General features: G+C 45.8%; 4 protein-coding genes, 1 long non-coding RNA gene, 2 other non-coding genes and 2 pseudogenes across 13 annotated transcripts; 7 read left to right on the top strand and 2 right to left on the bottom strand.

The window, feature by feature from the left end:
- Positions 1-70,375: 70,375 nt before the first annotated feature.
- LOC105712280 (ketosamine-3-kinase-like) lies at positions 70,376-86,132 on the top strand. Its single transcript, XM_064370181.1, has 8 exons — positions 70,376-70,669; positions 71,825-71,860; positions 72,099-72,219; positions 78,377-78,528; positions 80,306-80,397; positions 82,327-82,409; positions 84,279-84,392; positions 84,637-86,132. Exons 3-8 carry the CDS (start codon positions 72,181-72,183, stop codon positions 84,973-84,975), a joined length of 819 nt encoding a protein of 272 aa, XP_064226251.1. The 5' UTR covers positions 70,376-70,669; positions 71,825-71,860; positions 72,099-72,180; the 3' UTR covers positions 84,976-86,132.
- A 1,767-nt stretch (positions 86,133-87,899) lies between these two features.
- On the top strand, positions 87,900-96,350 carry LOC135272037 (fructosamine-3-kinase-like; annotated as a pseudogene).
- Positions 96,351-97,483: 1,133 nt separating this feature from the next.
- Positions 97,484-170,885, top strand: LOC110568922 (tubulin-specific chaperone D-like). 5 transcript variants are annotated; one of them, XM_064370163.1, is made up of 11 exons: positions 97,484-97,667; positions 101,273-101,323; positions 104,670-104,767; positions 107,370-107,516; positions 110,543-110,598; positions 118,597-118,729; positions 135,451-135,496; positions 138,501-138,633; positions 145,343-145,485; positions 147,099-147,159; positions 154,501-170,885. In XM_064370163.1, the coding sequence occupies exons 1-11, from the start codon at positions 97,484-97,486 to the stop codon at positions 154,601-154,603; spliced, it is 1,155 nt and encodes a 384-aa protein (XP_064226233.1). In that variant the 3' UTR covers positions 154,604-170,885. The 5 variants fall into 5 exon arrangements, with proteins under 5 accessions (XP_064226233.1, XP_064226234.1, XP_064226235.1 ...); XM_064370166.1 differs by lacking the exon at positions 97,484-97,667 and adding an exon at positions 100,052-100,766; XM_064370164.1 differs by lacking the exon at positions 147,099-147,159.
- Positions 163,580-163,686, top strand: LOC135272054 (U6 spliceosomal RNA). The gene has a single exon (XR_010340161.1). It is a non-coding gene; the product is annotated as a U6 spliceosomal RNA (small nuclear RNA).
- Positions 166,768-166,874, top strand: LOC135272053 (U6 spliceosomal RNA). Its single transcript, XR_010340160.1, has one exon. It is a non-coding gene; the product is annotated as a U6 spliceosomal RNA (small nuclear RNA).
- Positions 170,886-175,358: 4,473 nt separating the features above from the next.
- Positions 175,359-195,248, bottom strand: LOC135272043 (uncharacterized). Its single transcript, XR_010340150.1, has 3 exons — positions 194,278-195,248; positions 187,864-187,968; positions 175,359-176,371 (listed from the first exon to the last, which is right to left on the bottom strand). It is a non-coding gene; the product is annotated as an uncharacterized LOC135272043 (long non-coding RNA).
- A 17,098-nt stretch (positions 195,249-212,346) lies between these two features.
- LOC135272034 (keratin, type I cytoskeletal 19-like) lies at positions 212,347-220,703 on the top strand (annotated as a pseudogene).
- A 7,604-nt stretch (positions 220,704-228,307) lies between these two features.
- Positions 228,308-281,062, bottom strand: LOC135272013 (polycystin-1-like protein 1). Its single transcript, XM_064370137.1, is given in 21 exon segments — positions 228,308-228,486; positions 236,298-236,398; positions 237,655-237,812; positions 237,944-238,054; positions 239,762-239,989; positions 241,289-241,501; positions 246,407-246,463; positions 250,881-251,242; positions 253,169-253,329; positions 256,305-256,447; positions 256,449-256,527; positions 259,568-259,749; positions 265,115-265,321; positions 269,370-269,502; positions 271,321-271,560; positions 272,096-272,264; positions 272,768-272,887; positions 274,980-275,153; positions 280,217-280,363; positions 280,562-280,814; positions 280,910-281,062. Coding segments are annotated over 21 exon segments (3,486 nt in total). The 3' UTR covers positions 228,308-228,391.
- Positions 281,063-281,100: 38 nt separating this feature from the next.
- LOC135272039 (neuritin-like) lies at positions 281,101-286,236 on the top strand. 3 transcript variants are annotated; one of them, XM_064370179.1, is made up of 3 exons: positions 281,101-281,437; positions 281,761-281,905; positions 285,041-286,236. In XM_064370179.1, the coding sequence occupies exons 1-3, from the start codon at positions 281,392-281,394 to the stop codon at positions 285,267-285,269; spliced, it is 420 nt and encodes a 139-aa protein (XP_064226249.1). In that variant the 5' UTR covers positions 281,101-281,391; the 3' UTR covers positions 285,270-286,236. The 3 variants fall into 3 exon arrangements, 2 of the variants coding, with proteins under 2 accessions (XP_064226249.1, XP_064226248.1); XM_064370178.1 differs by having other exon boundaries at positions 281,101-281,580; XR_010340145.1 differs by lacking the exons at positions 281,101-281,437; positions 281,761-281,905 and adding an exon at positions 284,047-284,476 and having other exon boundaries at positions 285,041-285,127.
- The last annotated feature ends 1,320 nt before the right edge of the window (positions 286,237-287,556 follow it).

The following is a 287,556-nucleotide window of genomic DNA, read 5'->3' as shown; positions in this document are numbered from 1 at the left end:
GCCCAGGTGATGATCTTTTTTCAAAGAATTTCCCAGGTGTTGTTTGAACTTTATGTATGTGTATGTCTAGATTTCTAGCAAGGCCAGGGAAGTTTTCCTTGATTATCCCTCAGATATGGTTTTCAAATGTTTATATTTCTTTTCTTTTTTGGGAACTACAATTATTCTTAGGTTTGGATATTTAACATAGTCCTAAACTTCTTAGAAGCTTTGTTCATTTAAAATATATATATATTTTGTCTTTGATATATTGGGTTAATTAAAAAGTCTTGTCTTTGAGCTCTGAAGTTCTTCTTGTTTGATTCCATTGCTGAGACTTTCCAGTGAGTTTTGCATTTCTCTAAGTGTGTCCTTGATATCTGGAAGTTGTGATTGTTTCTTATTTAGGCTATTTCACTGAGGTATTTTCCTTTCATATTCTGTATGATGTTTTTGATTTCTTTAAGTTGGACTTTATCCTTCTCTGGTGCCTACCTGATTAGCTTAATAATAGACCATCTGAATTATTTTTCTGGCAATTCAGAAATTTCATCTGGGTTTGCCTCCTCTGCTGGTTAGCTGGTATAATCTTTTGGGGTTGTTAAAAACCTTATTTAGTCATATTACCCGAATTGTTTTTCTGGTTCCTTCTCATTGAGGTACACAATGACAGAGGGAAGATCTGGGATTCAAGAGATGCTTTTCACCTTTTGTCTCACAGCATGCTCCCTTGATACGTGGTGTTCCCCCCTTCCCCTATGATTTGGGCTTTCTGAGAGCCAAACTGTAGCGATTGGTTTTTCTCTACTGGGTGTAGCCATCCAGCAGAGCTACCAGGCTTCAGGGTGGTACTGGGGAGTGTCTCCGCAGAGTCCTGTGATGTGATCCATCTACAAGTCTTGCAGACATGGATACCAGCCCCTAATTCAGTTGAGGTAGCAAGGGAGTCAAGTGGACTCTGTGAGGGTCCTTGGTTGCATTTTTGTTTAATGAGCTGGTTTTGTGTTGGTTGGCCTCTATCCAAGAGGTAGCACTTTCAAAAATGCATCAGCTGTGGTCTTATATGGAGGATGCACACTTGCCTTATGGACACTTGGTTAAGTTTTCAAGTTTCTCAGGCAGTGGGAAGGGCAATAGAGCTCCCAAGAGATTATCACCTTTGTCTTAGCTTCCAGGACTAATGCAGACCACCTTGTGGGAGCAGGGATAGGTATGTCTGAGCTCAGCTTCTCCTTGGGTGGGGCTTGCTGTGGCTGCTGTGAAAATGGGGATGTGGTTTCCAGTCCAATGGAGTTTTATTCCCCTGGGGATTAAGCTTGCCTCTACTGAGTCATAGAAGTTGCCAGCAAAGTAGGGGAAAGGTGGCAGTCACATGCCTCACCCCACTCCCACCCCATCAGCAGTTCTAAAGTCTGGTCTCAACCTTACCTTTCCCCATCCCAACAGCACCAAGTGTATTTCCAGTCAGCAGTGACCAAGACTGAGAACTTGCTGCAGACCACAAGACTCCTTGTTGAGAAAGCAAGCAGACTCACAGATTTTTGGTGCCTCAGGAAGCCTGCTGGCGTGATCAAGTTCCTTCAAAGAGGCTGTGGATTCTCTCAGCTTTCCTAGTATGTTCCTGTGGTAGTTCTTGAGGCAAAATTTCATGATCTGCATCTCCACACACTGCTGTGTCTGTTCAAGCAGGAGCTGCAATGTAGTCCTGGCTCCTATCTGCCATCTTAAAAATGTTGATAGTTTCTTTTGCTGTGTTGAAGCTCTTTAGTTCAGTTAGATTCTATCTGTCATGTTCTGCTTTTGTTTCAACTGTTTTTGGCATCTTTTTCCTGAAATCTTTGCCAGTACTTATGTCCTGAATAATATTGCCTAGGTTTTCTTCTAGGGTTTTTATAATTTAGTGTTTCACATTTAAGTCTGCAATCCATCTTGAGTTGATTTTTGCATATGGTGTAAGGAAGGGTTCCAGTTGCAATTTTCTGCATATGGCTTGCCAGTTACCTCAGCACCATTTATTAAATAGAGAAACATTTACCACGTGCTTGTTTTTGTCAGAGTTGTCAAAGATCAGACAGTCATAGGTGTGCAGTCTTATTTCTCTATGCTGTTCCATTTGTCTTTGCCTGTTCTTGATAACTGTAGTCCTGTAGCATACATTGAAGTTGGGTAGCATGATGCCTCCTGCTCTATTCTTTTTGCTTAGAATCGTCTTGGTTATTTGAGCTCTTTTTCAGTTTTATATAAATTTTAAAATATTGTTTTCTAGTTCGTGAAAAATGTCAATGGTTGTTTAATGGGAACAGCATTGAATCTATAAATTGCTTTGGACAGTATGGCCATTTTAATAATATTGATTCTTCCTAACCATGTGCATGGAAAGTTTTTCCATTTGTTTACCTCATCCCCAATTTTTTTGAGCAGTAGTTTATAGTTCTCTTTGTAGTGGTCCTTCCTTTGTTAGCTGTATTCTTAGGTATTTTCTTCTTTTTGTGACAATTGTGAATGGGAGTTCATTTGTGATTTGGCTCTCAGCTTGACTGTCATTGGTGTACAGGAATGCTAGCAACTTTTGCACTTTGATTTTGTATGCCAAGACTTTGCTAAAGTTGCTTAAGTAGATTTTTGGCTGAGACGATGGGGTTTTCCTGATACAGGATCATGGCATCTGTGAATAGGTACAATTTGACTTTCTCTCTATTCCTTTAAATGTCCTTTATTTCTTTCTCTTTCTTAATTGCTCTGGCCAGACTTCTAATGCTATGTTGAATAGAAGGGGTGAGAGAGAGCATTCTTGTCTTGTGCCAGTTATCAAGGTGAATGCTTCCATCTTTTGCCCATTTAGTATAATGTTGTCTGTGGGTTTGTCATAGATAACTCATATTATTTTGAGGTATGTTCTTTAAATACCTAGTTCAGTGACAGCCTGAATTGCCATGTTACCTGACTTAAAACTATAGTACAGGAATACATTAACCAAAGTAGCATGGTACTGGTTCAAAAAAAAACCACACACACAATGAAACAGAGTAGATAACCCAGAAATAAGACAACACATCTACATCTATCTAATTATTTGATCTTTGACAAACCTGACAAAAACAAGCAGTGGAAAAAGGATTTCCTATTCATTAATAGTGTTGGGATAGTTGGCTAGCCATATGATGAAGACTAAAACTGTCGGGTCTTTTAGGCTGACTGACTGCGCCATGGATGGTATGGTAACCTCTGTGACCTGCACATACATTCCAGATGAGTTCCTGAAACTATAAAATCTGAAGTAACTGGAAAACCACAAAAAGGGGAAGAATTACCAACCCCTATGGTGCCTAATTAACTTTGAGACATTCTTCTCTTGTTCCTTATTCCCTCTGCAACTGGACTTTGTAACTGACCTTAGTCAACCTCCTGACTCCAGACCCTACAACCCCCTCCAAGCTTGCAAAAACCAGCCAGAATTGTAACTTTCCACTGCCTATCCCAAACATATAAAAACAACTCCAATCCCACTGCCCTGTGCTGACTCTCTTTTTAGACTCAGCCCACCCACACACAGGTGAATAAACAGCCATGTTGCTCACACAAAGCCTGTTTGGGGCAGTGGGGGAGGCTCTTCATTGTACACATTTCATGAAAACAGGATTCATTTCTTACACATACACAAAAATTAACTCAGGATGAATTAAAGACTTAAATATAAAAGCCAAAACTGTAAAATCATGGAAGACAACATAGACAATACCATTCTGGACATAGGCATGGACAAATATTTAACAATGAAGATGCGAGAAGCAACTGCAACAAAAAGAATTGACAAATGAGATCTAATTAAAGTTCTACACAGCAAAAGAAAGTATCAACAGAGTAAAGGGACAATCTACAGAATAGGAGAAAAATTTTGCAAACTAGGAATTTTACAAAGGTCTTATATCCCTTTTTCTCCACATCCTTTTCACCACTTATGATTTGTCTTTTTGGTAGTAGCCATTCTAACAGGAGTGAGGTGATTTTATTGAGGTTTTAATTTAAATTTTCCCAGTGATTAGTGATGCTGAAAGTTAGAACTGCAAAAAATATTTGCAAATCAGATATATGATAAGGGGTTAATATCCAAAAATGTTTAAGGATATGAAACAATAGCAAATTACCACATTATGAAATGGGCAAATATCTTGAAGACATGTCTCATTTTTAGAGACAGGGTCTCACTCTCACACAGATCAGAGTGCAATAGAGCAATGATAGCTGAGTGCAGTCTCAAGTTCCCAGACTCAAACCATCCTGCAGCTTCAGCCTCCCAAGTAGCTAGGATTAGAGTGCCTGCTACCATGTCCAGATAAATTGTTTACTTTTTGTAGAACCAAGGTCTCTCATTATTTTTGCCCAGGCTGGTCTCAGACTCTTGGGCTCAAGTAATCTTCCCATCTCCTCCTCCCAAGGATTAAAGGTGTGAGCCACTGTGCAAAGCCCATGTATTTTGTTTTTCAAAGTTACTGTTTTGATACAACCTAATAACTTTATTCTCAATACCCATAGCATATATATTAACATTAGAATTTTCACATTGTGGCTCTTATATTTAATTTGAAAAAGAGGCTTCTCAAAAGAGACATTTATGCAGCCAACAAACATGAATAAAAGCTCAACCATCATCACTGGTCATTAGAGAAATGCAAATCAAAACCACATTGAAATACCATCTCATGCCAGTCAGAATGGTGATCATTAACAAATCAGGACACAACAGATGCTGAAGAGGATGTGGAGAAATAGGAATGCTTTTACATTGTTGGTGGGAGTGTAAATTAGTTCAACCATTGTGGAAGACAGTGTGATGATTCCTCAAGGACCTAGAAATATCATTTGACCCAGCAATCCCATTACTGTGTATATACCCAAAGGATTAGAAATCATTCTGTTATAAAGACACATGCACACATATGTTCATTGCAGCACTGTTCACAATAGCAAAGACTTGGAACCAACCCAAATGCCCATCACTGATAGACTGGATAAAGAAAATACAGCACACATGCACTATGAAATACTATGCAGTCATAAAAAAGGATGAGTTCATGTCCTTTGCAGGGACATGGATGAATCTGGAAACCAGCATTCTCAGCAAACTGACACAAGAACAGAAAACCAAAGACCACATGTTCTCATAAGTGAATGTTGAACAATGAGAACACATGGACACAGTGAGGGGAACATCATAAACTGGGGCCTGTTAGGGAGTAGGGGGTAGGGGAGAGAGAGCATTAGGAGAAAGACCTAATGTAGATGACAGGGTGATGGATGCAGCAAACCACCATGGCATGTGTATACTTGTGTAACAAACCTGCACTATCTGCACATGTACCCCAGAATGTATACTAAAAAAATTAAAGAATATCCAAATATCTTTTTAAAATTATGAATGGTTTTTAAAAATTCATTTAATTGATCAGTAAATATTGTGTATATTTATGGTATATAACAAAGTTTTCATATATGAATACACTGAGGAATGGCTAAATCACACTAAACATTTCCTTGCATACCTATTTTTTGTATGTGAATACTTAAAAATTGCTAATAGATTTTAAGTAGAGATTATATTGTTATCGACTGCAATCACCATGATGTACAAATATTCATACCCATTGACCAAGTTATGCATCCCCTAATAATTTAACATAAGAAACTTATTTATGGTAAATTATTAGGGGAAGCATAACTGATTTAATAGGCATAAATACATGCTTTATAATATTGCCATATGGTTTCTCAAAAAACTTTTTAGAACTACAATGCCACCAGTAGTTTATAATTATGTTTATTCCAAAATTTCACATTTGCTGCTAAATTTCTGAATATTTAATAACAAACATTAGCTTTTAATTTTATTAAAAATTTTACTAAAAAATTTTGAAATTCATTATATTTAAATAATTGAATCATTTGATTGCTATTTCTTATTTTCATATTTTTGTACAATGTACATGTATTATGTTTATAATACAAAAATAAAATTCTATAAACACTTTTCTGTTTTCTAATAACATTTTATCAACTTTCTCTGTTTGCTATTTATTAAACTAATGACTATTGATTTTATTAGACTGCATGTTTCCATTAAACAAAAAATTTAGTATTTTTTTAAACCATGGGAAAGAGAATACCTTGAAAAAATGCTTCTAACAATATAAATTTCAGTTAATTTCCAGAGAATAATTCTTTTCTTCACATATCTGGGGCAGACACTACCTTCAGTTTTATTTTTGTAGAAAATGCCATTTGTCAGCAGATGTGCTTGTTTATGGCAAAGCTTATAATGCAAAGCAGCTTATCCTCCTGTAGAAATAAGCATATTTAGTTTACCACACCTTACAGAACAATGGAACTTTCTACTGTTCATCCCTAGAAGTACAAGCTGGAATGGATAATCTTTTAAATTCAGTAAAGATGAGAAAACATCATAGTAAGCATTTTTTTATGCAACATACATGGCTTGCTTAAAAGTTTTAAATGTATGATTCAAAATCTATAACGTTTTTCATATGTGATTTAGGTCTGTTTTTCATGTTAGTGAAAACAGACATAATTACCCATATTTTCAGCATATCTAAATTTTTCAGTACTACTACAAGAAATACTTCAGATGGAATCTGGCCTCAGAATCTCTAATTTGATGACTTCTGAAAATTTGCTTTATATGCAATTTATATGTAAAGGTGATGACTAAAATAACAATCACTATACTATACTGCACTTAGCTTGCACGGTCTACTCAACCATGAGATCTCTGAAGGCAAGAATCACAGCTTAATTATCTATTCCCACCAATTAACAGAGTACTTTTCACAGCATGTGTCCCATAAATGATTATTGAATCACTGAAAGAATTATGACCAGAGGGTAAATTCCACTGTGCAATGTCTTTCACTGGAATTTATCTTTTTGGAGATCAGAAGGCTTGCTTTTCTTAAAGTTGTATATGAGTCTGTATTTTTTCATGATGTATTCAGTCTTCAGACTCCATTATGTCATCTGCTGCTAAAGCTTTTTATCAAATATTAAAAAGCCAACACATTTTCTGTATGATAGAAGTTTTCTTAATGATCTTAATTATAATTCTGTCAGTTTAAAAATCAAAATAGCTCCTATATAAGAGAGAAGTGTGCTATACTACTCAACCATGAACAAGGCCAAAAAAAAAAGGCATTTTTTTCCCCGAGATAACAAAAGACAACACAAGATTTTTGAAGGGTGGTTTTTGTTATTACTTCCTTGTAACTTCCTTGTACCTTCCTCAAGTCCCAAACGCTGGCACTCATAATTGGTTCTGGGAATTTGTTGTTCTGTTCCTGAACATGCATAAAAGACTCAATATCAAAAGTGAAAAATGTACATCTAAGAAATACAAATTTAAACAATAATAAGATATTCATATCTATTAGGATGGGCAAAATTTGGAAGACAGATAATGTCTAATGCTGGCAGGGATAAGGAACCACAAAAATTCTCATCCCTTGCTGGTAAGAATATAAAATGGAACAGCCACTTTGAAAGTTAGTTTAGCAGTTTCTTACAAAACTAAACACACAGCAATTATGACCTCAATATTTTCCCAGAGTTGTTGAAAACTCATGTCCACATGAAAATCTGCACAGGGATGTTTATAGCAGCTTTATGCATAACTGCCAAAACTTGGAAATAGCCAAGGTTTCCTTCAGTAGGCAAATGGGTAAATAAATTACAGTATATCCACACAAAAGAATGTTATCCATTGTTAAAGAGAAGTGTGCTACCAAGCCATGAAAAGACAAGAAGAAAACTTAAATGTATATTACTAAGTGATAGATGTCAATCTGAGAATGTTAGATACTGTATAATTCTAACTATATGACATTCTGGGAAAGTCAAAACTGGAAATAGTAAAAATATCAGTGGTTGCTAAGAGATAGATAAGGGAGGAATGAACAGGCAAAGCATATGGGATTTTTAGGGCTGTGAAACTACTCTATCGGAATCTATTAATAAAATAGTGGATATATGTCATACATTTGTGCAAGACTGTGAAATGTACAGCGCAAACAGTGAACCCTAATGTAAACTAAGGACTTTGAGTAATAATGATATGTCAGTGCAGATTCATCAACAGCAACATATCTACCATTTTGGAGAAGGACGTTGGTAACACGAGAGGCCATGTGTGTATGGGAACAGGGAATATGTGGGAAATCTCTGTAACTTCTTGTCAATTTTTCTGTGAACTTAAAAGTGGTATTAAGTCTCATTTTTAAAATACAACTGAGATATATTTGAGGAATATCTATAATTACATCTTATGAGAGATAAAATCTTATGAATGTATCAAAGAAAATATCAGCAATGTACCAAATTTACTAAGTCATAAAAGAACTCAGAAAACATGACAGGACCCTACTCTAGTGTGACTGAACATCACCCATCTGCTCCATGTATATGAGATGTAGGCTGAGGAGGGATGCTTACCAACTAGGTACATAATGCCTGACACCAATGAAGATTTCTTGGTATAGCTTTACTAATATACATAAATTGCTTTTTCTAAACATTGGCTAATAAATGTTTAAAGTATAAATCTTTAATCCATCTGGAATTAATTTTTGTATAAGGGGTAAGGAGTGGATCCCGTTTCAGCTTTCTGCATATGTCTAACACCATAAAAACCGTAGAAGAAAACCTAGGCAATAACATTCAGAACATAGGCATGGGCAAGAACTTCATGACTAAAATACCAAAAGCAATGGCAACAAAAGCCAAAATAGACAAATGGGATCTAATTAAACTTAAGAGCTTCTGCAAAGCAAAAGAAACTATCATTAGAGTGAACCAGCAACCAACAGAATGGGAAAAACTTTTTACAATCTACTCATCTCACAAAGGGCTAATATCCAGAATCTACAAAGAACTTAAACAAATTTACAAGAAAAAACAACCCCATCAAAAAGTGGGCAAAGGATATGAACAGATACTTCTCAAAAGAAGATATTTATGCAGCCAACAAACATGAAAAGCTCATCATCACTGGGCATTAGAGAAATGCAAATGAAAACCACATTGAGATACTATCTCATGCCAGTTAGAATGGCGATCACCAAAAATACAGGAATCTGTTTAAGTACATGCTGGAGAGGATGTGGAAAAATGGGAACACTTTTACACTCTTGGTGGGAGTGTAAATTAGTCCAAACATTGTGGAAGATAGTGTGGCATTCCTCAAGGATCCAGAACTAGAAATACCATTTGACTCGACAATCCCATTACTGGGTATATACACAAAGGATCATAAATCATTCTATTATAAAGGCACATGCACATGTGTGTTTATTGTGGCACTGCTCACAATAGCAAAGACTTGGAACCAACCCAAATGCCCATCAAAGATAGACTGGATAAAGAAAATGTGGCACATATATACCATGAAATACTATGCAGCTGTAAAAACGGATGAGTTCATGTCCTTTACAGGGATATGGATGAATCTGGAAACCATCATTCTCAGCAAACCGATACAAAAACAGAAAACCAAAAACAGCATTTTCTCCCTCATAAGTGGGTCTTGAACAATGAGATCACATGGACACAGGGGAGGGGAACATCCTACACTGGAGCCTGTTGTTGGATCGGGGCCTAGGGGAGCAACAGCAGAGGGTGGGGGATAGGGGAGGGATAGTATTAGGAAAACACCTAATGTAGATGATTGAGTGACCGATGCAACAGTCCATCATGGCACATGTATACCTATGTAACCTGCACATTCTGCACATATACCCCAGAACTTAAAGTATAATAAAAATAAATAAATATTTAAAGTGGGAAATAATGTGGGAAATGTTCATGTCCTGAAGAAATCTGATTAAGATGAGCTGTTCTTTTAATATCCTATATCATCTTAATGTAAATATGGATTATCTGGTTTTTTTCTTTTTATATATTTTTTTCAGGAACCATTTTTACTCTCCCCAACTTGTTGTAATTAGTGTAATTAGAAAGAAGCTAGACTGTATTGACTTACTTTTCACCAGAAGAGTTTTCAGCCAATCATCTGTAAATAAAATTGAAATAAGTGTCTGCAATGGATAGAACACTATAAATTTTATTTTACTTCTACTTTCTGTGGTTGTTTTATTTTTAAAGTTTTGTATGATCATAGGGATTAATGTGAGGTCTCAGTTTGTTATAGAAATATCTACTTTGAAGCAAAGAAAATAGCCAATGTGTAGGCAAAAGTTACTCAAAGTTTCATAGGTCATAGGGAAATAACTGCTAATTAGAAAATAAAAGATATAACAAAATTTCAGTTTATGCCATATTATTCTAGACAGTATTATATAAGATAGTGTCTCATGTACATAAAAACATGTAAAGCATTCAAGGCCATAGTTTGAGTGTATTTTTAAGTTTGAGTCTCTTTTTTAGATGAAATAAGCATGTATGTATTCGAAGTACTATATCTATCAAGAGACAGTGGTTAGGCCAAACACAGTGACTCACACCTGTAATCCCAGCACTTTTGGAGGCTGAGGCAGGTGGACTGAATGAGGTCAGGAGTTTGAGACCAGTCAAGTCAACATGGTGAAACCCTGTCTCTACTTAAAATACAAAAATTAGACCAGTAAGGTGGCGGGCACCTGTAATCCCAGTTAGAAGGCTGAAGTATAAGAATCTCTTGAATTAGAAAGGTAGAGTTTGCAGTGAGCCAAGATTATGCCACTGCATTCTAGCCTGGGCAACAGAGTGGGAATCTGTCTCAAATAAAGAAAAATAGACCAGGCACAGTGGTTCATGACTGTAATCCTAGCACTTTGGGAGGCCAAGGCAGGCAGATGACCTGAAGCCAGGAGTTCAAGACCAGCCTGGCCAACATGGTGAAACTCCATCTTTAGTAAAAACATAAAATATTAGCCAGGTGTGGTGGTGGTTGCCTGTAATCCTAGTGACTTAAGAAGCTGAGGCAGGAGAATCACTTGAACCCAGGAGGCGGGGGTTGCAGTGAGCCTAGATCACGCCACTGGACTTCAGCCTGGGCAACAGAGGGAAACTCTGAATCAAATAAATAAATAATGATTAAAAAGATGGGTTAAATTCTGAATTTGGATTAAATTTTAGTTTCTTTTGAATTTTAAAATGATTAGTGCTTCATACTATTTAATTTCCTACAACATGATCAAAATCTGAAAGTATTTTACTATCTATCTCTTTTCCAATGTTGTTTGGGGATGGTCTTGACTCTATCACATGCATTTTGTCTCTTTATTTAGGCTCAGTACATATAATAAAGTATACCCACAGTACAAGCTTTAATAATATTGGTTGAATAAGTGACTAAATTACATTTCTTTAGGGATAGACTATTTAAAATTAATGCTATTCAGAAGAGATGATTTCAAGATATGTTTCATAGGATATATTTCACTGTATGGTATGCTGTTTTCTTCTTCTTTTGATGGAGTCCCACTCTGTCTCCAGGCTGGAGTGAAATGGTGTGACTTTGGCTAACTGCAACCTTCACCTTTGGGGTTCCAGTGATTCTCCCACTTCAGCCTCCTGAGTAGCTGGGATTACAGGCATGTGCTACCATGCCTGGCTAATTTTTTGTATTTTTTTTTTAGTAGAGACAGGGTTTCACCATGTTGGCCAGGCTGGTCTCAAACTCCTGACCTCAAGTGATCTGCCTGCCTTGGCCTCCCAAAGTGCTGGGATTACAGGCATCAGCCACCATACCCAGCCTGGTATGCTTTTATCATAGGTAATAATTCTAATTTATGTAGTTTGCTAATGATTTTAAAAGAAACTTTTATGAAGGTAATTTTAAGAATTAAAAAATACAGGCTAATAAACAGGCAGATGAATAGCAAACTTTAATTACATTTTTTCATCTGTTCCTCAACTACCTTAAAAAAATCTTTGAGACAAGGAGTTCCATCATGGCCGGTTAGATCCAGCTCAGGATTGCAGCTCCGAGTGAAAGTGCAGAGGGTGAGTGGACGCCACATTCCCAGATGGATTTTTATTGCCCACAGACCAGGAGATTCACAGATGGAGGAGCCCCACAGGTCACCAGCGTGGCTGTTTTGGCCAGTGCAGCTGTTTTGCCTGCACCCCAGTGCAGTGGCTCCCAGTGCAGAGTAAACAAGACTGTGTCCCCTCTTAGCCAGCAAGGGGAGCCAGGCCAGGAGATTCCCAGGCAAAAAAGCGCCACGAATCTCAGAGCCGCAGTTTCAGCTGGTGCAGTGGGTCACTGCACGGGAAATCACACATATCCCGGCACCGATTCAACAGGCGACCAGGTCACCTGGTAGAGAGCTGACCTTCAACAAAAAAATAAAAGGCTCTGAGGCAGGGAGCCAGGAGATCAGGCCTGGCTGGTCCCATCCCCACAAAAACAAAAACAAAAACACAAAAACAGCAATTGGAAATGCTCTCGGTTGAGAGTTTCACAACAAGCACAGCTGAACCCAGGATGGTCTGGCTCTGTGGGGGAGGGGCGTCCGCCATTACTGAGGCAGCCTGCTGTTGCTGCAGCAACCTGCCATTACAGAGAAAGTCCATGATTACAGAGGCGGGCCAACATTGTGGAAGCAGCTCTAACTACACCCATACAAACAGGACTGCAGGGAAGTTCACACAGCAGCTGGGGGGAGCCCACAGCAGCTCAGCAAAGCCTCTGCAGGCTGAGAGTGACTAGGCTGCCTCCTTGTGGGCAGGGCAGCCCTGAAGAAAAAAAAAGGCAGCAATACAGCAGAAACTCATAAAGCCCTAACTCCCTGGGACAGAACACCTGGGGAAAAAAAGGGGGGGTTTAAGAGTTCTGCTGCTGCAGACTTAAATTTACCAGCCCAGCAGCTCTGAATGAACAACGGGGTTCACAGCTCATCACCTGAGCTAATATAAAGGACTGTTTCCTCAAGCAGCTCCCGACCGCCGTATATCCAAACAGTCACCTCATAAAGGAGAGCTCGGACTGATATTTGGCAGGTATCCTTCTGGGACAAAGCAGAAGAAGAAACTGGTAGCAACCTTTACTGTTTGGCAGCTGCTGCAAGTGATCCCCAGGCAAACGGCCTGGAGTGTACCTCAGCAGTACTACAGCAGAGAGGCCAGACAGTTAAAAGGAAAACTAAGAAACAGAAATAACTTCATCAACAACAAACAGAACGTCCACTCAGAGACCCAAGCAGAAAGTCAACAACTACAAAGCTGACAGGTGGATAAATCCACAAAGATGGGAAGAAACCAGCACAAAAAGGATGAAAACACTCAAAACCAGAACACCTCTCCTCCTACAAGGGATCACAACTCCTCACCAGCAAGGGAACAAGACTGGATGGAGAATGAGTGTGATGAAATGACAGAATCAGCCTTCAGAAAGTGGGTAATAAGATACTTCTGTGAGCTAAAAGAACATGTTCTAACCCAATGCAAAGAAACTAAGAACCTTGAAAAAAGATTTGATGAAATGCTAACGAGAATGGACAACTTAGAGAGGAATATAAGTGAATTGATGGAGCTGAAAAACACAACACGAGAACTTCACGAAACATGCACAAGCTTCAACAGCCAAATTGGCCAAGCAGAAGAAAGGATATCAGAGGTCGAAGATCAACTCAATGAAATAAAAGGAGAAGGCAAGATTAGAGGAAACAGGGTAAAACGGAATGAACAAAGTCAACAAGAAATATGGGACTATGTGAAAAGACCTAATCTACATTTGATAGGTGTACCTGAATGTGATGAAGAGAATGAATCCAAGCTGGAAAATACTCTTCAGGATATTATCCAGGAAAACATCCCCAACCTAGCAAGGCAGGCCAATATTCAAGTCCAGGAAATACAGAGAACACCACAAAGATGTTCCTCAAGAAGAGCAACCCCAAGGCACATAATCGACAGATTCACCAGGGTTGAAATGAAGGAGAAAATGCTAAGGGCAGCCAGAGAGAAAGGTCGGGTTACCCACAAAGGGAAGCCCATCAGACTAACAGCAGATCTCTCAGCAGAAACCCTACAAGCCAGAAGAGAGTGGGGGCTGATATTCAACATCCTTAAAAAAAGAATTTTTAACCCAGAATTTCAAATCCAGCCAAACTAAGCTTAATAAGTGAAGGAAAAATAAAATCCTTTGTGAACAAGCAAGGACTCAGAGATTTCATCACCACCAGACCTGCTTTACAGGAGCTCCGGAAAGAGGCACTACACAGAAAAGAACAACCAGTACCAGCCACTCCAAAAACATACCAAATGGTAAAGAGCATCAACACAATGAAGAATCTGCATCAACCAATGGACAAAACAGCTGGCTAGCATCAAAATGGCAGGATGAAATTCACACATAACAATATTAACCCTAAATGTAAATGGACTAAATGCCCCAATCAAAAGACACAGACTGGCAAATTGGATAAAAAGCCAAAACCCTTCAGTGTGCTGTATCCAGGAAACCCATCTCACATGCAAGGATACACAAAGGCTCAAAATAAAGGGAGGGAGGAAGATTTACCAAGAAAATGGAGAGCAAAAAAAAGCAGGAGTTGCAATTCTCATCTCTGATATAATAGACTTTAAAGCAACAAAGATCAAAAGAGACAAACAAGGACATTACATAATGGTAAAAGGATCAATGCAACAAGAAAAGCTAATGATCCTAAATATATATGCACCTAATACAGGAGCACCCAGATACATAAGCCAAGTTCTTAATGACTTGCAAAGAGACTTAGACTCCCGCACAATAATAGTGGGAGACTTCAACACACCATTGTCAATATTAGACAGATCAATGAGACAGAAAATTAACAAGGATATCCAGGACTTGAACTCAGACCTGGAACAAGCAAACTTAATAGACATTTACAGAACTCTCCACCACAAATCCACAGAATATACATTCTTCTCAGCACCACATCACACCTACTCTAAAATTGACCACATAATTGGAAGTAAATCACTCCTCAGCAAATGCAAAAGAACGAAAGCCATAACAAACAGTCTCTCAGACCACAGTGCAATCAAGTTAGAACTCAGAATTCAGAAACCAACCCAGAACGCACAGCCTCATGGAAACTGAACAACTTTCTCTTGAATGTTGACTGGACAAACAATGAAATGAAGGCAGAAATAAAGATGTTCTTCAAAACCAATGAGAATGAAGACACCACATAACAGAATCTCTGGGACACATTTAAAGCAGTCTCTAGAGGAAAATTGATAGCAATAAGTGCCCACATGAGAAGCAAGGAGAGATCTAAAATTGACACTCTATCATCAAAATTGAACGAGCTAGAGGTGAAAGATCAAAAAAACTCAAAACCTAGCAGAAGACAAGAAATAACTAATATCAAAGCAGAATTGAAGGAGATAGAGACATGAAAAACCCTACAAAAAATCAATAAATCCAGGAGCTGGTTTATTGAAAAGATCAACAAGATAGACAGACCACTAGCCAGATTAATAAAAAAGAAAAGAGAGAATAACCAAATAGATGCAATAAAAAATGATAAAGAGGATATCACCACAGATTCCACAGAAATTCAAACCATCATCAGAGATTATTACAAGCATCTCTATGCACATAAACTAGAAAACCTGGAAGAAATGGATAAATTCCTGGACCGTTGCCTCCTCCCAATCCTAAACCAGGAAGAAGTCAAAATCCTGAATAGACCAATAACAAGGTCTGAAGTCGAGGCAGCAATTAAGAGCCTACCACCCAATAAAGCCCAGGTCCAGATGGGTTCACAGCTGAATTCTACCAGACATACAAAGAGGAACTGATACCATTCCTTCTGAAACTATTCCAAATAATCCAAAAAGAGGGAATCCTTCCCAAATCATTTTATGAGACCATCATCATCTTGATGCCAAAACCCAGCAGAGACTCAACAAGAAAAGAAAACTACAGGCCAATATCCATGATGAACATAGATGCAAAAATCTTCAATAAAATACCGGCAAGCTGATTACAACAGCACATCAAAAAGCTTATCCACCATGATCAAGTAGGATTCACCCCGGGGATGCAAGGCTGGTTCAATATACGCAAGTCTATAAATGTAATTCACCACATAAACAGAACCAAAGACAAAAACCACATGATTATCTCAATTGATGAAGAGAAGGCCTTCCACAAAATTCAACAGCCCTTTATGCTGAAAACCTTCAATAAACTAGGTATCGACAGAACGTATCTCAAAACAATAAAAGCTATTTACGACAAACCAACAGCCATTATCATACTGAATGGGCAAAAACTGGAAGCATTCCCTTTGAAATCTGGCACTAGACAAGGATGCCCTCTCTCACCACTCCTATTCAATATAGTATTAGAAGTTCTAGTCAGAGCAATCTAGCAAGAAAAAGAAATAAAGGGTATTCAATTAGGAAAGGAGGAAGTCAAACTGTATTTGCAGACGACATGATTGTATATCTAGAAGACCCCATCGTCTCAGCCCAAAATCTCCTGAAATTGATAAGCAACTTCAGCAAAGTCTCAGGATACAAAATCTATGTGCAAAAATCACAAGCATTCCTATACACCAAGAACAGACTTAAAGAGAGCCAAATCAAGAATGAACTGTCATTCACAATTGCTACAAAGAGAATAAAATACCTAGGAATACAACTAACAAGGAACGTAAAGGACCTCTTCAAGGAGAACTACAAACCACTGCTCAATGAAATAAGGGAGGACACAAACAGATGGAGAAACATTCCATGTTCATAGTTAGGAAGAATCAATATCGTGAAAATGACCATACTGCCCAAAGTAACCTACAGATTCAAGCTATCCCCATCAAGCTACCAATGACCTTCTTCACAGAACTGGAAAAAACCACCTTAAACTTCATATGGAACCAAAAGAGATCCCACATAGCCAAGTCAATTCTAAGTAAAAAGAACAAAGCAGGAGGCATCACACTGCCAGACATCAAACTATACTACAAGGCTATAGTAATCAAAAACAGCATGGTACTGGTATCAAAACAGAGATATAGACCAATGGAACAGAACAGAGGCAACACATCTACAACCAACCGATCTTTGACAAACCTGATAAAAGCAAGCAATGGGGAAAGGATTCCCCGTTTAATAAGTGGTGTTGGGAAAACTGGCTAGCCATATGCAGAAAGCAGAAACTGGACCACTTCCTGACAACTTACACTAAAATAAACTCCAGATGGATTAAAGACTTAAACATAAGACCTAACACCATAAAAATCCTAGAAGAAAACCTAGGCAAAACCATTCAGGACATAGGCATAGGCAAGGACTTCATGACCAAACCACCAAAAGCATTGGCAACAAAAGCCAAAATAGACAAATGGGACCTAATCAAACTCCACAGCTTCTGCACAGCAAAACAAATGTCAATAGAGTGAATCGGCAACCAACAGAATGGGAAAAAATTTTTGCAGCCTACCCATCTGACAACAGGCTGATATCCAGGATTTACAATGAACTAAAACAGATTTACAAGAAAAAAACAAACAAGCCCATTCAAAAATGGGCAAAGAATATGAACAGATAATTTACAAAAGAAGACATACATGAGGCCAACAAGCATATGAAAAAATGCTCATCATCACTGGTCATTAGAAAAATGCAAATCAAAACTACATTGAGATACCATCTCACACCAGTTAGAATGGCGATCATTAAAAAATCTGGAGACAGATGCTGGAGAGGATGTGGAGAAATAGGAACACTTTTACACTGTTGGTGGGAGTGTAAATTAGTTCAACCATTGTGGAAGACAGTGTGGTGATTCCTCAAGGACCTAGAAATAGAAATTCCATTTGACCCAGCAATCCCAATACTGGGTATATATCCAAAGGATTATAAATCGTTCTACTATAAGGACACATGCACACGAATGTTCATTGCAGCACAGTTTACAATAGCAAAGACCTGGAACCAACCCAAATGCCCATCGATGATAGACTGGACAGGAAAAATGTGGCACATATACACCATGGAATATTATGCAGCCATCAAAAATGATGAGTTCCCATCCTTTGTAGGGACATGGATGAACCTAGAAACCATCATTCTCAGCAAACTGACACAAGAACACAAAATCAAACATCGCATGTTCTCACTCATAGACGGGTGTTGAACAATGGGAACACATGGACACAGGGAGGGGAGCACTACACACTGGGGTCTGTTGGGGGGGAATGGGGTGGGACAGTGGGGGTGGGGAGTTGGGGAGAGATAGCATGGGGAGAAATGCCACATATAGGTGAAGGGGAGGAAGGCAGCAAATCACACTGCCACGTATGCACCTATGCAACAATCTTGCATGTTTGTCACATGTACCCCAAAACCTAAATGCAATAAAAAAAATTAAAAAAAAAAAAAAAAAAGAGATCATTCCTTATAATGAGAAGATAGACATTTTTGGGATGTTAATAAAATACAAAGTCCTTTTTATCTTTGTAATATGAGGTATTTAGAGTTGAGTTTTGGAATATCCTTGGAATGTAGTGAGAATTTACTAGGGACCGATGGGAAGACAGAGTACATTCTATGTATACACACAAGACTAAGGCAAGTTGAGAAGTACAATGCATATTTGGACAAGTGAGGGGTTAGAATGTAGTTTGAGTTTAGAGGGCTTTTGAGAGGCAGGAGGTATCTGATAAAGGGCATTGTTAAGAATTTTGATCTCATTCTTAAGGACATGGAAAAACGATTCGAGGGAAGCAGTATTTCACATTTTCATTTTTCATGCATCCCTCAAACTGTGATATAAAAATGAAGGGACAAGTATAGATGTGGGAAGACCGTATCTGAGGATATTTCAGTGTTTGTCTAGGAAGAGAAGATGGTATCTTGGTTTGGGATTAGAATTAAAAATGGAAAAACTAGGCCAGACATGGTGGCTCATACCTGTAATCCCAGCACTTTAAAAGGACGAAGCTGGAGGATAACCTGAGGTCAGGAGTTCGAGACCAGCCTGGCCAACATGGTGAAACACTTGTCTCTACTAAAAATACAAAAATTAACTGAGCATGGTGGTGGGTGCCTGTAATCCTAGCTACTTAGGAGGCTGAGGTACGAAAATCACTTGAACCCTGGAGGCGAAGTAACAGTGAGCCCAGACTGCACCATTGCTCTCCAGCCTGGGCAACAAGAGTGAAACCTCATCTCAAGAAGAAGGAAAAACTAGAGAGTTCCTGGGTAAATTTCACCTGAGGGAAAGCCAATCTGCATTTTTCTATATATAAATTTTTAATATATACCATATGTAAAATATATATACTTTTAATATATACTATATGTGAAATATATAAAACATATATACTATATAAAAATGTATTATGTATTTATCTACATATAAAATATAAATACATATTTTATATAAAATACGTAAATACTTTTAAGCATTATCCTATCAATTAAGGCATATATGTATGTATATTACATATATAATATACACATATATGTATGTATATTTCTATTTTATATATGTATAATATATACATATGCCCTAAATGATAGGAGGATGCTTAAAAGTATTTATGTACTATGACTATTGTTCTTGTGTTTATTTGGAGTAAATCCTTTGGAGATTCTTCCAAGCCCATGTCTGCACTTCTAAGAAATTCTTAGGAATAAAATAGAGGTAGCAAGAGGGTTGACTGAACTGAGGAGAGAAACCCCTCTCACATCTTCCTCACTTGGTTCTATGAACCCTTACCCAGACTGCTAGCCCAGGTGTTAGCAATCTGCAGCCCCTGCTAGGTTTGCTGTTGTCAGCTTTGCCTTTTATTTTTCCTTACTTTAAGTGTGTTTCTGTGTGCAGATAATAGAGAGTTAGAGAGAAATCAGATGCTTGGGAAAAGTTTTGATTTTATAATTTTATGCCCTAATTTGGTGTAGTAAATTATTTTTCCAGAATCCAGTTGCTCTTCCTACTTCTCTGTTTCTTCTCTCATCTCCTTTCTGCTTCAGTGCTCCCATCACCAACATCTGGACTTTTGCGTGTGCTGTGATTCTCAGGGTGGAAACAGTCCAGCCAGGGGGTGTATTATTAGACAAGAGTTTGAAGAAGGCTCCTATCCCCTGAAATTTTTATATCCGTACCTATACCTACATACACACCCACCTTGGAAAGTACTGTTTCATCTCTTCTCTACTCTTATTGGCTTGAAAAAATACTAGGATCAATAGTGGCTGCAACAGTAAACTGAAGGACAAGAAAGAAGGAAGAAGGGAAAGGAGGAAGAGAACTTGAGGCAGCTCCGCAGATCCGGAGGTAGGTGTAAGAATGTCTGGTGACAGAGTACCTTATCAGGAATGCCTTTCCTTTACCCTTCCCTGCCTCCAAAAAGAAGATGGTTCTAGATGGGAAGGTGGACCCTGAAAGATTGTTGGAAGGAGAGAGAGAGTCAGGGTTGACAGAGATGATCTGCTCGTGTAATTATACAAACATGTTTCTTCTATGATCTTATTCCTGGTTCCCTAAAGATTCAGAGTTCTCTGACGTAGCTCTTTGACTTTGAAAAACAAAAAAGGCGAGGCGCGGTGGCTCACGCCTCTAATCCCAGCTTTTTGGGAGGCCAAGGCAGGTGGATCACGAGGTCAAGAGATCGAGACCATCCCATCCTGGCCAACATGGTGAAACCCCATCTCTACTAAAAATACAAAAAATTAGCTGGGCGTGGCAGCACATGCCTGTAATCCCAGCTACTCATGAGGCTGAGGCAGGAGAATTGCTTGAACCCAGGAGGCAGAGGTTGCAGTGAGCCAAGGTCATGCCACTGCACTCCAGCCTGGCGCCTGGTGATGGGAGTGAGACTCTGTCTCAAAACAAACAAACAAACAACAACAAAAAAAGTAAAAGTCGCTTAGGACAGTTCCTTGTCTATTTTCTATTTTAATACATTCACGCAAATCTTTACAGATTAGCCATAAAGAAACCCAGATAGAAACCATATAGAGAAGTCAAAGCTTTCTACCACTGGGTTCAGATTTTTTTATCTTTACATATTTATTTATTTTTGCCCAGCTCAGAACTTGTCCTGGGTGAGTCTAGGGGATGCATGTTGGAAATCTGAGTGGGACCTGGGGGGCTGTGGGCAGGAGATACTGAGAACTGTTCCTGGAAGACTAAACTCACAAGCCAAGCAGATACTTGACCTGGCCCTGAAAATCCCTTCCAGTTGTCTTTTACCTCTGAGTTATCTCTAAGTCTCTTAAAACTGGTTTCCAAGGCTGAATTTCTCAAAGGAATAAAACAAAAGTCAACTAAGAACAAAGAAAGCATGTTGCCCATGGTCCTGGCAGCAGATACCTATGCTGTGGGCAACCACTGAAACCAGGAATTTTTAGAAAGAAGCCCTCTAAATATTTATATTTACACCTAAACAGTAAAATCCAGGCATCAGGCTTGGCTGAGGATAAAATCAAACCATATTTCAGTTGAAGCAAATCTAGCTAATCTGGATGAAAATATTTTTTATAAAATACTACTTTATGAACTAGAAATTTTAATGTGCTCTTTACTTGTAATAACATGCAAATATAAATGTGTTAATCATTATTACATGCAATAAATACATAAAAACTGGACATTTTTATTTTGGAAGGTCATTTGCATTGTTGTCAATTACAAAGCCATATCACTGGATTAAAAGGCTACTTTGAAACAAAGTCTATAACTTTGCCACTGCTTATTTTTGGCTCTTCTAGATCTTCATGTGTATATATATGTGTGTGTATATGTGTCTGTAATGTATGTATGTATGTATTGGTATGTATAAATAAGTCATTCATATGTATGTGTATATATATGTATATATGTATGTGTCTGTAATGCATGTATGTATATACTAGTATGTATAAATATGTGATTTATTTTGGTTGATTCTTATGTGGCAACACCAAAATCTTGCCCTAAAAAGTAATTTATCTGCAACTTATGCACTAGCAATTCTAAAAAAAAAAGGCATTAGGAAATTTCTTCCATTATCTAAACAGAACATTTTAGAATTCTGAGACAGAAAATGGCAGCTTCTTTCACACTTACACATGGCTTTATGATTTTTTTTTACTAGCTTTTTCCCCACTGATACCTTAAATGCAGATGAGATATTATACCACCTACATACATTAGGAGGAAACCAGGAAGCAAAGGGGCAGCAACCTGTCTGGGTTATGATTGGAACTGGGCTTAGACTCCCTCTGGGAGGAACAGAGGTGTTCTCAGGGAGAAAGGAACAGAACCCCTCTGGTGGAACAGAGAGCAGGGAAGGAAAGGGATGTTCAAGGAGAAGGATTTGTTCAAGATGCCTTTTCTTAACCTTCTTTCAGCAAGAAAGATTTCCCAATTAAATGGGGACTGTTAGAGATGCCACACTCACTTGTTCTTGGTGTTTATTTTAAAAGATATAAATAACTGCATGAAACCCAATAACATTGTGCTGGGTAAGCTAATAATCTATACTGTTGTGTAAACAGCCTCTATATTTGATGCTAAGTTGAGGAGGACAATTATGGTTGTGTCCTCACCTGGTACACAGAGCCCCCAACCCTCTTCATGGGATGAAGCCCAGCTCAGGGATGATGTCACCAAGATCTCCTGCCTGTGTGGGGATGAGGTGGCACCTGTGCCTGAGATATGACATGAATGTCCTGCCACTCTGTACCACCCTTATGTGAGGGTAGAGTGGTGCTCCCACTATGATCCTGTGAGTAGAGGAAACTCCAAATTTTAAAATGAAAATGAGGGCTTATTTCTTATCTTTAGGTAAGGACTGCCCCCACAGAATTCAATGTAATAATCTACACATTTAGAGTGTAAAACAGAATAGCATTTAGAAAAAAAAATTATTTCCACGTTTTAAGGGACATGACTATTGCTTAAAGTGAGATGGACTTATAAATAAAAAAGAATGGTGACTACTCGGCTTTTCCTGGCACTTTGAAGAGAATTGAGTAGGTTTCCAGGGAGTCAGGTTACTTGGTTTACTTCTTAGCACTATCTGCAGCAATATTTCAGAGTGAAATTAGTAAAATATCTGTTCCTTTTCATTTGGCAGCAAAAAAGATTCAGGGAAAAAAATAAATAAGAAATATGTAATCCCCATGGTGTAATCCCAGAGTATGGAAACTCACTTCTCTTAAATACATCCCTCTGGCATAATTGACTTTTCATGTGCATTTTAATAATGATATCGCAGCAGGTTGCAAGAGAATTTTTTTTTCTCCTGTTGTTGTTGTAAATTATGACTTGGAAAAAAGTGTTATAAATCTAATTACATTTTCACTTATATTAACAAGTCAGCACAGTCTTCCAGCATGTTTACCAAGCAATTCCAATATTTACAGTTGACCTAATTGGTTGTAGGGTAGAAGCAATGAACAATATTTTATTGTCCTGATTGCTGCACATGTGCTTAAGGCAGCTGCTCAGTTGTAAAGCTGCCCAGCAACCCTCAAGTTCTGCCTGCCTGTGCTGGCAATCATCAGCCAGCTGTGGAACAGAGGGCAGGGAGGGAAAGGGGCGTTCAAGGAGAAGAATTTGTTCAAGGTGCCTTTCCTTAATCCTCTCTCCATAAGAAAGATTTTCCCGATTAAATGGGGACTGTTACAGATTCCACACTCACTTCTTCATGGTGTTTATTTTAAAAGGTATAAATAATTGCATAAAAGCCAGTCATATATTGTGTTGGGTAAGCCAATAATCTATAACTTTGTGTAAACAGCCTTTATATTTGATGCTAAGTTGAGGAGAACAATTATGGTTGTGTCCTTGACTTTCACTATCAAAACTGGTGTGGGCTTTAGGAGTCGAGCATGGGTCTAATATAGGTGGTGAATTCTTACCTTCTCATATCTTTAAAGAAATGGGTGGCGGTGGGGAAGGACTACATTGCTTTTTGGGCAGAATGAGACAGGGTCTACCTACCTCATTTTTAAAGGTGAGTTCTGCTGCCACTTTGCCACCCCCAAAGATTTAAATTGTTGTTGTTGCTGTTGTTTTTGAGATGGAGTTTCACTCTTGTCACCCAGGCTAGAGTTCAATGGTGCCATCTTGGCTCCCTGCAACCTCCACCTCAGCCTCCCAGGTAGCTAGGATTACAGACACCTGACACCATACCTGGATAATTTTTTGTATTTTTAGTAGAGACTGGGTTTCACCATGTTGACCAGGCTGGTCTCAAACTCTTGACCTCAGGTTATCCACCTGCCTTGGCCTCTCAAAGTGCTGGGATTACAGGCATGAGCCACCATGCCCGACCCAAGATGTAAATTGAAATGACATTTATCTCTAAGTCCTCTCTCACTTACTCAAACTGTTGGTGTTGGCACGAATGCAGAATTTTAATATAATTTAAGCAGAAAGATTCTTTACAGTGACTCTCTAGAACTTGGGTTCAATTATTTTGTGGGACCCACCTACCTCGTGTGTAGTGATGATTGCTAGCATTTATTGAGTGCTTACTCAATGCTGGGAACTTCTCTCAAAGTCTTACACTTAATCATCTCAATGAAATTGGTGTTAGCTATTTTACTGGGTAGGGATCTGAGCCACAGATCAGGTGACTTGCTCATAGTCACAGAGCTTGAGGATCACAGAGCTGAGATCTGACACTCAAGAGTTTACTGCTGTAGCCCCTACCATAGTTACAGTACTGGGTGGCATCTTCCTTTATCTCTCTTTCTGAAACCGAAAAGCCAACATACCATAGCATGCAATAGGCTTCAAGATGTGGTATTGGACATATACAGAAGACTGGTATTGGATGTCACCTAAAATTATACCTCCCCTTTATGCTGATACCTGAAATTTGTTAGATAGGGCTTTGCTCCTTAGCTGAAGTCCCTGATCCATGATGAAAGGGAAGTTGCCCCAGAAGCGTTAATATTTTTATTCTTCTGTTTTCGCAAATGAAGTTTTAGATAATAGATGTTGATGAGGACACTTAAGTGGCTGGGGACTGTGAACCCCTGAGAAAGATGATGGTGAAGTGTTACTCAGAGGGCAAATAACACAAAGTGAAAACCAGTACCATTTTCCTACTTCACATTTTTTTTCTTAGAAACTATGCAAGTCATGTCTCAAGACCTCGAAGGACGTTTTACTTAGAAACAGTGACTAAGCTTCGCATAACCTTCACCTTATCTTATAGAGTTGATCTTTTATATATGACCCTAAACAGACAAGGTCTCATTCCTGCCTTTTTTAAGATTATAAATAAGATGAAGAATAAAAGCATGCAAATATTAGTTAATTAATGCAAATAGATATATGCACTCAGTAAATGATCAGTTATCCCATTGTAATTTTTATCCCAATGTTCTGAAGGCCACTTCCTCATCTTAGCACCAAGACAAATCAATGGAAATTTCCATATCCACAATTCCTAGGATAATTTGTTTTCATTTCTTCAAAAGACCTGTCCACAGACCCACAACAATATTCACAAAATGCCTTGTCCCTCCTTTAGTATAGTCTGTTAAGTTAGACAGGATGAGGAAGGTGAGAGTAAAGGAAGAGATTTGCTGAGTTTTCTAAGGTACTATTCTGATGTTTTTATGAAGGCTGAAGCTATTTTTTCTGCCATGTTTAAGCAATAACAATAAAACATTATTTGTTAATTCAAAGAATCAATTTATTCAATACATACTTGATGAATTATTACTATATATATAGTACTTTGTTAGCGTTGTGGCACATTGCTTCTCAGAAATGGGATTTTTGCCTATGAATACAAAATAAGAACTAGAAAAGAGGTATTTTGAGGGTCTAAAGGAAAATACCTAGTCATCCTTTCAAAATTCTTATTCTTATAGTCCCTGCCCCTCTTTTATCTGTCTTTGGAACTCAGGCTCATTGGGATTAACAGTATAGTTTCTATATGTATATGTGTATGTTTATTTCCAACCCTATCCCTAGATTATCCCTATAATTATATGTGGATATATTTTGTCCTGCTGTCTTCTTTGGTCTTGCTATTGAGACTTAACGAAGATATTTATTAAACATCATTGCAGACCCATAGCCCTGCTAGGGATTCTGGTAGTCCCAAATTACACCATCAATTAAAATAAGAGAAAACATATTGTAGAGGTTCTAGAATCTCAGGTGGAAACCATAGAATAGGAAACATAAATGCCGATTGGACTCTTGGAGAAAGGTAACTCTGCAAGATGAAATACTTGCTATGCAGTGTTAAGTGAATGTAGATTTCCAGAACATGATTTGAAATGCGACAGTAAAGGCACCACTCAATGAGCATATATGAATGAAAGAACCAGAGAATGCTTTTGTTCTACTAGTTATGGGCTACATTACACTCAAATAGGAAAGTCTATGCTTGTCTGGAGGGAAAGTAGTTTTTAAAGCTTAATATGAAAAAAGAAGGGATAAAAGGAATTGCTCAGATAATTTCATCTGATCAGTTTCTGTAGAAAGCTCAGATATGACATGAAAAGAACCATGTATGGTGATTTGTATCTGATCTTCTGCCCCCTAGGTGGACTCAGAGGCTAGCTATCAGTAGGAGTTCAGACATCATGGAGGGTAAAAGATGGGGATTTTCTTGCCTGAATATTTTGGGATAATAATTCAATAAAGTGTATAGATCTGAGAGTAAAAAGGGAGGAAGAGCTCCGCTTCTTTTCCTGAGAAAACAGGACATGTATGGCAGAGGAGGCATGAAAGTGAGAGGTCAGAGGGACAGGTGTCTCAGGAGTCATGCCTGGGGATAAATTATGTAGGACTGGAAATAGATGTGGCAGAAAAGAAACAAACAACTTCTCCCAATTAGAGGGATCCTCCTACATCCTTATGGCCAGTGCACTACTTACTAGCAAACTTCCAGCTTGGCAAAGGCTATCCTGGCAGTCCTTTCAGACAGACTACAGTTTGCTCAGAAATGAAAGACTGCCATAAGATCAATGACTGGAAGGCACTGGAAAATAGCCAAGGGAGGAGCTGGAATTGCCATGGAAAAGAATGTTCTGGAGAGAGAATGGCAAGCTACAGGCAGACTTGGACATGGCAAAGTGACCTTGCCAATGGGAACTACTGCATCATAGATCTTCACTGAAACCCTGCTGATATACTCATTGGACTGATGGTCTATAGATGGTGGTTGTAGACAGTGTATGAAATCCTGGGAAGTCTTGAACTGTGTACCCTATCCTCTCAAATGTGAAAGAAAGTAGTATCAAACACATAGAAGTCTAAGAACCAGAGACACGATGGCAGAGGGTGACAGGAAATACAATGACAATAACATGAACCATTTTTCACTTGTATTTTCACTACGTCTATTAGGCACTATATAAGAATTTAATCACTCCTGTCTCATCCAATCCTCACAACATTTGAATTGCTTAGATTCTAATATCATCTCATCTGACAGATGAGAAAACTGAAGCTTCCAGGCTAAGAGGATGGTGATCTGGAGCTCATGCCTGCCATAGGTGCTATTGCTCATGGCTAATATTTGTGGACCACTTGTTCTTGAAAGAATTAAGTCTGGGTTGGACATTGGCAAAGAGAGAAAAAAATGACATTTATGGTCCCTGGTATCTGTAAAAGAACAAAGAAAGGATGGAGATGAAGTTGGTATTATAAATGTGATCTCATTCATAGATACCACTAAGACATGGTAGGAAGGAATGTTAAATGAAAAAATATTTAGATTTCAATATGGGCCATAAGTTGACTTAAGCAGAACCAGGGGAGAATTTCTAGGAAAAGACTGATAGACCCAAACAAAACAAGCAATTCTATTAAAGACGGTTTCCTCTCCTGACTCAGGTCTGTTATATAATGCTTGGAAATTTCTGCCTTGTTTCACTGATTAAACATCTTTCAGTATTTACTCGAGTTTATTCACATCTACTTTTTAAAAAGTTGGATAATTTAGTGTGGTTATGGTGTTATTCATCAGTCACAACATCATACAAATCAGTTGTATCTAAAACTTTTCTTTCTAATATCTAATTAAAATCAGTTTTACTAAAGAAGAGACTTTTGATAGAGAAGAAGCAGAGAATAGTAAGTAATTGTGTAACAGGTACAATGGGCAAAACAGTCCTAACTCATCCGAAGTGGAATGGTCGAAGTAAAGAAATCAGAAGCAGGGAGCTCCGGAAATGAATGAGATTCATGTTCACTTACTATAAAAGACTGCACAGGTCTAACTTATCTCCCTGAAAAGTAAGAGGAAATACTTTCTCTCTCTTATATCACATGATCCTTTGATTTAAGGACACAAAATTCAAGCAAAGAGAGCTAATGTTTGTTTACTTATTCATTCAACAAATATTTATTGAACTACCATCTATTAAAGAGTCTTTTGTGTGCTAGTCTGACAGCTGACTGCTATTTATAACATTGCTTAGTCTATAGAAAAAGAAAGACACCAGGAATACAATGAAATATAGAACTATAATTTTTGTATAAGTTAGGGCTGTCTGTAGTGCTTTAAGTACTAAGAATAGAAGACAGTAGTTTCTAAACTTACTAGAAAACCCACTGGTGGCCTGAAGATTACATTTTTAAAACCAGCAAGCTCATTGTCAGAAAAACTGTAGATAATATTATGTTGCTTTTGGTTTTTGAATGTAAGATTATTAATGCATCAAAAATGGATCACAAATAGCACATACCACGCACTTTACATTTTTTTCAATAATGCTTACTAGTCTCTATTAAGTCATCCAGTTTATTTTACCACTCGTTGTATAGCAAACATAGATCCTCTAGACATATGTTGCCAATTTGTGAGCTCTAACTCCCTTTGTCCTACACCACAAACACTAAACAAACGAACATAAACTATTTTCTATGATACTAAGTGGGGGTACTCTACCACTGACCCATTAACAATGTATGTAAGTCACCTGAGTAACCAACTCATTGATGAAATGTCACAGAGACTCATCCTCAAATGGAATATATATGTTCAAGGATATACCACCATCTAAAAGATTCTGCAGTGTGGCCCTTGTTTATTTCTTTAAAGCTCTTTAGTTCATGCAAATACACCTTGAATTTGAATTAAGAAGTGCAAGGGAATTAATCATAAGTTTTAGCAATCATCTGCAAGGGTTATGATCACAATCTCTGGTCTACTCGGGGTCAAAAGCATATTTTGGGATACCCAATCAGAAATACGGCTGATAGACCAGGTCTGCAGATGAACCAGGTTATCTGGATTAATTCTCCATTTAGATGCCTGCTTTAAACCATTTTGTTGTTTATTACAGACAATGGGAATTAAAACCAAAGGAAAATATACTAATATGTTAAATTACTTTGTTTTTACAGCTGTGCTAAAGAAGAAAAGAAAAGCGAGTGTGAAACTGAATGGGTAAAATTACATTTGAGAATTTTCTGTGGCTTTTGACTATCCATGGCTTGCCAACCCTTTACCATCACAGAGAAGACATGGGAGAGAATAAACAAAAGCACAAACATGATTGGAGCATTTTCTGTGTTATCACATATGTTGTCTTTATGTCTTCACAAACAATTTTCAAATTTGAATCATGTTTTTATAACAACTTTGCATTAACATATAGTGTACACACACATGCACAATAGCAAAATCCAAGACTGTTCTTGAGAAATTTGAGACTTTCCCATGACACTCTACCATGCATTCTCTCCTCTCATCAGGCTGGCAAGCTGCTATGTGGAAAATGCCACATTCCCCCCAGGCTTTATCCATGTCACACTGTTCACAGGAGTTGAGATTCCCACTGTCTCGCACCTTTCCAAATCCCACTTCCCACAGGAAGCTTTCTAGAACAATCTTTCCAGCCCTCATTGACCTCATCTTCCTCTGACCTTCTTCCAGAACCATCCATGAGACACTTGAAAGAGTACCGCTTTCGATTGCTACATGGATGGTTCTGGTGGAGGGTCTATTGGTCGCTGATTGATTTTTATTATGTGTTTGTTTCAAACTGCAAAAACTTTCTATTGTGAAAGTTTCCCCTGTACTTTCTAAAGAAGAAAATTAACCTCTCTTTTCTCTATATTTGTACTGATGCATAATATTTGTGCATATTTATGGGGTACATGTGATATTTTGATACATGTGTAGAATGCATAATGATCAAGTCAGGGTATTTAGAATACCCATCGACTCACGTGTGCACCCTTTCTTTGCATTGGAAGCATTTCACATCTCCTCTTCCAGTAATTTTGAAATATGCAACATATTGTTGTTGACTATAGTCACTTTACTGTGCTGTCAAAAACTAGCACTTATTCCTTCTTTGGCCTCTGACTCATTTTATGTGAATCTGTCTTGTTTACCCATCTAGACAGCACAGAAGTTGAAACATGATTTCTATATTTACAAAAGCATCAAGCATGGTGCCTACTTAGCACATACAGTCTATTCAATATATGTCTATTTACTAACCATTTTTGGAGAAAAAACATCTTCAGATCCCAGTGCTCATCTGTGATTGTTTTGTTGTTGGAAACAGCTAGGTAAAATCTGGTCCCTGAAATGTCCCAAGACCTTTCCCTCAACTAGTTCCCAGTGCTTTCCCATAGGCTATCTCATCCCACTTCATAAAATCTGGGACTGGAAGGCAGGAAGAACACAAACTGTAATCTTCAGGACTTTTATATTGCTCTTAGCAAGTGCATAGAAGGGAGGGCACTTTTGGTGGCTCAGAGATTCAACTCCTGCTCGCCTTTGGGAGGGCACAGGAAAATTTCCATTAACCAGACCCACCAATCTAGAATCCTCAGGTAAACAGAATAGGACTCTCTATGTTATAAGAAACAGGTACATTTGCATCCAAATCAAGTACAAGTAAAATATTTATTGCAAAATCTACATTATTGGAAGGCTCTGCACTTATTATACATTTGGCCCAACTGTAAACACCCTCCTGGCTATAAGTATTGATCATTGCAATAAATAAGAAATATTTCATGAGAACATACTAGCAGCTGGGAATCAAGCAAAGTAATTCCTTGGCATCCTTTGACCAACAACTCCCTATTTCCGCCACCCCCAACTTCTGAAAACCACCATTCCACTCTGCGCCTATGAGTTTGGCTAGATTAGAGTCCACATATAAGCGAGATCATGCGGTACTTCTTTTTCTGTGTCTGGCTTACTTCACTTAGCATAATGTGCTTTAGGTTCCTCCATGTTGCTGCACATGGCAGAATTTGCTCTTTTATTAAGAGTGAATAATATTCTCTGTGTGTGTGACATTTCTTTTATCCATTCTTTTTTTTGACATGCTCTCACTCTGTCACAGGCTGGATTGCAGTGGCATGAACACAGCTCACTGTAACCTCAAACTCCTGGGCTCAAACAATATTCTCACCTCAGTAGCCCAAGTACATAGGACTACAGCTGTGTACCACCATGACTGGCTCATTTTTTTTTTAATTTTTGCAGAGATGAGAGTCTTTCTATATTGCACCAGGCTGGTCTTTGCCCATCCTCTCTACCACTCCTGTTTGGAATTAGTGGTCTATCATTAATAATCATTATAATAATTTTTTGGCATTAGGGTGATAATAAGGGTATATTACAAATAGCTCTACATACATAAACTTAACAACTTAGATGAAAAGAACTGGTATGTCAGAAAACAATACAACTCAACAAACGTAAATAGAAAATTTTAATAGCCCTATAAATAATAAAAAATTGATATTATAATTTAAAAATTCCCTAAAAAGCAATCTCCATGCCTTAATAATTTCACTGGATAATTCTACTGAACTTTTAAAAATAAATTAACACCAATTCAAAAGAGCTTTTACCAGGAAATGGAAGAGAAAGGAGCATTTTCCATTTTCCATTTTATGAAACCAGTGTTAATCTGACAACAACACAAAAACAAATAAAAACCCTTAGATCAAAATAGTTCATGGATAGACAGTACAATTTTTAGATGAATATCAACAAATTTAAAACAGCACCATATGATAGGAATTATACCTATGACCAAGTGGGGTTTATTCCAGGGCTAGAAGTCTGGTTCAATATTCAAAAGTCAGTTAATGCAATCCATTACATTAAAAGGCTAAAACCAAAAATCACATAATCATATCAATCAATGTAGGAAACTTATTTGACATGATTAAACTAACATTCAAGACTAAAAAAAAATCTCTCAGCAAAATAGAAATAGAGGGTATCTTCCTTAATTTGACAAAGAACATCTACCAAAGGCCTGCAGGGTACCCCACAGTTAGTTGTGAAAGACAGAATGCTTTCCTTCTAAGATCAGGAACAAGGCAAGTGTGTTCCTTGCCTTGCAAACTGATTTCAATATTTATGTATTCTTAGTAATCAAGACAGTAGATGATTGGCAGAAGAACAGATACATGCATCAAGGGAACAAATTAAAGAACTAAGAAATAGACCCATACAATATGACCAACTAATTTTTCACCAAAATGTAAAAATAATTTAATGGAGGAAACATAGCTTTTCAGAGAAAGTCGACATCCTGAGAAGAAAAAATAATTTCAACCTGTCTCATATCTGATACAAACATTAGCTCAAAATGGATTACAGACTTAAATGTAAAACAGAAAATATATAAAACTTTTAGAAAAGAAAATGTAAAAGAAACTCTTTGGGATTTAGCCATAGACAGAAATTCTTAAATCCAACACAAAAGCACAGCCTATAAAAGAAAAATATTAATAAACTGGACTTAATCAAAATTAAAAACTTTTTAAAAAGATCTTTTAAGAGGATGAAAATATTTGCAAGTCATAAATCTGACAAATGACTAGTATCTAGACTAACAAAAACTCTTAAAATTCAGTATTAAAGCAAGGAAAAAAAATCCAGTTAGAACAAGACAAAAGATATAAACAGATATTTTACTAAAGAGGATAATTGATGACAAGTGAGCATACAAAAAGCTATTTAACATCACTATCCATTAGGGAAGTGCAAGTTAAAACAACAATGAGCTATCCCTTAATTTGTCAGAATGGCTAAAATTAAAAATGCTGCTGAGGAAGTGAAGAAACTGGGTTGCTTACTCATTGCTTGTAGGAAAGTAAAGTGATATAGCGATTCTACAAAACAGTTTTGTAGTTTCTCAACAAACTAAGCATTCAACTCCCATCAATTGCACTTGGGTATTTATCCCAGACAAATGAAGACTCATAGCCCTGCACCATATTATTTGTCAATTATATCTCATTAAAGCTAGGAAAAAATTTTAAAAAGGAAAATAGAAATGAAAACTTCTGACAAACCAAACCAAACAAAACATCCTGTATACAATGTTTATAGCAGCTTTACTCTTAAAAACCCCAAACTAAAGTATCTAGGTATCCTTCAATGAGCAAATGGCTAAACAATCTGTGGTACATCTACACCATGGAACACTGCTCAGCAATAAAAAGGAACAAATGACTGAGACTCACAACAGCCTGGATGACTGTCCAGAGAATTATGCTGTATGAAAAAAAAAAAAAATCCCAAAAGCTTAGTTACTATGGTTTTATTTATTTCACAATCTTGAAATGACAAAATTATAGAAATAGAGAACAGATTAGTTCCTTTCAGAGGGTGGTGGTAGAGTGGGGATGGGGAAAGTGGGTGTGGCTAAAAAAGGACAACACCAGGGGTCTTTGTGGTGATGGAAACGTTGTGTATCTGACTGTATCAAGATTAATACTCTGGTATAATATTGTACTATAATTTTGGAAGATGTCATCCTTCAGGGAAACTGAGAATAGGGTACATGAAGGGTCTGTGTAATATTTCTTATAACTGCATGTGAATCTACAATTACCCCCCAAAAAAGTTGAAACTAAAATATATTGCATTGAGCCATTTATCTTTTTGTCTTGTTTTGTTTTTGAGATGGAGTTTTGCTCTTGTCACCCAGGCTGGGGTGCAATGGGATGATTTTGACTCTGCAACCTCTGCCTCTCAGGTTCAAGTGATTCTCCTGCCCTAGCCTCCCACATAGCTGGGATTACAGGCATACACCCCCACACACAGCTAATTTTTTTTCTGTATTTTTAGTAGACATGGAGTTTCACCATGTTGGCCAGGCGGGTCTTGAACTCCTGATCTCAGGTGATTGACCCACCTCTGCCTCCCAAAGTATTGGGATTACAGGTGTGAGCCACTACACCTGGCCCATTTATCTTTATTGATGAATATTTTGGCATCCCTTAAATTTTGAGCCTGAGGCAAGTACTTCACCAGCCTCATCTTGGTCTGAACCCTGATCCTAAAGATTCAATGAGATCTCTACCATTTAGGACACTATAAAAATACAAGCCAGTTTGCCTAATTTTTCTAACCCCAGCTTCTGAATCTGTAAAATGAGGATATTATCTACTACACAGGATTATGACTGAAGTAGATATAGTATATGAAACCCCTCTATTAGTTTGCTACCGCTGCCATAATAAACGATACACAGCCTGGGTGGCTTAAACAGAAATATATTCCCTTGAAACTCTGGAAGCTAGAAGCCAATGTCAAGGTGGCATTGTGCCAAACCCCAGTAACTTCAGTTGGAAGGAACCAGGTTCAAGAGGCTTAAGAAGAGATCCAGAGCCAGTAAATGAGACATGGGGTTTTATCACTTCTTACATACAGGAGAGTCGAGTGTCAGCAGGCTAGACAGGAGAACCAACTTACTTATAGCAATGGTCCAGTGGTGGCAGGCTGAACAACATTACTGCATGGCCCAGTGGCAGCAAACTGGACAGGAAAACACAATCACCTCCGAATGTCATGTAGTTTATATCGAATTTTCACATAACACCCTTCCCCTAATGATCTCCACCTGGGAACCTCATTTAACCCAAAACTCAGGGCCTTCCTCAATCCCCTGTATAGCTTGTGTTTCATGGGACAGGACAGGGGGCTTAGATGTTTATTATAGATAAGGAATGAATCTTCAGATTGGCCACTCCCAGATTCAATCGTTCAGAACACACATTAAAGCATGTCTGCCATACAGGGTTATTCTAAGGGTATGTTTAAATTATTGGTGTCAGGTGCATTTACCTTACAGGTGTCAGCAGGGTTGGTTTCTTCTGAAGCCTTTCACCTGTACTTGTAGATGGCTGTCTTCTGGTGTCTTCACATTATTCTTGGGACCTCTCTTACGTGTTTGTATCCTAATCTCCTTTTCTTATAAGGAAATCAGACATATTATATTAGCCCTACTTCCTCTGACTTGATTTTACTGTAATTCTTCTTTAGAGGCCCTAAAAAAAAAGCCATATTCTGCAGTACACATACATACATACATACATATGTACATTCCACCATGTCTTCCATTGCATTAGGCAAGAATCATTAATGGATAATAAAATAATTAAGTCATAGATTTTGGGAAAGAGCCTATTCACATATCATCCAAGTTCTACCCCACGTTAGCTCTATCCACAGTGTTATTGAGGTATAATTGATAAGTAAAAGTATATACTCTAATGTGTACAAACAGAGGTAGATGACTAAGGACACAAAACACCTCTGTAGAATTTTTGCCAAAAACATTTTGCCTGCATGTAACCATGAGAGGAAATTAGATAAATGCATTTGAAAAACACTATGCAAAAAATAGGCTCCAGTTAGTGCTGTACCACTCATCTTCTGTGGCTTGGGCTTCCTCCTAAGGCCAATGTGTAGCCTTTCTTAGTCTTTTAATAAGACCCAGAAATTAGCTTACTTTGTTTTCTTTTCTAAAAGTCATTGATGACTAATTTTCTTATTTCCCGGGACTGGTGTTACTCGTGTTAGATAAACTGTTTCCTAGGCTTTTTACTGATAGTACAAGATTTTTTGTTTCCATCTATAATAAAAAATAGTTGTTATGGTAATTGTTTTAAAGATGCCAAATTTTGCCTATTCTTTAAAATCTCCCTCTGTCATGAACAGTTTGGTAACTCTTTCACTTAAACAACAGAGTATTGTGAAAAATAAAAAACTGTTTTATTCAAAGTACATATACCCAGAACTTCAGATGAGAGGAGTGTCCATCTCACAAGAAGTCTTAGGTCTTATCGAAACTCTCAGGGAGGTGAGGAGAGAGGCTCCATGGTCAGTTGGCTTTCTTCACTGAGATTTTTAGAGAATAAAAATATTTCTTTTGTGATATTTGTTGCCCCTGATCCCATCACAAGTCATTCATATGAAGGTTATATTCAGTATATTCAGTGGGAACATAAACTTTGATTTCTCTGGGATAAATGCCTAGGAGGGCAATTGCTGAGTCATAGTTGCATATTTAATTTTAAAGAAATGACCAAAATATTTTCTAGAATAGCTATACTATTTTACATTCCCACTAGCAATGTATGAGTGATATAGTTTCTCTATACTTTCTCTAGCATTTGATATTTTCACTATTTTTTATTTTAGCTATTGTAGTAACAAGTATGTAATAATATCTTGTTATGGTTTTAATTTACATTTCCCTAATGGCTGGTAACACTGAATATCTTTTCACAGGCTTATTTGTTATTTGCATTCCTCTTTGGTAAAATACCTGTTGATTTTTTTTCTCTTTGAGACAGAGTATTGTTCTGTCACCCAGGCTGGAGTGCAGTGGTCTAGGTTCACTGCAACCTCTGCCTCCCAGGTTCAAGCAACTCTCATGCCTCAGCCTCCCAAGTAGCTTGGATTACAGATGCATGCCACCATACCCAGCTAATGTTTGTATTTTCAGGAAAGACAGGGTTTCACCATGTTGGCCAGGCTGGTCTCGAACTCCTGACCTCAAATGATCCACCCACCTTAGCCTCCCAAAGTGCTGGGATTACAGGTACAAGCCACCATGTCCAGCCCATCTGTTGATTTTTAATTGGGTCATTTATTTCCTTATCATTGAGTTTTGAGAGTTCCTTACATGCTTTGGGTATCAAGTCTAAGAACTCTTTGCTTAGCCCTAGATCCTGAAGACTTTCTCTTATTCTTTTTGTAAATACTTTATAATTTTACATTTTTCATTTATGTCTGTGATCCATTTTAAGTTACATTTTGTGTATTAGGTTGTGGTAGGCAGAGATGTCCATGTCCTAATCTCTACAACCTATGAATATGTTAAGGTTGCTATTCAGCTGACTATAAAATGGGGACATTATCCTGGATTATCTGAGTGGGTCCAGTGTAATTACATGGGTCCTTAAAAGTGGAAGAAGGAAGCAGAACAGAAGGGTCAGAGAATGAGATCTGATGACAGAAGCAGGGTCAGAGAGATGCAGTGTTGCTTGCCTTGAAGATGGGAAAAGACAGCCAACATCAAGGGAGTACGAGTATCCTCTAAGTAGATCTGTGCGTTCAGTGGGTAATAGAAAATATTACTTTTATTTCTGCTTAAATTTGTATGAAATTTTAGCAGAGAGTCAAATGTAGCCCCAAAAATTTATGTGACGGGAGGCTAACATTCTCTCTCTCTCTTTTTTTTTTTTTTTTTTTTTGAGATGAAGTTTCACTCTTGTTACCCAGGCTGGAGTGTAATGGCGCAATGTCGACTCACTGCGACCTCCGCCTCCTGGGTTCAGGCAATTCTCCTGCCTCAGCCTCCTGAGTAGCTGGGATTACAGGCAAGCGCCACCATGCCCTGCTAATTTTTTGTATTTTTAGTAGAGATGGGGTTTCACCATGTTGACCAGGATAGTCTCGATCTCTTGACCTCGTGATCCACCCACCTTAGCCTAACATTCTCTTTTTTAAAAAATATTCAGTTGACTTTGACTGTAGGACAAACAGAACCTTAATGAATGGTCCTGTTACTTGTACTAATTTTATTAGTTTTTAAAATGACAGCTTTGAGATATAATTCATATACCATAGAGTTTACCTACTTAAAGTATGCAATTCTGTTATTTTAATATATTCACAGATATGTGCAACCAATCACCAAAAGATAGTATGTTTTCACACTGTCTTCTAATTTTCATTGTTTCTGAGAAGTTAGCTGTTAATTCTATTGGGTTTTCTTGTAAAGTGATGAGTTGTCTTTTCTTGCTGCTTTCAAGATTTTCTCCTTGTCTTTTTGGCTTTTAGCAATTTTCCTATGGGAAATCTATTTCTGGATCTCTTTGCATTTATCCTACTTGGAGTTCATTGAGTTTCCTGAATATGTAAATTAATGTTTTTCAGTAAATTTGGGAAGTTTTTCTAATATTTGTTTTGCTCCTTTCTCGTTCACTTTTCCTTCTGGTACTCCCATTATGTATATGTTGGTGAACTTAATGGTATCCTACATTTCTCTGAGACTGTTTATTCTTAACTTTTTTTTTCACTCCAGTGCTAGTGTGTTCCCAGAGGGTGATGCTTCTTTTTAATCTGTCATTGGCCACACTCAGGGAAGTACATTTGAACCATTAGAAGTTTTAGTACAAAGCATTTTTATTTACTCTTCACAACATAGGAGCTTTCTTTAACATTCCTTGTATATATAATTATGACTTTAGGCTACTTGTTTGGGATATAAGGACAGAAAGAGAGGGATAAAGGTCAGGCAGAAAAATCAATGTGGTCATGTTCTTAAAGGTGGATGTGCCTCACTTGTTCTTTCTTCAGCCAACTATGTCCATGCTGTTCAACCTTGGCTCTTGATGGCCCTGCCCTCGTGACTGATTTTTCCTTTTCTGTTCCTCTCTTATTGGGGATCACTGGCTGATTATGGCCCCATGGCTGCCCCACCCTTTGTTTTGGTGGACAGTGGCCATGTGGCCACATCTGAGGCTCCAGTTAGTACTGTACCACTCATCTTCTGTGGCTTGGGCTTCCTTCAAAGGCTAATGTGTAGCCTTTCTTAGTCTTTGACATGCTTTGTATTAAAAGATTTGGTAGTACTTTTCTCCCAGTACTCTAAGTCATTTGAGAGTATTCTTGACAAAAATCATTCAATTTGTATGATTTGCTTGCTGCTACTTCGGGGAGCTGTGGGACAGTGATGACTGCCCTCTGGGATGGGTATGTGTGAACTGTTTTATTCAGTGTTGTTCTTTTTCCCAGGATGCTCCAGGATGAAACCCTGTAGGCCTCTCAGCAGCAGTAACAGTTCAGACAAGAGTGAGTAGAATCGTCTGGCAGCTGGTAACCTTTCTGTCTTTATCCCTTGGGGATTTGTTGGGGTCCGTGAGATCGGCACGTCTGCCAGGGATCTCTTGACCAGCAAGAGGGTCCTAATACCTGGAAGAGAGAGTGCGTGGAAGAAAAGAGAGATAGAGAAAAATGGATCTGGAGGTCTGATAAAAGCTATGCTCAGATCAGTGATTTATTCTTTGTGCACAGTTGCTTATATACGTTTTTTCATACAGTGACTGACGTAGGTCCCATTACAGAAGTTTTATCAGGAGGGAACAGAAAATTACAAAGTAAGTATGGGAGGGGGTAGCATACAGGTTAAGCTAAAGATCACTAAACCCAAAACAAACAAAAGATTCTAATCCTATTAAGATTCTTATCCTCTTATCAATGACTACAGTTACAGTAAATAACATCAAGGCGAGCGATAATTTGAGGGGTAGCATTTTTCTAGTAACATGTGAGCGATCACAGGATTTAGTGAATGCAGGTAGACAGAGTCATAAAACCAGCCCAGAATGGGAACTTCAAGAGACAATAGTCTCATAGATAGTCACGCAGGCCTCACCCAGACATGCCATTAGCTCAGTGGATCAAGAATAGGCTTCTGCAAACTCAGGCCTCTATCACTTCCTTCTTTTTTCCTCAGCTCGACTGCCCTCAGCGTGGGGAGAATATGTCTGGGCTCTAACTCCATCATGGCAGAGACACGGAGGGGTCTCTACGCTGGTGGAGCGATCTCCATAGGGATTTTTCCTTTGACTTGAAATCTACTGCGGATAAGCCATTTCATGCTTTTTTTCAATGGTGAAAAAATGTTTCTGAGAATGAAAATTCAGGACACCATTTTCTTACTGAAATTTCATTAGAGAGAGATAAATTAGAAGAATTGGTTGTGTGTGGCATATAACTGTTTTCACTTTTCATTTACCTAAACAACAAAAGCCAAATCTGGTAATGCTTTAACACAGCTTCTCTAGAAAGGAAGAAAAGTACAAGAGGATAAATTGTAGCCCCTAATCCTAATTGTAGTTTAGGTACTAAGTGTTCGACTGTGAGTCAGTCATCATTTGTAAAAGGCAACAACCTTATTAGCAATAGCCTTTGGAGAAGTGCTGGAGGATACAGATTACTTGCTCTACATTTTTAATTCTTCCAGTTATTTTTGGAGATACTTTTTCTCCAAGTGGAACACGAATTGTGTTATTCCAAAACATTATGAGGTGTGATTATACCAAATAAAAAGAAGACATACATGAGGCCAACAAACATATGAAAAAATGCTCATCATCGCTGGTCATTAGAGAAATGCAAATCAAAACTATATTGAGATGCCATCTCATGCCAGTTAGAATGGCGATCATTAAAAAATCTGGAGACAGATGCTGGAGAGGATGTGGAGAAATAGGAACACATTTACACTGTTGGTGGGAGTGTAAATTAGTTCAACCATTGTGGAAGACAGTGTGGTGATTCCTCAAGGACCTAGAAATAGAAATTCCATTTGACCCAGCAATCCCATTACTGGGTATATATCCAAAGGAGTATAAATCGTTCTACTATAAAGACACATGCTCACGAATGTTCGTTGCAGCACAGTTTACAACAGCAAAGACCTGGAACCAACCCAAATGCCCATCGATGATAGACTGGACAGGGAAAATGTGGCACATATACACCATGGAATATTATGCAGCCATCAAAAACAATGGGTTCACCTCCTTTATAGGGACATGGATGAACTTGGAAACCATCATTCTCAGCAAACTGACACAAGAACACAAAATCAAACCCCACATGTTCTCACTCAAAGGCGGGTGTTGAACGCTCCCCCATCCCAGGCCGGGAGCTCAGACACACCCTCTTCCCTCACCGGGAGCTCGGACGCTCCCCCCTCCCTCGCCGGGAGCTCGGACACTCCCTGGTCCCTCACCGGAGCTCGGACACACCCCCTCCCCTGCGGGGAGCTCAGACACGCCCCCGACCCTCCAGAGCTCCGACACTCTCCCCTCCCTTGACGGCAGCTCGGACTCACACATTCCCTTGCTGACAGCTTGGACGCACCCCCGCTCCCTGGCCAGGAGATCAGACAAAACCCTTTCCCTCGCGGGGTGCTCCGACACACCCCCTCCCTCGCAGGGAGCTTGGACACACCCCCTTTCCTTGTGGGGAGCTCGGACGCACGCCCCTCCCTCACGGGGAGCTCAGACACACCCCAGTCCCTAGCGGGGAGCTCGGACACACCCCCTTCCCTCACGGGGAGCTCGGACACACCCCCTCCCTCATGGGGAACTCGGACACACCCCCTCCCTTGCAGGGAGCTCTGAGGCTCCCTCTTCCCTCGCCAGGAGCTTGGACGCACCCCCTCCCTCGCAGGGAGCTTGGATGCACCCCCTCCCTCAGGGAGCTCGGATGCACCCCTGTCCCTCACGGGGAGCTCGGACACACTCCCCTCCGTGGCCGGGAGCTCGGACGCACCCCCTCCCCTGCAGGGAGCTTGGACACACCCCCCTCCCTTGCGGGGAGCTCGGACGCACCCACCCCCACCTGGAGCCCAGAATAAAAGCCCCTCCAGGACCTACCCGATAGCATTTTGTCCCATCCTTGCCCCACTCCCCACCATTTTATCCCATCCAGACCCCACTCACCTTGAGCACAACCAATCAAACTCCTTCACTCCCTATAAAACCCCACGTGTAAGAGGAGTCCACGTGACTTCTCCGGCCCCACCTGTTGACCGCAGAACCTCACCCGGGAGCCTGAATAAATTCCTTCGCATCAGATATTCTTATGCTGGCCTCAGTTTCTTTCCTTTTAAACTCGGTGAGAACAGACCTTACAATTAGGCCATGAGTCATCCCGACAGACTGAAAAAATAATAATTCAGGTAAAGTGGAAGTAGCCTTTTGAAAGTGCACAGTTGAGTGGTATAGAGCTCATTCACACTGTGGGCAGTGAGCACTGCTATCTAGTTCCAGAACATTCCATCATCCCCCACCAGAAAACCCTATTCTCATTAGCCATGAGTCCCCATTGAGCTGCAGCTCTAACCCCAAGGCCACCTGAAAGCTGAGTTCCCTCCTCCTGGAAGGACCCCAGCCCTTTCTCTTAAGGCGTTCAACTGGTTAGATGAGGCCCACCTGCATTAGAGAAGTCCCTGGAACCCAGGGAATCCCCTTCCTGCCTCTCTGGATAGGCCTGTCCTGAACATTGCACAGCTGGGCATGGTGGCTCACATCTGTAATGCCAGCACTTTGGGAGGCCAAAGTGGGTGGATCACCTGAGGTCAGGAGTTCGAGGCCAGCCTGACCAACATGGTGAAACCCCACCTCTACTAAAAATACAGAAATTAACCAGGTGCGGTGGTGTGTGCCTGTAATCCCAGCTACTCAGGTGGCAGAGGCAGGAGAATCGTTTAAATCCAGGAGGCAGAGGTTTCGATGAGCAGAGGTCACACCACTGCACTCCAGCCTGGGTGACAGAGTGAGACTCTGTAACACACACACACACACACACACATACATACACACACACACACACAGCAGTCATGCCTGTAATCCCAGCATTTTGGAAGGCCAAGTCAGGTGGATTGCCTGAGATCAGGAGTTGGATGCCAGCCTGGCCAACATGATGAAACCCCATCTCTACTAAAAATAGAAAAATTAGCCAGGTCATTGTGGTGGATGCCTGTAATCCCAGCTACTCAGGAGGCAGAGTCAGGAATTGCTTAAATCTGGGAGGCAGAGGTTGCAGTGAGCCAGTATCACACCACTGCACTTCAGCCTGGACAACAGAGTGAGACACAGTCTCAAAAAAAGAAAAAAAAAGGAAAGAAATGGGATCACACCCTGTGTGGCCTTTTGTGCCTAGCTTCCCTCATGGAGTGGGACATCCTCCAGGTGCATTCGTGCTGTGTTCCATCAGAGCCTTGCTCCTTTTCCCAGCTGAGTCATGTCCCAGCACGTGGATGGGCCATATTGTGTTTATGCTGGTGAATTTTAAGTCCACACTTGTGACACCCAGGGCTCCCAGGTGTCCCCCTCTCAGGTGGAAACTCTGGAAGGATAGGCCCCCTAGGCCTCACACAGGAGAACGGTGCTTGGTAGTTTTTGAAGACACCTGCTCCCCAGGCCTGGGTCCACTTTACAGGAACCTCAGGGCTCCTCCAAGGGGCTGTTTCCTGCCCCAGGACACAGCTTGCAGGTGGCCACACATGGACCTGGGTGTCTCAGTGTGGAAGACCTGGGTGGTTTTAATAAGATTCTAGATTAGCTTTGCTCCAGCAACCCATGTGTTAGTTGGAAAAACAGACCCAATAGAGTGTGTGTGTGTGCTTGTGTGTCTGTATAGACAGTTGCTTTTTTTTCCTTTGAGACAGTTATCTGACCTGTCACCAAGCAGGAGTGCAGTGGTGTGATCTCATCTCATTGCAACCTCCACCTCCCAGGTTTAAGTGATTGTCCTGTCTCAGCCTTCCCAGTAGCTGGGATCACTCCCCATGCCAGGTCAATTTTATGTATTTTTAGTAGAGATGGGTTTCACCATGTTGGCCAGACTGGTCTTGAACTCCTGACCTCAAGTGATCTGTCTGCCTCCCAAGGTGTTGGAATTACAGGCATGAGCCACCAAGCCTGACCAGAGAGATTTATTTTAAGTCAAGTTCTGAAATCTGCAGAGCAGGCCAGCAGGCTGGAGACCTGCGGAAGAGCTGGTGCTGTGGCTTCAACCCCAAGGCCACCTGGAGGCAGTTTCCTCCTCCTGGAAGGACCCCAGGCTTTTTCTCTTAAGGCCTTCAACTGACTAGATGAGGCCAACTGCAATCCAGAGGGTCACCTGCTGTGCTTGAAGTCTATGGATTTAAATGTGAATCACATCTAAAAAAAAGAACTTTTTGCATGCCAGGCACAGTGGCTCATGCCTGTAATCCCAGCACTTTGGGAGGCTAAGGCATGAGGATCACTTGAGGTCAGGAGTTCAATTCCAGCCTGGACAACATAGCAAGACCCTATCTCTACAAAAGGTGAGAGTGAGATCTTGGACTCCAAAAGCGGGATCCATCTGTCCCTGACCTTTTTTGTTCAAAATATGCTGAAGGAAGCACAGCATTTTCTTCTTTTAAAAATATTTTTTGGCCCAGAGTGGCTCACACCTCTAATATCAGCACTTTGGGAGGCCGAGGTGGGCAGATCACAAGGTCAGGAGATTGAGACCATCCTGGCTAACACAGTGAAACCCTGTCTCTACTAAAAATACAAAAAATTAACCAGGTATGGTGGCTAGTAGCTGGAACCTATAGTTCCAGCTACTTGGTAGGCTGAGGCAGGGGGAATCACTTGAACTTGGGAGGTTGCAGCGAGCTGAGATAGCATGACTGCACTCCACCCAGTCTGAGTGACAGGGAGACTCTGTCTCAAAAAAAAAAGGAAAAAAAATTTTTTTTTAATTTTGAGAAAAGACATATAAATTTATTTACCTAATTTACCTATTTTTCTTTTCTTTTCTTTCTTTTCTTTTTTTTTTAAGATGATGTCTAGCTCTTTCACCCAGGCTGGAGTGCAATGGTGCAGTCTCAACTCACTGCAACCTCCACCTCCCGGGTTCAAGCGATTCTCCTGCCTCAACTTTCCAAGTACTGGGATTATAGGGGTATGCCACCACACCCAGCTAATTTTTATATTTTTAGTAGAGATGGAGTTTCATCATGTTGGCCAGACTGGTCTTGAACTCCTGACCTCCCAAAGTGCTGGTATTAAAGGTGTGAGCCACTGCGCCTGGCCTTATTTATCTATTATTTAAATTGAGACAATGTCTCACTCTGTCACCCAGGCTGAGTGTAGTAGTGTAATCTTGGCTCACTGCAGCCTCAACCTCCCCAGCTCAAGCAATCCTCTAACCTCAGCCCCCCAAGTAGCTGGGACTGCAGGTATGCATCACTATGCCTGGCTCATTTTTGTATTTTTTGGAGAGATAGGGCCTCACTATGTTGCCTAGGATGGTCTCAAACTCCTGGGCTCAAGCAATCCTCCAGTTTCAGCCTCCCAATATGCTGAGATGACAGACATGAGCCACGACATCCCCCCGACCAAGACAGATATGAAGTTTACCACTAGCGATATATAATACATTCACAATGTTGTGCACAATAAATAAACCACATTTATTCCAAGACATTCCATTACCCCAAAAGGAAACCCTGTCCCCCTCAGCCATCATGCCCCATCCCCTCCCCAGCCCCCAGCACCCATGCATCCCCTTCCTGTCTCTTTGGATGGGCCTCTCCTGGGCACTTCATAGAAATAGGTTCACTGGCAGGTCATGGTGGCTTACACTTGCAATCCCAGAATTCTGGGAGGCTGAGGTGGGAGGATCACCTGAGTTGAAGAGTTCAAGACCAGCCTGACCAACATGGAGAAACCCTGTCTCTACTAAAAATACAAAAAATAGGCCAGGTGTTGTGGTGCATGTCTGTAATCCCAGCTTCTTGAGGGGCTGAGGCAGGAGAATCACTTGAACCTGGGAGGTGGAGGTTGCGGTGGGCCGAGATCACACCACTGCACTCCAACCTGGATGACAGAGTGAGACTTGTCACAAAAAAAAAAAGAAATAGGATCACACACTGCATGACCTTCTGAGTCTAGCATGTCACGTGAGGTCCTTAAGATGCATCCACGTTGTGGCCTATATCAGAGTCGTGCTCCTTTTCATGGCTGAGTAATATTCCAGGGTGTGCCTGGGCCACACTGTTTGCCCACACCCCCATCCATGGGCTCCTGGGCTGTTTCTGTCTGCAGCTGTTTGGGGATGGTGCTGCTGCAAGGCCCAGTGTGCCAGCCTCTTCTTATCACCTCTCTTTCTGCCTTCTGCCCAAACACAGGTCTCCAAAGCAGCGTCTGACCTCAAGAGCTACTGTGAGCAACACACTGGGAACGACCTCTTGCTGGTCACAGTCCCTGCCAGGCATGGTGGCATTCACCTGTAATCCCAGCTACTCAGGAGGCTGAGGCAGGAGGATCGCTTGAACTCAGGAGGAAAGGCTGCAGTAAGTCAAGATCACACCACTGCACCCCAGCCTGGGCAACAGATGGAGACTCCATCTCAAAAAAAAAAGAAAAGAAAAGAAAAGAAAATCTAGGAGGAAGACTGGGCACAGTGGCTCATGCCTGTAATCCCAGCACTTTGAGAGGTCAAGGTAGGATGATCACTTGAGCCCAGGAGTTGGAGACCAGCCTGGGCAACACATTGAGGCCTTACCTCTACAAAACACACACACACATGCACACACACCCAAACACACACACACAAATTAGCCGGGCATGGTGGCACCTACTGTAGTCCCAACTACCAGGAGGCTGGGGCAAAAGGATTGTGTGAGCCTGGGAGGTGCTTGAGCTTGGGAGGCTGAAGCTGCAATGAGCTATGATCCCACCACTGCACTCTCTCCTGGGCAACAGAGCAAGACCCTGTCTCTTAAGAAAAGGCTGGGCACAGTGGTTCACACCTGTAATCCCAGCACTTTGGGAGGCTGAGGCACATGGATTTCTTGAGACCAGGAGTTTGAGACCAGCCTGGGCAGCATGACAAAACCCTATCTCTACAAAAAATACAAAAATTAGCCAGGCATGGTGATGTACACCTGTAATCACAGCTACTCAGGAGGCTGAGGCAGAAGAATCCCTTGAACCTGGGAGGCAGAGGTTGCAGTGAGCCGAGATAATGCCACTGTACTCCAGCCTGGGTGACAGAGCGAGACTCCACCTCAGAATAAAATAAAATAACATGTAAAATTTAGGAGTTGTGCAACCATCCCCTCTATGTAATTCTAGAACAATCATCACCACAAAGAAATCCCATCCCCATCAGCAGTCACTCCCTACCCCTCCCTGGTCACGGGCCACCATCAATCCCTTTCCTGTCTCTGTGGACTAGCCTGTCCTTTGCAGTTCACATAAATGGGATCATGCACTGTGTGGCCTTTTATATCTGATATCTCTCCCTGACTGTGAGGTCCTCAGGGTTCATCCAGGTTGTAGCCTGTGTCAGAGCCTCATTCCTTTTCATGGCTGAGCAATATTCCTTTTTCTGGACAGACTACCTTGTATTTATCCATCATGACTGGTTTATAATGACATGGAAGATGTTTAAATATGAGGTTGGTGCAAAAGTAACTGTGGTTTTCACTTTTTAATAGCAAAACCACAATTGCTTTTGCATCAACCTAATAATGTAGTCATTGAAAAACCTACATGCAAAATCATACACATTACTAGCACCTGGTTGGTTTTCTTTTTTACACTTTTTTGTTTTTTTGAGATGGAGTCTCGCTCTGTTGCCCAAGCTGGAGTGCAGTGGCGCAATCTTGACTCACTGCAACCTCTGCCTCCTGGGTTCAAGCAATTCTTCTGCCTCAGCCTCCTGAGTAGCTGAGATTACAGGCATGTGCCACCACACCAGGCTAATTTTTTTGTATTTTAGTGGAGACAGGGTTTCACCATATTGACCAGGCTGGTCTCAAACTCCTGACCTTGGTGATCTACCCATCTCAGCCTCCCAAAGTGCTGTGATTACAGGCATGAACCACCATGCCTGGCCTACACTTTTTTTTTTTATTTATTTTTTCCTTTCTGTGGGGAATGGGGTCTTGCTGTATTGCCCAGGGAGGTCTTGAACTCCTGGGATCAAGCTATCTTCCCGTCTCTGCCTCCCAAAGAGCTGGGATTACAGGCATGAGCCACCGTGCCTGGCCCATTTTTTGTTTTTGTTTTTAATGCACAGAATAAAGACATGGAAAATAAGCCAAAAAGGTTTACCACTCCTTTTTCTGGTCCCCAAAACAAAATATAATAACTACAGTAGTTACATAAAATAATACAGTATTTAAAAGTCATCCTTAGGCTGGGTGCAGTGGCTCATGCCTGTAATCCCAGCACTTTGAGATGCTGAGGTGGGTGGATCACAAGGTCAGGAGTTTGAGACCAGCCTGGCCAATATGATAAAACCCCATCTCTTCTAAAAATACAAAAATTATCCCGGCATGGTGGCACATACCTGTAATCCCAGCTACTCGGGAGGCTGATGCAGGAGAATTGCTTGAACCAGGGAGGCTGAGATCGTGCCACTACACTCCAGCCTGGGTGACAAACGCAAAAGTTCGTCTCAAAAAACAAAAAAGTCATCCTTATTTTCACCTCTTTTTACTTTGCAAGTGAAAAACAAAAATGAGTATCTCTAACCATGCCTCGTGGGTCATGCCTATAATCCCAGCATTTTGGAAGGCCAATGCAGGTGGATCACTTGAGGTCAGGAGTTCAAGACCAGCCTGGCCAACATGGAGAAATGTACTCTCTACTAAAAATACAAAAATTAGCTGGACGTGGTGGTGCACACCTGTAATCCCAGCTACTCGGGAGGCTGAGGCAGGAGAATTGCTTGAACCTGGGAGATGGAAGTTGCAGTAAGCTGAGATCGCACCATTGCACTCCAGCCTGGGTGACAAGAGTGAAACTCTATCTCAAAGAAAGAAAAGAAAACATTCCCCCATGCTCCTTCCTCAGACCCATTCTTGGCACCTGTAGCCACCATTCATTCACAGCTGAGGCAAATCCTTCAAACTTCTAGGCATATGCAAACGTTACGGCATCAGAAGAAAGCAGTGACAGTAAGTAGTATTAATGGTTCATTTCCTTGGATTGTGTCATCTGAGCCTCCTGGAAATGCTGTGAGGTAAGTGCTATGGTCATACATACTGAGTGTGCAGATGGATAATCACAGGTTCAGGGAAGGTAAGTGACTCCTTCAAGCCCACAGCTAGGAAGCGGTGCGGCCAGAACTGGCCAGAATTTTCAGCCAGACCATAGGGCTCCCTCATGGAGATTGGCATTACTTTGTATCCACACCTGCAATTTGTTTTCCAAAACTGGACTCAACACAGATTGCTCTGATACTGGCTTAGCTTTTTTTATTTCCACTTAAGTTCCTATGACCCACAACTTGCTAAATCAATGCATTTTTATGAAGAAAAACAAAAAAGATATAAAAACAATATATATATTTTTAAAATCCGTGCATTTTAACAACTCCAGAGTAATTTTTTTTTTAAGACTGAAGAAGCTCACTCAACTTAAACATATGCTGCCTCCCAAATCCAAAGAGATACATTCAGTGGTATGCCTCCTGTTAGGCAGTGGGAATGAAAGGGCCGGAGGCAACAATGTATCCTTCTCTTGATGTCAAACAAGAGGATAATGAAAACCAACAACCCGCTTTCAAGGTGCACACATTTCATTCATAACAATTAGAAAGCATCTTTCCATACTAAAGGAAGGGTAAAAGAGCCGTTTACAGGCAGCAGACACATAGTGCTTATCTAAGCAGAGACTGTATTTATTTATTTATTTATTTATTTTTGAGACAGAGTCTCACTCTGTCATCCAGGCTGGAGGGTAGTGGTGGGATCTTAGCTCACTTTAACCTCTGCTTCCTGGGTTCAAGCAATTCTCCTGCCTCAGTCTCCCAAGTAGCTGGGATTACAGGCATGCACTACACCACCCAGGCTACGTTTTTTTTTTTTTTTTTTTTTTTTTCTGGAGATGGATTTTCACTCTTGTTGCCCAGGCTGGAGTGCAATGGCACAATCTTGGCTCACCACAACCTCCACCTCCCAGGTTCAAGCGATTCTCCTGCCTCAGCCTCCCGAATAGCTGGGATTACAGGCATGTGCCACCATGCCGATAATTTTATATTTTTAGTAGAGATGGGGTTTCTCCTTGTTGGTCAAGCTGGTCTTGAACTTCCAATCTCATGTAATCCATCCGCCTCGACCTCCCAAAGTGCTGGGATTACAGGCGTGAGCCACTGTGTCCCACTGAGTAATTTAATTTATATAGTTACTGGGACATGGTGGCTCATGCTTGTAATCCCAGCACTTTGGGTGGCAGGACCTGAGGTCAGGAGTTACAGACCAGCCTGGCCAACATAATGAAACCCTGTCTCTATTAAAAATACAAAAATTAGCCATGCTTGGTGGCATGCATCTATAATCCCAGCTGTTGGAGAGGCTGAGGCATGAGAATTGCTTGAGCATGGGAAGTGGAGGTTGCAGTGAGCCGAGATGGCACCCCTGCACTCAAGCCTGGGCAACAGAGTGAGACCTCATTTCAACAACAACAAAAATACCAAAATTATCCAGGGTTAGTGGTGGCACATACCTGTAGTTCCAGCTACTCAGGAGGCTAAGGTGAGAGGATCTGGACCCAGAAGCTTGAGGCTGCAGTGAGCCGTGCTCATGCCACTGCACTCCAGCCTGGGTGACAGAGTGAGACTCTGTCTAAAAAAGTTTTTTAAAAGTTTTGCTTTCACATTTCTCCTAGCTGAAATGTTAGAATTATATAATGTAGGTGTTCATGTAATTATCTGATCCTGAATATAAAAGTAACACACAAGGACCCAAGATATATGAATCTTTCTTAGGATACTGGGAAGGTGAGATCTATCTGGAAACATTTTGGTGCTCACTGGCAGATATTATTCTTTTTATTTGTTGATTTATTTTTTTGAGATGGAGTCTCACTCTGTCACCCAGGCTGGAGTGCAGTGGTGCGATCCTGGCTCACCACAACCTCCACCTTACAGGTTCAGGCAATTTTCCTTTCTCAGCCTCCAGAGTAGCTGGGATTACAGGTGCTCGCCACCATGCCTGACTAACATTGTATTTTTAGTAGAGACAGGGTTTGGCCAGTTTTGGCCAGGATGGTCTTGAACTCCTCATCTCAAGTGATCCACCCACCTTGGCCTCCCAAAATGCTGGGATTACAGGTGAGAGCCACAATGCCTGGCCTATTATTATTATTATTAAATGAATTTTTTGCTCTGTTGCCCAGGCCAGACTGCAATGGTGTGCTTGAACCCAAGAGACAGAGGTTGCAGTGAGCCAAGACCACGCCATTGCACTCCAGCCTGGGTGACAGAGCGAGACTCCGTCTCCAAAAAAAAAAAGAAAGGGTACAATTATCTATGTTGCAAGCTAGCCTAAACTAAATTATTTGTGGGGTTGGGAGCAGGTAGTTGAGGGGGCCCCTTACTGATAGGTGCCTGGCTGCTGGGTGAAAGGGAAGACAGGAAGGAGGGGGCAGTGACTCTGTACACTCTGCTTCTTTATCTCTTTATTTCCACGTAGCTGGCTTAAAACTAAGGTACTCAGAATTGAAAATAAACCGTCACATACAGGTTATTTTCTACACTATTACATTTTTAGTTGGCATTCTTTTGTAAAAAGTAGCTTTCTGTTTTCCCTGCATATCATTTAAAAATTTAATTCAGTTTGTGAGGCTAAGGCAGGTGGATCACTAGAGGTCAGGAGTTCGAAACCAGCCTGGCTAACATAGTGAAGCCCTGTTTCTACTAAACATATAAAAATCAGCCAGGCATGATGGCACATGCTGGTAGTCTCAGCTACTTGGGAGGATGAGGCAGGAGAATTGCTTGAACCAGACAGGTGGAGGTTGTGGTGAGCTGAGATCATGCCCCTGCACTCCATCTCAGAAAAAAAATTGTGATATCAGACGCATATATAGGCCAGACATGGTGGTTCACACATGTAGTCCAGCACTTTGAGAGGCTGAGCTGGGCAGGTTGCCTGAGGTCAGGAGTTGAAGACCCGTGAGCGTGGCCAACATGGTGAAACCCTGTCTCTACTAAAAATACAAAAATTAGCTGGGCATGCTTGCCTGTAATCCCAGCTATTCAGGAAGCTGAGGCAGGATAATCGATTGAACCAGGAGGCAGATGTTGCCATGAGGTGGGATTGTACAACTGCACTCCAGCCTGGACAACAGAGTGAGACTAAGTCCCCCCAAAATAAATAAATTTTAAAAATACATACTTTTTTTAATACAAGGTCTTGATCTGTCACCCAGGCTGGAGCGCAGTGGCTTGATCTTAGCTCACTGCAATGGGTTTAAGGAATCTTTTGAGCTCAGCCACCTAAGCACCTGGGACTACAGGCATGCACCCACATGCCCAGCTAATTTTTGTACTTTTTGTAGAGATGGGGTTTTACTATGTTGCCCAGGCTGATCTTGAACCTGGGCTCAAGAAATCCACCTACCTCAGAATCCAAAAGTGCTGGGATTACAGGCATGAGCCGTCATGCCTGGCTCCTTCTCTCTTTTTTTTTCCTGTGACTGAATCATGCTGTCACAGAGGCTGGAGGGCAGTGGTGTGATCATAGCTCAATGTGGCCTTGACCTCCTGGGCTTCAGTGATCCTCCTGCCTCAGCCTCCTGAGTAGCTGGGACTACAGGCATTCACCACCATGCCTATATCTTTTTTTTTTTATTTAAGTAGAGACAGGGTCTCCCTCTGTTGTCCAGGCTGATCTTGAACTCCTGGGCTCAAGCAATCCCTGTCCTTGGCCTCCCAATGTGCTGGGATTACAGGTGTGAGCCACTGCACCTGGTCCATATATTGTTTGTCTAATCAGTTTTTGGTGAATGTGAACATACATGTCATTCCGACCCCATGTGAAGATAAATTCCAAAGTTCTCTCTTGCGCCTTCCTGGTCAACCCATCTTCTACAGAAGCAGCCACTGGTCTAATTTCTACCACCATTCACCAATATTGCCTATTCTAGAGTTTCCTATAAATGGAATCATGCAGTATCTATTAAGTGTGGCTTCCTTCCTTCAGTATAATGTTTCTGAGCTTTCAGGCTGTTGCACTCACACCTTTTAAGAATTTAACCTTTCTGTTATCTGTATTAACTTGCAGAATTTTAAACATAACCTTTTAGTCTTGTTACTCATTTTGAGTTCTAATAGTTCTCTAATTCTACTAGTGTATTTGGGATAAAGAAAAGAAACATTGTTCTAATGTTGGCCAGTGGGAGCCTCTTAAAGCTGAAGCTTACATCCTCTTCTCTTGTATCCATCAGTTTCTGTGGATTTCCTTACTTCTGGCACAAAGGTATGATCTAAGTTCCTCCCTTTCTCTTCTCTCTTTCTTTCTCTTCACTCTGATTTCCTTTCTCTCTCTCCTTCTTTCTTTCTCTCTTTCAATTTTTCTTTTTTTCTTTTTATTTATTTGCTTCTTTCCTTCTTTCTTTCTTTTCTTTCTTACTTTCTGGCACAAACGTATGATCCAAGTTCCTTTCTCTCTCTCTCTCTCTCTTCCTTTCTCCTCTCTCTTTTCTTTCTCTTTCTCTCTTTCTTTCTTTCTCCTCTCTCTCCCTTTTCCTTCCTTCTTTCTTCCTTTTTTCCTTCCTTCCTCCCTCCCTCCTTCTTTTCTTTCTTTTCCTTTCTTTCCTTTTTTCTTTCTTTCTGAGACAGGGTGTCTCTCTGTTACCCAGGCTGGAGTGCAGGGGCATGATCTTGGCTCACTGCAACCTCTGTCTCCTGGGTTCAAGCAATTCTCTTGCTTCAACCTCCCAAGTAGCTGGGATTAGAGGCGTGTGCCACCATGCCAAGCTAATTTTTGTATTTTTAGAAGAGATGGAGTTTCAGCATGTTGGCCAGGTTGGTCTCGAACTCCTGGCCGCAAGTGATCCAACCACCTCAGCCTTCCAAATTGCTGGAATTCCATGCATGAGCCACTGTGCCTGACCTAAAAGTGTCTTTTTTATTTTTGAGACAAGGTCTCACTCTGTCACCCAGCCTGGAGTGTAGTGGTGATGTCTCGGTTCACTGCAACCTCTGCTCCATGGGTTCAAGGGATTCTCCTGCCTCAGCCTCCATTTTAGCTGAGACTGCAGGTGCCTGGCACCACACCCAGCTAATTTTTGTATTTTTAGTAGAGATGTGATTTCACTATGTTGGCCAGGCTGGTCTTGAACTCCTGACCTTGTGATTCACCCACCTTGGCCTCCCAAAGTCCTGGGATTACAGGCGTGAGCCACCGCGCCCAGTCTAATTTTTGTATTTTTAATAGAGTAAGGGTTTCACTACATTGGCCAGGCTGGCTTTAAACTCCTGACCTCAAGCTATCTGCCCCCACAGTCTCCCAAAGTGCTGGGATTATAGGCATGAGCCACCATGCCCACCCTCTTTTATATTTCAACTTTATTCTTTTTGAGTATGGAAATCTTATTTCCCAACTTTGGATATTCATGCTTGGTTGCAACGGAGAAAAAAATAACCTGCTCTCCTTTGCAAAAAATAAAGGGAGGGGACAAGCTCACAATTTTAAGGCTGTCATCATGGGCTCATATTGTTTAAAAGAATCACAGGGCTTCCTTCCCCAGAGAGATGCAGTTGGCCTGGCAGAATTCTGATACTTGGCAACTCCAAACTATGTAATTTTCCATTCTCCTTTATAAAACATTTGCAGATATGTTGACAAGCATAATGCATATAAGAAAGATACTTAAATTAATAATGACCATCATTTATTGAGTGCTTACTGAGCATCTGGCACTGAGCTAGTAACTTTTTCTATATAATCTTTCTTGAAATTACTGAGGCAGGCTGGGTGCGGTGGCTCATGCCTGTGATCCCAGCACTTTGGGAGGCAAATGTGGGCAGATCACCTGAAGCAAGGAGTTCGAGACCAGCCTAACCAACATGGAGAAACCCTGTCTCTACTAAAAGTACAAAATTAGCTAGGCGTGGTGGCGCATGCCTGTAATCCCAGCTATTCAGGAGGCTAAGGCAGGAGAATAGCTTGAACCCAGGAGGCAGAGGTTTCAGTGAGCCAGGATCACTCCACAGCACTCCAGCCATGGCTACAGAAGTGAGGGAATGTGTTCTCTTTCTGGGTTCACAAGGGGGCATAGTTTTAAGGGCAAGAACTTCCCACCACCATGCCCCCCTCCCATCTCTCTTGATCCTGGAGATTTAATGGTTTCTGTTTTAATTTTTGCGCTCTGGAAAGAGTCAGAAGTCAATCACTCCAGTGGAAGTTCTAAGGAACTCCTTTAATTGGCCAGAGATCTTGGAGAAGGTGGGGATTCCTCCCAGGTTAAAAGTCTCCTTCTTCCACACCCCTTTGGGACTTCATGTTTGGACTCCCTTCCACAAACACTCTCTTGTGGAAGCCTGTCTTCCCCTCCTAAACTGCATCTCTATCCCTTAGTTTCCTTCCATGCAGTGTGGAAGCTGACTTTCTCTCTCCTGGATTTTCCCTCTGGAATCCCCTTCCACCCACTCTTTGAGCAAGTTTTCTCTCCTCCTTTTTTCTCTTTCTCTACCTAAATAAATCACTTTTCGGCAACACTTTTGGGGTCTGGTATTTATTTTACGAGTGCACTGTGCCGTGGTCTCCTTTCCCATTCTTGAGAGAGTGATAGACCAAGAACCTGGAGAAACATCCTCTCAGGGAAGCTGAGGGCTCCCCTGCCACCTGAACCCCTACAGAAGGAGACTCCATCTCGAAAAAGGAAAAAAAAAAAGAAATGTAGATCACTTGGCCCTCACACCTGGTGAGCTGCTGAAGCACACATGTGTGAGCTCAGAGTCCTCATCCCCAGTGTCTGTGCTCTGCAGCTTCCTGCACCAGGTAGAGCTGCATTTCAGGTTTCTCTGTCTGATCACTCACTCAGTCTTCCAGGTTAAAGTGCTAATTTTTAAATGTCATCAAAATATGATAGAGAACATTTTTGATCCCTAAAGAGCCCCATAATACATTTTCAAGAATGAAGGTGGTAACCTTGGGATCTTAGACAGATTTAAAATCCAGTAATTGCATTCTGACTGAACAACTTTATTTAGAGGTAAAATCATAGGACTATGATGTCCTTCTGTGATTTTACCAGTTGCAAGGTTTCTGGTTGTGAAAACCCTTAGAGGGCACCTAAGCCCAGTGTTTTCCATCCTGAAAACAGTTTGTCCAAATGGCAACCCAAGCAGAAGTGCATGCATGTGTGCACATGTGTGCACACACACACACACACACACACACACACAGAGTTTCAGCCATCTTTGTCTGTGGTTATGCTTTGAATGTGTGTGTTTTAGTAAATTTTGTATGTCAGAACTTGAACCAAGATGATGGTATTATGAGGCAGGGCCTCTGGGACATGAGTAGTCCATGAAGGTGGCACCTCCTGGATGGGGTTTATGCCCTTACAAAAGGACTTTGGGGAGTGAATGTGTGTCCCTATGCCCCTTACACCATATGGAGACACAGAACTGTCTCTTTCCTCTCTTCCACAGTATGAGGACACCTAGATGGCACCATCTATGATCCAGAAAGCAGGCCCTCGCCAGATGATGAATTTGTCATTGCCTCGCTCTTGCACTTCCCAGCCTCCAGAACTGTGGAAAATCAATTTATGTTGTTTATAAACTACCCAGTCTCAAATACTTTTGTTATAGCAGCAGAAATGAATGAGGACATTCATTGTCTCTTACCTTTTCTCACAGCACCTAGTGCTTCTCCTTTGAAGCATCTTTCATAATAATAATTATTATTATTGTTTTGAAACAGAGTCTCATTCTGTCTCACAAGCTGGAGTGCAGTGGCACAATCTTGGCTCACTACAGTCTCCACCTCCCAGGTTCAAGTGATTCTCCTCCCTCAGCCTCCTGAGTAGCTGGGATTACAGATGCCTGCCACTGTGCCTCTTTAATTATTTGTATTTTGTAAAGATGGGGTTTCACCATATTGACCAGGCTGGTCTCGAACTCCTGACCTCAGGCAATCAGCCCACCTCAGCCCCACAAAGTGCTAGGATTAAAGGCGTGACTCACTGCACCCAGACCCATGATGATAATTAATCATTGATTTTGTGATTCTTGGTCTTCTCTCCTAGACTGTCACCCTCTGAAGCATACACAGTGCCCATCTGGTATGCCACTTCATGCCCACCATCTAGTCTACAGACTGCCATACAAACAAACATTCAATGAATATGTGCTAAATTGATTGAGGCAGATGGGTGGCCAACGTGGAACCCCTCAGGTTGGAAAACACTGCTGTAATGCAACCTTCTCATTGTACTGATGAGAACGTTGATGTTAGTGAGGGAAACCGTCAGAGGTCAGCTGGCTGCAAAGTAGCAGAGTGAGGACTTGAAGCTGGAACATGTTAGCAAAATGCCTGCCTTGTCTCCTTGGGGTTTATGCATGGATGGCTGAGGACTAGACTGTAAGTGTGGTCAGCCCAGACCCTACAGTCATCACAGAAGGGACTTGTTTAAAAAGGTGGATTCCTGGACTGTACTGCAGGTCTACTGTTTTAGTCTGTTTGTGCTGCTCTAACAGACTACCTTAGACTGGGTAATTTCTAAACAACAGAAATGTACTGCCAACAGTTCTGGAGGCTGGGAAGTCCAAGGTCAAGATGCCAGCTTATTTGGTGTCTGGTGAATACCTGCTCTCTGCTTCACTGATGGCACCTGCTAGCTGTGTCCTCACACTGGGAAGGGGTAAATGAGCTCCCTTCAGCCTCATTTATAAGGGAAGTAATTCCATTCTGCCCTCATGATTTCCCCAGCTCCTAAAGGCTCTGCCTTAATGCTATTGCACTGGGAATTAGGTCTAAACACATGAACTGTAGAAGGACAAAAACATTCAGACCTCAGCATCTACTGAATGAGAATCTCTTGGAAAAGGGGGTCAAGGGTTTATATTAGAATAAGCCTCCTGAAGTCATTCTTGTGCACATTAAGTTTTGAGAACCAGGATTCTAAGGGTTTCCTGTCTGACTCCAAGAGGTAACTAGAGACTCAGCCAACTGAGATCCTCTGCTGTGGGTCTGACTGAAGAATCACTGACCTGGGGAGTTAGTGATATAGAGTCATGTTCTTGAATGAATTATTCATTCCATTAGACTTTCCTGTGAGTTAGCATGTCAGCAGGGCCCCATCCTTGGCCCTCTGCATTTTCTGCAATATCTCCAGGCAATCTCCTCCACACCTGGCTCCACCATTTGTTGACTGTGAATCCAGTCTGGTCCCCAACACCTGAAAATGCAGCTGCCTGTGGCTGTATGACTTTCTAAAACATGGCCACAGACTCTTTGCCATTCTTCCTGTCAGAAGGAATACAGTTCAATAAAGTGAAGTTACATTACTTCTGAAGCTAGGCCATAAGAGGCATGTGGCTTTCCCCTGGTTCCCTGATGAAGCTCCCTCTTACAATCTAGCTCCCTTGCTGTAAGGAGCCCAGGACATGTGGAGAGGCCACATGGACATGCTCCAGTGGGCAGTCCCTGCTGGGTCCAGCCTCAAGTAAGCTCATTCCTGATCCTAGACACATGAGTGAAGAAGCCTCTGGGTGACTCCTGTGAGTTACTCTGAGCTTCAAGTATTCCCAGATTTGGTGGGAAGAGACAAGTTATCCCTACTGAGTATCATCCAAATTTATGACCCACAGATTCCATGACCATAATGAAATATCAGTTTTATTTCTCCAAATTTTGGGATGGTTTATCAGGCAGGATTAGAAACTAGAACCAGCTGCAACTAAATGGTGCAAAGAAAGCTAAAATGTGACAAGTAAAAATGATACTGCCTCCTTTGTCCTGGCAGATACCCCACTCTGGAGATTGCCACCATCCACTGAGTGTCAGTGAGGGTTGTACTTGGGTTGCAAGTAACAAAAATCCTCCATGTGATATCTTGAAGGACTAGGACTAGGGCTGAGTATTGTTGCATATTATTTTTTCTTTTGTTTTTGAGACAGAGTCTGATTCTATCACCCAGGCTGGAGTGCAGTGGCATGATCTCGGTTCACTGCAACCTCCACCTCCCAGGTTCAAGCAATTCTCCTGCCTCAGCCTCCCAAGCAGTTGGGGTTACAGGCATCTGTCAAAATGCACTGCTAATTTTTGTATTTTTAGTAGAGACAGGGTTTCACCATGTTGGCCAGGCTGGTCTTGAACTCCTGACCTCAAGTGATCCACCCGTCTTCAGCCTCCCAAAGTGCTGGGATTACAAGTGTGAGCCACCGAGCCCAGCTATTGTTGCACATTTTCTTTCACCAAACAAAACAAAAGATCCCCAGATAAGATGCTGTTGGCATTGATTCCAATGCTCAAGCATGCCTTCAGGGATAGAAGAGCTTCCTATCTTTTAACCCCACATTTCTCATGCTGATCTTTCCATAGCAGATGGATGTTACCTCTCCAATACCACATGCATATTTAAAACAAAAATTATTCTGTTGCAAAAAAGAAGTAAGAGATGGATGCTAGGGGGCAGTATACTACTTGCTCTCATGGAAAACAGAAATACAAACTTCTCCTTCTCCTCTTGCCCCTGACCGATATGGTTGTGATCTATCTATTTCACCTTCTTTGAAACTCATCTACTTCTTTTTAGGCTTCTGCCACTTCCTTAGGTCAGAGCCCTGGCAGCTCTTAGGTGACTGAAATTACGGTCTCATTGCTTCTTGTCTGGACATACGGCCACAAGGTTGCCTGAGGTGTCTGTCCAGCATACAAATCTGCCAACACTCACCGTGTAAAATTCTCTGAGAGCTTCTAACTGCTCTCAAAACAGAGCCAGACTCTGGCTCACAGGGGTCTGCTGGCTTAGGGAGGTGCCACACACATTGGGCTCACACAGCACACTCCAATCTCAGTGAAAGCCCAGGGAACCTGATGCCAGAAGAGGTCTCACTACACCCAGTTGTTACTATATTATAGCACTGCCTAAATGTGGAGAAATACCTGGAAATTTGTCAGGCCCCCACCAAACAGCGGATTCCCTGAGGCGAGGAACTATGTCATGTCTACCTGCACGTCTCCAGCACTTAGCACGGTATCTGGCACACAGTAGATGCTCAGAAGGTTTCTGCTGAATGAAGGAAGGAAGGGAGGATTGCACATCTCCTTCAGGGTCTGTCCATTGAACAGGAAATAGAGCCTAATAAGCACGTAACTGCAAAGGTGCAAAGTGATGACCATTTTAAAGGAGACCTAATAGGGGTAAGGGGAGGGATGAGGGCTGCACAGGGCCAATGGCAAAGGCCTCATGTGGGGGCAGCCCTTCCACTACCCACCCTCCCCTCACTCCTCCACTGCCTTGAGGAGAGCTGTGCACATTAGAAAGGAGAAGATTCAGGTGGTGGAGAGCCTTCCAGGGAACTTGTGGTCCATATGCAAAGCCGGGTGGTGGCTCTTCTAGAGGGAATGGTGGCTGTTCCATTAACTGATGTGTGTGGAACACAGGTGCAATAGGTATGGCAGGACACTTCAAATATTCACTTGTGGTTTTCATTCCCTATAGATTCCCATTTTCCCAATTTCAAACCTGAAGTAAGGCCCTTAATGTTTTCTTGCCTCAAGAACTGCTGCCTTAGGGAACATTAGAAGTTGCTGAAGGTCTGGCTTCTTGGAAATCAAACTTAAATCCATTTACATGAAAAAGGGGGACAGGAGTCTGCTTCTGAGAACATCAGAAATAAAAGGAGGAAAAGGGTTTCCAGGGCTGGCCGTCAGCTGGCGCTACGGAGAATGGAAGCCATCTGCTCAAGAAGTGGGCATGGAGCTGTGGGTGCCCCTGATTTAGTGGGTTGAATAATGTCCCTGAAATATTCATACTCACCAGAAAACTCAGAATTTGACCTTATCTGGAAGTAGAGTCTTTGCACATGTAATTGGTTAAACAAGTTAAGATGGATTCATGTAGAAAGGCATGGAATAGTTTCTCTCTGAGTCTCCAGTAGGAACCAACTCTTTCAACATCTTCATTGCAGCCTCCTGAACTGTGAGAAAATAAATATCTGCTGTTTCTGGCCACCCAGTTCATAGTAGTTGGTTATGGCTATCCTAAGAAATACATATATCTGGGCGAGCTGAACCCTAGAAACCATGATCCTTATGGATCTCGCAGACCAGGAAAGTGTAGAAGCAGTGAGGATTGCCAGGAGTCAGGGTTACCTCATACTACACCCTGAATTAGCCCTCTGGACTTGTATATACCTTGGGAGCTTCACCAGCCCAGCAAGATAGAGATCTCTGCTGATTTTAAGAATGTAACATATAATTTAACCAGAGCTTCTGGGCTGAGTCATGCCTGCTATTAAAGTGTTTGTAAGCCAGGCACGGTAGCTCATGCCTGTAATCCAAGCACTTTGGAGGCCAAGGCAGTCAGATCACCTGAGGTAGAGAGTTCAGGACCAGCCTGACCAACATGGTGAAACCCCGTCTTTATAAAAAAAAATAAGGAAAAAAAAATAGTGATTCTCATAAGCTGGGTGTGGTGGCTCATGCCTGTAATTCCAGCACTTTGGGAGGCTGAGGCAGGTGGATCACGAGGTCAAGAGATCGAGACCATCCTGGTCGACATGGTGAAACCCCATCTCTACTAAAAATACAAAAAATTAGCTGGGCATGGTGGTGCATGCCTGTAATCCCAGCTACTCAGGAGGCTGAGGCAGGAGAATTGCCTGAACCCAAGAGGCGGAGGTTGCAGTGAGCTGAGATCACGCCATTGCACTCCAGCCTGGGTAACAAGAGCAAAACTCCATCTCAAAAATAAAAATAAAAATAAAAAAATAAAGTGTTTGTAGAGGGGAGTATTGGAAGGAAACAAGTGAGAAACATACATTGGGACCACACCAAGGAGGACCTTAACTGCTAGACTCAGAACTCTGGACTGACATCCCTAGACAATGGGAAGCCACACATGTTTTGAGGTTTTGAGCTTGGAAATGACTTGAGAGGGGCTTTAGGAAAATTAATCTGACCATCATCATCAGGTGTTTTTCTGCAAGTAACAGAACTATGACCTAAAGTGGAGTAAGCAAAATAATATTATTGACTCATGAAACAGAAAGCCCAGAATAGACTTCTGTCTGGAATAGGGTGATTAGGACTCTGAACCTAATGTCTTTATTTGGCTTTCTTCATGGGCACAAAGATCCCTTCCAGAGCTACTGTGCTAAAAATGCTCTCTTGTTCATGTGCAGTTAGAAATAAGCTATATCCAGGGCTTACTCTTAGAATTCTTTTGCCTGGAAGACTCAATATATTTGTCTCTTTATCTTGGTGGTCTAAGTAGGGATTAAAGCTACTCATTCCTGAGCCGATTTTTGCCAAAGATATTAGGATGGGCATGATGGACCAAGACTAATCAGTTGGCTTAGCATAGATTTCGGGTCTAAGACAGTCCGGAGCGACTTAATGATAGAGGCACATTACAAGAAAAGTGTCGTTAGTCAATTTCATGGTTATGCAAACCTCACAGAGTTCACTGTAATACGGCCTCAGGCAGGACCTTCAGGATGTGTTCCAGGGAAGGCACTGTTACTTTGAGGGATGACAGCTTTATGCATGCTATCGCCCTTGAAGACCTTCCATGGTTCAAGATGTGCCGTGAAAGATAATGATATTGATGACTGATTCTGTGTGGGCCTAAGCTGATGTGGGTGTTTGTGTCTTAATTTTTAACAAAAAAGTCTAAAAAGTAAATAAATAATTTGTAAATAGACAAAAAAAAGCTTGTGGAATAAGGATATAAAGAAAATAATTTTAGGCCAGGTGCACTTTGGGCGGCTGAGGTGGATGGATCAGGAGTTCAAGACCAGCCTGGCCAACATGCTGAAACATTGACTCTACTAAAAAACACAAAAATAGCCAGGCATGGTGGCAGGCACCTATAATCCCAGCTCCTCAGGAGGCTGAGGCAGGAGAATTGCTTGAACCCAGGGGGCAGAGGTTGCAGTGAGCCAAGATGGTGCCACTGCACTCCAGCTTAGGTGAAAGAGGGAATCTTGGTCTCAAAAAAAAAAAAAAATTAGTGCAGCTGTTCAATGTTTTTGTGTTTTAAGCTAAGTATTATTACAAAAAAGTTTAAAAAGTATGTACAGTAAAAAATGTAACAATAAGCTAGAGTTAATTTATTATTGAAGAAAATCAATTTTTGTAAATTCAGTGTAGCCCAAGTGTACAGCATTCATAAAGTTTGCAATAGTATATAGTAACATCCTAGACTTTCACACTCACTCACTCACTGACTCACCTAGAGCAACTTCCAGTTACACAAACTCCACTTATGTTAAGTGGCCTATACGGGCATATCATTTTTATCTGTCATATTGCTTTTCTATGGTAACTTTTGTATGTCTAGTGGGTTTAGATACATACATACTTACCATGGAGGGATGACTGCCTACAGTATTCAGCACAATAACACACTGTACAGGTTTGCAACCTATGAACAATAGACTAGCCCTATATAGCCCAGGTGTGCAGCGGGTTTTACCATCTAGGTTTGTGTAAGTACACTAAGATGTTGACAAAGGGATGAAAACACCTAACAATGCATTTCTCAGAATGTATCCCCATCACTGATCTACTCATAACTATGTCCATGGTGGTTTCCTTAGTTTGTTTGGTTTTTCCTTTCTTTTCTTTCTTTTTTTTTTTTTTTTTTGCTTTGAAACTTCAGTTCAAAGGATGTTTTTTAAATCCTGAATTTGCTTTTAGACAGATAATGCACCATGAACTTTCCTCTCTATTAGTGAAAAACTTTCAGTTTTGGGGTCCATGTTTTCAAATTTCTTAAGGAGCTTGTTAGAGTCTGAAAAAGCTTCTGCTAAACCCTTCACTGTGAATATTCTTGGGAGCTTTTTTTTTCTTTCTCCTGCAGTTTCTTTTTCTTTTATCTCTTCTTCAGCTATGCACTCCTATTCCAGTTCCAACGGCAACCCATTAGTCAATTTCTTGAGAACCCTCTCTAGGAATTACTCAATGTCATCCTCATCCATACCCAGGTTAAAGTTGTTGGCCATCTCAACCACAGACTTCTTGAGTTTTGCAACTTCCTCATCCTTGGCAAATTCTTTGAAGTTATCGACAAACCTTGAGTGTCTTCCTCCAGGTGCCATGCCTACAGTCCTTGGTGACACACCCCAAGCCTAAGCAAGGTTCTTGATGCTGTTCAGAATTTCATCAGCATCTTCTCAGTGTCTTCCTCCACTGCAATATAAGCCTGGGCAAAAGTCCTCCCTATTCAGGTAGTAGATCTTAAAAGCTGCTATAACTCCTTGATCCATCATTTGGATCAAGAACTATCACTTGATCCCAATATCACTTGATCCATCCTTGATCAAGAAATATCACTTGATCTATTGTTTGGATCAAGAAATATCACTGCAGTAAGAAATATCACTTTGATATTGGGATGAAGATCACCAATAAAAAGAGCACGTGTGGGAGCGTTATCAACAATAAGTAAAATCTTGAAAGGTGGATCATTCTCCAAACAGTCATTTTCCTTTCCCTGGTACAGCAATGCAGGAGAGCATCCTGGAAGAGGAGGTGCATCCATCATGACTTCTCACAACTCCTGGAGTCCACTGGCAGTATGTGCTTTGTGTTATGCTTGAAGGCCCTGGGGTTCTCACTGTGCCAGGTCACCAAGGGTTTCAGTTGGTAGCCTGTGCCATTTCCCCCAAGCAAGACTGTTACCCTGTCCATAAAAGCCTTGAAACCTGATGTTGACTTGGCTTTCCTATGGATAAAAGTCATTTCAGGCATCTCTTTCCAGAATAGGGAGGTTTCATCCATATTGAAGGTTTGCTCTGGCAAGTAAGGGGCATTTCCTCTACAGTCAGCTTATCTATAGTTTTGAAAAATTCTTCAGCTGCCTTCACATCAGCTCTCACAGACTCACAACTCACTTTCATATTATATAATAAGAAAAATTCTTGAGTCATTTAAACCACCCAGAGCTAGCAGTTAATTCAACATCCTAGTTGAATCCAGCCTTTTCTTTCAAGATTGCAAACGTTCTGTTTTGGCTGGGATCATCATGGGGCTGGGAGGAATAATAGACGTGTGTGTCTAGTCTTCAATCCAGGTCATAAGAAGTTTCTCTATATCTGGTATAGGCCTTTCTTAAATTGTTTACAGTCTCATTGCCATCAATGAAGCAGATCGTTTCAACTTTTATCACTTTGTTTTCGTTCTCCAAGATCGTAGCTATGATGGAATGCAACCCACGTGCATGGAAAGCAATAATGGTCACCAATTTTCTACCTCCCTGGTCTTTAATCACTTTTAATTTCATTTCCAGGTCAATCACTGATATGGTTTGGCTATGTCCCCACCCAAATCTCATCTTGAATTGTAGTTCCCATAATCCCTATGTGTCATGGGAAGAACCAGGTGAAGATAATTGAATTATGGGGGCAGTTTCCCCCATCCTGTTCCCATGATAATGAGTTAGTTCTCACAAGATCTGATGGTTTTATAAAGGGTTTGTCCCCTCAGTGGGCACACATTCTTCTCTCTCCTGATGCCATGTGAAGAAGGATATGTTTGCTTCCCTTTTGGCAGTGATTGTAAGTTTCCTGAGGCCTCCTCACAGTGCTGAACTGTGAGTCTGTTAAACCTCTTTCCTTTATAAACTACCCAGTCTCAGGTATGTCATTCTTAGCAGTGTGGGAATGGATAAGTACAATTACTCAATGTGGCCTCTCTTTGACAACATTAGCCATGGATTCTGTATGCTTAGGAACCATGATGAACAAAACAACATGAAATTAAATCAAGCACAAGAGAAAATGATGCAGTCAGGAAAAAATGAGATGAATGAGGCCACTGCCAGTATGACACAGAATACTGTTTTATAGTAAACGCTTAGTTTTTATAAGCAGAAGCAGCACACTCTAAAATAATGATTAAAATTATAGTACAGCAGTCAGGTGTGGTGGCTCACACCTGTAATCCTAGCACTTTGGGAGGCCGAGGTGGGTAGATCACCTGAGGTCAGGAGTTCGAGACCAGCCTGACCAACATGGAGAAACCCCTGTCTCTACTAAAAATACAAACCCAGGCATGGTGGTGCATGCCTGTAATTCCAGCTACGTGGGAAGCTGAGGCAGGAGAAGTGCTTCAACCTGGGAGGCAGAGGTACTGATGAGCTGAGATCATGCCACTGCACTCCAGCCTGAGCAACAAGAGTGAAATTCTGTCTCAAAAAAAAGTATAGTACAGTAAATACATAAGCCTGTAACATAGCTGTTTATAATCATTATCAAGTATTATGTACTGTACATGTTATATGTGCCATACTGACCTTGAAGTAAGTTCGTTTATATCAGCATCACCACAAACACATGAGTAATGTGTTGAGCTGATGTTATGCAGGCTACATTACTAGGTGGCAGGAATTTATCAGTGCCATCAGAGGGGACTACTGTCATATACACATTCCTTTGTTGACCAAAACATCATTATGCAGTGCACGACTGTACATGTGAAGTGCAGGTTACATGGGTTCTGCCAGAGAGCTCTGCTAACTCAAATGTCTGCCAAGATTCTCAGAGAATGTCTCCCACATTCCCTCTAATGCAACATCTCCTGGAGGACTGTCCTTCTGCACAGTTATTCATGGGGGCAGAGCTCAGGCTGCCTGGGCAGTCTATTCAGTGTCAGATTGGTGATTCATCACCCGGTAAATGAGGTCTGTCAATCAGATTCCCCTCCTGGAAAAACTAAAACACCTGGTGGAACCACAGTGGGAAGTGTAGCTGAAAAGATCGTTTCTATAATTGCCACGATGCAGAAAGGCTGGGGCCAAAAACATGCAGAAAACTTTAAAGCAGACCCCAGGATTTAACAAAGAAAGCCTGTGGGCAGGGAGAGAGCAGAGCACAGAGGGGGAGGGTGGACAGTGCTGGGGCCATGAGGGAGACAGAGACGCAGACACAGGCTCGCTCTCCTTCCAGCTTCTGTTTTCAGCTTTGGTCTGCACATCTCTACATTAAAACGCTTTTTTTCTAAGGAAACTTGAGCGAGCTCCTCACAGTCCCAAGAGCCCTAAGGAAAACACTGCCTAAAACATAAAACACCATGTGATGTGCCCATCACTTCTGAACTCATCTCTGACAAGTGAGGCAGCCCTTTTCTTTTCTGCACAATCACCCAGATGGGATCAGAACCCATTAGGATCTTTCCTCTCTGCTGTGCCAAGAATGTGGGTAGGGAAAGGATGAAATCAATTTCCTTAACCATCATTACTGAGTACTTTGCTGGTGCTCTGAAAAGGTAGGAGGTGGCACTATGCGCTAAATCAGTCAGTGCTCTCTGGGGACCCACTGTGCAGACACTCCCAGTAATGACGAGGACTCCTTGTTCTCCAGCAGGGGGTGATGGGAGACACACTCAGGGTGACAAAGAGGAATGCATGCATACACTTCTGACACACAGCCCCTGGAAAGAGTCCTAGGGCGTGTTAAGAGTGCTACTGGCATGGAATGTCACAACTCTGAAAAAAAAAGGGAGAGGGAGAGGCTGTCCCTGTTACCTGGAAAGAAATGTAACAGAAAGGAAGTGGGGCTTTCAGAAAATGCCTTGCCCAGGTTAACGCTTCAGAGATTGGCTAAAGATGCATCTGATGTACAACCTTTTATTCAAATATGGTGATGATTTATATGTGTTTCCCCACAATGCCAATTAATAAGGAATTTCCCTCTCACTATAGAGTCATCCAGGGGAATTTTCAAGACATGGTCCTGAAGCCTTCCTTTAATCCTGAGAACCTTGGTGGGCATTTGAGTTAGCAGAAATGTTTGGCATAACGCATACAATCTACACTATTCACATATATAGTCATGCACTGACATTTTGGTCAATGATGGACCACATGCACATGAAACAGTGGTCTCACAATGTATTAATGTAGCTGAAAAACTTCTGTCCCTAGTGATCAGAACATCAGCTCAATGCATTACTCATGTGTTTGTGGTGATCTTGGTCTAAACAAACCTACTCCACTACCAGTATTGCATATACAATATGTACAGTAAGAACTCGGCCAAAACTGAGCTGCTTTTTGTTCTTGGCTGCAAAGTGGAACAGCTGGATGACCCGGGGCTCCTTACTTGCTAAATCTGATCTTCTTTCCATAAAATTGACTCGGATATAGTGGTGCAGTCTTATATGAGTATGGCATTTCCTATTTTTCAAATATGTTCCCATACATTATTTGATCCATACAATAAACAACACTTTTGCCATTTCATCCAAAAACTCTTTATTGGCCCAGATGATATTTGCAGCCACAACTCTGGTGCTGAAAGTCTGGTGCATGTTAGAAGCTCGCTCTTGCTGAAAGACGCTGCTGCTGCTGCTGAAGGGACAGTAGCTGATGCAAGTAGAACTCTCTGCCCCCCTCCCCCCATGCACACAAGCAATCTGGAGAATACCAGGTGCAGTGCACACCTTGATCTGAGTTTCAGAAAGAGCAAAGCCCACAGGATGTGTCCAGGCAGACAAAAGGGCTCACCCCTTCTCTAGAATTATATCAGAAACAAATTTCTTAAGGAGTTTGTTAGAGTCTGAAAAAGCTTCTGCTAAACCCTTCACTGTGAATATTCTTAGGAGCTTTTTTTTTCTTTCTCCTGCAGTTTCTTTTTCTTTTATCTCTTCTTCAGCTATGCACTCCTATTCCAGTTCCAACGGCAACCCATTAGTCAATTCCTTGAGAACCCTCTCTAGGAATTACTCAATGTCATCCTCATCCATACCCAGGTTAAAGTTGTTGGCCATCTCAACCACAGACTTCTTGAGTTTTGCAACTTCCTGAGGCAAGAGGTCTCAGAGCAGGTCCCAAAGCACCTAAAAGACTACTCATCTTTTCCTTCCTGTTCTAGTAATTATTTTTCTCATTCTCTCTCCTCCCTCTTTTAAAAGTTAGTTTCTCTTCTACTTTTCTCATCTCTGAATCTCTCTCCTTTTCTCTCCCAAGTCCCTGAAGCCTTCGCAAACACACTAGCCCCCAACCTCTAGGGCAGGCCATTTTTCTCCTGTGGGCAGGAACCTGGCAGTGGAGAAACCCACCATCTACACAGCTAATTTAGTACATATCAAAGACAGTTCCTGCCGGACGGTGGCTCAGGGCTGCAATCCCAGCACTTTGGGAGGCTGAGGCGGATGGATCACAAGGTCAAGAGATGGAGACCGTCCTGGCCAACATGGTGAAACCCCGTCTCTACAAAAATACAAAAATTAGCTGGGCACGGTCACGTGAACCTGTAGTCCCAGCTACTCAGGAGGCTGAGGCAGGAGAATCGCTTGAACCCGGGAGGCAGAGGTTGCAGTGAGCCGAGACTGCGCCACTGCACTCCAGCCTAGGTGACAGAGCAAGTCTCCGTCTTTGGAGACAGTTCCAAAGGTTCTACATGTACGAATTCACTTACTCATCACGACAACCTCATCAGATAGACACTTCTTAGGTCGGTTCTCACAGGTGAGGAAACAGAGGCACAGAGCCACCTAGGCTGAGAGGTTCAGTCACCAGCCCAAGCTCATACCTCCATTGTGCGGCAGTGCAGGATTTGAACCAAGAACTGTGACCCTGCTTGCCCTGGCCTGAACCCCTGTACTACAGCAGCCCTCTGATGAATCAAAGGCTGGGGAGCTCTCCTCCCTTCCACTGCAAAAGGCTGATCTCTCTCCAGCTGGAGTATGGGGTGGTGGAAGGATGCAGTGACCCTAAGGCCAAACTGTGCCTCTTTGCTCTTACATTCCTCGTAAAAGTTGTGAAAGAGGTAGTCTCACTAAGGGGCTCAGAACCAAAAAACCATAAAAAGATGTACATGACTTGTGTACTTCATTTAGCATCCAAACCCTGCACTCTGCCATTCAGCAAGATAAGTCTCCACCGCCCCTGCTTCCCTGTAAAAGAGGGAAGGCTAAATAACTGCAAGTCTAATCCGCAAACCCCAAGCACCAGCCTCCGCATCTGGGAGGAAAAAGCGGCGGCAGGCGAGCCAGGGCAAGGGCTGGGCCAGGGCCGACAGCGGTGCCCGGCTCTGTGGCTCCGACAGCGGTGCCCGGCTCTGTGGCTCCGAGCGCGGTTCTGGACGCCAGTGTCCCCTAGCCCAGCCACGCTCCTCCCTTCCCCCTCCCTAAATCCCACCTTGAGTCCCGCGCCCTTAGAGGAAGTGGGTCGCCAGCAGGGGATCGGCCCTTCGTCCCCACCGTGCTCCCGACTCCAGCTCTTCTGGGCGCCGCCAATCTCTCGGTGCGTGCCAGTCTTCTTTCTGAAACGGACCCCAGTGGCTCCCGGCCCGCCTGGGCGCTCTTCCTTAGCCCCGCCATCCGGGGAGCGGGAAGCTCCTCTAGGGGCGCCAATTAGGTCCCCGCGCCGCCGCCGCCTCCGGCGTCTCCCAGGCCCGGGCTGTGCTGAGCCCGCTGCGGTCCACGTGGCTTGGCAGAGCTAAATTCAGCTCGCAGGAAGCCCGTAGCCAGGGGAAAGCCGAGCCAAGCCGGGGTGGGAGGGGGCGAACGTAGGCGTTGGGCCGGGAGGGGCGGGCGCTGGGCGGAGGCAAGGGAGGGCCGCGTGCGGGGGAGGCGGTGGCCTGGCTCTGGCACGCACCGGCTCCCGGTCCAGCCGGCCAGGGAAGGCGGTCCCTCCCCAATCGCGCCGCCTTTCACTCAGGTTACACTCGGGGGGAAGGTGTTCCCGAGCCCGCTCCCACCCTCACCCCGCCTCCTCGCTTTCCCGCCTTCAGGCGCCGCCGGCGGAGCCCACTATGCCAGACAGTTTCGACACTTTGCAAAGACCAAGAGCCCTAGACCGAAGGGAGGAGGAAGAAGAGGAACGGAGCGAGAAGGAAGAGGCGATGTGAGCCTGAAAGGGGGAGAGTGTCCGGGACACCCACACCCCTTTCTTATCCTCGGAACCCCCTCATGCCCGAATCCCGGAAACTCCAGAGTGTCTCCAGCCTTGGTGAGTGCGCGTGCGGAGGCGAACCCTGCTTGGGGTGCGCGGGGGCTGCGTCCGCCGGAGTTGGGGGCTCCGCAGTTTCCTGTGGGTTCTCGGAGTGGAGGGTTGATTGTCTGGACCCGGGAACTGAAGGGGTGTGGAGGGGACTCAAAGGGTGTGACAGTGGAGGTGGGACTGAAGCCCCTAGGATTCTAGTGGAAGACACTCGTAGGGAAACCCCTTCTTAGCCACGGCAACCACCCGGGGCTCTGGGAGAGGAAGAAGGTCAGGGTGGAGGTTCGGGCTTAGGGGTCTTCGGCCATCTCTGGAGGAGCTGCCTGGAGCTCTGCGGGGAACCTACAGCAAGTCCCGGGCAGCGGTTCCCGAAAGCAGCCCCAGTGACATTGCACCCGGCGCCGGGCTGGGATCTCCCCAGCTGGGGCCGCCCGTGGGAGGAGACCTCGCTGGGTGGCCGGGCTCAGGCGCTCTCGAGCGGATCTGGGGTCACAGGCCGGGACACCGCGGAGGGCGCCAGTGATCTGGACCAGCGGCCGTGGGACAGTATCCGGATCAAGTCCCCCGGTCTGCGAGCAGGCGCAGACCCGGGAGGTGGCTCTCGGGCCCCGGGGTCGCCTTCAGCGCGCGCTGCTCCAGACCCGGGGTTAAAGTTGGCACCCGGGACGAGAGAACGGAACACGTCGTGGTGGACAGTGGGGGACGTGGGTGGGCCAAGGGGAGCACGGCCGGAGTGGTGTTAGTGGCAACTCGAAACTCCGAATCCGTCCCAACCCCGTTAGGCGCCGCAACTCCCGAGAAATAATCTGACAAAAGTTAACAACTTGCCTGTGTCTCTCGCATGTGTGACCTGCGTGGGGCATAGCCACCCCTTCTGGGAGCGTATGGGGGCGGGCAGCGGTGACATTGGGGCGAGGCGCCCTGGCGAGGGTACAGTTAGTTTGGAATTGGGACAGTGGCGCAACTTTCAGCTCCTCCTTTCTCTGCGCGAGTGTTTGAGCGTGACCTTGCGGGAGGAAACTTGGCTGAACATGAGATGGGGGTTGAGCCTGCGCCCCTGCTTGGCACAGAGACGCCGTAGCGCGCCTTCACCGGGTCTCCCGGGAAGCGTGTGGGGATCTGCCCTCGGCCTGAGCTCTGACTTGCTCCTCCCTCCTACGCCAGGGTCCCCGCCGGCCATATCACGCGCGGAGCTCGTTGGTGCGTTCGGCGAGGGGACACGTGCACGCCCCTAAGTGCGCAAGTGGGTGAGGGTTGGGCAGGTGACTGCATCTCATGGGCCGGGTAAGTCCCACAGAGGGAGACAGCCGTGACCCTGAGGGCAGTGCTGGCTCGCCGCGTCCCCGCATCAGCCATTCGCCTGGCTTTCTCTTGATTCTTCCTGGGCACCCCTGGCCTCTCCCGACTTCTCCCCCTCGCGGGTCCCCATGCCCCTCAGATTTGCGAGGAGCTGGTTCTCCAGGGAGACAGCGAGCGCCCACCCTCGCTCTGCGGCTGGTTGTGTGTGGTGAGAGGAAGAGATGGAAAGAGGAGGCAGACTCGCCAACGAGGAAAACGGGGTGAGAAGGGAGCCGGGTTGTCCAGAGGTCTCCAGGGCACCTGCAACGTAGTAGGTGCTAAGCTGTGTTCATTGATAAGGCCCCAAGGTGGAAGGTAGGTGCTGGCAGGGGCTGAGACGCCCCCTTCTTCCCTTCCAGTCTCTAAAATGGAATTCAAATTTATCACTCAAGCCCTCTGTGCCCCAGACGTGCCTGGAGCACCTACTACGTGCGGGCTCTACTCCTGGCCTGTTCCTAGATGCTACTGGCGGAGCCTCCTGGTTTTCTTTCCCGAACGCTGCCCGGGCGCCCAGAGGCTTCAAAAAGGCAAGGTGCACTGCCCCCTGCCGGCTGCTGTGGAAACTGCCGCTTGGCTCCGCGGTGGAGAAGGTGCGCGCAGCGCTGGGACCCGTCACAGTGCCTTCCTGCACTTCTCCTTCCTGCCCCAAACATCGGGATCCCGGACGACTGTTTTCTAGTTGGCTGAAATGACTGACCAGAGTTCACCATTCCATGCCCCCGGCCTCTGCCAAGATCTGGGTACAGCGTGGGGGCCTTTTCTAGTCTCCCGTCTAGAGCTCTGTCTCTGTCTCTCTTACTTTGGTCATGAGACTTAACCTCCTTCACCTCTGGGCGTCTCAGTTTCCACAACTTCAAAATGAGGCCAATAACACATTCTTCAACGTTCTGCAGAATAGACAGTGTGTGGACCTAATACATATAACTAAGTGAATGTGTGTATATATATATAGGTAGTTCACATTCTAATGTGTGTATGTACACACTCTAATGCGTGTATATACATTGGGGGAAGGAGTTCCATCGTACAGTTTTTGCTAAACAAATAAAGAATGAATAGAGGGCTCCTTCTGCCTTTTCAAAATCCCACAAACCCTGAAACTTGCTTTCTCTGCTTTTTTTCTGGGCTGGCATTTGCTGTTTAGGGGTCTGACTGGGCAAGGCCTGGACTTGAGCAGGGTCTTTGTCGCCTACCTCCCTGGCTGGGAGGCCACAGCATCCCACCCGAGGGGAGAGAGAAAAACAGGAAGTATTGCTAGAAGTGATGGCAGAGGGTTTCTTACAGGGGAAGGAGGCTGTTCTTCAAAGTTCTGCAGCAGCCTGTGGAAGCTGCCTTCTGAGCGGCCTTCCTGCTGACTGCAGACAGGGCTGCATTCTCCCCACTTCCCTAGCGGTGTCACCAGCACTCCTGACCCACACAGAATTAGCCATCACTGATATAGGAGCCCTTGTTATGGAGATGACACTGACTGTGAGCTGGTTCTAGGTCCTTCTAGGTTCGGGATCTTTGGGAGCGAGGTAGAGCTCTGTCTCCCCTACCCACCAAGCAGCCCCTAAGCCAGCTCACCACCCAAAAGCTGGCAGTTGACATTGCCCAAGGAGGGTGCCTCTCCCATATGTGACTCCAAGCCCCCTGGTCAGTTAACCTTGCTTGAATCAGCTCCTGTGTAGAAGATTGCTGACTCAAAAGCGTTTTTATTTGGGTAGAGCTTTGGCCGCGGATGGAAACTTGACCCTCACCTTAGGCCCCTCCCACACCACAAAAAGCAACCAGGAAAGCAAAACATGAAATCCACCAGTCATCGTGTAAAGGCTTTCCAGTGAGTTCTGCGTGCCTATGTGCACACATTTCACATGCTGATGGAAGAGCTGACCTGGTTACCAAGAATTCTAGAATAAGACTTACATGCAGCTTCGTTCAGTTGTGTAGCCTCTGGAAACTTCCGCATCCCTACTTGCACACCTGAGGATCTGAGAGCTCCCTTATACTGTAATTTGGTCACAGGAGCCCGGAATGGGGCGCTGTGAGAGCCTGCATTTGAGTCCCAGTGCCAGCGCTCAGGCTCAGTTCCTTTGCAACTCAGCTCCCAAACTATTCCAGGCTCTGGGTCTCGGTTTCACTCCAAAAATGAGAGACTTGGCCAGGCACAGTTGCTCACACCCGTAATCCCAGCACTTTGGGAGGCCAAGGTGGGTGGATCATTTGAGGTCAGGAGTTCAGGATCACCTGGCCAACATGATGAAACCCCGCCTCTACCAAAAATACAAAAATTAGCTGGGTATGGTGGTATGTGCATGTAGTCCCAGCTACTCAGGAGGCTGAGGTAGGAGAATCACTTGAACCCAGGAGGTGGAGGATGCAGTGAGCTGAGATCACACCACAGTGCTCCAGCCCGGGTGGCAGAGTGAGACTTTGTCTCAAAAAAAAAAAAAAAAAAAAAGGCTGTAGAGTTCTGCTGCACATCACTGTGGGTCGTCCATTAAAGCTTTTTTGTGAAGACAGTCCCGACCTCCATTGCTCCAGCAAGCATCACCCTCAAAACCCTCCCAGTATCACAGACTGCCCTGGCTGGGGGCAGCTGGACTGTCTACTACCCCATGCCAAGGGCACCTGACCTCTCACAGAGGGTCAGGACTATTCAGTGTTTTACCACACTCCCTTGGCAAAGTCATTTTCTAGCAGTTCTCAACACTAGATGTTGAAAGCAATCCCAGAAGTTTCAGACTCTGAGGTCTGAAACCTGACAGAGCCAGAGTGCCATCTGGGGGGACTCCCCAATGGTACATATTGCAGAAGGAACCCCAGTGACCTCACCAGGGCCTGTTTACTTCCAATCTACAAGCTGAACATGACCTTAGAAATCAGTTTGGTCAACCTTTTTACTTTAATGCAAAAATATCGAAGCTCAGAGGGGAAGTCACTGGACTGTAAAATCCGGGGTTTATTGCTTATTTGGTCTTGGTGGTGGTGGTGGTTGTTTTGATTTTGGTTGAGCCAGCATTTATTGGGAACTTACTACCTTCCAGGAGCACCATGCAAGGTGCTGAGATACAGAGAGGAAAGAATACTCGGTCCTTCTTCCTTGCTGTCCTAGAGGTCACAGTGCTCTGCGGAGGGGGACAAGGACGTACCCAATCAGGCTGCATATGGAAATACACAGGTGCTAAAAATTAGCCTGTAATCCCAGCTATTCAGGAGGCTGAGGCAGGTGAATCACTTGAATCTGGGAGGCAGAGGTTGCAGTGAGCCAAGATCTTGCCATTGCACTCCAGTCTGGGGGACAAGACCGAGTCTAAGTCTCAAAAACAAAACAAAGGGAAAACTGGGTCCTGGCTGTACTTTACTAGAGTACTCGTTGGGGAGAAAATAAGGAGGAACACGACAAACAAAATGCAGAGAGAGGGGAAGGAGGGTCTGTGAACCAGATAGCGGCTAAGCTCCTCCACAGAAATACCCACTTGTATGTGGCCCTAAGTTTCTAGCTAAAGCTAAGAACACTGATACTCTAGAGTAGCCCCAAAATAAAATTAAGCATAAGTTGGGATGTAGAGGTACAAAAGATTAACTTAAGGGAGGAGTATGAGAGGAAACCAGTTACCCAGGATGCAAAGGACAGATAAGAATAATCAAAGGAGGCCAGGCACAGTGGCTCACGCTGCCACTGTAATTCAATCACTTTGGGAGGCTGAGGTGGGCAGATCACCTGAGGTTAGGAGTTCGAGACCAGCCTGGCCAACATGATGAAACCTTGTCTCTACTAAAAATACAAAAGTTAGCCAGGGTTGGTGGCAGGCACCTGTAATCCCAGCTACTCCTGAGGCTGAGGTAGGAGAATTGCTTGAACCTGGGAGGTGGAGGTTGCAGTGAGCCGAGAGAGATCATGCCTTGCACTGCAGGCTGGGCAACAGACTGAGACTCTGTCTCAAAAAAGGGAAAAAAAATTAGCCAGGCCTGGTGGCATCGTGTGCCTGTAGTTGTTGCTACTCAGGAGGCTAAGGCAAGAGGATCTCTTGAGCCCAGGAATTTGAGACTGTGGTGAGCTATGATCACACCACTGCACTCCAGCCTGGGTGACAGAGCGAGACCCTGTCCAGACAAAATCCAAAAACCGAACTAAAACAACCCAGAAGGGACTGTGGAAGTTAGTTGCTGACTCAGCTGACAGCCAGCCTGTGAAACTGGTACTATTCCTGGCTCCGTTTTGCAGATGAAGCTGAGGCACAGTAGGCTGAAGCTGCTGCCCCAGGCCATAGAGTCAGTGGTCGTGAGAATGAGTAGGAGGATATTAGAGGCAGCTCTGCATGTGGGTGTCTGTGAGCGGTTGAGCGGTAGAGTGAGCGAATAGAGCAGCATGCCTCGGCCACACCCCAGAGACCACGGGACTCGGTGCAGAATAATGACAAAGTAGGCAAAATATCTCTCTGTTGTGGAGGGCTGGGCATGGTGGCTCATGCCTGTAATCCCAGCACTTTGGAAGGGTGAGGCAGATGAATCACAAGGTCAGGAGATCGAGACCATCCTGGCTAACACGGTGAAACCCCATCTTTACTAAAAATAAAGAAAATTAGCTGGGCATGGTGGCGTGCGCCTGTAGTCCCAGCTACTCGGGAGGCCAAGGCAGAAGAATCGCTTGAACCTGAGAGGTGAAGGTTGCAGTGAGCTGAGATCACACCACTTCACCCCAGCCTGGTCGACAGAGTAGGACACGATCTCAAAAAAAAAAAAAAACACCTATGCTGTGGAAAGTCAGGATAGAGGTTGCCTTTGGGGAACAGGATGGTGGGTGATGGAGAGAAGAGGTGTCTTGGATTGCAGTGAATCCGGAGCCTTGATCTGGGCGATGCTCACACTGTAGGAACGTATTGAGTTGGGCTCTTTGGAGTTGTGCACTTTTCTATGTGTTCTTCAGTGACAATTTTCCTTTAAAAGAAAGAAGGTATTTTAAAGGGGAAGAATTACCTAATATGGGAAGTTAGGGAAGATTTCTTTGAGACATGGAAACAGATACAAAGTTGAAATCTGAAGGGTGGCTAGGAAGGCACTGACGTGGCAAAAGATGGAGGAAGAGTGATCCAGCCAGGCACGGTGGCTCACGCCTGTAATCCCAGCACTTTGGGAGGCTGAGGCGGGCGGATCACCTGAGCTCAGGAGTTCAAGAACAGTCTGGCCAACGTGGCTAAATGCCGTGTCTACTAAAAATACAAAAATTAGCCAGGTGTGCTGACGTGCGCCTATAATCTTAGCTACTCCAGAGGCTGAGGCAGGAGAATCACTTGAACTCCAGAGGTGAGGTGGAGGTTGCAGTGAGCTGAGATTGCACCACTGTACTCCAGCCTGGTGACAGAGTAAGACTCTGTCTCAAAAAAAAAAAAAAAAAAAATGTTCCAAGCAGTGGTGACATGGCAGCAGTGGTGGGGCTCTGAGGCTGAGGAGGTAGGGACTCTAAAGAACTGAAAGAAGGCTGAAGAAAGCTGGAAGACAGGAGCACGAGGAGAGTGTGTGTGTCTGTGTGTCTGTTGTATGTGTGTGTATGTTGTGTCTGTGTGTATGGTGTATCTGTGTCTGTATGTCGTGTGTGTGTGTCTGTATGTACATTGTGTATGTTATGTCTGTATGTGTCTGTGTATGGTGTATCCGTGTCTGTATGTCATGTGTGTGTGTCTGTGTGTAAGGGTGGAGCCCCAGGTGAGGATGGGGAAGTGGGCAGGGCAGTGGTGTGTGTAGCAGGAGGAAAGGAAAGGCCGCTGACCCTGACCTCTTCTTTAGGGATCACTACCGTGTGGTGAGCAGGGGGACCCCTGTAGTCCTGGGGAGGGCTTGCTGTAGTCCTGGGGAGTCAGATGGAAAGGATGTCTCAAGATGAGGTGGTTTCCAGTGCTAGGCAGGAGGTAGCATAGGTCTTGGTGGTCTGTTCAGGTAAAAAGTGACCCCAGGTCACTGGCATACGCAGTCAGGGTTCTGCCTGCACCTGAGAGGCCAGATGAGCATGTGTCCTATAGGTGGAACAGGACTGGAGTTGAGGTATTGTATGAGGATACTGACCGGTAACCCACATTCACAGTCTGCTGTTTGCCAGATCTTAGTGGATTAGTGCCTTCCACTTTCCTCTCTCCAGAGAACCTCCAATTCAGCCATAGCACTATAGGAATATAGTCCAATACCAGAAAGCACAAGCCCTCTTCTTCCGGTATGGCGTCTGACCCTGCAGCCTATCCTGTGGAAAAGTGCCTTTGAAAACACCGTCCGTGTATATGGAATCCTCAATCAGGACAGCTTTGGTGTGAAGTTGTAATGCTAGAGGAAAACATCTCTACAGAACCTTTCCAGAACTAACCTTGCCTCCCTCCATTTCCCCTGCTTCTGTTATTTTTCTGACAGGCCAGAAGAATGTTTGAAGGTGAGATGGCAAGCTTAACTGCCATCCTGAAAACAAACACAGTGAGAGTGCCCAAGCCCATCAAGGTTCTGGATGCCCCAGGCGGCGGAAGCATGCTGGTGATAGAGCATGTGGACATGAGGCATCTGAGCAGGTGGGTCTTCACACCACCCCCCTGCTGGCTTCACACCACCCCCTGACCCCCGCTGGCTTTATTATCTGAGCAGGTGGGTCTTCACACTGCCCCCGGCTGGCTTCACACCACCCCCCAGACCCCCACTGGCTTTATTATCTGAGCTGGCGCATCTTCACACCACCCCTGGCTGGCTTTATTTTACACCAAGTGGTTCTCTGATAACTGAAGCTTGTACTGGGGGCACCATTTTGAGGAGTGTGACACAAAGAACCCCATGACTCCAAGAACCCCATGACTCCACCTATCATGAGTTTTGCAGAATGAACAGCAGGCACTTGCTGCAACCAAGGGCAGTAGCAATAGGAATCTCCCAAAGTGAGATACTGACCAAAGACCCTACTGTGGGCCAGGCGCTGTGGCTCATGCCTGTAATCCCAGCACTTTGGGTGGCCGAGGCAGATTAATCACTTGAGGTCAGAAGTTTGAGACCAACCTGGGCAACATTGTGAAACCTGTCTAGTAAAAATAAAAAATTAGCTGGGCGTGGTGGTGCTCCCCTGTAGTCCCAGCTACTCAGGAGGCTGAGGCATGAGAATCGCTTGAACCCGGGAGGCAGAGGTTGCAGTGAGCTGAGATCACGCCACTGCAGCCTAGCCTGGGTAATAGCGTGAGACTCAGACTCAAAAACAAAAAACCCTGCTGCAAACTTGAATGAGGCTGGGAAAGATTGTCAAATAATCAGCACATTTATCCCCCTCATGCTTCACCAGAGCTGACTTTCTGTCCTCAAAATGTTCAACCTACTGGTTGGGCATGGTGGCTCACCCCTGTAATCCCAGCACTTTGGGAGGCTGAGGCAGGCAGATCACTTGAGGTCAGCAGTTTGAGACCAGCCTGGCCAACACAGTAAAACCCCACCTCTACTAAAAATACAAAAAAATTAGCCAGGCGTGGTGGTGGGCGCTTGTAATCCCAGCTACTCTGGAGGCTGAGGCAGGAGAATGATTTGAACTCTGGAGGTGGAGGTTGTAGTGAGCTGAGATCATGCCACTGCACTCCAGCCTGGGCAACAGAGCGAGACTCTGTCTCAAAAAATACCAGAATGTTTGGCTGGGCATGGTGGCTTATGCCTATAATCCCAACACTTTGGGAGGCTGAGGTGGGTGGATCACAAGTTCAAGAGATTGAGAAACATGGTGAAACCCTGTGTCTACTAAAAATACAAAAATTAGCTTGGCGTGGTGGTGCACACCTATAGTCTCAGCTACTCGGGAGGCCTAGGCAGGAGAATGGCTTGAACCCAGGAGGCAGAAGTTACAGTGAGCCAAGATTGCACCACTGCACTCTAGCCTGGCCTGTGGAGCGAGACTCCATCTCACTAAAACAAACAAAAAAAACAGGCTAGGTGTGGTGGCTCATGTCTGTAATGCCAGCACTTTGGGAGGCTGAGGCAGGTGGATCATGAGGTCAAGAGTTCGAGACCAGCCTGTCCAATATTGTGGAACTCTGTCTCTACTAAAAAAAAATACAAAAATTAGTCGGGCATGGTGGTGCACACCTGTAGTCCCAGCTACTCGGGAAGCTGAGGCAGGAGAATCACTTAAACCCAAGAGGCAGAGGTTGCAGTGAGCTGAGATCGTACCACTGCACTCCAGCCTGAGCGACAGAGTGAAACTCCGTCTCAAAAAAATAAATTAAAAGTTTGCCCCCTCTTTATGTGCTGTGAGACTGAGTGGTGGGTGTGTCTCACCTTTCTGCGTCTCATCCGTTTAGTTGCTACCTTTTGATTTGACAGTCATGCTGTAAAGCTTGGAGCCCAGCTGGCCAATTTACACCTTGAGAACAAGAAGCATGGAGAGATGCTCCTGAAAGAGGTGGGCACAGTGGGTATGGTGCTGTGCAGGCTGTGGTGCTCCTGCTTAGAGGAGAACATTGAGCCAGTGTGGGCTCAGAGGTGGGGCCGTGCAGCGGCCATGGGAGGGTCAAACGTGATGATGCCAGAGCAAAGGAATGTCAGCCCTGAGCTGCCTCTCACAGTGCACTGAACACTGTGGATGTGATGAGTGTGTGTCCTAAATGCATTCAAAACACGGAAAACGTTTGCTGGACATGAGACCTCCCCTGGCGTGACAGTTGCTTTTACCTCTCCTTCCCCAGATGAGTCTAAGCAGAGGTCCTCTGGCTATGTTTAAAGAGCAAGACCTTTAAGCACAGGGTCTCTCCTTGTAAAACAGTCATACTTGAGGCTCAGAATTACAGCCGTCCTGTCTGAACTTTCTAGAGTGTAACGTGCTGTCAGGATTGAGGGAATTTTCCAGTATTTTAACCTGCTGACATTCAGAATCTGTGCAGCCCATGTGGTAAATGTGAGGCAGATGAGCTGCCAATCAGAGCAGATGACTAAGGATCTACTGTATGAGGCATGCGACTAGACAGGCTGTTCTGTGAGGGTCCATGACGGGTGCCCCTCAGGCCACCTGTCTGGTGACATCTACTGAGAGGCCACCAGGTTCCCTGTCCTGTCCCTTCTAATCTCAGGGGGTTTAGTCCATTGGGATTTCCCTTGAGTTAGGGAGACTGCAGAGGAGTGATGATTTCTTTTTTTCTGAGACGGAATTTTGCTCTTACTGCCAGGCTGGATTGCAGGGGCATGATCTTGGCTCACTGCCACCTCCGCCTCTTGGTTTTAAGTGATTTTCCTGCCTTGGCCTCCCGAGTAGCTGGGATTACAGGTACCCGCCACCAGGCCAGCTAAGTAGAGATGGTGTTTCACTACGTTGGGCAGGCTGGTCTTGAACTCCTGACCTCAGGGGATCCACCTGCCTCAGCCTCCCAAGGTGCTGAGATTCAGGCACGAACCACCGTGCCCAGCCTGAGATTATTTCAAAGCACAGTAGTCTATCTGGCACATATGGCAGCAGATTTGCCACTGAGAGCCATTCCTTCTGATGGATTGGGGGCAGATTCTTTTTCTTCTTTATTTTCTTTCTTTTCGTTTCTTTTCTCTTCTCATCTTCTCTTTTCTTTTCTTTTTTCTTTCTTTCTTGAGGAAGTCTCGCTCTTTTCCCCTAGGCTAGAGTGCAGTGGTGTAATCTTGACTCACTGCAACCTCCGCCTGCCTTGGCCTCCCAAAGTGCTGGGATTGCAGGTGTGAGCCACCGCGCCTGGCCTGTTTTTTATTTTTTATGTTTTGTTTTTTTTTTTTTGAGACGGAGTTTCACTCTTGTCACCCAGGCTGGAGTGCAATGGCGTGATCTCAGCTCACTGCAACCTTTGCCTCCTGAGTTCAAGTGATTCTTCTGCCTCAGCCTCCCGAGTAGCTGGGATTATAGGTGCCTGCCACCACACCCAGCTAATTTTTATATGTTCAGTAGAGATGGGATTTCACCATGTTGGACCAGATTGGTCTCAAACTCCTGACCTCAGGTGATCTGCCCACCTCAGTCTCCCAAAGTATGTTTTTCCTCTTTAAGAGGGTCTTCCTCTTTTTTTTTCCTGACAGTGTGTGGTCCTCCCCCTCGGCCCCATGTGTCCTGTTGGGATGTGAGACAGGTCCCCTGAGAGGTGCCTGTGGGCTCCCTGTCCTGTCTGTGTCTAGAGCAGCTAGTGTCTTTGATGCCAACATGTGCTGGAGCAGGCCCTGTTTGGGGTGTTCTGTGGGTTGGTGGAGACCCAGGCCCTGTTTGTCTCTGGCAGGGGCATAAGCTCGTAGGAGCTCACTGAGGTTGTGTCTGAAGGTGACTCAGTTTCGAGAGTGGGGCCCAGGATCCCTTGGAACTAACTCATTTTCCTTCTTTTTTTTCTTTTGCCTGCAAGGGAGAGGAGGTGGGCAGGAGGAACGGCCCTTTGTGGACCGGTTTGGATTTGACCTGGTGACATGCTGTGGATGTCTTCCCCAGGTGAGTGTATGGCGTTTGCTTCTATTTCACAGTCAGGTCAGCTATTGAGAGACACAGGGTGGGAGGCACACCCCCTTCCTTTTTTCGTGAGCTTTAGTAAAAGTATTTCACCATTTTTTGTTTGCTGATGTTTAAGAGGTTGACATGAGATTGACCCACCTAATGTGCTAGGTAAGCATGAAGAAACCAAGGAGGACCAGCAAGTTAGATGTGGAATTTCAAGGTGGATAAAAATGAGGGAGTATAACAGATGTTTTCTTTTAGATATACTAAACTGTCAAGGAGAGTGGAATGACAAGGGTTTGTAACTTTCGGTTGTATGATTTTATGGTTGCTTCCTTCCGCGTTTCAGCCTGGGAAATTCTGCTTGATGCCCAGCACGTGTGGAGTGGACAGGGTGATGGCTCCTTGGAGGGGGATACAGATGAACCTAGAAAACTTTCTGGGGTTTGCTGGTGGGCACGGGGGCAGTAGAAAGTCTTGGAAATGTAGAAGGTTGTCCAGAAATCTGCTGAGGGGCCAGGAGTGGCACGCTCTGGTCCTGCCTGCTGCAGGGGGTTTTGTAGCCAGGTCTGCCCCTTCCTGTCATGGCTGTCTTCACACTGTGTGTGTGCATATGTATACATGTGTGTGCACACACTTGGGCACTGTCTGGGGAGGTGCTGTCTGAGCAGATGTCAGAAGTGAGTCCTGGGGTCAGGCAGGTCAGCCAGCTCTGGCCTTCGTACTTCACTGTGAGTGCAAATTAAGAGGAAATGTTAGCCACTTGCTTTAGCAGCAAAAAAACACCAATTTTTTATTTTAAATGAAAAAGCTAGGCTGGGCACGGTGGCTCATACCTGTAATCCCAGCGCTTTGGGAGGCCGAGGTGGGCGGATCATAAGAGATCCAGACCATCCTGGCCAGCATGGCGAAACCCCATCTCTACTAAAAATACAAAAATGAGCCAGGCATGGGGGCACATGCCTGTAGTCCCAGCTACTCAAGAGGCTGAGGCAGGAGAATCCCTTGAACCCAGGAGACGGAGGTTGCAGTGAGCTGAGATTGTGCCACTGAACTCCAGGCTGGTGACAGAGTGAGACTCCATTTCAAAAAATAATAATAAAATATAATACAATAAAAACAACTTAAAAAGCCCTGGTGGCTCATGCTTGTAATCTCAGCACTTTGGGAGGCCAAGGTGGGAGAACTGCTTGAGCCTGGGAGTTCAAGGCTACAGTGAGCTGTGATCGTGCCACTGCATTCCAGCCTGGGTGATAGAGCAAGACCTTGTCTCACAAAAAGAGAGAGAGAAAGAGAAAGAAAAAAAAAAAGGAAGAAAGGGAGGGAGGGAGGCAGGAAGGGAGGGAGGGAGGGAGGAAATGTTCTAGAAGACTTCGTTCTTGGAAGGCTACTGAGTGGATCGTGATGCATCCCCATGCTTCCTACTGCTCTTGGGATAGGATCTGAGGTCTCAGCATGTCCGTGAGACTCCGGTTCCCCTGGGACGTGGTTCCCCCCAGCCTCGTGTGTCCGTGAGACTCCGGTTCCTCCGGGATGTGATTCCCCCCAGCCTCCTGTGTCCGTGAGACTCCGGTTCCCCCGGGATGTGGTTCCCCCTAGCCTCCTGTGTCCGTGAGACTCCGGTTCCCCTGGGATGTGGTTCCCCCCAGCCTCCTGTGTCTGAGACTGCGGTTCCCCCGAGCCTCGTGTGTCTGTGAGACTCTGGCTCCCCTGGGATGTGGTTACTCCCCAGCCTGCTGTGACTGCCACCCCTTCCACGTGCTGCCCCTGGAGCCCTCCACTTAGATGCTTCTAGGTAGCCGAGCTTTCCCTGAGTCCTGGCATTTCCCAGTGAACTCTGCTTTCAGCTTTGCTGTTACTGTGCAGGTGAATGACTGGCAGGAGGGCTGGGTTGTGTTCTTTGCCATTCAACCCCAGATGGACATGGTGGAGAAGGAGTCTGGGGACAGGGAGGCCCTCCAGCTTTGGTCTACTCTGCAGGTGAGCGGGGCCCCACCGCACACCCCAACACCTGCCACACGCGCCACTCGCCTGAGGTGGGGAGGCGCCAAGGCATGTGAGGCTGCCTCGGAGTCTGGTTCTGGGTGGGAGGTGGGTGCCTAGTGGTGTCCCATCTGCTGCTGCCTGGGGTGGGGGCGGGTTGTGGAGCAGTGCTTAGGGAACCCTCAGCACCCCTCATGCACGCCGTGATCAGTTGGCTGAGGCTCCATTTTCCTCCCTGCAGTTAAAGATCCCTGACCTGTTCCGCTACCTGGAGATCACCCCAGCCTTACTCCACGGAGACCTCTGGGGTGGAAACATAGCAGAGGATGCCTCTGGACCAGTCATTTTTGACCCAGCTTCTTTCTATGGTCACTTGGAATATGAGCTGGCCATCGCCGGCATGTTTGGGGGCTTTAGCAACTCCTTTTATTCCGCCTACCACGGTAAAATCCCCAGGGCCCCAGGATTCGAGAAGCGCCTTCAGTTGTATCAGCTCTTTCACTACTTGAACCACTGGAATCATTTTGGATTGGGGTACAGAGGATCCTCCCTGAACATTATGAGGAATCTCGTCAAGTGAGTGTGCTTTGCTCTGGAGGAGGCCTCGGAGGTTTCTCCACAGTCCTCTTTAGGAGAAACTCTTGTTTCTTCACATGGCCAGAGTAGCTTAAGACCAACTCAGTAGCTTATTTCCAAGCCTTGCAAAGTGTAGAATATCTCCAAAGAGAGGTTTTGTCATTACAACTTTGTGGGGGTTTGTAGGTAGACGGAGCCATGATAGAGGCAGGGTATGAACCGAGGAATGGATGAAGCAAGGTGGCTCTGAGCCACACTGCTGCTCCGAGGTGGAGAGACTGTAAGTGATCTCAGGTGGGTGCCGGGGAGGATCCAGTGTGTGAGGAGGTGGTCAGTGCACCTGGGCACTGCTGCTTGGAGGGCACCTTTCTGCCACCTCCTCCCTGCTCTCCTGTGTAGGAACGAGGTGGTCAGCATGCCTGGGCACTGCTGCTTGGAGGGCGCCTTTCCGCCATCTCCTCCCTGCTCTCCTGTGCAGGAACATCTCGGAGCTGTTCATGCTGATGCTTCTTGGTTGGTGAGACTTGGGTCTAGACATGAAACCATGTTACTAAAAGCTGCTTAAAATGACCAGTTCCAAAATCAGGCACATTCCTCTTCTTCCTGCATGATCCCTGGATGCTGCTGCAGGCTGAGCAGGTCTGTAAACCGATTCTGGGAGTGACCAAGCTGCTGGCCTTAGGGTGTCCTTGGGTAAATCCAGGAGGCTTACTTGCTTCTATCATTACCCCGTCTTCTCTGCCATTTTCTAAAGCTTGCTAAGTTGTCATTCCTTTGCAACTTTATACACTGAGTGAATATTTTTCCCTCCTTCAGTATTGTAGTGATGAGAAATATTTCATGAATGACATTGATGCTAATAAATCGCTTTGCATAAAAATTTGAATAAACTTTCAGTGCTTTCAATAATGTACAAGATTGTATATTTCCTTCATTTATTGTAATTCAATATTTTTCTTAGTTGTTTGCTGAAAAACTTGTGTAATATTTTGTGACAATAAACAGGTACAGCTAGTGTTTTTGTTTTGTTGTTTTTAGAGACAGGATCTTGCTCGGTCATCTAGGCTGGAGTGTGGTGGCGTGATCCTAGCTCACTGCAGCCTCAAACTCCCAGGTTCAAGCAATCCTCCTATCTCAGCCTCTTGAGTAGCTGGAACTACAGGCGTGAACCACCACACCTAGCTAATTTTTGTATTTTTAGTAGAGACAAGGTTTTGCCATGTTGCCCAGGCTGGTCTCAAACTCCTGAGCTCAAGCAGTCCTCCCTCCTCAGCTTCCCGAGTGCTAGGATTACAGGCCTGCGCCTGTAGTCCCAGCCTGTAGTCCCAGCTACTCGGAGGCTAAGGCAGAAGAATTACTTGAACCCAGGAGGCGGAGGTTGTCTCAAAAAAAAAAAAGAATGTATGGAAAATGTTAGCACAAGTGGAGAAAGTTAGCTTAATCCTTGAGGGCAGGCAGGCGGGGAAAAGCAGGCCTGGGCACCCTCCCGGCCCAAGTGGGCTCAGGAGGCTCTGCCGCTCTGGTGGGGGAGGCTCTGAGGGGCTGCAGGGGTCCTGGTGGGGAGTGCTGGCAGGAGGAACCCAGAGCCATGCAGCCTGGGCGTGGGATCAGATCCTCCTGCATTGCCTGCTCTGCTGGCTCAGGACCCGAATCCCTCAAAGTGAGGAGTCCCACTCACTGGGAAGCGGTTTTTGGTTCAGGCTTCCCACGGGGCCTGGGAAACTTCCTCAGCTGGTCCTGAAAGCTCTGCAGGGTGAGACCCCACCTTTCCTCCTGCCCCTTGAAGGCCCTGCACACAGTAGGTGCTCAGTCCGTGCACGAGAGCAGGTGACGCTGGGGCCCCTGGGGCTTAGCAGCCTGAAACCCAGGAGTCCTCTGCCTGGTCATGTGGGGCTTGCTCTGGGAGCAGGGCTGGGGTGTACCACTGCCCTCCCAGCTGTGGACGCTCACACCCACCCGAGGTTCAGGCTGGCACGGGCTGCCAGGCTGGGGAGGCTGTACCTGGCTTCCCCTGGGGTACTTTGAAGTCAAGGGTGTTCTTTTCCTGTGTGACAGTAGATGCTTTGGTCTCATTCATGAGGTTTAATTTTTTTAAACGTGCAATCCTACACTTTGGGAGGCCGAGGCAGGCAGATCACATGGGGCCAGGAGTTCTAGACAGCCTGGCCAACATGGTGAAACCCCATCTCTAGTAAAAATACAAAAAAACAGCGGGATGTGGTGGCAGGCACCTGTAATTCCAGATACTCGGGGGGCCCGAGGCAAGAGAATCATTCGAACTCAGGAGGTGGAGGCTGCAGTGAGCCGAGATCACGGCATTGTACCGCAGCTGCATAACAAAGTGAGACTCTGTCTCAAAACAAACAAACAAATACACAATTCTAGAGGCCGAGGTATTCACAGACCACACTGATCAATTATTTCAACCAGTGTGTAGTGTACATAAGCTGCAAGTTCACCTAACTCAAAATTGGGATGTTAGAGGGGACATTTCAGAAACAGGAAGGCCGGGTCTCATGGGAGGTGCTGGGGGTGGGTGGGGTGCGTGGCGCCTTTTAGCTTCCCAGCCCCTGTTGGGTGCATGTCAATCGTAGGATGGGCCCAGCCCCCTTCATCCCTGCCCAAAGTATGTGCCCAAGTCAGCTCCACAGCTCTGCTATGGCTGCTCCACCCTAAGAGGCAGCAAGGAAGCTGGGTAACCCGGGGTCCAACTCCGGACCCTTGGTTAACTCACACCTCCCATGCCCCTAGCGCTCCATGGCAGCCCCCCGTGGCCTGTGCTTCCTCCTCTCACAGCAGCCTGCAGACCCCACACCCCTCAGGCCCCAGGCTCGGCCTCAGCCTTGCAGCCCCTCCTCTCCAACGGGGGCCCCTTTGCACTCTGCCCTCCACAGTGGATGCAGCTCCCAGCTGGCATCAGAGACTGAAGGTCCCTGTGGTTCCCATGTGGTGGCTTCCATCAAGGGCCCAGTGAGCAGAGGCCCTGGCTGAGTCAACAAGGCTGACGAGGCTCATGGCTATTCTGGATGCAGGCCCGGCAGATGTTTGAGGGGGAGGTGGCAAGCCTGGAGGCCCTCTGGAGCACGGGCCTGGTGCAGGTGCCGAGGCCCATGAAGGTCATCGACTTGCCAGGAGGTGGGGCTGCCTTTGTGATGGAGCATTTGAAGATGAGGAGCTTGAGCAGGTGAGTGTGTGTGAGAGACCCATATGCACACATGTGTACAGGCAGAGAGAGACAGAGAGACACAGAGAGAGACAGAGATAGGGACAGAGATGAGGAGGGAGACAGAGAATCAGGGAGCAGCCTCTGGCTGAGCGGTCCACACAACTGCCCAGTTATCAGAGGCAGGGCCAAGAGTTCCACCCTGCCATTCTCAATGCAGATAAAAAGTTGCTGCTTTCTGGTATGTGACTGTTTTTTTAGATTAGTTTGGCTGTAATGAGGCTGCATAAAATAAGTTTTTTTTTTTGAAACACAGTCTCACTCTGTTGCCCAGGTTAGAGTGCAGTGGCACAATCTCAGCTCACTGCAACCTCTGCCTCCGGGGTTCAAGTGATTCTCCCACCTCAGCTTCCTGAGTAGCTGGGATTACAGGTGACTGCCACCACACCTGGCTAATTTTTATATTTTTAGTAGAGATGGGATTTCACCATGTTGGCCAGGCTGGTCTCAAACTCCTGACCTCAAGGGATCCACGCACCTTGGACTCCCAAAGTGCTGGTGGTACAGGCATGAGCCGCCACACCTGGTCAAAATAAGTATATTTGAACCTGTCATTTGCTTTGTACTTTATTTTTATCTTATGTTTTTTAAGAGACATAGTCTTGCTCTGTTGCCCAGGCTGGAGTGAAATGGCGTGATCTTGGCTCGCTGCAACCTCCGCCTCCTGGGTTCAAGCAATTCTCCTGCCTCAGCCTCCTGAGTAGCTGGGATTACAGGTGCATGCCACCACACCCAGCTAATTTTTGTATTTTTACTAGAAATGGGGTTTCACCATGTTGGCCAGGATGGTCTTGATCTCTTGACCTTGTGATCTGCCTGCCTTGGCCTCTGAAAGTGCTAGGATTATAGGTGTGAGCCACTGTGCCTGGCCAAGAGTGGAAAGTAGTTTTTAATATATTTAAAACATTTCTCAAAATGGAAAAAATTGGGTGATGTTATTTTTTATTTGTTATTTTAATTAGCTGCATTTCTTCTTTCCTCAGTCAAGCATCAAAACTTGGAGACCAGATGGCAGATTTGCACCTTTACAACCAGAAGCTCAGGGAGAAGTTGAAGAAGGAGGAGAACACAGTGGGTATGTTCAGATTGCTTTTGGATACCCTTGACCCAGCCACATTGTCTATCCTAGATTGGTGCTCATGGTACTTCTTGGTGGCATTTTAATAATAGGCTGAGTTGTATACCATCTCTCTTTACACTACAGTATGAAAATGAGATTATTAAATAAGAATTTTGATGGAGCTGATAACCTAGTAGAATTGGCACATGACCCCTTTTATACCCAGTCCTCCTGTCTGGTGTGCTTGAGGTAATAACCACCCCTTTTATACCCAGCCTTGCTGTCCAGTGTGCTTGAGGTGGGAGTGTCCTGGCAGATCCATATGTTGACTAATTGCTGTTGCATGTAGTACATCCTCAGACCACCCATATTGTAGCATGTGCAGCCCAGGCTTCTACTGATGCTATGCTGAGGTCTGGCATTTAAGAGAAAGACAAATGCCTCCTTCAAGGCAAACATCTCTGTCAACAGGCTAAAGAAGTGATGGTGCTGAGCCTCAGTATGTGACCAAGTTTGGCTTCCACATGGTGACATGCTGCGGCTTCATCCCACAGGTGAGTGCCTGGGTGAGGGTGTTCCCTGATGCTCTAATGCTGGTCACCCACCCTTTACATGTGACAGAATGCAGTCCCCTAGGCACCAGTAAGATTGACTACCTGATTTCTGAAAGCAGAGTACAAGCTGTGATACCTGGAATGGGGAGAGCAGATGCTGAGGGTCACTGAGCTGAGCTGGGCAGGCTCATGGGACATGCTGAGGCAGGCAGATTGGCATTCCAAGCAGAGGCAGCTGTGGAACCTCTGAGTGCAAAGATTGTGTTGCACAAGGCTCCTGATGAGTCTGAGGGACTGGAGACAGTGGGTGACAGGTCGTGTGCAGAGTCAGGGCTTAAGTACTGATTACTCAGCTCCTCTCCTGTGGCCTTTACAAATTATTACTTATTTAGATACAATTGAGATATAATTCACACAAGAGCCACCATTTTAAAGGGTAGAATTAATTGGTTTTAGTACATTCGCAAGGGTGTGCAACCATCATCGCTGTTTAATTCCAGAACATCTTCATTATCCTACAGCAGAACCCATTAGCAGTCACCCCCTATATCCCCCTTCCCTGGCAACCTCTAACGTCCTTTCTATCTCTTCTAATTGACCTATTCTGGATATTTCATATGACTGGAATCACATAATATGTGACCTTTTGTGCCTGGCTTCTTTCACTAAGCATTATGTTTCAAGGTTCTTCCGTGTTGTAGCAGGTATTAGAATGCTATTCTCTTATGGCCGAATAATATTCCATTGTATGGCTAGGCCACATTTTTGCTTATGTATTCCTTTTTATGGCTGAATAATACCAAGGCCGCTTGAACCATCATCTCTGAAACCTGTGAAATTCCAAAGAAGGCTTTGGACAGCCCACCTGTCCTGTGCTTCCCTCAAAGAAGCCATTATGGGGTCATATTTTGGTTTCATTAGGGACACAGTGCCCATTACATAAGACCTAGTCCGGTTTAAAGTTACTGCTTCCTGAAGAGAGGATGCTTTCAAATCTGTGACCTCATCGAAGCCTGTCCTGACTAGTTGGGTCCCTGCGGATAATGACCAAGCTCTCCCTGGTGTGGGTGGAGGGAGATTCTCCCAGCTGGAGGCCACTTGGGGCAAGATCCTTATGATGCCCAAGCAGATTTAGGGTTCCCAGCCAACAGGCAGTCCTCATATCTGGGCTCACTAGAACTGCATATGGAGTCTACCAGATTTACCAAGACCCCCGAGATCTCAGCCACAGTGGGATCCCCTGGGGTCACACAGCTGCCTAGAGTCAGTGAGCAGCACTGCCTTCATCATCAGGTGAGCTGTGGATGCTGAGGTCAAGGGCTGCAAGTGTGGGGTCTCTGGGACTTGGCTGGCCCAGCAGAGTGGTGTTTCAAAGAAATGAAGTGAAATCTTACCCAGAGCCTCTGTGTGTGAAGCAGATGAGAAGGCGGCTGCCGTTTGGAGCACAGGTAGCCCCTCAACACCCCTTTGGATTCCAGGATCAAGGAGCCACCTCAGATCAGCTGCCACCTGGCTAGGAAGGGTGAGGGGCTAGGGAGGGCACCTGCCCTGCTTCCTGCACATAGTGCCTCGGACAGCACCAGGTTCCGGAGGCTTCCCACTTCTTGGGAGGGCTGAATGGGTCCTGGGGCGTGTGTGCTGCCTCCATTTGGGGGGCATTGCTGAACGGTGGGCTCCTCAGACACCGGAGGCACTGAGGCCTGCTGGGGCCACCAGCTGGGTCGGCTGCAATGATGGCCGCATGCTCCGTACACTGCCACATACCAGGCATCATTCTAAGCGCTTCATCAGACTAAACTCACCCACTAGCCCTAGCAGGTAACCAGGCAGGTGATGTCATTGATCTGTGTTATAGACGAGGAAACTGATGTGCAGGGTGACACTCCCGAGACTGTGGAGCTCGTCACTGGGGCAGCTGGGCTTTGGTTCTCCATCTGGCTCCAGAGCACAGGCCTGACCATGACACAGCCCTGCCTGTCCCTCTGTCAAGGGGAGGCCTGGCCACTGGGACCAGCTGTGCACCCTGGTGGCACCTTTCCTGGGTCGCTGGATCACAGCCCCTCTGTTCAGGTAGCGGGACTGGGCTGCCCCATGCTGGTCCCCTGCTCCCAGCACTAGCTCTGGGTGTCTTCTCAAGAGATGACAGAGCTCAGACGCTGGGAGCTTGGGCAGATACATGGGAAATGGCTGGAGGCGGCAGGGTGCCCATGTGAGCTGGGGTCTGACAGCCAGGCTGTGGGGAGGGGGCCTTTCCCTCCCGCTCTTGATGTGCACACAGCACCCGGGAGTGAGCCCCAGGCCGAGTCACCACAGCACCTACGTGCAGGGAGAGCCTCGATGGTGTGGGCCCTCGACCAGGGTGGTCCTCCCTGTAAGACTCCTCTGAGGAGTTTTACAAAATAACCCTCTGTACAAAATAAGCTTTGCATTTTTCTCTGTTTTGAGGTGTAATTGCCATAAATTGCACCCATTTAAAACACATAATTTGGTGCATTTTGACATGTTTGTACCTGTGAACCTCTTGCCACAGTCAAGGTGCGTATACTGATGACCCTGCGCCTGGGCAACCACTTGTCTCCCGTCACTGTGGTTAGTTTGCATCTTGTGGAATTTAACATAAATAGAATCGTACAGCATGTGGTCTCCGTCTGGCTGCTTTCACTCGGCATAATCATTCTGACATTTATCCGTGTCTGAAATCCTTGGACGTTCATCCTTCACACACATCCCTGGTGCATGTGTCAAAAGTCCATCCCATTGTACAGATATTACACAGCCCATTTATCCCTCCACTTGTGGATGGACTTCCAGGTCATTCCCAGCTTTTGGTTATACAAAAATAAAGCTGCTGTGAACCTTTGTGTACAAATCTTTGGACAAATGCTTCCACTTATCTTAGGTGAATACTTAGGGTGGGAACGACCGTGTCATAGGGTGGATTCATACTTAACTCTTTAAGAAACTACCAAACTTGGCCTGGTGCAGTCGCTCACGCCTGTAATTCAGCAGGTGAAACCTCGTCTCTACTAAAGATACAAAAAATTAGTCAGGCGGGGTGGCAGGCGCCTGTAGTCCCAGCCACTCGGGAGGCTGAGGCAGGAGAAACACTTGAACCTGGGAGGTGGGGAGGCTGCAGTGAGCTGAGACCGCACCACTGCACTCCAGCCTGAGTCTGGGCAACAAGAACAAAACTCAGTCTCAAAAAAAAAAAGTCCTTATCTTTTTTTTTTTTTTTGAAATGGAGTTTCGCTCTGTTGAACAGGCTGGAGTGCAGTGGCACAATCTTGGCTCACTGCAGCCTCTGCCTCCTGGGTTCAAGCGATTCTCCTGTCTCAGTCTCCTGAATAGCTGGGACTACAGATGCCTGCCACCATGCCCGACTAATTTTTGTATGTTTTTTCTTTGAGACAGTCTGGCTTTATTGTCTAGGTTGGAGTGCAGTGGTGAGATCTGGCTCACTACAACCTTTTGTCCCTTGAGTTGAAGTGATTCTCCTGCCTCAGCCTCCTGAGTAGCTGGGATTCCAGGTTTGCGCCACCATGCTCAGCTAATTTTTTGTATTTTTTATAGAGATAGGGTTTCATCATGTTGGCCAGGCTGGTCTGCAACTCCTGACCTCAGGCAATCTGCCTGCCTTGGCATCCCTAAGTGCTGGGATCACAGGTGTGAGCCACTGTGCCTGGCCCTTATTATCCTTTTAATATCTGTAAAATCTGTATTGATGTCACCTCTCTCATTCCTGACACTGGTAATGTATCTTTCTTCTTTCTTCCGAGTCAGCCCAGCTAGGTGTTTATCAATTTTACTGATCACCTCAAAGGACCAACTTTTTGCACATTAATTTTCTCGTTTTTCTAACTTCTATTTCACTGATTTTAGATAAGATCTTTATTATTTCATTTTTTTCGGCTTACATTAAGTTTAATGTGCTCTTCTTTTTCTGGTTGGTTAAGGTAGAAGCTGAGGTCATTAATTTGAGATCTTTGCTCACACAGACCTTTACTGCTATACATTCCCCCTTAAGTATTGCTTCAGTGGCATCTCACAAATTATCAGTTGTGTTTTTGCTGTCATTCAATTGAAAACACTTTCTAATTTCCCTTTAGAAGCCTTCCTTACACAGATTTTAGAAGTGTGCTATTTAGCTTTCAAATATTTAGGAATTCCCAGAGATTTTCCTATTGATTTCTGATTGAATTTCATTTTACTTTGCATGCTTAAATTCAGTTTGAGATTTGTGTGCAGGGAGAAAAATCTTTATTTCTCTTCTCATAGGCCACTAATCCTACTGGATTAATAATTCACCCTTATGATTTTATTTAACCCTCATTACCTCCTAGAGGCCCTTCCTCCAATACAGTTGTAGTAGGGTGATGGCGTCCATGCAGGAATGGGCTGGGGCAGCATTCAGTCCACAGCAGGATGTGGGATTTACCTACTTCTCCTGCAGTGCTGAGTTTTATGTATTTGGAGGCTGTGATGTTAGAGGTGTAGGCATTTAGGATGATCATGCGTGTCAGTCGACTTTGTGAAATGACCACACTTGGCAAGTTTCTTTGCTCTGAAATCTCCTTTGTCTTGTATCAATGCAGCCGCTCCAGCGTTCTTTTGACTGGTGTTGGCGTGGTGTATCTTTTCCATCGTTTGAAGCTATTTTTGTCATAGATGATGTATTTTTGCACGTGACTTGTTGGCTTTTGCTTTATTTTTCCCACCTGCCAATCTGTCATTTACCTGGAGTACTTACTTTTGATATTCGTGTTTAATGTGCTCAGTCAGATGCCGAGGTTTGAGTCTGTCATCTTGCGGTTTGTCTCATCCGCCCTCGGTTCCCTCTTCCCTCTTCACCTGCCTTCTTCTGGGTGGTTCTGTGTTTCTGTGTGCCCTCCTCTGCTGGCTTGCTGGCCATCCGTGATGTGTTTTTAATGGTCCCTCTACGGTTTAGGCAGCACTTGGCTCCCACCTGCAGCACTCGCCTCTTTTCCCTTGTTGCCAGGTGAATGAATGGCAGGATGACTGGCCGACCTTTTTTGCCCGGCACCGGCTCCAGGCGCAGCTGGACCTCATTGAGAAGGACTATGCTGCTGACCGAGAGGCACGAGAACTCTGGTCCTGGCTACAGGTGGGCACGGCAGTGACTTCTCTGGGCAAGGGCTGGTCCTCTCATGAGCCCACCCCATTTGTGTGGGGTCCTCTGTGAAACTGAGCTGGAGCAGGGAACCCTGAGCCCCGGAGCAGAGAGGGTCAAGTCAGGGGCACATGAGTGCCTGACCAGTGGCCTGACGGGGAAGCCAAAGGGGCGAGAAGTGAAGACATGCTTGGCTCCTGCCCCTCTGCCGTGCTGGGCCACCAGGTATTCAGCCTCAGGCTCTCCTCATGTGAAGCACAGGTGCTTGTAAACGGTGTCGCTGCCTGTGATGCTTTTCTAACTATAGTAACACTTGTCTGCTCCAGCCCGTTCCTCTCCCGTGGGAAGATGTGGGTACCAGATGCCCCAGCGATTGATTTCAACACGTAACTCTCGGCCAGGTGCAGTGGCTCACGCCTGTAATTACAGCACTTTCAGAGACTGAGGCAGGCGGTTCACTTGAGGTCACGAGTTTGAGACTGGCCTGGCCAATGTGGTGAAACCCAGTCTCTACTAAAAATACAAAAATGAACCAGGCATGGTGGTGTGAGCCTATAATGCCAGCTACTCGGGAGGCTGAGGCAGGAGAATCGCTTGAACCCAGGAGGTGGAGGTTGCAGTGAGCCAAGATGGCGCCACTGTACTCCAGCCTGGTGACAGAGTGAGACTCTGTCTCCATGATTGATTGACATCAATCAATACATGCCAAACAAAGCCTGCAGACACACATGTGAAGTGAAATAAAAGTGGAGGGAGTTTGCTAAGGTGGCCATCACTGTTCCTATCTGCGGATGGATCAGACTGACCTTGGAGGGGCTCCCGTGTGGAAGTCGGTCGTTAGTATGCGGAGCTTCTAGACCTAAGTTAAGAGGAAATCCTGTTAGACAATGCTGGACTCCCTGGAGTCACGTGGCCCCGATGTCTGGGCTTGGCAAGCAGTGCTGGGTCCGACTGCAACCAGCTCACTGGGGCCTCAGCCTTATTGCCAAGGAGGTGGTGAGGCCGCGGCTCCCCCAGGCCGGCGGTAACTGCGGCCATTGCTCTCCTAGGTGAATATCCCGGATCTGTTTTGTGGCCTGGAGATTGTCCCTGCCTTGCTCCATGGGGATATCTGGTCGGGAAACGTGGCTGAGGACGACGCAGGGCCCATTATTTACGACCCGGCTTCCTTCCGAGTTTGAACTGGCAATCGCCTTGATGTTTGGGGGGGTTCCCAAATCCTTCTTCACCTCGTACCACTGGAAGATTCCCCAAGGCTCCCGGCTTCGACCAGCGGCTGCTGCTCTACCAGCTCTTTAACTACCTGAACCACTGGAACCACTTTGGGCGGGAGTACAGGAGCCCTTCGCTGGGCACCATGCGGAGGCTGCTCAAGTAGCGGACCCCCGCCCTGCCCCCTTCCCCCGCCCCTGCCCTTTCCCCAGCTCCCCTTTCCCCTCCCCTGCCCCCTTCCCCAGCCCCTGCCCCCTTCCCCCGCCGCTGCCCACGTCCCCCGCCCCCCTTCCCCAGCCCCTGCCCCCTTCCCCAGCCCCCCTTTCTCCCGCCCCTGCCCCCCTTCCCCCGTCCGTGTTCCCCAGTCCGCTACCTCCCGCCCCTGCCCACTTCCCCTGCCCGCCTCCCAGTCCCCCTTCCCTCTGCTCCCCGCCCCCTCGCAGATGCAGGGGGACAATAAAGTCCACAGCGGGCCTCGGCTGGCATCCCGCGTCTCCGTGCTCCGCGCGTGGGGTTGCTTTCAGGCGAGCGGGCGCGGACGTTTTTGCGGTGATTCAAGAGAAACGCACGCGGACCCGGTCGCCGAGACCAAAGTCGGCGCAGCGCCCAACGCGGCCTCCGGGACCTGCTCCCGCTCTGGGGCGCGCCACGGCTCGGCGAGTGGTCCGCGGGGTCCGCGAGTCCCAGTGCGGCTGGAATGGGCGTCGGGGCGGACGGCACTGAGCGGGAGGTGCCGGGGCGCCCCGTCCCCCGCCCACGCGTGCTCAAGCCCCGCCCCTTCCCCGCGAGCCGAGCTCCGGCCTCCACTCCGCCATCCATCGGCCCCACCCAGCAGCCCCATCCCCTGCCCCGCCGGCCACGCCTCAGGCTCCACCCCCTGTCCCGCCCCGCCCACCACACCTCACGCTCCACCCCCCTGTCCCTCCCCTCCTACCGCGCCTCAGGCTCCACCCCTGTCCCGCCCCGCCCTCCGCGCCTCAGGCTCCACCCCCTGTCCCACCCCGCCCTCTGCGCCTCAGGCCCAGCCGTGCGGTCCGGGCTCCACTCCCGCCCAGTGGGGGCCGCGGCGCGCTCTTCCAAAGCCTTCGAGCCCCGCCTCTGCTCGAGCCCAGCCGGGCACGGCGCCGTCTCGCGCGCGGTATTTTGGCGGCCGGCGCGTTCCGTAGCGAGGCCGGCGAGCGGGGTTGGAGGTCGTGGGGCGGGGCCGCGCCCCTTGCCGCCTCGGCGGGCGCCTCCTCCTCTTCCCTCATGCTTCAGCCCCGGCGCTCACGCTCCAGCGGAGTCGGAGCCGCGAGCCCGTGAGGCGGCGGCGCGCGGGGTCCGCAGGCCGCCGACATGGCCCTGAGCGACGAGCCGGCCGCGGGCGGCCCCGAGGAGGAGGCGGAGAACGTGGGGCTGGCCGGCGGTGCGGCGCTGGCAGCGTTCGGCGAGAGCGCGGAGACCCGGGCGCTACTGGGCCGCCTGCGGGAGGTGCGCGGCGGCGGGAAGGCGCATGAGGTGGCCCTGCAGCGGTTCCGCGGTGCGTGGGCGGGGCATGCGCGCTTCCTGCCTCGCCGGGGCGGTTTCCCGGGCGGGGATCCCCGGCCGCTGTAAGGGCTGCCCGTACGCGGTCCCGCGGGCCGTGGCCTCTGCGGCGCGGCGTCGGGTGCACGGGGCGGGCACGCGCCACTCTCGGGGGCCCGTGGCGCGCCGGGCGGCGGGTCAGCCCCGCAGGGTGGACTTCCAGGCCGGCTCCCTCGAGCCGGCTTCTTGTGGGCGTTGCGTGGACGGGAGGAGTGAGAGGAGGACGCGGGGACCAAACCTGCTGCAGACAAAGGCTACGGGTTCCGGGGAGGCCGCGTGGAGCGCGCCGGCGGGTCCGTGCGTCTGCGGCGGTGCGGGGTGTGCGGCTGTGCTGGGGTGTGGGGGTGTGGGGTGTGCGGCGATGTGGGGTGTACGGCGGTGCGGGGTGTGCGGTGGTGCGAGGGATGCGGGGTGTGCAGTGTTACGAGGGGTGCTGGGGTGCGGGGTGGGCGGCAGTGCGGGGATTGCGGGGTGGGCGGTGGTGCGGGGTGTGCGGTGGTGCGGAGGGTGCGGGTTTGCAGGGTGTGCGGCGGGGCGGAGTGTGCAGGGGTGCAGGTGTGCGGCGGTGCGGGAGGTGCAGCGGTGCGGGTGTGCGAGGGGTGCGGCGGGGCGGGGGGTGCGGGGGTGCGGCGGTGCGGGTTTGCGGGGTGTGCGTGGTGTGCAGGGGTGTGCGGGGGGTGCGGCGGTGCGAGGTGTCCGGGGGTGCGAGGTGTGCGTGGTGTGCGGGGTGTTCGTCCTTCCGTGAGCCTCACTTTTCCGGGTTCAGACCCGCTTTGTAGCCGTTCATAACGGTTATTTCCAAGCAAGTGCTTAGGGTCTCGTGGTTAGTGACACAGGGTTTTGTGATGCAGTAAGCTCATCTCTGTGGGCTCTTCGATAGGAGGAGCTTCTGCGTAATGTGGCCTTCCTCGGTTCGGAGTGACAGCGCTCTGATTTAGGAGTCAGGCGGGTGGGGGCCTGTGGGCGAGTGTGGGCTTGGGCGTCAGGTGCCCCTGCCTGAGTACCTGATACTTGCCTGGGGTCGATAACGGTATCTCTCGCAGGACTGTTCGGGGGTGAGGGACCCTCATTCAGGAACCAGGGAAGCCAGAGTTCTCGTTCCTGCTGTAACAGCCCAATGGGTTCCTTTTTTCACTTTTTTTTTTTTTTTTCGAGATGGAATCTCGCCGTATCGCCCAGGCTGGAGTGCAGTGGCGCGATCTCGGCTCACTGCAACCTCTGCCTCCCGGGTTTAAGCAATTCTCCTGTCTCAGCCTCCGGAATAGTTGGGATTGCAGGTGCACGCCAGCATGACCAGCTAACTTTGTATTTTTGGTAGAGGGGGTTTTGCCATGTTGGTCTGGCTGATCTTAAACTCCTGACTGAAGTGATCGCCCGCCTCAGCCTCCCAAAGTGCTGGGGTTACAGGCGTGAGCCACCGCGCCCGGCCGGAATGGGTTCTTGCAGGCTGCCCTGATAGAGCCCATTTGTCAAGACTGGGGAATTGCAGTGGGGAGTTTAATTCACACAGAGCTGTTTGAAAGGGAGACTGGAGTCTTATTAATACTGAGATCAGCCTCCCTGAGAATTTGGGGGCCAGGATTTTTTAGAGGCAATCTGGGGGAAAGGGCAGGGATGGCTGCTGATTGGTTAGGGGTGTGCAATCATAGGGAGTCGGAAATGATCCTGTGTGCTGAATAGCTTCTGGGCGGGGCTCCAAGAGCAGTGGGCGGGTCCAGGTGGAGCCTTCTTGGGTCGGTGGAGCCTGGTGGATGCTAGTGTAGGTGTCAGACATGTAAACAATCTGAAAACATATCTCTAAAGGCCAGTCTCAGGTTCTGCAACAGTGATGTGGCCTGCAGGAGTACCTGGGGAACTTGCATGTCTTGTGACCCCAGGAATAATGGCGGCAGTTGTTTATGTTACACCTTAGCGGAATTCAGGCTCCTCCTCCTCCTAGCCTGGTGGCCTCTCATGAGCTTTACAAAGGCAGTTGAGTTTTGGGGAAGGGCTCTTACCATTTAAACTACAAAGTAAATGTCTCCCAAAGGTAGCATGGCAGCTTGAAGACTAAAGGCATGAGGAGATTGGCTGGATCAAATCTCCCCCATTGCCATAATTTTCTCACTGATATAATTTTTGCAAGGGCAGTTTTGCTGGGAAGCAGTGAGTGTGTTCAGATGTGGAAGTGGGAGCTGTTGGATTGGACAGAAGCAGTCAGCTGCTGAGAGGAGTGGAGAGCAGGTGGCTCAGGGTCAGGGAGGTTGTGGAGTCGTGCATCGGAAGAGTTGGCAGGGCTGTGGAAGGGAGCAGTGCCTGGATATGTAAACCAGAAAGTATCTGAGACAAGTCTCAGTAAGTTTAGAAGCTTCTTTTGCCAAGGTTAAGGACTGCCCGTGAGGCATTCTCAGGAGGTCGCATGTCCCCAAGGAAGTCAGGCTGCAGCTTAGTTTTACATGTTTTAGGGAGACATGAGACATCAGTCAGTACATGTTAGATGTACATTGGTCTAGTCAGAAAAGGCGGGACGTCTTGGGTGGGAGGGCTTCCAAGTCATAGGTGGATTCAAATATTTTACGATTGGTAATTGGTTGAATCCAAGGAAGGGATTGTCTAGGTTACGATAAATTGTGGAGACCAAGGTTCTTGTTATGCAGATGAAGCTTCCAGTTAGCTGGTTTCAGAGAGAATAGATTATAAATGCTTTTTATCAGACTAAAAAGGTACCAGACTTAGTTAATTCTCTCCTGGATTAGGGAAAAGACCCAGAAAGGAAAGGGATTTTCTACAGAATGTAGCTTTTGCCTACAGGAGACAACTTTGCAGGGCCATTTCGAAGTATGTCAAAGAAATATATTTTAGGGAAAAATTGTTTGATTTCTTTCGGGGCGTGCTGTCTGGCATGTGGTGCTGTACTAGAGTCAGGCTGGAACTTGGTGACTTACTGTTACTGAAGTATTTTAATGCTAGTACTCATCAGCTGTGCCTGAGTTCCAACGGGAGGAGGGTTTAATGAAGCCTGTCCAACACCCCCGCCAACTCCCTTCCCATCGTGAGGCCTGAACTAATTTTTCAGGTTAAGTTTGGCGTGCCCTTGGCCAAGTGGAAGGGTCCATTACATGGCTGGGGGGCTGAGAATTTTGTTTTTACAGGCGTGGTTGGCAGGGGAGTGTGAGAGGAGTGCCAGGGATGTGTGTCTCACAAGGGCAGCATTAAGCTTGGCCCTTAATGGCTGGCAGAGGCAGGGGAGAGTGAAGGAGGGGAGAGGCGAGGAGGGGACTGTTAGGAAGAGGATAGAGGAGGTGGGAGAAGAGGATGCGAAAAATAGACGTGCCAGGCAAACAAACTGCACGTGACTGGGACACGGCGGCCCTTGAAAGGCCACAGGGAGTTGGGGCATTCCCTCCAGGTGACCTATGTGGCCTCTGTTAGTGAGAGGGGAGGTGTGCTCCTGAGAGCAGCATAGGCTGGGGAAGAGACGGAGCTGTTCTGTGGAAGCTAGCAAGGGAAAATGGGGTTTCTGAGGCTCATGGGCATGTTTGGCCTAATGATAATTAATTTTCATGTTATATTTGTTTTTAGGAATAATGAACAAATATGAGGAGCAGCCTCATCTGTTGGACCCACACCTAGGTAAGAATAAAAGCTGCTGATTTTGATCATTTAATTATGGATGACCACAGAGGCCTCGGTGTATGGTGCTAGCACATGCATGTGCTTTGCCAGGATAAAGTGCCAAGAAGTGTCCCTGTCTTGCTTGCAGGTCCCAGCTGGTTGGTTTTAGCTGACTTGGGATAGTGGCTTGAGTTCCAGATGTCACTCTAGGCTGGGGGCTCTGGGGAGATGTGTCTGAGCTACTTTCTCCTCTGCTATTTATTTATTTTTATTTCATTTTATTTTATTTTGAGATGGAGTCTCGCTCTGTCTCCTAGGCTGGAGTGTAGTGGCGCGATCTTGGCTCACTTTAACCTCCACCTCCCGAGTTCAAGTGATTCCCCTGCCTTCTCAGCCATCCGAGTAGCTGGGACTACAGGTGTGTGTCATATGCCTGGCTAATTTTTTTGCATTTTAATAGAGACCAGGTTTCACCATGTTGGCCAGGATGGTCTCGATCTCGACCTCATGATCTGCCCGCCTCTGCCTCCCACAGTGCTGGGCTGACAGGCATGTGCCACCGTGCTGTGTGGGCTGTAGGCAGCATTTCATGTGATGGAATCATACAGTGTGAAGTCTTTTGGGACTGGCTTTCACTTAGCATCATGTCTGTGAGGTTCACTGTGTGATGAAATGTTTACTTCAGTAGTTTTTCAGTTTTTTTTTTTTTAGAAATGGAGTCTTGCCTCTGTCACCAGGCTGGAGTGCAATAGCGTGATTTCGGCTCACTGCAACCTCTGCCTCGCGGGTGCAAGCATTTCTCCTGCCTCAGCCTCCCAAGTAGCTGGAATTACAGGCGCCCACCACCACACCCAGCTAATTTTTGTATTTTTAGTAGAGACGGGGTTTCACCATGTTGGCCAGTCTGGTTTTGAACTCATAACCTCAGGTGATTCACCTGCCTCATCCTCCCAAAGTCCTGGGATTACAGGCGTGAGCCATTGTGCCTGGCCAGTTGTTTCTTTTGGGTTTTCTTAACAGGTAATTAATTATACGGTTTGTAAATAATGCTACTCTTTATCCACGATTATACATTTTTATTCTTAGAAAATTTTATTGAGTTTTAACTTTATTGAGTTTAAAATTTGTCTCTTATAAAGTGCACCCATTTTAGTAAGATGTTCGAGTGTCGATAAATGTATACACCCTGCCCTATCAAGATATGGAACATTTCCGTCATCCCAAGGAGTTACTTTATGTCCTTTTGCTGTCAGTCCCCTCACCCCAGCCCAAGGCAACCACTGTGGCTTAATGTTACTGTTGATTAGTTTTGCCTGTTCTAGAATCATTCAGTATGTGTTCTTTACTTTTTGGCTTCCATGGTTAAAGTAACATCTCTGGGACTTACCATTGTTGGTGTGTGTATCAGTAGTTTATTCCTTTTCTCTTGTGCTGATAAGCCACAATTTGTTTATTTTTTTTTATCTTGACAGACATTTGAGTTGTCTCTGGTTTTTGGCTATTATTAGTAATGCTACTCGTTGGGAGGTTGAGGCAGGCGAATCATGAGGTCAGGAGATTGAGACCATCCTGGCTAACACAGTGAAAACTTGTTTCTACTAAAAATACAAAAAATTAGCTGAGCATGGTGGCACACGCCTGTAGTCCCAGCACTTTGGAGGCTGAGGCAGGAGAATCGCTTGAACCCGGGAGGCGGAGGTTGCAGTGAACCTAGATTGCTCCACTGCACTGCAGCTTGGGTGACAGAGCGAGATTCCATCTCAAAAAAAAAAAATGCTGCTGTGAAGATGTTTATGTACAAGTCTTTGAGTAACAGGTTTTATTTTCTTTTGGGAAAACATGCAACAGTGGAATTACTGAGTTGCAGAAAGTCAATGACTCATAGAAAGTGTATGACTTGACCAGGCATGGTGGCTCACACCTGTAATCCTAGCACATTGAAAGACTGAGGCAGGTGGATTGCCTGAGCCCAGGAGTTCCGGACCAGCATGGGCAACATGGTGCAACCCCATCTCTACTGAAATGCAGAAAATTAGCTGGGTGTGGTGGCATGTGCCTCTAGTCCCAGCTACCCACAAGGCTGGGGTATGAGAATTACTTGAACACGGGAGACGGGGGTTGCAGTGAGCCAAGGTGACAGCACAAGACTGTCTCCAAAAAAAAAAAAAATGTATGACTCATAATCACTTGCCATACCGAGCCATGAAGATTGTACTGTTGACCGTCTCTGCCAACAAGGTATGAGGAGTCTAGCTGCCCTGGGTTTCTCTTCAGCACTTAGTATTATCACTCGCTCTGATTTCAGTGGGTGCGTCTCACTGTTCTCTGCATTTCCCAGATGCAATCTGCAGGTCCTTTCCATGTGTGAAGACTTGCAGCCCGGCATATGGTCTGTTTTGTTGAACGTTCCATGTGCACTTGAGAAAAATGTCTGTTCTGTTGTTGGGTAGGTTGTTCTCTAAATGTCACGTAAGTAAGGTGAGTAAGGTGGTTGATAGTGCTGTTTAGGTTTTAGTGGTTTTCTGCTCTCTTGTTCTATCACTTCCTGAGACAGGAGTGTTGAAGTTTTCAACCATTTCTCCATTCATTTCTCGCAGCTTTTTCTTTGCTTATTTTGAAGCTCTATAGATTGGTGTATGTACTTACAGAATTTTTAAGTCGTTATGATGAACGGATCCTGTATTATTATGAATTATCCTTTTTATCTCTGATAATATTACTTGTGTTGACGTTGACTTTGATAATCACAGAGCCACTCCACTCTCTCATGATTAGCGATTGGTTGGAATACCCTTTTCCTTACACTTACGTTTAACCTAGCTATGTCTTTTTGTTTGTTTTTGTTTTTTAAGGGACAGGGTTTTGGGCCAGACGTAGTGGCTCACACCTGTAATCCCAGCACTTTGGGAGGCCAAGGCAGGCGGATCACCTGAGGTCAGGAGTTTGAGACCAGCCTGGCCAACATAGTGAAAACTCCATCTCCACTAAAACTACACAAAAAAATTAGCTGGATGTAGTGGCACATGCCTGTAATCCCAGCTACTTGGGAGGCTGAGGCAGGAGAATTGCTTGAACCCAGAATGTGGAGGTTGCAGTGAGCTGAGATCACACCATTGCACACCAGCCTGGGTGGCAAAGCAAGACTGTCTCAAAAAAAAGGAACAGGATTTTGCTGTGTTGCCCAGGCTGCAGTGCAGTAGCAGGATGATAGCTCATTGCAGCCTTGAGCTCCTGGCCTCCAGTGATCCTCCCACCGTGGCCTCCCAAAGTGCTGGGAAAACAGGTGTGAGCCACCACCCCCGCCAGCCTCAGTGTCATGGTGATGTTCACTTTCATAGCACGTGTTTCGTGTGTTTTTCCCTAGAATGGATGATGAACTCGTTGTTGGACATAGTGCGAGATCAGACATCTCCAGCTTCCCTTGTACATCTGGCTTTTAAATTTCTTTACATCATCACCAAGGTAACATTTTCCATAGCACTTCAGAGTTGACAGCTACTTTCATAACATGCATGGTCCAGAGGATACCCTCCAAAAGTTATTTCTCAAGAAAGATAGTTCTTAGACACAAGTTGTGTGTTTAATTCTGTCCCTTTTTACTGTATGTTTGGGATCAGAATTTTTTGATATGGGCCCTTTGGCTGAAATAGTGTCAAGATGTTTAGCTTCTTGCATTTGAATAGATTGAAGCACCACCTAGCTAGGAAAGGAATGGGGTGGAGATGAGACGAAATCAGAAAAGCTTCTTCAAGGGAAAAGCAGGCAGGGTGCGGTGGCTCATGCCTGTAATCCCAACACTCTGGGAGGCCGAGGCAGGTGGATCACCTGTGCTCAGGAGTTCGAGACCAGCCTGACCTACATGGTGAAACTCTGTCTCTACTAAAAATACAAAAATTACCTGGGCATGGTGGCACATGCCTGTAATCCCAGCTGCTTGGGAGGCTAAGGCAGGAGAATCACTTGAACCTGAGATGTGGAGGTTGCAGTGAGCTGAGATGGTGCCAGTGCACTCCAGCCTGGGTGACAGAGCAAGACTGTGGAAATTGAGGTGTTTCTTACACTTTAATGTACAGATGAATTTCCTGGGAATCTTGCTGTGCTGTAGATTTTGAGCAAGTAGGTCTGGGGTGGGGTCGCATAGTCTGCGTTTCTTACAAGCTTGCAGGTGTTGTCTCTGCTGGCCCACAGGCTCCCTGTTGGCAGTTTTGGCCATGGGAGTACTCAACAGCCGTATCAGGTGGGGCTTGGGGTTCATAGGGACGACGCATTGCAGTATTTCTGTTGTCTGGTGGGAGAGTCCTTGGCCAGTAAGAGGACACTGCGGGTGGGCTGCCTGGGACACGCAGGCTTTGTGACTCCGATGTTTGAGTGTAGGATTTCTCCGGAAGGTTCATGGAAGTGAGCTTCATGGAAGTGTTAATGAATTTGGGCCTTTAAGGTTTATGGACACTTACTCGTCATAAATGTCACAGCACGGTCGTTTAAGTGAACATACTGAATGAATGATTCCTTAAATGTGGTAATGAATAACATTAACCAATTTAGGAAGAAAGGATAGCCTTATTATTATTTTTTTTAAAGCGATGGAGTCTTGCTCTGTCATTCAGGCTAGAGTGCTGTGGTGCAGTCAGCTCCCTGCTGAGAGAGTGAGGGTGCTCCTTTTTATTGCAAGCTGAGAGAGTGAGGGTGCTCCTTTTTCATTGCAAGTTGAGAGAATGAGGGTGCTCCTTTTTATTGCAAGCTGAGAGAGTGAGGGTGCTCCTTTTTATTACAAGCTGAGAGAGTGAGAGTGCTCCTTTTTTATTTCAACCTGAGAGAGTGAGGGTGCCCCTTTTTATTACAAGTTGAGAGAGTGAGGGTTCTCCCTTTTTATTGCAAGCTGAGAGAGTGAGGGTGCTCCTTTTTATTACAAGCTGATAGAGTGAGGGTGCTCCTTTTTTATTGCAAGCTGAAAGAGTGAGGGTGCTCCTTTTTTATTGCAAGCTGAGAGAGTGAGTGTTCTCCTTTTTATTACAAGCTGAGAGAGTGAGTGTGCTCCTTTTTATTACAAGCTGAGAGAGTGAGGGTGCTCCTTTTTATTACAAGCTGAGAGACTGAGGGTTCTCCTTTTTTATTGCAAGCTGAGAGAGTGTGGGTGCTCCTTTTTATTACAAACTGAGAGAGTGAGGGTTCTCCTTTTTATTACAAGCCAAGAAAGCATACTGTTTTTTTAGTACAAGTTGAGAATTTTTTTCCATCCTTCCTTCACCTGCTCTCTCTCCTTCCCTCCCCTCCTTCCCCTCCTTCCCCTCCTTCCCCTCCTTCCCCTCCTTCCCCTCCTTCCCCTCCCTCCCCTCCTTCCCCTCCCCTCCCCTCCCCTCCCCTCCCGTTCCGTCACTCCCTCTGTCTTTCTGTGTTTCTTTTTTTGAGACAGAGTTTCGCTCTTCTTGCCCAGGCTGGAGTGCAATGGCACCATTTCGGCTCACCAGAACCTCCACCTCCCGGGTTCAAGTGATTCTCCTGCCTCTGCCTCCTGAGTAGCTGGGATTATAGGCATGCACTACCACACCCGGCTAATTTTGTGTTTTTAGTAGAGACGTGGTTTCTCCATGTTGGTCAGGCTGGTCTTGAACTCCTGACCTCAGGTGATCTGCCTGCCTTGGCCTCCCAAAGTTCTGGGATTACAGGCAAGAGCCACTGTGCCTGTCCTTTTTTCTTTATTCTTCAGTGTTTTTTCTTTTTATCTGTTTTTTTTTTTTTTTTTTTTTACTTTCTCAAAAGGCAGTTTGTATGTTGAGAAGTGCCAGTGAAGAGAAGCTGTGATGTATTATGATTTACTTTGTTTATTTTGATGTCTGTCTGCTGAGCTAGCCAAGTTATGGCCATTTGTGTGTGGTGGGGATTCTGGAGGGATGTAGGGAGGAGCTGGTGAATGGCCTGTATTTCTGGCCCTGAGGGCGATAACATTTGAATAGCTTTAGAGTGAGCATTGAATGGCCATGGAGGGCAGTGACTTTAGATAGATTGTGGCCAGTGGCCTCTGCTTTTCAAACAAGACTCATTGTTACTGTGATTTAATTTTTAGACTTGGGAAACCCGCTACATGCTTTTGCTATGGCTCTCTGTGACCTGCCTGATTCCTTTTGATTTTTCTCACCTTGACGTGAACCTCGTCACCCAGCCTGGGCAAACACGAATGTCCATAATGGACCGTATTCTCCAAATAGCAGAGGTAAATATTATGCAGATAATTAGCTGCCAGTTTGTATTCTCTATCATGTTCATGCTGTCTTGATATCAGTGTTTAACTCAGTAAGCTTTTGATATATATTTATCCAGGTGTTGTTTTTTTCAGTGAGGTGAACTCCCACGTGGTAACTTACTTTGAAACTGTGGTAATTCATGTAGGGGTTGGGTTGAATTAGTAAATCTTGTTTCTTTGTGGGTAATGCAGATACTCTGTTGAGGGTAATCATGGCAGATAAGGGGTTTAGTGGCAATGGTAAGAGAAAATAAGGCCCATTTTACATTTAGTCCTTAACATTATGTAAATAATACACATTTACTTGTAGGAAAACTAGAAAACAAAGATAGGCGAGAAAAATACTGAATTTAAGTTTATCAAATTCTGGTGCCAAGAGATGATTGTTGTTTATTTTCTTTAAACTTTTCCTGATGTAAATATTCTGCATATAAACACAGCTTATTGTATTAGTTATCTATTGCTTCATAAATAACCCAAACTTGAATGTTGGACGCACATTTATCCTCACGTAGTTTCTGTGAGTTGGGAGTCTAGCATGGCTGAGATGGGTCCTCTGTGTCAAGCTTGCCGACAGCTGCAGTCAAAACTTGAGGTGGGCAGCCTCTGCCCCAAGCCCATTGGAGTGAGGCCGCCCTCAGTTCACTGCCACCTGGGCCCCTCCAGCATAGTGGCTTATTCCATCAAAGACTGCAAGGGAGAGACCCTGCTAATGAGTTGGAAGTCATGGTAATATGTTACCTGATGTGGAAGTGACATCCCATACCTCTACCAGATCCTGTGGTTAGCAGCAAGTCGCCGAGTCCAACCCAGACAAGTGAGCACTAGGAGCCTATCAGGCTATGAGCCATTTTGGTCGCCACGGTCTTCCTGCCACACTGACTGCGATAGCCCTGGTCAGCATTCACTGAGTGCCTGCCGTATGCTTGGCACCATTCAGACACTCATAGATTAATCTTTAATCACTTATGGATTAATAATTTAACCTATACGTTGGGCTGGGCACAGTGTTTTATGCCTGTAGTCTCTGCTCTTTGGGAGGCTGGGGCGGGCAGATCACATGAGATCAGGAGTTTGAGATCACCCTGGCCAACGTAGTGAAACCCTGTGTCTACTAAAAATACAAAAATTAGCTGGGTCTGGTGACACATACCTGTAATCCGAGCTACTCAATAGGCTGAGGCAGGAGAATTGCTTTAGCTTGGGAGGTGGAGATTGCAGTGAGCCGAGATTGCGCCACTGCACTCCTGCCTGGGCAACAGAGTGAGACTGTCTCAAAAAAAAAAAAAATTAACTTATACATTGATGATTTATAGATCATCAGTGATTAATTTATTAACTGTGGTTAATAATCATTTAATTTTCCTTCACGAGGCTGTTGACAATTCTTATCCTCATATAACTAAGGAGGCAACAGGCATAAAAATAAATAACTTAGTGTGCTTTGCTCCTAAGCGGTGGCCCCATGTTAGAATCCGGGCGATTTGTCTCTGGACTCTGTGCTCTTCATCAGGGCTCGATGCTGCCCCGTGACCTGCTGTTCTGAGGCCTTTTTCCCCTTAGCAGCATGTTCTGAGTGTCTTGTGATGTCAGAAGTGTCCCCCTCATAATTGCTATGGGAAAAGTACTCTGTTGTAACCTGACTTAAAAGTTCTCTCTGATAGATGGACATTTTGTTTGTCCTAGTTTTGTTATGTTAGAAGTAGTGTGGTGATGAAGAACCTTTTGCCCACCCTCATTTACCTGTCTGCTGAGAGGGACTTCCAGGTCAAAGGGAGCACGGTATGTGAAGACTTGACAGTCTGTGATCGTCCTTAGAAAGCCTGCCTTGGACAAAAAGATTTTCTAAGTGTATCATTTTGGGGAAGAAAAGTAGCTAAGACGAGCATTGCAAACCTTTTAAGGCAGCCCTCCTAAAAATAAATCTAGCTGGGTGTTGTGGTTTCACGCCTGTAATTCCAGCACTTTGTGAGGCCAGGGCGGGAGGATAGGTTGAGCCCCAGGAGTTTGAGACCAGCCTGGGCAATATAATGTGACTCAGTCTCTGCCCAAAAATAAAAAAAAAATTAGCCAGGTGTGGTGATACCCACCTTTGGTCCCAGCTGTTCCAGAGGCTGAGTGTGGGAGGGCCACTTGAGCCTGGGAGGTTGATGCTGCTGTGAGTGATTTTTTTTGAGATACATTCTTGCCCTATCACCCAGGCTGGAGTGCCGTGGTCCAGCCGTGGCTCACTGCAACCTCTGCCTCCCAGGCTCAAGCAGTCCTCCCACCTCAGCCTCCTGAGTAGCTGGGAGTACAGGCATGTGCCACCATGCCCTGCCAACTTTGGTATTATTAGTAGAGACGGGGTTTCACCATGTTTACCAGGCTGGTCTCAAACTCCTGAACTCAGGTGATCCACCTGCCTAGGCCTCCCAAAGTTCTGGGATTACAGGCATGAGCTACAGCACCCGGCCTACAGTGAGCTTTGATCACACCACAAAGCAAGACCCTGTCTCAAAACAGCAATAAAATCCCGTAAGTGTATACGCTTACTATGTACCCCCAAAATTAAAAACCAAAAATTAAAAAAAATTGATGCATTTGTAGTAAATCTAGGTGCTCTTCAGTTTGGATGTGGCCTCCTATCTAGTCTGAATACTCAAATACTGATGGATCCCATGTGCTGGAAGGCATAGCAGGTGCTCAGTGAATACTCTTGATTCTTTGTTACAATTGAGTAACTCGTTTGTTTACATTTTCCTGCTCTATTCTTGCAAACGTGTGTTTCAACGGGGTGTGATCAAATGTTCTGTGTAGCTCAGGCACTTACCTGGTTGGAGCCCTTGGCTCAAATTGAAAAGAGGTTCTTTTGCAGCTTTGGAGTTAGGCCTGTGCTGGTAAGGTTTGTGAGCCTGGGCCCTTGGGGAGCTGGTGAGGGTGGGACTGGCGATTGTGGGGTCCCTGAGGCTGGCATGTGCAGGTGTGACCGTGTCTGTGCTTGTCCTTTCTTGCAGTCCTACTTGGTTGTTGGTGACAAGGCCCGAGATGGAGCGGCCGTCCTCGTGTCCAGGTAAGTTTCTGTGGTGCATTTCTTGGTGTGTGGCTGCTGGTGGGTTCTGAGAGGGGTTTGTTTGGGTGCTGTTCAGTGTTTTATGCGTGTCTTTAGTCCTCAGACAAAGGACCTAGGGTAGTCTTTGGACTCCTCAGACTCTGGCTTTCTCTGAGGGAGCGTGCAGCACTGTTTGGGCACAGAAGACCTCTGACCCTGAAATGACCACCCTCAGTGCTGGTTTGGGGTGCTGGTGGGGGTCACCTGACAGGTCTGTCGATGGGAGTGCAGGTCTAGAAGAGGTGTGGCCATCTTCCCTGGGACACAGCCCTGGCACAGGGATGGGGTGGCAGTTACGAGAAACAGCTTGCACCGTCTCCCGTGGAGGTGATAGGTGGTGGCTGGGCCACTGTGACTGGGGATGAAAATCCCCCAACGTCCTGTGTTAACTGCACCCCACGTGTGCTACAGACGGGAAGGCGGTTTTCTCTGGGGAGCTCAGCGGGCCTGCAGTGTTGGAAGGGTGCCGAGAGTATGTGTATAGGCTGAGCGAACCTGTTTCATGAGGGGCAAGAGGGAAGAAGGCAATTTTTCTAAATCAGTACTTTACCTGGCACGTGATTTTAAGTATGTATGTAGTTTACTAAGTCAGAAAATGTGGCATTTTCCCCCGTATGATGGTGAAAGGCGGAGGCTGGTCGTAAAACCTTTCGGTGGCTGTGATGGGGAAGATGGTCTGTGCCTCATGCAGTGTCACCTTCACTTGGATGGGTAGCTGCAACTTGCACAGCTTCTTTCTCAGAGAAGTCGGAGGAGAGAAGCTTCCTTTCTGGGGCAGTTGGAGGCATTGGATTAGGTGTTCGTGACAGCCTGGAGCTGAGGAAGGAACTCCTGGGTCCCCTGGAGCAGGTGAGGCCCTTGCACCTGAGAGGGCGGGGGCTGCTTCCTGTCTTATAAGGACATGAAAAGGTTATCGTTTTTTCCTCATTATAAAAGTAGTCTGTGTGTATTTAGATAATAGAGTATGATGTATAAAAAAATGAAAACCATGAGTGCTTTTATCCTGTGGGGGTGTGATGGCCCCCATCTCCCTGCCTCTCCGTGGTCTCCCCGTGGGGTGGCGCCAATGCCAACTGTGTCCGTGGCTGAGTTGCTGCACTCGCTTTTTTGCACCTCGGATTAGGAGATGGGCCTCGCGCGTCAGTGTCTTCTTTCAAAACCAGATGACCTGGTGTGAGTGTGTCCTTTCTTTTTTTTTTTTTTTTTTTTTAAAATGTTGTCTTGCCCTGTTGCCCAGACTGGAGTGTTATGGTGCGGTCTCGGCCCACCGCAACCTCTGCCTCCTGGGTTCAAGTGATTCTCTTGCCTCAGCCTCCCGAGTAGCTGGGACCACACCCAGCTAAATTTTTGTGTTTTTAGTAGAGACGAGGTTTCACTGTGTTAGTTAGCCAGAATGGTCTTGGTCTCCTGACCTCATGATCTGCCCACCTTGGCCTCCCAAAGTGTTGGGATTACAGGCATGAGCCACTGTGCCCGGCCCGAGTATGTCCTTTATACCAGTCCCTTGTGGTGGGACATTTAGACTGCTGCCCTCCCAATTTGGTATTAAAACTCAGGGCTGTGAACAGTCCACATAAAACTTTGTACCATTCTGAATGACTTCTAGGGATGAGTTTCTACAAGTGGAATTACCATTTTCAGGGTTTAATGCAGTTGCTGGAGAGGCTGGACAAGTTGAAAGCTCTTTTTTCCCCGTGTTTACCAGCTAGGTCAGACCTTAAAAATGTTTCCAGCTTTGTTAAGTGGAAAGTAGTATCTGCTTTTATTCTTCTCATTTATTTATTTATTTTTGAGATGACGTCTCACTCTTGTTGCCTAGCCTGGAGTGCAGTGGTGCGATCTTAGCTCACTGCAACCTCCACCTCCTGGGTTCAAGTGATTCTCCTGCCTCAGCCTCCCAAGTAGCTGGGATTACAGGCGCATGCACCACCACGCCTGGCGAATTTTTGTATTTTTAGTAGAGGTGGGCTTTCACCACGTTGGCCGGGCTGGTCTCGAACTCCTGATCTCAAGTGATCCATCCACCTTGGCCTCCCAAACTGCTGAGATTATAGGCATGAACCACCGTGCCCAGCCTGTTCTTATTTTTCTTAGCAGCATTACTGAGGTTTGGTAGATTTATGCTGGACTTGGCCTTGTGGAATGCCTTGCCTGTTGGCTGGGGAGGCAGAACCTGAGTGTTTATTTCCTCGTGGGATCCTCCAGGAAAAGTGAGAGCTCTGGCTCCAGATCCCAGGCAGACAACCTGGTGAGACGCTGCAGCGCCACCTAGTGCCGGGAAGAGCAGGTGCTTCTCTCGGCCGAGCCTGTTTCCGTGCAGGAGCACCAGAGCCTGCGATCTGGGAGGGGTGGTGCCCTGGTGGGCGCGTGGGTGCTCTGTGTGGATGCATGGGTGGGCATGTCGGTGCTCTGGGGCCATTCTCCCCCTTGGTCTCGCACTCTGATTCTTGGATTGTTTGAGAATGGCAGATGCTGTCAGTGGAAGAGCACACTTACAGTTGGGCCAGTTCCTTGGTCACCTCTCAGACTCACCGCAGGTTCTGGGTTCCCTGTACTTCTCAGACGCCTTTTTGGTGGGGATTGTTACAAGTAAGGCCAGGACTGTGAGGTGTCCTGTGCCAGCATTTGTCTGCAGTGCAGGTTCGTTTTCTGTTCTCCAGGGAGGATCTGCCAGCTCCAGCCCACTCTGCTCTCAGGTTTGACTGCTTCCCCCTGTATTGCTGGCCACTCTACAGCTGTATCTATCTCCCTTGATTAACCGAGCTTGCCAACATCCGCAGTGTTGTAGGTGGCGCTTGGTGTTATATTGTTACTAGGGCATGCAGATTGAGTGCTGCCTTAGAAACTCTTTAATAGAAAATATGCCTTTGGCCAGGCGCGGTGGCGCACGCCTGTAATCCTAGCACTTTGGGAGGCTGAGGCGGGAGGATCACATGAGATCAGGAGTTCGAGACCAACCTGACCAACATGGAGAAACCCTGTCTATACTAAAAATACAAAGTTAGCTGGGCATGGTGGCACATGCCTGTAATCCCAGCTACTAGAATTGCTTGGATCCAGGAGATGGAGGTTGCGGTGAGCCAAGATCACACCATTGCACTCCAGCCTAGGCAACAAGAGCGAGACTCCATCTCAAAAGAAAAAAAAAGGCCAGGTGCAGTGGCTCAGACCTGTAACCCAGCACTTTAGGAGGCCGAGGCAGGCGGATCACCTGAGGTCAGGAGTTTGAGACCAGCCTGGCCAACATGGAGAAACCCCGTCTCTACTAAAAATACAAAATTAGGCTGGTGTGGTGGCACATGCCTGTAATCCCAGCTACTTGGGAGGCTGAGGCAGGAGAATCACTTGAACCTGGGAGGCGCAGGTTGTGGTGAGCCGCCGAGATCACGCCACCGCACTTCAGCCTGGGCAACAAAAGTGAAAAAAAAGAAAAAAAAGTCTCTATTCATACGGATTACCTTTTTTTTTTTTTTTAAAGCAAAGTCTCACTCTGTCAATCAGGCTGGAGTGCAGTGTTGCAATCTTGGCTAACCGTAACCTCTGCTTCCTGGGTTCAAGCGATTCTCCTGCCTCAGCCTCCAGAGTAGCTGGGATTGCAGATGTGTGCTACCATGCCCAGCTAATTTTTGTATTTTTAGTAGAGATGGGGTTTCACCATGTTAGCCAGGCTGGTCTCGAACTCCTGACCTCAGGTAATCCACCCGCCTCGGCCTCCTAAAGTGCTGTGATTAAAGGTGTGAGCCACAGTGCCTGGTACATTTTTTTAAGACAGCTGTTTTGGCCGGGCGCGGTGGCTCAAGCCTGTAGTCCCAGCACTTTGGGAGGCCGAGGCGGGTGGATCACGAGGTCAAGATATCGAGACCATCCTGGTCAACATGGTGAAACCCCGTCTCTACTAATACAAAAAAAATTAGCTGGGCACGGTGGCGCGTGCCTGTAATCCCAGCTACTCAGGAGGCTGAGGCAGGAGAATTGCCTGAACCCAGGAGGCGGAGGTTGCGGTGAGCCGAGATCGTGCCATTGCACTCCAGCCTGGGTAACAAGAGCGAAACTCCGTCTCAAAAAAAAAAAAAAAAAAAAAAAAAAAAAAAAAAAAGACAGCTGTTTTTCAGATTATAAAAGGCAGGTATGCCAGGCACCATGGCTGTAAATCCCAGCACTTTGGGAGGCCGAGGCAGGTGGATCACCTGAGGTCAGGAGTTCTAGACCAGCCTGGCAAACATGATGAAACCCCGTCCCTAAAAAATAAAAAAAAAATTAGCTGTGCCTGGTGGTGCGTTCCTGTGATCCCAGATATTTGGGAAGCTGAGGCAAGAGAATTGCTTGAGCCCAGGAGGTGGAGGTTGTAGTGGGTAGAGATTGTACCATTGCCCTCCAGCCTGGGCGACAGAGCAGGACTCAGTCTCAAAAAAAGAAGGAGGTATGCTATATGCAGAAAAGTTGGAAATCTTGGCCTGGCATGGTGGCATGCGCCTGCGGTCTCAGCTGTTCCTAAGGCTCAGGTGGGAGGATTACCTGAGCCCAGAAGATTGAGGTTGCTGTGGGCTGTGATCGCACCACTGCACTCCAGCCTGGACAACAGAGCAAGACCCTGTCTCAAAAAACAGTTGGAAATCTTGAAACATGGAAGTTAGAAAAAAATTACGTAGGTGATTTTCATACACAGTACATATACTGTGTTTATCTTTTTTGTACTGTTACGGCATTGAATTTGCACAGCATGATCTTACCAAGTCAGCATCATGCTTTTTTGCCTAATTCCACGTAACTGCTGATGAGTGACTCCATCAGTTCTGTGTTTCGATGCTGCGGTAAGCTCTGTCACTTCCTACCTCTTGCCAGCAGTGACGGATGCCTGGGTTTGGGTACAGATGTGTTCTCGTGTCAGGATTGTTACCTGAGGATGGGCCCTTCAAGGTGGACTTTTGGGGCCCAGGCCATGAGAGCGGTGTGGGGTCTGTACACCTGGAGGCTCTCAGCTGCCTGCTCAGCACAGCCAGCGCTCAGGAATGCCCCGCCCTCTAATTGTTGCAGATGTTTAACTGGCATCGCTCTGATTGCTCTCGCCTTAGGCGTACATCCTCCTCTTCGTGACCTGACTCTGGGTGTCTGTGGGCTCTGTGGGGCCTTTTCTTCTCCAGTGGTGTGAGTTTCCTCTGTGTGAAGGACCATGGGGATTGCCCCGGTGGCTGTTAGCTTTTCCTTTATTTTTTTGGACTGTACTTTTAATTTTAATGTCAAACCTTGTTTTCTCTTTTATTTAGTTAATTTTACTTATAAGCCTGAAGTCTTAACTTGTTAAGAGATTTAACAAGTATTTATATTTCTTCTACGTTTTATTGTTTAAGACAGAATTATTGACTCATTTGGGGTTTTGTATCCCACTTCTACATTCATCTGTAATGCTGTGTAGGAACTCAGTGTGTGTGGGTTTGTCATCACCTCGATGCTGCTGCCTTCTGTGATGAAGTGACTGCCCTGGGCTCCTTTTGCAGATGCACTAAAGTTAAATCTGGGGAGGACACACGAGTTTCCTTTTTTTTTTTTTTGAAACAGGGTCTCTGTTGCCCAGGCTGGAGTGCAGTGGCGTGATCACAGTTAACTGCAACCTCCACCTCCCAGGCTCAAGCAGTCCTCTCACCGCAGTCTCCCAAGTAGCTGGGACTACAGGTGCATGCCACCATACCTGGCTAATTTTCTTTTATTTATTTATTTATTTTGAGACGGAGCTTCACTTGTCACCCAGGCAGGAGTGCAATGGTGTAATCTTGGCTCACTGCAACTTCTCCCTCCCGGGTTCAGATGATTCTCCTGCCTCAGCTGGGATTTACAGGCACACAGCACCATGCCTGGCTGATTTTTATATTTTTAGTAGACATGGCGTTTCACTGTGCTGGCCAGGCTGGTTTCGAACTCTTGACCTCAGGTGATCCACCTGCCTTAACCTACCAAAGTGCTGGGATTACAAGTGTGAGCCACTGTGCCTGGCCACACCTGGCTAATTTTTGTATTTTTTTTGTAGAGATGGGGTCTCTTCATGTTTCCCAGGCTGGTCTTGAACTCCTGAGCTTGAGTGAGTCGCCTGCTGTGGCCTCACAAAGTGCTGGGATTACAGGTGTGAGCCACCACGTCTGGCTAAATGATTCTTTAGTGTTTGGAAATAGGGTCTTCTTTCCCCAGTGTTCACGCTGAGCCCTTCCCTGAGCGTGTTGCATGGGGACAGTGGCCGAGGGAAGTGAGGTCCTTGCCGTTACGAGCAGTTGGCAGGTGCCAGCCGTCCCCTCAGCTGGGCAGCCCTTCTGTTTCGTGAAGGTCGTGACGGAGTAGACCGGCACATGCATGGCTGTCTCCTGCATGTCAGTGTTGTGATGTGTGGTGCTCTGAGAGGGCTTGTCCCGACGGAAGCGTGGGACCGGCCCTCATGCAGGCTGACCAGATGGGCTGGAACGAGGGCTGGGAAGGTGGGATGCCAAGAATGACAAAGCCGGAGTCGAGGTTCCAGTGGAGATGACACGGGGGCTGGAGGGAGGGTGGGCATCGTAGCCTGGCAGCTCCAGCTTCCACGTCTCACCTGAGCCCTGGCCTCGTGCTTCTCGCTGCCTAGGGTCTCCACGTAGCTGTCTAGTGGGCACTGCATGTGGCACTCCTCCATACCTCCCTCCTGGCATCACTGCCATTCCTTCACATCTCCCCATAGAAACGTGGCCAGGATGCAAGTCCGACCTGCCGGCATAGACTGAAGAGGAGGTGGTCAGGCCTGGCCGCTACTGGTCCTGCCCCCGGCACCTCTCCTGTTCAGCTGCTCTGCTTCCGACCGCATTGCCTTTGCATTCCTTGAGTTCCCTCAGCTCCCTTCTGCCCTGGGCCTTGGCTCTTGCTTCCCTGGGCAGCAGCACTTTCCCTCCAGGTTCTGCAGCCCCCCTCGTTAGGCTCTCTGGCTTCTAGTCCTCTCTCTGATGAGGCCGTGCCCTCCCCACATTTTCTTCGTGACATTTCTTTGCACTTTGGAAGTCCCTCGGTTGTTTGCTGTTTCTCTCTAGAATGTGGGCTGTGGGAGGGCAGGGCAGGGCCTTGTCTCTTCTCTGAGTGGCAGTGCCAGTCTCCATCAGGGAGGCAGAGCTGGAGGCCTGGCCCGTATGAGCTGTTGGTAGAGAAACAGGGAGGAATCTGGCTAATTAGCTGGGCATGGTGGCTCTCACCTGTAGTCCCAGCTACTTGGGAGGCTGAGGCAGGAGAATTGCTCGAACCTGGGAGATAGAGGTTGCAGTGAGCCGAGATCATGTCACTGCACTCCAGCCTGGGCGATAGCATGAGACTCCGTCTCAAAAAAAAAAAAAACAAACAAACCCAATAACTCTCTGTGCTCAGGGTGCCCTCTGCTGAGGCCAGGATGCAAGAGGGGTGGGGAGTGTGAGCACTGCCTGGAACATGAAGGAAGATTCATGGGGCTGCAGGAGTGGCTGGCTGTGGAAACAGGCCTGTGCACACAACCCATGGCAGGTGTAGGGGAGGGAGGTGGGGGGCTGGGTCCAGGCCTTGCATGTGGCACCGTGTCCTGAGGTTAGAGGATGCAGGGTCCAGAGTGGAGGGAGGGGCCGAGAAGTGGGCAGGGGTTCCCTGGCAGTGATGGGGACAGGTAAAGAGGTGGGGGGTTGGGGGGCAGGCGGGAGGGGATGGGTGGTAGGCCTGGGTGCACCTGAGAGGTTGTGTTGGGGAACCTGCTGCGGAGGGCCCTGGTCAGGGCAGCGACTTGGTTTCCAGGGTTGGAGAGAGGAGGAGCTGGCTGGAAGGGGACAGGACTCAGCACAGAGCTGGCGTCTTGGCATAGGGAGGGGCATGTGAGGTGGGAGGGTGTGATGGGGGTGTGTGTGTGGGGGGTGGGCTGGTGAGGCATGGGCAGGGTCTCAGTGCTGAGGCCTTGGTTGAGCTGTAGCTTGTGCTTTTATTTCCTTTTGGCAGGTTTATTACACGTCCTGATGTCAAGCACAGCAAGATGGCTGGGTTCCTGGACTGGAGCCTGTGCAGCCTGGCCCGTTCCTCCTTCCAGAACGTCGAGGGGGTCATCACCATGAATGGGATGCTGCAGGCCCTGGTGAGCACTGCCCACAGGGGCCATGGAGACAGCAGGGACATGGCGCCTTACCTGGGACCACGGAGGGCTGTTGCCTGTGATTCCGTCTTGTGAGCAGTTTCCTCTTCCCACTGCTTGGGTCCTGCCTTGGGGGCTGAGCTGGGCTGGGCTGGCTTAGGCCCCGGTGCTGGTAGATGGCCTGTCGCCAGCAGAGGGCAGCAGAGGGCAGTGGTGCCGCGCAGCCGGGCCTCTTGGGGCAGGTTTCTCCGCATCTGCGCTCCTGCTTAGCTCCTGTGTAAAGTGCAGAGATTGAACGAGCTCTGATAAAACAAGGCGGGTGAGTTGAACCTTGATTCTGCTCCTCTGCATTGGGCTCGGGTTGGATGGTCCTGACTTCTTCGTTTGGACACAGACCCTGGCACTTGTCTGGAGGTGCCCTGGCTGTAGCCCTTTGCTGGCCCTTTCCTTGCCCTTTTGCTCTGGCTATCCCTTGTGTTACCTTCCCTTATGCTAACGAGGAGGAAAGAGCAAGTCTCAGAAGAGGACGAAGCCTCTTTTGGGTCAGCCTTCTGGAGGGGGAGCTGGCAGCCCTCTGTGGCCCTTGGCACAGTGGGTTCAGCGCCTTTCTCTGCTTGCTCTTAAATTACAGTGGGTGAGGCTTTGAGAGAACTTTTCACTCTCGTCTCAAGCTGTGGAGCCTGCAGTCCCTCTGAGGAGCAGGGCACTTTGTTCTTCTTGTTTAAAATACATTTTTTATAGACAGGGTCTTGCTATGTAGGCCAGGTTGGTCTTGAACTCCTAGCCTCAAGCGAGCCTTCTGCCTTGGCCTCCCAAAGTGCTGGGATGACGAGCGTGAGCCGCTGTGCCTGGAAGGACAGTTTGGAGTACATTTTAGGGGAGATGGTGAGCGCCACCTCACCGTGGTGTCTTGCTGTCCGAGGCAGGTTCTGCCAGGGAGCGGGAGGCCATCAGCTGAGTGGACGGGGGCTGTGGGTGTGAGAGCTTGGGGTGGAGGCGCACTTTTGAGGGGTGTCAGGAAGCATCCTCAGTGCCTGCTGCTTCCCTGTCATGCCGCCGTAGTCTTCAGAAGGACTTTCCTCCAGATGAGGAGAATATTTCAGATGTGTAAGAACGCTGCAGAATTGCTTCTGGAGCCTATGTTCTGCCCAGGTGATGTCTGTTTTCTTCAGGCCTCCCTCAGCTTCCACATAAATGTGACAGATTTAGCAGTTTTCAAAACTCAAGAAATAATTCACGTACCACAAGTAATTCATCCGTCTACGGTACACAGATCTGTAGTTTTTAGTACATTCACAAGGCTGTGCGGCCATCACCATTATCTGACTGCAGGACACTGTCATTACTCTGGAAGAAACCTTGACCCCACTAAGCAGTCCCTCTGTCAGCCCTCCCCACCCCTGCAACCGTGGATCCACGTTCTGTCCGTGTGGGCTGGCTGGTGGTGGACATCTTGCCTCACCAGAGTCGTATGCTACGTGGCTTTTTGTGTCTGGCCTTTGCTGAGCCTGGTGTGTCCACGGTTTATCCACGCCGCAGTGTTGTTAGTGCAACATTCCTGTTATGTCTCAATCGTGTTCCACTGTCTGGGTATTTTTGCTGTTATGAGTGATGCTGTTAAGAACTTTCATGTGCAAGTTTTTGTTTAAACTTAATGCTTTCCGGCTGGGCGTGGTGGCTCACCCAGCACTTTGGGAAGTGGAGGCTGGTGGATCACCTGAGGTCAGGAGTTTGAGAGACCAGCCTGGCTCACATGGTGAAACCCCATCTCTACTAAAAATAGAAAAATTAGCTGGGCTTGGTGGTGGGTGCCTATAGTCCCAGCTACTTGTGAGACTGAGGTAGGAGAATTGCTTGAACCTGGGAGGTGGAGGTTGCAGTGAGCGGAGGCTGCAGTGAGCCGAGGTCGTGCCACTGCACTCTACCCTGGGTGACAGAGCAAGGCTGCCACAAAAAAACAAAAAATAAAACCCAACCTAATGCTTTCAGTACCCTTGGGTACATGACACTAGTTTTTAATAAAATTTTAAACAAAATTTGGAATGTTTTTGTGTTTCTGAAGTCTTTAAAAAGATTTTTCTGGTGGCACACCTGTTGTGTTGGTGAAATAGAGGACCTGCTTGCACCAGGCATTTTTGGGCGCTGCAGGTACATGTGCGCGGTCTGTGTCCCCAGGTACCCCTTGCTCCAGCCGTGCTGGGTAGTCCTTAAAGAGGATTCATTGCTATCGTGGAGGTCGGTGTAGGCTGAGGCTGGCCTTGAAGGGCATGGGGTGTGGGGGTGTAGGGCAGGGAGGATGCAGGTCTCAGGCGTGTCCACTGTGCCATTGGTCTATGGATCCTCAGGAGATGTTGTGCGTTTATGTTTTAGGCAATTCTGGTAAAGAGTGGTGGATAAACGTGGTTAATTTGAAAGTTTGGGTGTAACTGGATTTTTCATTCTTTGCCTTGAGTCTCATTGAGGAAACGTGAAGAAGGGGAAGATAGTGGCAGCCAGGGTGGGGTGGGGGTCCTGGAATCCTGGTGGCTTCACCTTCTTCGTGTTTGTGGTGCTGGCTGCACAGACAGCCTCCCACATGACAAAGGACATGCTCTCAGGGCCCTAAGACCCCAGAAGAACGGGCTGCCACTGCCAAGAAGTATGACTTGCGTGTGGAAGACCATGCGCCTTACCCGGCTGGTGGTATGGCATATGGCAACTGCCCAAGCTCCCTGACCCATCACAGTGGGAGGGGGTCTATCCTGTGACTGGGTCCACTGGACCTGACCCTTTGCAGTGGGAGGGGCTCCATGCTGTGACCACTGGACTGGACCCATCACAGCGGGAAGGGCTCCATGCTGTGACCACTAGACCTGACCCATCTCAGGGGGAGGGGCTCCATGTTGTGACCACTGGACTGGACCCATCACAGTGAGAGGGGCTCCATGCTGTGACTGGACCAGTGGACCTGACCCCATCACAGCGGGAGGGGCTCCATGCTGTGACCACTGGATCCCACCCATCGCAGTGGGAGGGGCTCCATGCTGTGACTGGGCCACCCAGCCTGAGGTTGGACTGGGGTGAACTGATAACACTGGCACCTATCTGTGTGTCAGGAATCATGTGGATAGGTCTCCCACACCTGTTTCTTGGAATATTGTGTAAGCATCTCTTCAACCTCACAGCCTTCATGATCATGTTCTGGGTGGGGAATAATTACCCAGCAGACCAGCCCATGGGGCCAAAGCAGTGTCCTGAAAATAATTGGCACCCGGAACCAGGTGGCGACCCCATCAGAGAACCTGTGACTCACAAGATCTGAGGAGGCTTCCTGGGCTTCTCTGCTCTCTAACTAGGGCTTCCTCATCCTTAGAAATTTAACCTTCATGAAATCCTTAGTAAAACTCAGTGCTGTGGGTGAGAAGTCTCAGGTCAGGAGAACACGTGGGAGGTCTCACAGGATGTAACAGCTTGTTGGTCTCCAGTAGCTCTGCAGGGTAGGCTGTTAGCCCTGCCCTGAGTGTGGGTGCTGCTTTGGGAGGGTAGGCACATTTGATCTCAGTCTAGTTAGCGTCTGAGACCACCTTTGCTCAGTTATGAATTTGCACTCTTGGCAGGCTTCTAGGGGTCTCCCGCAGCTCTCAGCAGCCCGGCCTGGGAGGCTCCCCTCCCCTGCCCACGCACACTGTTGGGTCAGCAGCATTCCCCGGCCTTGGGGCTGGAGCCAGTTGTGGCTGTCCAGAGACTTGTAGGTGAGGCGCGCCGCCTCCTGGCCAGGCTGGCTGTGGGAGAGGCAGCCTCCTGGAGAGAGGCTGTGGGCTGCCGCGTTCAGGCTGCCTCGGAGGGCTCCACGGTGCATCCTGGAGGTGTCCCCTGGGCGCCAGCCTCCGAGCCTTCCTCAGCTTGGGACGGTCGTGGCAGCCACGTTTGTCTGGTTCTGCAGCGTCTTTGCCTGCGGATTCACTTCTTTACTTTGATAGTCTTATTGCTTTTCTCTAGATTGTTCCTAAGTTTTCTGTTCCTCTATCCCAAGTGGGAGGCATACAGTGTCCAGTCTGCATTTGGAATACCCAGAGGGTGGATGCGCCGGCTCACTGCCCCCTCCCCGGCCAGCTGCTGGAACAGGTTGGAATTCCTGCAGCAAAATCAAACCAGCCGGGAGTGGGGAAGTGCTTTTCATTTTGACATCTCCAAGTTCCACATTGAGGTGGAGAGAAGTTCATTTTTCCCCTTTCTCCTGAGGTGTAAAAAGGTTTTCTCCAAGGCTTATGAAAGCTGAGCCTTGTGCCACCCCCCTGGCATGTGCTGGCAAAGAGTGAGGTGTGCTGTCTCTGCTGTTTGGGGCAGAGCACCCAGGCAGATTGGCAACAGCACCTCAGAACTATTCAGAGAGTTGCCTGCAGCTAGAATGAGCAATTGTCTGACTCAGCCGGCTGAAATCCCTGGGAAGGGAATGAATGAAACTGCTGTGAAGCAACTCCTGGCAGGGCCGGGCTTCTGGCAGCTCCCGGGGCCAGCATGCCCCTTCCAGAGCCTTCTGAAGCCCTGGGCTGCTGCCGGAGCAGCTCGAGTCTTTCCAGAGCCATGCCTGTGGTTTCCCTTTCTCTTTTTGCAGGGTCCGTGTGGACTGATGAGGGTTGCCTCAGCAGGAGGAAGTGTTGGGTGCTGAGCCGGGGGGAGGTTTCGCCATGGGCTTGGCAGAGCTGCAGGCAGAGGCTGGGTGCCTGCTGTGCGTGATGAAACTTGCAGGTGGATTCTGCTTAGGGTTTCATCTGTTTCCTTTGATGCACTTGGCTCCATTGTCATCTACCTGTTCATTAGTGTGGGCGAAACAGGTGAACTCTCAACAAGTACCCTCGAAACCAGGGTTGGATTTTCATTTTCCTTGAAGCATAGTTCTCTGGCCATGAGGGTTTTCAGCTCCTATGGGAGGAAAGCAGGTGTTTGGCAACGTCATTTCCCTGGAAGACCCCTGTGCTCAGCCTTAAAAGCACCCTCTGGTTTAGTCCCACTTTAAGCATTAAGGTGAATGCAAATTGAGGAACTTCAAGGAAGAAAAAAAACATGAAAAATGGAAAACGGGCCAGTCACGGTGGCTCATGCCTGTAATCCCAGCACTTTGGGAGGCCAAGGCAGGCGGATCACTTGAGGCCAGGAGTTTGATACCAGCCTGGCCAACGTGGTGAAACTGCGTCTCTACTGAAAATACAAATGTTAGCCAGGTGTGGTGGCACATGCCTATAATCCCAGCTACTTAGGAGGCTGAGGCAGGAGAATTGCCTGAACGCGGGAGGCGGAGGTTGCAGTGAGCCAAGGTTGTGCCATTGCACTCCAGCCTGGGCGACAGAGCAAGTCTCCATCTCAATAAAAAAAAAAAATTAAAAAAGGGAAAATGGCTGTCATTTGCATGTGTTACATGCTGCTTGCTTGTCGATAGTTGCACTGTCTTGGTTTCTAGAGTTCTGACTGGAAGACTCGACTGTGGCATGGGTTCTTCCCCGTGTGTCCTCACAATGGCTGGGAGGTGGGTGAGGACTGGGACTGAGACGGGGTTGCTGACAGTGGAAGTGGTGATAGGATAATAGGGTGCTCTTCCCCTTATTGGCTGTGAGGCTCAAGTTTCCCCTTCACAGTGTGGCTTTTTATTTATTATTGACAAAAGCACAACTCTTGTTAAGGATAAAATAGTCACAAACAGCAGCATTAAAAACCAAAGAATGCTGGCATAGTCAGCCTCACTCCCAGCTCCTGCTGGGTACTTGTGAAGAGAGATGCAGAAGCCGCTCTGCTTTTTATAGTTAATAAAAGCAGTCAGGTCCCCAAGTAGGAGAAATTGTGGCCGGATTGCGTGGGCCAGGAACCAGGGCTTGAGCTGCTGTGAACTCTGCTCAGGCCCTTTGCTGACTCTCTCCTGTGACCTGAGGCGAGGGTGACACCAGTGCCTGGCCCTACCCGGGAGGGAAGCAGCAGACCTCTCACCACAGAGGCTGGTGTGAGGCTAATTAGCTCAGTCACACGCTTTGAAGATGAAAGACAGTTGATTGCCTATAACTTTTCTCATTTGGCCTTGATTTCTTTTCGGATTTGGGGAACAGTGCCCTACTGTTCCATTTAGGGCTCATTAGTTGTAGTGCTATCTTGGGGTAAGGTTTGGGATGGAGAAAATATGGCAAGAGCAGTTTGAATGTGGGTACTTTCCAGAGCTCATGCTTCCATAGCATTCTGGGGAAACGAGGTGCCCCAAGTCACGCTGGTTCAGTTTCCTCATGGCGTTGAGTAAAGACCTGGACCGCCAGCTCTGACAATAATTTCCCATCACTCAGCATTTTACGTGGGGCAGGCACAGTGGTGTGAGTCTTAGAGAAGCCTGTGTGGTGAGCTGCATGCCTTCGAGTTCCTGGCAGCACCGGCCTGTCCCTGCCGAAGTGGTGCATCCTGCTCGCAGGTGCGTGCTCACAGGCAGCCCGGCGCAGGGTCATGTGCTAGATGGGGAGGAGGCTTGGTGGGTCACCAGCCTTGCCCCCCTCAGTTCTTGGATGAGGAACAGACAGGCAGAGAGCTGGACTGTGTGCCAGGCTGGGCTGGTGCTGAGTGGGCTAGAGCTGGGTCATGGTGGCCCTCATCCTGGTCATCCTGGCCTGTGGCCTCTGTGCAGGATGGGGTACCCCTGCCCCCTCACCTGCCCCGCCCTCATCCGGCTCCCTGGCCCTCGATGCCCAATTGCCCACATTTCGCCTTGACCTTCCCTCTAAGACTGATGTCCCTCAGGCTTTGGCCCCGGCTGTTGATATCTCAGCTCTGATTCACCCTTGACCTTCATTTCCTGATTTCTGTCCTTGGTTCTCGAGCCCTCGTTCTATGCACCTGTTGGGTACACGTGTGACACTTCAGAACCCTCAAGTCTCAGGTCATACCTGTTGTGCTGTTACTTTCCCTTCCCAGCCTGTGTACTTGGGAGCCCAGCAGCAAACAGGAACTTCTGTGCTGCTGGCCATGCATGCGACCAGGAGCCGGGTTCTTGTCGAGGCCCGTCTTCCTGCCTGCTGTCCGTTCACACCTGCCTCGTGGATGTGGCTCTAGCGTGTCTCCTGTCCTGGGGGTCCTCGTCCCAGCACGTGGCTCTCTGCTTCACGTCATCCTGAGTCTGCCCCTTTCTGCTGCCTGGTCCAGTGTGAGCCATTTCCCTCTGGGAGTTGTCCCTTCTGGAGGCGCTGGGCTCCCCGACCACCCTCCTGCCTCTCCTGTTGCTGCTGGCTGCAGTAAAGTTGGTGGTGGAGGGTGTGAGGCTTCCGTTCGTGGAGTGCCAGGCTCTGCCCCGTGCTGCCTCTGTGCCGTTGATCCTGGTGGCACACCTGCTGTTCTGTGGCCTGAGTAGAGGGTGGCTTCATCTTGGCCTCAGAAGCAGTAGGGCTCAGGCTATGGCCCTCGCAGCTTTCCCCGTGTGTCCTGGTGTCTTTGCTCGGCTCACTGGCCTTTCTTAGCCATGGATGCCCTCCGTCCTCATGCTTGTTTTTGTTCTGGCAGAGCTGCTCATGTCGCCGGCCCTTGGACCCCTGTGCAGCCTGTCTTTCCCAGAGTGTATCAGCAGCCCTGTCGGGGGATGTGGCCTAGGCCCTGCCTCATCCTGGTCTTTGCCTGCTCTTCCTTCCTTGCCTCTGTGTGTCTTCTTCTCTCGCTTCCACACGGGGCACAGTCACATCCACTGGCCTCCTGGTTAGTGGATCCTCCCTCCTGTTGGGCTCAGAGCTATGCCACTCCCACCTGCACTGCAGAGAAGCTCAGATCCTTCTCTGACCTCAGACGCCGGAATCTGAGACCCCTGCCTCCCAGACTGATGCCCCTTCAGGTCCCAGCGAAGCCGCTGCTCTGCGAGGTCTCCCCCGCCGCTGTCATGCCCTCCCGTGGCCTCTGAGCCCACGGGCTGCTCTGTGGCTTGGGAGCTACATACGATTTTATTTGTCTGGTTTGGCTTCAGGCTTCTGTGGCAGGAATTGTCTCTTGCATCTTTTATGTGTCAGTACGTTGGGCAAATAGGAGAGGCATGATGGATGTTTTTTGGTTGATTGATAGAGAAATGGTTAATTTTAGGTGAAAGTGCAAATAAGTGATAAATAACAGTATAACTGTTAATTATAATTTGGGAGGGACCAGACTTCTAAAATTGGGTCTGTCTGTAAGGCTGATCTTCCCTTTCCCTTTTCTCCGTTTTTCCTAGTCTTAAGTTTTCTTTTGATGTTGTGGAGATTGCTGTGTGTGACTGCATTTTTGCTGCTGTGAGAAATTGATTCCTTTTTTTTCTTTTTGAGTTGGAGTCTCACTCTGTCACCCGGGCTGGAGTGCAGTGACACGATGTTGGCTCACTGCAACTTCCGCCTCCTGGGCACAGGCGATTTTCATGCCTCAGCCTCCTGAATAGCTGGGACTACAGCTACGTGCCATCGCGCCTGGCTAACTTTTATATTTTTAGTAGAGATGGGGTTTTACCATGTTGGCCAGGCTGGTCTCAAACTCCTGAACTCAGGTGATCCACCCACCTTGGGCTCCCAAAGTGCTGGGATTACAGGTGTGAGCTGTCAGCCAGGCCCTAGAAATTGATTCTAATCCTTTTAGATCTTGTAGGTTTCCTGTGTTTGAAATTCTTATATTAATGGGGATTATTATTATTATTATTATTACTATTTTTGAGACAGTCTTGCTCTGTCACTCAGGCTGGAGTACAGTGGCGCAATTGCAGTTCCCTGCAACCTCTCCCTCTGAGCGATTCTCCTGCCTCAGCCTCCTGAGTAGCTGGGATCACAGGTGCCCACTACCACGCCTGGCTTATTTTTTGTGTTTTTAGTAGAGATGGAGTTTTGCCATGTTGGTCAGGCTGGTCTCAAATTCCTGACCAAAGTGATCTGCCCGCCTCAGCCTCCCAGAGTTCTGGGATTACAGATGTGAGCCACTGTGCCCGGCCAGGATGATTGACAACCCTTTTCTAGCATCTTACCTGTTTGTGGTGGCTCACGATGAGCAAAGGGCTTTCCTAAACTTTTGCTCAACCTTGGGAGGTGCGTGGGCTCCTCACTTCTCTCCTCCTTGGGAACTCTGTTGCCTCTGGGCAAGGGGCACACCCAGAGGTGGTCGCACACACCTGAATGTGAGCAGTCAGTGGTCCCCGTCCTGCAAAGCCGGACTGCTCAGAATGAGCTTGGAGCAGCAGCCAGAAGGCTCAGTGATGGGGAGTTGTTTAAGCTGGAATATGGTAATGCCACTGGCTGTTTATGCTGTGAGGTCACTTTGTGGGCTGCTGGGAACATTTTAAAAGGCTGAATCAGTCACGAAATAGTCATACATCCCCTAACGGGGTAGTCCTGAGAAATGTGTTGTTGGGCAGTGCTGTCGTGTGAACATCGTCGTCGGCGCGTAGATGTACGTGGGGTCACCTGCTGCACGCTCAGGCTCTGCGGTGTGGCCTGTCGCTCCCGGGCTGCACGCCTGCACCGCACGACTGTAGATGCGGTACTGCAGAGAACTGTGACACAGTGCTGGTGGTGCATGTGAGCATAGGTGAGGTGCGGTAGAAACGTGTCATTCTACAGGCCCACCGTCAGTCTGTCATTCCCCATTGACCCCTGGGTTCTACGATGCAGGACTAAGTGCAATACACCGTCACGAGCAGGTTGACACATGAGGTGAAGGTGCCTGTGAGGGATAGCAGTAGGAAGCCATGTCCTCTTGTGGTTTCTGAACTCTCTCTCAGTGCTGTGTTGCTTGGTTTGTGGATAAAGCAGACGTGGACCCAGGTCAGGGTTGCCAGGGTGTGAAGCTGGGTCTTGCGTGGCCCCACCTGTGAAGGAGGGTGGTGTTTACCTCACATTCCAAGGTTAGGTGAATAAACAGCACCTCGTTCTGGAAAGATAAGAGCTATGTGTGGTTATTTCTATCATTGGAGCATTTTTGTGTGAAATTACCTTTTTTTTTTTTTTTTTGGCGTCAGTGGCACAATCTCAGCTCACTGCAGCCACCACCTCCCGGGCTCAAGTCATCCTCCTACCTCAGCCTCCCGAGTAGGTGGGATTACAGAGGCACGCCTCCACACCTGGATAATTTTTGTATTTTTAGTAGAGATGAGGTCTTGGCATGTTGTCCAGGCTGGTCTCGAGCTCTTGGGCTCAAGCAACCTTCCTACCTCGGCCTCCCAAAGTGCTTGGATTGTAGGCATGAACCACTACACCCAGCCTGAAATTAATTTTTTGTTTACTTAAAATTTTATATACTTTGCCAGAAGCTTATTTTGTCAAAAACAGTATATTTTTTCACTCTGGGGTTCTGATTCTAATCAGTCACTTACTAATTCAACAAACAAAATTTTCACTTCTGTAAACTCCTTTTTTCCTCTGAATGTATGGCGGTCCTGAGGAGGGTGCACACGTGCTCATTCCTGGAGGAGGCAGTGCGTCTGATTTGGCCCCACCTGGGCCCCCACCTTTTGGACAAGCTCTCTTCTGAGTGCTCTCCCGCCCCATCGCAACTTCTTTTCTTTCTTGGGGTGGTAGTAGGGCTCTTTAAGATGTCCCTGGCTTTTGTTTTTGCAGGCCAGCACATGCACTGGAAGTTGTGATTTTTCTGGGCTCCAGTAGTGGTGTGGTGGGAAGGCTGTTTCCTGCCCTGCTGTTCACAGAGTTCCTCTGTGAAGCCCTGCACGCTCCCACACTGCAGCCCAGTGTGGGCGTCACTGCCTTCCAGGGAAGGCCTGGCCCTGGTAGGTTCGCTGCAGCATAGGAAGGACCTGGGACTGTGCTCTCAAGGTACTCCAGCCTGGAATGGGTTGTTTGGTGTTATAGATGCTCTTCTGTGCGTGTCCTGTGGACCCTCTGTGTGGCGTGCCCTAGAGTGGCTTTGAACATGGCTGCCCTCTGTGTGCAGAGCCTGAACCCTCCAAGATGCCATGTCTTTGTGTGGGAGCAGGACTCAGGATCGCAGAAAGGGGAAGAGTCTCCCCCTCCCCATCTGCGGAGTTGGCATGGCTAGTTAGGTGGGGCCCCGGGGTGACCCGCTGGGACGCAGCTAGCGTGATCTCAGCCGTCTGCCTCAGTGCTGTCCAACACTCACAACTTCCCAGAAGCCCATGTCACCAGCAAGAGCCGAGCCTGAACTGGTGTGGCGTGAGGGCCCTTCTCCCAGGGCCTGGGGTGGAGTTGCTTTTCTTGGCCTAGATTTGGCAGTGCCTCCAGGGAGCTTCAAACCAGCATCTCCTGCTTGGCAGTGGCTGAGCTTGCTCCTGAATAGCTCGGCAGCCTGTGATTTACTGGGCTTGGAGAACATGCCCCCAGGAGGGGAAGCTGGCTTGCACGTTGCAGAAAAGCCAGCTTGGGTGGCTCGCAATTGAAAGGCATGGCGGGTGAGGATGATTGCTAAGAAACTCCTTCTGTTTGCACCTTGCGCTGTGCTAGTTTCTGGAACAACAAAAACAGACCTGGCAGTGTTTCCTCATCACTGTGTGGGGTGTTTTTCTCTAATCCGGGTGTAATTGCCTCTGTCTAGGGTATGCTGTTCAGCAGGTGGTTTTAAGTTGGTCCCATTATGCTTCTATGAAAGTGGGATGTGGCCCCATTTCATGGCTTAGCTGGTGAGCACTCGAGACCGTGAATGACTAGAGCGCTGTCTCTGGCTGTGTCTTCTGCCAACAGGTCCCCATCCCGCTGCCACACTGAGCACTGGCCACTGCACACTTTCTCAGGCCAAGACGGCCTTATTTTTAGATGAAGTCAGTGGAGGCAAACAAAGCCCTGTCTTCACTGACTCTTCCTTCCCTGTCGTCCTTTTTGCCCTCCTGAGTCCATGCCTGGAAAGTGGGTAACTTTTGGGGCTTTTCTCTGTGTGTGCCAAATGCCCAGGAGGCCCCTGTGTAATTCCACTGGAAACTGCCCAACGTAGAGACATGTGTGGGGAGAAAAAGAATCCTTGACCTGTAAACACACTGGGTGCTGGTTACCGCAGATGGTGGCCGGTCCTGGTCTTGGTGCTGTCTCCTGCGTGTGGCTGGGGACAGCGGGAGCTGGGCTGGGCGTTTCCAGGTGTGGGGTGTCAAGGCCAGTTACAAGAGATGATGCTTGCTCTCCTGAGAGCTCATCACCACTTGTATTTTTTTTTTTTTTTTTTTTTTGAGTTGGAGTCTTGATCCGTAGCCCAGGCTGGAGTGCAGTGGTGCGATCTCGACTCACTGCAGCCTCCACCTCCCAGGTCCTGGTTCAAGCAATTCTCCTACCTCAGCCTCCCAAGTAGCTGGGATTACAGGCACGAGCCACCATGCCCAGCTAATTTTTGTAGTTTTTAGTAGAGATGGGGTTTCACCAAGTTGGCCAGTCTGGTCTCGAACTCCTGACCTCGAGATCCGCCTGCCACGGCCTTCCAGAGTGCTGTGATTACAGGTGTGAGCCACCACTCCCAGCTCACCACATTTATCTCAGTCTCCTATTCAGAATGTTGTACTGCACTTCGCAGAGTTTAGTAAATAAAGAATGTTCATGTGTGAGGGCACTCTTGGATTCTTTTTATTTAATGAGAGAGACCAGGCGATGTGTTAGCCTGTTGCCAAATGAGACCAGGGGACATGGAGGATGGGGGATGGAGAGACTGGGGGACACACTAGGCTGTCACTGAGAGAGACTAGGGGATGCGTTAGCCTGTTGCTGAGAGAAACTGGGGGACATGCCAGCCCATTGACGGAGAGAGATCAAGGGACATGTTAGCCTGTTGCGGATAGAGACCAGGGGACACACTAGCCCACCAAGAGAGACTGGGGGACATGCCAGCCTGTTGACGGAGAGAGACCAGGGGATGGAGAGACTAGGGGACACGCTAGCCTGTCTCCTGAAGAGACCAGGGGATGAAGAGACTAGGGGACATGGTAGCCCATCACCAAGAGAGACCGGGGGTTCTTGCTAGCCCATCACCAGGGGAGACCAGGGGACAGAGAGGCCAGGGGACATGATAGCCCGTCTGAGTAGGACTGGGGACATGCTAGCCCGTCACTGGGGGAGACCAGGGGATGGAGAGACCACAGGACATGCTAGCCAGTCGCCAGGAGAGACCAGGGGACACGCTGACCTGTTTGCAGGAGAGACTGGGGGACACGCTGGCCTGTTTCCAGGGGACACACTGGCCTGTTTGCAGGAGAGACCGGGGGACATGCTAGCCAGTCTCCAGGAGAGACCGGGGGACACGCTGGCCTGTTTGCAGGAGAGACCGGGGGACATGCTAGCCAGTCCCCAGGAGAGACCGGGGGACACGCTGGCCTGTTTCCAGGAGAGACCAGTGGATACGCTGGCCCGTTTGCAGGAGAGACCGGGGGACACGCTGGCCAGTCTCCAGGAGAGACCGGGGACACGCTGGCCTGTTGCCAGGAGAGGCTGGGGGACACACTGGCCTGTTTCCAGGAGAGGCCAGGGGACACGCTGGCCTGTTTGCAGGAGAGACCCGGGGACATGCTAGCCAGTCTCCAGGAGAGAGCGGGGGACATGCCAGCCTGTTTCCAGGAGCAGTTAGCATATCCCATATCTTGGTCCTGTGCCCTCCCGGCCGCACAGCTGCTCTTCAGGTTTGGGTTCTAGCCTTTCCCCCAGGCTTCTCCATCAGTCTCTGTGATGGGCTTCGTTGTTCATCCCCATGTCCTCCATCTGACTCCCAGTGGAATCTGGTCACGTGGCCGCAGCTGTAGGTGATACGGTGGTGCCCCTTGTCTACAGGATGAGATTTCAGCTGCTCACGGGTTTTGTTGTGGAACAACTTACTCCACAGCTGGTGACATCAGTGACAGCCACACTCTTACATGGATCGATTCTGTGGCTTCGCAGGGCGGGGTGCAGGGGTGGCTTGTTACTACCCCTTGATGCCTGGGCCTCTGCCGAGAAGACCGCATGGCAGTGCCTCGAGGGGCAGGGTGCAGCGGGCCCTCGGCTGAGACTGGCTCTTCCTGTGGGCAGCCGGCTTCCCGGGGGGAATGTCCTGAGGGGTGGTGTCCAGAGAGACCCTGACCGGGTGCCAGGCTTCTGACCTGGGACTGGAAGTCACCGGCATCGCTCCTGCCTGCCTCTGTTGTAGCAGTTGGAAGCCTACCAAGGTGGGGGGTGTGGGTGGGGGTGAGGGACCCTCCATGGTCCACCTGGCAAACTGTTCCCCACTGGGCTGGCGAGCTGGCTACAGTGACAGTTTCTCTGTGACTGTTCCCCACTGAGCTGGCGAGCTGGCTGCAGTGACGGCTTCTCTGTGAAGTTTCTTGTCTTCTTGCCCCCCGGAGAGGGGGTGAGGCTTCTCCTTGTGCGTTGGTGGGCCTCAGGCCGTTAGCCCAGCCCCAGGGAGTTTCAGTGTGTGCTCTGCCCTGTGACTGCCCCGAACCCTGCATCCCACCGGGGGAGCGTGCCTGTGCCCTGGGGTTTCTGTTCACAAGTGTTTGCTCTGTAAACCGATGACTTGGGGTTAAAACACGTACTAAGTTGGATACATTTGGATTGGCGTGAAGTAATTTAACTTTCAATTTTGAATTTTACACAAACTAAATCTAGGGAAGAGTCTTAAAGTTAAATGAGAACTGGTTTTGGGCAAACAAGGATCATCTCCATTCACTTGGTAGGGACATGTACTATCCATCTCCCTAAAGAGAAAGGGGACTAAGTCTCCAACCTTCTTGGTGAATGTGTTTGATGAACACTTGCATGTGATTCTCGGAGTGGCTCAGTGGGGTGGGTGCTGCCGCTGCCCCGTTTTACAGACGCAGAGACCCTGCTCTGCCTCATGGGGAGAATCAATGTCTCCTTCACATTTTGCTCATAGGTGTGGGATCTGCTCCACGGGGGTGACGGGTGGTCTGTGTGGCTTCACTGCTTCTCTGATCAGCCCTTAGGAGAGCCCCTCAGCCGGCTCAGTGGAGAGAGTCCAAGTTCCCTCTTCTTTTTTTTTTGACAGTGTCACTCTGTCGCCCAGGCTGGAGTGCAGTGGCGCGATTTCAGCTCACTTCAACCTTTCTGCCTCCTGGGTTCAAGCGATTCTCCTGTCTCAGCCTCCTGAGTAGCTGGGACTATGGGTGCGCGCCACCACACCCGGCTAATTTTTTATTTTTAATAGAGACAGGATTTCACCGTGTTGGCCAGGCTGGTCTTGGACTCTGGACGTCAGGTGATCCACCCGCCTCGGCCTCCCAGCACTGGCCCCCTCTTCTTTTAAGAAGACATTTCTATTCTACACTTTTTCTTTTTTACTTTTGAGATGTAGTCTTGCTCTGTGGCCCAGGCTGGAGTGCAATGGCATGTCTTGGCTCCCTGCAACCTCCACCTCCCGGGCTGAAGTGATTCTCCTGCCTCAGCCTCCCGAGTAACTGGGATTACATGGCTCACCATCACGCCTGGCTAATTTTTGTATTTTTAGTGGCGATGGGGTTTCACCATGTTGGCTAGGCTGGTCTCGAACTCCTGACCTCGTGATCGGCCCACCTTGACCTCCCAAAGGGCTGGGATTACAGGTGTAAGCCACTGCGCCCGGCCTATTCTACACATAAGTAAAAGATCAGGCAGTTTACAGGGTTCCTAATGCAAATAAAAGACGCCAGTGTTTAGTGAAAGCCTCTTCACCTTGGCCGAGCAGCTCCCAGTGGGCCCACCTGCTGCTTCGTTTTGCCGTGTTGTGGGTGACAGCAAGGGCCCAGGGAGGGGTAGTGGCAGTGTGCAGTGCAGATGGTCTGAAACACAGAGTTTTCATTTGGACTGTGAAATTCTGTTTTCTGAAGGAAAGGAAATTGATTTGCTTTTTCTTAGAAGGGCTCAGCTCTAGGATGCTTTGGTTATGGGGCTTGGATATTTATGTGAATCTTTGCATCCATCCTCCAGACTTTACAGCAGAAGGTAAAAACTCAGGTTGAGAATTCAGGAGGGCTAGAACCAGTGTTTGAGAGAAAATCTGGTATTCCTGTTTGGTCTGATGGATTCCAGGTGATGACATCTGTGTGTGTGTGTGTCCTGGGGACCGGGTGCCAGGCCTGTGTGCGAGATACGGGCTGAGCTGGTCACCCTTCTCATTTGTTGGTGAAGCACGAATGCAGATGGAGACCCTTGTGTGAGGTAGTTTGGCCTGTAACTTTAAACCCTTGTCTCTTTATTTGTACGCATCCTGATAATTTTAAAAAACCTTTTTACAGGCTAATAGTGCCCTGAACTTAAACCTGGACACGTTTCAGTGATTCCACTGATGGGGGTGGAGCGGCCGCAGCCCTCCGTAGTGGACTGGACTCCATCCCTGCAGTGATTCCACTGACGAGGGGGCTGGAGCGGCCACAGCCCTCCGTAGTGGACTGGACTCCATCCCTGCAGTGATTCCACTGACGAGGGGGCTGGAGCGGCCGCAGCCCTCCGTAGTGGACTGGACTCCATCCCTGCAGTGATTCCACTGACCAGGGGGCTGGAGCGGCCACAGCCCTCCGTAGTGGACTGGACTCCATCCCTGCAGTGATTCCACTGACGGAGGTGGAGCGGCCGCAGCCCTCCGTAGTGGACTGGACTCAGCACTGCGTCCCTATTTTCAGATGAACTTTTGGGAGATGACTTTGCTCGTTTCTTAAAATTACTTTATCGTGTACAAAAACTGTTTTTTTTGTTACTAGGTTGTGATTGTTTACAATAAAACTTCCAAAAGATAAAATGAATTGTTTTAACAATTTGTGTTTATGTTTTAAACTTGTAAGTGTATTTTTAACATTAAACTTTTTTTTTTAGGCACAAATATTTAAACATGGAAAACGTGAAGACTGTTTGCCCTATGGTAAGGTTTATTTTTAAGAGAAGATATATTTGTGGTGCAGGTTTGCCCACATAGAATCAAGAGTCTCCTTAACATTTTATTTGTAGTTACGGGAACTGTACGTTGGTATATTTGGAAACTGTCATTTTTTTTTTGTGGGTTTTTTTTTTTAAGGGGGAGTCTCACTCTGTCACCAGGCTGGAGTGCAGTGGCGCGATCTTGGCTCACTGCAACGTCCACCTCTTGGGTTCAAGTGATTCTCCTGCCTGAGCCACCACGCCCAGCTAATTGTTTGTATTTTTAGTAGAGGCGGGGTTTCACCATATTAGCCAGGATGTTCTTGATCTCCTGACCTCGTGATCCACCCGCCTCAGCCTCCCGAAGTGTTGGGATTACAGGCGTGAGCCACCGCACCTGGCCTGTTGTGGGTTTTAATAACTGGGCTTTCATCTGCTCTCCTAGTCAGTTGATAAGGAGGGATTGCTGCTTGGGGTCTGGTATGGGAGGTCTGGGCAAGGCCTGTGTCATGATCTGAGGTTGGACCTGGCTTCTTGGGACCCGGTAGCAGCCATGTTCCTCTGATAGCCATAGCCACGGCCTCTTGTGCCTTCTTCCTTCTTCCTAATTCTCTTATTGTTTTTGAGGCAGGGTCTTCCTCTGTTGCCCGGGCTGGAGTACAGTGGTGTGATACACCTCACTGAAGCCTCGACCTTCTGGGCTCAAGCTATCCTCCCATTTCAGCCTCCCCAGGGGCTGGGACTGTAGGTGAGCACTACCATACCCGGCTAATTTTGTATTTTTTGTAGTGATGGGATTTTGCTGTGTTGCCCAGGCTGGTCTTGAACTCCTGGGCTCAAGCGATCTGCCCTGTCTTGGTCTCCCAAAGTGCTGAGCTTAAAGGCATTAGCCACGTGTCTGGCCCAATTCTCTTAATTTTAGAGTGAGCCTCAGTTTGTGAAAGTAAGGGCATTACTTCTCTCCTTGCAGAGGTTTACCATCTGGAAAAAGAGAAACTTCTTAGAGCCTCTGTGTTTTAGTAGCTATCCAAATGTCAGATTTAAATAACTTTGTTTTTAAAAGTTTTCATTATGGAAAATTTGAAATATGTATAAGGAGAGAGAAAGGTGTGCAGGCCCCTTGTTTCTCTCTGGAGTGTCTGAGTTTTGGTGTGTGGTCCCTGTTTCGTCCTGCACCTCATGCAGGGACATGGTGCGTCTCACCTGTGTGTGCTTCCATGCGTCTCTGGCAGATGGGGTTCTTTAGACACACGGCCGCCACGTCCTCACCACATCTGAGACCGCCAGCAGCGGTTGCCAGGCACTGTTGGCAGGAGGAGTGTCCTTGGTGATGTGAACGCAGACCTGCTCCCTCTTGGTCTGTTGTGCTTGTCACCCAGGTTGGTCTTGCCCACGGTGTTAACCTTCTGAGGAGTTACTCAGATGCTTTTATAGCTGGCCTGGTCTGCAGGCAAGCATGAGTGAGTTAAACAGGGAGGACCTCTGCCCGAGGCCACACGTGTTGCCAGGTGCACCTAAAGCTGGTGAATTTTCCCTTTCTATCGATTGCAGCCTCAAGGCAGAGCTTCCCCCAGGGCTCTGCAGATTCAGCCCTCCCACCCCACTGCTGTGTCCCCACCCCAATGCCCCCATCCGCCTGCTCTGTCCCCACCCTGCTGCCCCCATCCCCCTGCTGTGTGCCCCTCACTGCCCCCCTCTCGTGCTCTGTCCCCGCCCTGATGCCCCCCCCCCGCCTGCTGTGTCCCCGCCCTGCTGTCCCTTCCTCCTTCTCCTTGACTTGCATCACCTCACCCAGCTCTCAGCTCTGTCTTCAGCTTCTCTTCTTCTCTCCTCTCCCTGGTCAGCTGGTTGCAGTCTTGTCCATTTCACCCCAAGCCCATCTCTGAAGTCGCCATGCACTTCCATCCCAGCCCTTGTCTGTCTTGGGAAGGCCGTCCTCCTGGGCTGAGCTCGGTGCCTCCCCACCCCGCACACCTCCTGCTCACAGGCTCTCCCTTTCATGCTGTGCCCAGTGCTGCTTGGAGCCTCCCCTCGGCTCAGCCTCCTGTCCTGCTGGTGTCGTTGCTGCATGACGCTGAGTGATTCGCCCTGAAAAAAAGAGCAAGCCACAGGAACCCCATCAGCCTGGGTGGTTTCCCTGGCCGCAGTGTGCCTGTGGCCTGGGTGTTCTCCCTGGCCGTAGTGTGCCCTGTGGCCTGGGTGTTCTCCCTGGCTGCAGCGTGCCCTGTGGCCTGCGTGGTTCCCTGGCCGCAGCGTGCCCATGACTTGCGGGGTCTCCCCGGCTGCAGCATGCCCCATGGCCTATGTGGTCTTCCCGGTTGCAGCATGCCCCGTGGCCTCCGTGGTTCCCTGGCTACATTGTGCCATGTGGCCTGTGTGGTCTCCTCCACTGCAGCATGCCCATGGCCTGCGTGGTCTCCCTGGCTGCAGTGTGCCCAGTGGCCTGCGTGGTTCCCTGGCTGCATTGCGCCATGTGGCCTGCGTGGTCTCCCCCACTGCAGCATGCCCGTGGCCTGCATGGTCTCCCCTGCTGCAGCGTGCCCGTGGCCTGCGTGGTCTCCCCCGCTGCAGTTTGCCCGTGGCCTGTATAGTCTCCCAGGCTGCAGCATGCACCAAGGCCTGCAGGGTCTCTCCAGCCGCAGCATGTACTGTGATCCATGGTTCTCCCCGGCTGCAGCGTGCTCTGTGGTCTGTGTGGTCTCCCCGGCCGCAGCGTGCCCTGTGGCCTGCATAGTTTCCCTGGCCGTGGTGTGTGCTGCCCCTCTTCAGGTTGGCTCCCTGCCCTCTGGGCGCTTGCTCTCCTGACCCACCACTGTCGCTTCACAGCAAGGAAGTTGAGTAGGTTCAACTCCAGCAGCTTTTGGTTCACGATTTGGGATGATAGGGGTCTTGGTGATGTCTCCTGCCTCGAGATCCCCAAGGAGCTGGCTGTGGTTTCGGGGATGCAGGTGATGCAATCAGAAGGTCCCTGCAGCCCTCCCTGCACTGAGTCCAGCTCTTGTTTACAGCTGCCACCGTCCTTAGCTGCCTTGATGGCTGCAGACTCCCTGAGAGCAACCAGACCCTGCTGCGGAAGCTGGGGGTGAAGCTCGTGCAGCGACTGGGACTGACCTTCCTGAAGCTGAAGGTGGCGGCATGGAGGTAGGCACTGTGAGGACGGTGGGGTGGGGTGGGGGGGTGCCATTGGGGACAGGTGCTGTTGGGGCGGGTGCTGTGGGGAGGCGGGCACCGTGGAGTGGGTGGTTGCTGTTGGGAGATGGGTGGTCACTGTGCGGGGGTGGGCACCATGTGTTGGGGGCCACGTGCTGTGGTTCTGGACACAGTTGGCACTGTCTGGAGGGTGGGCCAAGCCATGGGTGAACATCTGTGGGCATGGCCAGTGCTGTGGCTTTTGTGTCCAGTGGTGATGGCAGAGAAGACACGTCAGTAACAAGTGTCTTCTGCTTTCATTGTTTCATTTCATCCCAGAAGTGTTTCTGATTTTGAGAGGAAGGTTTTTCTTTGGTTATTTTCTGATTGCATCTTTCGGTTGGCAGAAGTGCAGCTGGTGTGACAGGAGGGCAGCGTGTGTGCATCGTGTGGCCTCCCTGGCGTGGCGGCATGTGTATGTCGTGTCGGTTGGATGTGGTGTGTGCTCCCTGGTGTGGGCGGCATATGTGTGTTGTGTGGCTCGGAGGCTGTGTACGTGTGTTGTGTGGCTGGGAGGCGGCGTATGCGTGTTGTGTGTCTCAGAGGCAGTGTATGCGTGTTGTGTGGCTAGGAGGCGGCAGATGCATGTTGTTTCATTTGGAGGCAGTGTATGTGTGTCGTATCGCTCGGAGGCGGTGTATGCGTGTTTTATGGCTTGGGTTTGTTCTCCGTAACACTTGGCCTCCCTGCCATTCTCTGACAGGTGTGTCTGGGTCTCACCTTGTGCTTCTTTATCTTGAGGTGCCCAGGGATCCAAGTGAATTTTTGAGCAGAGTTTTGGGTCTCCTTCTCAGCAGCTCCTTTTTCCTCAACATCCTCTCCCGCAAATGGGAGCCTTCCACCTAGCGAGACTGCTGTCCTCTGGGCTGTTTCTTGCTGCAGTTTAGAAAGCGCCCCTGCGGGGAGGAGGTCAGGTGGTGTAGCAGGGGGTTGTAGCCCTGCCTTGGCGGCCATCACCTGCCGGCCGGCGGTGGCTTGATGCTTTCTGTCCGAGTCTCCTCGTTGAGGGCAAGAGGGCATGTGTGGCAGCAGCCTGAGGTCATCATCTTCATGGTGTTTTCTGGTCTTTGTGAGGTAACTGAGCTTCGCACTCGGTGACAACAGTGGCAGCTGAAGTGACGCCCAGCCCTGAGGTGTTAAGGGAAAGTGGGGGCCAGGATACACTCACCTGTGGGTATTAGGGGAGACTGGGGGCTGGGGTGCTCCCACCTGTGGGGTGTTAGGGTAGAGTAGGGGCCGGAGTGTGCTTGCCTGAGGGGTATTGGGGAGAGTACGAGCCGGGGTGTGCCCACCTGTGGGTGTTGGGGGGAGTGGGGGCCGGGGTGCACCCATGCATGGGGTATTAGGGGAGACTGGGGTCTGGGGTGTGCCCACCTGTGGGATGTTAAGGGAGACTGGGGACTGGGGTGCTTCTGTCCGTGGGGGTGTTAGGGGAGAGCAGGGGCTGGGGTGCTCCTGCCTGTGGGGTGTTGGGGAGGCTGGGGGCCAGGGTGCGCCTGTCTGTGGGGCGTTGGGGAGATGGGGCCGGGGTGTGCCTGCCCGTGGGACGTTAGGGGAGACTGGGGGCTGGGGTGCTCCCGCCTGTGGGGTGTTAGGGGAAAGTGGGGGCCAGGGTGCGCCTGCCTGTGGGGTGTTGGGGAGAGTGGGGGCCAGGGTGTGCCTGCCTGTGGGGTGTTAGGGGACAGCGGCCCGTGGGGTGTTGTCTTGCTGGGTGCTCGATGGTGTCGGCCGTGGTCCTGTGATGGCTGATGACACTCTCTTCATACATTTCAGTTATTCTGCATGACAGTGCACCCCTAAACTTAGCAACTTAAATAGTGTGCTTTTTCCTCAGTTTGGGTGAGTCTGGGATCTGGATGTGGCTCAGCCAGGTCCCCGGTCAGGGTCTCATCTGGGGCTTCGTGAAGGCACTGGCCGGGCTGCTGCCATCTCAAGGCCTGCATTGGGAAGGGTCTGCTTCCAGGCTCCTCATGGGTTGTCATTGGGACCTGGTGCCTTGTGGGCTGTTGGCTGGGACCCCTTCGAAGTCCTTACCACGTGGGCCCCTCCACAGGGCAGCACACAGTGTGGCAGCCGGCTTCATTGGAGGCTGAGAGAGGCGGGTGGAAGCCAAGGCCTCTTGGATGGAGGCAGCTCTGGCTTCTTGTGTGTTCTGTTCTCGGGGACGGAATCTCTGGGCCCAGGCCACACCTCATGGAGAGGAATGCGGGAGGTGGGGGCGTGGGGCCATCTGGGAAACTGCCCTGACTCTCTGTGTTTCCTATACTTGGAAACTGAGTCCCAGAGACCTAGGCTGGGTCATTCAAGGCAGGTTGATGGCGTCAGCACCAGGGTGTGAGTTCTGGTTCTGCCTCCGAAGCCCAGGTTGTTTATCCTCTGGGAGTCTGCCCCAAACTCCACCAGGTGCCTTTTCTGCATGAGGCCCAGTAAGCAGGGCCCACAGCCAGACTGCCTGCCCTGCGCTCACCCTTGGCAGGAGTGACCGTGTCACAGGGGCCTTGCTCAGTGTGGAGCTGGGCTGCATGCTTTGAGCACATCCTCTCACTGCTCCTCACAGGAGCTCTCTGCTTAAGACTGCGTTCCCATTTGACGGAGGGGATTCTGTGTAGCACTGCATTCCTTCCCATTTTACGGAGGAGACTCTGCTTAGCACTGCGTTCCCATTTTATGGAGGGACTCTGCATAGCACTGCAGTCTCATTTTACGGAAGGGACTCTGCATAGCACTGCATTCCCATTTTATGGAGGGGACTCTGCGTAGCACTGCATTCCTTCCCATTTTACGGATGGGACTCTGCGTAGCACTACAGTCTCATTTTATGGAGGGGACTCTGCGTAGCACTGTGGTCTCATTTTACGGAGGGGACTCTGCATAGCACTGTGGTTTCATTTTACGGAAGGGACTCTGCGTAGGACTGCGTTCCTTCCCATTTTACGGAGGGGACTCTGTGTAACACTGTGTTCCCATTTTACGGAGGGGACTCTGCGTAGCACCGCATTCCTTCCCATTTTATGGAGGGGACTCTGCATAGCACTGCAGTCTCATTTTATGGAGGGGACTCTGCATAGCACTGCAGTCTCATTTTACAGAGGGGACTCTGTGTAGCACTGCAGTCTCATTTTACGGAGGGGACTCTGCGTAGCACTGCAGTCTCATTTTACGGAGGGGACCCTGCATAGCACTGCATTCCTTCCCATTTTACAGATGGGACTCTGCGTAGCACTGCAGTCTCATTTTATGGAGGGGACTCTGCGTAGGACTGCAGTCTCATTTTACGGAGGGGACTCCGCGTAGCACTGCAGTCTCATTTTACGGAGGGGACTCCGCGTAGGACTGCAGTCTCATTTTACGGAGGGGACTCTGTGTAGCACTGCAGTCTCATTTTACGGAGGAGACTCTGCTTAGCACTGCAGCCTCATTTTACGGAGGGGACTCTGCGTAGGACTGCGTTCCTTCCCATTTTACGGAGGGGACTCTGCATAGCACTGCAGTCTCATTTTACGGAGGAGACTCTGCTTAGCACTGCGTTCCCATTTTATGGAGGGACTCTGCGTAGGACTGCATTCCTTCCCATTTTACGGAGGGGACTCTGCGTAGCACTGCAGTCTCATTTTACAGAGGGGACTCTGCGTAGGACTGCGTTCCTTCCCATTTTACGGAGGGGACTCTGTGTAGCACTGCATTCTTTCCATTTTACGGAGGAGACTCTGCTTAGCACTGCGTTCCCATTTTATGGAGGGACTCTGCGTAGCACTGCAGTCTCATTTTACGGAGGGGACTCTGCATAGCACTGCAGTCTCATTTTATGGGGGGGACTCTGCGTAGCACTGCAGTCTCATTTTACGGAGGGGACCCTGCATAGCACTGCGGTTTCATTTTACGGAAGGGACTCTGCGTAGGACTGCGTTCCTTCCCGTTTTACGGAGGGGACCCTGTGTAACACTGTGTTCCCATTTTACGGAGGGGACTCTGCGTAGCACCGCATTCCTTCCCATTTTATGGAGGGGACTCTGCATAGCACTGCAGTCTCATTTTACGGAGGGGACTCTGCGTAGCACTGCAGTCTCATTTTACAGAGGGGACTCTGCGTAGCACTGCAGTCTCATTTTACGGAGGGGACTCTGCATAGGACTGCAGTCTCATTTTACGGAGGGGACTCTGTGTAGCACTGCAGTCTCATTTTACAGAGGAGACTCTGCTTAGCACTGCAGTCTCATTTTACGGAGGGGACTCTGCGTAGGACTGAATTCCTTCCCATTTTACAGAGGGGACTCTGCATAGCACTGCAATCTCATTTTACGGAGGGGACTCTGTGTAGCACTGCGTTCCTTCCCGTTTTACGGAGGGGACTCTGCGTAGCACTGCAGTCTCATTTTACGGAGGGGACTCTGTGTAGCACTGCATTCCTTCCATTTTACGGAGGATACTCTGCTTAGCACTGCAGTCTCATTTTACAGAGGGGACTCTGCGTAGGACTGCGTTCCTTCCCATTTTACGGAGGGGACTCTGCGTAGCACTGCAGTCTCATTTTATGGTGGGGACTCTGCGTAGCACTGCGTTCCTTCCATTTTACGGAGGATACTCTGCTTAGCACTGCAGTCTCATTTTATGGTGGGGACTCTGCGTAGCACTGCGTTCCTTCCCATTTTACAGAGGATACTCTGCTTAGCACTGCAGTCTCATTTTACGGAGGGGACTCTGCGTAGGACTGCGTTCCTTCCCATTTTACGGAGGGGACTCTGCGTAGCACTGCATTCCTTCCATTTTACGGAGGAGACTCTGCTTAGCACTGCGTTCCCATTTTATGGAGGGACTCTGCGTAGCACTGCAGTCTCATTTTACGGAGGGGACTCTGCGTAGCACTGCAGTCTCATTTTACGGAGGGGACTCTGCATAGCACTGCATTCCCATTTTGCGGAGGGGACTCTGTGTAGCACTGCAGTCTCATTTTACGGAGGGCACTCTGCGTAGCACTGCATTCCTTCCCATTTTATGGAGGGGACTCTGCGTAGCACTGCAGTCTCATTTTATGGGGGGGACTCTGCATAGCACTGCAGTCTCATTTTACGGAGGGGACTCTGCATAGCACTGCGGTTTCATTTTACGGAAGGGACTCTGCGTAGGACTGCGTTCCTTCCCATTTTACGGAGGGGACTCTGTGTAACACTGTGTTCCCATTTTACGGAGGGGACTCTGCGTAGCACTGCATTCCTTCCCATTTTATGGAGGGGACTCTGCATAGCACTGCAGTCTCATTTTACAGAGGGGACTCTGCGTAGCACTGCAGTCTCATTTTACAGAGGGGACTCTGCGTAGCACTGCAGTCTCATTTTACAGAGGGGACTCTGCAAAGGACTGCAGTCTCATTTTATGGAGGGGACTCTGCGTAGCACTGCAGTCTCATTTTACAGAGGGGACTCTGCATAGGACTGCGTTCCTTCCCATTTTACGGAGGGGACTCTGCGTAGCACTGCAGTCTCATTTTATGGAGGGGACTCTGCGTAGCACTGCATTCCTTCCATTTTACGGAGGATACTCTGCTTAGCACTGCAGTCTCATTTTACAGAGGGGACTCTGCGTAGGACTGCGTTCCTTCCCATTTTACGGAGGGGACTCTGCGTAGCACTGCAGTCTCATTTTACGGAGGGGACTCTGCATAGGAATGCATTCCTTCCCATTTTATGGAGGGGACTCTGCGTAGCACTGCAGTCTCATTTTACAGAGGGGACTCTGCGTAGGACTGCATTCCTTCCCATTTTACGGAGGGGACTCTGCGTAGCACTGCAGTCTCATTTTACGGAGGGGACACTGCTTAGGAATGCGTTCCTTCCCATTTTACGGAGGGGACTCTGCATAACACTGTGTTCCATTTTACGGAGGGGACTCTGTGTAGCACTGCGTTCCCATTTTACGGAGGGGACTCTGCGTAACACTTGTGTTCCCATTTTACGGAGGGGACTCTGCGTAGCACAGCGTTCCCATTTTACCCAGGAGAAATGGAGGCATGGAGCGGCTCAGGAGCCACGCAGAGTAACGCAGCAAGTAGTTGTAGAGCAGGCCTGACTGTGAGCCAGGTCCCAGGGCCTGTGCTGTGGCCCCTTCAGGGCGTGTCTGGGGGATGATCATGCAGAGGCCCCAAGTGGGTGTGAAGAGGGCTACACATCGGTGGCTTTTGAGGGGCGTTCAGGAGGCAGGATCTGTAGGAACTGGTCATGGGTGAGACACAGTACCTGGTGATGAAGGGGCCACGTGTGGCCTAGGTGGTGGCAGTGGTGGCCGTTCAGGAAGGGGCTGTCAGGAGGCAGAGCACGTCCTGAAGGCTGAGCGCACCCCCAGTGAAGGTGCTGGTCCTGTGGTCTGTGTACTTATCATTGTACTTTCTCTCCTGACTCCATCATCAGAACTGGACACCAGGTGAGATGTTCTGGAGTCGGGCGGATTCGCGGCTCACACCAGACTCCTCCTGGCGGTTCGTGCTGATGGTGGTGCCTTGGGGTTCTTCCTTCTTATCCAGTCTCTGTAAATGTAAAGTGCCTGGAATTTTACAGGCATCCTTTTGAGATTCAGAGTGACATTAAATTATTGATTTCAGTCATCAGGACACAGTGTCTGTTAGGTTTTGGGCTGCAGAGCTGATCTGCGAATGCTTTGATCTGCACAGGTATCAGCGTGGCTGCCGATCTTTGGCTGCAAATCTGCAGCTCCTCACTCAGGGTCAGAGCGAGCAGAAGCAGAAGCCGCCCCTCCTGACCTCAGATGACAACGAAGATGACGACGTCCCAGAGGGCGTGGAGAGCGTGATAGGTGTGTGGGGTCTAAGCCGTGGCCTCAGGTCTTAGGCACTGTCGGGCTGTGTCGTTCCCCCACTCCCCGCCCTCTGCCACCTGCTCCCCACCACCTGCTCCAGGACTGCACTTCCTCCTTCCCTGTCCCCTTCGCCTAGTGCATGGCTGCTGCCGGTCCTCTGGCTCTGGAACCCTACCTGTTCCTCCCCGTGGACAGTCTCTTCCTGTGTGCCGTAGAAGCCCCTTTTCCCGCAGCCTCCCCACCTTCCTGAGCCTCCCCACCTTCCTGACCTGCTTGCTCTCAGGGGCTGGGCGTGTCTGCGGGAAACAGTTCCCCCAAGAAATTGAGGTGGGGTCCCTGGGGCTCAGGTCTTTGGCTCCTTTGCCCCTAAACCCTGCTTAGCTCCTAAACTCAAGAGCCATTTCGAACTCCCTTAAACCACGTTGCACTTCGCAGAGGTCTCCATCCCCTGCCCTGTCCCCTCCTCCGCTGCACGGAGACCAGCCTGGGAAACAAAGTGAGCCCCTCAAGGCGGCCATCCTGGGACTGGCTTCTGTCCCCACACTGCCCCACCCTCTTGCCGTGGGTTGGATGAGGTCTTCCCCGGCCCCAGGCAGGGCCTCCTCGTGTCCCCTCCCTTGTGAGGCCCTCATCCTCCCAGTATGTCTCAGCTTCCTGATGGGCCGGCAGGGCCTTGCCGCCTGTACTGTGCCGCGCTCTGCTCACATCCCCTCTGCTCCCTCCAGGGCAGGCTTCTGCCTGGAGTTGTCCACACCCCACCTAGACTGTGACCCTCAGGGCGCCCGCGGCGCTGTTGCCAGCCCTGAGCCAGCAGGCACTCTGGCTCTTCCCTTGACCTTTACTTCTCAGAGCCCTCCCAGGTTGCGTGGTGGGTGCCAGTATCTGTGCTGGGCGGCTCCGAGTCCCAGGTGGGGCCCTGGGTCTGCCCCTTCCCTGCGTTTGCTGCCTGCCGCAGGCTTGCTCTGTCTCCCATCCCCTGCAGGCAATCCCCTCTGCCCTCATTCCAGCTGCCGTGCTGGCTCCAGACTGTCCCTCCACCCTCCCCTGTAGTCATTCAGCGAGCTTCTCCGTCAGGTCTTCCCGGCCTGCTTGGTACCCTTGGGCCCAGGTTTCCACCCTGCTGAGGCTTGCAGGGTCCTCACCATGTGACCCGACCCCCTCCTTGCATCCTCTAGGCTTCTGTGTGGTTCTTCTTAAGGTTCAGCCTGTCACCAAGGCCTGGTCCCCGGGAGAGCACGTCTTCATGCGGCCGCTGGCTGGGGGTTTTCTCTAGGAAGCTTTTCCCAGCCCTTCTTGGTCCCACGTGAGCTGCAGGTCCTTCTCCTGGCCTGGGTGGGGCCCTTGATGTTGGCCTTCACTGGGGGTAGGCAGCTGCTCCCGTCGCCTGCTCTGATGAGGGGAGCTGCTTCGTAAGAGCAGAGAACTTAGGAACATGGATTTATGTGATTATCTGAAAACACAGAGAAGAAAATGTTCTTTTCCTATTAATATTATTCTGAACGTAATTCCCTTCAGCATGTGCACTGAGTAGTGTATGGGCTGGGTCACCTTACAGCAGGAAGACTAGGAGCTTTGTGTGGACCACCATGCATCGCTTCCTCTTCCTACAGAGCAGCTGCTGGCCGGGCTGAAGGACAAGGACACTGTCGTGCGGTGGTCTGCAGCCAAGGGGTAGGTGTCGCGGCCGCAGGAGCGCCCTGTGGAGTGGGCCGGCCTCTCGGCCACTGTGCCAAGCCTTTTGAATCAGGAGAACTTCACGTGCGATTCAACAGATAGAGATTCCCAAGCGCTTTGGAGTACAACGTGGCTTCCTCTAACTGACACGTGTCACTTTATGCATTGGTGTGAAGAAGGTTCCCGAGGCGGAGCTCCAGGCCCGTCCATCCTCCTGCCCTGGCTGGCCTTGCCAGGTCACAAGCAGGCTGGCTTTGCCTGTTTATCCTCTAAATGTTCCCGTTTTTCTCACATCCTCATCCCTGTGCCCCCACCTATCGTTGCCCACAGATGGGGTCACGGCTCCTACAGTGATGGTGCTCAGGGAAGAGACCTTTTGTGTGGGGTGAGCAGGTACCAGCCCCTCATTCACCCTTCAGTAGCACCTGTCGTACCTGCGGGAGCTGATGTGCAGCCTGGGCCTCCAAGGAGGTCGTGGGGCAGATCCAGTGGGGCCAGGCCTTGAGCACAACTGGTGGAACCCTGGCTTGGAGGAGCTGGTGGCTTTGTGGACTCGGGTCTGTGCAGGGACAGCAATACACGTGATGCTGAGGTGTCAGGGGGTGTTTCAGTTTCAGTTAGTACCAAGCTTGGATTTTAATTTGAACAGGCAGGTTCATGGGAAGGAAAAACACCAGCCGAGAAATAGGAATAAGGAATAGGTTTATTTACAAATATATACAATACCATCTGCATCAACACCAGCAAAGAAATCAGCACGGGTAATCGCAAGGTCAATCTGGGAGCCTCACAGCAACACCAGCAAATAAATCAGAAAGGAATCAGCACGGGCATACACCAGAAAGAAATCAGCACGGGTATACACCGGCAAAGATCAACACGGGCGTCCGGCAAAGAAATCAGCACGGATAACTGCAAAACCAAGCCTTCTGTCGACTCTTAGTAATAAGCTCTTTCCTGTAACATAACACTAGACTGTTCTTCTTATAGTGTATTAGTACTGAATTATCTTTTATACTGTACTAAAAAAAGAAGTTCATTTCTTTTATATTGTGCTAAAGAAAGAAACTTATTTACAGTTTAAGATATGCTGACTCCGTCTTCATTATGCAACTGCGTCCTTGAATTGCTTATTAAAAAGTGGACCACGGGAACTGGCCAGGTTCCCAGATCCGGGTTCAAGGTGAGTTGAACTCACTCTGTGCACCGAATGCTCTCAACTTATACAAGGAAATGAAGATCATGTGGAGTCTGTGCAAAGCTTTATAAACAATCTAGTTAACCCTTACAGGGGGGCCCCTGCTGTGGAGGAGATGAGGCAGGTGCAGGGGGCTGGCAGGTGCTGAGGTGTCGGGGGGGCCCCTGCTGTGGAGGGGATGAGGCAGGTGTGGGGGCCAGTAGGTGCTGAGGTGTCGGGGGGGCCCCTGCTGTGGAGGGGATGAGGCAAGTACGGGGGCCGGTAGGTGCTGAGGTGTCAGGGGGGGCCTCTGCTGTGGAGGGGACGAGGCAGGTGCAGGGGCCGGCAGGTTCTGGGGTGGGGCAGGAAGGCCGTTTTTGCCCTTGCTGTCCCGTGCATCTGTGCTGGGTGGAGCTCCACGGGGCTTCAGGGGCTCGCGCAGGCCTTTGTGTAGCTCTCCACAGGGATGGCTTCTCAGCCCAGAACGTTGTCTGGTTGGGTGTGATGGGCCCACGCAGTGAGAGGCTGGGCGGGCCTTCCTAGGGTCCTTCCTGGAGGCTTCCGACTGGGACCTTCCCCATGGGGCCGTCTCCAGGGACTTGGACCCTGTGAGCTGGCCCCAGGCGGCCTCCATGTGGGGCCATGAGCCCATGTCACTTGGCCTAATGGGACCCTGTACAGTCAGCATTTGGGGTGGCAGACAGGAAGCCCGGCTCCAGTAGGGAGGGTCAGGGTGAAACCCTCAGTGTTCACCGGCTGCCTCGGTGCCCTCAGCCGCCACTGGTGGCCGGCAGTGTCTGTGTTACAGTTGTACACGGTGACCTGCCCCATGCCATGTGTGCTCGTTCCCTTTGTATCTACCTGGCTTCAGATGTGTGCAGGCTCCTTTATCCTGCAGCGTGTTTTACCACAGGGGCTCCAAGCAAGGAGCAGGCTCCTTCCTTTACGCTCCAGCATGTTTTACCACCAGGGCTCCAAGCAGGGTGCACATTCCTTCATCCTCCAGCATATTTTACCAAGGGGGCACTGAGCAGGGTGCAGGCTTGCCTGGAGTTGGCCCTTTCTCTGCTGGTCTCTGGAGGAAAGGATGGTTGCTCAGGCATTCACGCATGCCCTCGGCGACAGGCTGGTTCCCCTGACGGATTGCTGCGTTTCTCTCAGTCTCAGTAGGATGGCTGGCAGGCTTCCCCAAGCGCTGGCAGATGACGTGGTCGGGTCTGTGCTGGAGTACTTCAGGTGTGTGAGAAGAGCAGGGAGGTGTGTGGGCCCAACTCTGAGCTGGGAAGCCCTGGCTTTCCTTATATCCTTTCACGCTTTCTTTTCGTTGAGCTGTTTGTCAGAACTCCAAAAGCTCTTTTTTTCCACTGTTTTGAAGTTAAACGTGAGAACTCTTGTTACTTCTGGTATGTTGCTTTTATCAACTCCATTCTATTTAAAAAACTTAAGGATAAAGAGACATCAGTTTAAATATGTACCCATGTAGGAGTTTATTCTGAAAGGAGATTCTCTGTCGAATGGGTTGGAGCTGCTCCGAGAACTTTCTGTGGGTGTATGTCCTGGCCTGCCCCTCACCTGCATGTTAGCCACCTGTGTCCCCCAGACCTTAAAGTGAGGCTGGTGTGACTGAGGCCTGAGTTTGAAATTGCATTTCCTTTGAATGAAATGGGAGGCTTTGAGAGGCCAAAGTGGGAGGACTGCTTGAGCCTGTGAATTCGAGACCAGCCTGGGTAACAAAGTGAGGCCCTGTCTCCAAAAATTAAAAAAATTAGCTGGATGTGGTCCCAGCTACTCGGGAGGCTGAGGTGGGAGGATCACTTGAGGCCAGGAGTTAGAGGCATCATTAGGCCATGATGGTGCCACTGCTGCACTCCATCCTGGGCAGCAGAGTGAGACCCGGTCTCAAAAAAAAAGTTGAGTTTCCACAGCCGCAAGTGCTGCGCTGTGTCAGCCTTTCCGGGAGTTCCGGGGTTTGGGGCTGCCATGGCTTGTGTGTGGTAGGGGTGTGGACTGCGGTATGCAGGCGGCAGGGCCTCGGGTTTCTGGCCCGGTGTGCTCACACGTGACCTCCTAGGGAGTCTTCCTTCTGCTTGTGTGAATGTCTCCCCTAGTTTGAGAAGCAGAGGGTTGAGAAAGGCGTCTGCATGCTCAGGACCCCAGGTGTGCGATCGTCCCTCATTAGCCCAGGTGCCGGGGAGAAAGGTGTGGTGTCAGCACTTCGGAGGCCCTGGCTCTTGCTGCCTGTCAGTCACAGGGACAGCTCCGCAGCAGCCCACAAAGTCTTATTTTCCTTCTGGAGCAGATTTCTTGTGCATTTAGCCTCCAGCCTGCTCAGTAACAATTTTGGGAGCACAGGAAACAGTGTGTCAGATATGGGTCATCTTTTTCAGAGCAGTGCGCCTGTATGAGAAGCATTCTTCCAGTGGCAACATTCCTAGGGGAACACATGCTGTGCAGCTGTTTTAACAGTGACCACTTGATGGGAGGCAGGGGTTGGGGGGTGGTGAGTGCTCGGCTTCTCTGTGTGCGACCTCCTGCCTTGTTTCAGGCGTGTCCCTGAAGCTCCGTTCTGGTGGGCTTGGTGGGTGAATGTCCTCACCTGCAGACTTCATGGCAGTGTGGTGGGCTCTGAGGTGGGCCCTGGGCCTGCCTGCGTCTGTCTGGACTTGGCCTCTCTTCTGGCCACCAGGCCCGCCTGTCCCTTAGGCCTGGAGTGTCTCCCTCAGCTCACTGCCCACCCCTCCTCCCACATGTGCAGCCTCTCCTGACTATGTGTACCTTACTCCAGCTCACCGTCTTGGTCTAGTTTCATTTGTCCTGGCTGGTTTCATCTTCAGGTGTTTCTTTACCTTTAGTTTTGTTATTTTACTGTGCTCATTCCGTTTTCGTAGCTAGATTCTGGGACGGGATGGCCTTTTTACTCTTGACTTCTCAGGGCCTTCATCCCAAAGTAGCTGAAGGGCCGTGGCCCTGAGTCCTTATGGGATACAGCTCTGGACTGCACCTGTCTTCCCTTCCACTGCGTGCTCAGTGTGTGGTTGTCGACCGTGCATGAAAAGGCACAGCCTCAGAGCAGGATGTCTGCAGAACCGGGAAGCCAGGACTTGCTGGGTATGGGGCGGCCTGCATCCCTGTATGGTGGCTGCTCCAATCTCGTCCTTCCCTGGGACATGTGGTGAGCTGCCAGCCTCTTCTGAAACAGCCTGGAGAAAGGGCATTCATTACATTAACTGTAAGAACACCCAGCACCCAGGAGGGTTAACTTACTCCCTGCTCCATTCCTGGGCTAGGTTATGCAGTGAATGGAGCTCTACCCATTCCCAGGGGTCCAGGACCTGTGTGGCTGGTGTGGCCGTCCCCTAAGTGTGCACAACTCATGCAGGACCTGGGGCTTCTCCCCAGTCCCATAGCATTACCCAGGACCCAGGGAGTAGTGCCAGACCCCAGCTGTGGCAGAAGTGGGGTGCCTGGGAGAGGAGTGTGTCTGTGTCTTTGCCAACCCCATTGGGTTCTTCTGTGAGCAAACCGACTGAACCTGTGCTTGGGCCCGGCTGTGGGTCCTGCTGACTTGATTTGCCTAGAGCATCTTCTGGACACTGGGTATGGGATGTCTGGGAGGCGTGGCATTATGCTGTGCCTGTGTCAGCAGGAGACTAATCACATGCGCTCCTTTCTGTTCCAGCCTTAAACTTTCATTGAGGTTTTTGACTAGGCGATATTTTTATTCAAAATTCAAACCGAAGGGAAGAAGACAGAGAGCCTCCCCAGACCCTGGAGCCTGCCCTCCCCTCCCAGGTGACTGCAGGCACCCATTCCTCATCCCTCTGGGGACTGATTCAATGTGACCAGATGGATACAAAGGTTTTCTTGTCTTGTTTCGTTTTTAGAGATGAGGTCTTGCTTTGTGCTCAGGGACCATCATGGCTCACTGCAGCCTCTACCTCCTGGGCTCAAGTGATCTTCCTGCCTCAGCCTCTGAGTGGCTAAGACTCCAGGTGTGCGCAGCCACGCCCGGCTAATTATTTTATTTTATTTTTGTAGAGATGGGGTCTTGCTTTGTTGCCCAGACTGGTCTTGAACTCCTGGCCTCAAATGTTCATCTTGCCTCGGTCTCCCAAAGTGCTGGGACTACAGGCGTGAACCCTGTACCTGGCTAAAATTGTTTATTTCGTTTTACAGAGATAGCGACTACTTGTCACACTGTTCTACCAAACGCATCTTTGAGGTCATTTTACATTAGTTTCGTGCTTTTCCCCTTGCACTTGATGATCTGAGACCCATGTCCCCGTGACACTCTTTGCCCCCTTCTCTCTCTCTCCAGCTTGCCCACCGCACCCACTCATGGCTTCCACGGTTTTCTGTTCTCTCTCCTCCCCTGAGACCAGGAGTGCCTCAGGCTTGGATCTGAGGGCAGGAATGTGCCCCCGGCTGCCTAGCTTCCGCCCGCACCCCTGGCATCCAAGGACAGGGCCCCCTCTCAGGTTCGACACATGCCGTGGTGGTGCTGGGTGTCTTGAGCCAGCCTCATGGGCAGACGGCACCCCCTGAACCATGCTGCCCTCACCACTGTGCCACAGTGGACACACATCTGATTAGAAGTACACGGCCTGACAGGCATTTGTTTTAGTATATTTCAGTCACATTAACAATGATACTTTATCAAGTTCATTCAGATGTTACTCTGTGAAAAGTGTGAAGCATCTTTCTCCAATTAAAACCCTAGAGGACACAAGTGCTGATGTGAATATATGCACGGGTTTACTGAGCCTCTGGGCAGACACTCAATGAAACATCTGGAACTGAGAAAGAGTGTAGTTATGATCCAGTCACTCGGTGACGATGAGCTCCCAGGGGCAGTTGGTGTCCATCTCAGCCCTGCTCCTGCAGCTGGGCACGCAGGAGGTGAGGCAGCCGCCTGGTGACAGGCACTCGCCGACTTTCCTCAGTGTTCCTGTGTTTGTCGATTTCCAGCTGGTCAGTTTAGTTGGTTTTCCTAAACATTTCTTCACTGTCAAATCAATTTAATTAGATTCAGTGAAAGCCCTGTCGCTTGCTGGCTTTTTGCCATAGCTTCAGTAGAGCTTCTGAACCACCCCAGCGAAATTATGAAATATAAAATATGGCCAGGTGCGGTGGCTCATGTCTGTAATCCAAGCACTTTGGGAAGCCAGGCGGGCGGATCACCTGACATCGGAAGTTTGAGACCAGCCCTACCAACATGGAGAAACCCCGTCGCTACTGAAAATACAAAATTAGCTGGGCATGGTGGTGCATGCCTGTAATCATAACTACTTGGGAGGCTGAGGCAGGAGAATTGCTTAAACCTGGGTGGCAGAGGTTGCGGTGAGCTGAGATCACGCCACTGCACTCCAGCCTGGGCAACAAGAGCGAAACTCTGTCTCAAAAAAATAAATAAATACATAAAATAACTTAGAGCTTGATCGATTGGCATTGCATTAGTTTGTTAAAAGTTCATATTTCAAATACTGTGAAAAATCTTGAAATGCCAGTTCATTATTTTAGTTATTAATTTTGAATTTGATGCCTAAACAGTGGGGTGTCATTTAGAGGAGGTCTCCCTGCTCCCGTTTCTACTGACATACGCTTCATGTGCTGTTTTCAGTGCCACACTTCTCTGAAGTGTCTTGCTTTTCCTGGGAGCACAGGTGTTGCCCGTACTTGGCGCGACACTGCTGTGGTGGGAACCCCACCTGGGAAGGCGCGACGGGCCGGTCTCTTTGTTTGGGGACTGACCATGACTTTTCCTCACTCTCGGGAGATCTGAAGAGAGGCACTGGGGAGCACAGCTGCTGTCTTTGTACTCAGTCGCAGTGTGTTATTTCTTCAGCCAACTGATCATTTATTTTATTTTTTTAGAGACAGAGTCATTGCCCAGGCTGGAGTGCAGTGGCATGATCTCGGCTCACTGTAACCTCTGCCTCCCAAGGTCAAGCGATTCTCCTGCCTCGGCCTCCCGAGTAGCTGGGATTACAGGTGTGAGCCACCACACCCAGCTTTGATACTTTAGAAACTTACTAACAGGTTTTAGTGTGCTTCACAGGCGCAGGATGTGGACTTGCCAGCCTGTGATCCTTGCTACACTGTGGGCTTTGAACCAAAAGCTGACACGGGAGCTCTGATCTCAGGGTCTTTGTTGTTCTTAGTTTCCAGGAGACCGACAAGGCCTGGCACGGGGGATGTCTGCCGCTGGCGGAGCTGGGCAGGAAAGGCCTGTTGCTGCCGTCTCGACTCGCGGATGGTGAATAGCTGAAGCACGGTCCGTTGCGTCGCCAAGGCTGTCCGTGGCAGGCTGTGGCTTCTTGTCTGAACCCACCTCCACACTGTAGCCCTGCTGCGAGCATGCACAGAAGAGCTTGAGATCGGGGTCTGTCCACCTTTTTCTCACATTGGCCTTCGTCATCGTGTGATTGCCTCGTTTTTCTGGTGTGAAATTTTAATGCCACAGGTTACCCTGTGTGCTCGGTTTTGGAGGGCCACGAATCATCGTAACGTCTGATTTTCTTACTCCTCAGAACCGGTTTTCATTCTTGAGGGGCATTGTTGCCCCTTAAGGACACATGCAGTGGCACCTGCTTGAGTTGTAGAACCAGGTACCCCAGCAGCATCTTGGGTCACCCGGAATGATGCAGTACTCCCTGGAGATGAGGCTCAGGCCAGCATGGAGTCAGGGCAGGAACTGGGGTGGAAGGCTGGGGAGCTCTGCGGTGGCCCGCAGTGGGGTGGGGAAAGAGGGCATGGCACGGCGGGTGCAGAGGCACTGCCCAGACCAGCTGTTGTGCTGGGGCCTCACGCAGCCCTGTCTGTGTTTGGTGGGAGGGTCCCTGGGTGTGGCTGGTAGTGCCCTCTGGGGGGCGGGAAGGAATGGATGTCTGTACAGGAGAGAGGGGGCCCATCCTGAGAGGGCCCCACCACAGACACTGTGCATCCCAGGAATAGAGGGGGCCCATCCTGAGAGGCCCCACCACAGACACTGCGCACCCCGGGAATAGAGGGGACCCATCCTGAGAGGCCCCCACCATAGATACTGCGCACCCCGGGAGTAGAGGGGACCCATCCTGAGAGGCCCCGCCACAGACACTGCGCACTCCGGGAGGGTCTGGGCCTATCCAGACATCTGTCCAGAATAGACACCTGAGATGCGGCGGCCTTGCACCTTCCCAGGGCAGAGCTGTGGTGGCATCTGAAGTGACGGCTTTGCACTTGGCATTGTGATGTATGGGGAGAGCTTTTAGAGCCTGCAGTTCTTTTTTTAATGTTTCTGCTTATTTTTTTTTAGAGTTTTTAAATTTTTAGACCTCTTTTTTGAGATCTAATTTACATGCTATAAAATTTATTCGTTTAAGTCTACAGTTACGTGGTTTCTGTGTATTTACAGAGGTGTGCAACCATTGCCATAATTTAATTTCTGAACATTTTCATTGCCTCCTAAATAAATCCTGTGTTTAAGAGCTGTCACTCTCCACTCTCCCCAGCACCCCGCCCTGGCAACCAGGTCTCCAGTGTCTCTGTGAATTTGTCTTTTGTAGACATTTCATAAAAGTGGAACCTGCAGCGTGTGATCTCTGGTGTCTGAATTCTTCCCCTGCATGTAATGGTTTTAGTTCCTCTGTGTCATAGCTGTTGGAGTGCCTCCTTCCTTCCTGGGGCAGAGCCTCGTCCTGTGTGTAAATTTGTGAATGTGCTGCACGCCACGCTTTATCCTCTTCATCAGCTGATGGGACACCTGGGTTGTTCCACCTTTCACTGTTGTAATAATGCTGCCATGAACATTTGTGTGCACGTTTTTGAATGGATGTGTGTTTTCATTTCCTTTGGGTATAGACCTAGAAGTAACTCCATGTTTAACTTTTTAAGAAACTGCCAAACTTTTTCCAAAATGATTGCACCATTTTACAGTCCTGCCTGCAGTGTATGAGGGTTCTGTTGCTCTGCATCCTCACCAACACTTGTTTTTAACTTTAAAAAAATGTTTTGATGGGTTTCACTTTGTTGCCCCAGCTGGAGTGCAGGGATGCAATCTCTGCTTGCTGTAGTCTCCACGTCGCAGGCCCAGGCGATCTCCCACCTCAGCCTCCTGAGCAGCTGGGGCCACCGATGCTCACCACCACGCCCGGGTAATGTTTTGTTGTTTTGTTAGAGACAAGGCTTCACCACATTGCTCAGGCTGGTCTTGAACTCCTCAGCTCAAGCGACCCACCTGCCTTGGCCTCCTGAAGTGTCGGAACTCTGCTTCTTTAAAAAAAGAAAAACCAAAAAAGCCAAAACCACCCCGGTGAGTGTGCAGTGCCACCGCATCATGTTTTCGGGTTTCTTCTCCCCGATGGCTAATAACACTGAGCATTTTCTGTGTTTGCTGCCTGTTTGTATATCTTCTTTGGGGAAATGTCTATTCAAGTTTTTACTCATTTAAAAAGTTGACTTTTTTATTGTTGTAAGTAAGAGGTTTTCATGTATTCTGAATATTAGTCTCTTATTGGATATATGATTTGCAGATGTTTTCTTGCATTCTGTGGTTGCCTTTTCACTTTCTATTGATTGATTGATTGACAGAGTCTTGCTTGTTGCCCAGGCTAGTGTGCAGTGGCACCATCACAGCTTACTGCCACCTTGAACTCCTGGGCTGAAGCCATATTCCCACCTTAGCTTCCCAAGTGTTGGGACTACAGGACTCATCACCACGCCTGGATAATTTTTTCCCTTTTTTTGAGACAGGATCTCACTCTCATCGCCCAGGCTGGAGTGCAGTGGCGTGATCTCGGCTCACTGCAGCCTCTACCTCTCGGGCTCAAGTGGTCTGCCTACCTCAGCCCCACAAGTAGCTGGGGCTACAGGTGCATGCCACCGTGCCCAGCTAGTTTTTGTATTTTTTGTAGAGATGGGGTTTTCCCATGTTGTCCAGGCTGGTCTTGAACTCCTGAGCTCAAGTGCCATCTGCCTCAGCCTCCCAAAGTGCTAGGATTACAGACGTGAGCCACGGTGCCTGGCCTTCGTTCCTGGCTAATTAAATTTTTTTTTGTAGAGATGAGGTCTTACTGTGTTGCCCAGGCTGGTCTTGAACTCCTGGCCTCAAGTGATCCTCCTGTCTCAGCCTCCCAAAGTGGTGGGATTACAGGCTGTGCCTGGTGTGTTTTCAGTTTCTTTGATAGTGACATTTGACCCAGGTTTTAGATTTTAATTAAGTCCAGCTCATCAGTCTTTTATTTCTGTGTTTCTGGTGTCATAGCTAAGAAATCACTGCCTCCCCCAAAGTAATGAAGTTGTACTCCTGTGGTTTTCTTTAACCTTTTGTTCCATCCCAAGTAAGTGACTGGTAATGTGCATTTGTCACGCTGGATGTGTGTGCGGACGTGTGAGAATGTGTGGCCCGGATGGCCGTGGGGTGCCAGCTCCAGGTTAACTTGAAGGAGACGAGAGACTCCTGGCTCGGTGTGTGTGTGTTTTCTGTCATGTCTTATGGCAGCATTTACTGACCCCAGGCAGCTGGAGAGAGAGGATGCTTCCTGTCATAAACCAAAGGGTCAAGCTGTTGTTCAGAAACTGATACATGGTGTGGATACGCTGGCCTGTAACCTTCGCTTGGTCGGCAGGCCCCGCCTCCTCCCTGGCGGGGCCTCCATGTGAGCTGAACCCTCCTCCCTGGCGGGGCTCTCCATGTGAGCCGAACCCTCCTCCCTGTGGGTGCCCTCCGTGTGAGCCAAACCCTCTTCCCTGGCAGGGCCTCCATGTGAGCGGAACCCTCCTCCCTGGGGTGCCCTCCATGTGAGCCAAACCCTCCTCCCCAGGGGTGCCCTCCGTGTGAGCCGAACCCTCCTCCCCGGGCGTGCCCTCCATGTGAGCCGAACCCCCCTCCCTGGCGGGGCTCTCCGTGTGAGCCGAACTCTCCTCCCTGGCGGGGCTCTCCATGTGAGCCGAACCCTCCTCCCTGGGGGTGCCCTCCATGTGAGCTGAACCCTCCTCCCTGGCGGGGCTCTCCATGTGAGCTGAACCCTGTTTGCAGCCTCCATTCGGTACCTGGTGGGACATGGAGCAGCTGTGCTGTCTCGGGGCATGGCAAGGGTTATTTCAGGCACAGTGAAAGAGATCCTGTCTTGGAGCTGACTTGGGAGGTGACCGGGCTGACATTTGTTGAGTGTTTGCAGCATACTTTCCGTTTTTGGTTTAGACCTCACACTGTTCCTCTGAGAGCCGTCTGATTTGTTTGGGGAGTTGGGGAGAGATAGCATGGGGAGAAATGCCACATATAGGTGAAGGGGAGGAAGGCAGCAAATCACACTGCCACGTATGCACCTATGCAACAATCTTGCATGTTCTTCACATGTACCCCAAAACCTAAAATGCAATTAAAAAAAAAAAAAAAAGCTATAGCTGCGAGCCAGGTGCAGTGGTGGTGCCTGTAGGCCTAGTCTCTTGGGAGGCCAAGACAGCAGGAGGATCACTTGAGCCTAGGAGTTTGAGACCAGCCTGGACAATGTAGTGAGACCCCATGTCTAAACAAACAGACACACAAATACTGCAGCTGTGGGAGCCAGGAGGTCTTTTTGGAGTCATAGCTCAGGCTCAGCCCTTCGGCCTCCTCCATGTTGCATGACTAACCAGTCCCTGCACCTCCTGTCACATTGGAGAGTTACTCTGGTTCTCTGTCAGTTTAGTTTGAAAAGTGAAAACAGGCTGGGCATGGTGGCTCACACCTGTAATCCCAGCACTTGGGGAGGCTGAGGCGGGGAGATCACTTGAGGCCAGGAGTTTGAGACCAGCCTGGCTAACACGGTGAACACCTGTCTCTACTAAAAACAGAAAATTAGCTGGGAGTGGTGGTGTACGCCTGTAATCCTAGCTACTTGGGAGGCTGAGGCAGAAGAATCACTTGAACCTGAGAGGTGGAGATTGCAGTGAGTCAAGATTGCACCACTGCACTCCAGCCTGGGTGACAGAGCGAGACCCTGTCTCAAAAAAAAAAAAAAGCAAAAACAAATGCTTGGCAAAGAAATGTTCCAGAGAGACAATATAGAGGAGCATGTTTGATGACGAAAACTTCTGTCTGACTCGGAGGAAACGTAGAGCTTCGCTGGTGGTGCTAACGGAGGAGGAGGCAGAACTGAGGAAGTCAGGTGGGCAGGCAGTGATGTGCTGCTTGCCTTGAAGGCACGCTGGGTCTTTTTGTCCTTAGTCCTCTGAATGGGGGACTCTGCTCACTGAGCAGGGGCACTCAGGAAAGAAGCATCACATTTTCTCTAGGTTACTTTTTAGGGAATCCTGCTGCTTCCTCTGTACACATACAGTGCACACACACAGACATACAGTCCCCATCTGTTGTGCTGTAAGCCTATTTCTTGGTCTCCGACTCTGTGCACAGCATCACACTCAGCTAATTTTTTAAAGAATTTGAAAGAAGTCAGGGCAACAAAGTGAGATCCTGTTTCTGCAAAAATTTTTTTAAAAAAGTAGTCGGGTGCAGTGGAGCATGCCTGTTATCCCAGCTACTCAGGAGGCTCAGGTGGGAGAATTGCCTGAGCGCGGGAGGTTGAGGCTGCCCTGAGTCGCAGTGGCACCGCTGCATTCAAGCGGTCTTCCTGCCTAGGTCTGTGGACAGTGGCCAGGTTCTTTTCTGTTACCCAGGCTGCAGTGCAATGGCGCGATCTCGGCTCACCGCAACCTCTGCCTCCTGGGTTCAAGCAATTCTCCTGCCTCAGGCTCCCGTGTAGCTGGAATTACAGGCGTGAGCCACCGCGCCAGGAAGATTTTTTTTTGTTGTTTTTTTTTTGAGACGCAGTTTCGCTCTTGTTATGCAGGCTGGAGTGCAATGGCACGATCTCGCCTCAACGCAAACTCCGCCTCCTGGGTTCAAGCAATTCTCCTGCCTTAGCCTCCCGAGTAGCTGGAATTAACAGGCGTCAGCCACCGCGCCAGGAAGATTTTTTTTTCTTTTTTGAGACAGAGTTTCGCTCTTGTTACCCAGGCTGCACTGCATTGGCGGGATCTCGGCTCACCGCAACCTGTGCCTCCTGGGTTCAAGCAGTTCTCCTGCCTCAGGCTCCCGAGTAGCTGGAATTACAGGCGTGAGCCACCGCGCCAGGAAGATTTTTTTTTTTTTTCTTTTGAGACGCAGTTTCACTCTTGTTACCCAGCCTGCAGTGCAATGGAGCGATCTCGCCTCACCGCAACCTCCACCTCCTGGGTTCAAGCAATTCTCCTGCCTCAGCCTCCCGAGTAGTTGGAATTACAGGCGTGAGCCACCACGCTCGGATGATTTTTTTTTTTTGAGACGGAGTTTCTCTCTTGTTTCCCAGGCTGGAGTGCAATGGCACGATCTCGGCTCACCGCAACCTCTGCATCCTGAGTTCAGGCATTTCTCCTGCCTCAGCCTCCCGAGTAGCTGGGATTACAGGCACGTGCCACCATGCCCAGCTAATTTTTTTGTATTTTTAGTAGAGTCAGGCTTTCACTATGTTGACCAGGATGGTCTCGATCTCTTGACCTCATGATCCACCCGCCTTAGCCTACAAAACTGCTGGGATTGCAGGCGTGAGCCACCGCGCCCGGATGATACTTTTTTCTTTTTTTTTTTGAGACGGAGTTTCACTCTTGCTACCCAGGCTAGAGTGAAAAGGCGCGATATCGGCACACCGCAACCTCCGCCTCCTGGGTTCAAGGACTCAGCCTCCCATGTAACTGGAATTACATGCGTGAGCCATCGCTCCAGGAAGATTTTTTTTTTTTTTCTTTTGAGACGAAGTTTCGCTCTTGTTACCCAGGCTGCAGTGCAATGGCTGGATTTCGGCTCACCGCAACCTCCGCCTCCTGGGTTCAAGCAATTCTGCCTCAGTCTCCCGAGTAGCTGGAATTACAGGCGTGAGCCACCGCGCCCGCATGATTTTTTTTTTTTTTTGAGACAGAGTTTCGCTCTTGTTCCCCAGGCTGCAGTGCAATGGCGCGATCTCGGCTCACCGCAACCTCCTCCTCCTGGGTTCAAGGAATTCTCCTGCCTCAGCCTCCCATGTAGCTGGAATTACAGGCGTGAGCCACCGCGACCGGATGAATTTTTTTTTTTCTTTTGAGACGCAGTTTCGCTCTTGTTACCCAGGCTGCAGTGCAATAGCTCGATCTCGCCTCAACGCAAACTCCGCCTCCTGGGTTCAAGCAATTCTACTGCCTCAGCCTCCCGAGTAGTTGGAATTACAGGCGTGAGCCACCGCGACCGGATGATTTTTTTTTTAGACGGAGTTTCGCTCTTGTTACCCAGGCTGGAGTGCAATGGCAGGATCTCGCCTCAACGCAAACTCCGCCTCCTGGGTTCAAGCAATTCTCCTGCCTCAGACTCCTGAGTAGTTGGGATTATAAGCACGCGCCACCATGCCCAGATAATTTTTTGTGTTTTTAGTAGAGACGGGCTTTCCCCATGTTGACAAGGATGGTCTCGATCTCTTGACCTCGTGATCCACCCGCCTCAGCCTCCCAAAGTGCTGGGATTACAGGCGTGAGCCGCCGCACCCGGCAGATTTTCTTTTTTTTAAAAAGATGGGGTTTCACCAAGACGGCCAGGCTGATCTGTAACTATTGACCTCAGGTGATCCACCCACTTCGGCCTCCCAAAGTGCTAGGATTACTGGCGTGAGCCACAGCGCCCGGCCCAATCTCTCTGATTTTTAAAAATAAAGTTGGCCGGGCATGGTGACTCATGCCTGTAATCCAAGCACTTTGGAGACCAAGGTGGGCGGATCACCTGAAGTTGTGGGTTCAAGACCAGCCTGACCAACACGATGAAACCTCGTCTTTTAAATAAAATAAAAAATAAATTAAAAAATAAATAAAGTTTAGGCTGGGTGTGAGGGCTCACGCCCATTATACATGCACTTTGGGAGACTGAGGTGAGTGGAACACCTGAGGTCAGCAGTTGGAAAGCAGCCTGGCCAACATGATGAAACCCGTCTCCTAAAAATACAAAAAAAATTGTTGAGCATGGTGGCGAGGATCTGTAATCTCAGCTCCTCAGAAGGCTGAGGGAAGAGAATCATTTGAACCGGGGAGGCAGAGTTTGCAGTGAGCCAAGATCCTGAAACCGTACTGCAGCCTAGGCAACAAGAACAAAACTCTGTCTCAAAAGTAAATAAAAAAAGAAATAATTAAATAATAAAGCTTAGACTGGGCACAGTGGCTCACCCCTGTGATCCCAGCATTTTGGGAGACTTAGAAAGGAAGATCGTTTGAGGCTAGGAGTCTGAAACCAGCCAGGGTGACAGAACAAGATCCCGTCTCTACAAAACTAGCTGGGTGTGGTGCTGTGCACCTGTAGTCCTAGCGACTCAGGAAGCTAAGGTGGGAGGATTGCTTAAGACCTAGAAGAGGGAGGCTGCAGTAAGCTACGATTGCACCACTGGACTCCAGCCTGAGGGACAGAGCAAGATCATTTCTGTAAAAAAAAAATAAACAAATATAATCTTCCTTTTTTTGAGACAGACTCTTGCTCTGTCACCCAGGCTGGAGTGCAGTGGCGTGATCTTGGCTCACTGCAACCTCCGCCATGTGGGTTCAAGTGATCCTCCTGCCTCACCCTCCTGAGTAGCTGGGATTACAGATGCACACCACCATATCTGGTTAATTTTTGCATTTTAGGAGGGACAGGCTTTCACTGTGTTGGTCATGCTGGCCTTGAACTGCTGACCTCGTCATCCACCCGTCTCTGCCTCCCAAAGTGTTGGGATTACAGGCATGACCTACTGCGCCGGGCCATAAGCTGAAATTTTCAGAAGGTTTGTAGATTAAAAGATTTACAGGGCTGGCCATGGAGGCTTTTGCCTATAATCCCAGCACTTTGTGAGGCACAGGCAGGTGGATCACCTGAGGTCAGGGGTTCAAGACCAGACGGCCAACGTGGTGAAACCTGGTCTCTAATAAAAATACAAAAATTGGCCAGGCCTAGTGACTCACACCTGTAATCCAAGCTCTTTGGAGGTCAAGGCAGGTGGATCACCTGAGGTCGGGAGTTCAAGACCAGCCTGACCAACATGGTGAAACCTGGTCTTAAAAAAAAAAAAACAAAAACACAAAAATTAACTTGGACATGGTGGCTGACACCTGTAATCCTGGCACTTTGGAAGGCTGAGGTGGGCAGATGATGAGGCCAGAGGTTCGAGACTAGCCTGACCAACATAGTGAAACCCATTCTTTGTAAAAAATAATAATAATAATAATGAAATAAAATAATTTAAAAAATTACCTGGACATGTGCTCGCTTCAGCAGCACATACACTAAGATTGGAAAGATACAGAGAAGATTAGCATGGCCCCTGCACAAGGATGACATGCCAATTCATGAAGAGTTCCATATTTTTTTTGTTTTTCTTAAAAATCAAATATAAATAAATTTAAAGTGAAAGTTAAAAAAAAAAGAAAATTAGCTGGGCACAGTGGTGGACACCTGTAAACCCAGCTACTTGGGAAGCTGAGGCAGGAGAATCACTTAAACCAAGGAGGCAGAAGTTGCAATGAGCCAAGATCGCACCATTCCACTCCAGCCTGGGTGACAAGAAGGAAACTGTATCTCATAAAAAGGTGGGTCAGCGGGGATTTATCCAGCACCTCGTTTTTACAATTGTAGACACTGATCCCTCTGATTTTTTTTTTTTTTTTTTTTTTTTTTTTTTTTTGAGAAGGTGCTTTGCTCGTATTACCGAACCTGGAGTGCAATGGCATGATCTCGGCTCACCGCAACCTCCACGTCATGGGTTCAGGCAATTCTCCTGCCTGAGCCACTGCGCCCGGCAGATTTTTTTTTTTCTTTTTTGAGAAGGAATTTCGCTCTTGTTACCCAGGCTGGAGTGCAATGGCACCATCTCGGCTCACCACAACCTCCGCCTCCTGGGTTCAGGCAATTCTCCTGCCTCAGCCTGCAGAGTAAATGGGATTACAGACACACACCACCATGCCCAGCTAATTTTTTGTATTCTTAGTAGAGACGGGGTTTCACCATGTTGACTAGGATGTTTTCGATTTCTTGACGTCGTGATCGACCCGCCTTAGCCTCCAAAAGTGCTGGGATTACAGGCGTCAGCCACCGCGCCCAGAAGATTTTTTTTTTTTTTGAAACGGAGTTTCGCTCTTGTTCCCCAGGCTGCAGTGCAATGGCGCGATCTCGGCTCACCGCAACCTCCGCCTCCTGGGTTCAAGCAATTCTCCTGCCTCAGCTTCCCGAGTAGCTGGAATTACAGGCGTGAGCCACCGCGCCCGCATGATTTTTTTTTTTTTGAAATGGAGTTTCGCTCTTGTTACCCAGGCTGCAGTGCAATGGCACGATCTCGGCTCACCGCAACCTCCGCCTCCTGGGTTCAAGGAATTCTCCTGCTTCAGCCTCCCATGTAGCTGGAATTACACGCGTGAGCCACCGCGACCGGATGATTTTTTTTTTTTCTTTTGAGACTCAGTTTCGCTCTTGTTACCCAGGCTGCAGTGCAATAGCTCGATCTCGCCTCAACGCAACCTCCGCCTCCTGGGTTCAAGCAATTCTCCTGCCTCAGACTCCTGAGTAGTTGGGATTATAAGCACGCGCCACCATGCCCAGATAATTTTTTGTGTTTTTAGTAGAGACGGGCTTTCCCCATGTTGACGAGGATGGTCTCGATCTCTTGACCTCGTGATCCACCCGCCTCAGCCTCCCAAAGTGCTGGGATTACAGGCGTGAGCCGCCGCACCCGGCAGATTTTCTTTTTTTAAAAAAGATGGGGTTTCACCATGACGGCCAGGCTGATCTGTAACTGTTGACCTCAGGTGATCCACCCACTTCGGCCTCCCAAAGTGCTAAGATTACTGGCGTGAGCCACAGCGCCCGGCCCAATCTCTCTGATTTTTAAAAATAAAGTTGGTCGGGCATGGTGACTCATGCCTGTAATCCAAGCACTTTGGAGACCAAGGTGGGCGGATCACCTGAGGTTGTGGGTTCAAGACCAGCCTGACCAACACGATGAAACCTCGTCTTTTAAATAAAATAATAAATAAATTAAAAAATAAATAAAGTTTAGGCTGGGTGTGAGGGCTCACGCCCATTATACATGCACTTTGGGAGACTGAGGTGAGTGGAACACCTGAGGTCAGCAGTTGGAAAGCAGCCTGGCCAACATGATGAAACCCGTCTCTTCTAAAAATACAAAAAAATTTGTTGAGCATGGTGGCGAGGACCTGTAATCTCAGCTCCTCAGAAGGCTGAGGGAAGAGAATCACTTGAACCTGGGAGGCAGAGTTTGCAGTGAGCCAAGATCCTGAAACCGTACTGCAGCCTAGGCAACAAGAACAAAACTCTGTCTCAAAAGTAAATAAAAAAGTAATAATTAAATAATAAAGTTTAGACCGGGCACAGTGGCTCACCCTTGTAATCCCAGCATTTTGGGAGACTGAGAAAGGAAGATCATTTGAGGCTAGGAGTTTGAAACCAGCCAGGGTGACAGAACAAGATCTCATCTCTACAAAAATTTAGCTGGGCGTGGTGCTGTGCACCTGTAGTCCTAGCTACTCAGGAAGCTGAGGTGGGAGGATTTCTTAAGACCTAGAAGTGGGAGGCTGCAGTAAGCTACGATTGCACCACTGTACTGCAGCCTGAGGGACAGAGCAAGATCATTTGTGTAAAAAAAAAAAAAATAAACAAATAGCTTTTTTTTGAGACAGACTCTTGCTCTGTCACCCAGGCTGGAGTGCAGTGGCACGATCTTGGCTCACTGCAACCTCTGCCATGTCTGTTCAAGTGATCCTCCTGCCTCACCCTCCTGAGTAGCTGGGATTACAGATGCACACCACCATATCTGGCTAATTTTTGTATTTTAGTAGAGACAGGCTTTCACCGTGTTGGTCAGGCTGGCCTTGAACTGCTGACCTCATGATCCACCCGTCTCTGCCTCCCAACGTGTTGGGATTACAGGCATGACCCACTGCGCCGGGCCATAATCTGAATTTTTCAGATGGTTTTTAGATTAAAAGATTTACAGGGCTGGGCATGGAGGCTCTTGCCTATAATCCCAGCACTTTGTGAGGCACAGGCGGGTGGATCACCTGAGGTGTGGGTTTTATGACCAGCCAGTCAATGTGGTGAAACCTGGTCTCTAATAAAAATACAAATATTGGCTAGGCCTAGTGACTCATGCCTGTAATGCAAGCTCTTTGGAGGCCAAGGCAGGTGGATCACCTGAGGTCGGGAGTTCAAGACCAGCCTGACCAACATGGTGAAACCTCGACTTTGAAAAAAAAAAAAAAAAAAAAACACAAAAATTAAGTTGGACACGGTGGCCCACACCTGTAATCCTGCCACTTTGTAAGGCTGAGGTGGGCGGATCATGAGGCCAGTGGTTCGAAACTAGTCTGACCAACATAGTGAAACCCATTTTCTGTACAAAAAACAAAATAAAATAAATAAATAATTACCTGGGCATGTGCTTGCTTCGGCAGCACATACACTAAGATTCGAATGATACAGAGAAGATTAGCATAGCCCCTGCGCAAGGATGATGTAGAAATTCATGAAACGTTCCATATTTTTTTTGTTTTTACAAATCAATTGAAAATAAATTTAAATTTAAAGTTAAAAAAGAAAATTAGCTGGGCACAGTGGTGGACACCTGTAAACCCAGCTACTTGGGAGCCTGAGGCAGGAGGATCGCTTGAACCAAAGAGGCAGATGTTGCAATGAGCCAAGATCTCACCATTGCACTCTTTCTCTCTCACTTTCTTCTTGCATCTTTCTTTCTCTTTTTTCTCCTTCCTTCCTCTTTGTTTCCTTCTTTTTCTCTCCTTCCTTCCTTCTTCCTCCCTTACCTCTATCTCTCTTTCTTTATTTCCAGACAGAGTCTTGCTCTGTTGCCCAGGCTGGAGTGCAGTGGCATGATCTTGGTCCTCTGCAACCTCTGCCTCCTGGGTTCAAGCCATTCTCCTGCTTCAGCCTCCCGAGTAACTAGGATTCCAGGCGTGCACCACCATGCCCAGGTAATTTTTGTATTTTTAGTAGAGATGAGGTTTCACCATGGTAGCCAGGCTGGTCTTGAACTCTTGACCTCAACTTATCCACCTGCCTCGGGCTCTCAAAATGCTGGGAATACAGGCGTGAGCCACCACACCCAGTCTGTTCTTTATTTTTAAGATGCATTAGTGCTGATGTTGTCACTGCCCTTGATGTTCGCCTCTTCCCACCAGTGTGTTTAAAATCATGCTTCAATGGAGGATGGCACACAGAAAGCCCTGATAAATGGGACACTTTCTTCCAATAGCCCTCTCTTGATGGTTGATTCAATTTTAAGTAGATTGTGGAAGAGAAATACTGGCTGGAAAAAATTCTTTAACATATCTGCCACTTCCCAACAAAAGAGAAAGGAACTGTTTCTTTGCTTTAAACTAGATCACATTTTCTTTATCCAGTCCACTGCTGAGGAGCACCTTGGTTGATTCCATGTCTTTGCTATTGTGAACAGTGTTGCACTGAACATCTGAGTGCATGTGTCTTTTTGGCAGAACAATTTATTTTTCTCTGGGTGTATATGCAGCAATGAGATTGCTAGGTTGAATGGTAGTAGGACATAGGAATCTTTTGATTTCTATTTGGAAATGTGTTTCCTGATATAAAGAAACAAATTGAAGATGATGTAATTGGAATGGATAGGCCCACCCTTTGATATCACTTGGGCTGCAGTCCAATTCTTTGAGGAATTACAAACAACTGCCCTTGTCTTAAAATTGAGACTTTACAAAAACAAAAATATGACTCTGGAAGCAATTCAAAACTGATCCATCTTACTTACCAACACCCAAACCTCCTCTATTCACCTGGAGATGCATCAGGTACTGTAAAGTCAGGACACTGGAAATGTAGCCATCCTGCATTTTTTTTTTTTTTTTTAAGACAGAGTGTCTCTCTGTTGCCCAGGCTGGAGTGCAGTGGTGCAATCTCAGCTCACTGCAACCTCTGCCTCCCAGGTTCAAGCGATTTTCCTACCTCAACCTTTCAAGTAGCTGGGACTACAGGTGCATGCCACCACAGCCGGCTAATTTTTGTATTTTCAGTAGAGTCGGGATTTCATGGTGTTAGCAAGGATGATCTCGATCTCCTGACCATGCAATTCACCCTCCTTGGCCTCCCAAAGTGCTGGGATTACAAGCGTGAGCCACCACACCTGGCCGCCATCCTGCATTTAAGAGAAGAGGAAAGTTTAAATAGTTATAACCTAAACCTCCACCATAGGCAAATGTGCTTCAGAACTCTTTCTTTTTGCCTTTTTTGTTCTTTGTTTCCCATAGGTTATTGGGGTACAGGAGGTGTTTGGTTACATGCGTAAGTTCTTTAGTGGTGACTTGTGAGATTTTGGTGCAGCCATCACCTGAGCAGTATACACTGTACCCTACATGTCGTCTTTTATCTCTCGCTCCCTCCAGTCCTTCCTGCCAAGTCCCCAAAGTCTACTGTATCATTCTTATGCCTTTGTGTCCTCCTAGCTTAGCTCCCACGTCAGTGAGAACATATGGTGTTTGGTTTTACATTCCTGCAGAACTCTTATTTTATTTTATTTTTGAGACAGAGTCTCACCCTGTTGCCCAGGCTGGAGTGCAGTGGCATGATTTCAGCTCACTGCAACCTCCACCTGCCAGGTTCAAGTGATTCTCCTGCCTCAGCCTCCTGAGTAGCTGGGACTACAGGTATGCACCACCACGCCCAACTAATTTTCGTATTTTTAGGAGAGACCGGGTTTCACTATGTTGGCCAGGATGGTCTCCATCTTTTGACCTCATGATCTGCCTGCCTCAGCCTTCCAAAGTGTTAGGATTACAGGCATGAGCCACTGTGCCCAGTCTAGAACTCTTTGTTCAAGAAAGCTTCCATGTTTTCTCGGTGCCACTGAGGTGTAAATCTTCCACTTTGTTTTCTCTTGGACCCAATTCCTGGCCAGTTATTTTGTAGAATGTCTTTCTGTTTGGGTCTGCATAAAGTTTCCTCATGGTTAGATAGCTGTGTTTTCATAGCATCTTATTAGATGATACGTGATCTCAATTTGTTCAGTTACCGGTGATGTTTTCTTTAATCATTTGATTATCTCTGCCAGGCTTGTCCACTTAAATTTACTCATTTTTAACTTTGTAATAAATATTTTATGGGTAGAGACTTTGACAACATGTTAATAATGTGTTCCCCCTTGAACTTCTCCACCTCCTGTGTTCAAGTGATTCTCCTGCTTCAGTCTCCTGAGCAGCTGGGATTACAGGTGCCCACCACCATGCCTGGCTAATTTTTGTATTTTCAGTAGAGACGGGGTTTCACCATGTTGGCCAGGCTGGTCTCGAACTCCTGATATCAGGTGATGTGACCGCCTCAGCCTCCTGAAGTGCTGAGATTACACGCATGAGCCACCGTATCCAGCTGTTTGTTCATTTTCATTGCTAAGTAGTACTCTGGTATGGATGTAAGACAGATTGTTTAATCATTCACCTATTGAAGGAAATTTTGGTTGTTTCCAGTTTTGAGCTATTACTAATAAAGTTGCTATGAACATTCGGATCTTGTGAGAACATTTTTTCATTGTTTAAATAAGTGCTGAGAAATATGATTGCTGGATTATATGGTGAGTGCATGTTCAGTTTTTATTTTTTTTATTATTATTTTTGAGACAGGATCTCACTGTTGCCTCGGCTTGAGTGCAGTGGTGTGATTTCAGCTCACTGCAGCCTCAACTTCCTAGGCTCAAGCAATCCTTCCACTGCAGCCTCTGAGTAGCTGGGACCATAGGCACGTGCCACCACACCCAGTTAATTATTTTTATTTATATTTTTTGTAGAGACAGGATTTTGCCATGTTGCTGAGGCTGGTCTTGAACTCCTGAGCTCAAGAGCTCTGCCCACCTTGATTATAGGTGTAAGCCATTGCTCCTGGACTGTATGTTCAGTTTTTGTTTTATTTTATTTTTTTTTTTTGGGATGGAGTCTCACTCTGTTTCCCAAGCTGAAGTGCAGTGGCATGATCTCAGCTCACTGCAACCTTCACCTCCCAGTTCAAGTGATTCTCCTGCTTCAGTCTCCCAAGTATCTGGGATTATAGGCATGTGCTACCACACCCAGCTAATTTTTATATTTTTAGTAGAAACAGGGTTTCACCATGTTGGCCAGGGTGGTCTTGAACTCCTGACCTCAAGTGATCCACTCGTCTTGGCCTCCCAAAGTGCTGGGATTCCAGGCGTGAGCCACCATGCCTGGCCTGTATGTTCAATTTTTAAATTGAACTATTTCTGGAGTGGGCATACCATTTAGCCATCTCATCAGCAATGTATGAGAAATGTAATTTAACTGCATGCTTGCTTCCATTTGGTGTTTAAACTAATTTTTATTTTAGTTGTTTTAAGACATGTGTAATGATATCCCAGCTTGGTTTTAATTTGTATTTCCTTGATGGCTAGTGATGCTGAACATCTTTTCATGGTCTTATTTGCTATTGTATATCTTCTTCACTGGTATATCTCTTCATGTTTTACTTTTGATAAATTAAAATTATAATTTTTATCTTTCATGAATTATTCATTTTGTGTTGCATCACTGTATTCTATATATATTTTTTCTGTGCTAATATCTTTCTCCTCTTGTTCAGGCTCATCATTGATGAGAATGTTAGAGTCTTTGGTATTGTTTCATACATTCCTGAGGTTATGCTTTATTTTTTAATCCACTTTTCCCCTTTGTTGTTCATATTAGATTACTTTTATTGCTCTATCTTCTAGTTTCCTGATTTTTCAATTTTGATATACATTCAGTTATTGAGCCTCTCCAGGGATTTTTTTATTTCTGTTATTTTAGATTTCATTTCTATAATTTTCCATTTGGTTCTTTTTTTATAGCCACTAATTCTTTGCCAAGAATTAGTGTAATTTTTTCAAGTCTTTGTTGTCACCTAATGGAGCATGGTTATAATAATTGCTTTAAAGTGTTTTTCTAATAATTTCACATTATCTTGTGATTCCCATCTGTTGATTGCATTTTCCACTGAGAGCTCCCTCTACTCTGTGGTGTTCCTCACACACAGCAATTCTTAGGGTCACACTTTCCTGGTGTCCTAGTTAGGAAGCTGGTACTTTGTTTCTGTGCTGCTGCACACTTCCTATAACAGTGTCCACTTCAGGGCAAAGCAGCAAGAAATTGAGGCTGTGGGGCTGCTATCACCACTGTCACCACTTCAGGAGTCCAGATTTGTTATGGGGGTTCACCAGAACTAGGGTTGGGAGACTCAACAGAGTTCCATAGTATAGGGACTCTTGTAGGTTCTCTGTCTAGGGTAAGAGTATGTGTTTTTATTTTTTTCTCCCCCTTGGAGCCTTTCCCATATGTGTCTGTTCACAAGTTCAGGATTTTGGTTGTCCCAAATTCTATGTAAGGCAATATGAGAGGAACCAAATTTTAAGAAAAAACGAAAACAATTTACTGCCATCTGGGTTATTTTCTGAGTTTGATTTCTCTGTCTAGTCTCTCTGCTTCTATTTACTTCTCAGCATTCTTCAATAACCTTTTCTCTATACTATTTTAAGGGATGTTAGTTGCAGTAAGTGGGAGATAGGGTGGGATGGGGTTAATTCATCCTAACTGGAACCAGAACCTTAAATCTTGGTTTTGAAGTATAAAGGTCATGGTCCAGATATAAGGCAGAATAATTGAGAATAAGTTAATGGCTGGGCTCTGTGGCTCATGCCTGTAATCCTAGCACTTTGGGAGGCCGAGGTGGGTGGATCACCTGAGGTCAGGAGTTCAAGACCAGCCTGGCCATCATGGTGAAACCCCATCTTTATTTTAAAAAAAAAAAAAAAAAGTATAATAGTTATCAGATTTTTAAAAAATTACTCACTAGGAGTCTAGAAAAATTTGTCTAAAATACATATGGATGAGATTATTAGGAAAAACTGAATGGAAATAGTTTTAACAGGGGACCCTGTACCCATCTCTTCTCCTCTACCATGTTAACTCCAAGGTGAGGCTGGGACAACACAGCCCCAAATAGCAATTGGGATCTGAGTAGAGGCTAGTGATCCACTTCCATCTGAAGCCCTGGGTGATGAAAATCTTTCAGGGAATCTGTGCTATCATGGCATAAGAGTGGTAGAGTAGAGATGACAGGGAGTCATTGAGGCAGAGATAGTCTCACTGAGTTACAGTACTAGGGATGTCAGAGAACAGCTGAAGGTTCTCTGTATCTCTGAGAAAAAGGGGAGAGATGTCTCATGGTCAGGATGAGAGGTCATAGCAACAAAGGGCCTGTAGCCCTGGGGACAAGAGCCCAAATTCAAATGTGTGCATTTCAGTAGAGTTCAGCAGTGAGGTGAGGTGATGTGGAAGATTGCTCAGGACCATCCAACACTGAATGTCAGTGAGGGGAAGGATCAGACCTGTGTACAAATTTGGAAGCATTGAGTGTATAAATGGTATTTAAGCCATGAGCTTGGCTGAGGTGTGGGTGAGATGAGAAACTGGCAAAAACAGAGTCCAGGACACTGAAGTTCAGAGGATGGAAAGATGAGGAAGAAATGATAACAGAGACTGAGAAGGTTGGGCCTGAAAGGTGGAGAGGAGGCAAGACAAAGTGGTGAGGAAGGAATGAAGTACTGTGCCAAACACCACTGCTGGGGTTGGGCAGGAAGGGGTTTGCTTTGGTCTGGCTCTTAGATGTGGAAATGTGGAGCATGGAGGTCACAGAAGAAAAGTCAATGGAGTGGTGAGAACAGAGCCTGACTGCTGTGGATTTAAGGTGGGTGGAATGAAGAGTTGTGGACAGAAAGAATATACACTTGATCTTAGCCAAAGGCTGAGAAGCAATGACAGAAGACTGACAAAAATTTTGAAGAATTCTGATGTTAATAAGCAAAGATACAGAGCAGTACTTGGAAGAATTGATTTTTATTGCGTGGTAGCGATCTTAGCATGTTTGCATGTTCACTAAAGGATAGAAAACAGATAATCCTGCAAAGGGCACGAGATGCAGCCAGTGCAGCAGGAGGACGCTGTCTTTTGGTAGGCACGATGTGGGTCGATCCGTTGTGTCAGGAGGGTAGGCAGATGATCTGAGTAAAGATGAGGCAAGCCAGTCCATTTGGTGGAGGGATTCTTTGAAAGTTTTATTCTAACTGCCTCTGTTTATTCAGTGAAATATCAAGCCTTAGTTTTTGCATCTGTAAAATAAAACCTGTAATACCTACCTATTTTATTGGTTTGATGAGCATAACAGAGGATGCATTTAAACATATTTTGGAAATTCCAAGATATTGTACAAATATAATTGTTAGGGGCCTCAGTAAAGTTGTTCCTTCTCTTTAGATATGAATGTTTTCTCCCTGAGGTCCTCAGGATTCTGGAATGTTGATTTAGGAGGCATCAGCTCCTCACTGCCCTAGCCTGGCAATGACTCCTTTAGGGCAAATTCTCTTCCCTTATTTTTATACTGAAGGAATGGTAATCCTTAAGTCCTATTGCTAAATGAATTTTGATTGTGCCATTCTATGTTTTCAAATTAGACCTACAGGCTCTGATACCAGAGTAAACAGATTTTGCATTTCATATTTTCACATGGAGAAATATAATTTTACTCAAATGGAAGATGAAAGGAGCATGATTTAAATCTCAGATTGTATCAAAGAGATGAAAAGGAGAATTCTACCCAATGCCCTTAAAATCTGGGCAACTTTTCTTTCAATGGAGAAATGTAATTGTTAGTAGATGTTTGAGGATTTCTTTTAAATTTTCTTTGCTTAGTAGACACTAAATAGCATTAAAAGTTGAAAACCACTTGTCCCTATCAATTTATTACCTTTTGAACATTCTTTAGACAGAAATTGAAATTATGTTTTTTATTAATGTTAAGAAGGGAAACTAATTCAGATTAATAAGAAATTACAGAAATTAGCAAGAGAGAATTTCGGTGTCAGGAAAAAGTAAGTTATTTAAATTACCTTTGAGGCAATTATTTTCAAGATTTATAAATTACAATCAAATATTTGGGTCATGAAAGTTCTTTATGGAACTTTGAACAGCTTATTGCCACTAATTTTAATAAAGCTTTTTGACAGAGACAAAGAGGAAATGTTACCTGAAAACGCTGAATACTTTACTTATAACTTTGAAGCCACATTACCATAACCTTTCAAAAGAATCAGTCAAGTGTGTTCTTGATCATCTCATGCATTCAAGTCCATTGTGTACTCATCTGACAGTTTGCTAGGCTCTTTGGGAACTATTCAGCTCCGACCAACTCAATTTATGCTTGAAACTTATTCCATCCAAGCAGCACTAGACTTAAGTGTAACTGGGAAAGAGGTAAGATGGTGTTTTGGCCTGCGGGGCCTTTGTTCTTCATTCCTTTCTTAGTAGACCCTCCTTTCTTTCTTCCCTCCCTGGTCTGTGCCAGGCTTCACGTTCTCTTAACCCATCCACTTCTCTGAGGAGTCAGACCTCCATTTAAAATATCAAGTAGACTGGCTTTGGGGTGAAAAGATCAGGGGTGGTGGAGGAGCAAAAAAGAGCAGAGACTGGGAGCAAGTTTTGTTATTAGTCATAAAGCCAAATGTTATTTTTATAAACTAATATGAGATGTCTTATGACAAAGTACCAGTAGGCATGGAATTCTGATTTGCAATGACTGATGCGTGAGGCACGCAGTCTGTCCTGCACAGATAATTCGTGATTCCGTAATGAATATAGAGGGACCAGTTCTCCTCAGAGGGAGATTCAGCTTTATACAAGATCTCCAAAAATTTTATCCTCTGGACCCTCTTATATAAAGACTTTTCTGCTAACTCCATGATTTCCTCAGGGATCTTCAGGGTCAAAGGAATTCCCTGATCTAGGTAAGGTGTGAGCATCAACCTTAAATTCCTTAGCAAGATTCATCTTCAGGAACCCAAATGCAAGTTTAGGTTGCAGGTCCCCTTTTTATTTTATTTTTTATTTATTTTTTGAGACGGAGTTTCGCTCTTGTTACCCAGGCTGGAGTGCAATGGCGCGATCTCGGCTCACCGCATCCTCCGCCTCCTGGGTTCAGACAATTCTCCTGCCTCAGCCTCCTGAGTAGCTGGGATTACAGGTAGGCGCCACCATGCCCAGCTAATTTTTGTATTTTTAGTAGAGACGGGGTTTCACCTTGTTGACCAGGATGGTCTCAATCTCTTGACCTCGTGATCCACCCGCCTCGGCCTCCCAAAGTGCTGGGATTATAGGCGTGAGCCACCTCGCCCAGCGCAGGTCCCCTTTTTAACCCCTTCATGTCAGTTCGCTAGGAATACTGCAGAGTGGGCAGTTTAAACAAGACAAAGCTATTTTCTCACAGTTCGGGAGGCCAGAAGCCCAAACTCAAGGTGCCATCAGGGTTGGTTTCTGGTGAGGCTTCTCCTCCTGGTTTGTAGCCGGCCACCTTCTAGCTATGTCCTCACATAGCCTTTCCTCTGTGTGTGTTCACTCCTGCTGTCTCGTCTCTTCCTGTAAGGACATCAGTCTTATAAAATTAGGTGAGACTAACCTTTATGACTTCATTTAACTTTACTGACCTCCCTAAAGGCTCCATCTGCAAATATAGTCACATTGGGGGTTAGGGCTTCAACATTAAATTTTGGGGGAAGGCAATTCAGTCCATAACACCCTCTTTTCCTTCTTGGACTCTTCTTGTGATACAGGTTTCATAGTAAATGTCTCACTTCCTAATCGCTGTTGAACAAGCAAACATTCACTTTCGTGCATTATAGTAGAAGAGAGACTGATGACCTTGCTTTCATGGCTCTCTCCTCTGATTGTCATGGCTGCATTTGGACTTTTAATGCTTTCCTCTTTGCACATCATCCACTGAGTAGAGAGTTGTGGAAAAGGTGGTTGTTAAGGCAGGTGGCTGACATCGGGGAAGATGGCAAGAAGTGAGTCAATCTTGGGATGGAAGAATCTGGGAGCAGGCAGCATTAGGAGAATGAGGGTTGCATTAGGTGTTTAATCTCATTTCATCCACGGTGTTCCCTTCATGTTGTACTGATTGAAATAATAAGGCTGTGGATGGCCAAGGTCATGCTGGTCATTAACTACAGGTTGGACCTGGAACTCCCACCTGGATGATTCCAGTGCCAGAACCTGACTTCCCTTGGGACCCCAGCTACTTTCAGTCCCCCAAACCTCCACCTCTACCTTTTCACTAGCCTTGGCTTCTCCTCCTCTCCTTTGAAAGATGTCATAATTCTTTCCTTTGTACTTTTTTTATGTCTTGGCCCCTGCCAAAGGCCCTTATTCCCTTCTCCTTGGACAGTTGTGATAGCCTTCTTCCTGCCTCTGAGCTGTGTTAAAGGAGAGAGGGATATTTGAGATGATTATTTACAGAGAAGGGAAAGTACAGCAAGCAAGGTTCCCAGGATTCCTCATGGACAAATTTTGTTCTCTTTCAGCCACTTGTATCATTGAGGCATCTTAGTGAGATGGGAGAGAGACAGGAAGAATGAGAGAGAGAGAGAGAGAGAGAGGTGGAGATGCTCCTTCCTGATGAACATGGCAGGCTGGTCTCAGATCATGACACAGCCATTACCCTAGAAGCTGGTTTTTACAAACCCTTTGGTGGACTATATATCAACCAGGATCAACAAGAAAAATACAAATGAATGTTGCATATTATAAAGAGATAAATTTTAATGTAGAGTAACTTGTGTAGGTGATGGAAGAGTGAGAAGCCAGGCAGGCAGTGTGAAGCAACTCAGGAATAGGCAGTTAGGGCAACAAATGGTCAACAGGGCCTCCAGGCTGGAGGAGTAAGGACAGGATGTGGAACTGCTGAAACTCAGGGTCACTTATGCAGGCTGGACTCCTGACGGGAAGGAAGGGCAGGGGGAAGGATGGAGGGTGGAGGAGAGGAGGCTAGGAAGAGTATTTCTAGAGAACTCTGCCACACCGGCCGCTTTAACTCACTAACACCGCACACCACTGGCTCAGCTCAGGGCTGCTTGTTTCTGCTCACCAATGAGCCCATCACACACTCTTTGCTTGGGGGGCTTTGCCACATGTGGGATTCCAGGGCCCAGGCTGCTTCCATCTTGTTCTGCCATCCCCTAGGGCCTCTACTGGAAAGAGAACATTACCTGACAGCGAGGGTCTGGACTTGGAAGTGATAATGACACTCTCACCTTCAGTGACAAGAGTGAACCACTTGGCCAGGTGCAAGGGGACTGGGAAGTCCCTTGCCGAGCATCCCCCTGGACAGCGGGGCTCTGCACTGTGTGAGGGGAGTGCCATCCTAAGGGACATTGGCTGTCTCTGCCTTATGGCTTAGATCCCTTTTGCTTGTGAAGGAAACCAAAATATTTCACCCCAAAATATTTATTTTTTTGGACAAATTTGGAGACAACTATTCTGAAGGGCTGAAAATATAAGAGTAGCAGAAAAGCTGTCCTTCTCAGGGAGAGCTGTGTCTGTGGAGAAATTCTGCATCCCCCTTCTTGGGGTTAACAGAGCTTACAGTGGCTTTTATCCAGTCTGCCAGGCTGTCTGGCTGCTCCCTTGGGAATAACCTCCTATGTGTCTGGATCACATAAGCCTGTCTGCAGTTGTTCAATGTTGAGATGTGGGTCCCTCATCAATCCAAATATGTTCTTCTACTCTGTAACATTTAAAACCAAAGATACTGCCTCTAAATTAGTCACTCTTGTAATTCATTTTAGTAAAGGTGTCTCAGGAAAATGATAATACTGATGTACAAAATAGGACGATTCCTTCACACTATACCATTTGGTTTCAATAATTAGTTGGTTTGCCCTTCCTTCATGTTGGTATTCATATTTTCTTGGTAGCCACAGGTCTTAGAAGTACTCTCTGTTGTCCCTGAGTAATTTTTTCTTTGTCATTGACTTTGAGGCTAGAAGCCTGAGCTTAGATGGACCCACATCTGAGCTTGATGCAGCTTCAAGTTCTGACCCAGCACTCTCTTTTACTTTCATTTTGGCATTATACATAACAGCAACCAAAAGATTGAATATTTTGCTTTTTCCTTATTAGTCTGCATTTCCTTAAGTAGCCAATGAACCAATTCCTGGGAAGTAGGCTCCATCTCGAAATTCCACTGGTAACTTTCACCTTTAGTAATCGATCTCAACATAGCTGTGGCTTTATAACATTGGTGACCACCTGGCTACCCAGGAATCAAATATTCCTCACCCCTCACCCTTTTGTCCTTTCTGTTTCCAAACCACATGCTTCCATGAGTCAGGGCCATTCCAGCAAATTCCACTCTCACACCACAACAATGATCAACACAGAAGACTTTTGTGACCAAATGTGGTTTTTTTCCCCCTAAACTCCAAAGAGCAGATACCAGCTAAGTGTCTTTTAATTTAGTTCTGACACTGTCTACTCAGAGATAGTGTCAGATTCCACAGGTTGAGGGCTTAGTCCTCAAGACTGCCCCTCTATATACACCAGTTGCAAGTCCAGGCATCTGGAAATTCTGACTGACCAGCTTTAAGTTGGGCTTCCGTTAAATAACCCTTTCTTTGGCTTGGATTAATTTGTTGGAGTGGCTCACAGAATCCAGGGAAATCTTATGTTTACACTTTCTTATAAAGAATATTTCAAAGGATACAGATTAAGAGACACAGGACAAGGTATGGGGGAAGGGGCATGGAGCTTTCATGCCCTCCCTGAGTGCCACCCTCCAGGAACCTCCACTGTTCAACTGTTCAGAAGCTTACGGAGCCTTATCCTCTTGGGTTTTTATGGCAGCTTCATGACATCAGCATTCATTCCCCCAGGGCATAGAGTGGGACCTTCTCATGGGAGGATCTTGAGACCCACAATCAGAAAGGCAGGGAAACATTAGAGTAAAAGGAGGGCAGGAGAAGGTAAGAGGTCTATCCTTGAGGCTTAACACACCAGCATTATAAGAAAAGATTGTAACAAGGGCTATTGGAGTTATGATCCAGGAATTGTGGACAAAAACCAATGTATATCATAACACCACACTGTCAAAGTAAGCTTAATAAGTGAAGGAGAAATAAAATCTTTTCCAGACAAGCAATTGCTAAGGAAATTTATTACCATTAGACCAGCCTTACCTGAGGTCCTTAAGGGAGTTCCAAACACAGAACTCAAATAATGATACCTAATACCACAGAAACACACTTAAGTACATAGCCCACAGACCCTATAAAGCAACTACAGTCAAGACCACAAAGCAACCAGTGATCAACTTTACAATAGGATCAAAACCTCACATGTCAATATTAACTTTGAATGCAAATAGTCTAACACCCCACTTAAAAGGCACAGAGTGGCAACTTGGATAAAAAAAACAAGACCCAACCATCTGCCACCTTTAAGAGACTCATCTCATATGTAATGACACACATAGGTTTCAAGTAAAGGGTTGGAGAAAGGTCTATCACACAAACAGAAAACAAGAAATAGTAGGGGTTGCTATTCTTATATCAGATAAAACAGACTTTAAACCAACAACAGTAAAAAAGGACAATGAAGGGCCTTACATTATGATAAAGGGGTGAATTTCACGTTAAGACTTACCTATCGGCCGGGTGTGGTGGCTCACACCTGTAATCTGAGCACTTTGGAGGCCAAGGCGGGTGGATCACGAGGTCAAGAGATCAAGACCATCCTGGTCAACATGGTGAAACCCTGTCTCTACTAAAAATACAAAAAATTAGCTGGGCATGGTGGTGCATGCCTGTAATCCCAGCTACTCAGGAGGCTGAGGCGGGAGAATTGCCTGAACCCAGGAGGTGGAGGTTGCGGTGAGCTGAGATTGCGCCATTGCACTGCAGCCTGGGTAACAAGAGCGAAACTGCGTCTCAAAAAAAAATAATAAAATAAAAATAAAAATAAAAAATAAATAATAAAAAAAGACTTACCTATCCTAGATACATATACACTCAACACTGGAGTACCCAGATTCACAAAACAAGTACTTCTAGACCTACAAAAACCTCAGACAACTAAACTACAATAGTTGCAAACATCAGCACCCCACTGACAACATTAGATCATTGAGGGAGAAAACTAACAAGGAAATTCTGGACCTAAACTCAATGCTCAGCCAATTGAACCTAATGGACATCTACAGAATACAGGACCAACAGCTAGAGAATATACATTCTTCTCATCTGCACATGGAACTTACCCTAAGATTGATCACAGACTAGGCCATAAAGCAAATATCAATAAATTTTTAAAAATGGAAATCAAACCAAGTATATTCCTTAACTATAGTGGAATAAAAGTAGAAATCAGTATCAAGAAAATCTCTCTAAGCCAGTGGTACCTAATATTTTTGGCACCAGGGACTGGTTTTGTGTCAGACAACTTTTTCACAGACTGGTGGAAGGGGGGATGTTTTTGGAATGAAGCTGTCCAACCTCAGATCATCAGGCATTAGATTCTCATAAGGAGCATGCAATCTAGATCACTCACATGTGCAGTTCACAATTAGGTTTACACTCCCATGAGACTAATGCTGCTGCTGATTTGACAGGAGGCAGAGCTCAGGTAGTATTGCTTGCTTGCCTGCTGCTCACCTCCTGCTGTGTGACCTGGAGTCGAGGGGAGTTGGGGACTCTTGCTCTAAACCACACAATTACATTGAAATTAAACAACTTGTTTCTGAATGACTTCTGGTAAACAATGAAATTAAAACAGAAATTAAAAGTATCTTTGAAATAAATGAAAACAGAGAGATAGCATACCAAATTCCCTGGGATGTAGCAAAAGCAGTGTTAAGAGGAAAGTTTATAGTGCTAAATGCCTGCATCAAAGTTAGAAAGATCTCAAATTAACAACTGAACATTCTTCCTAGAAAAACTAGAGAAACATAGTTCCTAGAGAAACTAGAAAAATGAAAGCAAACTTCAAAGTTAGCAGAAGAAAATAAATAACTGAAATCCGGCAAAACCTATTGAAACTGAGACCCTAAAATCCACTGAACAATGAAATAAAAAGTTGATAATTTGAAAGGATAAACAAGGTTGATAGACTGCTAGCTAGATTAACCAAGGAAAAAAGAGAGATCTAAATAAGCAGAATCAGAAATGACACTGCCACCAATCCCACAGAGATACAGAAGTCCCTCAGAGAATATTATGAACATGTCTATGCACACAAACTAAAAATTCTAGGAAAAATGGATAAACTCCTGGGAACACATAACCTCTCAAGATTGAATCAGGAAGAAAATTGAAACCCTAAACAGACCAACAGCAAGAATGAATTCCAAAATTGAATTAGTAATAAAAAAAAACTACTAATCAAAACAAACAAACAACAACAAAAAAACAAAAACAAAAACAAAACAAACCAACAACAACAAAAAACAAACAAAAAAACAAACCCTGGACCAGATAGATTCACAGCTGAATTCTGTCAGACCTACAAAGAAGAGCTGATAGCAATTCTGCTGAATATTCCAAAAAATCACAGAGGAAGGACTCTTCCTTAACTAATTCTGCAAAGTCAGCATCATTCTGATACCAAAATCTGGAAAAGACACAATGAAAAAACTAAAGTACAGGTCAATATTCTTGATGGGTATAAATGCAAAAATCCTCAACAAAATAATAGCAAACCAAATCCAACAGGACAGGAAAAAGTTAATTCACCACAATCAAGTAGGCATTATTCCTGGGATGCAAGATTGATTCAACATACGTAATTCAATAAATGCAATTCACCACATAAATAGACTCTCTCTCTCTCTATATATATATATATGATTATTTCAAAATATATGGAAAAAACTTCTGATGCAACTCAACATCCCTTCATGATAAAAACTCTTTAAAAAACTAGGCATCAAATAAACATATCTCAAAATAATAAGAGCCGTCTACTACAAACCCACAGCCAACATACTGGATGAGCAAAAACTGGAAGCATTCCTCTTAAAAAGCGGAATAAGACAAGGGTGCCCGCTCTCAGTAAACCTATTCACCATAGTACTGGAAGTCCTAGCCAGAGCAATTAGTAAAGAGAATGAAATAAAAAGCATCCAAATAGGAAAAAAAGAAACCAAATTTTCTCTCTTTGCTGATGATTTCTATGATTCTATACCTAGAAAACTCCAAAGGCTACTTGTACTGATAGCTTCAATTAAGTTTCAGGATACAAAATCCATGTAAAAAAATCAGTAGCGGGGCTGGGCGCGGTGGCTCACGCCTGTAATCCGAGCACTTTGGGAGGCCGAGGCGGGTGGATCACGAGGTCAAGAGATCGAGACCATCCTGGTCAACATGGTGAAAGCCCGTCTGTTCTAAAAATACAAAAAATTAGCTGGGCATGGTGGCGCGTGCCTTTAATACCAGCTACTCAGGAGGCTGAGGCAGGAGAATTGCCTGAATCCAGGAGGCGGAGGATGCGGTGAGCCGAGATCGCGCCATTGCACTCCAGCCTGGGTAACAAGAGCGAACCTCCGTCTCAAAAATAAAATAATAAAAAAAAAAATCAGTAGCATTTCCATAGACAAATAACATTCAAGCTAAGATCCAAATCAAGTTTGCAATCTCATTTACGATAGCCACAAAACCCAAAATACCTAGAAATACTCCCAACTTAAGAGGTGAAAGATCTCTACAAGAAGAACTACAAAACACTGTAAAAAGAAATTATAGATGACACAAACAAATGAAAAAATATTCTATGCTTATGGATTAGAAGAGTCAATATTGTTAAAATGGCCATACTGCCCAAAGCAATCTGTAGATTCAATGCTATGCCTATCAAACTACTAATGTCATTTTTTACTGAATTAGAAAAAAAAAACTATTATAAAATTAATATGGAATCAAAGAAGAGCCTGAATAGACTAAGCAATCCTAAGCAAAACAAAGCTGGAGGCATCAAATCGCCCACTTTACATGATACAGCTTGTCTATACTAACCAAACAGCATGGTACTGGTACAAAAACAGACATATAGACCAATGGAACAAAATAGAGAACCCAGAAATAAAGCTGCACAGCTACAGCTGTCTGATCTGTGACAAAGTCAACAAAAATAAGCAATGAGGAAAGATCTCCCTATTCAATAAATTATGCTGGAACACACCTGCAATACCTGACTAGCCATACACAGAAGAAAATAACTGGATCCCCACATTTCAACATATACAAAGACTAACTCAAGATAGATTAAAGATTTAAATGTAAGACCTCAAACTATAAGAATCCTAGAAGAAAACCTAGAAAACACAATTCTGGACATTGGCCTTCAGAAACAATTTATGACTAAGTCCTCAAAAGAGACTGTGACAAAAAAAATTGACAAGTGGGACTTAAACAAAAAAGATTTTGCACAGCAAAAGAAACAATCAACAGAATAAACAGGGAACCAACAGAATGGGAGAAAATATTTGTAAGCTATGCATCTGATAAAGGTCTAATATGCAGAATCTATTAGGAACTTAAACAACTGAACAAGCAAAAAAACTTCTCAAATAACTTAAAACAGATATAACATTCATTCCAGCAATCTTATTAGTAGGTATCCATGCAAAAGCAAACAAATTGTTCTATCAAAAAGACACACACTTGTATGTTCATTGCAGCACTGTTCACAATAGCAAGACATGGGGTCAACCAAGATGCCCATCAACGGTGAACCAGATAAAGAAAATGTAGTACACATAAACCATGGAATAGTACATAGCCATAAAAAAGAATAAAATCATGTCCTTCACAGACACATGGATAGAGCTGAAGGCTATTATCCTAAACAAATTAGTGCAAGAAGAGGAAACCAAGTACTGCATATTCTCACTTATAAGTGGGAGCTAAACATTGGGTACGTATAGGCATAAAGATGGCAACAGTAGAAACTGGGGCTACTAGAGGGGGAGGGAGAGAGGCAAAGGTTGGAAAACTTAACTATTGTGTACTATGCACAGTGCCTGGTTGATAGATAACTCATACCCCAAATCTCAGCATCATGTAATTCACTCAGATAGCAACCCTGCATGTGTAACTCCTGAATCTAAAATAAAAGTGGACATTATTTAAAAAAAAAATCAAGAAAGAAAAAGAAAACAAACCAGGAATGCTATCTTTTTCCTACAACTAATACACAAACTAGAATTAAAGAAAATGTAAATACTAAACTCATAGTATTTCTGATGGTGAATTTTATGAGTCAACTTGACTGGACCATGGGATTTCTAAATATATGATCAAATATTATTCTGGGTGTGTCTGTTAGTGTGTTTTGGATGAGATTAACATTTGAATGTGTAGACTGAATATAGCAGACTGCCCTCCCTAATGTATGTCAGCATCACCGAATCAGTTGAAGGCTTGAATAGAACAAAAAGGCTGATCCTCCCCTGAGTAAGAGAATTCTGCCTGCCCAATGGCCTTTAAGTTGGGACTTTAAGCCAAGAAAATCCTAAGCAAAAAACAAACAAACAAGCAAACAAAAAACAAAGCTGGAGGCATCACACTACCTGACTTCAAACTGTACTACAAGGCTACAGTGATCAAAACAGCATGGTACTGGTACCAAAACAGAGATATAGATCAGTGCAACAAAACAGAGGCCTCAGAAGTAATGCCACACATCTACAACTATCTCATTTTGACAAACCTGACAAAAACAAGCAACGAGGAAAGGATTCCCTATTTAATAAATGGTGTTGGGAAAACTGGCTAGCCATGTGCAGAAAGCTGAAACTGGACCCCTTTCTTACGCCTTATACAAAAATTAACTCCAGATGGATTGAAGATTGAAAAATAAGACCTAAAACCATAAAAACCCGAGAAGAAAACCTAGGCAACACCATTCAGGACATAGGCGTAGGCAAGGACTTCATGACTAAAACACCAAAAGCAATGGCAACAAAAGCCAAAATAGATGAATGGGATCTAATTAAACCTAAGAGCTTCTGCACAGCAAAATAAACTATAATTAGAGTGAACCAGCAAACAACAGAATGGGAAAAAAATTTTGCAATCTACCCATCTACAAAGGGCTAATATCCAGAATCTATAAAGACAAACAAATTTATAAGAGAAAAACAACCCCATCAAAAAGTGGGTGAAGGATATGAACAGACACTTTTTAAAAGAAGATATTTATGCAGCCAACAAATATATAAAGAAAAGCTCATCATCGTTGGTCATTAGAGAAATGCAAATCAAAACCACATTGAGATACCATCTCACAGCAGTTAGAATGGCAATCATTAAGAAATCTGGAGACAACAGATGCTGGAGAGGATGTGGAGAAATAGGAATACTTTTACACTGTTGGTGGGAGTGTAAATTAGTTCAACCATTGTGGAGGACAGTGTGACAATTTCTCAAGGATCTAGAAATAGAAATTCCATTTGACCCAGCGATCCCATAACTGGGTATACACCCAAAGGATTATAAATCATTCTATTATAAATACACATGCACAGTATGTTTATTGTGGCACTGTTTACCATAGCAAAGACTTGGAACCAACCCAAATGCCCATCAATGATAGACTGGATAAAGAAAATGTGGCACATATACACCATGGTATACTATGCAGCCATAAAAAAGGATGAATTCATGTCTTTTACAGGGACATGGATTAAGCTGGAAACCATTTTCAGCAAACTGACACAAGAATAGAATATCAAACACTGCATGTTCTCACTCATAAGTGGGTGTTGAACAATAACACATGGACACAGGGAGGGGAACATCACACACTGGGGCCTGTAGTGGGGAGGATGGGCTGGGGGAGGGGTAGCAGAGGGTGGGAGTATAGGGGAGGGATAACAGTAGGAGAAATGCCTAATGTGAATGATGGGGGGATGGATGCAGTAAACCACCATGGCACATGTATACCTATGTAACAAATCTGCACATTCTGCACATGTACCCCAGAACTTAAAGTATAATAAAAAAATAAAATAAATATTTTATTCCTTAACTTTGACAATCTAAAAAAAAAAATGAGACTTCAACTTTTTTTCTGCCTTCAGACTTGAACTGAAGCGTTGACTCTTTGTGGTTACTAAACATGCTGGCCTTTAGATGGCACCATTTGCTTTCTTCGTTCTCAGGCTTTTAGCCTGACTAGAGCTACACTATTATCTCTAACTTGCTACACCATTATCTCCAAGTTGCTGACTCACTCGCTGATCTTGGGACTTGCCCAGTTCCATAACTGCTTGTGCCAATTCCTTATAGTAAATTTCTTTGTATATATAAATATACATATGATTCTGTTTCTCTGGAGAACCCTAATACAGATTTTGGTATTAAGAATAATTCTGGAAGAAGATAATCTAAAGGATAAACTTAAATAGGTACTGAGGTTTCTGGAATTAATTCTCTAATCTGATTAGATTTAAAGACTACTGAATCTCTTTCTAGTAAAGAGAAAAATGGTGGCCATGACATAATGCAGCAATAAAGATGCATAAAATATCACATTAGATGCTCCTAATAAAATACTTAAGAAGAAGCAAGGGTCTGGATGATCTTGTATTTGTTATTTTCTTTTTTTGAGAAGGAGTTTCACTCTTGTTACCCAGGCTGGAGTGCAATGGTGCCATCTCGGCTCACTGCAACCTCCGCCTCCTGGGTTCAGGCAATTCTCCTGCCTCAGCCTCCTGAGTAGCTGGGATTACAGGCAGGTGCCACCATGCCCAGCTAATTTTTTGTATTTTCAGTAGAGACAGGGTTTCACCATGTTGACCAGGATGGTCTTGATCTCTTGACCTCGTGATCCACCCGCCTTGGCCTCCCAAACTGCTGGGATTACAGGCGTGAGCCACCAGGCCCAGCCCGTATTTGATAATTGCTAAGATTTTTTGTCAAACTCATAAGTAAAATGAGGTTGACTAGTTGCTTCTAATGTTGCTGGACAAAGTGGAAAAAGAAAAGGATGACCTTAGGGGTCAAATTCCCAGCTGAAGTGCTGCATAAATGACAGGAAAGTTTCTATGTGTTTCCTCAAAAGAGACCCTTATTTCCTGTAGCTGTAGGGCTAAGATTGCTGAAAATCAAACCAGAATCTCATCTTGCAACTGGCTGAATTACAATGCAAGTTTACTGCTAGTCTTGCAGGGTAAGAGTGAACAGGCAACCAACAAAATGGGAAAACTTTTTTGCAATCTATCCTTCTGACCAAGGGCTAATATGCAGAATCTATGAAGAACTTAAATTTACAGGAAAAAAACAAACAACCCCATCAAAAAGTGGGCAAAGGATATGAACAGACACTTTTGAAAAGAAGACATTTATACAGCCAACAGATATGGAAAAAGTTCATCATCAATGAGTCTACTATTAAAGTAAAGGCATTGATTGGAAGGGAATAGGGTGCAGAAAGTTGAAATAGAGATTATGAGGGAAGACGCTGATGAAGCTGAAGACATTTAGCCCCTAAATTCTGTTTTCTCTGTTAGTGGAAGAGGTCTTCACACCCATGTAGAGGCAGAATCCCCAGTCCTAGTGGAAGCAGTCTCTTACCCCATGTCTGAAGGGATAACCCTGCCTCCTGCCTTGCCTAAGAAAACTCTAATGTCTTACCACGAGGCAGTTGCCATGCAAGGCACTTCTGCTTCTCCTCAGGACCTACCCCCAGCATTCCTCTTTCATTTCAGACCTATAACTAGATCCAAGTCCCAGCAGCACCTAAAGGGGAGATATAAGGTATAAACCATGAGGAAGTGTGTGCTATACATCAAATAGACAATCTGAGTTTTCTAATTTATACAAGCAGAAAACTGGGGAATATGTGTGGAAATGGATATAAGTGTGTGGGATAATGAAGGAAGGGACATAAACTTGGATCAGGCAAAATTTACTAATATGGCCTCACTAAGCAGTGATTCTACATTTAACGTGACAGCTCAGGGAGTTAGGAAGGACTCTAATTGCTTGCTTGTTTTCTTGGCTGAAACATAGACCAAAAGATAGCATTATTCTGGGAGTTTCTGTGAGGGTGTTTATAAATGACATTAACATTTAAGTAGGTAGAATGAGTTCAGCAGATGGTCCTCCATTGTGTGAGTGGGCCTCATCCAATTAGTTGAAGACCTAAATAGAACAAAAAGTCTGACCTTCCCCTAAGTTAGATAATTATTTCTGTCTGATGTCCTTCATACCGGGACATTGGCTTTCTTTTTTTTTTTTTTTTCTGCCTTCAGACTTTATGGAAATACCAGCTTGTCCTGGGTCTCAAGTTTGCCAGTCTTTGGATGGAAACTACACTATTGGGTCTCCTGTTCTCAGGTCTTTGGACTTGGACTGGAACTACATCATTGGCTTCCCTGGGTCTCTGACTTGCTAATTCACATTGCAGATCTTAGGACTTACCCGCCTCCATGATCGTGTGAGCCAATTTCTTATAATCAATCAATCAATCAATCAATCACCATTGGTTCCGTTTATCTGAAAACCCTAACACAGTATTGTTCCATGAAAGCAATGGATGAAATAATTTTTATGCCCTTGGCATAATTCTGGCGCAGCAGCATAGAAACTGGCTGCTGTGAACATAAGATGAGAAAAACCTTATGGTTGGAGCCTTTTTCTTATACTAGATTAAAATAAATTATGACAATTACCTGTAATGTAAGGTGTTCTAGATGTTATCTGCAAAGAGAACCAGAGTAGTAATACTTAGGCAACCCCAAAGACCTTTGAGAAGTCATAGGTCAAGGGAGGACATCATGTGGGAATCAGGCAAATTCACTTATGGGCACTGGGCCCCATTCTGCTAAGTAATGGCCTTTACTGTAGTGCTCCCAGTCATGTAACAAAAAATAAAACAGGTCTCCTTTAAAAAATAACTTTACCAAATAATTGAGTTAATTTCTTTGCTGAAGGCTGTGTTCCCTGTTTCCTATGCAAAAGCCATTTATCGAGCATTCACAGCTTGTGAAAATTGCTTTATGAAACAGAAGACCACAAGACTGAGTTGCCTGAAATCATTCTGACCACAACTAGGGGCAACAGGAACTCAAGAGGGCCTGGCTTCCAGGACGATGGAGCCACCAGCTGGCCAGCTGAATCCATCATGCCACTTAAAAAGTACAAGTGGGCCGGAATCAAACAGGACTCAGAGGTAATCCACAGGCCACTTGCTGAGTCCTGCCACTTCTGCACCTGCTACCCTCTGAAACGTAGATCCCACTCCCTTTGGAGGAAATGGGTGAAAGAGAAGTATGAAGTACAGGTGCAGTAGCAGAGTGGAACTTGAGTCACCCATTCCCCAAACTCCCCAGACACCAACGCTGCTTCCATCTCCTTCCCGTCAAATTCTCTGCCATGTGACCACCAAAATGGTAATATTTTGGCAAATTAGTATAATAGCCAATGCTTCAGAAGAAAAAAGGAAAATTCCATCTACTTAATATACAGAAAAAAGGGAGGTAAATGGTAAATGTGGACATTACTTCTTGTCGCACAGATCACTTTTGTGGGTTCTTGGAAAGGGCGGGTGCCCTCTGTGTGTATGCCTGGGAAAGTCCCTGAAGTCAGCTTTCTGTAACTCAACCCTCCCGAAACATTGAACAGCTAGTGAAAGATTTCTCAGCAGACACAGAACAAGAGGGGACATCTGATGCCTGCTTTATTCAGTCACGAGTAATCTCTCTTGCATCACTCACTTTTGTTAGAATTGACTAATAGGTAACATGCCTTCACTTGAGCCCAGCAGATATAAGCACCATCCTTACAGGGTGGCTTCCTGACTGAGAGCAGGGAGCAGCAGGCATGGGGCATGCCAGGCACCAGTTCCAAGCTCTGCTGTGGAAGAATTGGCTCTGCAGACTCAGGAACCCGGTGAGTCCTTGTCTTGGTTTTCCATAGAGTTCCAGTGAGGTCTGGAGTGAGATCAGGGTCTCTTCTTGCTTGCCTGCCTCTGCCTCCTGGCAGGTACAAACACTCACACTGCAGGGAATTTAGGGAGGTTGGATTATTTTAAATCAAAACCTGTCCGAAGGGCCAAAGTAGCTGAACACTTTAATGACCGGCATGAAATCAAGGCTAAAGAATTTATCAGAAAAGGGCAAATGTAGAAAAAATCTTAAAAAAAAAAAAAAGAAAAAAAACCAGTAGAATTTGAACTGTAATTTGTGTTCTAAGCATTCATTGTAAAAACTGAGCAGTGACTTCTCAGGTTTAAGGAACAAAGCATTAGCTGCATTTAATGCATAAACAGAATGCTACAGGTACCAACTCCAAAGCACGCGACTGCACAACGTGCCTCCGCAGAGCCGGGCATGATGCATCCGCTCAGTGTTATTCTGTAGGGTCACATCTTTAGTGGTAATTCACATCTATTTAGAACTGTATTCAAATTACATCAGCAAGGTTTTCCTAAGCAGACTGGAATTCCTCAAATCAAACTTGTGTGAGTACTTAAGCAAATATCTTGTATGTTTTTAAAATCAAATAGAAATCAATTGCTTATTATTATGATTAATATTATTATTGATGCCACTACAGAAGCATTAACACCTATAAATGTCATTATCAGTAGAAGAAAATCTGCAGTAATTTACCTACATCATTTCTAATTTTAAGGTCTACAGTGAATCCTATGGGATTTTTCTGCCGACAAATGCTTCGGCTTGAAGAGATTCAGTAATTGACATTGAATTACATTTTGCCAAATCCTCAGAGCCAGAATATTCTATCTCTCTGTCTCAAAATAAAATACATGTTAAAGGAGATGTTTTATTTTTTATGTGATCTTTGGGATCAAAATAATTTCAGTTGAAAGTTTGTATAACAGTTTTTAAGTTCAGGAAAAAAGAAGTGAGACACTCTTCATGAATTGTTAGTGTGCTGGTGTCTGTGTAGGTAGTTTAACATTTATAAACAGTGTATTTCATTGACATGTCAGTTTGTTTTAGGGAATTAGCCTATTTTCCCATGAAAAAGTGTTACAGGTGGAAGTTGGTTCCCAGACACTGCTCTTTCTGCTTTCTGTATATCAACCTCAAAACAGTTCAGTGACAGAGGTAGCCAGACTGCCTACTCCTCCTTACTGGACATTTGACTTTTAAAAAATTTTCACAATTACTTTTGCTGCTAAACATCCTCATCAGGTTTTATTTGTTTGATAACTGTTCATTTAAAACGGTAACTCCTGTGCTCCACCTTTCTTTGCCTTATTTTTCTTTAGTATTTGTCATCTTGTACCACACCACAGATTTTCTTACTTGTCAATTGCCTCTGGATCCTACATGTTACATTCATGAGAGCTGGACATTCTCCCCAATTGGTTTACCAATGTATTCTCTAGCACCCAGAACAGTGCCTGGCACACGGTGGCTATTCAGTAAATATTTGGTGAATAAGTAAAGGAAGGAATAAAGCATTTATGCACCTCTGTTATGTGCCAGATAGTGGATGAACAACAAAACTGAGTTTCCGGCTCACAAGGAGCTATAGTCTGTTCAGAGAAAAGCAATGAAAAATGCAATTAAATATGTAATGAAACTACCTCTTGGGATATATCCCACAGATGTCCCTGCACAAATGGGAAGTGATATTTGTGCAAGGTTATTCATTATAGCAATGCCTAGAATAGCAACAGAGCAGAAACCACGCAAGTGGTTCCATGCATAGAATTTGGAGCTGCCTGACTGGGTTCATATCCCAGCTCTGCCACTTGCTAGTTTACTTATTCAGGCAATTTCTTAACTTTTTCATCTCTGTAGAATGAGATTGTTTGTAAGTATTAAATGAGTTTGTGCATGTAATGTGCTTCTAACAGTGCCTGGTATAGGAGTGGGAGTTGTTTTCTTATTTAGTAGAAATGGGTGGCCTCAGATATCTGTGGATATGAACTGTGGGCTGTGAGGAGAGGAGGCACAAGGCTAACTCTCAGTTCTTGGCTTGCACAATTGGGTTAGAATAGAACTCCAAGGGGATAAAATGTGAATATGTTTACATATCTTAATGTTATTACAGTGGACATATTGAGGGCAGGCCCCTCTGGGTGAATGTCTTTAAACTGACCTATTTTTCATAGCATTCTCCCATTCTCCAATGATAATCTGTAAATTCTTTCTTCTGAATTATGAAATGAGGTGTTGGCATGAACCGTGGAATCACCAAACTGCCTGAGTGAATAAATGGCCTCAAATAAATGTTTATTTAGTGAATAAAACCAGGAATTATTTGTTAGATGAAGGAAGCTTGTCTGTTTTTACATTTACTGGTTTTCTTGAGCTTTTTTTTTCCAATCATTGATGCATAATAGATGTATAGTGTCAGCATACATGTGATAATTTGTAATAATTTGTATCATTCATAAGAGCAAATCAGTATATGTTTTTACATTTACTTTTTAAAACTCCTTATTATATTTCATGATTATAGTTTCTTCAAAAAACATCTTATAGATTCAAACAAAAATTTAAAAAGAAGAATAATGGATGAATAATACCCATCATACTTAACACCTGGCTTTATAGATCATTAAACTTCTACTATTCCTGAAAAAAATAATTTCTTACCATTATTTTAATACCATTTATTTTTTCTCTTGATTTTTATATATTATTAAAAAAAGCACAAAAACAAGAGAAATTTTTAAAAAGTCATCTAAAATTTTATTACCCTAATTAACTTACTTTTGTGGCCTTTTCTTATCCTTAGGCATACATAATGCAATATTTTTACATAATTAAAGCCATAGCTTTTTCCCCACTTAATATTGAAGCCTAATATTTTAAAAGTTACTGTTGGGTCTTTATATTTAATGATTTTATTGAATAAAAGTTCATTAGTGGGGTACACATAATTATTCCACCATTTCCTTATGTTGAGCATTAAGGTTCTTTCCAGCTCTTATTGTTATGTAAAACTTTGTTATAGGAAGGACACACCTCCTGGATCATTTCTCTGGAATAAGTTTCCTGGAGCAGATACTGGGTCAAGGTAAAAGTGCTTTGCTTTTGGGCAGGTGGAGAGCAGTTGATGATATCTGAGGGGTGTCCCCATGGATAGTTCCAGTGTGACCCCATCAACATTGACAAATATTCAGTGGCTTCGAGCCATACTTTTCCACATGAATTTATATTAATTTATACATTTTATTTTAACTGTAAATCAGTCTAATTCATTACTTATTTTATGCTTTATTTCTTTTAATTTTTTTTTTTAAATTAACAGATAATTGCACATATTCATAGGGTACATAGTGATGTTTCAATACATATAATTTATGGTGATCAGATCAGGGTGACGAGTATATCTGTCATGTCAAATGTTTATCATTTCTTTGTGTTGGGGACATTCAATATTCTCCTTGTAGGAATTTGAAGCTATATGATTTATTATTATTATTATTTCATACAGAGGTTTGCTCTTGTCACCCAGGCTGGAGTGCAGTGGTGTGATCTTGACTCACTGCAACCTCTGCCTTCTGAGTTCAAGTGATTCTCCTGCCTCAGCCTCCTGAATAGCGGGGATTACAGGTGCATTCCACCATGCCCTGTAATTCTACTTTTCTCGGAAAAAATAGTTTCTTAAAATTTTTGTAGTTATAGGAAAGACGGGGTTTAACCATGTTGGCCAGTCTGGTCTCAAACTCCTGACTTAGATGATCCACCTGTCACAGCCTCCACCCACAATGCTGGGATTACAGACGTGAGCCACTGTGCCTGGCCTATGTGATATATCATTGTTATTATATAGGCATCTTACAGTGGTATAGAGCACTAGAACTCATTCCTCCTATCTAGCTTTAATTTGTATCCTTTAACAAATCTATCCCTATGCTCTCCTTTCCCCTACATTTTCCAGCTATTTCTTAAAGAATTAACAACAACAACAATAACAACAACACAAGAAAATCATGTAAGCCAAGTGTAAGCTCCTTGGATATCTCTTAGTTCTGCAGTCGATTTGGGTTCTCCCATGTTTTAATATTGAATAGAGCAGTTGAGCCTGTAGCATGTGTACTGTGGATGGCACACTTACCCTAATGTATCCTTCAAATCACGAAGCAGTGACCATTCTGAGTCTTTGTTGTCTCCAGGAGCCTGCATCCGTTGAAACCTTGGATCTCTGTTTTGAATCTCACCTTCTGTTTCTGCTACTCACTCCTTTCCTTCTCCATTCATTTGGACAGGACTCTGAGCCCTTACTCCATTAATGAAAGCTGACATCCTGTAAGTGATATCAGCTTTTTGGGTTTGGAAAGTTTTACTGAAGACTTGGGCTAGTGGAGGAGGGTTGAAGCATAGTTTGTTACGAAGACATCAACGCTTTAAAAAACTCACAGTGTAACCACGGCGGGGCTCAGGGGCTCAGCTGTCTCCCCGTGCTTGCAAAAGATGTAACTGGGGGATGTTAGCAGAGCTGTGGGGACATTTCAAAGATGCTTCCAGTTCTTGAGCTTATCGTTGGAATAATGTTTAGCAGAGAGGGATTTATGAGAGAGGTAAGGAGTCGCGAGTTTTTAACCTCGGAGTTATTCCCGCCCCATTCATGTTCTTGTCCAATGACAGGAGTTCTCTCAAACTTCCGCTGGAGTGATTGATATTTGACTCTGATACCGGATTGGCTGCTATGTCCGCGAGGCCCTTCCTCTCAGAGCTTTTCGCGGGCTTTTTGAACAAAGAAGCTCCTGGAATTTCTACCTAGCCCGCGCGGGAAAGTCAGGCAAAGAACTTTAGGTTGGAGACGTGGATGGAGGCATGGCCTGGGAAATTCCTGCCTTTGAAACCACGCCCCTTGTGAACTCGGTAAGAGGTTTTTTGTTCCTTAACACGGTCCCTCAGTGGTTCTCTCTCATCCGTGGGCTGGGAGTGGATCACGGAAACAACAAAACTACACTGGCCATAGTTTTACCAGGAACATCCTTGTGCCCACAGAAACCACACCTCAGAACCCAGCGACAGATATCCAGATGTCTATCACAAATAAAACACTGAATTTTTTTTTTGAGACCCAGTCTCGCTCCGTTGCCAGGCTCCAGGCTGGAGTGCAATGGCGCTATCTCGGCTCACTGCAATCTCCGCCTCCCGGGTTCAGGCAATTCTCCTGCCTCAGCCTCCGGAATAGCTGGGACTACAGGCACACGCCACCACGCCCAGCTAAGTTTTTTGTATTTTTAGTAGAGACGGGGTTTCACCATGTTGGCCAGGATGGTCTCGAACTCTTGACCTAGTGATCTGCCCGCCTCGGCCTCCCAAAATGCTGGGATTACAGGTGTGAGCCACCTCGCCTGGCCAAACACTGCATTTTTTATTTAAAAGGCCACACTGATAAAATGCATACTTTCTTTTAGACATGAATCAGAATTATGGTCTCACACCAGGGCTCATCCTTTAGCCTGGCTTTTGGGGGATGGAGGGAAGCCTGTTACACTGTCTGAGTTCAAATGCATACCTCCTGCCAGCATTAGCGAAACCTGAGTTCAAATGCTATCCTCCCGCCAGCATTAGCGAAACCTGAGTTCAAATGCTATCCTCCCACCAGCATTAGAGAAACCTGAGTTCAAATGCTTTCCTCCCACCAGCATTAGAGACACCTGAATTCAAATGCTTTCCTCCCACCAGCATTAGAGAAACCCGAGTTCAAATGCTTTCCTCCCACCAGCATTAGAGAAACCTGAGTTCAAATGCTTTCCTCCCACCAGCATTAGAGAAACCTGAGTCAGCTCACCCAAACCAAGGCTGAATCCCTGCTGGGCTCTGCCTCTGCATATCTACCTCCTAGGCATCTACCCTGGGGCTAAGTAGAGGGCTAAGTAGATCACTACCTTGGAAATCACTGTTTTTTTTTTTTTTTAAGATGTAAAGAAACATATTCTCAAACTGTTTCATCTACTTCAAACCTTAGAGGTTTTGTGTGTATATATGTGTGTGTGTTTCTTTTCTAAAACAAAACAATCTCATTTCTTTGAGATTTTTGTCTGTCACTGAAATCAGGTGCTAAAAACTGAACTTGGTGTTAAAGAACAAATTTTCTTTTGTAAACATCCTGCTAGCTACAATTTCTGTATTTTTCTGAAATGTAAACAAAATTTACAGATATCAGGTCTCAGAAGTAAAGTAGCTCTTATTTCTTTTGAACATTGTTTTAGAGGTTGGATTTTTGCTGGTTTTGCATAGTTACATGTTATAGCTTATCAACTATTTGTTGTCAAATTTGCTATAAGGATTTACTAGGGGAATTAACAGACACCAAAATGTCAAAGGTGAGGTGACTGATCTCTCTCATAGTCAGGTTGGAAAAAGTCTTGAATTATCTCAAAAGATATTTCCTGAAAAGATGCCACTGTTGTTGAGTATAATAGGATCAGGTGCTGTACTCATGCTTGTAATCCCAACACTTTGGGAGGTGGGGGGGGGAAATTGCTTGAGCCCAGGAGTTCAAGACCAGTCTGAGTAACATGGTCAGACTTCATTTCTACAAGAAATACAAATGCAATTTTCTGGGCATGGTGGCGTGTGCCTGTAGTCCCAGCTACTCTGGAGGCTGAGGTGGGAGGATTGCCTGAGTCCAGGAGGTTGAGGCTGCAGTGAATGAAGATTGTGGTTTGTACTCCAGACTAGGAGACAGAGTGAGACCCTGTCTAAAAAATAAATAAAATAAAATAGCAGAAAAGCTTTATATTAGAAAAAATCTCAGAAAGTTTACATGTGCAAACATTGACTATATTGACAGACTGCTGTTGGACATGTTGCTAAAGGAGTTATAGGTAGAATGAATACCAATGAGTGGATTTTATGAAATAAAAAAGTAAAAGAAGTCTCTGGCATGGAGTCTTAATGCTGAAAGAGTGGCTGAGATTTGTTTTACCAGCCCAGCATTCTTTCACTTGGAGTCCTACTGTGCTTTGGCTAGTTGATAAGAAATTTCTCATCAAAAGAGGTTTTCTCTGAATGAGTGTTCTCTTCTTGCCCTGCAAGGCAGTTGGGATGCACCCATGGCCTGCCCATGAGAAGTGTATGAGTCTGCTCAGCCTGCTGTAACAAAATGCCACAGACATGGTGGCTTAAGCAAAAGAAATTTATGGCCTCACAATTCTGGAGACTGGAAGTTCAAGTTCAAAGTGCCACAGAGTTGGTTCCTCAGAGTGCTATGAAGGAAGGATCTCTTTTAGGCTCTCCTTGGCCTAGAAGGAAAAGATGGCCATCTTATCCTTGTATCTCTTCACATTGTTACCCCTCTGTTTGTATATCCAAATTTCTCCTTTATAAGGACAGTCATATTGGATTAGAGCCTATCCTCTCCTACTCTAGGACTCTATTCCCAAATAAGGTCACATTCTGAAGTACTGTGGTTTAGCATTTCAATATATGAGTTTTGGGGGAAGACAGTTCAGCTCATAAGAGAGTGCTAACATGACCCAGCCTGGGGCTTTATTCATGTTAACCCAACTCCAGCCTCAGGGGACAAACCCATGTTTTGAATGGCTTGGCATTTGTAAGTAGCTCAGCTGGAATCTCTGGTGCCACCACTCTAGAGGAAGTATGATGTTTAACTCACTTAAGTCAAAGAAAAAAATTTCATCAGAACAAAGGCTCCTTAAGAACAAGCTTAATTTCTCTACTCAGCATGAAGTGAGCCATGACAGGTTGTGGTCCACTCTGCCCTTCCCTCCCAGGCTGGGAGGTTAAGTTACAGCTTCAGTGCTGTTCCCAGGGCTCTGATAAATAAGCTGCCCAAGGGGCAGGGATGGCCAATGGTCCCATGGTCCTGGCCTCTGCCATCAGGACTGTCTTACTCCCAGCTGACAGTCTGTCCAGTTGCACATCCAGGAGCCCTCTACTGTCAGCAGTCAAATTTAGTTGAATATCTGTGGTCTGTTTGAATGCAATGATGCTGAATTTCCTGGGCATTGATGAGTCTACTCTGGCCATCCTCAACTGGACTCACTTTCCACATCCCAGTCCCAGGTCCTCTGGCCAGATGGTTCTGAGAGTCCTCTCATGGAAGGACCTGGGTCCTGTGACTCAGGACACAGCTAGGAGTCTGGCCCTGCTCAGACCCTTCTGATGGTATGTCCAGCACAGGCTGCAGGACTTGGTGGTGACACTGGGCAGAGCCTGCTGGGCCTTCTGAGCCCCAAGATGGGCATCATGGTGGCAGTCAGCCCCATTCTCCTTGGCATGCTGGTACTTCAAAGAAGCTGCAAATGAGCATAGTGTTCATATCGTTAGTGTAGTATTGGGATGCGAAATTAAAATAATTCACCAAGACAAAAGTATGCCAAATTGCAGGGTCTTTATTGCCGGCGACCGCGGAGGACTCACGTCTCTCTAACCCGCGGCCACGAGGGGAGAGTGTCAAGGCTTTTTATACCCGAAAGACCACCTTGGGAGTGGGGTTGAGGAGCGGGGAGGGGGATCAACGGGCCCCAGACATTCCGAGGGCTGGTGGATTCTGTAAATCACCTCCTGGACAGGGACGGGGGTGGGGGCCTCCGGACATTCCGAGGGCTCCGGGGCTTATTGTCACTTTAATTGCTACATAAATGATTCACAAAAGTCAAGACAAACATTAGTTTACATATTGGGTACCGACAAAAGTCAAGATAAACGTTAGTTTACATATGGTTTGGGTACTGGTGGAAATTACAGATCTTAGTTCACAGGGGCCAAGATGAGATTAGCTTGGGCTGTGCATTCTGATAAGCAAAGGCCAGCAATTCTATCAGTTACTGATGAGAAAGGTAAACAACTTCACCTGGTGGACATTATCCAGAGCAGACTAGCAGTCTTATTTACAGAAACCAAGTCAGCAGTTATTGCAAGGAGAATGGGTCAGTTATTACAACTCATTTTTGGAGACACAGCTTTGTCTTATAAAATGGCGTTGCTCAGGTTCTGGCTCTAGGCCAGCTATAGCACACTAGAGGTCCCTGGGCTCAGGGCCTCCTCACTGGCTTTGAGTCAGAAGTGGGGCTGGGGTGCTGCTGAGTGGCCACCTGCAGGCCAGCGTGCTTTCTGCTCCACTTCTCAGCAGTGGCTCATGTCCAGGGGAGCTCTGTACACAAACCCACTCAGCTGCAGACTCCAGCACTGTGGAACAAGATTGGCAGAGGCAAGAGGGTCCTCAGGCAGTGTGGGAGCCCTTGAACTATTCTCTTTTCCAGCACTTACACAGAAGTGACACATTTCTTGTGATTAGGCCACACAGGTGACTGACATGTGGCTTCTCCCTCTCTGGCTGCAGTCATACAGTGGTGCAGGTGCGACAGTCTCCAGATAACTCGAATCTCCCACCGTGCATGGTGGCTCACACCTGTAATCCAAGCATTTTGGGGGCCGAGGCCAGTGGATCACCTGAGGTCGGGACTTTAAGACCAGCCTGACCAACATGACACTGTCTTAAAAAAAAAAAAAGTGGAATAATTTAACTTCTGTTTGGCTAGATGAGAAGATAAAGTTGATGATCTTCTTACTTGTCATTAAATCAGGAGCCCGTGGGATCCTGGGGCTTGGCTTGGGCTGCCCTGGCCTTCAGGACTTGCCTCCCTGGGAGGAAACTGCTTTGGTCACTGCAAGACCACTGAGGGCCATCTGGATGCAACACAGTTTACTCAGCGCAATGATTTAGGAAAAGCAGTTCAGAAATCTAATTAATAAGAAGCAAACATTCTTTTGTATTTTTTTTTAGCATGGGCTGGCACCTACGAAGCTGTTTGAGGTTGGTTGGTTTGTTTTTCCTCATTCATAATCATGGTAGCAGCAGTGCCGTTTCTTTAATTTTGATTGATCTTAATTTGTTTCTAAACCTTTAATTTTAGCTTTATTTTCCTCCTCCACTCTCTCTCAAAACACTTTGAATCAACAACCAAACATAAAAGAAGAACTTTGAAAGGGAGTGAGGGAACTTTTTGCACAGTGAAAGTGTCTCATTAAGAGTCTGGCTGTGCGGTGAGCATCTCTTTTGTCCTGCATCATTGCCTGAGTTTAATAATGTGAGAATAGTGGCCAGGAGCGATGGTTTACACCTGCAATCCCAGCACTTTGGGAGGCTGAGGTGGGCAGATCTGACTGAGTTCAGGAGTTTGAGATCAGCCTGGCCAACATGGCAAAACCCCATTTCTACTAAAAATACAAAAATTAGCTGGGTGTGGTGGTGGGCACCTGTAATCCTAGCTACCCGGGAGGCTGAGGCAGGAGAATCACTTGAATCAGGGAGGTGGAGGCTGCAGTGAGCCAAGATCGTGCCACTATACTCCAGCCTGGGTGACAGAGTGAGACTCTGTCTCAAAAAAAAAAAAAAAAAAAAAAGGAAGAAAGAAAGAAAAATAATTTGAGCATATCCAGTCTTTTAAAGGTATGGAAAACCGACTGGATTTCAAAGGCAAGCCATTCAGTTTCTCATTTACCGATTTAACTGTCAGGTTGAAAAGAGAAAATAATTCTCTCTAGGTTGCTCTTTTGCTGAAATTGTTACCAGTGTATTGGAGAGAAAATTACAAGATCATCAAAAGGCTAGGTCTGGGAGATTTTATTTAGGATGGTGGATTTACATGGCTTCTGTGTAAAACAAAAACCAAAAATTAAAACAGAAAACAAAAAACTGCAAAGATTTACTTTCCCAAGAACCTTTTCCATCTTACTTGCAAATGCAGGTCTCCTTGAGGATCCTGGAGTTTCCTGGTGTGGTTATTTACTTTCCAGATAAGGCCTGGGCTTTTCAATTACAGGAAAGGTTTTAAAAACAACAACAGAAACATCATAGAGAGCAGAGGGAAAGGCAGCCTCAAGCCTTGTTTTCATGATATTGTATTGGAGGCTGAGGCTGTTTTTGGGGAACTGGTCCTTCTGAAAAACACATTTCTTTTTCTATTTTGGAACCCTGGGGGCTCCTTTGAAGGAAATCTTGCCTGAGGTCAGCTCTTCATTTTCCACTCTGTGTGTCCTCTCCTCTCTCTGCTTCATTCCTGTGAGGAATGTTTTCTTCCCCAGCTGCCTGCTTTGGCTAAGCCAGAGAGTTCCACTGAGGGGTAGTAGCTGTGCCTGGTCCTACACAATTCGGGGACTGTCCTGGCCAGACAGCACCTGTCATACTCCAGGTCTGAAGTTGGAGCTCCTGGGAGAATTGAACATGTGTGTCCTTGTTCCCACCTACTTGGAAAATAACCATTCCTTAGGGATGAGAGGGAAGCAGCCAGGAGGCACGGTGCCCTGTCTCAGATCCACAGAATGATGTCTTTTGAGTGTCAGCTCACAGGGACTGCTACAAAAGATCCCAAATGGAAGTTAAAATAGTGCTGTGCTGTGATCCCAGCAGGCTCTGAGAGCACACCCTCTCCCTCTGCACTTTGTCACATCAGCCAAGCCAGATGGTGTCAGGGTGTGCTCTTTCTCCCTGCCAACAATCATCCTGCACTTTAGACCACGATCCCAGTCATATTTCCCACACCCCTGCATGACAGAACTTCTCATTCCCATTTCACAGATACAGAAAATGAGTCAGGAAGGGTGATTAACTTGCACAGGCCCACTTGAGGGAGGCAGCGAAGCTGTGCTGAACCCCGATTTTATCTGATACTTGAGACCATGGCACTCCTGGACAGGCTCCTTGAGTAAACAGCACCAATACATCACTCTGAATTTATTGATGAAGGCTGGAGTGGGTGAACTAGGACCAAATGCCACCAAAGTATGAGAATTAGGAGACTCTCTCTTGCACATACTAGGGACTGCTAGGAATTACTGGAGGCATTACCACAGGACAGCTTTGGTGCTGTCTACAGCACAGCCTTATCAACTCTGTCCACAATACACACTGGCATGGGTGGTATGAGTCCCAAATTCCAGGTGGGGTTAGGTGCTGCCCTTACCAGTTCTGTTTTGGGGTTTCCTTGTTTCTGGTGGTATCTTGATTATCCTACATGCTACTCTTCTAATACATCATATCGTATTAATGCTGGACATCATTTTTCCCCTCCCTCCCTCCTTCCATCCCTCCCTCCTTTCTTTTCTTTTCTTTTCCTTTTCTTTTCTTTCTTTTTTTTGACGGAGTTTCTCTCTTGTCACCCAGGATGGAGTGCGAAGGCATGATCTCAGCTCACTGCAACCTTCATCTCCTGGGTTCAAGCAATTCTCTTGCCTCAGCCTTCCAAGTAGCTGGAATTACAGGTGCCCCATGACTGTGCCTGGCTTTTTCTTTCTTCTTTTTTATATTTTTTCATATTTTTAGTAGAGACAGGGTTTCATCATGTTGGCCAGGCTGGTCTTGAACTCCTGACCTCAGGTGATCCATCCACCTTGGCCTCCCAAAGTCCTGGGATTACAAGTGTAAGCCATCATGCCTGGCCAATGCTGGACATCTCTCAATAAATTCTAAGCCAGGTGTGGTGGCACATGCTTGTATCACCAGCTACTAGGGACATTGAGGCAGGAGGATCGCTTGAGCCCAGGAGTTCTAGGTTGCGGTGAGCCACAATCTTCCTATAGCTCTCCAGCCTGGGTGATAGAGTGAGTTCCCATCTCAAACAAAACAAAACAAAATGAAACAAAAATACTCACAACCAACAAAACAAAGCCAACACACAAAAACCCAAATTCTAAGTAGCAATATGGCTAAGCCCAAAGGGAATTCATATTACTAACCTGTTAGACTTCTCGCTGAGTTCAATGAGGAAACAGAGACCGGAGTGAGGAAATTAAAAGCCAATTTATTCGGCTCCCGGGCGAGGTTCTATGATCCGGGAAGGGGCCAGAGAAGTCGCGCTTCTCTTCTTGCGGCGTGGGGTTTTATAGGGAATAGAGGTAGCTGATTGACTACGGGGGAAACAAAGACGAGGTAGTTCTATTGGTTATTAAAAACTGGAGACGGGCTAGGTGAACAAAGCGGGGGCATTTCCATTGGGTATGAAGGGAGTGAGCACGGAAGAGAGGCTGGCCGAGGATGTACGGGGGAGCTACCATAGGGCAGGCTCTTGGCAGGCCTTTTCAAAATTTATGGCAGGTGCAGGGCTGAGATTGGAATGCGGAAATGGGAAAGGGGGGGTCCGCGTGGAGAGGGCAAATGCTGAGCAATGCGCTCAGAATGATGACGTAGTTTTTAGGCGCGGGGAGTTGGGGGGGGTGTCCACTCGGCTCCCAAGGAGGCACCGGCCTTACATAACCCTTTTTGGGTTTGTGCCATCTGTTAGCTGGCTTCTTCTTGGAAGGGACGCACAGTTCATGTAATGCCATTCGATGTGTCCAGTACTGTATTGTCCTTGATTCTGTGCTTGCAAAGTGAGTGTATGTACAATGGCATATTAAGGCTTATTTGGTTGTATATTTTGCGGAGTTAGTGTAAGAATGAAATTTTTTCTTTATTTTTTCCTTATGTAACTTGCCCATCAAATGATTTCCAGTTGTGCCATTAGAGGCCTGGTGATTACTTGCATGCCAAGTATTTCTTTGGTTTGCTATCCTCTTTTCTTCTTATTTTTAACATTCAGACTTAAAAATTTATATATCTTGAAGTATTGTCTTTTCTGTTTCTTTGAAATATGTCTTTTGTAATTTCAAAACTGCTGAAATTATTCTTCATTCATCCATAACTTTGATCAATTTTTTACTGTCTTCTTGTTTTACTAAAATTAAATTTATTCTATTTTACACTTTCATTTACTTTTGAGTTGTATGTTTTAATTTATTATTTTTAAAGTCTCAATTCAGGTAGTCTAATGCCATTGTTGAATTACTCTTTTTAACTTCCTTGTACTTAAAAGGTAATTTTGTTGTATCTTTTTTTAAAATTACACTTTAAGTTCTGGGGTACGTATACAGATTGTGAAGGATTGTTACATAGGTACACACATGCCATCGTGGTTTGCTGCATCCATCCCCCCGTCATCTGCATTAGGTGTTTCTCCTAAAGCTATCTCTCCCCAATCCCTCCACCCCCTGCTATCCCTCCCCCAGCCCCACCCTCCAACACTCCCAACAGGCCGTGGTGTACGATATTCCCCTTCCTGTGTCCACGTGTTCTCATTGTTCAACACTCACTTATGAGTGAGAACATGCGGTATTTGGTTTTCTGGTCTTATGTCAGTTTGCTGAGAATGATGTCATATCTTTGAAAGGCAGTAGAGCCTCTTTTGGACTTCCCATGCCACTGCATAGATTTCCATTTCTGTTTTTCACTAATTTTATTTTTTTTAAGCACTGAAATGTCAGACTATGTTATAACATTTTGTAGGATTAGAATCTTTCATAGCTCTTCTTTTTTCTTAGGACATTTTTGTTTTTAAAAACACATTTATTTACCAATTATATTTTAGAGCCATTTTGACTGAAGAAATTATTCCAGTTGGTATTTTGGTTATATTTCCATTTCAATATAAATAGGAACTTGGAATGAGAACGTCCTCTCATCCTCCCTGTTTCCTCACTCCCTGAGTCATCTTGGCTGACTCCAGGGTCCCTGTGGATGGAGTACTTGTCCTGTATACCTACCTCTCTGCTAGTCTCCCTGTGGCTGTACCATCCCATACAGTATCTGCACTCAGCCATGGCAGAAAAAACACTACATCCTAAGTCACTAGTGCAACATCCTAACTTGACCATAATAATTGCAGATTTAAAAAATGTCTGTAGGCCGGGCGCGGTGGCTCAAGCCTGTAATCCTAGCACTTTGGGAGGCCGAGGCGGGTGGATCACGAGGTCAAGAGATCGAGACCATCCTGGTCAACATGGTGAAACCCCGTCTCTACTAAAAATACAAAAAATTAGCTGGGCATGGTGGCGCGTGCCCGTAATCCCAGCTACTCAGGAGGCTGAGGCAGGAGAATTGCCTGAATCCGGGAGGCGGAGGTTGCGGTGAGCCGAGATCGCGCCATTGCACTCCAGCCTGGGTAACGAGCGAAACTCCGTCTCAAAAAAAAAAAAAAAAAAAAAAAAAAAAAAAAAAGTCTGTAAATATATATATTTAACTGCATTAAAAATAGTTGTGTTTCACTGAAAATGCTGTATCAATACCCTAATGGTTGATGCTTAATTTCTAATTTTTTTTGCAGTTGAAACAATATTAAAATAACTCTTTTGTACATATTTTAGATACTTTCTCAATTATTTCCTTATGAAAAAAATCTATCAAATGAGAATATTTGGGTTGAAGAGTATACACATTTCACAATTTTAAAGCATCTTGCTTACTTGACTTCCTGAAAGGTCATACCAATATGCATCTCCTTTCAGTGTTCATACTTAATTTTGATTATTTGTTTGTCTCCTTTGAGTACTTGAGTGGAGAAATTATTCCTCATTCATGTTTATATTGCCAAAGTCTCCAGCTGAATGTTTGACAAAGTACGTGCTAAATAAATGTTCAATAAATGAACATTGAAAGGAAAGCAATTATTTTTCAATAGAAAGCCAAAAAAAAACCCCTGTTCCCCACAAAAAAAAAGAGCCAAGGAAGAAAAAATTAGTTTATTTCTTTCTGTCAGTATCCAATTAACTAAAAGATTTGCAAGAATTTCGCCTGGGGAAGAAATTTTGGACTTTGATGGAGAGATGTTTGGAAGGCTTGCCTCCTAACTATAAAGGATCTAGGCAGATCAACTGTGACTCTGGTTGCTATTTGACATTTGACTTTCTCTTAGCTTTGACTTGTGCTTTGTTTGAACCCCTTGGGTGAACATTGGACTGTTTTCCTGCAGTGATTAACAACAAGAATTTCAAAATACATCTGGGAAAGTCCCCTCTTTTGAGAAGTTGGCATCTAGAGACCCCAAATGCCACAAAGAGACACAATAGAATTTCATACTTCCTTCAAAGCCCTTTGTCTCCAAAGACAAGGGCAACAGACTAATTATGTACTTTACTTTAGCTTCCTTGATATTCTAAACTTAAGGTGTTTTTCTCTTCTCTCAACCAATGAGATCTTCTGGTTAGCTCCTCCCTTTGAAAGGCTCTCTTTCCTTCTTACTCATTTGCAATTTTGTTTTTTGTACCTAAGCATTTTATTCTTTGTGGTTTTCAGTTGCAACCAAATCCATATACCACATGAGCCACTTGGAGAATTTAAAAATATATTTAAACTGAGTCTGGAAGACAGTTTGTTCAAGACAGATGGAAAATTATGTATTGAATCTGTAGGCCTGAGCTTCTGTCCATGTACCATCACAAATTAGTTCCAAGGTGCTGCCCGAAATAATGATCTTCATGACATGCAAGTGTCAAACTGGCACAGTATTACCTATCTCACTGATTGTTGTGACAATTAAATAATGAATGAGCAAGTGCTTGCAAATGCTCCAAGGTTATGCAAAATTTAAGGATAGGGCTTGGTCTTCACATCGGAATTCCCAGGAGAGCCTCCTTCAGGGGTTGTGTACAGCTCTGCTTCATTTACTTTCACAAGGACATTTTTTCTATCCTCTTAGACAGAAACTAAGTCATGTTGGTTCACTGCTATTTTCCCAGTCCCTGTAACAGTGCCTGACGTGGTACACAATTCCTAATGAATGCATGAGTGAACGCACTTACTTCTGTTGCTCTAGTACCCCACAGTTTATTGATCTATTCTTCCATTGATGGGATTTGCATAACTTCCACTTTTTGTTTTCCTTTCACAAGTAATGCTGTGTAAACACTTTTGAGCATTGAGCATACCTCTTGGTTCATGTGTATAATCCCTTCTCAACAACTCTGTGTTTGGTTAAATTATGTTTTTTTTTAGTTTGAAACCAGTCTAATCTAACAAAATTAATATGGTTCAACTTACTACATAGTTATGGAATTATTGAGCCACAGAATTTACAAAGCCTTAGCTTACTAATGTTGTCAAATTGCTGTCCAAAGTTTCTGTGTATCCATATGGTGGCCGACAATGAGTACAGTCAGACTTCTTACATTTTCCCAAACTGGTGGGTTTAAAATGATGATCTCATTGGGGTTTAATTTGCATCTACTTGAGTACTACTGAAATTGGGCATCTTATAAGGTGTTTACATTTTGCTCTCATCTGCTAATTTCTTTTCTTTTTTGGGGGGAGTGGGGAATGGAGTCTCTCCATCACCCAGTCTGGAGTGCAGTGGTGTGATCTTGGCTCACTGGAACTTCTGCCTCCTGGGTTCAAGTGATTCTCCTGCCTCAGCTTCCCAAGTAATTGGGATTGCATGCATGTGCCACCATGCCTGGCTAATTTTTTTGTATTTTTAGTAGAGACAGGGTTTCACCGTGTTAGCCAGGATGGTCAATCCTGACATCGTGATCGACCCACCTTGGCCTCCCAAAGTGCTGGAATTACATTCATAAACCACCACACCGGAGTCATCTGCTTATTTCTTTTGACTGTGTTCGATTATATAATTTCTTTCTCACTGATTTGTAGGCATTTGTAGGAATTACAGATGCTGCATTGTCAGTTATATATGTAGAAATAGATCCTTCAAGTCTATGACTGGTCTTTCCACTCTTCAAATGGCTTTTCTGAAGAACAGAGATTTTAGATTTGTAAACAGCTTAACTTTTCTTTGTGTTTATGATTTTTGTGTCTTATTTAAGCATAAACAAAACAAAGAAGACTGTGTGTTTTCTTCTCAAAATTTTTAAAAAGTTGCTTTTACTTTTGGCCAGGTGCGGTGGCTCATACCTGTAATCCAGCACTTTGGAATGCTGAGGTGGACAGATCACTTGAGGTCAGGAGTCGAGACCAGCCTGGCCAACATGGCTACTCTATTAAAAATACAAAAATTATCTGGGCATAGTGGCGCATGCCTGTAATCCCAGCTACTTGAGTGCCTGAGGCAGAAGAATTGCTTGAACTTGGGAAGCAGAGGTTGCAGTGAGCTGAGATCACGCTACTGCACTGCAGCCTGGGCAACAGAGCAAGCCTGTCTCAAGAAAATTAAAAAAGGGTTCTTTTACTTTTCATTAAGACAGGATCTCACTTTGTCATCCAGAGTGGGGTGCAGTGGTGAGAACACAGCTCACTGTAGCCTCAACCCCTTGGGCTCAAGCAACCCTCCTGCCTCAGCCCCCTAGTAGCTAGGACTATAGGAGTACACCATCATGCCTGGATAATTTTTGTATTTTTTGTAGAGATGGTGGTTTCTCCATGTTGCCTAGGCTGAAAGTTGTTTTTTGTTTTTGTTTTTCCACATTTGGAGTTTTGTATGTCTCGATGAAAAAGACCTAATCTATCCCTGCCTCCTCCCTCTCTACTCTCAGAAAAACCAATTTTATGGCACAATTTGTTGCAGAAGAATTATTGTCCCTTTGATTTGTCAACCACCTTTCTCATACATCAAGTTTCCAAATATGCACAGCTCTGTTTCTAGGCTGTTCCATAGGTTACTTTGCTTATTATGGAACTAATAGCATGATGTTTTAATTACTATTATTTTATAGAAAGCTTTATTACGGAAAGGACAAATTCTTTCAACCTGTTGATGAAAATTGTCTTAGATATTTTTGACCATTGTTCTCCCAAATACATTCTAAAATCAGCTTATTAAGTATGACAACAACAGCAAAATAAAAACAAATAAAACCAACCGAACAAAAACCTTTTGGAATTCCTTTAGAATTGCATCAAGCCTATATACAAATCTGGGTAGGTTTAACATTTTTATGGTACTGAGTTTTTTAATGCAGTAATGATATTAACCTGTTCATATATTTACTTTTCAATTACTATCTTTCAATTAAGTTTTATAATTTTCTTTATGAAATAATTGCACACACTTTCATTAAAATTTTCCCCTAGATGCTTTATCTTCTGTTGATAATACAAATCATATGTTAAAAACATTTTTTTGATTAATACTTGCTGTTGTAAAGAGTTATTGTGAGGTAGATATTGGATTCTCCTCCTATGAAAGTAAATTCAGAATTTTCTTCCTGTAATATAATATTGCAGTATAATGCAATTGTTGTGCTTTGTATTTTGAGGCTAAATTGTTCGGTATACACAAGCATAATATTATTATGCTTTTTTGTTATCAATCTTTTTGTTATGTATTAATCTTCTCAGTCATTGATTGATATCCTTATATTTTGATAAGAATAACAAGATTCCTTGTCTTAAAATCTCTTTGATATTAACTTAACTAATTTGTTTAATATTTACCTACCATATCTTTTTTATCTCTTTTAACCATTCTATGTCCTTACATTTATTTATATCCATTCTAAACAGCATATAACATTTTCTTTTTGAAATCAAGCTTGGTAATCCTTGTCTTTCAAATAGTGAGTTTAATCTAAGCCTTATTTGAAAGTAAAGCATATTACTTAAAAGTTTCTTTAGTGTATCTGTTGTTGGACAACTTGGTTTCTGATTACGTGAAAAATTTCTTTCAGCCTCATTCCGGAGAGACTGTTTTTCTGGGTACACAATTCTAGACCAACAGAATTTCTCTCAGCAATTTAAAGACATTTAACTATCTCTGGTTTCTCATTTTTGATGAGTCCTTGGTAGTTCTAATTTTTTTTTTTTGAGATAGTGTGTCTTTATTTTTGAATGGATATTGAGATATTCTCTTTTACTTAGTTGTGTTTTGTTGTTATTGTTTAAAGGCCATTTGGTTGGACGTCATTTTTTTGTAATCCAACTTTCTTTCTCTTAGGAGTTTGTAAATATCAATGCATTAGTATCTAACATGGAATGTTTTGAGGATATGTTTAAGGGCAGACTGATTTTTTTCTCCTCTTGTTAGGGAATTGCCATTTTGTTTTTGTTTTTGTTTTGATCTGTCTAGACACCTGTAGTAGTCTTACTTTATTTTTGAAGTTCAATAGCTTGAAGTTTAATGGCCATAGTTTAACCATGGCTTATTTTATTTTTTCTGAAATGAAGTATACTTTCTTAGCCAGCAGATGGAATTTTCTCTTTTTCATGGAAATTCCATCTTATATCTTTGAGGAATATCCTCAAAAAATATTTTGTTCCATTTGTTGGCTTCTTTACTTTGGGGATGCCAGTTTTCCTTATGTTGCATAGTCTTTGTTTTTCAAATATATTAGCTTTTGATTCTTAATATTTTTGCCTTTAAAATGTTTTTAAAAATAATTATCGTAAGCTGTTTCTTATTCCAAAAATTGAAATTTAACTAGTATGTATTTTCTTTTTATGGTTTCTAAATCATTTAAAATTCCACAGTGATGATTCTTTTGTGTTTTTTTCTTAGATCCATAATTTCTTTTTTCACTTATTTGTTTATATCTTTTTTCTGAGCCCTTGTTTTCTGATATTTGTCCTTATTAAAATGTTCTTCTTAATGAGGCATTTGTAAAGAAATTCTTCATTTAATTGAATTCTTTTCCAGGCATGCTTTATGACTTTCTTTTGTTCGCTTTTTCTTTTTTTTGTTGGTTTGTTTCCTTTTAAATGTTTAGATAGCTGCTGTGCTCTTTGTTTTATTACCACTCATACTTGGGGAGCTCCGCCCAGGTATTATATTTGTTCTTGACTCTCTTTTCAATAAGCCTGGGACCAGCTTTATTTCTCATTAATATCTAGAGTGATCCCTGAGCATATCCTGTATGCTGTAATCATCAATAAAAGGAGAAGATTGGAAATGGTCAGGAGGGCCATGGAGAAGAGTGAGGGAAATCATCTGAGATGCAATAGAATTTTATTAGACTAGTTGAGCTCCGTGCTCTCCTGTGAAAAACTGTCAAAAGTTTTATGTAATGTTTAGTTCATCTAGTTGTGGACATTGCTCTCCAGCTTTGGATTCTTTTCACATTTTTGTATGTAGTCCTGGAGGCCTCCCCAAGAGTCAGCCTCATTATTCACTTGCCTTGTTTATTTGATCATTCTCAGTAGCAGTTTTTCCAACTCCTCTGTCAGAAGTGGGAGATAAGGAGACTCCTTTGAGGTGCTCATCTCCATGGATGTGGGTATTGGGGATAGTCACCAGGATTGTGGGGGACACGGTTTTGGCTTTAGAGATTGTCACCTGTGATGGGGTTGAGGCATGGTGGCTTATTTGATCTACTCTAGAAACTTCTTTTTTTTACATTTTGGTAGTTTTTTTGTATTAGGCAAATGCAAGTTTATTCCTGCCCCCTCTAATTTATTTTTTTTTCTCTCCCCGCACACTGCCCATTTTGTCTTGAAGAAGAAAAATTCTGTGAGGAAGTTTCAATGTATCATTTTATCCAAGAGTCCTTGTTGTGTACATGTTCATCTGTATGTATTGTTCATGTCTTTCCAAATGCCACTGTGGCTCAGCTATGCTGATGGAATCATGGAAAGGTTTATATTTATGCTCGGGCCACAGGGTGAGAGGAATGAGAGTGGGACAGGGATCTGGGCATCCATGAAATTCATGGTGAGAAGCACCTTGGGGATGGGAAGCTCCAGAGTACAGGACTGAACACTCCCACCCTCTACAGGTTGGAGCTTCCCTCCTGGAACAGTAGAAGGGCTTTGTGGTAGTTTGGTAGTGGGGGCATTGTTTTGTTAACTGCTAACAGGTTTACCAGATGATTATTTTTCTTGAGAGGAGAGCCTGTGGCGGCATCTGCACCATTGCATTTGGACAGCAGAAATGCCAGTTTCTGCTTCTGCCTGGGTCACTTCCTGGTGTTAAGAAGTCGGCACTGGAGGGTCTGGAATATGGGAGATACCGCAAAGCCCTAACATTAATCAGACAGCATTCCCATTTAACAGGGATAAGATTCAAAATGTTAAGCCAGGTTCAAGGATAATAATGACACATAAGAAAAAAAAGTGACATAAAAACGTGATCAGAAAGGGAAGGCTGCCTTTGCACCCCTGCAGAGAAATGGTCTCATGAAAGAGTGATTCACTGGTGCACAATGGACAATGACACAGCAGAACTGGAGTCTGGCTACTTTGCTCTTGAATGGAACAACTTCAAACTCTGAACAATGAAAGATTTTTTTTTTTTTTTTTTTTTTTTTTTTTTACTTGTGCTTTTCAGAAGGGTCAGTGACCAGCTTGTAAATAAAACACTCTGAGATATTCTGTTTTTTAGCTTTAATTGGAATTCTGTTATTATTTCAAGACCCTTAGAGAAGCTTCTCAACAATAAGCTTCAGGTTTTTATTTTCTTCGAATATTATTTTCATTTGAAACTAGAGATTGGATGTTGATTTTTAAGACTGGACTGATAAATATTTGTGATTTTAGAGTTGCTACTATTATAATTTGGCTTTGGCAGGGTCCTTTAGATGATGTTGTCTATGTGAAGGCAATAATATCAGATACTATAAATAAAAAGATTGATAAATTAATAGCATGAAAGATTTAGACAATAAAATAAAAAGGCAAATACAAAATTGGAGACAATATTTGTAATACTGTCAGCCATGAAAGGGCTGAATTCTTTAATTAAAAATTAAATAGAAAATGATGCTTTATAAGTCGGCAAAAATAAAGAATAACTTAATAGAAAAATAGGCAACTGGAAGGACAGAGAGTTAATAGGGAAGGAATTATATGCTCAACTTACGAAAAATGTTTGATCTTAACGATTAAAGTTATTATATTTTTGCATATTGATTTGACGAAAAATTGTTTGTTAATCCCAGGTGTTATTGAGAGTATAATCAGAGTAAATGGGTGCCTCCCGTGATCGCAGCCTCTGGGACCAGGGTCGCTCCGTCCGTGCTCTGCCTCGCCATGACTTCCTATAGCTATGGCCAGTCGTCGTCCACGTCGTCCTTCGGGGGCCTGGGCGGCGGCTCCGTGCATTTTGGGCCGGGTGTCGCCTTTTGCGCGTCCAGCATACACGAGGGCTCCGGCGGCCGAGGCGTGTCCGTGTCCTCCGCCCGCTTCGTGTCCTCGTCCTCCTCGGGGGGCTACGGTGGCGGCTATGGCGGCATCTTGGCCGCTTCCGACGGGCTGCTGGCGGGCAACGAGAAGCTCACCATGCAGAACCTCAACGACCGCCTGGCCTCCTACCTGAACAAGGTGCGCGCCCTGGAGGCGGCCAACGGCGAGCTGGAGGTGAAGATCCGCGAGTGGTACCAGAAGCAGGGTCCTGGGCCCTCCCGCGACTACAGCCACTACTACAAGACCATCCAGGACCTGCGGGACAAGATTCTTGGTGCCACCATTGAGAACTCCAGGATTGTCCTGCAGATTGACAATGCCCGTCTGGCTGCAAATGACTTCTGAACCAAGTTTGAGACAGAGCAGGCTTTGCGCATGAGCGTGGAGGCCTACATCAACGGCCTGCGCAGGGTGCTGGATGAGCTGACCCTGGCCAGGACCGACCTGGAGATGCAGATCGAAGGGCTGAAGGAAGAGCTGGCCTACCTGAAGAAGAACCATGAGGAGGAACTCAGTGTGCTGAGGGGCCAAGTGGGAGGCCAGGTCAGTGTGGAGGTGGATTTGGCTCCGGGCACCGATCTCGCCAAGATCCTGAGTGACATGCGAAGCCAATATGAGGTCATGGCTGAGCAGAACCCGAAGGATGCTGAAGCCTGGTTCACCAGCCAGACTGAAGAACTGAACCGGGAGGTCACTGGCCACAGGGAGCAGATCCAGATGAGCAACACCGAGTTCAGTGACCTGTGGCGTACCCTCCAGGGTCTTGAGATTGAGCTGCAGTCACAGCTGAGCATGAAAGCCGGCTTGGAAGGCACACTGGCAGAAACGGAGGCACGCTTTGGAGCCGAGCTGGCGGAGATCCAGGCGCGGATCAGCGGTGTTGAAGCCCAGCTGGGCGATATGCGGGCTGATAGTGAGCAGCGGAATCAGGAGTACCAGCGGCTCCTGGACGTCAAGTCGCGGCTGGAGCAGGAGATCGCCACCTACCGCAGCCTGCTCGAGGGCCAGGAAGATCGCTACAACAACCCGTCCGCCTCCAAGGTCCTCTGAGAAGGCAGCAGGCCCGGGGCTTCCGCTGTCCTTCAGAGGGTGTCTCCTGGGTGAGGAGATGGGAAAGAAGGGACCCTTATCCCCGGCGCTTCCCCTGACCTGCCAATAAAATTTTATGGTTCAAGGGAGAAAAAAAAAAATCAGAGTAAATGATAATTGATTTAGTTTTTAATGAGGGCATTTTGGTTTTATCTATCCAAATTAAAAATCCACATTAAAAATCATATACATTTTAGTGCAGTAATCCCATTTATCATTGGTACCTCATGGATCTACTAACAAAAGTCAGCCAAATATGTAAAAAAAACCTCATGATATCACTGACCCCAAAGAGAAAAGCATGCAAATTTTCATGATGAAGTGAATGGTTAAATCGATTAAATCCTACAGTGTAATATTATGTAGTCTTTAAAAGTAGCGAGGTAGAACTATAAGTGCCGATATGGAAAACTGGTTCTAAAACACTAGTTTTCATGTACATGTATTTTGTAAATAGATAACTTATCCTATAGGAGAGAATGCAAAAGAATAAAAAACCCAAGAAAATTATATGTTTTTTCTTCTTAATGCTATCAAGTTATTTAATATGAGGTTTATTTTTATTTTGCATATTCATATTCAGTCAGAATTAATGATAGAATCTTCCCCCACCACCTCCCTAACCCAGTACTCCAGTAAATTATTAATTTGTTACAGAGAATGACCAAAATGATTTAAATAAATAGTGATCTCTTGAGTGTCCTTGACTTTTCTTTATAGTTTAATTGTGGTCCCTTGAACCAGAGGGCAATCTGCAGGCATTTTCTTTGTTACCAGAATGTGTGATACTGTGTTTCAGGACTAGGTCAGAGAACTTTTTATCATGATGCACTTTTTGACACAAGAAATACTTCCTCGTGGACTATTTCAAAGAGATTGATTTTTTATTTTTTTATTTATTTATTTATTTTGAGACGGAGTTTCGCTCTTGTTACCCAGGCTGGAGTGCAATGGCGCGATCTCGGCTCACCGCAACCTCCGCCTCCTGGGTTCAGTCAATTCTCCTGCCTCAGCCTGCTGAGTAGCTGGGATTACAGGCACGCGCCACCATGCCCAGCTAATTTTTTTGTATTAGTAGAGACGGGGTTTCACCATGTTGACCAGGATGGTCTCGATCTCTTGACCTCGTGATCCACCCGCCTCGGCCTCCCAAAGTGCTGGGATTACAGGCTTGAGCCACCGCGCCCGGCCGATTGATTTATTTTTAATTAAAAAAATTTATTTTTGAGATGGCATCTTTCTCTGTTGCCAGGCTGGGGTGCAGTGTGGTGTGATCTTGGGTCACTGCAACTTCCAACTCCCGGGTTCAAGTGATTCTCCTGTCTCAGCTTCCTGAGTAGCTGGTATTACAGGTGTGTGTCACCATGTCTTGCTAATTTTTTTGTATTTTTGGTAAAGATGAGGTTTCACCATGTTGGCCAGGCTGTTCCCGAACTCCTGACCTGACGTGATCCACCCACCTTGGCCTCCCAAAGTGTTGGGATTACAGGTGTGAGCCACCATGCCTGGCTAAAGAGGTTGATTTCTTTTCTTCCTTAATTATACCAGGTACAGAAAAACTCTTTTCTGCCTGTATTTTGTCTTGATGGCTTTAGACCACTCATCTGGTGACATTTAGATCTGCTTACAGGGAACGGTTACTGCAATGGGATATGACCATGGCAGTTTAAAGAATAAAGGAATCAAAGTGACCAGAAGTTCATTTTAGTTCAAAGCATTATAACTGGGAATCTGAAACAGTAAGACATCCTCTTTGGTGTTTGATGAAGCAGTGTTAACTTTCAGAATTTTAGGTTTTTGTTTGTGCATTTATTCAATGGCTTGCCTATTTTTTGTCTGGCTATTAACTTTTGTATTTGTAAAATGATGTTGCCTGAATTCAATACAAGAATATCCACCATAAAACAAGTGAATAATGATGGCAGTAAAATTAATTTTATGATAATTGAGGCTTTTCTATTAATTTGGGGGACTATACCTTATAGGTGGTATTTTTTTTTTCTTCTCAAATGATTGAATTCCATGTATCAATGGCAGTTCCTTTTCTTTTAACTTTGAAAATTTAAGGTTTTAAAAATTATTACAATCTTTTTGGGTAGTTCTTATGTAGTCTGTGTCAAGAGATTTTTACTCTAGTAATCTTAGTTTTGGAGTTTGTTCTAATCTTAAGAAAATAATTCAAATAAAAAGTTATTTATACACAAAATATTCCTTAATAGAAGAATGTGTGAGTTATGGGATATTCATTTGGTAAGAATGTTATACAGCAAGTAAGCTGATAGTTATGAACCTCTTGTGGCAATATTGAAAAATATGCATAAAGTGAAGGTAAATGAGAAGTAGGGGCTACCACCAAAGCCAGCAAAATATGTTTCAGTAAAAACATCAGAAACGTTAAAGAAATTAGAAAAATAAACACAATTGTTATATTGAAGTGTGGGAAATATGGGGAAAGTTATTTATTTCTTTAATTTCTCTAATGTCATAAGTTCTGCAATAAATAAAAATGTGCAGAAAAAGGAAAGAAGTAAAAGCTAGGCCTGGTGGGAAAAGAACAAGGAGGTGACACAGTCACAGGTCGGGGTGCAATGATTAATAAACTAGGCCATCTCTGTGGGCTCCTGTCCCAAATGATTGTTCTGAGACATATAGCAGGGATTATGATGACCCCTTTTAAGAGATGAAAATATTGTAATACTTTACAATTTATTCAAGTGGTATTTTTTTTTTGAAAAAATTTTCTAGGTTCTTTTCTTTGCTGAATTCTTCTGGCCTTGTATCCTGTTTATAATTCTGACAGTACTTCGTTTTCAAGAACCTCCCAGACACAGAGACATTTGTAAGTTTCACTTTTAAATATCCTTTTTAATTAACCTTCAGAGAAAAAAACTCATAGCACTCTTTCTCTCTTTTTTTAAATAAACTTGGAATGCTCAGTGGAATGAATAGACAGGGTTTCATTATGACGATAACAACATATCTGGAGTATATACCAATAAGCCACGATTTAGGTTCTGTCTCTTAAGAATGATATTCACACAGGTTCACTCAATCTAGCAGAGAGATTTATTCTTCCAATTAAAACAGACATAATTTGGGCATAAGTATATAGTCATTATAAATATAGAAAGAGTAGAAGAAGTAAAAGTGGGAGATGCATTTCATAGTTTATCAACATGATACTGATAGTAACGATGATGGTGGTGATGATGGTGGTGAGAAAATAATGATGATGATATGATGGTGGTGAAGATGGTGATGATAGAGATATGGTGATGATGATAGAAATGATGATGATGGTGATGATAGCTATAATGGTGATGGAAATAATGATAGTAGTGATGGCAGTGATAGAGATGATAGCAATGAAGGTGATGATGAAGATGATAGTGATAATGATGGAGATGATAGTGATGATAGTGATGATGATGATAGTGATGATAGTGATGATGATGGAGATGATAGTGATGATGGTGATGATAATAGGATAGTTATGGTAATGATTATGGAGATAATGATGGGGAAAATAGTGACTATGGTGATAATGATAGAGATGATGAAGGTGATGACTATGAAATGATAGTGATGAGAGTCATTATGATGGATATAATAATGGTGATGATGATGATGGAGATGATGATAGTGATGATGGTGATGATGGAAATTTTATTATTATTATTTATTTATTTTATTTATTTATTTTTTTGTTTTGAGATGGAGTTTTGCTCTTGTTACCCAGGCTGGAGTGCAATGGCACAATCTCGGCTCACTACAACCTCTGCTTCCCAGGTTCAGGCAATTCTCTTGCCTCAGCCTCCTGAGTAGCTGGGATTACAGGCATGCGCCACCATGCCCAGCTAATTTTTTGTATTTTAAGTAGAGACAGGGTTTCACCATGTTGACCAGGATGGTCTCGATCTCCTGACCTCGTGATCCACCTGCCTCAGCCTCCCAAAGTGCTGGAATTACAGGCGTGAGCCACCGCACCTGGCCCAGTGATGGAAATTTTAATAATGATGTGGTGATGACGATGGAGATGAGAGTGATGATGGTGATGATGATAATGGAGATGATGAAAATGACAGTGATGATGGTGATGATGGAGATGATGATGATGATGGAGATGATGATGAAGATAGTGATGATGGTTGGTGATGATAATGGAGATGATAGTAACTATGGTGATGATGATGGAGATGACAGTATTGATAGTGGTGATAATGATGGAGATGATGGTAGTGATGATGGTGATGATGCTGCTGAAGATGATAACAGTGATGATGATGATTATGATGAAGATAATGGTAATAATGGTGATGATGATGGAGATGATTGTGATGATGGTGATGATAATGGGGAAGATAGTAATGATGGCAATTATGATGGTAATGGAGATGATGGTGATGATAGTGATTACTGTGATGATGTTGACAATTGTGAGGATGATGCTCTGTTAAACTATTACTGGTAACTTCCTCTGCTTCAGGAAAATGGTCAGATGGACCATTTTGTTTCTCTGGTTTGAAACCTTAACCACATTACTCTTTGAGAAATAATGATGTGCTTTGTCTCTATCAGGCTATACCACTTAAAATATCTATAATTTGATTGACTCTGTAAACATTACATAAATGAGGAATTAAGTGTTGGGATTTACCCAAAATAGTATGTCAGTTATATTTAAGTTTTACATGTATTAGGACCATTCCTATTAGTTTGTCTTTGTTGTTTGGGGATTCTGTTGTGTGTTGCAGAATGAAAAAATGTGAAACCATGTGAGTAAAATATTATTTAGGAAAAGCTGAAAAGCTTTTCAGTGGTCCTACTTTATTATTTACTTATTTGATAAATATGTATTGAGTGCCTTTTGTGTTTCAGGCTTTGCTGAGAGTAAAATGGTATACAAGGCATTTTTTCCTGCCTTTACAGAGCTCACTGTAGGGCCAGATTATTACTATGCTTTGGGAAAATTGCTATGGTGGGGTTTTATACAGGGAGCCATGTGAACACACAGGATGGGTGGCCAGTCCATTCTAAGGAAAGGCTTCTGAGGCAATGTGCAGCTTTGTCAGAACAAGGGAATGCAGGGGAGAAATTGTCAAGGCAGGGCAGACAGCATGGACAAAAGCCTAAAGTGGAGCCAAAAGGCAGAGATGTGCTGGAGGAGTAAGCAGGGTCAAATAAATAAAAGGCTTTGTATGATGTTGAGAATGCTGAACTCTCAAAGAGCATGGAGGAGCCATTGTTTCAGAGAAGGTCATAATAAAATGAGCATTTAGGGGTCACATTCTGGTTACTGGAAAAGGTTGAATTTGGGGTGGGTGGAGAGCAGCTCTAGAAAAGGCAAGATCAACTTGTGGAGCTCTTGAGTAACCAGGCAAGAGATGGTTGTGCCCTGAAGCAGAAAGAAGAGGGCAGATTCAACAGACATGAAGGAGGTAAGATGTAAAGAAACAACTGGCTGGATGCATGAGGACAGGGAGGCCTCTGACTAGAACAGCGGACTGGAGAGTGTACTCCCAATGAACTGAAGGGGCACAAGACCTGTTAGGGATTTGGAGAGCTGTGCTCAGCATGACCATCCTGAGTTTGAGGGACCCGTGAGATTGTCGGGGTGAGCTGCCTAATCAGTCAGATTATGAGTTTGGAATGACATAGATGAGGACACCTGAGAAGGACAAACTTCCAGAACATAGGCCTCAAAAAAAACACATTGGAGTGACAAGCAGAGGAGACAATAAGCAGCAACCAGAGTGCTGAAAGGGAAACAAAGAGATTTGGAGTCTGTCTGAGAAGCATTGAAAGAAGGAGACATGGCAGAGTGACAGGTGCTGTTGCTGCATGTGTAGATTAAGGGCTGACAAGTTCTCCACGGCAGTTCGGTGGAGGGATGGGATGGGGAGAGCCAGGCTGCAGCAGTCTGAAGGGCGAGGGGAGTGAGAGAAGGGAAAGTAAGTGATAGAAAACCAGGTATACTGTGCAGGAGAAACAGGCAATACAGGGCAAAAAGGTTGCATGCAACCAGAGGATGGCATGGTATCCAGCACTGATAAGAAGCCTCGGAATGATAGTGGCTAATGCAAAATTGTGAATGATTTAGTTGTAAATTATAGAGAGCACCAAGTCCGTCATCCAGTGTGATATTAGCTCAGTCCTGCCCTGTGGAAAGAGCAGCTTACGATGTTCCTTATCCTCAGAGTTTTCATCCATCCCTTAAAAGTTTATCGAGCTCTTGCTTTGTATCAGGAGTGTAGTCCAACAAAGATGTGGCCCAAAGAAACACTGGAAGTGTTTCCTAGAGGTATGCACATAAGCTTTCCTACAGAAGAGAAGACTTTGTCAGAATCTCAAAGGGGCTCAGGAGTCAAAATTGATCAAGAACTGTACGTTGAAGCTCCATCAAGCCCCTCATCAGCTCTGTGCAAACGGGCATGGCCTGCAACCTTTGTGAGTCTCTTCTCTATAAAGACAGCAAATTTCTCCTGGCTCCCCAGGCTGCTGTGAGGACTTATGAGAAAGCCGATCAGGAGCATGCACTCAGCATGGGGCCTGGCATGGAGATGACCAAAAAGTGCCCATCCCCCTGCCTTATGTTTCCCACTGTTTTGGGATAGTCTGATGTTAACATGCCAGGTCTTTAATCTTGGAGACAAAGTGTGTCCAGGTCTGAAGTCCTCAATCTCTGACACATTGATCACTCTCTATGGGGCCACCATTATTCCTGGTGTGTTCCTGGAAAGATGGGACACGGAAGTCATGCCAAGGAAATGCACTTCTATCACTGTCTGGGCACTGTTGCTGACCCCTGAAGTCACCACCATGTGGAAGCTGTTCTGTGCCTTTCTTGTTACAGGAAGTGCTGCCCCCTTTCTTGTGCTGTAACTGAGAAGGACCTTAGAAAAGGTTATGTGGATCTTATACTTTTAGAATGAAGCCTGAGACTGCATATATGGGTATTTTCACTAAGAAATAATCTTCCAAAGTTAAGATTATTTGCATAGGAAAGTAAAATTTCCTGTTAAGTACCTTGAGAGATTAAACAGGCAAGCTTGAGAAGCTTTATTTATCTGTCTGTCCCGGTACAATTCTGTTTGTACTGGTGAAGTTAGGCTCGTGATCACCTATGGTTTGGGCAGGTTGCACATGCAGGTGGACACTCACAAGCCCAGGGCACTGCAGCTTCCTCCAGCTACACAGGAATGTGAAAACTGCTGTCAGGGCAGCGCTGCCTTTGTGTTCCCACTTTCAGGGACCAGAAAAAGAGAAAAACGAGAAGTGGTCAGGGATCCTGAAGAGACCTGGGAAAGTGCTCCAGGTTTCAGATGGGCTCTGGCAATCCCGGGGCACTGGACAGGCATCTCTGTTCCAGGCCTGCTCCCTGGGGAGGTGATGATGTGCGGTGAAATGAACATTTGACCTGGAGTCATTCTTGGGTTTGTGTGTGATTTGGGGAAAGACATACCTGTGATTCTCAGCATCCTCACTGTAAAACATATTTTAATTGCATTCTATGAGATGTCCAAGATGTTCTTACCTGGTTACTTGTATTACAGGATGGCCCAATGATACCAAGCCAAACCTTTAGTCTTGGAGACACACTGTATTCCAAACTAGCATCCTCAAATTCTCATTCACTGAACACCTCACCGTGGTGACTTCCATTCCTGATGTGTTCCTGAGAAAAACAGGACACAGAAATTATGCTAGAGAAATACACCTTTTATAGCTAGCTACGATATAACTCCAAATCCTTTTATGGTCTGTTATTCTAGAGCACTGAGCCATGTGTCTACTAATAACCCCATTTGTCCCCTTAGCTAAAAGCCTATTCACGTATTTTTCATTCATCAAACATTTAGTGAATGTCTTCTACGTGAGAAGCACTGTGCTGAATGCTGGGCATGGTGGGTCTCTAAGTCCTGGATCATCTCCCTGACCAAAGTAGAGGTGAGGAGTAAGGCTGTCAAGCAGGGTTTCAAGAGCTACATTGTTATGTAACGATGTTATGATGGTAATAGTAACTTCCTTCCTTCCATCCTTCTCTCCTTCCTTCCTTCTTTTTTTTTTTTTTCCAGACTGAGTTTTGCTGTTGTCACTCAGGCTGAAGTGCAATGTCACCATCTTGGCTCACTGCAACCTCTGCCTCCTGGGTTCAAGTGATTCTCCTGCCTCAGCCTCCTGAGTGGCTGGGATTACAGGTGCCCGCCACCATGCCCACCTAATTTTTGTATTTTTTTTAGTAGAGACAGGGTTTCACCACATTGGCCAGGCTGGTCTTGAACTCCTGATCTCAGATGATCTGCCTGCCTCAGCCTCCCAAAGTTTTGGGATTACAGGCATGAGCCACTGTGCCCAGCTGGTAATAACTTTCAAGTTGCTGTAGCCATCAGCAACCCCACTACTCCCACCCTCCTGGTGGTGTGAAGGGAAGATATGGTTGGGGATGTTAAACAGCATGTTATTCACAGAGGTGGCTTTTTGTAGTGACATTTGTCCTGAAAAGTCCTATTCAGTGTAGAAAATTTTTTTTTGTATTACACGATATTTAACAACTATGTTTAAACATTAAGAATTCAATTTGCGGCCGGGTGCGGTGGCTCATGCCTGTAATCCCAGCACTTTGGGAGGCTGAGGCGGGCATGGTGGCGCGTGTCTGTAATCCCAGCTACTCAGGGGGCTAAGGCAGGAGAATTGCCTGAACCCAGGAGGCGGAGGTTGCGGTGAGCTGAGATGGTGCCATTGCACTCCAGCCTGGGTAATAAGAGCAAAACTCCGTCTCAAAAAAAAAAAAAAAAAAAATTCAATTTGCATTAAGCTTGAATTTTTTTACAAAAGCAAAAACTCCTAAATTTTTTTTTTTTTTTGAGACAGAGTTTCACTCTTATTACCCAGTCTGGAGTGTAATGGTGTGATCTTGGCTCACCGCAACCTCTGCCTCCTGGGTTCAGGCAATTCTCCTGCCTCAGCCTCCTGAGTAGCTGGGATTACAGGCATGCACCACCATGCCCAGCTAATTTTTTGTATTTTTAGTAGAGATGGGATTTCACCATGTTGACCAGGATGGTCTCAATCTCTTGACCTCGTGATCCACTCACATTGGCCTCCCAAAGTGCTGGGATTACAGGCATGAGCCACCACGCCCGGCCCAATTTTTATATGATATAAGAAGCAGCATCCTTCTTATTCTTCCTGCCCACAGCTTGTTTACAGAGAGCATCTGGAAGCTTGGCTGTGAATCAGGGGTATTTCATTCTGTGAATGGGGAAGCTCCCAAATCCTGCAGCTATGGCTGCTCAGAGCCATTCTGCCTTGAAGCATGAGTACTGACTCTGGAAGAAAGGTGTTAGATATAAAGGTTTTTCATTTTATTTTTTATTTTTTATTTTTTTGGTCTGAGTCCTTAGAGGTCCTTTAAATTAATATCATGGTTAATAATATAATCTGATGTTATATATTATAATTCTAACTCAACAGGGATTCCATCTGTGGTAACAGGTATATGAACTCATTTCTTCCTTGTATCTTTACCTAGGTTATTTGCAGCCCTGAGATCTGCCCAGCCGTGGCATTATTTCCTTTGTTCAAAGCCTTCTTTGTAACTCTGGATCAAGGTGCAGGAACTTCAGCTATGAAGGGTGGATGGAGCATCATTTTCGGTAGGAGAAACACAAAGATCTTTTTCATAAATCTCAGAAAGCTGATACATAGAACAGGCATCTGCTTTTTGTAAAGCCTCAATAATTTGGGAGAGGTCAGAGATCATGAAAAGTACAGAAATTAAAGTTACAAAAAAATCAGTTTTATTAAATTCAGCATCACATAATTCTGGCTCCAACTAATGGTTAGTTTCCAGCAGGAGTTCTTTCTGCTGTCACTTGCAGGAATCACAGAGTAATGACTGATTAGCAAATACCATTTGCATGGGATAATTTGTTTTCTGTAGGTTAAAACTCTGACTTCAAAATTACTTGTCTAGCCAACTTTTCATTTAGACTTGTCTGGCCAACTTTTCATTTTAGTGCCACATGCCCCCAGAACAAGTATTTTTCTAGCTACCTACAGGGTTTTTTCTACTGTGCTGTTAGTTGACCAGAAGTCTGTCTCTCCCTGGGGGAGAGCAAATAGAAACTGGGCAGTAACTCTTTATTTGTCATAAACCCCTTAAATGGACTACAGGATGGGTAAGTTGCCTTCTCTGAGTCTCTGAATGTTGAGCTGTTCCTGTGGTTGTCTGTGGTATCAGTTGGCCTTAAAACTCAAGACGAGAAGGAGAAGAAGATATCTCATGTGGGAAGAGACAGAGTGAAAAGGTTTCACTTGGAGGATCCTGAATGTCCTGGAAACTTCTCCCAGGTGAAGTTAGGAAGGGAAGGAAGTGACTAGTTGATTATGAGAGTTTGAATTTATCAGGTATGAAGATCTGAGTTTTATTTAATCTATATATCCTAATATTTAACAATCTCAGATGTTTAAATGTAAAGCAAATGTTAACATACATGATCTTTATCTTTCACCTGTAAGTTACAAGAGGAGAATTAAAAACTTCCAGATAATTTTTGGTATATTGGGTACAATATTTATAAATGGTGTTGTTTTAGTTCATTTGGGCTGCTACAATGAAATATCATAAATGATGAGGCTTATAAAAAGCAAATATTGGCCAGGTACGGTAGATCACGCCTATAATCCCAGCACTTTGGGAGGCTGAGGAGGGTGGATTACGAGGTCAAGAGATTGAGACCATCCTGGTCAACATGGTGAAACCCCATCTATACTAAAAATAAAAAAATTAGCTGGGCATGGTGGCGCATGCCTGTAGTCCCAGCTACTCGGGAGGCTGAGGCAGAAGAATTGCTTGAACCCAGGAGGCGGAGGTTGTAGTGAGCCGAGATTGCGCCATTGCACTCCAGCCTGGGTAACAAGAGCAAAACTCCATCTCAAAACAAAATGAAACAAAGCATTTATTTCTCATAGCCACTTATAAAACCATCAGATCTCAGAGAACTCACTCACTATCATGAGAATAGTATGCGAGAACTGCCCCCATGATCCAATGACCTCCCATAAGGTCCCTCCCCCAACACATGGGGATTACAATTTTGATTACAATTTAAGATGAGATTTTGGGTGGGGACATGGCCAAACCATATCACATAGTTATGTTGTTTATTTGAAGTTTTTGTTTTTTTTTTTTAACTTTTGTGATGTAGGCATTTATTGCTATCAACTTACCTCTTAATACTACTTTGGCTGTAGCCCACAGGTTTCGTTATGTTGTTTTTATACTTTGATTTTTTTAAGCAATTTTGAAATATCCTTTTTAATTTCTTCATTGACACAGTGGTCATTCAGGAGCATATTATTCAATATTTATGTTTTTATAACTTACAAAGTTGATCTTATTGATACCTAGTTTTATTCCATTGTGGTCAGAAAATATACTTAATATAATTTTAATTGTCTTGAATTTTTTAGGCTTATTTTGTGGCCTAATGTAGGATATATCCTTGAGGGTGTTCCATGTTCCAAAAAGAAGAATGCAGATTCTGCAGCTATTGGATGGAATGTTCTGTAAATGTTTATTAGATTCATTTGGTTTATAGTGTAGAAAAAAATCTAATGATTCTTTGTTGATTTTCTGTTTAAATGATCCGTGCAATGCAGAAAATGGGGTGTCAAAATCTCCAGCTGTTATTATATTGAGATCTATCTCTCTCTGTAGCTCTGTTAATATTTGCTTTTTATACATGGATGGTCCAGAGTTGGGTGCACCCAATTTATATTATTATATTTATATTACATTTCCCTGTCTGAGAGGTTACCTATCTCTGTCACTCCAGGATTTGTCATTGATGACTTATTTAGTTTCTTTGTTGAAGTCATGTCTTTCTGGATGTTCTTGATGCTTGTGGATGTTCATTAATGCCTGAGTAATGAAGAGTGAGGCATTTATTCCAATCTTTGCAGGCTGAGCCTGTTTGTGCCCATCCTTCTTGAGAGGGCTTTCCAAGAATTCAAAGGGGAATGAATGTCATGGCCTCAGCCTGTGGTAACTGCAGCTGTTTCAGCACTAGCTGTTTCATTCCTAAGCCCAGGAATGCTGCAACTCTTGGAGACTCCTAGATAATCAGCCTTGTTGGACTTAGGGAAGTTAAGAGAGCATTCTCTGGGTTACCAGTTGAAGTCTCTTTCTCTCTTTCTTCTGTTTCCCCTAATCAAAAGGAGTATCTTTCCACACTTGGCTGCCTGGAATTGGGGGAGGGGTGATGCAGCCACTCCCATGGCCACCACAGCTGGCACCATGATGGGTCACCTGAAGCTTATGTTCTTCCTGACCAGTACAGTACTGGGGCTTACCCAAGGCCCATGGCCATTACTTCCTGGCTGCTGCTGATGTTTATTCAAGGTTCTAGGTCACCATACTCAGGATGTGGCCAATCCTGCTGGGACTGGGTTCATCCCATTGGGGCAGCAGATTCCCATCTGGCCTAGATGGGTCTAGAAATGCCACTGGGGGACAAAGGCCTGAAATTGGGGGCTTCAGAAATCTGCCTGGTATTTTATTTTACAGTGGTTAAACTGGCATCCAGGTTGCAAGAAAAAGTCTTCTGTAATATTTCTTCTCCATTCCTCAAGTAGAAGGAGTCTTTCCCCCAAGCTGCACTGCCTGGAGTTGGAGGAGTGTTGATGTAGGTACTCTAATGGCCACTACAGTTGGTATTGCATTGGCACTGCAAGTCCTCTGCCTTTAAGACCAGCACAGCACCAGGGCTTACCCAAGGACTGTAGTCCTTGTGGCCTGACTGCCACTCAAATTTATTTGGAGTCTCAAACCACTTTAATCAGCCTGTAGTGTGGCAAGCCAGGACTTGGATATCTCTTGCTGGGGTACAGGATTCTCATCTGGCTCTGGGCTGGTCTAAATGTTCCCTCTGTGGGCACCAGTAGAATTCCACCCTTTGTTGCATTCTATTGTGACAGGGCAGCAGTAAGTTTGAATACAAAAATTCACACTGAGTGTGCTCTCCCTCCCTCAAGCACACAGAATCTTTCTCCATGCTGCACTTCCTGGGATTGAGTGAGGAGTGTGTAGGCAAAGCAAGACTGTCCTTTGTATCCTCTTCAATGCCTCTTTCCTTTTTAAATGTTATGAACATTTAAATATAAGTATTTGTGTGGACAAATATTTTAATTTTTGAGGGGTTAATACCTAGGAGTAGAATTGTTGGAATGAATGTTTAGTGTATGTTTAGCTATATAATATATGTCCAGACTGTTGTGCAATTTTATACTCCCAATTGTGTTGTGCAGTTTTATACTCCCAATATCAATACATGGGAATTCCAGTTGCTCCACATCCTTGCTAACACTTGGTATTATGTTGGTCTCTTTAATTTTAGCCATTATACTGTTGTATTATGCTTTCCAATTGTAGTTTTAATTTATGTTTTCTTGATCAGGAATGATGTTAAGCATCTTTTTTGTATTTATTAGCCATTTCAATATGTTTTGAGGAAAGTATCTGTTCAAATATTTTATACAATTGATTTTCCATTTTTCATTTTATTGAATTCTTAGAGTTTTTATTTTTTTATTTTTTTTACATATACTGGTTACAAGTCTTTAATCATATGTATACATATTACATATGTACCATAAATATTATTTCCTCATTTCTGCTCTGTCTTTTGAAGAGCAGGGGTTATTTATTTTGATAAAATATAATTTATCACTTTTTTCTGTTTTGATTTGTGCTTTTTGTATTTTTCTCTAACAAAGAAATATTTGCCTAATATTTTAGAAGATCATTCAGATTTTTCCCTATATTTTCTTTTATATGTTTTATGATTTTAGCTTTTGTTTACAGATACAACTTATTTTCAGTTTATTTCTTTATATGGTGTGATAAAGCTTCTGAGGTTTATCTTTTTACATATGTATATACAGTTCTAGTAACATTTGTTGAAAAACCTATTCTATTCCATTAAAATACATTGGGACCTTTGTTTAAAATCAATTGATTTGTTAATAGTATGAAGGACTGTTTTTGGACTCTCAGATCCTGTAGGTTTAGTTTCACAGCATCGGAATATAGCAAATATTGCAATAAAGTGAGTCACAAGAATTTTTTAGTTTTTCATTGCATATAAAAGTTATATTTACACTATATTGTAGTCTATTAAGTGTGCAACAGCATTGTCTAAAAAATGTACATACCTTAATTTAAGAAATAATTTATTGCTAAAAAATGCTCATGGTCATCTGAATCTTCAGTAAGTCATCATCTTTTGCTGGTGGAAGATCTCACCTTGTTGTTGATGACTGCTGATTGATCAGGGTGGTGGTTGCTGGACGTGGAAGTGGCTGTGGCTATTTCTTTAAGTAAGACAGAAATGAAGTTTACTGCATCATTAACTGTTTCTTTCATGAAATATTTCTCTCTAGTATGTGATGCTGTTTTTTATCATTTCCTTATAGTGGGACTTCTTTCAAAATGAGAGCCAATCTTTTCAAACTCTGTCACTGATTTATCAACTAATTTTATATAATATTCAAAATCCTTTGTTATCATTTCAATAATGTTCACAATATCTTCACCAGGAGTCAATTCCATCTCAAGAAACCACTTTGCTTGTTTATCCATAAAAAGCAACTCCTCATTCATTAGTTTTATTATGAGATTGCAACAATTCTGTCACATCTGAAGGCTCCACTTCTAATTCTTGTTCTTTTGCTGTCTCCGTCACATCTGCAGTTACTTTGTGCACTGAAGTCTTGAACTCTTTCAAAATCACCCATAAATTTGAATCACTATCTATGACTCTATAGCTTTATGAAATGTGTTTATTAAATAATAAGATTTGAAATTTGAAGTTACTTCTTGCTCCGTGTGCTGCAGACTGGATGTTTGTTAGCAGGCGTGAAAACATTAATCTTGTACATCTTCATTGGAGCTCTTGGATGACTGGTCGCATTGTCAATGAGCAGCAATATTTTAAAAATATTTTTTTCTAAAAATATATATATATTTTTTTCTGAGCAGTAGGTTTTGACAGTGAGTTTAAAATATTCAGTAAGCTATGCTGTAAACAGAAGTGCTGTCATCTAAGGTTTGGTGTTCCATTTACAGACACAGTTGATTTAGCATAATTCTTAAGAATCCTAGGATTTTTGGAAAGAGAAATGAACACTGGCTTCAACTTAAGGTCACCAGCTGCATTAGCCCTAACAAGACAGTCAGCCTGTCCTTTGAAACTTTGAAGGCAGGCATTGACTTCTCCTCTCTAGTTAATCAAAGTCCTAGATAGCATCTTCTTACAATATAAGGCCGTTTCTTCTGTATTGAAAAGCTGTTGTTTAGTGTAGACACTTACACCGATTATTTTAGCTAGGTCTTCTGGAGAACTTGCTTCAGCCTCTATATCAATGTTTATATCTTCACCTTGTACTTTTATGTTGTGGAGACAGCTTCTTTCCTGAAACTTCAAGAACCAACCTCTGCTAGCTTCAGACTTTTCTTCTGCAGCTTCCTTCCCTCTCTCAGCCTTCATAGAATTTAAGGGAATTAGGACCTTTCTCTAGATTAGACTTTGGCTTAAGGAAATATTTTGGCTTACTTGATCTATCCAGACCTCTAAAACTTTTTCCATATCACTTTCTTATCATTGGTGTTTTCACTGGAGTGGCAGTTTTAATTTTCTTTAAGAACCTTTTCTTTGCATTCACAAATTCATCAACTGTTAGTGAATTGCATTTATTAACTGCTTGGTGAAAGAAGCCTAGCTTTCAGCTGATCTTAACTTTCAACATGCCTTCCTCACAGGGCTTAATCGTTCTTAATCATTAATAAACATGGGAGGCGGAAGTCACAGTGAGCCGAGATTTTGCCACTGCACTCCAGCCTGCGCAACAAGAGTGAGACTCCATCTCAAATAATAATGGTGGTAATAATAATAATAATAATTCTAGCTTCTGATTTAAAGTAATAGACATGTGACTCTTCCTTTCACTCAAACAGTTAGAGGTCATTGTCGGGTTATTACTTAGCCTAATTTCAATATCATTGTGTCTCAGGGAACAGAAAAGCCCAAGGAGAGGAAGAGATATGGGTGAATGGCCAGTAAATGGAGAAGTCAGAATACACACAAAATTTACTGATTGAGTTCTCCATCTTATAGTGGCATTCCCAAGCAATTGTGATAGTAATATCAAAGATCACTGATTACAGAACACTATAGCAGATATCATAATGATGAAGATTTAAAATGTTTTGTGAAGATTACCACATGTGACACAGAGAAACAACGTGAGCACATGCTGTTGGAAAAAATGGCATTTATAGACTTGCTCAATGCAGGGTTGCCATGAACTTTCAATTTGTGAAAAACACAGTATCTGTGAAACACAGTAAAGCAAAGTATAATAAAACAAGGTACACCTGTACACAACTCAATAATTATTAGCATATTCACAGTGCTGGGCAATCATCATCACAGTCAACTTTAAAAAACTTTCACCAACCCAACAAGAAAATCTAAATGTATTAGCCTACACTCCTCATTTCCTCCCAATCTCCCCCATGCCTAATCTTGGGCATACAACTAAACTACTTTCTGTCTTTATAGATTTTACTATTCTAGACATTTCCTACATATAGAATTAGTATAAATTATAGGCTTTGTTTGGTGACTGCCTTCTTTCACTTAGCACAATGTTTTTAAGGTTCATTATGTTGTAGCATATATCAATGATTCATTTTAAAATTGATGATCAACTAATATTCCATTGAATAGATATAGGACATTTTCTTTATTTTTTCATCTGTTGAAGTACATTTGAGTTGCTTCTACTTTTAGACCATTATGAATAATGCTGGAATATTCATGTACCAGTTTTAAAATAAATGTATGTTTTTGTTTCTCTTGGATATATACTAGGTCATATGATAGCTCTATGTCTAACATTTTGAGAAACTGTCAGATTGTTTTCCAAAGTTGCTCTACCATTTTGCCCTTCCATCATCAGTGGTATAAAGGTTCAATTTCTCCACATTCTCATCAATACTTATATTTCTGTTCTTTAGATTGTAGCCATCTAGGTGGGTGTGAGGAGTTATCTCATTGCAGTTTTGATTTATGTTTCCCTAATGATTTATGATGTCCACAATCATTTTTGTGGTTTTTGGACATTTGTCTATCTTCTTTGGAGAAATGCCTAGTCAAATAATTTGCCTATTTCAAATGAGATTATTTGTCTTTTTATTATAAAGTTGTAAGAGTTCTTCATATATTTTAGAGACAAGTTCTTATCAGATATATGATTTCCACATATTTCCTACCTATTTTCTGGGTTGTCTTTCCACTTTGTGATTGTGTTTTCTTGAAGTACAAGTTTTTAATTTTGATGAAGTCCAATTTACCTATTTTTTCTTTTGTTTTTTGTGTTTTTGGTGTCATATCTAAAAGGCTTAACCTGACCTAAAAAGATTTACTGCTATGTTTTCTTCTAAGAGTTTTACAATTTAGCTATTACATTTTAGTCTATTTTCCATTTTGAGTTGACTTTTGTGTATGATGTGAGGAAGGGATACAACTTCATTCTTTTGCATGTGGATATGCAGTTGTCCTAAAGGGTTACCTTCTATATATAGATAAGTTTGGAGGAAATTAACATTTTTAAAACATTGAATTATCCACTCCATGAGCATGATATAGCTTTCCATTTATTTCAAGGATTTTTGAATTTCTCTCAGGAATGTTTTTGTAGCTCTCAGTTCTATGTACATTTTGTTAAATGTATTCCTAAATAATTCATATCTTTTAGTATTGTTTTAAACATTTTGATTTCTCAGAGAACTAAGAATAGAACTACCACTCTATCCAACAATTTCATTACTGGATGTCTATCCAAAGGAACATAAATCATTATAGTATAAAGATACTGGCTCTTGTGTGTTTATTGTAGCACTATTCACAAGAGCAAAGTTATGGAATTCACCTAGTACTGTCCTCATATCCTTCCTCTCTGGGACAGATAAATGGTAACAGTAATGTGAGTCAGCCATAACAGCCTTCCTAGGAGAATTATTTCTGCCTTTAGATCTGCTTAGAGATAATTCTCATTTAACAAGCACTTACCCTGTCTATCTCAGCAAAAATTAACAAAAATTGTAATAGAAAGAATAACCTTATTTCTTCACATTTCTTAATTATTCTTGTAGCCCTTATGCTGAAAATGTGCATATCTCATTGTTAGTCTCACTATTGCCGCTTCCCTTCATGCTTATTTACACAGTGCTGGGTGCTGGCTGATCCTGACACCACCCTAGTAGGAGGGTAATATTTTGATCTTATTTTAAAGATAATCTCCCAAGGGTGACACTTCTTTAAAAACATTTTGACTCCAGGGGAGCTCTCATTGGGTCTAAGTTTTCTCATCTTCAGATGAGATCAGGCGCATTCAGGGTGGTATGGCCGGAGACAGTTTTCTCATCTTCAAACTGAGGAAGGGACCCAAATAATGATTTCTTAAAAAAAAAAAAAAAAAAAAAGATGGGGTTTCACCATGTTGGTCAGGCTGGTCTTGAACTCCCAACATCAGCCGCCCGCCTTGGCCTCCAAAGTGCTTGGATTACAGGTGTGAGTCACCATGCCGGGCCCAAATTATGATTTCTAAGTCCCAACCACTTCTACACCCTCAAGTGGGTCCTTTGCAGAATTGCAGGGATGTCTGTAGGTGCAGCGCTAGTTCCTGGACCTTTGAAAGGGTGATTCTCAGTGCCAGTCTGAGGATTGAGAAATTTCAGTAATCTCTGCCCAGTGGCCTTCTCTTGTCCTCCCCACTGTAATCTCTTTTACCTCCCACCTTCCTTTTACAAGTGTTTTCCTAGCCTGGCAGGGCAAGTATTACCTGATAAAAGTCTAAATAAAGACCCGGACTCAGAAAGGAGGAAACTGCTCTCTACCCAAATCCTATTATAACACTGAGATTTCCCTGCTGCTCTGGAATTTACCCTCTCTCTTTCTCTGACACACACACACACACAAATTAACATTTAATCAAGAATTTTTAATGTATTTTTCCACTATAAACTTTTCTCATGTTAATGATTGTTCCTAATCTGGTCTTAAGGACAAATTGAGGTACTTTTGAGATAATAACTAGAGAAAGAACATAAAACCTGCTCATTATTACAGGGGAAATTCATCTTGAATTACATCGGTTTCTATAATCTGATAATTCTATGGTTTCCCAGGCAAATCTCACATTTGGTTGAGGCAGGAGAGTTTGAATCATGGTTCACAGGTTTCAGAGGTCATTTTTAGCCTTTAATATGAGGCCTCAGTAGAGAAGTAATTTCTTGTTGTGCTTCTGAAATTCTGATCCACTCAAGTTGAAAGTCACATTTAAAAGGCAAGATTTCTGACTGGGCATGGTGGTTCATATCTGTAATCCCATACTTTGTAAGGCCAAAGTGGGAGGATCACTTAAGGCCGAGAGTTCAAGATCAGCCTGGGCGATATAGCAAGATCCTCTCTCTACATTTGTTTTTAAAGCAAAGCAAAACAAAACAGTTGAGGTTTCTGTTGAGTGTATATAGCAACCACCTGTAGCAGAAGGTCATCTGAGCCAGTGCTCAGTTCTCTGGGCTTCAGGCTGACCTTGCTTTGCTGCAAACAGTCTGCTTGCTTTTAGCAAATTCACTTTGATTGTCTGGGCCACCTTTCCTCATCTCTAACTGAATGACTTGAAAGTCGTTGAATTGATTTTATTCATCAATAAATGCTGAAACTGCTCTGACTTAATGATAGGTTTTGAGAATTAAGTGATAATATTTGTGGAAGAGATTTACTATAACTCTTTGTCATGTAAGCTTTGTTATTATTCTTTCATGGTAGATTTATATGTTGATAACTTAATTGAATTTCACTGTGTTCTCTAATTTGTAAAATAAAAGCATGGAATTAAAAACTAAAACATTCCCCATAATTATCTCTGTCTCCTCCTCATGCAGAGATCATGTCTGTTCGGTTCACTGATGTATTTTTTCCCAGCACTGTACACAGGGCATGCTGTATAATATGTGCTAAATAAATGGAAAAAAAAAAAAAGGGCTTATAAACACAAAATGTAGCTTTCAGATAATACAGAGAATGAAAACAGTTTTCTAATTTTAAACTTGTGAAGATTTTTAAAATAATGATTTCTCTTTTGGATGAGTGTCAGGTAAAATGGGCTCTCAGGGGTAGATGGTGGGAGTGTAAATTGGTACAAGCTTAATTGCAAATAATTTGGTATCAAGAATCTTAAAAATGCCAAGGAAACTTATTCTTGTTAGAGTTTCACTTGCAGTATTTATTGTGTTTAAAGTTTATCTAGGTTCTAAACTGCAGCTGACCCCAAGAAAGTCAACAACCTGGCCTTTTTAAAAGAGATACAAGACCTGGCGGAGGAAATTTATGGAATGATGGACAAGGCAAAAAACTTACAAAGACGTTGGGTAGAAGAAATCAATACTCCAGGCAAATAAATATTTCATAACTATGACATTACCTACCTGGGCACAGCTTAGGGAGAGGTGTGGAGGATGTGAGAGCCCAGAATGTTTAAAAAATGCTTAAATCCTTCCTGTGCTAAACTCTCCTTGTAATTGTTTGATGGATGAAGCCAGCACTTGCAGATGGTTGTGGAAGGTGAAGAAGGATTCTCCCTCCTTGACCCCCTAGGAAGGTACCTTGTGCAGTGCACACACTGTACAACCTTTAGAGGGCTGCAGCCCATCCTGACTTTGTCTCCACAGTTACGTTCTCACCTCTCTGCCTACTCCATCATGTTCTTTGGCTGTTGTCTTTCTTTCTTGCTTTTCCTTATTCTGTTTTTAAAATATGTCCCCACCTTTCCCAAACACACACACCTACACACACACACACAGAATTATTAAATCAAGGACACCCAAATAGCAATGAGTAAATCTGATGCACAGTTCTTGTGTTCTAATGTCAATTCCCATCAAAGAACCAAGCCTCATTGAGGACATGGCTGCTTCCAAGGAAGAGCTGGCCAAACACAGGGTAAGCCAGGACACCCTCATGACCCAGAAAGTAAAGAAGCACTTAAGGATTGTGATATCATGTCAGAAAACCCTCAGGAAGCATCTTGAGGTAACTCCCACTGGAATAATTTGTGCATCAAAAAGTAAAATGATGGAGGTGAACTAAACATACTGAGTTTTTAAGAACTGCTATGCATCGTAGAGACAAGAGAGCAAGAGTAAGACAGTGAGAGACAGAAGCTCTTTTTTACTGAAGATTGCCAGCTAATTCATGGTGGAATTAGCAAATCACCATTTTGTAGCCCACTAAGTACCTATATCACCCATGGATCCTTAAAATCATGGGGTGACAGTTTGTAGGGGAAGATATTAAGATGGTCTCACAAGTATCATCTCTCATTTTTAAAAGAAACAAATGTAATTTGTTTCATTTTTAAAGAAACAAATAGTGGCTGGTTCTCAGAGGAAAATAATTATATTTCAATAAAAATGTAGAGACAATGGGTCTGGTCCATTCACTGACAGTCAGAAGCCAGCTCCTCTCCAGGGCCAGGGCCTGTGGAAGCTAGCGTAAATCACGTGTCTGATGAGTTGCGTGTGGGTGCACTTCAGCACACTGAGTTCCAGTTTCTTGCTTCTTTGGGGAGGGGGTCGCTGGGGCTCAGAATCCTAAGTCACCAGGGGCAGACCACTGAGTGGGAGTGAGCCCCAAACTTCGCACTCTGCCCTCACACTGTTTCAGAAGGGGTCCTGTACCCTATTAATTCATGAGATACAGAGGTGCCTTGGAAGTCCTGGGTCAGCTCCAAGGTCAGGGAAGCTGAGTGGAGGTTGGTTTGAGGGAAGCAAGCTGGGAGGGTGCTGCAGGCAAAGACGCAGCCTGAGCATACTCAGAGACCTGAGGATCAGCAGGAGGAACGGAGATGCACTGGGGAGAGATGGGCAGGGCCATGAGCAGCGCCAGCCACTGCATCACCATGTGTGATATCTATTGTGGAGCAGTTTGTTTATAGGCAGGCAGAGATTTTGATGTTTTTGTCATGAATAAGGAAAAATGCCACAAAGATACACAGGTTATAGGGGATGTTTTAATCATGTAAACAGAATTGGAAAATAAGGCACCTTGTCCACTGACCTTTCTGAGAAGCAGCAGGTATATAAATCTGCACAATTGACTCATCCCAGAAGTAGATCTGCTTTACAAGAAAATCAGAGGGAGTAGGTTTCTCAGAGAATCTAGGAGATAAAAATAAAATAGGGATTTCTTGTTTTTTTCTTCTCCCTCAAAGATTTTAGTCAAATTTTTATCAAGTGTTTACTCAATTTGTGCAAAACATCACTGTCACTGCAAGGAGGTAGCCTGGGACAAAAAAGGGTCAATATGCTTAATTCCATAACACCACTTGGTCTCTTAATAAAAACTCCTACATAACACTTTCACCCTGCATCTCATAAAAAAAACAAACACCAGTAAAAAACAAGAGCAAGAATGGCCTGCAGTCTGTAGGAATAAGACAAACAGCACTGGCTACACAAGGTTAGGGAGGGCCACTGCAACACACATACGTATGTTTGCATGTTTGTATTAACTCTGTATCGTAACCTGTTTGCAGATATAGTCTTAGTAGTTAGACTCAGAAATTCCTCAAAACTGATTTATCTTTTCTACATGTGACTTAAACAATTAAGTTAAAATCCAAACTCTAAGCAGATTGCCACTTTTTGACATCGAATGGCTTAGCTCATTTGGCAGAATGAGAATCAGGCCAACAAGCAGAGATTAAACTGCGTGCTAAGGGCTCTGTGGATAACCCCTGCATAAGATACAGCCTTGCTCACGAGAATCCTTTAATCTAGTTGAGATGCCCACCCAACCAATCAGGAACAATGAAACAGTGAGCATCTTTGCCACATAGCCTAAACACACGGGGACTCGGAGAAAAAAGTAATCAAGGCCCTGCCCATCCAGATCTCCAATGAACTCTGCAGACTGGTAGTTTCCATTAGCACTTTTGCTGTAGAATTCCAAAGAATCTTTTCAATAGTCATTTATTTAACCTTCCCAGGTAATTTATTTATTAACTGGGGCCTATGCAAGTCTCATGAGCCCAACATCCCTGAGAAAAATAATTATTTTATCAAGTTTCCTAAGATATATAAATTTAAACACATTTTCTCCTTTTGGAAAAATAAAAAAATTCTAGCTTAGATCTATACTGAGAGAATTAGATTTCTAAATGAGATCATATGTATTATTATTAATAATTATAACGCTTTTCACTCCAGTAATCAGGGATTCAACCTCAAAAAACAAAGTCAGGAAGCTTACTGTCTGAACAGCAGAATAGGTAACAATTTCTTTAAACAATGAGCCTCATTATTGCCTTAAAAACACAATTTAATTCACTGTTTTTTTTTTTTCACAAAACATTCTTAAGGACGATATGCTTACTCCAATCTCATTCCCATTGTAACTGTCACTGTCAACATACCTTACTAGCAACATGACGGGAAACGCCCTTGTAACAGGTTTGGAAAACTCAATTTCTATCTGTAGAGATTCCTGGGGGTTTTCAGAAAGCTCAGTGAACTGATGGAGATTCACTTTATCCCGAAGCAATACAAACATTGTTTTATTTCTCCTATTATCCTGTCATCACAAAGAAAACAAGTTAAGCAAAATACAAGTTAAGCAAAATTTGCCTTTGGTAAAATAAACACCTTACAAATCAGCCAGCATAGCCTAAATGAAGCAGAGATAGCGAGGAAGGCTCTCCTTGCCGGGCCATCTTCCTCCCCAAACTCAACCATCACTGGTTTCCTTAGCCACTGCCTGTTGATGGGTCTTCTGCTGGAGCAGTTGTAGAGACTGAGGCCCACAACTCCTCCAATCTTGGGAAACAAAGACCATCTCAGAGCAAACGGCAGCAAGCAGTGGACGTAAGCAAGAAAAGCAGCCAACGTATCATGGTGCTACTGTTACACTTACATAAAATTATATGTCTGACATTAGAGGATAGCATACAAAAATAAACCAGTTTTGCTAGTCAGGATGGAAGGATTGGGGTGAATGTAATGCTTCATTTGCATCATTCTTATTAAAATTAATAATTTCTAAAGTATTGTGAAGTATTTGTTATTTTAAAAGCTCATACAAAAGAAGCATCTGGTCATTGTAGATAATCAGGAAGGGATAGAAAAGTATACAGAAAAGTGAAGAATAGCTTTCCTATAGTCCCATTGCTCAGAGAAATCATAGTTGAGGATGCTGAGTGCCAAACTTTTGCTATGTAATAGAGTACTTACTTGGCAGACAATTCAGTCATCTGTATTTTTGCACAGTCTTCAAAAATTACTAAAATTCCCTGATTGACATAATATAAATTAGCTATATATAAACTCTATCCCTATGTTGAACACTTAGGTACATTTCTATTTGAGTTTTCATAAATAATGTTAAGTAAATAAATAAGACAAGACATCTTGCTCTGAACAAATCTTTTTTCATTTCCCTAGTGTAGATTCTTACAAGGGTAACATAACAGTGGAGGCCAGACTGTTGCTGGGTGCCTAGTTGACAAAGTGCTTTCCAAAATGTCACGCTGACAGGTGCCCTGGTTTATTCAATGCAGCAACACAAGCAGTAAGTGTTTTTAAGTAATTGCACTTTTGTAAGTTAAAAAAAATCATTTTAATTTGTTGCTTGTCAGTTTCAATTATTTTCATATGCGGATTAGCCATTTCCATTTAAAAAAGCAAATGCTGTAAAAGATGATAATATTTTGACCCAAATATTATCATCCATATTTGGGATGGTCTATACATCCATCAGACATTTGTTAGGTCACCAAATGAGCCAGGTACTTGAGCCAGACTGGGGTCTGGGGCTACAAAATATGGAGAATCCTTGCTCTCTGCCCTTCCAAACTCACTCACGGTGACCCTGGGACCATTCACAAAGCTTCTGAATGTAGACATGAAGTGGATGTCTACAAAATGGCCAAGTGGCTGGGACAATCCTCCCTGACTTCCCCATCCTCACATCCCCCTTTCACTGTGGTCTCCTGTTCTGCCTGACCTCCCAGGGAGCCAGGAGCCATTCCACAGGTTCAGCCTGGCTGTGCCTCTCTGGAGAGCATGGAGGAAGGGTGGTATGCGCTGCCACATTCTCAGCAGCCCCTTCTTAAGTGTAATTCAGGTATACTCCCCATTTGATTTTAGAACAATGTCTTCATCATTCTAAAGACATGATTGGCCATAGTGCTTGCATAATCACTGCATCACATGCTGCAACCCGCCAGAGCCTTCTGTTCTCTGGCAATGGATTAGAAAGCCTCAAGGAAACACTGAATGGGCCCAGTGACCCAGATACAAGTGACATCTCATTTTGCCAGGGTTTTTCCAGAGAACTTAACCTTCTAAGAAGAGTAGAGTCAACAACATGTTCTAAGTAGCCCCTCTTGGCACTGAGAGGGTGAAAACATGCAAAAAAATCCAGGTGCAAATGTGCCAACCTAATCTGTCTTTTTGTCATTAAAGCCCAATTACTGTAAATTTGAAATGGTCATTAGAAGTGGCAGGTCATCTGACAGCTTGTACCTGCCCAGGAACTTGGCCCCCTGGATATGGGTTCTTCTTGATGAGTATAAGCTGGCTAATGTAGCATGGGCTCTGTGTCTCCACCCCAGCAGGACTGTGCCTAGCAAGGTCACCAGGTAAATGCACCCGGACAGATCCCAGGCTCTGGGCAGAGCTCTGAAGGTTGCGATGAAGAAGGGTCCGGAACTCCATCTGCCCAGTGCTAACGGGATTCAAAGAGAGACAACCCTGAAAGACAGAGTATAGGGAGTGGGATGTTTACAACACAAATGAGCAAACCATCTTGAATCCAGACCAAGGGAGAGGGGAAAAAAGTTAAAAAGATAGCCCATCGCAAGTTAGATTGGATTGATTTGCCTGATGAAAGATTTTGATAAAAGGGTATAAATGGCATTTTATTTTGACACATCTTTCTGTGACATGTTATTCATTTTTCAACAATTGACATGCTTCTTGGGAGTTCTTAAACCATCAAAAGGAAGTTTTTATACCATAATGATTTTTAAAACATGGAGACATGGCAGGAAGCAAGAGTGCAGGCCTTCGGGCTCAGCGCTGGGTAAGTAGGCAACAAATGTTCTTAAACACTCATGGGTAACGATGATGATTATTTGTAGGTTCAGATAGACTATTTCCCAAATGTTATGGTAGCCATCAGTCAAATAAACCAGCAGGACTGGAGAGGATGCTCTATTGGCAGGAGAGGAAGGCCAGAGCCAATTCACTTACTGCTTCTTGAAAGCGTTGGCCATTTCATAGAGTAAAAGTAAAAAATCTCAGAGACAATCCCAAAGTTACCAGAGCAGAAATAAATGAAATAAACCTTGGCCTTTTTAAAGCAGTTATGTGTCAGCAGGGCTACCTTTTTTTTTTTTTTGAGATGGAGTCTTGCTCTGACACCAGGCTGGAGTGCAGGGGCACAATCTTGGCTCACTGTAATGGCCACCTCCTGGTTCAAGTGATTCTTCCATCTCAGCCTCTCGAGTAGCTGAGACTACAAGCACGCACCACCACACCTGACTAATTTTTGTATTTTTAGTAGAGACAGGATTTCACCATGTTAGCCAGGATGGTCTTGATCTCTTGACTTTGTGATCCACCTGCCTTGGACTCCAAAAGTGCTGGGATTACAGGCATGAGCCACTGTGCCTCATCAGCAGGGCTACATTTAAAATTACTGCATGCAATAAATTATTTGCATTACTTTACATCATTCCTCAAAAAGCAGAAAGTATCCTAAGAAATAATGTTTCTGAGTCAAACATCCCAAGTTTCCCAAATGAAAATCTACCAACATAAAAAAGGAAAAAACAGAAGAAAGGTTTCACTGGAAACATTACAATGTTACCATGAAATACTTAAAATTCAAAATGAAAGTCTCCAAATACCAAACTCCACCCAGAAAAATACACACAGTACTTCAGAAACTGATTCTGTTTTTGGTTTTGAGAAGTAATTACAAATACAGGTTAACATCCTGGGAGAGGAAACCAGTATTTTTATGGATGGAGAAAAAGTGTGATTTACCAACAATAAATCTGAGATGACCGTAATTCCTTCCTCACATAGATAACCTTCATCCTTTGAGTTTTCTTGCTCAGAGACTTCCCAGACTCTGGATATGAGACCGATGAGCTCAAGCCTCACTCCTTTCTCAACCACAAATGGCCCTGAGAACTGGCCTTGAGCAAGGAGCGCCCGGGTGTACTTGAGGATGAGAACTGCACTCATAAAACTTAGCTGCACAAAGAGAAAAGATGTAAATAAAATGCTTCATGGTGTATGATGCATATATACTTGCATCTTTTATTATTATAAGGAATTAAAATGACTGAACTATGGTCAGAGAGAACTAGATTTAAGTCCAGGTTTGGTCTTAATAGGTGATCATTGACTAACTTCCTAAGTAACAAGTTGCTTTCTGATACTCATCCTCTTGATCAAATAAAAATAAATGGTCTCTATGCTCTCAGATGTTACTTGGTTTAAACCCCAACAACCACTTTGCAAATCCCTTCACAAATTGGCTTCCACTTCCTCCCACAGCCTTCTCCCTCCCCATTACCTAAGTGCATTCTATTCTCAAGGCACTCTGAATCTTTTATTGTTCCAAAAGAATTGAGGCTTTTTCTTGATGACTTACAGATTCCCCTGCCTGCAGTACCTTTACCCTCACTTAGACTGGCAAAATCCAATCCCAAATTTCTCTCTTTCTTCTTTTCTTTTCCTCTCTTCTCTTCTCCTCTCCTCTCTCCTCTCCTCCTCTCCCCTCTCCTTTCTCTCTGTCTCTCTCCTTCCCTCCCTCTCTCTCTCCCTTTTTGTTTAGAGATGGGGGTCTCACTCTATCACCCAGGTTGGGGTGCAGTAGCAGAAGCACAGCTCACTGCAGACTTGAACTCCTGGGCTTACACGATCCTGCCACCTCAGCTTCCCAAGTACCGGGACTACAGACATGCTTAGACTTCTCTCTCTTTTTCTGAATTCTTAATATAATCCCCTTTCAACCTTACACAAAAGTAGAGAGGATAGTATGGTAGTATAATATGCCTGTCATCCAACATTAACAATTATTCACTGGAATATTTTTTCTTCTATTCTCTACTCAACTTTAAACAAATATTTAAAAGCAGAAAGCAAATCTCAGATATTACTTTTATCTATGAACACTTTAGTGTGTAGTGCTGATAGATATGGACTCTTTCTGAACCATGCCCACAATGCCATTATCACATCTAACAAAACTATGATTCTTTACTACGTATCTTCTAAAACCAACCTCAAATGTCCACGAGACAAAGTCAGCTGCATCACTGCTGGGGTTTATGCAGAATTTTGTCATTCTCCTAATCATAGAACTAAGCATATTTGTGGAAGCATATATGTTTGCAACTTCATTCCTGAATGCTTAAAAGACACAGACTAATGTTTTTCTTCTTTGTACGTTAGCAGCTCCTAGCAATTGCTAAATAAATGGGTGTTCATGAAATGGAATTGAGATTCTATTTTCTGTTGGCCATGCTTATTTAATCACAATGATATCTAATGGCTTAGATATACCTTTTAAAATCTAGTTCTTTCACCAACAGTAAGGTTAAACTAGCTTGGAAATGCATTTAAACTACTATTAAAGGCCCTTTACATGAGGTAGCTTACCATGGATATTAGGACTTAGAATGAAAGAATAGTCTTTAAAATTAAACAAGTGCTTTAAAGAATATATTATGCTCACTTTCACAATACCAACATTTTTGACCAAAAATATTAGAGATGGTCACTTTAAGAGGACAATCATGTTCAGTTTTCTCTCCCACTCTGAACTAAGAATTGTGGCAGACCCTGGGGTGCAGAGATGCTCATGAGAGGGACGGTGGCAGCAATGACTTGATCTCTACCAGATTCACACTCCAGAGCCTCATGTAGGGTCATCGCTGGGAAGTAATTCCATTTCCAAGGTCCCTCGAGTCCAGGTGAGGCCATGTGATGCTCACCAGAGGAAGGTGAGTGCAGCGAGGTGTGCACCTGAGGACCACATGACTGGCCGGCAGCATACCTTCTCCATGCGCTATTCCCCTGACTTAGGAAGCCACAGAGTGGAGGTGTTAAGATGGACAGAGCCAGAGTCCCTGAGTCACCATGAGGGAGACCACCCACTGAACACCTGCTATGGAATGTGTGCGAACGAAGAAAAAACACCTGTTGAATTCAGCTTCTGGGATTTCAGGATTATCTGTCAAAGCAACTGACTTTATTTTAACTAATACACTTTGTATCTTAGGAGGCTAAGTAGCCTAAAGCTGGAAGACAGATGTACAAAAAGAAATTATAAATCAAAGGTGTTGAAGTGGTAAAACAAAGTCATAAACAAATTTGTCTCCAACAAAATGAACTCTGCCTTCAGACGTCAGTGAAGATTTCACAAAGAAGGTGGCATTTGAATCTACCCTTGAGGAGAAAGTAATATTTTTTCCAGGACAAGAACCTGCTCCAGTTATGGGAAAACATACCATTTGAAGGACAGAAGGGGCATCCCGAATGCCCGCACAGGGAAGCTGCCTGTGTTGGGTTGTGTGTGCAATGAGGTACAGAGAGTCAGGTGGAAAAGGGTGAAGTCCTCACATAATACAAAGAACTATTGGATTTTGTCCTCAAACTACTAGAGAGCCATCAAGTGTTCTGATCAAACAGATGGCATGACCAGGTGTGTTGTTTATGAAAACAGCTCATCAGAAGAGAGGAGAATGATGATGCCCTCCCACCTCGGCTGGAGGTGGTTGGAGTAGAGTGGCCCGAGATGAGGAGGGGAGACTCAGGCAGGAGGGATGGGAGGAGGACAGGGCCACCCAGCCACTGTTCCTGTATCCATTCCCTGTCTCTTCTGAGCTCCTGCCATGTGTCACACCTATGGTATTTTTGTGGTGAAAGGAAGGTCCCTGGTATTAGGGAATTTACATTCTAGCGAGGAGAGAGCAGCAATAAAGAAATAAATGAGATAGTTGCTGTTGTGAAAATATTGAAGGAGACAGAGCATAACAGGAAGAGAGGATGACTTCAGAGGGTGCATCTAGGACAATGTCTCTAAGAAAGTAGCATCTGTGCTGAGAGTCCATGAAAGGTCAGCTACTTGAGAAGCTGAGGGGAGGGCATAGCAGGAAAAGGAGCAAGCCAGTACCCCTGGAGGATGGCTAGGAAGGGGGAGGAAAGCCAGGAGAAGAGGACAGAAGGAACGAAGGAGCCAGACACTGCAGCCACGTAAGATGTTTGGTTTCTATTCCACAGGCAATGAGCAGCCATGGCGAGTGTTGAACAGGAGAGCGGCACTCACTGATTCAGGCTTTTATGGTGACCCTCGGCTGCTGTGTGTAGCATGTATTCTAAGGTGGCCTGAGAGGAGGCAGGGAGGACAGGACAGTCAGAGAAACTGCCAGCCTGGACGAGAATTGACATTTGCTTGGTTTCGGGTGGGAGCAGTAGAGGTAGGAGGGGTAGGATGATTCTAGCTGTGTGTTTGAGGAAGAACAGACAGGACTTAATTGTAAGTGAATGGATGAGGGGAGAAAAGGACTCTGGTGACACCTGGGCTTTAACATGGGATTCTGCATGGGTGCTGCCCTGTCCCGGGCTGGGGAAAGTATGAGGAACAACGTGGTTTGGTTGGAAGTGGCCGGGGGAGGAGCCCACTCTTTCATGCCGGGTCTGCGCAGTTTCGGCCCATGTGGAAATGAGAACATGTAGTTATACGCGTGCATCTGGAGTGCTTGAGTCAGATTTGGGTTGGAGGTGTAGGATGTAGAGTCCCTATCAGATGAATGTAAAGTGGAAGGAGTGGATGAGACCACACAGGGAGGAGGTGTGGACAGAGAATCTAGGAGGCCCAAGAGAAAGCCCTGAAGCACTGACCACATAACTATAGATGGGAGGAGCCAACAGGGGTCAGTCAACAAGGCCAACCAAGAGACTGTGTCATGAAGCCAAGAGAAGAGTGTGTCCCCTAAAGCAGGGTGAGTCCCACAGAAGGTGCCTGGGAGGGAGAGAATGGGGAGCAGAGGGTGTCCAGTGGATTTGGCCAGATGGAGATCTGCTGTAACTTTGGCAGGAGCAGTGTCAGTGTGGAGATGGAGATGGAAACCAGAGTTTGATGGTCTAAAATGTATGAGAAGTTGGGTGTGGTGATGTGCACCTGTGGACCCACCTTCTCGAAAGGCCAAGGTAGGGAGGACAGCTTGAGTCCAGGAGTTTGAGGCAGCCTAATCAACACAGTGAGACCTCATCTCTTAGAAAAAACACATACACAAGAGGCAGCAAGGATAGGCCACAGCAGGCTCAGAACTCACTTTTTAAATGCTTTGCCCTGGAGAGGAACATAAAAGTTAGGTGGCAACTGGAAGCGGGTTTGATTTCACTGGAGGGATCTTTTTAAAGAAATAAGTGAGATTCTAAGCATGTGTGGGATCATTCAGCAGAGAGAGAGAGAGAAATGGAAGCAGCAGCAAAGAGTGGAAAATGAAAGGAGATGAACTCTGGAGAAGGCAAGGTGGGCAGGAGCAAGACTGTGCTGCCTGCAGCCACACAAACTGGGCACTGCCCAATGCTGAGGGACCCATCACTCAGACTGAGATGAGGGGCACTGAGGGGGCCTGGAGGGGAGCCCCACACAAATCAAGGGAGGAGCCCACGTGGGGGCTGGAGATTCCTTCTATGGTGACAGAGCATGGTCATAGTTAGATTCACAGACTGGAGGTAGATGAGAGAATGATGCGTGCTCTTCTCATCTCTCAAGTAGCAATGCAGGGGCGAGCATCAGCCATCGGAGAGGAAAGTGTGCCAGAGACTCAAGAAGAAAAGAAGGTGTGATGAAGGGAAAACCCAATGCCATGTGTTACCAATAAAGAACAAGCCCCCTCACCAAAATTATTCACAGCGTGGATAGTGTGTGTTTTCATCCATTTCTACTTTGGGATTCCAAATTCCTATGTTCAAAATTTCTGAGATGGGCTTTGCTATTCAGATGAATTCTTAAGGGAAAATTACACTTCTAACCTAAGTGTCAAAATATGATTCTGGACAGTATATTTTTCAAGAACTGATCATGTCCTTCCAAACTATACAAAATAGCAGGAAAACATTCTTGGGAAAAATTGCACTTACCTTACTAGAGAAGCTCACAAGGTCCCTTAACATAAGAACAGAACCAGTCATTTCTTCCTGACGAGGAGAAACAATAACAAAACAAAAAGAAAATGCAAGGAGAGGAAAATTAGCTTGTTTGGGTTAAAGTTACAGCTTGCCTATGTAGAAACAGTGCATCCCCTGTGTTTTGGCCAAGAGACCAACTGGAGGCCAGACCTTCTGTAGAGAGACCATGACTGTGGTCTCCAGTTTTCATTCTCCAATTTGCTTCCAGCATCTCTCCTCAGTGTGCCCCCTGCACGTCCCCAGCACACCCCACCAGGGAACTGACACGAGGGCTGATGGAAAAAGGGCACAGAGCAAAGCAAAAATTTTTAAAAGGGGTCAGGAAGAATGACAGAAGGAGAAAAAAATTACATCCAGTGAAGTATCTTATAATTGTAATGAAATAAGATACATTCTTTGCAGATGTGAATATTCTCTATTGACAATTATAAGATAGCAGGTGCAGAAATGCTGTGAGCAAAGACAATAACATTTGAATACATGGTAATTTCTTCAGAAGTTGCACACAGTCATGAACTTAACTCTCCAGGATATCATTGTTAACAAGATAAAATCAGATTGTTTTATATAATTTTTACTTAAACATTAGCGAATTATCTGTAACAATGACTGACTTGGTGATTCTCTTTTTTATAATCCAGCAGCAGTCATTTGTGATACATGTCAGCCAGCTAGAGAGACCACAGCCATGTATGGGAGCTGAGCTGGCTGGCCCTCTTGGGGCAAAAAAAAAAAAGATTTTTTTTGTTTTTCTTTTTTATTTATTTTTATTGCATTTTAGGTTTTGGGGTACATGTGAAGAACATGCAAGGTTGTTACATAGGTGCATATGTGGTAGTGTGATTTGCTGCCTTCCTCCCCTTCACCTATATGTGGCATTTCTCCCCATGCTATCTCTCCCCAACTCCCCACTCCCCACTGTCCCTCCCCTATTTCCCCCCAACAGACCCCAGTGTGTAGTGCTCCCCTCCCTGTGTCCTTGTGTTCTCATTGTTCAACACCCGCCTATGAGTGAGAACATGCGGTGTTTGATTTTGTGTTCTTGTGTCAGTTGTTTTTAAAAAAGAAGAAAGTGAGGTCGAGTGCAGTGGCTCACATCTGTAATCCCAGCACTTTGGAAGGCTGAAGCGGGTGCATCATGAGGTCAGGAGTTTGAGACCAGCCTGACCAACATGATGAAACCCCATCTCTATTAAAAATACAAAAATTGGCCAAGTGTGGTGGCATGCACCTGTAATCCCAGCTACTCAGGGGACTGAGGCAAGAGAATCGCTTGAACCTGGGAGGCAGAGGTTGCAGTGAGCCAAGATTGCACCACTGCACTCCAGTCTGGGTGACAGAGTGAGACTCTGTCTCAAAAAAAAGAAGAAAGTGGCTTTATAGGCTCTGAAGGACCTGCAAATATGAGTTAGCAGGACTGCAGTGATAGCACCAGAACTTTTTTCTTTGCTCCATCTTGAGAAGATGAGTTTCTGACATGTTTTTGACAGCTGTTAACAACTTGAGCGAGAGTCAACTCTGGAGGAAATACAAACAATGTCTAGGATGTCTGTGTGGCATTGTGTTACTCACAGGTTCTCACCCAGACAGTCATTTCCATGGTAGCAGGGCAGCACAGTCACCACCACAGTGTACGGCTGGACCTTCGAGCCTTCGCCATCTGTGATTTCAGTGGAAACCGTGACTGTGAAGGAACATGTCAGAAGAGGGTCATCTTGGACGTGTGGGTTACAGAGATGCTTCTTCACATGCAGACAGCATCTCCTGGATGACTAAAACTGTGACAAGTGATGAAAAACGGGCCAGGCTCCGGGCCACAGGGAGCCCAGGGAGTAAAATCAAACTCTGCAATGGACTGTCAAAGCTTGGGGTTATATTTTGACCAGTTCCTAAATGATAAATAGAAACTTAACAGGCCTAGAAAAACGGTGAAGAAGAATTCTGACAGAGGGGACTCTTTCATTAAAAGACCTAAGACCTGCTTGGGGGACCCAGGAATTCCTTCATGTAACAGGGGTGCAGGGCTGTGGTGAAGAGACCTTCAGATCAGGCTCAGAGTGCAGGTGATGGCCAGATGGTGAGGGCCACAGGTACCATCATGGGAACCACACAGAAAGATCGATGCCCAGGTGTGCCCTATGTATCTTCATAACAACATTCTCAACCTGAAACCCAATGCCAAGGACTGGGGTTTAATTTTGGAGATTAGTGCTTCTCAGGATGTGGTCTATGGACACTTGCAGCGCAATCGCCAGGAATCTTGTCTACAAGCAAATTCTGGGCTCCATCTTCTCCCCACGATTTTGAGTCAGTAGATATTAGGTGGGCCCTGGAGGCAGTAATTTTAACAAATACTCTTAACAGATAAGGTTGGTCCTATGCGTGGACAGAAAATCCAAGAGAAGGAGCAGTTTTTAAGCAAGACTCCATTTACTCAGACAAGCTGAGTCTGTGCCATACTCACTCATGCAAAAGATGGGACAAGAAAAGGTATGTATTAAGTTTTTACTATATTGTATTTATTTTGTGTCTGTTTACTCCCTTATAAATCTTGAGTTCAGGTATTCATAGGAATTGATTGTACTGATACTGATAATTACAAACAAATACCATGCTCGTGAATGATTTTTGTAACATCACTAACCCTGATACTGCTCTGGGACTGTGACCTAAATTTGGTCTGTAAATTTATGTTAAGAAATCCTTACTTCCAACACAGAGCTGAAAAACAAAGTGATACTGAAAAACAAAGTGAAACAAAAGTCTTCTGGCTAAGGAGAGAGTGCTCTGACGCCTTCTCCTGGGACTGGGGATAGCCAACTCTTAGAGACCACAAAAGGCCCAGCCTGCAATGTGTCTTTGGTTCACAAACTGACAAATCCAGAACCACCTCTGACAAATTATCCTGGGCAACTAGAGACCACCCTTAGGCCCAGGATCTGCTGAAATTAAACTAGCTGATTCTAAACTATTCACCCAGCCCTGCCTTGGCCTTGCCTTTCCTTCCCATGGAAACCCCAAGAAAGACCTTGGTCTAAGTGCTCCCCTTGCTCCTGTCTGCTGCCTCCTGACCTCCCTGTGGCTTCCCCACATGGCCCTGTGTGGCCTGCCATGCCTCTTGTCTCTAGGACCTGGGAGCATCTTCTTTGTTTTTCTCTCCCCTGACTGACCATCTCCTCCAAGAACAGCATAACACACAGGAAAGAATGTGGGACGGGCTGGAGAAGCCGAGGAGTTGAAGGCAGCTGGGGAGGACTGCTGTAGGAAACACTACTGCAAATCAAATCGTTCATTCATCATCCATTATTCCCTTGATAGATAAATCATCCACTCATCAGCCATTTATCCATTCATTCAACAAATGAATCATTTACCTACTTGTTTGACAGATAACTCATTCACTAGACATCCGTCTCTTCCCTACACAGATAAATCAGTCACTCGCTGATCATCCATCTGTTCATTCAGTAGCTGAATAAGTCATTTGCTGATCATCAATTCATTCTACAATGTGCTCACTGAGTGCCAATGTGCCAGGGACTGTGATCTATCCCAGCACACAGCATAAGCCGGCCATGGAAGCTTTCCTGGAAGAGCTCAGAGCAGAAGACACAGAAGCACAGATACTGAGAATAACTCAGTGAGTAAGACGAGGCCAAGGCTCACATGTGGCTTTCTGCCTCCACACCCAGCATCCCATCCTCTCTTCAAGCAAGTCTTTTACCGTCCTTTTAGAGAAGACGTCTTGCTCTTTTCTTTTAGAAGGAGAGAAATGGACATAAGAATGTCCTGCTGCAAATGTCACTTCCTGTCCCCTCAGCCCTCCTCTCCCAGAAGCTAAGGAGCTCACAGCGGTCCCTCTAGCCAGACAAGCCACGTCTGGGAGGCCGGAAGCACAGTGGCATTGACAAGAGCATGTAGGCCATTAGAGCGCCAGCACCCAAGAGTAAGCAGCAAAATCAAACGGGGTCACCAGCTGGGGACAGTGACAGAGAGACAGGTGCCAGGCCAGAGCTTTTCTCACCACTGCCTTTTCTCTCCATTTTTTAAGTACCAGAATGGTTTCTGTCCACCTGAAACCCAAGGATAAAGTGAAGCAGTTGATGCCAGGGCGGGGGAGAAGGATGAGGAAGCCGGAGTGGAACAAATGGCTACTGTAGCATAGACACTGCATACACGGGACCTCACTGACCTCACTGCAGCCTCAGAACCTGCTGTGGCTTTGTCATTTTCCCAGTCCAGAGATGAGGAATCCGAAACTCCATGATTACCACACAGTCAGCAAGTGGTAGGTGTGGACCTGGCACTCTCTGACTTAAAGGCCCATGTTGATGTGATCTCACACTTTACCACCAGATTCACTGCTTCCAAAGGTAACTTTGGTGCCCAGACAAGGGGGAGGACATGCAGGAACAGTGGCACTTACCAGAGAAGTGAGGGTGAGGGTGGGCTGACTTCTCTCCGAGGGGTCAGTCATCAGGGATCCCTTGCTCTGTGGCCCTGGCTCTCGGTCTAGCGAACCTTCCTCTGGAGTCTTCCCTGGGACTGCAGAGTCCCCCACAGCAGGAATCCAGTAGACTCTAGTCATGGGCTCTGTGGGAGTTCCCCTTGGGGCTGAAGGGGCAGACTGGCTAAGGGTCATGGGTGAAGGTTCCCATGAGAATGGTGTGGTCGTGGCATCAGGATCTGCAGTGCTGGGCTCAGTGGACAGCAGGTTTGACCGTGATGATATCAAAATGGCACCGAGTCCCAGTGAGCCCAGCAGCCCCACTATTCTGCAGAAGGGAACTTAAACAAACATTTGGCAGTGTTAGAATTTTGTAGCAAAAATAGAAAACATTTGCTTAAAAAAGTCTACAGACTATAAAAGGATGCTCTGTTTTCAACAAATTTGTTGTGAATTTGAAAACCTACACTTAAGGAGACTGAGGGCACAGAACGTGGTGTTGGCGTGTTCTGTGTTGGTGTGTTGGCCAACAGCAGGAAACACACATATGGAAGTAGAAGGTAGGGTTCACAGTGATTGCACCTGGCGTTTGCTCTTCCAAGTCAAGGTGGGGTCTGCTGAATCCTATGCATTCCCAGGCTTGGCTTATTCATAGTTGTTCTAGAAACAACTTGGGGTGCATAGGGTTTCTCTTAATCCTCACTCCCTTGTCCGTCAGTAAGTGATATGGTTTGGATGTTTTGCCCCTCCAAGTCTCATGTTGAAACATAGTCCCCAGTGTTGGAGGGGAGTCTGGTGGGAGGTGTTTAGGTCATGGGGGCGGATCCCTCACCAATGACTCCTTAGTGCCCTCCTTGCTGTAATGAGTGAGCTCTTGCTCTGAGTTCGTAGGAGATTTAAAGGAGTGTGGCATCTGCCCTGCCGCCTCGCTCCCTCTCTCACCATGTGATGCATCTGCTCCCTTTTGCACTCCTCCATGAGTAAAAGCTTCCTGAGGCCTCATCAGAGACAGATGCTAGCACCATGCTTCCTGTACAGTCTGCAGAACCATAAGCCAAAATAAACCACTTTTCTTTATAAACTACCCAGCCCAGGTATTCCCTTATAGCTGTGCAAGAAGGGACTAATACAACAAGTAGCTTGTATAACAGTTTTCAAAATTGCTGTTAGAATTTATGATGAAGGATCAAGAGCAAAGAAAAAATGCCACAAGCATATAAATGACATCTCAATAAAGTAAACTTTTCCCTGTAACCATGGGAGAGCCCAATTTTTTGAGACACATCAATCTAAGGGCCATGATTCACTTTGCTGAAAGTCTAACCACTGGATGTGTTTTCCCTGCAGTTTCCTCTCATCTATTCAGCATGGACTCTGATTCAGAAAAACTCAATTTACCTAAAAGAATTTGGAATGCCTCTCTTGCCAAGAAGGGCACAATCACCCTGTATGTCTTCATGTCCCTGTAGACGCTGAGGCCAGCTGTACCCACAGCTCTACTTGTGGAAGCTTTGTATGGCCTCATGGAGGGGATCTTTAAGAAACGTGCAGGTCAGCCGGGGCTTGGCACCAGCTCTGTTGTAGGAGCTGTCTCTCCAGCTCAGAAATAAAGCTCCTCTGCTTGCCATTGAGAGCTACCTCTCTGATCACAAATAACACCAAGTGAGAACTCAGTCTCATGACTGGTTCAAACATTTGTGTTCTGCAGTACCCAGTGTCCTTCACCAGTGCCCGGCACGCTCCACACATTCCATCTAGCCCTGACACCACTCTGTGAAGTTGTTAGATCTTCATCTTTCACTCAAGAAAATTAAATCTTGAGCTGCTTAAAGCCACCAGCTGGTAGTGTGGAATCAAGGACTGGAACCTTCTGCCCTGGTTCCTCCACTCGTTCCTCACCATGCAGCTGCCCCAAAAGACAGGTGAGGGGATGAGGGACACAGCCCTCTGGGCAGTGCATCACGTCTCAGGTCCTTCTGAACTGTGGCTTTAGCTCAATAAAACTGCCTACACGGATGTTGGGCGCAGCCTCCCATATCATGCTGAGGTCAGAGGCAGCCCTCGAGTGTGTCACCTCTTCTGCTGGTGCCTCACAAGTGTTGACATGGATTGTAGAGGCAAGAGGACTGGGGAAGCATGATGGACCCTTCACCAGGCAGATCAGACACACTGGGTCACGCCAATTGTATTTTGCAACATTTTAGAAATCTTACAATAACCCTGAGTTTTTTCTTCAGACAATGAAATAAAGTCTTCAGTCTTTTTACCTTCTATCCTATTCTTATCTGTTGCATTAACTAAAAAGAGATCCCAGGAATAAGACAGATTCGGCATTTCACCACAGTCCTCACTTATAGCTTGAAGAGAGAGTTCGTCATTCCAGTTGACAAAGGTGTCTTTAAAGCTGACCCAGGAGATGTGGAGGAATCTGAAACATGTATCCTGGTTTGAGATCTTAGGAAAATAATGTGAGGGTTATTTGGTCACATTAATTCGTGTCAGGCATATTTAAATCACCCTACTTTGGATCTTTATTAAGGGAACTGAATAGCAATGTCACAGCACATATGACGGCACATACGGAGTGGCCAACACTGTGCCACTCTCGACACTAGCGTGATCTGCTTGAACATCCACGAGATCCAGTGAGGCAAGCACACTGCCACTCTACAGAGTTCAGAGAGGCTGCGCAGCCTGTCCGAGTCACACAGCAGTGAGGGCAGAGCCGGGCCTGGCCAAGGTCCCTCTGTCTCCAAGCCTGGGCTCCGGCCCAGCTCGCCACACTAGAGCAGCTGCCACCACGTGGCTTCTTCTCACTGCCCCACCTCAGGGCTGGCTTCCACCAGCCACAAACCCATCCCCTCCTAAACCCTCCCTGTGGCCATCCACCTTTGCCATTCTCACACGGCCTCAGATGCTGACAGAGAAAGAAATCTCCACTGCCTTGCCCCACCTCCCCCCTGCGCAGGGTTGTGGGTGATGGGCAACACACATCCCACGCCCACAGGCTGGTGCCCACTTCCTTTGGGCCTGCTTTCCATGGCTGCCTGCTTTCAAGCTCTCTAGCCTCTTTGCTGACCCAGCACTTTCTAGAGTGCACTTTTATGGTTTTTCATGATATCACAGGGGTGGGTTGAGATTTCACAGATTTATTTCCTGTGGGACTCAGGGAGGCTTTAAAAGGCAAGGTTGGGGCTGGGCATGGTGGCTCACGCCTATAATGCCAGCACTTTGGGAGGCCAAGGTGGGCGGATCACCTGAGGTAGGGAGTTCGAGATCAGCCTGACCAACATGGAGAAACCCCATCTCTACTAAAAATACAAAATTAGCCGGGCGTGGTGGCGCATGCCTGAAATCCAAGCTACTGCAGAAGCTGAGGCAGAAGAATCGCTTAAACCCAGGAGGCAGAGGTTGTGGTGAGCCGAGATCGTGCCATTGCACTCCAGCCTGGACGACAAGAGCAAAACTCTGTATAAAAAAAAAAAAAAAGGCCAGGTTGGTAGACATTCCAGGGTATGTGTGGCACCTGGTGTCTCCCATGCGAACATCCCATGAGTCTCAGACCACGGCCTCAGCATGTGGCTCCCAGCACAAGGGCTGAGGGGCCATGGTGGGAGAGGCCACACAGCATCCTTGCCTGGCACTGGGCCCAGGTGGTCTGTGTGTGTGAAAGGGCCCATCCATGTGTGTGCAGAGTGGGATAACAGGGGTGCAGATGGACACAGGCAAAGAGAGGTCCCTCCAGCCCAAGACCTCCTGGGGACATCATCCACACAGGTCCAGACCTTCCCAACAGGATCAAAAGAGGTTCACCCGACGGTGTTGGCACATATCGAAATAATTTTTTTTTTTTTTTTAAGCTGGAGTCTTGCTCTATCACCCAGGCTGGAATGCAGTGGCATGATCTTGGCTAACTGCAACATCTGCCTCCTGGGTTCAAGCGATTCTTCTGCCTCAGCCTCCCAAGTAGCTGGGACCACAGGAGCATGCCACTACACCTGGCTAATTTTTGTATTATTAGAAGAGACAGGGTTTCACCATGTTGGCCAGGATGGTCTGGATCTCTTGACCTCGTGATCCGCCTGCCTCGGCCTCCCAAAGTGCAGAGATTACAGACGTGAGCCACTGTGCCTGGCAGAAATAATATTTTAAAATAATTTCTGTAATTATCTCATGAGTAGCAGAAGTGTATAATACATTACATTTTTGGATTAAAAGTATTTAATTTGTGAAATTTAATGATTTAAGTTGTGCCCAATTGTTGTAGACTTGTATCTGGCATTTCTTCACTTTTAATACATACCCAAAGCCTCAAATAACAGTCAGTGGTCTGGGCCTGTGGGGACCCCTGGGCAGCGCTGTGTGACCTTAGGGTCCACCATGGCATGGCCCACTCTTATCTACTGAGCCTTGTCTTCATGGCTCTAATCTTGAAACCCTGAATTCCAGTCTGGGGCATGACCTTCAAAGCAGTCTTTCTGATCTCTAAGGACAGCAGATTTTCTTCCTTCTCCAGGAAGCCTTCCCAAGCCACCCAGCCCACAAATAGAACCATAGTAACTGCCCAGGCCCCTTGCCCCTACTGTTCATGATGGAAACAACTCAGCTTGCCTGGGGTCTTCCACGTGACATGTAGGGCTATGGGCAGACGGTCAGTCCCAGCACTGCTTCCTGGGTGGGTGCCAGCTTGCAGCCCCCACGGGAGAGTGGCCAAAGCAGGTGGGCCTGGGCTCCTGCTCCATCCCTGCTGCTCACTTACATAATGATCCAATCCCTTAGAGGGGAGGCTGGGAAAGAGCTGCAACCCATGCCCACCCCTGTGCTTGGCTTGGTCCTGGTATCCTGTGTTTGGTGTCCAGGGGCTGCACTTCACCCATGGGTGCTATTCTGGCCTCAGTGCTACAGGGGTTCTGGGTGTGGGACACAGCACTTCTTTGCCCCTGCACCTTTCACAGTCTCAGACATCACAACTGGGCCCACACTGCTGTTCCCTCAGCCCTATGATGGCTGGAAGGCCTGGCCAGAGGCCCTGAAGTCCCTGGCTGGGAACTTTATGGCTTTGCCTCCTGGCTTTAGCCCCAAGCCCCAGGACAGTCCCGGATCTTTTGGACAGATGCTGTGATGGGAGGGTTCCCACTGAAGTTCCACTTGGAACCCCCTGCTCTGCCAGCTTTAGCCAGTGTGCTTGGCTGTCAGATGCTGCCCAGACATCAGCCTGGGAATGGGGATCGCTTCCCCAGCCCCTTTATGAACAACCCTCTCCTCCTTCTTTGCAGTGAGAATCCCACATGGCCAAACTCCAAACTTCTTGTTGTGCACAGCAGATTCCTTTCACAGATGCTAGCACCAGGTGGGAGCAGACACTTGTGAGCTGAGCTGTGCTGAATGCAGGGCAGGTGGTACCTGAAGGCTGAGTCAGGATGGGGGGACAGGAACACCTGGGCTTCAGAAGAGTTCCGGCCACCACTGGAGACCCTCAGCATCACAAGGAACTGATCATAGCTGTCACTGAGCCACTGTGCCTCAAAGGAAACAGTGGGAGCCCCCGGCATCTAGTTGGTGTGCAGTGGAGGAGCTGAAGCAGGGATGTCCTGGGGAGCTGGCGGTGGTGCATTCCCAGTGATACCTGTTGGAGAAGTCATCGGAGTGGCTGAGGGGAGCATCGGGCAGAGTCAGGACCACTCTGTGTCACTGTATGGATTTTTCCTGGGTGAGGGGGACCATAGAGGACATGTGGCTAGAGATTTGCTTCCCACATTTTCTCCCGTAAGGTGGGAGGTGGCAAAAGGGCAGCAGCACCACCATCTGGGGTGGGCTCAGGCCCCTCCTGACTCATGGAGGCTGACTCCAGGCAGCCTTATTTCTGGCTGCCCCAGGCTTCCTACCCCTTCTCTGTGCACAGTGACCTCCTCTGCTCACATCACTGCCACCTCCCAAGTCACACAGCTGTGCTGCCCTCAAGTATTTCCCAAACACTGCACCCTACCCTCATAATAGCTCCATGTGACAGACAAGAATGCCACGTGAGCCCAAGTTTAGGAAGAAAATACATTTGGGAGGCCTCAGAGAGCTTCCCAGTAGCACAGCTAGTGAGGGGTCTGTGAGACGAACTTCAGGCATCTCTCCTCCCAGTCTCACAGTGTTTCTGCAATATAACACTTGTCACACCCAGCGAAATAAACATGGCTGCTCCAACCAGGTCAAGCGGGAAGACAACGTCATCCCCAACCTTGAACTGGTCTTACTCTAGCAGGGACGCACATTCAAACATGCAGTTCCAGTATGGAGGAAATGCTGCCATGGAAATGTTTGTGGCTAGGAAGACCTGGCCCCATCCTGCAGCCATAAGCCCTTTTCAGAGGTGCCACCTAAATCTGAACTGCTATTGATCTTTTAAAGGCATTTCCCTGTCTGGTGTGCAGGCACCTCATTCTAGACCTCTCTGTTTCCAGAGCCTGCATAAAGAGGCACTGTGATGACTCAGGAACCACCTCGCTCAGCAGGAGCACTGCTTCCGGCTCACGGGCTGTGCAGAACAACTGCCCCTGGGATTTAGCTGGAATATTCTGTACTCCCAGGGAGGAAATTCAGCTCATTTCAGCAGCCACATACAGAGCTCTTGTTTTCGGGCATCGTGCTGGATGCTAGAACATGGGGATGTGAAGATGAGAAAGACACAGCCTCTGTCTCCTTAGGTTGGGTGCAGGGAAGGCTGCAGCCAGCTGAGGGCTTTTCCAGAGCATGTGCATGGATCAAATTGGTGAATCCAAGCAGCCTTTGCATCCTCTCAACTCAAGAAACACCAAATCCTACATTTGTAATACAGCAAATATGTGTGATCACAGAGGTTGGGAAAACAGAGCAATTCATCTATTGCTTTTTAAGTAAATATTCCCTGACTAGTTACCATGTGCCCGGCATAGGGGATGTGTCATAAGAGCCCTGCCCTCCAGAGCTTAGATCACTCAGTTAACAGTGACCACAGTAAGTGAGGAACGGCTGGATGTCAGGGGTGACTACTGTAAAGAAAGAGGCCATCAGATCAGGGCAGGATCTGTCATTTTGGAGTCTCAGGGCGGGCCTCACTGGGAAGGGAATATTTGAGCAGTGAGTAAAAGGAAGGGGATGATGGCAGACATTTGGTGAACTGAGTGACGAGCTGCAGAAGGAACCCTTGCTGTAAAGAGCTGAGAGAGACACAAGCTGGGTAAGTCCAAGGAGGGGCAGGAAGGCCCATTTGCAGTGAGCTGTGGAGGCAGAAAGGGACAGCTGAAGCTGCAGTGGGTCAGGGGAGGTCACGTCAGCCTCATCGGCAGTGTGAGGACTTTGGCTTTTACTCTTGAGTGAAAAGGGGGCGCTAGAGGGTCGAGCTGTAAGTAAGGTCTTCTGTTTTTAAAAGAATCTGTCTCCAAAAGGAGGGAGGGTGGGAAACAGGTGAGGAATGAGAAATTACCTAATGGGTACAATGTACAGCAATGATTGCATTAAAAGTCTAGACTTTAACACCACCAATATATCCACGTAACAAAACTGCACTCACATCCCCTAAATCAAAAAGAATAAAAACCAATACTACTAGAAAAAGAACCCATCCCTGCCTTGGAGACACGGCTGCAGGGGAGGATGGCAGTGTGAAGACTGGCCAGGAGATCTTAGGGAGATGAGCCCAAGTCCCTGGCAGCTCAAACCAGGATGTATGGGGAGTGGGGGAGGTGGTGGGAAACTCATGTTTAAGGGAGGGCCAAAAAAAAAAAAAAAAAAAAGAAGAAGAAGAAGTAAAAGATGCTGCTAAAAATTTTTGGGTGCATTGGCTCACGCCTGTAATCCCAGCACTTTGGGAGGCCAAGGTGGGCCTGGCCAACATGGTGAAACCTGTCTCTACTAAAAATACAAAAATTAGCCAGGCATGGAGGCACATACCTGCAGTCCCAGCTACTTGGGAGGCTGAGGCAGGGGAATGGCTTGAACCCAGGAGGCAGAGTTTGCAGTGAGCTGAGATCAAGCCACTGCACTGCAGCCTAGGCAACAGGATGAGACCCTATCAAAAAAAAAAGAGAAAGAAGATTTTGGCCTGAGCGACTGGAAAGGCCCTTCCATGGGTGCAGAAGGCAGGTGCGTGGCTGAGGTGTATCCAGGCTGTTTAGAGGGGGTGCTGGATGGAGGCCAGGACTCGCAGCCTGGAGTCCAGGGAGCGGTCTAAACAGAGAATCCCTGTTTGAGGCTATTGCACATAGACCATGGAGGGATCCACATCAGGACCTTGGCTGAGGCCATAGGTGGGAAGGGGTGTGGATGGAGAAGAGGACCAAGGCCTGAACTGGGGCAGCCTCCAGCAACAGGAGATCTACTCACCTGGAAATGAGTAACCCATGGAAACCAAGCCTCCTACACACCACAGCATCTCACCAACCAAGAATTTAATAATAGTGATACTCAAACTCCACATTCCAAAACAGATCACTCTTTAAACACCACCTTCAAAAGTGACCTACATTTTACTTCCACTCTTTTCCTCAATTCCCTTATATTTTGATCCTAAATAAAGCAGTTAAACTTATGAAATGCACTTAAAATTTAAAACTGCTAATAGCCTCCAATGTTCCAGAGCCTGCATTTGCAGAAGGCACAGTCTGAGCTGCACAGCTCTGTGTGTGGGTGGTGCTCACCTGAGACTGGCCCCAGGGTTGTCAGGGTCGAAGGACTGGGTCCCTCTGAGGACAATGGGGAATGAAGCAGTCCTAGAGAAGAACAGGTGTGTGCCCTCGGAGATCACACTGACAGGGGCCTGGGCCTGCACCTCCAGGCCCACACAGTAGTTGCTGTACACCACACCACCTTCAATCTGAACCTGCGGAGCCAAGAACAGAGGATGTCATGCAGGGACAAGGCAGGAACTCACTGGAGAAACACACTCATCTGAAAATCAGAAAGGAAACTGATGAGTTTCAATGCATCCCTGGCTATAAGTAAAACAGTCATGTTAGTCAAAATAATCACTCTACTGTGCACCATGAGAGCTGTGGCTAGAATCCACAAGAGCGTGGACATCTTCCTATCCAAGCCTGTGTTCATGTACAAAGTTGGGCATTTCCCAGCTTGCGAACACAATAGAGACTTTCCATGCATGCACATCTTATGGTTTTCAAACCTCCTCCTTCCACAGTGAATTGTTCCATGCTCCTGGCTTTTGTCCAGCCCCCTTCACCTATCTTAGAACTGCTTCTTTCTAACCCCCAAGGATATCATGGACTTTAGGAAATGTAAATGAAATTTAAGACAAATACTTTTAAACCCAGGAATAGCAGAACATGTTATAAATAAGGCATTGACATTGTTCTTTTAAAAATTTGATGCAGCCAGGCGTTGTGGCTCATGCCTGTAATCCCAGTACTTGGGGAGGCCAAGGCAGGCGGATTGCCTGAGCTCAGGAGTTTGAGAGCAGTCTGGGCAACATGGTGAAACCTCATTCCTACTAAAAATACAAAAATTAGCCTGGCGTGGTGGTGCATGCCTGTAATCCAAGCTACTTGGGAGGCTGAGGCATAATAATCACTTGAACTCAGGAAGCCAGGAGTGGGAGGCTGCAGTGAGCTGAGATCATACCACTACACTCCAGCCTGGGCAACAGAGTGAGACCCTGTCAAAAAAAAAGTCTGATGCAATTTGAAAATACACAGTTGAACACTTGCTGTTCTGTCACTGGGTCTCAGCCTCAGTCACTCTAGATTTTCTTCAGATGCACACAGTTCTCTGCTGGTCAGTCTCCTGAGTGGGACCATAGATAAAGAACAGCTGCAGGATCAGAACTCCCATTTCCACCTCAACCTCTGCTTGCTCAGCCTCTCCAGCCCCAAGGAGCCACTGAGAATGTTCCAAGTATATACAGAGGCTGAAGGAGGCACAATGCAGGGAGCTTCTTGGGGAAGATGGAGGGATGGCCAAGAGCAAAGGAAACCTGAGGCTCTGACGGAAATCAGAGACAGCAGAAGTTACCTTATCGGTCAGAAAGTCTCAGACCTAGAGAAAGACACAGGTCCCCTGTAAAGACACTGAAGACCACAGAGGTGGCTCCTGGCTCACAGTCAAGCCTCCCTCGGAGCTCCTATTACCTGGCCTGTCCCACGGGCTGGGCACATGTTCTATAGCTTGTCGGGCTTAATTTAAAAATTATGTAATTTATAAATTAGAAAGCAGAGTTTTATTTTTTAAGAAAGGCATTATCTGCAGGAAGTGTAGTCTCTGGCTAAAAAATTGAAAGTAAGATTTTGAGGAGGGAGGGAGGGGCAAGACAGGAATTTAAGTTGAATGGGTTATCCCATATTCACAGTATATAGGAGCTATGGATATTTATGGAAGAGGATTGTGTTTTTGTATAATAAGTAAACATATACATGTGTTTTATGTTTACCTTTGGGTGGAGACAATATTGGAATGTATTATAATTAGGTCTTTTATGTTAAAAGGTGAAGTAGGGACATGAAGGCACTTAAATGTGTAGTCTGTAAAACCGGGCAGAATTAGTTTATGGTTGGTGGTTTTTTATTAGGAAAAAGTTATAGAAATTAGGTTTTTGTTTAATTAAAGTTGTAGTTATGACTTGAGGAATAGGACGGTTTAGTCAGCTGATGTTTGGTGGTTGTAGAGTTGTAATTGTTTTAATATTGTTTATTTTAAGGCTAGTATTTGTTTAGCTGATAGAGAAAAGGGGAGAAAACATCCTGTGGCAATGAGAACACAGTTTATTTTTTAATTGTAGGACTGTGTGACTTCACCCTTGCCTGGCATCGCCTTAGGTCTTGTTTATAATTTGGTATCTTATTATCATAGAGTATGTCCTGGCCAGGCGTGGTGGCTCACGCCTGTAATCCCAGCAGTTTGGAAGGCTAAGGCAGGCAGATTGCTTGAGCCCAGGAGTTTGAGAGCAGCCTGGGCAACAGGCTGATACCCCATCTCTACAAAAAAATTCACCAGGCATGGAGGTATGCGCATGTAATCCCAGCTACTCAGGAGGCTGAGGCAGAAATATTACTTGAGCCCAGGAGGTAGAGGTTGCAATGAGTTGAGATCACAGCCATTGCACTCCAGCCTGGACAACAGAGTGAGACCTTGTCTCGAAAAAAAAAAGGGGGGAGTCTGTTCTGTTCTGTCAGTCTTACAATCTCTACTTAAACATTAACGTTGATCAGTTGTGTCTAAACTGTAAAAGGGAGAGGGATAATGAGGCATGGCAGGGAACTTTATTTTTTAAGGTTTTTCTGGGTCCCCCTGGCCAAGAAAGGGTTTGTTCAGTTGGTTGGGGGTCTTAGGATTTTATTTTTAGTTTACAGGCTCCATCTACCTCTTCCACCTTCTGCCCCCGCACCGTTTGCCCCTGGACTCTCCGGTGGCGACCGCCTCACCGTCCCTGGTCTCCTTCTGCCCCCGCACCGTTTGCCGCTGGACTCTCCCGCCGCGACTGGCTCACCGTCCTTCGTCTCCTTCTGCCCCCGCACCGTTTAATGCTGGACTCTCCCGCCCCGACCGGCTCACCGTTCCTGGTCTCCTTCTGCCCCCGCACCGTTCGCCCCTGGACTCTCCGGCCGCGACCGGCTCACCGTCCCTGGTCTCCTCCTGTCCCCGCACAGTTTGCCGCTGCACTCTCCCGCCGCGAACGGCTCCCGGTCCCTTCTCTCCTTCTGCCCCCGCACCGTTTGCCCCTGGACTCTCCGGTGGCGACCGCCTCACCGTCCCTGGTCTCCTTCTGCCCCCGCACCGTTTACCGCTGGACTCTCCCGCCCCGACCGGCTCACCGTCCCTCGTCTCCTTCTGCCCCCGCACGGGTTTGCCCCTGGACCCTCCCGCTGTGAGCGGCTCACCATCACTGGTCTCCTTCTGCCCCCGCACCGTTTGCCACTGGCCTCTCTGGACGCGACGGGCTCATCGTCCCTCGTCTCCTTCTGCCCCCGAACCATTTGCCACTGGCCTCTCTGGTCGCGACCGGCTCACTGTCCCTCGTCTCCTTCTGCCCCCGCACCGTTTTTCCCTGGACTCTCCCGCAGCGACCCGCTCACCTTACCTGGTCTCCTCCTGTCCCCGCACCGTTTCTGCTGGACTCTCCTGCCGCGACCGGCTCACCGTCCCTGGTCTCCTTCTGCCCCCGCACGTGTTTGCCCCTGGACTCTACCGCTGTGACCGGCTCACCGTCCCTGATCTCCTTCTGCCTCCGCACCGGTTGCCCCTGGACTCTCCCGCAGCGACAGACTCACTGTCCTTCGTCTCCTTCTGGCCACGCACCGTTCGCCGCTGGACTCTCCCGCCACGACCGGCTCACAGTCCCTCGTCCCCTGCCCCCGCATCGTTTGCCCCTGGATTCTCCCGCCGCGACCGACACACCGTCCCTGGTCTCCTTCTGCCCTCTCATCGTTTGCCGCTGGACTCTCCCGCCGCGAACCGCTGACCGTCCCTCGTCTCCGTCTGCCCCCACAACGTTTGCCCCTGGACTCTCCCGTCGCTACCGGCTCACAGTCCCTGGTCTCCTTCTGCCCCTGCACCGTTTACCCCTGGACTCTCCCGCAGCGACCCGCTCACCTTACCTGGTCTCCTTATGTCCCCGCACCGTTTGCTGCTGGACTGTCCTGCCGTGATCGCCTCACCTTCCGAACCGTTTGTCGCTGCACTCTCCCGTTGCGACCGGCTCCCGGTCCCTTGTCTCCTTCTGCCCCCACACCGTTTGCCCCGGACTCTCCCCCCCCCTACTGGCTCACCGTCCTTCCTCTCCTTCTGCCCCCGCACCGTTTACCGCTGGACTCTCCCGCCGCGATCGGCTGACCGTCCCTGGTCTCCTTCTGCCCCCGCACCGTTTGCCCCTGGACTCCCCGCCACGACAGGCTCACCATCCCTCGTCTCCTGCCCCCGCACCGATTGCCCCTGAACTCTCCTGCCTTGACCCGCTCACCGTCCCTCGTCTCCTGCCCACGCACCGTTTGCCCCTGGACTCTCCCGCCACGACCAGCTCACCGTCACTGGTCTCCTTCTGCCCCCGCACCGTTTGCCGCTGGACTCTCCCGCCGCGACCGGCTGACCGTCCCTCGTCTCCTTCTGCCCCCGCACCATTTGCCCCTGGACTCTCCTTCGGCAACCTGCTCACCGTCTCTCGTCCCCTGCCCCCGCACTGTTTGACCCTGGACTCTCCCGTCGCGATCCCTGGTCTCCTTCTGTCCCCCCACCGTTTGCCCCTGGACTCTCCTGCCGCGATCGGCTCACCGTCCCTCGTCTCCCGCCCCCGCACCGTTTGCCCCTGAACTCTCAGGCTGCGACGGGCTCAGGGTCCCTGGTCTCCTACCGCCCCAGCACCGTTTGCCCATGGACTCGCCCGCCGCGACCGGCTCACCGTCCCTGGTCTCCTTCTGCCCCCGCACCGTTTGTCCCTGGACTGTCCCGCTGCGACCCGCTCACCGTAACTTCTCTCCTTCTGCCCCCGCACCGCTTGCCGCTGGACTCTCCGGCCGTGACCCGTTCACTGTCCCTCGTCTGCTTCTGCCCCCGCACCGTTTTTCCGTGGACTCTCGGCCGCGACCCGCTCACCGTCCCTGGTCTCCTTCTGCCCCCGACCGGCTCACCTTCCCTCGTCTCCTTCTGCCGCCGCACCGTTTGCCCCTAGACTTTCTTCTACTCTTTGCCAAGCTGTTGCCCTTTCCAACCCCTTTGTACGTCTATGAACAGATTCTCTTTTCAGGACCCTCTTTCTCAAAGCGCACTCTAAAAAATGACCTCTCCCTCTTTTAACCCACATATTTTCGCCATTTTTCCAGCCAAAATCCACCAAGCACATGCTGAGAATCAAAGCGCCAAGAAGTCACTGTGAATGCCTCTCGTTTGCCCTGCCCTCTGACTGTCATCCCCTTTCCTTTCTGGGTGATTGGTCCCTAAATGGCAGGGCCATATATTCTCCTGACATCCCGGCACTAGCACAGGGCTTATTCAAATTAGGTACACAGGAAGGTTTTGTTCAGAAACGGGAAGGGGTTCTTCATCAATTGCTTTGCCAGCCTAACTTGCTCTCTTCGAGGGGAATTCATCATTTATCTTAAAATCCTAGCCAGATTTTTTTTTAAAACAGCTTCCCTTTTCCTGGATAGAAAGGTGTTGAATTACAAATGCTGAGCTCTTGCTCCAGGGCGATGGGAAGCATGGGTTTACACGGGGCTGGTAGAGCAGTAAGTCAGCGAGCTGACCTTGGCAAGGGCAGTGTAGTTCCCGTACTCCAGGGTGTGGCTTGGGAGGAGGAGGGTCTGTCCGTGAGTGTCCACAGCAGCAGGAAGGGAGACAGGGAGCCCGTCAGAGTCCACCAACTTCCAGGTATAAGAAAGACCTTGGAAAATGTCACAGAAGACTGCAGCTTTAAACGTCACTTCCAGCCTCACGGGCTGAGACCTCCATATCTAAGTATCAAGAAGAGAAGATATCTCATTAAAATGTCCATCACGTCTAATGCACTGGTAAATTACTAGAAACTTAGTCTTAACTTTAGATCTCCGATTATCTGTTTGCAAATTCACAGAATGGTATTCTTAGGGCTGGACTTTAGACTACACCAGAATAAAAGTACATCTGTTTTATAGACAAAAATAAAAGGTAAACAAAACAAAATAAAAATAGTAAGTAAATATTTATATATTCATAATGAGAAAAATCTTCCTATGCATAAAATTAATGGAAAAATAGCAAAGATATCTGCTATTTGATTACATAGAAAATTTAAGCTTCCAAATATCAAAAATATAAATGTTATGCTCCTGGGTTTTGGCACCTATGTGTGTGTGTGTTTGTGTACATATATATACACATATATGTATGTATATACATATATGTATGTATATACATATATGTATATATATGTAAAAATTTATATATACACATGTACATATATATGTATGTATATATAAATTTTGAAAATCAATATAATAAGAAAGTCATTTGCAATATACATGACAGATATTTGCTTTCCCTATTTTTTTCTTTGCTGAAATATTCTGAAGTCATTCCCAGAAATCATGAAATTTAACCCCTAAATACTAAATATACATCTAATAACTAAGGGAATTTTCCTACTAAACACAATACTGCTATCTTACCTTAAAAATAAACAATAATTTCTTAATATAATCTAAATGTTGCTTATGATCACATTTCTCGTATCGTTTCCAAAACATATTTTTGTGCAATTGTTTGATTTGAGATGCGCAAAACTTCTTTGGTTAAAAAAAAAAAAAAAGGAGAGAGGAGAAAAAAGTTTTCTTATCAGCTAGAACTATGAGGTTTTCTAAACTACAGTTTGTTCAGAAACATAAGAATAAATGTTTAATTCTTTCCCTTAATTACTAACATTCAGAGTAAGAAGTTGGGGCACTAGTTACTTCCAATGGTGACCAGTGTGTTCTGTGTGTCTGCCTGCTTGGTGGGTACAGGAGAAGCTTCTCTTTCTCTTTCAGCATAATTATTTTTAAAACATTAGCATTATTCATTCAATCGTAGATGTTATCTTTTCCACGCTCCAAGTGGCCCATCTGGGCCTGGGGCATTCTCTTTGGCCTGGCTCTGGTAACCTTCTCATATGACCCTGCTAGTCTTTGAAAGTGATGGTTTGTGGCACTATTCTTTCTACTTTCATTTATGCTTTAAAATTTTCATAACAAAGAATTTTAAATGTAAATAGTAACTGATACATATATAGAAAGCATATTTGCTCACTTTAATAAGCCAATAAGGACAGGATATATGGGGAAATATTAGTGTCTACCCATCCATATCCCTTGTCCTTCCCAGCTGCTCTGTCTTTCAGAAGCCCCTCCACACCCTTTACTTTGAGCTGGAGCCAGATTCCAACTCAAGCATGGAGGAGCAAGCGAGGCTAGGGGGCTTCAGGATGGAGTCTCGGCCTGACCGGGTGCCTCCACCCTGGGGCAGACACTGGGTACAGAGGCTCCCCTTGGAGGGTTTTTTTTTTAATTCCTAAAGTTTCCATAAAAATAAAAATTGGAAAGTTTCCATAAAAATAAAAAATCAGCTGGAGGCAGCTGCGAAATGGGATTTTAAGAAATTTTGGTGCTCATTATAAATGAATTTTTACTTTTGATATCCTTTAAGTGACTTTATAATTAAATTACCTTTCAATTACTTTTTATTGTTTCTATTCTGAATACGATATAATTCTAAGATTTGTCACAAAACTGCCCAGATTTATATGGGTTACAGCAAATTTTAATACTAGGATGCCAATTTTTAGCTCATTCATAATAATAAACATTAAAAAATACTAAATGCCTAGTGAGGGTGAGAGTTGGTCCGTCGGTGCAGATGCATGTAAGTTGCTACAAGAACATCTCTAGGCTTGTTGAGGTTCTGGGAAACGCATTGTGCCCTTCAATTCTGTAACTTGCAGTCATTATTCCTATGAAAAGGCCACACACTTGCAGACCAGTGTGCAAACAGTGTAATCGCCAACTTATTTGCAGCAATAGGAAACTAGAAACTTGGCGAGGCACAGTGGCTCATGCCTGTAATCCCAGCACTCTGGGAGGCCAAGGCAGGTGGATCGTCTGAGGTCAGGAGTTTGAGACCAGCCTGATTAACATGGTGAAACCCTGCCTCTACTAAAAATACAAAATTAGCCAGGTGTGGTGGTATGTGCCTGTAATTCCAGCTATTCGGGAGGCTGAGGCAGGAGAATGGCTTAAACCCAGGAGGCAGAGGTTACAGTGAGCCAAGATCATGTCATTACACTCCAGCCTGGGCAACAAGAGTGAAACTCTGTCTCAAAAAAAAAAAAAGAAAGAAAGAAAGAAAGAAAGAAAGAAAGAAAGAAAGAAAGAAAGAAAGAAAGAAAGAAAGAAAGAAAGAAAGAAAGAAAACTGGAAACAACAATTGTTCAATCAGAGGACTTTATAAAATGATGCATAATTTGTATACATTATTTAACATTAGGACACCATTAAAAACATGTAATCAAAAGGCTGCTTACTAACAAAAGAGAATGCTCACACTGCAACCCAGGTTTGTGACAAACACACATACCACACATAAAAAGCCTCAGAAAAATACGGAAAAGAAATACATCAGACAAAAGTGGCTATTGCCTACTGCTTGGATTTCAGATGATTTCATTTTTTTTCTTTATACTTTTAAAAAACATATAAAATAAATAAAAAATGACCAGGCAGGGTGCTTCAGGTCTGTAATCCCAGAGCTTTGGGAGGCCAAGGTGGGTGGATCACTTGAGGCCAGGAGTTTGAGACCAGTCTGACCAACATGGCGAAACCCTGTCTCTACTAAAAATATAAAAATTAGCTAGGCATGGTGGTGCATGCCCGTAATCCCAGCTACTTGGGAGGCTGAGGCAGGAGAATTGCTTGAAGCAGGGAGGCAGAGGTTACAACAAGCTGAGATTATGCCACTGCACTCCAGCCTGGGCAAGAGAGTAAGACTGTCTCAATAAAATAACAATAATAATAATATTATTATTATCAATATTGGTTTCTGTGTTTTATAGATAAAATTAAAAATGTTTTACAGATGAAAAACTCAAGAAAACCACTCTGTCCCAAGGTTCAACCTAACGGGAGCCGGAGCCCTCCTGCCTGGGGTGTGTGCTTTTTCCTGCTGTGCCTTTTGCTTTAGTCCCTTTGCTGTTTGGGTCCATCTCTCACACCCAGAGAACACGTTCCCTCAGCACGCAGACCTGCCTAACAGTGTGGGTGCTTGCTGGCCTAAAGGTGGGCAGGGGTCTTGCCTGTGTGGGGGCCATGACCCTCTCTGGAGTGTCTTGGGAACTTGGTCTCTCCACACTAATCTCCACCAGCACACATGGGGGGCTGACCTCTCAGGGCCAGATGCCATAGAAAGCATTTTAGCAAATGCAGCTCAGTCACGGATTTTAATTCCCATGTGTCATTTGAGCACCTTTGCCCTGAAAAGGAAACTTTGCTATAAATCACAGGCCTCAAAGGAATGAAGGAAATATAAAGCAATCCTATTTTTTCTAATCCAGAGTAGGTTTTCAACAGATAACTGATCATGTCCTTTCATTTTGGTGCCACATACATTTAAATGTTTCATTCTCCTGAAAATGCTAAAGTTCTTAGCACAATCAAAAAAAAAAAAAAAGAAAGAAAATTAAAAAAAGGAAAAAGCTCCTTAAAGTGAGCCATGCTGAATGCCAGAGTAATGCAGGTGAATAAAGAACTTATTCACATGCCAGACCCCAGAAACAATGCTGTCTCCTCCAGTCCAGGCTGGGGTAGCCCTCCTTCCCCCGAGGACCCAGGCCACCCCCTCTGAGGCCCTTATAGACACTCCTTTGTGTAAATTGCAGCAGGATAAACTGGACAAAGCCTCGCTTCATTCCCCAAACTCTCGCCCCTCCAAACAGTGGTCCCAACTCAGAGGGAGGATGAAGAGGCTGGTCAAGGATTTCCCAGACTCCGAGCCTACCTGGATTTTCCCAGGCCCCATGTTCTTCACCAGGGGTGGCTGGCAGGGCTTGCACATGATGAAAAGTTGCTTTCTTAGGATGGAGGCACTGACGTTATTGAAGGCAAGGACCTCGACTGTAAATTCTCCTTCTCTGGTAGGGTGGAAAGCACAGAAATGAACAGATTGATATTGCTGGACATCAGGCTTTCATTCACTCTTCATACCTACCCCATCTGCAGAATTATAGTATTTGACAGCAAGTCATCCCAATGAATAAGAACAGAAGAGGCAAGGGTCACAAGATTGATTTCCACAGAGGTGTTTCATCATTTAACCAACAGACTGGCTCCCCAAGTAGCCTGTGCCAGGCCAAATACCAAACTCCCAGACCGACGTCACATGCTATATTCAAACAATACATCCATGTGAAGGGCATGTTGCTTCCTTCTTTGGGCAACCCTCCCCACAGCCATGGCCTGGCCCCCTCTTGACAACAGAGCAATATATTTTCCCTGTGTGATGGGTACCCTAACCCATAACTGGGGCATCTTTGGGCATGGTCTTCCTGTTCTATTTCCTGCTCCATGGATCCGTTTTTCTGATCAGTTTCTCAGGGTAGTAAAAACTGAGGAAGGGCAAGCTAGATCCATAGCCCGTCTCCAGGGGAGGGGAGTGGGTCACAGCTGTGGAGAGATTCAGGACAGTTGGAGGAGTGAGCTGGGTAGCTCCTGACCCAGCAGGTAGTGCTTTATTAGGAAATACATGCTTATTTTGCAAATGTTGCAACATGGATAATTACTTCTGAATTTGAAACAGAAAAATATTCCCATCAGAAGACCACAAATTTGAGTCTGCAAGGACCAGAATATCACTTGCCATCCTGGAACTCCAGCAAGAAAGGTAGGGTCTACTGATAAGAACGAAGACTGGATGGTTGTCTCAGGTTGTCAGACAGCCTAGGGGACACTCTAGAGATGGCAGTGGAGCCACCGAATAAGCCATGTCACTTCCACCGGGCACAAAAGGGCTCCTGGAGCTACTGAATACATCACCAGGTACCTAGGCCACCACATGCTCAATTGAGCATGCAGCAGTCTACAAGCCACTACTGCTCAATTCCTCATGTGAAAATCTATTTCTGATGAAAAAGTCCCGGATCCATAGTTAGTGATGGGGCTATTCCATCCCCATCAAAGCACAGAGAGGCTGCAGTGTGGGTTCTCGTGGAAATCCTGCACTGGGGGAAGTCTGCAATCTTTCCCTGATGCCACTGCCTAAGTGAACCTCATTTTCTAGATACTTCTGCATGTTTTGATATTTCCCTACAGCAACATAAAGTTTTGATGCCAGCCTGAGGCTCGGCCTTGGCCATGGGTGTCTCCCCACTGGGGATTTGACCCACTTGGGTCCTAGAACTCGCCCTAGAGGCTCGGCTGGGAACGAGTGGTCCAGCCAGTCTGCACCTCATCATATGTCCATAATGCTCAGTAAATACAGTTAAAGGACAGAGTTCATGCTCTTCCATATGACATCAAGGCCCTTCACAATCTGCCAACCTACACTCATCTCTCCCTTCTATATACATCTTGCCAGTCAGTCCAAACATCTCCCATTGGCACCTCACCTATCGCCTGTGCCCAGGTGCTTGTCTGTTTGGGATCCTCTCTCCTGTTTCCCTTTGGCATGCTCCTACTCAAGATTTCACTCTCAAGGAGCCATCCCCACCACACTGCAGGTCTCCTGTGCAGTCACAGCCCCTGTACTGAAAGCAACTCTTTTCTCTTCATCTTTCCCCTGGACTAGGAACTCCTTGAGAGGCATGGCCGGGTATTATTTGTCTCTGTGTAATCATCTGTCACCTACATTGATGAAAGGCAGGTCTCTATGGGGAACCCAAGGGCTGATGCCTTAAGACTCTGATCACAGGCGCTGTCTGTAGAGAGCACTCCCCTGCCTTGCAGTGGCTCACCTACTGTAGACATGGCTGCTGGAGCTGCTCCCCAGGCTGACGGTGCCATCCCCAAAGTCCCACAGGTAGGCAACATCTGTGCCGAAGTTGATCCTGCACTCAAAGACCACACTGGTGTTTACCAGAGCTGATGAGGGGGACATGAGCCGATTGGCCACAATTTTCTTCTGCACCCTGATGACGTAGGGCTCAGAGACCACACTGCTGATCCTGTTGGAAGCCTTAACCATCACATGATACCTGCGGGATGGGGACAGGAGGGCAGAGAAGGCAGATGGCAAGACAAGAACAGGGTCAGAGCTAGAGAAACCGTCTGTTTTACTTCAAAAGGAAGGCAGGGGAGGGGAGGCATCATTTAATTTGTAAGAACTACCAAAGTATCCAGTGGTTTTCATCTCATTAAGAAGGAAGCTGATATTTTTGACTATCTCTTCTTCATTATTTAATTCAGTTCTCAAAGCAGTGCAGGTAAGGATCATTGCCCTTCCTTAGATGAGGAATTTCTTAGGTCACATGTGTGGCCGAGATAGAATTCAAACCTAGGACTGTCTGCTTGAAAGCCCTACACCATTTCCTTTAGTACAAGCTGAAGAGAGATGAACTAAATCTTCCTTTAAATCTTATGTTTGAATTCACTTCACAGAAGGACCTAGTGGCCCATTATAATACAAATGCAACAGCCATAAGATGACTTCAGTAGCAGCCTCATGATCTTAAGACTGAGTAGAGGCTGAGGTACAAACAGCTACGGAGCAGGACTGCTACTTTTACTGACCATTGGGGGATGCTGAGTCTTTTTTTAATGCTTCTTGAAGTTGTCCTAACTGTTGGATCCCCTCCAAAATACCACTCAAACTCCAGGGGTATCGTTTCCTTGGTAATAGCTGCAAATGCAATGTCTGTGTCTGTGGCAAACACAGTTCCATTTGTGTAGACAGAGACAGCTGTGGCAAAAGAAAGCATGTTGTGGCTATGTCAACACAGAAAGGCTGGAATCTCCAGAGAAACTGTACCTCTACTTTCCCACTTGGTCATGGGTTTGAGTGACGGTGAGGAGCCTCTGACACACATGCAGGCTGAGGGCAAGGATATAGCTGTGGGGACGAGGTAGGCAGTGCTGGCCCCCATTCAAAGGCCCTCACAGGAGGAGCTCCTAAGGCCATAGGGAGTCCTTTTGGGAGTCTGCTAGAAAGGGTTTGGCATGTGGAGCTGGTAGATAACTGTCCCAATAACCCACCTTCCCATTCCTTCAGATGGGAGCCTTAATGCCTGTGGTTTCAGAAAAGATCCAGAACAAATGGCAGGTGAACAAAGAACCTGCTCAAGGTGAATGGGGCTCTCGGGCAGAGCTGATAACAAAAACCCAGCTCTGCCTATGGCCTTCCTAATCTCAGCTGACCGCAAGAGGGAGGTTTTTGTTAAATCTGGAATTAAAACAAAGACATACATTGCATCTTATACCAGACAGTCGTGCCATGCCAAGCCTGGCTGTCACCCACTTGACTTGGAGAAATAAAGGACACGTTATACGAAGGAATAGATGGAAAGTGATGTATAACAACAGTGCCTAAAATGAGAAAAGAAAGAAGAGAAAAAGTCTTAAAATTAATTCACTTTTCTCATACAACACAGTCAATATTTTTCAATTTTAACTTTCCCTCTTTGAATCCCAATAAATTTCAAAATTCTAAGCATGTGCTCTGAAATCAGACATACCTGAGAAATGTAAACTTAGTCATAGAATTTGTTATTAAATTTTTCTTTGTATATTTTCTTTATCTGAGAACTCCCTGCATGGTATTAAATATGTTAATTCCTTTGAAATATGTCAATTACTTTGATAAATGGCCTTGTTTTAAAGTATTTCTCAATATGTACACTAAGTAGTCTTCACTTCACAGTAGTTCTTAAATAGGGGTCTACAGATAGGCCTCATGCATTCAAGTCCTATAAGACATAATGTAAGATTGTGCATATATGTATATATACATGTACACACGCCATACACATACCACACATATAGCATATATACACATATACACACACCATACACACACCATACGCAGCACATGCACCCATACACACCACACACATACCACACGTGTACTCCTACATACACACCACACAGGTATTATGTACATTCATATGGAGGTGGATAGCAAACACTGAATCAGATTCTGAAAGAGTACTGTGATGTCTAAGAAGATTTAGAGCAACTCATTTATCATAAAAGGCTATTAAGCAAGGAGGGTTATTTATTATTACTACTGTTCTTCTGCATAGTTTTCTTTTTATAAAGAGAAGATATTTGCTTATAACAGAGATCAAGTGGAATGGATATTCTGTCCTTCATCAATGCATCAGAATTTTTGAATATCATATGACTAAAAATCAATATCATATGATAAATAAATATCACATGGTCTCATTAACATGTCTGAAAATTAATTCTGAGCACAATCTGATAATCAAAAGTGTTTAAAAAGATACAATTTACAGATTTGCACAAGCATATTATCAATCTGTGGGGCTGAATACAAACCTGGACCTTCCTATTCTAAATCCTGGCATGGAGCCATTGGAGATTTACAAGAATTGTGCTCTTGCTCTGGCTAGACGTGCTGCTTATTTATTCAGGTTTAGATAAGACAAGTCAATAGGAATGGCTGACTGGCTAGTTAGGGTAAGCAAACATGTTAAAAAAAATCCTTCCATGTATATTTCATAATTTCTTGGATGGAGAGTTTCTCACTAGTCTGATTGTGAACATGTACAGCCACTGTGTGGAACAGTTGGAAAGAATTCTTAGATGGATGAGTTCACTGGAACTCATCCCTCCATTGGCTCCTCCTTCCTTCTGTTTCTGGGAAACCTAAGCCCATCATTCCATCCACGTAGGCTGGGCACTTTGGGAGTGCCTCTGGCTGGCTTCCCATTTGCTCTGCTGTAAAGTGTAGGGACTCTTTTCTCTACAGTAAGTGGCTGGAGTTCCCTATTCCCACTCCCACTGGCCTCTGAGCTTCCGGTTCCTCCCTCTACAAAACTTACATAAAGGGAATACCTCCCTTAGAGGTAGCTGTATGGATAAAATGAGGTGACACGCATGAGGCATTAGCAGTGGATAAAGTGGAATGGATATTTTGTCCTTCGTCAATGCGTCAGTACGCACCTGGCACACTCAGTGAGCACTGGATGCTTTCTCAGCTACGTGTTTGGCTCAAGGCCAGGCTGTCTGAGCAACATGTCTCTCCTATAGGGCCAGCCTGTGCTGCAAGGCTCATCATGTATGCTAGCTCCCACCTCAGATACGCCCTGTTCCCACAGTTAGCTAAAGTTCCTATCTCCTAAAATCTCCCAGCCCCTTAGCCATGTCCTTCCTAAGCATTTTTAATGTCCTGTCTCATCTTGCTCCTGTGCATATCTTAATCCTTTCACTAGACAATAGATTCCTGGAGATGAAGACTTCGTATGACTTTATCTTCACGTTCCCCTAGAACACAGTATTCTGCAGAACATATTTTCTGAATTAGGGAAGAATGAATGAAGAATATTGTATCGAATTTAGAACTGCTATAACCTGAACAGTATAATTAAAGCAGAGACACCTGCTTCATTTATAGCTAAGGTGTGCTCGCTCAGACTCCAGACGCAGGTCTTACTTTTCTGATTCACTTGAGAGTCAGCAAAGACAAGCACCTCATCCTCATGGACACTGCTGGAGTTCATGAACACAGACATGGCCTCATGGCCGATCTCCACATAATAAGGCCCAAGCTCCACTTCGGTTCCATGAAACTCATTATAAATAACAGCCTTGAGCATACAGACTCCTTCTGGAAAAATAAGAAAGAACAGACATTTGATGAATTTTTAACAGCAGGCATAACAGTTAACATTTGTAGAATGGCCCTAATGGGTGACTAATATGGGAACCTATACAGGAAAGGTGATCTTTCTTATCTCTTGTAGCAGCAGGGCCATTTCACAGACATGTGACCCATACTGTTGCATAGAGTCCCACAAGCAACAGAGCTATGTGAGTGATTTAATGCTCAGCTATCTTGAAATTCTTCATAATTGTTTTTAGCAAGGGGTCCTGCATTTTCATTTTCCACTGGGCCTTGAGAATTATGTTGCCAATCCTGTGCAGCAGGAAATATTCATAAGGATGAAAACAGATACTGGTTATCCCACAGCTAGATAAATAATACTTAAACAGCCAAATGGGAGTATATCAAATAACTATTTTGGTGGATGACAAAAATGGCCCCAAACCCTTCCCCTTTTTTTCCCCACACACTTACAATATAACTGTAATATGACACTGTGGTTCCTCTCATTAGGTGGTGAAGTCTATTGCTTCACCCTTCAAATCAGTGCAAATATTGTGGCCAATGGATTTACAAAGTGTTTGCACATCAGGGCTTGCCCCCTCTTTCTTGTCTTGGGACCCCTGTCATTGCTACCATGTGAAATAGCCCAGCCAGGTCTGCTGAAGGATGAGAGACACATGACTGAGTCCCTCCATGGCCCCAGCCAAGGGTCAGTCACCTCCAGGAGAAGAGCCACCTGGCTGATTGGCAACTGGTCGCAGATCTGTGAGTGAGTCCCTCTAAGACCAGTTCAGACCTGAAGAACTCCCAGCACAAGTTAGAAAAGGTAGTTTATATATAGTTAAGAATGCAATCTATGGACTCAGAGGAATTTGGCATTGGAAATCTTTGTGAGCAAATCTTAGGCATATCTTATTTTAAAGCTGACTTTTTTTTTTTTTTTTTTAAATGGAGTTTGACTCTGTCACCCAGGCTGGAGTGCAGTGGCACGATCTTGGCTCACTGCAACCTCTGCCTGCCAGGTTCAGGTGATTCTCCTGCCTCAGCCTCCCAAATAGCTGGGATAGCAGGTGTCCACCACCACACCCAGCTAACTTTTTATATTTTTAGTAAAGACGGGATTTCACCATGTTGGCCAAGCTGGTCTCAAACACGTGACCTCAGGTGATCCACCTATCTCAGCCTCCCAAAGTGCTGGGACTACAGGCATGAACTACCGCACCTAGCCTCAAGTTGACTTTAGACTTAACCCCTGATAGGAGATGTAAATCCCTCATATAATATGGATGTTTTCCTCTCCCTAATCTCATGTCGAATTGTAATATCCAAAGTTGGAGGTAGAGCCTGCTGGAGGTGACTGGATCATGGGAGTGGGTTTCTCATGAATGGTTTAGTACTATCTTTGGGTTTGCACAGACAAACCATAGCTCATATACTCAAGGCTAGAGCCTGGTCACCACCCTGTCAGAGCTTTTGGGAAAATTTTCCAACCACAATTTTGCATTCTATCTAGAATTCTGTATGTCATACACCATAGCAAGTATTATATTGGTATTTTAGAGTTAAATTTTTTATGACAAAATTATCACTCTTACTTTGTGCAAAATGGCTCCTTAAAACCCTCATATTATATCAGTTCACACTAATTTGAAAATCTTCTAAACATCCAACAAAATTGCAGGTGCTGCTACTGTAACCAGTACAAAGCTTCTGTTTGCTTCAGAAATTCTCAGATTTCATATGGAATTAGTTTTAATGCTAATATTAACAAAAGTAGAAATAAATTGCATTAGAAATTATTAGTTACAAATGTTATACAATTATTTAAAACATAAATTATCAAAAAATATTTCTTGCTTGATGCCAACACTCACTTTACTAATAATAGAAACATTATACCTTTTACATTAATTACAATAAAAATTAATGATCCTTGATGGAATCAATTATGGGTTTTTAAATATATGTAATCAATTACAGTGATATACATTCCTATATTTTCCTCTGGTCCTTTCTTAAAAGTTGATGCTCTTCCAGCAACTATTTCTGTTTCCTATACTTCTCACTCTATATTCTCATAGAATTTCACTGTTTTAGCCACCACCTGATCACTTCCAGATATATTTCTCTAGCTCTGACATCCTTCCAAAACTTCACTCATCTACCGTAACCTCTTTTGAACATCCAAGTTATATTAACATTTCCAAAACAGAACTCACTATTTATTCTTCCCAATACATAGTCTACTTCTCTGAAATGCAAAATCTCAGTTTTGTGACACAACTGCCCACCTGTCACCCAAAACAGAAATCCAAGACTCACATTTGACTACTTGTTCCAAACTTCAAATCCTGATCATCATAGTTATAGCCACTGCCCTCATGCAACCCCTCATATTTGCTCCCTGGATACAGCAGCAGCCTTCTGACTAGTATCCCAGCCTCTGTTATAGAGCCTGGTGTACCATCACCCACACAGCCTAGAGCTAACTAAAGTGCAAACATGACCTCATGTCTCTCATATTTAAAATTCACCACTTTAAACACCTTATTCTGAATCTGCTTGGAGAACAGCACCCAAGACTCCCCACACCTTGATTTCTGCCACCTCTGCACCATCAACTCCTACCATATCTTCCTGTATGAGTTACGCTCTAGCACAGCCCAGCCCAAGGTGGGGACTTACATTCTATTTCTATTGGGCTGGGCTATGCTATAATGCAACTTGTATAGGAAAATTTTAAATTTTTCTAGTTACATTTAAAAAGTGAAAAGAAACAAGTGAAGTTGATTTTATTAATATATTTTATTTTGCCTAATATAAAATACTCATTTTACCATGTATTTAATTTGGAAAATTATGAGATATTTTACATTCCTTTTTTTGAATGAAGTCTTTGAAATCCAGTGTGTGTGTGTATACATTCTTTTTTTTCTTTAAGACAGAGTCTCACTCTGTCTCCCAGGCTGGAGTGCAGTGGTGCAATCTTGGCTCACTGGAACCTCTGCCTCCCAGGTTCAAGTGATTCTCCTGCCTCAGTCTCCCAAGGAGCTGGGATTACAAGTATGCACCACCATGCCAGGCTAGTTTTTGCATTTTTAGTAGAGACAAGGTTTCACCATACTGCCCAGGCTGGTTGCAAACTCCTGAACTCAAGTGATCCACCCACCTCAGCCTCCCAAAGTGCTAGGATTACCATGCCTGGCCCTCACTATATATTTTATACATAAAGCAAATATCTGTTTGAACAAGCCATATTTCGAGTGTTCACCAGTCACATGTGGCCAGTGGCTATGGATAGTGTAGTTCTAGCACTAATGAAATGCTTGATATTCTTCCTCATAGACTGTGCTTTTTCACGCCTTTGTTCTTTTTTCCAAACTTACTCACATCATTCTTTGAAATTCAGCTCAGACAGCCCTTCCCATCTCCCAAACAGTGCCAAGAACAGACACTCTTATTCCATTCATGCTTATATTCCATCCCATGGCAGTACCTCCCAAAGCACAATGAATGCTTCTATCTAAACTTTTGTCTCTAAGGCTAGAATATCAGATTCTCCAGAACAACATGCTACCAGATCTACTCATTTTTATACCCCAAGCATCTTGCAAAATGCTTGTACACAGCAGCAGACAGATACATGTTCTTTGAATTCACAGGATTCAGCGCACCACTGAAGCTGGAATGGAAAATGTAAATTGGGGGGTTCCCAAGTAAATATATTATATCCTTGGTTAATTAAAAAATGCAAAGTTATGGTATTGATCCAAGATGGCCAAATAGGAACAGCCCTGGAGTGCAGTTTCCAGTGAGAACAATGCAGAGGGTGAGTGATCACTGCATTTCCGAAGATTTTACTGCCCACAGACCAGGAGATTCCCAGGCTAAAAAGCCCCACAAGTTTCTAGCACGATGGTTTCAGCCAGCGCAGCGGGTCCCCCCACAAAAACTCACATAAATCTGGGTGGCCATTTCAACTGGCGCCTGGAACGCCTGGAAGACAGAGCCACCCATTCAACTGAAAAAAAGGCAGCTGAAACAGGGAGCCAGGGGATCTGGCTCGTGGGTCCCACCCCTACAAAGACCAGCAATCTGAAACGCTCTGGATTGAGAGTTTTGCAGCAAGTGCAGCTGGAACCAGAACAGTCCAGCTCTGTGGGGTTAAGGGTGTCTGCCACTACCGAGGCAGTCCACCATTACCGAGGCAGACTGCCATTACCGAGGCAGACCGCCATTACCAAGGCAGTCCACCATTACCGAGGCAGTTCTAACTGTACCTCTATAAACAAAACCACAAGGAAGTTCACACAGCAGCTGGCAGAGCCCACGGCAGCTCATCAAGGGTCACCCGCCAGAGCCTCATCTAAGCGGGGTTTTGGAAGGACAGCGAGGGACACAGGACTGCGACCTACTGGCACGCATGCGCCTGCAAAATCCATCCCGCGTGCAGCCTCCCAGCCTCCCAGAGAAGGATAGAGTCCAAGGAGTCACAGTTGCAAAAGAGAAATGTTCACGACTTCTTATTTTACACATGCACACACTCACACATGCGCGGTGTGCAGGGTCTTCTCCAGCAGCGCCTGGGAAGATAACGTGACGAGAGCGCTCCCGCCCCCAGCGAGCCCCAATTCCCCTTAAAAAAGTCAATGCATTTCAGGGGCTTCTTTCGCCACTGAGTTTTGGGGGTGTAGGTAAGGAGTGAGGAGAGACGTGGACAAGGAGATTGGACTTTATTTTATTTCGTTTCTTCGCATCAAAGCTGTATTTGTGACGTGTTATAGAGGAAGATGTGTGGGGTGTATTTCCATTTCGAACGAGTTCTCTTATAAAAAAGATTCGTTTAATCTTAAGATTTTACTTCAGTGTTCGATTTGTTAGTATTGTCGTCGCAAGGGTATTTAATTTTCGGTGTAAAGTGAACTGGGAGGTTTAAGAAGGGTTTACGTATCTGCCCCAGCGGAGGTCGAAGTTAACCTTGGTCCCTTCCCCAGCGCTTCCCGTTCCGGATTAAAAAGCGCAAGGCCCGCCTCGCTCTTCCTGCAGCAATCTGCAAACGGTACGCTCTCGCAGGCTGCTACGGGTTCGGTCACCTTCCTCTTCGGCTCCTGGCCCGGCGATCGGTGACAGGCGGCCGCGTGGGGGACTGGGGGAGTGAGGTGTCCGGTTTTCCTGGGACACATTCACACACAGGCGCAGCCGCCAGAATGCTGCAGAGGACCAGGCCGGCGCCCAGGGTCGTGGGCGCCAGTGCAGATTTCGATTCTGAGATGTACCCCTCTTTCCCCGCCCTAACGGGGTAGATCTGTGCTTCTCTGGCGCCCTCCCCGCGCCAGAGGTGCTCTGGGCCGCTAGGTACTCAGCCTCCAACCAGATTCGTCGGCCTCATGGTGGGAAGAGAAGGCCACTGCCGCGCGCGTCCACAGCCTGGAGCCAGTTTCTCCAGTCCGGCGCCTCGGGGTTTGGCCGCCCTGAGGCCAAGGGCTGGGACCTTGGTGCGGCCAGCGTTTCCTCCTCCGCCGCCGCCCCCGCCCAGCTTTTATCTCTGCCCCCTCGCTGCCGGTAGCCCTGAGCTGGGGCCGGGAGCCCAGGCGGCGGCGAGCTCGCTCTCAGCAGCGAGGCTGGGACCTGGAAAAGAACAGCCTCTCCAGGCTGCTGTCCCTAGTGGAGACGGGCTTTTCGGCGGCCGGGTGGGTTATTAAGGGTGTGTGGGGAGCTGAGTGGCGGACAGAGGAGGAGGAGAGGAGGCTCGAGACTCGTGGATTTGGCCTTTGCGGAGGTGACCCGGGCAGACTCCTCCGTGACCCCGCCCGGCCTCGGGCATTGTCCGCTCCAGACCACTCGTCACCCGCGCCTAGTCTCAGGACGCCTAGACTGCCCTCTTTCCAGTGGGGCGGGAGAGGGTGCATCCGAGGGTCTCACTCGGAATCAGATTCCACGGTAGGCAATCGGTTTTATAATGAAACAATCCATTCCGGTGACTGCTGGTGGCTTCCTGGAACTCTATTCGTTCATTCATTCAGCAGTGTTTGCTGAGCGCCCACCAAGGACCGAGCGCCAAGCTTGAAGCTTATTCTGTTGATGTGGCGTTGGGTTCAGCTGCGTGACCCCACTCCCTGCCGTTTCCCCACCCCGTTCTCGCCCCCGCACGCTGCAGCCCAGACCACTTCTGTCACCTCAAAATGGAAGATCGCTTTGCGAGAGCTGTGACAAGGGCTTGCTGGGGAAGTGTTGGGAGATGAAGGAGGGAGTGAGGAGAAAGAGAAATAAAACAGATGAGGGAGGTAAGAAGAGTGGGCGATGGAAACAGAAAAAGATATGGAGCGAGATGCGGGAGCGAGCTGAAGGAAAGAAATGGACTCACCTACCTCCCACCCACCCACACCTGCTCACACACTGACAATCTGCACTAGACGCGGCGCTGCAGGTCGGGCATTCCTGGGTTAAGTCTTTTATTCACCTTTATCACTGGCGCGCCCCGAGGCTGGGCGTTGGGGGAGGCCGCCCTTAGTGAGGAGGCCACGGGGAGCCTGGGTTGCCAAGGCGGGCAGTGGGGCGGCAGGGCGGAGTCATGGCGCTGCTGACTCGTGTTCCCTCCTCCTCGCAGCGTATCTGGTGCAGGCCGTGAGAGCAGCAGGCAAGTGCGATGCGGTCTTCAAGGGCTTTTCGGACTGTTTGCTCAAGCTGGGCAACAGCATGGCCAACTACCCGCAGGGCCTGGACGACAAGATGAACATCAAGACCGTGTGCATGTACGTGTCCTCTCTGGCCGGCTGGCTTCGATTTGGGGGGCACTGCTGAGGTCAGAGAGTGCCTAGCATCCCCGCCTGCGCTCAGCGTTCAGCGCCAGCGCGAATCCGAATCCACTCCCTCTTGCCTTCTGGCTCCCTGCTCCAGGCCTAGAACTAGGCCCAGGCTCCCGGGTTAGAACCTGCACTTCCCAAGGGAATCCCACAGCCCAGTGTGTGATATAGAGGAGGATCCTTCAATATAGACTCACTTCCAGCTCTACGCAGCCTCATGGGGGTGCACAGAGGTGCGCAAGTCCAACTTGCTGGGACCCAGGGCAAGGGGCATGGAGAGTTGCCACCAGTTCTTGGTGCTGCAAAATCTCTTTGCCTTGAAGTAATCTTTGTCATTCTTTCCTCTTGTGTGAAAGAGTGACCTGCCACGTACTCTATGAAGAACATTTGGCTTGGATTTGAGGAGTGTTTGGGGTAATGCTATATTTGCCTGAAAGAAAAGTTACTCATCTCTTCTGTTCATTTCCCTTGATAAACCACCCTCTAATACACACCAAGGAAATGCCGGTACAGCAAGAAAACACGGGTCTCCCTTCCCGTTTCTAGGAGAGAAGCTGAAACAATATCTTATTGTGTGCCAGTGACTTTATCCAAAAAGAGTAAGTCCAGGTGATGGTCCATTGACAGTCACTGTTGAGTTTATAGCAGATTCCAAGGTTTTGGATAGCCACCCTCCTTGTTTCCCTTGCCCCTTTGCATATCTGCACAGGTTCCCCAGACCTGGACAGCTTCAAAGGTAGAGAGAGATGGGTAGGAGTTCCTAGCCAGGCCCACTGGTGTTTTCTCAGAGGTTGACTGGAAAGCTCTGCTCCCACTGGCAATAAGGTAACCAGCAGAGCCCTGGTGCAGTGAACCTGCAGCAATTTAGCTGCTGCAGACCTTAGAAATGGCCCCATCCTCTGCAACACACATTCTTTTATTTTGCAGAAATCAGCTGTGTTCCCCCAACCCCAACAATAACTCTTCCAATAAAGGCAAGGCAAGTTATGTCCTTTACTCCCTGAGGTTAGAGTGACCATTTTCTATGCCATCATTTGTATACTATGAAGTCTTTCCTCTCTCCCTAACTGAGGGAAAGGGGACTAGTGGAAGGAGGGATGTTTGTTTAGGCTTTGATAAATTAAATGGGTTCCAACTTGGCTACTCTCTTTCCTAAATGCCCCAGTGCCTACTAGTAGCCAAAGCAGCTAAGTGCCTAGTCTTTCCTATCCTGAAAGTGACAAAGGCATTTAATTCTAAAAATCTGGTGATGGATAAGAATCTATCTATAAGGATAACAGAAGGTTGCTCTTAGAGCAGCTCCCAAATCCTCTGTCAATTGCTGGAACTTGTTTATTCCAAGCTATTTTAATTTTTAAGCAGAACTTTGGTCTTGGAAAACAGGAAAGTGAGAACTCCTCCCTGAGATCACAGGCCACAGCTGGGTCCTGGCTCTACTCAGTTGGGGGAGCTGGTTGCTGAACACCTAGCCGAAGCCCACCTCTGCTCAACCCCAGGTGGAGTCTGTCCTTATCTACGAGGTCCCTCAGCACCCTGTCCCCATCTGGGCATGCATAAAGAAAAGAGCAATTTAGGAATCCTTTGCCAGGTGCAATTCCACAGATGCTCTACAGGAGAGCTGTCCTCTCTGGGCCTCTTGATGTCCAAATTTTGCTGTTTCTTACAAGTTCAGAAACCTGGAAACCCTATGCCACAGTCCCTCCAGTCCTCCTAAATCAACACAGTGCCTGCCTTCAACGTGCTTACAGTCCAGGCAGCCAGCAGAAGGAAGAGAGAGGAGAAAATACAACCTAACTGTGTGAAGGGCAGGCGTCAGTGATCTGGTGCTCTGGTCCCGGGGGAGGTGGGGGCCAGGCCAGAGTTAGAGAGAGGCACAGATCGACCCAGCTCTGAAAGGAGACAGCGCCCCAGTAATCGATCACGGGTTGGAATTATATTTAGTCTCAGGATCTATTTTGGGTTTTCAGAAGAAAGGGGGACAATCAAAAGGGACAGGTTGGATGAAGGTTGTGGAGGCGGGTCTAGGAGCTGAGCCTGGGAGGAGGAAGTGGTTGAGTTAGGCGCAGGGCTCCGGGAACTGACAGCAAGAGGCGGACCGAGTGTGGTGGGGGGCGAGGGGGAGATCCTCGAGGGTTAGCTGCGGTGGCACCACTCCCTCCCCGCAGTTCCAGCCTTGGGGGCTGGTGCCCTAAAGGCTGTGGGGAGGAAGCCCCGGGGCTCCCAAGCCCACGAAAAAGATTGGTGAGGTTGAAAGAGGAGGGACCCAACTCTCAGGCCTGGGGCACTGGGATTTGCAAGAGCAGATGAAGGCTACGAAGCAGGGCCCAGGTGCCCGGCCACTAACACTCACCGACCCCGGGGAGGAGGGAGGCAAGCAAGAATCTCCAGGCCGAATCCGAGCCGGGGTCTGTGGAGACCAGAGGAGGAGAAAGAGGAAATGAGGAACAGAAGAGAGGAAAGCAGACGGAATGGAAGAGGAAAGAAAGGGAAAATCAGGAGAACGGAAAACAAAAGGAAGAGGTAATGGGTGGAGGGAGAGAATGAGGGCGAAGGCGAGAGTACCGCGGCCTGGAGAAGGAGGGAGACAGAAAGGGGCTCGGGGGAGGAGAATGCAAGAAGCCCCGAGGGGAGGGCGGTGCTCAGAGGTAGTAACCCGTATTGCAAGCTAAGAGGCATTAATGGGCGGCAGCTTGAGAGGCTTAGCACTGTTTTCCTAGCTTTCCCCTAGGAGGGCGAGCAATCTGTTTGTGGAGGCCGAGGTGCCAGCGCGCCGCAGCGGGTGCACGACCAGGCTCCCGGCTGCCGGGTGCTCTCCAGGCATCTGGAAGGGAAAACCAGGCAGGAGGGGGCGCCCCCCCCCCCCCACACACACCCGCTTTAGACAGCCGCTTCTGGGGTGGGCGGAGGTCCCGCGAGTCTCGACCTCTCGCAGCCCAGGGGCCGGGGCGGTGAAGAGGAGGTAGGGAGGGGACACCCCGGGAAGCTTGCGGGGCTGCGAGCCGGGAGGCGCTGGGGCGCAGGCCCGGGGTCCTCCAGGCTCCCCAAGTGAACCTACTTCTTCCGTTTTGTTCTGTTCCTCACCAGATACTGGCAGGATTTCCATAGCTGCACGGTCACAGCCCTTACGGATTGCCAGGAAGGGGCGAAAGATATGTGGGATAAACTGAGAAAAGAATCCAAAAACCTCAACATCCAAGGCAGCTTATTCGAACTCTGCGGCAGCGGCAACGGGGCGGCGGGGTCCCTGCTCCCGGCGCTCCCCGTGCTCCTGGTGTCTCTCTCGGCAGCTTTAGCGACCTGGCTTTCCTTCTGAGCGCGGGGCCAGCTCACCCTGCGCGCACACCCACACTCACTCCATGATCCCGGAAATCGAGAGGAAGATCCATTCGTTCTTTGGGGACGTTGTGATTCTCTGTGATGCTGAAAACATTCATATAGGATTGTGGGAAATCCTGATTCTCTTTTTCATTTCGTTTGATTTCTTGTGTTTTATTTGCCAAATGTTCCCAATCAGTGAGCAAGCAAGCACAGCCAAAATCGGACCTCAGCTTTAGTCCGTCTTCACACACAGATAAGAAAACGGCAAACCCACCCCATGTTTTAATTTTATTATTATTAAAATTTTTTTTGTTTGGCAAAAGAATCTCAGGAACGGCCCTGGTCCACCTATTATAATCATGCTAGTACCATGAAAAATGATAGGTTCCTCCTAACAGGAAGGTGAGGAGAGGAGAAGGCCAGGGGAATGAATTCAAGGGAGATGTCCACGGGCGAAGCATACGGTGAATAATTCACTCTCACGTCGTTCTTCCACAGTATCTTGTTTTGATCATTTCCACTGCACATTTCTCCTCAAGAAAAGCGAAAGGACAGACTGTTGGCTTTGCATTTGAAGGATAGGAGGGAGAGAGGGAAGGGGCTGAGGACATCTCTGGGGTAAGAGTAAAGGCTTCTAGAAGACATGCTGCTATGGTCACTGAGGGGTTAGCTTTATCTGCTGTTGTTAATGCATCCGTCCAAGTCCACTGCCTTTATTTTCCCTCCTCCCTCTTATTTTAGCTGTTACACACACAGTAACACCTGAATATCCAACGGTATAGATCACAAGGGGGGGGGGATGTTAAATGTTAATCTAAATATAGCTAAAAAAGATTTTGACATAAAAGAGCCTTGATTTTAAAAAAAGAGAGAGATGTAATTTTAAAAGTTTATTATAAATTAAATTCGGCAAAAAACCAGATTTGCTACAAAGTATAGAGAAGTATAAAATAAAAGTTATTGTTTGAAATGGGGGTGTCGTTTGTTTCCTACCCCAACCTTGCTTTCTTGGCCCAGTTCTCGGGGTACCTGAGGGGACATATGATTCCAGGTGATAAGCTCACCTGTTCAGAAAGCCGCTGGACAACTGCCACCTTCAAGCAGACCCTCCTCACTTAACGCCACTTGACCACTTCTCCGAAATCCTGCTTCCTTTAAAAAAAAAAAAAAAGAAAGAAAATGAAAGCTGTTTTTAAATTAATCAATTACAAAGCAGAGACTAATTGAGGTTTAGAGGAATTGGGCTTGCTCACACAGGCAGACAATGCCAGTGGCCGGCCGGCTGCCCCTGCCTCAGGCGGATCGGAGCCCTAACCACGATCCTAGCAGGCCCGGCCCTAACCACGATTCGCCTCTTCCTCTGCGGTGGCCAGAGGCAGCTTGCAAAGGAACCGTCATTAAGGGCTCCAGCAGAGGGGCCGAGAGGCTGTGTTCCCTGGCAGGGATCAGGCGAATCCTTTCATAATTAATAAGACAGCTCGGCTGAAACGGCGAGGAGACGGGCCCTATTGATCAGGCGGAAGGGCTGGTTCCACCTCTCCTATTTATAGGCCCCGCATGGCCTCACGGAGAAGCAAAGATTTTGGAGTAAACAGGGGCAGAGGCGACCCGGGTCCGGGGGCTGCAGGTCTGGAGTGTGCGTGTGGTGGTGGTTGGGGGGGGGGGTGCGGAGGAGAACTATGTGTAGGTCTCTGGGTTCAGAGAAATCGAAATCTGGTTTCTTGGAGAAGGTGGCTGTGGGAGGAAGTTGCAGGACCTCCCGAAGGTGTGTGGGGGAGGGAGGAGAATGGAGGGAGACCGAGGAGGCTGCAGCAGGTTCCCTCACGGAGAAGTCCGCAGCCCGCCGCGGGGAGGGTGCACCCGGGCTCTGAAATGCAATGTGTAAACAATCGCTAGTGTAACAGTTCATAAATCAAACCCAGTGGGTCGCAGCCCAATCTGCATTCACTCCACGGATTGAATTCCAGCAACACATGGGTCCCTGAGCCCGGAGCGCTGGAAGCTGTGCCGATTCTTAATGGCAGCATATATTATGGCCGCGCGCTCATGCACGCGCCGCGCGGGCCACTCCGGGGAATCATTTCGCCCGCTACCCTCCACCCAGTTCCCTCCTCCGTCGATCCCGGGTTCTCAGTCAAAACCAAAACTGATCCGCGCTACCTGCGCGGGGTGGTCACCCACCAGCAAACGCTCGGGGTTTAGGAAAATAGCTGCATTTTGTTGGTTTCGTTTCAATGGTTATTTTCGGTCTACATACAAATAGGATGATTCTAATCGGAGTT

This window comes from Aotus nancymaae, unplaced genomic scaffold (genome assembly GCF_030222135.1).
Source record: "Aotus nancymaae isolate 86718 unplaced genomic scaffold, 86718_ANA_hifiasm-v0.15.2.pri h1tg000102l, whole genome shotgun sequence".
Classification (NCBI taxonomy): domain Eukaryota; kingdom Metazoa; phylum Chordata; class Mammalia; order Primates; family Aotidae; genus Aotus; species Aotus nancymaae.
Note: the sequence above shows the minus strand (reverse complement) of the source record. Positions and strands in the feature narration are given on the sequence as shown.

What these genes read in the sequence shown, in the direction of transcription:
- LOC105712280 (XM_064370181.1), top strand. Translation starts at nt 72,181, where the DNA reads ATGGAAAGAGGAGGCAGACTCGCCAACGAGGAAAACGGG. An exon ending in TCGCCAACGAGGAAAACGGG is followed by an intron (nt 72,220 to 78,376) that starts GTGAGAAGGGAG and finishes TTTTTCTGACAG; the next exon opens with GCCAGAAGAATGTTTGAAGG. An exon ending in AGCTTTGGTCTACTCTGCAG is followed by an intron (nt 84,393 to 84,636) that starts GTGAGCGGGGCC and finishes TCCTCCCTGCAG; the next exon opens with TTAAAGATCCCTGACCTGTT.
- LOC110568922 (XM_064370163.1), top strand. Translation starts at nt 97,484, where the DNA reads ATGGCCCTGAGCGACGAGCCGGCCGCGGGCGGCCCCGAGGAGGAGGCG. An exon ending in TGAAGACTGTTTGCCCTATG is followed by an intron (nt 135,497 to 138,500) that starts GTAAGGTTTATT and finishes TCTTGTTTACAG; the next exon opens with CTGCCACCGTCCTTAGCTGC. An exon ending in GGGCGTGGAGAGCGTGATAG is followed by an intron (nt 145,486 to 147,098) that starts GTGTGTGGGGTC and finishes CTCTTCCTACAG; the next exon opens with AGCAGCTGCTGGCCGGGCTG.
- LOC135272039 (XM_064370178.1), top strand. Translation starts at nt 281,508, where the DNA reads ATGGACTCACCTACCTCCCACCCACCCACACCTGCTCACACACTGACA. An exon ending in CACTAGACGCGGCGCTGCAG is followed by an intron (nt 281,581 to 281,760) that starts GTCGGGCATTCC and finishes TCCTCCTCGCAG; the next exon opens with CGTATCTGGTGCAGGCCGTG. An exon ending in AACATCAAGACCGTGTGCAT is followed by an intron (nt 281,906 to 285,040) that starts GTACGTGTCCTC and finishes GTTCCTCACCAG; the next exon opens with ATACTGGCAGGATTTCCATA.